This window comes from Falco biarmicus, chromosome 2 (assembly GCF_023638135.1).
Source record: "Falco biarmicus isolate bFalBia1 chromosome 2, bFalBia1.pri, whole genome shotgun sequence".
In the NCBI taxonomy this organism is placed as follows: Eukaryota; Metazoa; Chordata; class Aves; order Falconiformes; family Falconidae; genus Falco; species Falco biarmicus.
Window position 1 is genome coordinate 8,821,956 of NC_079289.1, and position 288,358 is coordinate 9,110,313.

Genomic DNA, 288,358 nt, shown 5'->3' on the forward strand with positions numbered 1-288,358 from the left:
GCAGGTTATTTTGGTTGGAGAGGTGGTGGTGGTGGGGTTTTTTTGTTATTTTCGGCAACTGCTTCAAGCAATGGAATTTGTAGCCTATACGAGCAGCTGCTTGGAGTATTTCAGCTTGATGGTGCTGTGCTAATATATATATATATATATAACAAATATTTTTATATATATATATAATATATCATATCACCCGGCTCCCCCACCTGAGCCGTGCGCCTGAGGTCAGCGTTTTCAGCAGGCCAGGCAAACGAAGGGGAAGCTGATAATGCTGCGGTCTCTGCTAAGGAAAGAAAACACCTTGTTTCACTGAGGATTTCACCAATTTATTTCACAAGTTCGATATGCAAATATGTGTTAACCAGAGATCTAATCCTGAAGACCTCGCAGCCTGTCCTGTCAGCTGTCTCATGGACTTCAGTGAGATTTTGCTCAAAAAAAATTCTAAAGCAAGTCTTCAGGAATAGACGCTGGGATGTGCTATGTAGACAGCGTGAACCTGAATGGTTTGGTTGCCCGCAGGCCTCACCTTTTTACTCCAAGTAGCTGTGAAGTGCCACAAATTGACCTGTCAGGTGGCTTTCATGACTTCGGTGCTCCGCTCCCTTGTAGATGGTTACCTGTGGTGCTCAGAAGCTGAGCATCATCGGCCTTCTTGGGTTAGATCTTGCCTCAAACCAGTGGGAGAAGCGGCTCTGTGGGTGTCATCAGAGCTGGGCAGCCCACCCCGGAGGCTGCCAGGTTGAAGGGCTCTTTGTGGGCTTGCAAAAAGTTGGAGGCAGGCTCCAGGAGTCAGCCTGACTGAGCAGCAGCTGCGGGTGTTGCTTCAACTTGGCCTTCTCTTCTGCAATGGTTCCCTAAAGCAGACATTTTCAGTTTACACTGAAAATAAAAATAATAATAACAAAAACCCCAATGTAGGACCAGCATACTTTGAAGCACCGCTGCATTTCTGCCCGAGTCTGCATTTGAGGAGTACTCAGTATGGGGAGTCTGCTAAGGCTGGAGAGGAGCTCACCACGGCTGGGTTGATCCCGGCTGCTTTCCCCACAGCGCTGGCAGGACACAGGGTTTCTGTGCAGTTCCTGAGGAGCGCTGGAGCTCACTGCCAGGCCAAGGGTTGCCGTCTGCTGGAGCTGCGGCTTTTCCCTTCGTTGGCTGTATGTGGGCATGTTTTGTTGTGGTTGTTTCCCCCACCTTGAATAGCGCAGGCACTGAAAATGTCACATGTAAGAGTCTCGCGCAGAAACACCCTTGGGAAATTGTTTTCTCCACTGGAGCACTGAAAAGCACCAACTTAAGCATCTGTAAGACTAAAACCTTGTGTGACAGAGCAAGATCATTCGGTTTATCTGGTGCACTTTTACAAGGGGTCTCTCCCCAAGAACTAAAGCCAATGCTTTTTAGCTTTTCTATCTTAAAAGAAGCACGTCTCTTTGAATGGAAGTGTGGTTGGACTGAGGTCAGACTATCAAACTATTTCGTTTTACAAACTTGCACTGAGTTCCTCAAATATAATAAATTCTGTTTTGTTGTTGGTGCATTTCACACACACCTGATTTTACTGGAGATTCTGGTGGAAAAGCATACACATCTTAATAATTTTTCATATGAAGTCAAAGATGATAAAGGGGAGTGACAAGAACCCTTCACTCTAATAGAGAGAATCCTATCTTTCCTTAATGGTGCTTTACTGATGAGTAACAAAGGGTTCACCAAGAAGTTATTACTGTGCCTCAATATGTTGTGATTTAAACAGTCTGGGTCTTTTCCAAAGGTCCTTCAAGAAAGCAGAAAGGTTCGTTCATTTTCTTGGATGGGCTTTTGAAACTATTTCATGACCCGAGTTTGGGATTGCTCTAATCCAGCCTGACCATCGACGATGAGTCATCTTCAGTGAGTTTACGTAGTTGTTCAAACAATGTTAGTAAAAGAGATACAGAAGTTTATTGTAGGCTGCTTTTGTTTTCTGACTTCTTGAATAAACTGCTTTTGGCAACAATGCAAAAACTGAAGGTCATTCTGCAGTTATTGGCAACAGGAGGAAAAAGGTGGTGGAGGAACTCTGTAGTCATGTGCAAGCAACTAAGATGGAAATGCGGGAGCTCAAGCCTACAAACCTGACTGTAGGAAATGAGAGTTGGGAATGCTTTTAGGATAGCTTTATGTCAACGGAAGAGACTGCAGCCTACCCTCTCTGCAATAAACTCATCTCTCATTTTTAAGATGGGTTAACACTCATTTAAAAATCCAATGGTTTTTGTAACACATCTACATAAAAGAATAAAAATAGAAGTGTATGATAGTAACCCCCCCTTTCCCAAAACCTGCATGTGTAAAGATTGGCCGAGGATTGCTGAAAGGTGGCGTTATGAAAGGTGTGGGAGAGAACTACTATTTTCTGTGTTTTATAGTATTTTTCAGTACCTCACTGTAACCTCGTTTATCCTTGGTGACTCCCCTCCCTCACTGGCAGAGAACAACTTCACTGGGCTGGAGGATTTTTAGCCCTTTATGCTTTTTGGACCCCCTCCCTATCAAATGTAAATGTACTGTCAAAGCCTTATTTTTCATAGTTATTTTGGTGGTAGTCCACAGACCCACGGTTGTCCGGAGATTACAGCCTCAACATCACTGCATTGCTGCCTGTGGAAAATATTTTTAATTGCTTGAATCGCCCAGGGTAAGGTTGGAGGAATAAACTGGATTTCTGAAATGATCCTTCATCTCTCCTTCTCTGAGACGGGGGATTCACATCTTATTTATGAAATCTCTGTGACCCTGCTGGAGGCAGCTATAGCTGCACACTTACCCCTGTGCTCCCTCCAGGTGTTCCTTGACAATGCTGGGCATGTAAGAAAATGTGGATTGGTCTGTAATAAGGGAGGGGGGACAGGATTCAAGCTTTGCAGTAACAGGTTCTGCTGTTCCTGTTAGTGTGTGTTTTGCATGCCAGGATATCTCCTGGTGGGCATTTTAGGCTGCCCCGGTCTTAGCAGCTCATTGGTGTTCAGTTTGCGGGCTCTGCTGAACAGGTTGTGGCAAAGCCAGCTGTGCCAGACGCAGAGGTGACTGTCCCCATTTGCTCCCCTGCCTCTTTGCCACAGGTGCCACCCCTTAGCTGCGTGTACTGAGTGGAGCTGTGCCCGTGCATCCCTTACTCCAGCCTGTGATCAGTGCCCAAGCCCAGCTTCAGGGATGGTTTGAAGTGAAGTGGGGGTCGTACCGATGAGCCCAGGAATGGCTGGAGTGCAGCTCAGCCGGTTCAGCCACAGCTCAGCTAAGCAAATCTGTTGGCAGGCTGGGAGCGAGTTAAACCTCAGGTACTGGGCGACAACGGTACTGCTTTCTAGTAGCTGTAGACAGTGAACAGAGACTGCTTTCTGTTTGAGCAGAAGGTGGGCATAATCGTTACTGATTTTTGGTTTTGTTCAGCTTTATAAAAGCTGTAGGTCCACTGCTTAAACCTCTGTGTGCCTCCACGGCAGTGAAAACTCAGTGAATGCTTCTAAGTTTGATGATGCCAAGACACTCTTTGAGACTGGCTGCTGGACCGGGGACGGTCGCACAGGAGAGGTTGTGGACCAGATTTCGTCTCTTCTCATTTTCTGAATTGCAGACTGTGATCCGGGCTCTTCTACGCTACAAGGTGAAGAACTAGTTTATAGGGACTGATCCCCATGACCCGTCTCAATGACACATAGCAGACGTGGCCCCTTCTGCAGGTGGCCATCCAAACCTCATGGGAAGGACTCGACCCTGTGCTGAGTGTACTCGGGTCTCTGCTGTGGGTTCCGGCTGAGGCAGCGCTCCAGGGTGGCCTTGAGAGCTATCCTGGACCTCCCATAAGTATGTCATACATAATACTTCCTCCTTCTCTCAAGTCTCTTTGATGTGTTCAGCTCCTAAGAGAGCTGGAGCGCTTCTCTGGGTTTTGAGGCTGAGCACCCTGAAAAGTGCTCTTTCCTTCCAGCAATTAAAAATGAGGTTCATGGTGAGTTTGTGAGAGCTTTAGAAATCTGAGTGAATTTTTTGAACCCATCTGCAGGAGTTACGGATTAAAATGCCATTTATTGTCCTGACTGCTGGACAGCCTGGGTGACTCCGAGTTGAGCTGGACCCTGGCAGAGCCCTTGGTTGAATAATACCAGCCAGCGTTACAATTCTGTGATCAAATGCCCTCCCAGTTCCAGCAGTGTCTCTCCTGTCAGAGGCTTGTCAGCTAGATTCATTAGGTCTGGAGTAAGGAGCCCTGTTGTTCTTGATATACAGAAAGCAGAGATCAGATCGGTAAAACTGGGTGTGAATTCTAAATAAAAGGGAAATTCCATCCTTCCGCCACCATTTCTTTTCAGTGGATAACTAATAAGGAATCATTTTTTGCATAGTAACGCTTGACGGTAGAGCTGGGCTTTAAAGAATAGCTATAATTGCTTCTGTGCACTCAAATAATTGAATATAAATCAATTACCACCATTTTAGGTATTTGAACAGCCAAGCTCGCTCCATGAAGAAAAACATTTCTTTCCTGTTTAATAGCCAGACCTTTAGCTTCTTTGTTTATCCACATATCTGGGACAAATGATTCAAACTCAGTCATTAATTAGTGATTTTATCAAGATTTTTCCTTTCAGGACTGAAAGGTCAGCACACCCTTGAAGCGCTAGCAAAACAAATGTCTCCGATTTGCACATGAAGTCAAGGCTTGCGAGGAAGAAGCCTCAGAAAATGGCTTAAAGGGCAGGGGTTTAATTCAGGGTGGCTGCCTGGTGTGCTAAGCACCGATGTGATGACCAGACAGCCTGTATTTGATCAAAAACTCTGTGGCTGATATTTTTTTATCAATTAGGTGACCCTTCAGGGGTAAAGCCGGGTGACAGAAACATCAGGCACAAGGGCTGAAGTAAATGTTGGGCCAGAGGAGCATGGCCCTGACTTCGATGTAACTTATTTTTATTGTACTGTTCAGGGACCCTCCGGCTGCCAGGGCCACACGCTGGTTCCTGGATGCCGGGGATGAGCCAGCACCGCAGCCTGCGGCACAGCGCTCCGAGCAGGATGGGCCCTGCCAGGGAAGGGAGAACACATTTTACTATGAGACAGACGCCACCTGACTAATCCAGACCAGCTGAGATTATAAATAAGATGCAATTTTGTTAACTAAAAGGAGAAAGGTGAGTGAGTAGGCAAAGAGGAGTGAAGGGGGTTTCCTGGCAGAGGCAACCCAGCCATCAGTCAATTGCTAGGCTTAGCATCATGTTAGGATGCCATGGCGATCCTTTCCTGGCTTGAAACAGGTATTAATATTGCCACATTATTACCTGTATTGATATCTTTTTCTTGTATTTATGCTGGTTTTATGACTGGTTTCAAATCACCTCCCTTTTCAAAGGAAGAGAAAAAGAACAACTTGGGTAATAGAGGACTTGTTCTGCTGCCGAGAGAAGAAGTGGGAGCAAACAGAGCAATCCAAAGGGATCTGTTATAAATAGCCTTGCTTTAAGTTAGAAAACAAAACCGAGACAGGCAGCAGCTAAAAATCCCACAACATTCAACTTGTGTTTTTCCTACACCGATTTAATCTCTTTTCCTAGTTACTGTGCCTTGTAAAGCAGCCACGCAGTGATTTTGGGGAGTCCTCCTACGGGAGATTTTTCTTCTACGAGGTTGGACAAGAGCAAAAATACTCATTGCCACTGCTTAAGTCCCTGGCAAAACGTGATGTATGATGTATGGCTGACAGGGCGTTCGCAGCAGCCAGGGACAGAAGTCCTCTGCAGCCCTCGGCTGGTTCGCTTTGCATCCTGCACGTTGGGAGCGCAACGGGCCAGCCTGGGCGGTGGGGAAGCTCCTGGGATGGGCATGGTCTTCCAGAAAAGGCTCCTAGCGAGCTTGCTGTGCTCTTGCAAGCCTTCCCCTTCCTTCCCAGCTCCAGCAGCCACGGGGAGGATGCGCTGCCTCCCAGCAGCTTCAGCACACCAGGCGGCATTTTCAGCTACGGGGCAAGCAAAAGCATGGAGTGAGTTATAGCCAGAGGTGCAAAGCCAGGGGCTGTGGCTCGACGGCACGGCAGGCCTGCTGGTGGGGCTTGCCTGAGCTCGGGGTAGTTTCCCCTGCAGCCTGCTTTCTCTAAGGAAGCCAGCGGGAAAGGCTACAGCGCTCAGCCTCTAAAGCCGAGGGGAAGAAAGCTTTCCCTGCAGTGGGCATGGGAGCGACCCTCGTCCTGAAGGGAGGAAAAGAGACGCAGAAAGTACCGGGCTTTCTCCTGGAGGAAAGCTAACAGGTGAAGCTCAGAGAGGGGACAAGCATCTGCAAAGGGCCTCCATGGGTGGAGAAAAGTCGGGTTTTGCAGCACTTTAAACCACTCGACATATGCAAGCCCTCTCCGCCTCACTCCTCTCCCTGCGAGCCTGGCACTTGCACTCCTCCTCCCTTCCTTTCCTTTCCCCTCAGGCAGCGATGCCTGCTGATTTCTTTCATCCCCGCATAGCCGGTAGCATGCCTCCTGCCGGGAGCTAAAGCAGGCAATGGTGAGAGAGATGCTGATGAAGGAAATGTCCAGAATAAGGACCCATCTAAGGAGGCAGGTGCGCCATCCTCAGTGGGCACCTGTCCTGCCCGCCGGTGACCCCCACGGGCTGGCGCTGAGCCTGGGACTGGGCTGCAGCAGGGCTGTGTGTCAACAGCCCCTTGGTGGTCCTGCAGCCAGGCGGGAACCCCAGCCCCACCCTGAGGTGGCCCCGACAGCCGTGCCGAGCACAGGGCTGTGCCCAGGACCTGTGGCTACACCAGTGGTGTCCCTCCATGAGGGAGTTGCTCTAGCCTGGCTTCAGGACATCCAGTGGGCTGGATGATGGGAGAGGTCTTTGCATCGCCACCTCTCATGGTGCTGCATGTTGGAGTGAGCTTGGGCTGGGCTCACATCTTCGTCTCATGGCAATATAGGTGCAGGTGATACCTGGAGGATGGTTGTCCATATGGGTGGTGAGCCTGGTGCTCAGGTAGTACCGGTGGAGTCGAAGCATCATCATCATCTTCTCATCCCTCACCCTCCTGGAGAAGACAGAGGCAGCCGCTCTGGACAGGTCAGTGACCAAGTAAGCATGTGCCAGCTCCCTCAAAGGCCTGTACGAGTGAAGTGGCAGCAGGCCATCTGAGGGGTCAAGCATGCAGGCTGCTGAACTGTTGGCTTTGGCTTTCCATCCCCTGGCTGCTTCTGGTAGTTCCCTTCTAAGTGGCAAGGAATAGATGCAACGATGCAATGATGCAATGATGCAATGATGGGGAAGAGACCCTGACTCCAGCTGTGCCCCAGCTGCCCAAAGCCCATGGGCTAAGCCTTCCCTGGAGCTGCTGGTCACAGGTACCCCGTGGAAGGGGCTGTGCAGGTTGGCAGCCCGAGTGGGAGGGAGCGCTGCCTGCTGCTGCAGCTGCCGTCCTGTGCAGTGATCCGGGGGAGCAGGCTGCTGGAGAAGAGGAAGGAAGCCCGGTAGGAAGACAGGTGCAAGAGCAGAGCTGTGGAAATCCTGAGGGAGACTGGAGAGGAGCTCCTGTTCTGGTAAGCCTCTCCTGCAATGGCCTTCTTCCCCGTGCCAATAGCCCCTTGGGCAGCCAGTGCTCTGGGCTCTCACCGGACGAGGGGCAGCTGCAGGCTTTGGAGACTGTGACCCTCAACCAGCCATCTCTCCTGCTCCGGAGCAGTAGGTGGGTGCTCCAGGCGAGAGCGCCGGCTGGCACTCAGCACCCATGGGTGGCTCCACACTTAGGGATTCTCAAGGGGGATCAGGCGCTGGGCTCCGGGTCCCCAAATCACGCAGCCCCTGCTCCCTCCCAGCACCTGCAGCTAGAGGGGCTTGCCCTGCGCCTCTGCACCTGCTCAGCCAAAGGTCTGTGCCCTGGCCTCGCGTGGTGCCTCAGCCTGGCTCTGCTGTGGGTTCCCTGCCACCGCCTGGGACACGAGGGGCCTCCACCGGAGCCCCCGGGATCATGGGGACACCCACAGGCCAGGCACATGCCTGGGAGTGTCGGGGCTGAAGGGGACAGGCAGTGTTTTTCAGCCTCCCTTGCTGGACCTGAATCTTGAACCTTTTATTTCTCACTCCTTAGCACTGCTGAGAAAATCCACTGGTAGGCCCAGCCCGAAGGGTGCCAGTGCTCCATGTCCTGCAGCTGGCAGGAGAAGCTGGGGACGCGGTGCTGCCCTCTCGCAGCTGCGGAGCTGTGAGCAGAGCAGGGAAGAGCATTTTCCAGGGTGAAATCCCACTGCTTAGTGAGCAGTGAAGAGAGTTGCTTCCAGCTGCAGGGTTTTGCAATTTATTTATTTGCAGGAGCTGGGGAAGGAGGATGGGTTAACAGCCCCCCACACCATCCCGCAGGTTGCTGTGTAGAGTGAAGCCAACGTGTGCAGTATCACACATGAATAGCTGCCCGAACGGCTTCTCCTTTTTGCAAGGAAGCCCAGGTGGTCCCTTCATCCTGCCCCAAGCAGCCCTTTGTCTAGACTCACCAGGCTCTCTTCGTCCTAAGCTGCTCACTGACCTGCCCCTGTAGCCTGGCATTGCTCTGTGTTTCGCTGGGCCAAGGCCAGGGAGGTCTTAGGGCTTCAGGGAAAGGGAAGGCTCGTTTTGTCCTGAAGAAAAGCCATTTTTGTGGCAGGCACAAGAGAAGCACCAATGGTAGGACCACTTCCCATGCCAGACTGCTTTCACTCTTGCCCTCTCTCCCAACAAGAATCCCCCTCGGGTTCCTACCCCAGCATTTTGGACCACCCAGCACTGTCTCATGGAAGTGGCAGGAGAGGAGGGATGGCCACCCTGGGCGCCTGCTCTGTGAACTGTCAGTATTGGCCTCTCTGTCCCCAGGGGAACCCATCTGAGCACCCCAGGTGGGAGCCCACAGCCGGGCAGCGCAGCGTGGGGCTACTGCTCTGTGTCACACACCGTCCTCCAGCAGCTGTGCCTTCTGCTGCACACCTGGGCAACCTTGTGGCGAGCACAAGCTGAGGAGATGCCTCCAGTTGTGTGCCTGCAGACTGCTGCTTGCACGCCAGAAGAAAGGTGGCAAGAGCCAGAGCCTGGATGGAGACATGTTTGTATTGGACATAAGGGAGCTGGAAAGGCACCTTCTATGTGTCTGTGCCATTATTCATACTTTGTGCTGCTAAGGAGCAGAAGCAGAGAGCAGAAAAATGTCTCGGGGAGAAATGTGTCCAATTTGCAGGCTCACAGGGGACAGTTTTAGAGGGAGAGGGCACTTTCAGACCTCCCCCAAAACAGCTGTTGCCTCTGCCACAGGCAGCTCAGGACTTGGTAACCCTGGACACCTGCGTTCGTTGGGACACGTGCAGCGCTGCGTGCTCCCGTGTTCCTCAGAACACCGTACCGCACTGGGCTCGAGACCCCGCCGCTTCTGTCTTACACCCTGGCAAAAAAGCAGGCTTTGAATTCATCTGTAAGGACATTGTCCACTTGTTCCTCTACGGAATTAAAAGTTCAGGTGTGTTTTACCGCAGGATTTCTTTGCACCCTGCCTGGATTTGATGGCCACCTGCTGAAATCTCTCCTCAGTGCGAGTGTCTCACTCTGCCAGCACTGCCACTAGTTCTGGGGACATGCCCTGAAAGGCCACCGGCAGCGACTTCTTGCTGCAGCAAAACCTCCTTGCGGGTTTCACTCATCCCCTGCTTGAGACGGCTGCGCCTTGCCCTGCACGAAGCCGGGCAGTGCTATTACAGCAGCTCGCTGTGCGCCTCCTGCTTCTGATAGAGGGGCCAGCGTGGAGGACAGGGAGCTCTGCCAGAGCACAGCTTTCTGCCTTAGCAGCCCAAAGGCTCATTGCCTTGGCAATGCGATCCTTCCCTGGGAACGGTCTCACCCAGGGCCATCTCTCCTGCAGAGGCCAGGGACGAAGGGTTTGGCCATTTCAGGCAGAAAAAAAGCCCTTTCCCAGGTGGCTCCTGGTGATGTCGCCGTGTTTCCCAAGTGGGTACGTTTGCTGCTGCAGCCCTTGGTTCTCTTGCATCAGCCAGTTGTGCTAGGGCTTGCCCACTGGTTGGGAAGGAGCTGGAGGGAGGCTTTCTCCAAGGGCTAGATCCTGTTGTCTTCTTGAGGATTGGGCTCTATGTAGCAGCTGGAGGCAGATGCCCCCGGGGGCAGATGGAAGAAAAGGGAGAAGCAAGGATGGAGGAAAAGCCTAACAGAACAAGTAATGCGGGAGGTGGCTCCAGGGAGTAACTGTGTGTGCAGGTTTTGCTTTACGCTTTAATCTGTCTTTTATCTCAGCCCAGAGGTATTCTTACTGTTACCCTTCTGATTCTCTTTCCCGTGCCACAGTCCGGGAGTGAGCGAGCCCTTTTTATGGTACTTAGGTGCCTACAATCGTTAACCAAGAACAGACTGTAACGGTGACCGGGGTTCATGGTATGGGGAGAGGGCCACATGCTCTAGGGATCACTCCTTGTGTGCCTGAGCTTCTTCAACACACCGGGCTGTTCCTGAACTCCCATGAGAAATGGCTCGGACACTTAGAGGGAGAAGGGTCTGGGTATGGAAGGCACTTTCAGGCTTCCTCTGAAACAGCTACTGACTGTTCCAGGGGAGGTGAAGGTGGAAGGTACCCAGGTTCCAGGAGTGTTGTTGCCTCCAAAGAGCCAGGCAGGGGCTGTTGCCTCTCGCTGGCCTCATCTCTAGAAGGCATGCCGTGCATCAGACAAATCCAGAGGATAAAAAGAGGTCCCTGCTGTGGCAAGGGCACAGCTCGATCCTCCCTCTCTTGCGCCTGCTATTTGCCTGGCCAAGATGACCTGGATCAGAGCCAATATTCTGAAGAATAAACCATGATTCTGGAAGTCTCATTTCTAGAATAGCGAAGAATTAAGACTTCTAAGCCACCTGTCAAAAAGCATCTTGACTTTGGCTTCACTGGTGGAGGGGGAAGCCTTTCCTGCTGGCAGTGTTTGAAGAGAGACTGTCCGGTGATCATCATGAGACCGGCTGAGCACTCCCTGATGCTTCCAGGCTGTTCAGGAAAATTTCCTCTCTTTGTGCCTCCACCTATAAGGCATTTTCTCTCTCTTCACTTTCCTTTTTTTCGTTCTTGCCTAATATCTGAGAAGTTAGGCCCAGAAGCTGCACACACAGAAAGGCTGAGCCTTTAACTGAGCAGTGAGGAGGTGCACAGGAAGGAAAAGAAGAAACCAAGAGAAGCTCTGTAGGGACCTTCTGATGCAAAAGAAGTAATTGCCACCCTGCTGCCTCTTTTCTCAAAAGCAGAGTTTTTTCCAGAAGCCATGGAAAAAGAAAGGAAACCTCAGTTTCCAGGTCTCTTGCTCAGGAAATGCGAGTGTTTCTCAGTGTCTCTCCCTGAACCTGAAACTCAACAGCTTTCTCTTTCCAGAAGACCTGCCTATGTGAGGAGCGTGAAAACTGCTGGCATCACAAGCACACAGACATTGGAGAGGCCAGGGCTCCTCGGCAAAATGATGAGGTTCATTTCCTGGTGCTAAATGCCACTTACAGATACTAAATAAAGACTGGTAACCAGCCTTGGTCTTGCTGTGTGTCTTAGCGGTGAGAACTGGGAAGGGAAGAGCTGCCAGCAAGTCCCTCTGTTCTTTCCCAGTTATGCTCAGGAACACTGTTATCCCACTGGGACAGTATTTGGCAGGGCGTGACAATTTTGCAGGGTTAGGGGAGGACTCCCTGGGACTCTGTGAGATGGAAAAAACCCCAGGAGGGCCTTTGGCTGATGGCAGTGCTCGGTAGCAGATGCAGTGATGCAGTGGGGTGCCTGTGTGTGGGTGTGTAGCAGGGGTGGTGCCCTGGTCTCCAGCATCTTCTCCCTCCCTGCATCCCTTGGCTCCTATTCCCTCTAGAGAGCAGCCTGGACTGCAAAGGGGAGGGAGCCTGTTGTCCCCATGAGGCTGAGGGAGGTTTTGGGGTTTGTTTCCAAGGGGAGGTGGGAGCACAGGACAGTGCCAGGCTGCACAGCCCATACACCAGCTTGGGTTGGATGAGACTCCTCGAACACTTGGGGACATTCAAAGGAGGAAAGGGTAGCGCCGCCCAAATGTACAGCTCTCCCAGGGCAACGCACGCACTTCCCACCACACCCGGAGAGCCACAGGCAAAGTATGGCCATCGTGTGTGAGGGATGATCACGCATACAACTGTCACCATGAGAGTGTGGCTCCGAGCTTCCCGAGGGCACTCCCACTAGGAACGGAACTGTTTTGCTTCTGAGGTGGCCCAGGTAGCTTCTGAGGCAGCTGGGCTGAGAGCTGAGCAGCATGTGAAGCAAACAGCAACACACAGCGCTGACGGACTGGGACAGGCTGTGGCCACAGCCTGTCTCTCTCCTTGGAGTACTGACTGCCCAGCTTGGGCTCCGTTTTATTCCCTAATGATATGCTCCCAGAGAGAAAAACCAGCAGCAAGTAAAAAACTACTTGGATTAATTTACTTTTATCATTCTGCAAGCCTGGAGGTGCGTTTGATATCAGCAATGATATGAACCATGGCAACTCGTGGTAAAAATGAGAAAATAGTTCTCACAAAAACTTAGACATCTTGTGTTTGCATGGCTGCGGGGGGCCACCTGTAATCATCAATAACAAACGAATCATAATCAGGGCTGTAAACGAGCCGTTTCACAAAGGCTTCCTTGTCTGCTGGCTCGGGGTACCAAGAAGCAAGACCATGCTTGTAGGCCCAGTCAACAATCTGCAAAAAGATAGCAAAATGAGCCGATGAAACAACGTCAGCAAGTTGAAACCAGCTGCAGTTTGGCCCTGCTATATCTTCCCGATTTCCTCCCCTCAAAATTGTGTCCATTTTTGCTTTTTTTCTCTTTGTGCAATTCCTTGAGTCACCCGCACCTCATCCCTGGGGTGAGGGAATGCAAGCTGCCCGCAATTCCTGGATGCTTAGAAATGCACACCCCTGCCCTGGCAAAACGGCTGGAGTGTGCAATTAAAGGAGAGCAGCCCTTTAACCACCTCTGCTCACACTCTTAAGCTCCTCAGCTACACTGTGCATCCATCAGTTACTCCTAGCAGGCCAATGTGATTCTCCGTGGGTGTCCCCTGAACAGGAATTACAGATTTGATGTATACAGGCTACCAATCCCACAGTTAGATAACAAGCCCAGATCTGGAATAGTATTTAGTACTTAGACCCTTATCAAATAACAGGAGAGGTTCCAAAATAGCAATTTGGAACCTAAAATCTTTTGGCAACTTGTATCATGTTTGAATTTGGCTCTAAACCTGATTTTTTGAAGTGCTGAGCACCCACAACTCCAAGTAATAAAGCAGAGCTTTGTGAGCTGTGAGGCACCCAAAATCAGAAGGTGTTTTTCACATTTGGGCTTTAATGATGGGAGAAAACAAAGCAGCAGTTCTGGCTGGAAAGATTCCTGAGAATCACTGCTTTAGGCTGTAGAATAAGTTGAATTAAAACAGCACAAAGCAAAAATGATGCCAGGGCAATTCCTGCCCTCCCTACCATGGGAAGTGGAAATAAATGTGGAAATACTCACTTTCACAGCAATTTTGAGAGACACCTCTCTGATGCTGTTCAAGGGAGGATAGAGTCTTCCTTCTGCGAGATTCTGCTCTGTCACCTGGGCAGCAATAGACTAGAAAGAAGAGAAAGGTAGTTTATGGAGATGGTCTCAAACTCTCATGGTATGTGGTTGAAACCTCAGCAGTGGCAGAGCTGGGACTTTCTCAATGGGAACTGCTGAACTATTCAAAATACATGTGTGCATAATACATTCCATTACAGACTTAAAACTGGAGCCAAAATAGTGGAAGTGCTGTGCCAGAGCAGCAGTTGTGAAGAAGGAGGAGAACCTTGCCATGGCTCCTGCACCTGTGTAGGTGCAATAGAAGTGTGAGCTTTCCCTGAGTCTGGGAAAAGCTGTAGCTTTTTGCTGAGGCTGTGCCATTTCCACTCAATGCATTGCCCCAGGCAGGTTCTTGAAAACACCCAAAGCAGGTGCATGTGTCTGTTACCATCTTTTAAAAAACATTAGTGAAATGCCAGTTGGAAACCTCTGCTGTGACGAGGAAGATATCATCAGATATGTGCCGGACTCCACAGGCAATGACTCCCAGTGCCACTCCTGGGAAGACGTAGGCGTTGTTTCCTTGGCCTGGGAAGAAGGTCTGTCCATTGGGCAGAGTTACCTTTGAGAATGGACTCCCACTTGCAAATATTCCCCGGCCCTGATCAAAGAGAGAGAAAGAGGCATCCAAATTCAGAAGAGAAGTCTTATATTCCTGCTGCACACCATGATTTGTGCTCAGGGGACTCTGGTGACCAAGTAGAGAAACCTCCAGCCAGTCAGTGAGAGCCATCTCCACTTGACATCTCTGGAGGGCCTGGTCCCCAGAGGCACAGCCAAGGCCATGGACAGGGCCACTGCGTGGGCGTTTGCACTGCCCAGCTGCAAGTGCTATGAGCTGGCTGAGGAGTCTCTCTCCCTTCTCTATCAGCCATCTATGGAGTGTGAAGAGAGACTCATGTGGGATAAAGGTCTGGGGGCTGTGTGATTGCTCTAGCCAGCAGCAGTTGGTGGGGAGGGCAAAGTGGATAGTGAGACAAGGCCTCCTCTCTCACACCAAGTCAATGCACATGACAATAATTCTTCAGTGACATTGTGTCCAAGTTGGGTGATGAAACTGTTACATAAGCAACTCGGACGGCAAAACACAGGGGACAGTCAACCTGGGAGGATGCGACATCTCAGACAGCCACGGATGAAGGAGGCAAGCACTTTCTTTACAGGATCACAAAGTAGTTTGGGTGGCAGAGACCCAAACTCCTGCTCACAGCAAGGTCAGCTATGAAATCAGAATAAGTTGCTTGGGGTTTTATCCAGCCTGGTCTTGAAAACTTGCAAGGACAGAGACTGCACGAGCAATCTGGGCTCCTGTACCACCTCCTGGCCCTCCTCACAGTGTGAACATTTATCTTTACGACCAGCTTGAACTTCTCTTATTTCAACTTATACCCACTGTCATTTTTCTGCCCACCATGCACCACTGTGGTTTCCTTGGTACAGTCATCCACGGCGCACCCAGAGCACCCAGTTTCCCTATGCTGAGCACCAGTACCTCGGTGAGGCGGTAGCACTGCTCCGCTGTGCACTCTGCTTTACTTGTGGGGTTGCTCAGGGCAAACACAATGGGCCTTTCATTGAAGGCTGCCATGTCCTTCAAAATCTTCTCAGTGAAAGCTCCTGCAACGGCTGCAACACCTAAAACAACAACAGCAGAGTGAGATGGTGCTTTCTGACTGTCTGGCTTCAGTGCACTGGGCTGATCCCTCTGGAATGCCTCTGTTGGTAAATGAACTGCGGGAGGGAGCGGGCTCCATCTCTGGAGATGCAGGTGGTGATGCTTCTGTCTCATATTACGGTGAGATTAAGAGCCTGTCTCAAAATAAAGCCCTCTGCTCCTTTGGGCGCAGTGGGCATCAGTGTTTAGACCAACCTGGCTGCGGCAATGTGCCTCCCAAAGGCTCAGCACTTTGCTTTCAAAAGACTTACCTGAGCTGCCTGTTGCCGTCGTCATCCTGCCCACCCTGCCAGGGCCATGTTTGCTGCCGAGAGCCCCAGATCCTGCCTGCCCCAGCACCTCCCTCTACAGCCCTGTCCGGGAGGGCTCCTACAGCTCCAAAAGAGAGGAAGCCTGTGCCCCACAGCCAAAGGGGAAAGGATGTGGAGAACTCAACCGACAAAATGGGGGTAAAAAAAAAGCTCATTTCATCTTGACTCGGAGAACAAAAGGAGGCCCTGGAAGAGAGACAGAGACTCCCCTAAGAACTGAATTGATGTGAAAAGGTCATGCCAAGGGAACTCCACCTATAATTGCTGTAGGCTTCACTTTCTGCACAACCTCTTCCAGCGTGTTCACACTGGGGTGGTCCTGGGCAAACATTTCTTTCTCATGGTTCAGGTGGCTCCTGCCCTGTGAGGAAAAAGGAGTCAGACTTGGGTCTGTTGGCAAAAGGTGGAGACATAATGTAGTAACTCATCAGTTCATTTCACCTCTTGGCCCAAACCCTTCATCTCTACCTAAAACAGATTCCACAGAGCAGGAATTCAGCGTCAGCCAGTCAGGCACTGCGGTGTTGGTGTAATCATAGAATCACAGAATGGTCGGAAGGACCCTTAAAGACCACCCAGTCCCACCCCCCTGCCATGGGCAGGGACCTTCCACCAGCCCAGGCTGCTCCCAGCCCCGTCCAGCCTGGCCTTGAGCCCTGCCAGGGATGGGGCACCCACAGCTGCTCTGGGCAGCCTGGGCCAGTGTCTTGTCACACTCACAGGGAAGAATTTCTTCCTAATAGCTAATCTAAATCTAGATAAACTAGTTCCCCTCCCCCCGCTTTCTTATAAGCCCCCTTTAAGTATTGAAAGGATGGTAATGTCACGTGGGGCTAATGTCTGCTCCTCTCACCCTCCAAAATGCAGACCGTGTGGAAGAAGGATCTGGCTGCCAGGGCAGAGAAGCTGTACATACAGCACAAGTCTCCTCTGGCCTGAGGAGGGACAAGGGCAGAGGCTCTGAGGACCCAGGGAGTGCAGAGTAGAGCTGGACCAGGCTGGATCACCAAGCAGGGCACAATGTTGCTGTTGTAATGCCCCATATGACATGCAAGAATTGCAGCACTGCTGGACCACGGCCAGCAGCATATCCTACCACTTTAAAGGTCCAGCCCAAAGCATTGCCTTTAGGGCAGCCAGTGCTGCTAGTTCACTGTTGTAACCATAAAACCTAGTCCCCTGAAAGCAGGAACAGCTCTGCTGACACCCATAAAACTGCAGCCCTTACTCCAGGGCTGAGCAGGGGTCCAAGGTATCAGCCTGCTCTGGCCTCTCTCTAGCTTGCAGGAGGTGGCCGGGGACTGGAGCTTAGCTCTAGAGACAAATTTACCTTCACAATCAGTCCCTTGGAGTCCACCATCCAGATTTTTTTTATGGCATCCTCTCGTGAAATTCCTTCCTTTTCCATGGCCATGAGAATGAGATGAGCTATGCCCATTGCAGCCTGGAACACAGTATATAAACACTTCATTGGGGTATCATCATCTTTTGGGTGGGAGGGAAAGATTTTTAATGAGAGATGTGTTGGGTCATCCCTCAGTGCTGCACAAAGCAGGGAGGCTTTCTGCTCCATGGTTGTACAGTGCCATGGCACGGGGCAGGTCTTAGCATTGTAGGTGCTGCTATAAATAAAAAACCCCAACAAAACAATTGTCCAACAGAACAGGCTGCCTGTAAGGCTGGAGCAGCGGAGGTGGTACCTTGACAGGCAGAGGCTGTCTCTGTCATTTAAATCAGCTGCTGCAGGGGAGGAAAAGGGGCAGACACTGAAGAAATGTTGGTGACGATGCCAGCGAGGAACTCAAAGCAAAGTGGAACTGCTGCATCTGAAGTACTGCCAAGAGGCAGGTCCTTTTCTCCCATTCCTGCCTGAGGAAGCAGCCCTGGACAAGCTGTGTGTCTCAGTGGTCCTACAGCTGTGCTTGGCCCTCCTGCCCAGATGGGGACTAACAAGGCAGGAGGGTCTCTGTGCCACAGAGAGAGTGACCAGCACAAACATGTCTGCCAGGAGGGGTGGAGAAAGGGAACTATCAATCTTTGTTTCACAGAGGGATAGACAGCTGTCACAGGTGGCTGACAGCTGAGCCAGGACCTGGACCAATGCCTTTAGTCCGCAGTCCAGGCTTCAGAGACTTGCTCTTCTCCCCGCCTCTCTGAGCAAGGTGCCATACAGACTACTCGACTTCTGCCATGGGGGCAACGTGACTGATGCCCAAATTGAGGTTACGCTCTTACGGTTCTTTGAGACTGAATCCTTTTTGACTCTATTGCTAAAGAGGCTGTGGTTTACCTACGATACCACCCCTGAGGACTCAAGCCAGCCTCCTTAATCTTCCTGCAGCACCCCGCCTCATCAGGGGCTTCCCTCATGGTACTTAAAGCCCCATTGACACAGGGGCAGCCTCGTAACACCCAGGAAGTCTGCCCACGACTCAGGGGCCAAGAGGCCACTGAAAGATTGTTGGTAACTTCTACGCAGCGGCAAGATCCACTTGTGGGGCCCACTCTTGCCCAGTGGCAAGGAACCTGCCTCTGTGCTTTGTTTTCACGAAAGCCAAGCCTTGCAGGAAGTGTCATGGTTGACTTTTCTCTCTAAATTTGAATTTAGATCGTATTTAGGAACAAACTCAAGAGCATTCTTACCTCTCCCGCTCCCTGGAAAACAAACTTATGGTCAGAGAGCTTGTTCTTTGTGATCCTTAAGGCTGCAAAGATGCCAGCGACTGCAACAGACGCGGTGCCTGAAAAGAGAGAAACACCATGAATATGGTAAATGGATTGTCTACCCCACTAACATGCTGTTAGAAACCTTGCGGAAGGAACCATTCCCCTAGATTGTGTCACTAAAGGATCAGAGTGCCTTCCCTACTCTGAAACCTTAATCCTCAGAAGACCCCTGCAAGGCAGGAGAACACCAATGTCCCTCTACATAGAGTCAAAAGGACACCAAATCCTAGAACGCCTGAAGTTAATACCAAACTCCCAAGGGTTTAAGGTTCATGTGACTTGTCTAAGGTCACCTAAGGCATCTGTAGCAGAGCGGTGGTCTGAAATTGGGCACCCTTGTCACAAAATCCTCTGTGATCATGGAATTACCATCCTCTTCTCCTCATTTACCTTCACAGCCCAGCACCACCTTCTCTTTTTTTACTTCCCTAATACTCTGACACGCTGACTCAGAGCCATCATCCCTCGCTGCCAAGCATTACAGAGTCATTGAGAACATGAGCTGGTCCCAGATTAGTGAGAAAGTATCCAGTGTATGGAGAGCAGAGTCCTGCTGTTACAGCCACTGTGATATGTACAACTTTGCATCCATCGAGAGAGGCAGATGTCTAGACTGAACCAACCTGCCCTCACCCCACATCAATCACACATAGTATTCATCTAATGTCCTATTCCAGGTGAAGGAACACGGTGGGAAGAAATCAAGTGAGGCACAGAGGAATGAGCATTCAGGCACTGGTGGTATCTCAGGTCACCTGGGCAAGCTGCATACAAGCGTTAAAGGTGAGCTAGGAATGAAGGAGACAGTTTTATCACAGAATACCTCGAGTTGGAAGGGACCTATAAATATCATCAAATCCCTTAGTTTTACTCCTCAGCATTTTAAAAGATACCAGTTTGGATGCACCCCAGCTCTGATGCTGTCCCCAGCTCTAACGCTGGTCTCTCCATTCTCATCTTCAGAAGATTTGTGAGAAATCAGGGAGTCAACAAGTAAAAAGCCTTGTGTGGGAGGTCACAGGTGGGGCGGACAATGAACCCTTTTAGGTTAATAAAACCCGATTTCAGCAAATTTCCAGCATTTCCTCTTTTCCTGCCCATTTACCCAGCCAGTGCATCAGTGTTCCAGTCAGCCAGTCCTTCAGGGAGACCCCCTGCCTGCAGGGTCCTTGGGGGCTGGGGTGCTGCCAGGCATCAGTGCACAGCCCGGCTGGGAACAGAGCAGCTCAGGAGCCAAGCACGACCACGAGCAGTGAAACCGGCAGATGGTGCTGCCTCATCTGTCAAGGACCCAGAAAGTACATTCAGCTTTACCTGCTGCGGCTCTTGAGTGCAAAAGTCACGGATGAATTAGAAATCTACTGGTATATCACGTCGCCGGGGAATTATTCTCTCTTTCATTATTTCCCTGCAAGCAGGACACCTAGTGGGAGCACAGGTACTGTGGCAGAGAAGTAACTTTTATTGACATGGCTTATTTTGCTTAAGGAACCTATATAAGCTCCTCTGACAAAGAAAATCTTTATTGGCCAGACCAGAAGCATTTATCGGTACCATTAGCTCACCAACATTTTGTGTTTATAACTTGGATGAGTTTAGTTCTCCCAAATTTAATCATTAGTGTCACCTAAGAGTGATTCTGGTTTAGCAGAGGTGGTAGCGGCCGCACTCCTGCAGCAAATGTTAGTGCTGTGGTGTCCGTGCACTGGGATGCTGATACAGAATAGCAACGGCAGCATTTCTTACTCACGAGGGCATCGCAAGCGTCTGTGTCTTAAACGCAACATGGACTAGACTAATGGCTGGTGGCTTCGTGAGCTTCTTTCTTGCAATGAATCACTTGAGACACTCGCTTCGGCACCAAGGATAAATTCCCTTCATTAGCTCAGAAAACAGTTTGTATCATTTCCAGACCAAGACCATCTGAGTTCAGTCAGTTTAAAAGTGAGTTGATAGAGACGGAACCGGCCCCTGAGTGCTCTGCTGCTTCAGTGTTAACGAGTCAACTCAGACAACTGAAGGATGTATAGGAAGGATTTCCCCTTGCTTCTGCACCAATTCTCTGCCTTTTTAAGCTGTATTTGTATTGAATAATGTATTTGCCTGGTGAAATGCCACGCTATCGGACTAGAAAAATTACAGAGGAAGATAATGAACATCCAAGATATCTAAAGGAGCACCAGATAATTGCCTAGTTTTAAGACTTTGCTTTTTATGGGTGTCACATAGCTGGCCCATGCTCATTCTGTGTATTTTGGGAAGTATCTTGGCTTGCTGCCATGCCAGATGCTGAGGACAGGACTCCTCTAAAGAAACATGTATGATCCTGCTCATGCTGAAGCAGATACCTGAACTGGGTCAAATGAAATGCACCGTGAAAGCGTCATACCACCACAGATTTTTAAGAGAGACAACATAACAAGAATACATGTAAACATCTCTGTTGCAGACATCTAAACGGTGAAGGAAGGGATCCCACCCTGGCACTGAACTGCAAAGAAGTGAGGTCCCACAGCGGTCAGCGATGCCAAGCTTGTGACGTGTAGCAGAATATGAACCTTTACATATATGCTCACACGTGCTCACATGTTATCTCCCAGGCTTACTTTGCACAGAAATCCCTGAATCCTCATGTGGGTGGGCGTGGGGAACTGATCAGAGGAAAAAAGCCAAAATGGAACAATTACAGTGTGACAGTGTACGTATCAGGTTACAGCATTAGCAGCAATAGATGCCTGGAAAGTATTTAAAAGAAAGACATGTAACTGGAGAAATATCTTGTTTCTCTTGGTCGAGACCCAGGCAAAATGGCTTTATACCCTATGATTGTCAAGAAGTCTGGCAGGACATCTGCAAACCCATTTAAATGGAAAATGCTCACAGGACATTCAGCAGAGGGACTCGAGGTCTTTTAAAGACGTTAATAGCAAGAATTTGAGAACTGAGGTGGCGGAAAGAAAGGGTGCACAGCCGCAGTCTGCAGAGCAGCGTGCACTCTGCAGAGAGGAGAGCTGTGGGACTGGGTGTGCCATTACTCATCCCCCTGCACTTGTACTGCAGCTGACTAACAGCAGGACTCTGTTCAGCTCTGCCATGCCTAATCATCTTCCTCTCTCACCAATGTGTTTCTAATCCCTCCACGTCTCCCAGACTGCATCTCACCCCCATTATTCAAGTAACGAAATTACTGTACCTTGGCCTTAGCTCAATATTTTTCTTCGATAATTACAATTTCTGAGCATGGAACAACAGAGCATCTCTACAGAGGGGAGTTAACAGCTGGTTCATGTAAGGAATTGGCTAATCATTGTGCTTCAGGTCTGAAAAGGCCACAAAATGAGACTGGGTGGGGGAAGGCCAGGACCCCTCACCATGAGTTCTGGCAAGAAAAAAAACACCACGCTTCAACATGTTGGTCTATCTATTCTCCTAAGAGACTGAATGCTGCTATTGTCGATAACTACTTCCCTAAGTAATTAGCGAGAGCCAGCTTGGCTGGTCCGTATCTGAGGTGAGATATGGAGGGACACAGAGAGATGAAAGGAAAATCCTTGTAAATCATCTTGTCTGTCCAAGGCTCAAAGCGAACACTCACCATATCACAAAAAAGCAAGCAGACCTCAGGAGCCTCTCTGGGGAGTCCAGAGCAACAGGACCAGTAAGGAAAAGAGGCATTGCAGACTGAAGTACACTCAGGAAAATGGCCATCCCCACAGGAATTAATCTCTGATGCTCAAGCACATTCAGAACATTGTCAAATGTTAAGAAAATCCCCTCCGAGGTTAATTCCACTTGCACTAGTGTAAGTAAGAACAAACCCCAGTAGATGTCAGTGGAAGTACACTGGAGCAAAAGCCGGGGGAAAGGGTCTGCTCCACCGCTTCAGGAGACTGCAGGGATGGAAAAGGCTGCAGCCCAGAGGCACCCATGCCCATGGACCTCACCCTTCCTTCAGAGTGGGGAGCGCAGACACATGGAATTTTGGGCAGCGCTGGCATGAGCGAAACAGGGGACGTGCTGCCCAGCGCCCATGTCAAGGCTGTATTGCGTGTGACAGCACCCAGTGCCTAAGCAGGGGACATGGGGAGAAGCAGGGACCCTGTGGATGCTTGGGGGCAGGAGTCCCCCCATGCTGAGGACTGGCACTGCCCTGTCACCTGGTCTAGGTGCTGGCTGAGGGGCAGAGCATCACCACCCTGCCGAATCCTTCTGATAGCAGCAGCGATGGGAGCACGCAGCGGCACAACTGCCCGTTTCTTCATACAACACCCGCGTGGGTGATTCCCCCTGGTCCACAGCACACTCGTGGAAGAGATAGCCAAAATCTGCCTGATCTGTTATTTTTTACCCTTGCCTTGCCTGCTTACACTTTGCTGCATCAAAACCATGCCAAGATGAGGACCCAGGGAACTGCAAACACCAGTTTAACAGCTACAGCCACGGGCAGCCAAGAAAATATATCTAAAGTTATGGATGCAGAGAAAGCATAGGGCTTTTCCAAAGCCTGGTTCACATTAATTCCCTGCAGCAGTTCCGCCTGTTACTGGAAAGCAGAGTGGAGCGCATCCAGATCCACTCCAAATAGACAATCAAAAGTCAAACACAGCAAAACTGAAGCAAAAAGCTGCTGAAGCATTTGCAGCTCAAGGTCTTCGCCTCCATGGCTGTGGGCTAGTGTTACCTTTCCCCCAAAGGGCCTCTGTAAAACATTAAGAAAATAAACCTCAGAATGGTGTGGAGCGCGTCAGTAAGAACAGCAGTAAAACACAAAGCATCGACGCTCAGGGAAGGAACTCGCTTTTTCCACTAACAGATTTAGGGCGACCTAACCCAGAAGAGGTGGTGGTACGGTGAAGAGCTGTCTGACAGTGAAGATGCAGAGCTCATCTTAAAGTAGATGCCTAATGCAGGTCATCTTCAGGTGCCTGTTTTTAATCCTTCCACTGTAAAGTGCTTGGACTATACAGTGCAGTGCCTTAAACCCACGCTGCAGCGCTGGCCTGCAGCACTGCCCTCACTCCTGCCTGCACGAGTGCCGGCCAGCACGCAGGCTGTGCCATTGGGCACACTGAACCCCCTCGTCCACTAAGGCAAAGGCTACCAGGCAGCTGCCAGCACTTTGCAAGAAAGCTTCCCCATCCCCATCAGCAGTGGAGGCCCTGTGGATGCTGTTTTATACCAACAACCTAAACCAGGTCAGAGCACAGCCTTGTTGTTCTATCCATTTTGCCTCCTTAGCCTGTACTTAAAAGATCACAGAGAGCTTAACACAGAGGAGATGCGTGCTGTTCTTTACTGCAAAGGAGAAGCTTGCCGTGGCATCCAGTGAATAAGAAAAACAGCAAATAAGAGAAGTAGGAGAGGAAAGGGAAACCCGTTTTACAATCCCCATTTACAAATGGGATGGATCTTTAGAGCTCTGCACCACTAAGCCCAAGAAACTAAGGCCCATCTACACCCAGGAGTCCACACTGTTCTGACCGGGCTTGTTTAGCGGTCAATGTGTGATTAAGAGACAAGCCTAGGATAAAAAAAAAAACAAATAAAAAACCCAGAAAACCTGGCCCTTAAATAGTTAACATAGTAGCATCAAGGGAAAATGCAGAAGCCTCCTCTGCTGCAGGGCACAGCAGGTCCCAGAGCCTTGTAATGGTGAACCTGTACCGGACTGAGAACATCTCCACATCCATCTTCAGGCTGGGTAAATCCCCACCGGGAAAGCGTGCTGCTCAGGAGCTGCCTGGCAGGACATAGCCTGCTTTGTTCTGCGGCACCGTATCAACCAGCGCTCCCTTCCCATTGTGCTTCCCCCCTCTTTAGTTTCCTGTGATGATTACCGATGCGTTTTCCACGCCAGCTGAAACAACAAAGTAAGATACTGTACCATTTTAATCTGCTGAAATGAGTTAACACCGAGCCAAAAACTAGCGTCGCCTGCTTCTCACAGCACATGGAAACATGCCTGCAAAATAGGCCACGTTTGCACAAGATTGCTTTCTAACTTGCGCAAATGTTTGAAGCCGCTCAGATTTGCGGCGCTGGAGTTGGCGTGTTCCCAACCACAGCTGAGGTCTGGGAGCGGTGTTCCTCCAGGCTGAGACACCGCTTCCCGAAGTGTCCTGGAAAGGTTACAGAAAGGTTATCTACTAGGATAATAGGAAAAGGCGCTGGTGGGTCAAGAGATATTTTGAGGCTCATCAGCAGTCACATACCTGTCAACAAAGGGGACCCATTGCTCTAATGCTGGAAAAAGACTCAGAGAGGTTTTGCGAAAGCGATGACCCCGGGCATTGCCTGTAGACTACTTTAGTTGTGGAGGGACTGTGGAAATACAAAAGTTTTTTTATGTGCCTTTGTTGATTTGGTGTTTCCCATCTTGAAGTGCCTTGAAGAAATCTCATTTGCGTGTTGTAGGTATTCAGGATTTTAGAAATCCTGTCTGTTTACAGTGTCTCAAACTGGATATGGATATATCTGAACACTCAGACTGGTGGTTTGAGAAGCTATCAATGTCATACTTTATATCAGGTCTAGTTTTAAAAGACTGTTAAAAATGCCCAGAGCCAGGAGATAGTAAGCTTTATGCTTCTGTGTGCTATTCTCTCTGCCCTGCCCATATGTGTGAAAGGCTTTTGAATGACATGATTAGATACAACTAATGAAATAACATGTTAGAGCTTTCTTCATTTTTCTGCAACTCTAACTGAACAACTTCTTTTGCAGAACAACTTCTGCTGATCAGTACCGAGTAAGCAATCTACACCTGAAGAATTCATTTGATATGTGAATATGTGGGGGTTGGGGGGCGGGTAACACACTGATCAACCAGGAGAACAAACTTTCCATAGTAAAAATAAGCTTGGAAGAGATGCCTGGAGGTCATCTAGTCTGATATCTGCTTAAAGTGGGGCTAGCTTCAAAATTAGAGTAGAGTGCTTAGGGCCTTCTTGAAGGATAAAAGTCCCAAAGCTTTCTGCACAACTTGTCCCAGTGTTTGACCACTCTCATAGTGAATAATGTTTCCGTTCTGTCTGATCAGATAACTGAACCATGACACCGAAGCATCTCTGTTGCAGCATAAAGATTTCAGCTCAGCAAGCCGAGCCAACCAATTCCAATCACAGGTTGATGCATCTGATCCCACTTTTGCTTAGCCCAGGCATAAACCCCTGCTGATTCTTTGGTTACTCAGCGCACATCTTTGAAGACTGTGCTGGAATTAGACCGGCTTTTTTGCCACAAAGACGGGGAGGCACATGCACACAGAGCCCTAGTCCCATGCTGAGAACCTTAGGTATGCAAATTTACTGGGTTTCTGTGGACTCCTGCCTATTTAGCAGGGATTATTCAACACATCCATGAGACCTGATGAGATTCATCTAAAGATGCTGAGGTATGTGCCCAAAGGCATTGTGAAGTCATTCTTTGAAAGGTTGTGGTAACTGGAGAGATTCCTGACTCCCCAAAAAGACAAATGTTACACCCATCTTCAAGGAGGGCCAGAAGGATCCAGGGATTTTTAGCTCAGTAAACCTAACCTCAGTATATGGGGATTACAAAGCAAGTCTTCTGGAAGATGTTTCTAGGAACGTGAAGGTGACTGAGAACAGTATGGATCTCCCAAAGCAAAAGAGGCCTGACCAACTCAGCTGCCTTCTACAATGAGAAAACTGGCTATGTGGACAAGGGCAGGGCAGCGGATGTTGCTTTCCTTGACCTGCATGAGGCCTTTGAAATAATCTCCCACAGCATCCCTGTAGTCAAACTGGAGAGACGCAGACTGAACAAGAGGACTACCAAGTGGGTGAAAAAGTGGCTCAGCTGCTAGGCTCAAAGGTTTGTGGTCCGTGGTACAAAGAGGACAATGCTATTTAAGTTCTATCAACAACCTGGATGGTATGACAGAATGCACCCCCAGGAAGTTCAGGGATGATTACAAGTTGGGGATAGTGACTGATACTCTGGTGGGTATGACTGTAATTCACAGGGAACTCAGCAGGCTGGAGGAATGGGTTCAGGGAAACCTCATGAAGGTCAGCAAAGGCAAATGCAAAGTCCTGCAGCTTTGCAGAAGAAGACTTGGGGGTAATGGTGGACAACAAGTTGAAGATGAGCCGGCAATAATCCCTTGTGGCATAGAAGGCCAACAGCCTGCTAGACCGCATCAACGGAAGTCTAGGCAGCAGGTCAAGGAAAGTGATCGTTTCTTTGTATCACAGAACTTTTGAGGTCATTTCTAGACTAGCATCTCCAGTTTGGGGCTCTCAGCACCAGGAATATATTGACAAACTGGAGCAAGTCCAGAGGAAGACTGTAAATGTCACGAGGGTGTACAGAGGACTGTGGGATCTGGGTTTGGTTAGGCTGGAGAAGACCAAGAGGGTAACGAATTTCTGTCGACAACTACTTAACTGTTTGTAAAGAAGCCTGATTCTTCTCAGAGGTACACAGCAAAAGGATGAGGGGCAATGAACACAAGTTGCATCTAGGGAAATTCCAATTGGATATTAGGGGGGAAGATGGACAAGCAAGATGAGAAAACTTTGGAACAGATAGTACAAAAAGATTGTGAATATCCGTCCTTGCAGATATTGAAAATTATTTGGCTGGACAAGGCTCTGAGGAAACCTGATCTAATGTCAAAGCTGGATCTAAGTTTGAAATCACCTTTTATTTGAGTGAGGGCTGGGTGACACCCAGAGGTCCTTTCCAAACTAACCTCTTCAATGATTTTATATATTTTCTTGTATGAAGCAGGAAGCCAGAGATGCCTGTCCCAGGGATTCACAACACTTGACACCTTTGTAATACAGACTTTTCAGTCATCTACTTTCTTTTTACCACTGTGCACAATTAAGTGGAACAAAGTTATAGTAGGAAGAGAAAGAGCAGAATCTAAAGCATTCTCACGTCCCTCCAATTTCATATGTGTTTCACTGCCTGCCCTGGCGCTTTACTGGAAAAAAAAGAAGTGACAATCAATTTTCTCCTGTAGAGCTGCAACTGAAGCTGTTGCCCCTTGCATGAACCCAGGCAGAGCTGGGAAAGGACTGATGTCATCACCCCCATAGAGGAAGGCGAAGCATTCCCTTCATGGGGAGCTCCCACACGCGGGCACAGCGAGCCCGCTCCCGCCAGCTCCCAGGCTAGCTAATGGCTTTCAGAATAAGAGCAATCACCTCGTCCGGGATTGTGGTACCTGGCAGGAGTCCCACTCAGCATCAGCAGGCTGGCTCAGACTGGAAGGGGTCTGAGTCACTTTCAGTTCTGTGGGGTTAGGGCAGATTTGGCAATACAGTAATTTCTGTCACACAAAAAAAGTAGGTGTTAACAATTTAAACTGCTTTCTGTTCGTGTGGGCACTGGGGCAGCACCAGGGATGCCTAAGGGAAATCAAGCGGAACGAGTTATATGCTCATCCCACATCTCACCTCTGTGTGTGTGTGTAGGCACATCGCACTCAGAGTCCCACTAACCAGTGGGCAATGAGTTTAAATTAGTATAGCTCAGGCCTGATCTAACGTACACTGTGCCTAAGATGTGCTTTTAAATCAATATACTTAAAGCAATGCCACATCATTCAGGCTTCAGGAGGTCTGTTCCTGCTCGACTTGAGGAAATGTAATCAGGCCTGCTTCAACAAGGCTTTATATAATTCTCACTAATAATTTAAAACACAATTTGCATTGAACTCTCCCACTTTTTTAAGTAGGGGAGTCATGAAACACTGGAGTGTTAGAAAAGAGAGAGCCTGAGGCAAAACCAAAGAACAGGAGGGTGTAAGTGAGAAAATGGCAGTTCCTACCTTTCTCATATCGTCTGGGGATACAGAGGGGTATATCAGGGCGGGTAAATCAGACTACTCATCCCAGCTTCAACTCCATTAATCTCTGACATGACTCCAAGACCAGAGTTAACTGTGCAGATCCAAGTTACTTCAGCTTCCCGTAAGTCCTCAAAACTCATTCCTGACTACAACTCCAGCTTGGAGTTCCCCATTCTTTCTGACTGCTACATAAAAAAGCCTGAAACAGTGCCTTCCTTCCCTTGATTCATCACTTGTCTGTCCAAAAGATCCAAAAGATCTGTCTTCCCTTACCTACAACTGTGAAACCAGTGCCAGCTAGATGCTTCATTTGAGAATATAAGGGAGTTTTACTAGTAAGAGGTAAAATCCTACTGTTTTAACAGGTGGGACTCCAGAGAATTTTCAGGGGACTTGACATCTCCCATGCACCGTGACACGCATCTAACCGGGGGGAAGAAGACAAGGTCCATTTTATGGCAATGCTGCTTTACAGCATCATCCTGGATGTGGTTTGCCTCTCTGGGGGGGTCATTTCCAGAAACCATCTCAGGCATTCAGCTATGACCTATGGCCAAAAAGCAACTATAAAAAAGATACAGTCTCCTGCTTCCCACTCATAATCTTCAGCTTTGCTTTAGTATCGTCTTTTTCTTCTGTCAGTTGAAGAAACCATTCCAATTCACCAAGAAACCCTTCCAATTCATGCAGGTTCCCCCAAGAAAACCTACATCGAGGGCCATATATCTGCCACATCACCTGACCTCTTTTCCTTCTGACTGCTGAGTCCCCTTCCACTAGCAGAGAGAGCAACTAATCCAAAATAAACCTTTACATCATGGGCTTCTCATTATGGGCTTCATCTGTCCATCTCCTGAAAACTTTGAGTTCTTGGTTCCTCCATTCAAGACTACAATTAAAAATGTGTCTTCTGTGTTCTCTTTTTCTGTGCTTCTCTCTCCACTGAAAGTTTTTCTGGGTGGCAAGAACACCTAATGCATCTTCTTGTACAGGCGTTTCTATCTCACCTTTTCTGAAATGCCTTAAGCTCCTCTGCTTCTAAACCCTCTTCATGAAAGTGCCTTTGAGCAGGACCATGCATCTCATTATACCAACCATATTTCCATCAGCCAGGGTCTTACTCCTTCCTGTGTCATGACAGATATTAACAAGCTGTTACACACACTGAAAATATTGCTAGATGGGTAGCAGATGCAGAAATAGCGCTGTGTGAAACATGACACTGACATTTCTGCCAGTCTCTTTCAAGTACAAGTGAGGATAAGTCCAACCGAGTGCAAATAATTAAATCAACAAACCTTGGAAATTTCTGCATGTTGCAAGCAGGACTAGAATAAATAAGAAAAGATGAAGGGACTCACAGAGGAAAACTGGTTATTTGTAATCACTCGGGAAGATGCTGTCCCTGTTGGATAGGCAAACAGCCCTTCCAATGGTTTAAAGCGAAGCCAGTACCAGACCAGGATGCCACCAATATGCAGCTTGCATCCCTCTGTGAACCTGAGCAACTCTGTTGACTGCTGAGCCTCACAGCAGTCTGGGAGGCATGCTGGTTATAACTCCAGGTTTGCTGCTGACATTTCTCTTTGGTGCTGGAAGAGTTACGTTAACCGCTCTAGGGGAGAACATACCTGTTCTCAGATTACGATGGAGTTAGCATCCACGGAGAGGAAAGAAGCTGGTTTACCTTTTAGTTTGTGCATGTAATAATGAGGATAACAATAGAAGGACAATACCAGGATCAGCTGCTGACCACCTGGCTCATGGAAACTGAAAGCCTTGCATAACTGTTAAATTGTCACCATCGTTTTAGCTAAATTATAGAAAATGAATGGAACTCTCTAAATTACCTTAATCTAAAGCACATGATCCATTTCCTCCCTTGAACAACATTTCTGCAGTGAACAGCTAAATTCCTAAAATCAATGGAGACTCACTTGTCAACTTAAGACTGCTGTGCTCGTTCTTATTTTCAAATGCTTATGTGTAAACTCTAAACTTTATTACACATCTGAGTATTGTATAATAAACAGTCTTCTGATCTTAATCACCTTTCCTCATGACAAGCTGAAGGTTAAACTTGCATTTTCCTAACAGTACTTACCCTGAATATCATCATTGAAAGTACAGTATCTGTTGCGGTATTTATTGAGGAGACGAAAAGCGTTAGCATTAGCAAAGTCTTCAAACTGGATCAGACAATTCATGCCGTACCTGCAAGTTAAAAGGTAATTAAAAATGGATAAAAACATTCTCACAGTGTAGGATGATAGATACATCTTTCACTGGGACAACAGAGCTAGAGACTCTAATGTAGAGATAAAAGTATCGCAAGAGAAATGCATCACAGTAACAGCAAACAGGATCACACCCTTCCCAAGGTCCATACACTCAGAAATGTGGAGTCACCAAGAATAAATTGTATTCATAAATCAAGGGGGGGCTTCCTAATATGTATTCTATACCTATATCTCTATCTATCTATCTATCTATCTATCTATCTATCTATCTATCTATCTATCTATCTATCTATCTATCTATCTATCTATCTATCTGTCTATCTATCTATCTATCTATCTACCTGTGCATCTTTGGACTATCAGTACGATGAATTTTCAGTGATGTCTTTACCAAGGAGCTTCTCAAAGAGAAGGAGATGCTCTTTTGCAATGGACATTGCAGCTGCCACGTTACAATACGTCAAATCTGTCTGCAAAGGGAACATCAGTTAAAGGGACACAACCAAGCGCCCACTTCAACTGTAAGTGACCGAGAGATGAGAAAAAACCTGCTTGTAGGATTCCATGGACCGAGGGCTTCATGGTGTGATTTCATAGCCGCATTTTTGTGCTTTGGAAATGTTTCTCTCCACTGAGTTGCTTAGCAGGAAACCAGCACACAATGACAGCTAGTGACCCGTAGAGCGAAAAGGCGGGAAATAATTGCAGACTTTCCATAATTGTCCAGTAATATCAGGGCAAGTGTGCAGTTTCTAAAAATTGGGTTATATTCAGACTACTCCATATCTATACACTTTCAGCACTTGGTATGTCTCTAGGCTGCATTAAAGCTTTGTGAATAAAGTCTGAAAGAGCCATAAGTACTCTTCTATCTTGCATAAATGTTACAGGGCAGTGGGAGAAGCTCAGGGAATGAGTACTGAAACTATTAGCAACCTCTGGGTTGCAGGTGAAAGGGCTCTGAATAGCTGCAATTTTAGAGACCTGAGCCTCTCTGGGACTGTGAGCAGTGCAGGGGCAGCATCACCTTACATACCTCCCATTCAGACTTTCCTCCTTTGCCACTGAAACCTCAGGTAGGGGACACCTCTGCTTTAGACTAGAAACTGATACTGGATAAAACATGCTCCATTTGAGAACCGTGGCTCCTGTCATGAAAAGTTCTTTTCACAGCACTCGCAGTGCAGAGTGCCAAGCTCTCCTGAAAGAGCCTTGAATTTTTTATTATTATTTTCTATTTCAGGTATGTCTGTCAGCAAGGAGACAATGATAAGCACATACATTGTGCTCCTTTATTTGTTCCTCATGAGAAACTCTTGCTTCGTAAACCCTCTGGTCTCAAAAAGGGAAAAGGGTTGGCTCTTACACTTGCTTCACATTCTCTGTGCTTGCTTTTAGAAAAGGACCACAATGAGGACAGACCTCTCAGCAGGGCCCGCAGCTGTAGGACAAAGGGGAATGGTTTTAAACTAAAAGAGGGTAGATTCAGACAAGATAAAAGGAAGAAATTTTTTACATTGAGAGTGGTGAAACACTGGCACAGGTTGCCCAGAGGTGGCAGATGCCCCATCCCTGGGAACATCCAAGGTCAGGCTGGACGGGGCTCTGAGCAGCCTCATCTAGTTGAAGATGTCCCTGCTCATGGCAGGGGGGTTGGACCAGATGACCTCTAAAGGTCCCTTCCAACCCAAACTGTTCTATAATTCTATGAATGATTTTAGAGCTGTGTATGACTCTCTTAGATACAAAAATTTCAGATTCAACTCAACTCCAGTTGTCTCCCAATATCCTACTAAGCTTAGTATTTGCAAAATAATAGTAATATTTGCAAAATTTTCAATGAAAAATTAGGTGCTTGGAGTCTTTGTTGAATCAGGGTCACAGAAGCTGTGGAAATTTTTCTATGGGGTCTGCAATGCAGTGTCATCCCCAGAGGGCAATGTCCACTGCTGCTGTCACCAAAGAGCAGCAGAATGGGGCATGTCCACCTTAGAGAGCCATGTAGGCAGCAATCACTGACTGCACACAGCACAGCTCCGTGCCAGAACATGGTGCTGCTTCCTTTCTGCTGGGCACCTTCTGGCTCTCTTCAGCTTCTCCTTTGCTGATGCTGGGAATGGATGTGGCACACCTGCAAGGGAGGACATGCCATGGCAGGTGGCTTTCTTCCCAGCTAATGTGGAATCCAATGACTGAGGGCATCTTCAATTTATCTCATATGCAATCCGGGTACCTTTCTACTATCTGGGCACCATCAGAGATGGACTGCCATGCCCAGTCCCCACTGTATGTGCACCCCCTCGCCTCTCCTGAAAGAGAACACAGTGCAGAGGGGTTAAAAACTGCTTTCAACATTAGCCTGTATTTATTGTGTGCATTTGATAGCTCCTACTTTATGAGGTATACTTACTCCCCACCCTGCAATGTCACAGTCCACTAAGCCTTCTCTAGGTAGACAGAGGCAAGCATGACTGGTCATACTGGCCAGAAAGGCAGCAACTTCTTGCCTTGTTTACTATGCTCAAAGGAGCAACAAAAGAGCCCTGTGCAACATCCCTGTTGTAATTGCACCACAACTCTCACCCTGAGTAGGGAGGTTTAGGCATGGATTTTCCAGGGGACCAACAGGCCTTGAAATTCAGCAGAATCTAGATGCTTAGGTGGGGCAATTCCAGCTTGCCATAATTCAAGGGGGAAAAAAGCCCTAAAAGAGGGACTGAACAACCGTCCCCCTTGGTTTTGTGACTTTGAACAGGACAGATCCTTTCCTTCACCCTATATGACAGGCCATGTTACGTGGCTCAACAGCAAACTGGCGTCTATTAAAATCTTGTGTTTCTTTTTATAAGATGCTCTTAATTTGTCCCCAGTGTGCTGCTAACTGCAGGTTACACTGAGTATTTGAGGGACAGACTACTTATGTACTTTAAGCCTCCCCACTGCAGATTCTGGCAGCTATGAAGCAGAGATCCAGTATCAAAATTTCTAAAAAGTTGAGCAACACTTTGAAAAGCAACAGATTAAGAGTCCCAAGTCACTTTTTCTCTGTAGTCTTGGGAGTCAAAACGAACACTGTGGATATCCAAGGAATCTGTGCAAATAAACTACAAAAAGTGCCTGCAAAAATCAGTTTTCTAATGGACAATCCTGTTATCCATCATTTGAATGTGTGAGGAAAACATGGCTAAGAAGGAGAAGACACACCATCCAGATCATCTGCTAACATCTCACAGCAAAGAATTACTAAATCTTTAAGCAACTTCAGTTGCTATAGAAACTATTTTTCTAACACCAATCTTATTATTTATTTGTATCACCGAGGAAGTAACATTACTGACCTGCTTAATGAAATCAGTGATCTCAGTCAGCATTGATGTATGTGTGACCAACTCTCTGAAGAGCATAAGGGTAGGTGGGTGGGTTTCCCTGGCTACAGACTCAAATTTGCAAGAGTATTAACCTGAACATTTTTTCCCCCTCTCTTTTGAGCACAGAATTCTTTCTTCACTTCACATTCATGGTCTGCAGCATGAGAGTGCACAGTCCCTTCTGTTTTTGCTTTTGATCATTTTTTATGAAGCAGAGCCCAAGGAAAGTATGACGCCCTATAAAGACCTCATTTCTCTTCCTGTCCCTCAGTATGACAGGAGAATGCTGGAATGCAAACTCTTTTTTCACTGACCTATTTTATTGAAGATTGTTTTCTTCTTCTCTGCAATATGTCCACTGAGCTTTTAAAAGTATAAACCACATTTCTGAGCTTATGTGTGCCTTTGCATAATATGAGAATCAAAGTCTTCAATGATAAAGGTCACAAATTGGTCACGGCAGGACCCTAAGACCAGATGCTTTAAATGAAAGAACCGAATATTTCAGATTCACAATTAAAGAGGGAAATGTCAGGATGATGAACCTAGTCCTCAACGGCTACCCACCATATTGGGGTTTTGAGAGGACTATAAAGCACTTGTGCTGCTCAAAGTCACTGAAATTAAACACAAATTGGGCAGCCTACTTACTGAGCCATCTTAGAAATCCACGGGTTAATGCTTACTGCTCTTTCCTAATGGTACTTTGGTGGCTGTGTGTAATGCTCCTTCTTATGATGACCTGAGCAGTCTAAGGGTAAACTTAGCAAGGACTATGAACAAAACGGCTGCTGGGGCCATCTGCAGTAACATCTTTGTGAGTATCAACATGATGAGTCAGTTCTACTGTCCTTCCTCCACAGCACAGTAACTCACAGGTTGAGTAACCTGCTTCATCCCAAGGGAATTCAGAGCACTTTATAAAGAGCATTTGGGTGGCATCCAAAAGTAAAATGTAGCCAACTTGGGACTGGAGCACAGAAGTGGTTTAATATGCAACAATGCTAAAAAAAAAAAATAAAATATCCAGCTCATGTGAGAAGGTGGAGAATACTTGTTACTGCAAAGGGAAAGGGCGGCCAGAGAGCTGCTACTTGTACTGGAATTCAGCCAGCAAAATGCAGTGCAAAATGGGATTTCTTCCACTACCTTTACGTATCTAAAAGCTGGCTGTGTAATGCCCAGCTATACAACTCTGACTGCCTTCTCTGACGATGGAGAGAAAGGGGCACGTCCAACAGCAACTTCTCTGAGCCAGTCTAAGTGGAAAATGGAAGCAGATAACATCTCTGGAGATGCCTCTTTCTCCACAGTTTCTGCGAAGACATACTAAGGTGACCAACTTGAATTTAGATGTCTAATTTTAGACACCTAAATTAGGAGAGATAATCTAATGTTATCTAATTATCACAGCTGGTTAGGAAGATCTTAAATACATGTCATGCACCCTAGGTCACTGCCCTATCACCCTTTCAACTGCAATGCTTTGCTGTCCTTCAAAGCCTGTAATTTCTTTGTTGATCTTCTGTACAGAAATTGCCCTGCTCCGTCCCTTCTGTACGGTATCCAAGTGATCCCTTATCAGCATACATGGAAATACTTGAGGATAGAATTAATTATATTGGCCAGTCTCCCCCCATTGTAAGGTTTTTAAAATGAAAACGGGATTTTGACAAAACCGCTTCATTGGAAACATTGTGGTTCCCATTAAGAAACCAAAATTAATGATTTCTTTTTGGAGGAATAATTTTTAGTGAGGTATGCTTTTGTCTAACCAGCTAAGAAATTTTGCTTAGTTTAACTTGTGACATCTGATATGAATGCAGTCCCACTTGGTACACCCACACTTGCCGTCTATAGGTGCAGGACGCCTTTTAATAGAGAAAGCAATTTTAAAGAGTATTTGAACACAGATTTCTGAAGATCCCCTCCAAGAAATTTAAAAATCCTTAAATTTGTAGCTAGAATTGAGGGTGGCCCTGCAAAGAGATCTTGAAAACTGCTGTGGTAGGAAGAGATTCCTGAGGTCAGTCTGCTTGGCTTGTTGCCAGTTCTCATAGATTCCTCCATGCTTCAACTGATCCCTGTGACTCATCTCCTAACTTTCAGCTTGGAGCCCAAAGGAGAGTTTGAAGCCAAAAACAGCAGGTCACATCAGGACTGAATAGTTTCCAATCCAGGAAAGGCAGAGCCAGCTAAGGGTCACTCCCTCCAGTAATCTCATGCTGACCGTCAATGACTCATGTCTCTAAGGCATTCATTCTACCATAGAACCACAGAATCATAGACTGGTTTGGGTTGGAAGGGACCTTAAAGACCATCCAGTCCCAACCCCCTGCCATGGGCAGGGACCTTCCACCAGCCCAGGCTGCTCCCAGCCCTGTCCAGCCTGGCCTTGAGCCCTGCCAGGGATGGGGCACCCACAGCTGCTCTGGGCAGCCTGGGCCAGTGTCTCACCACCCGCACAGTGAAGAATTTCTTCCTAATATCTAACCTAAATCTCCCCTCTTTCAGTCTAAAGCCATTCCCCCTTGTCCTGTCACTGCCTGCCCTTGTAGAAAGCCCCTCTCCAGCGTCCTTGTCGGCCCCTTTAGGCACTGGCAGCTGCTCTAAGGTCTCCCCGGAGCCTTCTCTGCTCCAGGCTGAACAACCCCAACTCTCCCAGCCCGTCTCCACAGCAGAGGGGCTCCAGCCTCTCAGCATCTTCACAGCCTCCTCTGGACTTGCTCAAACAGGTCCATGTCCTTCTCCTGTTGGGGGCCGCAGAGCTGGACGCAGCACATCTTCTTGCCATCTGGGGCCTTAGTAAACACCCAGGATCTAATTGCCTTTATCTAAAAGGAAAGCTCAAATGTATCAGGGTTTCAGACTGATGAAGTACATTGAAATACAGCAAGTGCCAATCTCCAGTTTGGTTCCTTCCATTCCCAAGATCTTTCTTCCCTGGTCAAAAAAGGAAGGTTTTGTTTTTTGACCTTCTGATTTTGGATTCAAAGTTGTTCCCATTCCTCTTGGGCACACCGAACTGTGCACATCTCTGCAGTCCTGTATCTCCTTGTGGGATTGGAGCTTTCCCCTTAGCATGAGTTAGACATTTTCAGTCTGTGGAAAAGCACGCTCAGACAGCGCATTTCTGTGCCTGTCTTACAGAGGTGCTGTATGCGGTCCCCGTGCCCGGGCGCTGGCGGGGGCCGGGTGCCGGTGCCGCGGGCAGCTCCCCCCGGCCGGCAGAGCCGCTGCCCCCCGGCTCCAGGCCGGGCCCGCCGCTGGCCGAGGCCGAGCCCCGCAGCCGCGGGGGCAGCGCCGCGGGGAGAAGGGGCTGAGAAGGGGAAAAACCCCCGCGGGGGGGAACAGCGGCGGCAGCGAGGGGGGCCGGGAGGGGCGAGCAGCAGCCCCGCAGCCCCCCGGGACAGGGCAGGGCCGGGCCGGGCCGGGCCGGAGGAGGCCGGGGGGGCTCCGGGCGCCGCAGCAGAGGCTCCCCGGCAGCCCGCGGGGAAGGGCCGGGCAGGGCAGGGCAGCCCCCGGCGGGGCAGGCTGTGCCCCTCAGCCCACGGAGCCCGCGGGGGAGCAGCTCCCCCCCGCAGCCCGGGGCAGGGGGTGCCCGCGGGGGGCTGTGACCCGCGGGGGCCGCGCTGGAGCCGGCTCCGGGCAGGGCCCGTGGCCCCGCGGGGAGGAGCCCGGGCCGGGGCCGGGCTGCGGGCAGGGCCGGTGCCCCCGGCGGGGCTGGAGCCGGCTGGGCCTGAGGGGCTGCGCCCCGCGGGGGGGACCCTGTTCTCCACCATCTCTGGAATTACTTAAGCCATTTTATAGTATTGGAAACAAAAAGATGTACCTTCTCAGTTCCTCCTCCTCAAAAAAAATCACTACTCTTTCACGGTAAAGATTAATATAATCTTTTTTATTGCTATAATTGCTGTCTCATTCCTTTGCATATGTTGTGGGTTTGTGCCATAAATAATTATAACCCAAATTCTGTCTTTCCCATATCTTGCAAAAACCTTCCTGTAAAAACAGCCTCACTGGGAGATGCTTCATACAATGATCCCACACACTCAATTTAGTCCAGTCTCCAGATCTCACCTAGCAAATTTTGCACAAACAGTCTTTTTAGTGAAATAATATACTATTGATCAAACTAATAGCATAAGACTGTCACCCTGAGGAAGGATGACTCTAGGAGCTAAACACATAGAACATTAAAAGTGTGTTGTAAAAGTTACCACCCAAAATCTTTATTAAGAAATTATTCAATTTCCTGGAAAACAAACAAGCATAGGATTCAAGCTTTGTTTATCACGGTACTGCTGTTCCAGTACTGTTACTGTCAGCCGAGAGCTACACGGGATCTCGGGGCTGTGCTGACAGGAAAGGTGCTGTTTAGTAAAGTCTGTATCCCCTGCAGAGGATGATACACATCTCTCTTGGAGGAGCTCGAAGTGTGGAATAAAAGAGTGTGAACCCCAGAAGAGGGAGGCAGATGTTTTCCTGATGACAATGCTATCAGCTTCTTTATTCAAGAGACTTCTCAATTGCCTGAACAATTCCATTATGCAGCTTTTGGTCTTTCATCCTTATTTGTATGTACCTCTTTGAGTTCATCCAGCCTCGTTATAAGCCATGAGGTCAGAGAGGAAAATATTCACGAGGCAGCAGCAGTCACCATTTGAGAAGCATCTGGCCAAAACTGCACAAGTCAGAACTTCAAGGGTGGCCTGGGCACCTGCACAGTGTCTTCGCCGACCAGTATCAAAAGGGCATTTTTTTTTACCATGAACAGAGAGTATTAAACATTCCTATATGCATGAAAAAGTATTTGCAAGAAGGTCCCGTTCCTTTATGGAAATAATCACAAGAAGGAAGTTCCAATCCTTGTCTGAATTTAGCATTTTATAGCACTGCTTTCAGTCATTCATGATTGAAGAGATCTGCTTTGATGCGCTGCGACTCCTACTCATAGTCTTAGATAAAACCAGGCAGAGAACAACCAAATTGTCCTTGCCCTTGTCCTCGAGATCTTCTTGCTGCTGCTTGGTACACCAGAAAACAAAGTTCTGATTTCCAAGAAAAATGAAATTTTCTGTAAAGGAGACTGCCATCATAAAAAAATCATGCTTGGCAAGTGATGAGCATTTAGGATTGGAAAACCAAAGTCCACTCTAGCAAGTTAAACACCACCAGCACCTGAGTCTGGCCAGTGCCCCAAGGCTATTCTTACTGTAAAATTGTTAGCATGATCCTTCTTCTTCTGATCAGCCCAGCAGTACTCTGCTGTATGACACCTGGCCACATTTAGGGGTCAGTTTGGTCAGGCATGTCCCCAAAAGGGCAGCTGAGGGCAGCTCTGTGGAGAAGGATTTGGGGGTATCGGTGGATGAAAAGCTGAACATGACCCGGCAATACGGGCTCACGGCCCAGAAAGCCAACTGTATCCTATGCGTCAAAAGCAGCGTGGCCGGCAGGTCAAGGGAGGGGATTCTGCCCCCCTAATGCACTGTGGTGAGACCCCACCTGCAGTGCCGTGTCCAGCTCTGGGGCCCCCAACAGGAGAAGGACATGGACCTGTTGGAGCGAGTCCAGAGGAGGGGCGTGAAGATGCTGAGAGGCTGGAGCCCCTCTGCTGTGGAGACGGGCTGGGAGAGTTGGGGTTGTTCAGCCTGGAGCAGAGAAGGCTCCGGGGAGACCTTAGAGCAGCTGCCAGTGCCTAAAGGGGCCGACAAGGACGCTGGAGAGGGGCTTTCTACAAGGGCAGGCAGTGACAGGACAAGGGGGAATGGCTTTAGACTGAAAGAGGGGAGATTTAGATTAGCTATTAGGAAGAAATTCTTTACTGTGAGGGCGGCGAGGCGCTGGCCCAGGCTGCCCAGAGCAGCTGTGGGTGCCCCATCCCTGGCAGGGCTCAAGGCCAGGCTGGACGGGGCTGGGAGCAGCCTGGGCTGGTGGTAGTAGATTACTTTTAAGGTCTGTTCCAACCCAAACCATTCTATGATTCCATGATTCAGAGAGAGAAAAGGCAAGCAGTTCCCATAAGGTCTTTGCAAACTGAGTTTTTACAAACAAGAGTAGAAGAAAATTAGACTTGTCTCATCTGAATCCAAGGCACAGAACAAGATATACTTTCATCCATGTTAGAAATAGAGACAGAACCAGCAATCCTAAACAAGGAAACACTGCTGCCAAGCTAAGAAGAGGCTTAGAGGGAAAAAATTACCTTTGTTAATCCTACAGAAAAAGGGTGCAAGGCCCAGACTCATTCTTGCTATCAGAGATCCAGTTCTTTCCCCCCTCTAAGTGTGCTGATAGCCCAAGTGGCAGCTCTGGTATGGTTGTTGGGCTCTTTGCAAAAGAAGTTACACAAAAGCATAAGAATGTCCCAGAAGGCTAAAGCTTTTCTAATGTCATTCATGTCTCAGAAATCTCATGTCAAGATTGCAGTGTTTGCATATTTGTATGTGTTTCTGGCCAAGAAGAGGAAACCCAGATGGCAAAGAGAAAATAGGAAGACAAGTTTACTACTTGGAGGCATGGGCCCAGGCAAGTGCACTACTGTTTACAGGGGGAGCTTACAAAATTTGTATGCTTACAGGCTGCAAACAGATGTTATACTTAACATCAGAAAAAGCCTTTCATTTTTAAGACTTCCACACAGCTAAGAAAGCAAGTTTTCCCTTAAAAAAATGAAATGTCAGTGAAAACTAAAATTTTGGTAAATTAGAAGTTGACCTGGTTCTGAATCCACTGAAAAAACCCTTCAAATCCTCACCCGGTACCATGATGTGATTTACTAGTACTATTTATATCACTCATGAAATAGTTCTAATAGTGTTAGTGTTAAAAGGAGAGATGAAAAGGTAAGTTAGAAAACATGATCATATCTTAACTTTCTTTTGAAATGGAAATGTAGTGAGTAAGGTTCATTGATTGCCGGTGCGTTTAAAGTCAAACCCAAGGATCCACATTAGAGGTCATGACTGTTAACAGCAGATGTAGCAGTTATGAAGGCCATCATGACTGAGATAAAAACGCAATTCCTTTTATGCTAGAATGTGTGTTTTGAGCCAAAAGATGGGAGCTTTGCAAAAACTTGTAGCCTTTTGAATTGTAGCCAATACAAAATTTGGAACTCTGGGTCTTGGGTTTAGAAAACCCATGCCAGGGGGCTGCATCGTGAACCCAACAGGACCTGCTGCCTGCCTCACCATCTGTCTTAGGCTGCAGACGATTTTGGGTTGGAGTCTCACTAGGTTTCTGCCAACATAAACACAGCCACCACACCACACTCTGAGGCACAGAGCCTGCTGTGGATTCAGTGAGTGCTAAGGCAATGAAAGTGACCCCTGAAGCACAAAGATAGCAGGAAATCCTTGAATCTTGCACTACTGGAAGCTGGGGGGGCATGCCAAGGATTGCATGCTTGCTGTTCACAGTCATATGCCAGGGCATCTGCTATGAGCTACTGTTAGAGACAGGATATGAGGCAAGATCAGGCCAAGATCAATTACAAAGTTCTTTGGGGAAAAAAAAATCTTGAAAAATCATAGTCAACCTTCCTCATAGTGATTACAGCAGAAAAACCTGCAACAACTCTTTTGCCCAGCATATCTCATGACTTCCAAGACCAGCACTAATGGCTGCTAAGGCCATTCTTGGTTTTTTATACAAAATGATGTCAACCTGGCAGTGGGTCTGAGGAAAGACTGCAGCTGGAAGTACAAGGTTTATTAGGAGCCAGGCATAAGCAAGAGATGCAACCGTATTAGTGCTGACCCTCAGATGTAGGCTTGAGCTACCCTCTGACACACAACAAGGAATGGAGCTCACCGCCTGCCTTCCAAGCAGAACTCCTCCAGCTACGTCTGAACCAGCTGTGGTAAATCCGGCTTAGGTGGAAAAACACAGACAGAAAGCCTAGAGCAGAGGGCTTTTTGACATCTGTAGCTGGATTATCCCAGAGGATTTGAAGGCAAGGTAATAAAAGTCCATTACCACTGAGATCCTGTAGCAGCACCTCGGGAGCTCAATCATTCCTCAGTAGCAGAAAACCAAGCTAATAAAGCCTAAATATTATCCTTTGACTTTAAATATCATCCAGTGGTCAAAAGTAGTGAGCTCATCCCACAGCAAGCTAGGATAAAGGACAGCAGGGGTGGGTCTTCCCATTACCGTCACTTCTTCCTTCTGGATGGTGTCAGAGTCCAGAGCTCTGACCATGGTCACTGGGGAAGATGGGCAAGAAGAATATCCACCTTGGATTCCCGTGATGGCTGGAGTCGGTCTATACCATCAGCCCTGCCCGGGCACTGGTGATGGTGTGCGGGTCTCCTAACCGACACAGAGATGCTGAGGGGGGACTTTAGGTGCCAGCAGTATTATGTGAGGGCTTTGTGGAGGCCAGCAGTGCCTAGGGACTAAGTCTTTCAAGATCAATTAGCCAAGTTAACTAGAGCAGCTGAAGAAATAACACGGGGGCACCTGTACTGGTGGTTTTGTTTCTGAAAGGTGCTGGTGAATTTGTGATCCACAGCCCTGGAGAACTGCTGGAAGAGAGGCAGCTTGTTTTTGAGCAGGCTCTGCTTGTTGGAGAGCACATGGGACCTGACTTGGTATGTTTGTGGGTGAAAGTACTGGGAAGGTATTAGGAAAAGAGAAATCAGGTATAAAACAAGCTCAAGGAAAACCAAACTAAGCAGAGCTACTTTCCTTCTTCTCCCATTTTGAGAAACGGAGTGCTTGATCTCCTGAGGTCTTCTGTGCTCTGCCACATGGCACAGGCTGATTGACAGAAAGCTTCTGCTTCCCTGGTCACCCTGGTAATAAACGCTGATGGGAAAGGAAAGGGGAGTGAAGTTATGACAGCTTAATGAAGCTTCTGCAACATGGTTTGCTTGTGTAGGGAACTGCACCTCACAGAATCTCAGGCTCCGTGCTCAGCATCTGCTGGCAAGTGACTGAGGCCAGCATTCAAAACAGAGGCTGAAGCTTGGGGACAGCTCATCTGTCAATACCTCTGGCCACTTGGAGCCACCAAGCTGCCCTGTTACCGTATGATGAAACTGCAGAAGGAGTGAAAGGAATAGGACAGATAAGGAACTGGTCTCCAGTTTCTATACCAGTTTAGGAGAAAAGAGAAGGAGGAAAAAAAAATCCAGTGGTAGCTTGCTTTGGACGAGAGTCCAAGGATTAATGCATGTTGTTAGTGTAGATGCTGGGCTGAAGCCCTTCAGAGCCCAGAGAACACGCGCCAGCGCAGCTCCCATGGCATTTTGACTTCAACCTTAATTTGCTCATATAGGCAAACCCCAGAAATTCTGTGGGTTACTCAGATTACAATCCTTGGACACTTCAGGTGAAAATCTATTCCAGCCTACAAAAATGTACCAGTTCAAGAATAAAACTGATTTGCCCTTTGCCATGGTAACTGAGGAGAGGGAAAACTGTAGCAGTGCATTTTCCCATACAAAGCAGATTACTCATTGTAAGAAAACAGCAATTTGTCAGGCTGCTTCATTCGGTCATAGGCTAGGCTCAACGGGCCAAATTTTGCATATAGTTGCCTCCCAAGAGGAGCAAAATGCATAGCTTGGAACTCCTGTTAAAGAGCTCAGTCATTTCATGTCTTTTAGGTGAAAGAGTAATGAATGGAGGTTTAGGCAGCAGGAAAATGCAGAAATGCATCCAGCTGTTTCCGAAAGGGCTTTTCTTTCTAAAATTGCCCAGAAGTTGCACTTTATTTCAAGGTACTGTAAGTGCTAACTCTGAAGCCTCTGACACTCTCCTCGTTTCATTACTAGGTGGCTATTACAAGACCAGGAGCCCTTTCTGCTGACTGTAGGGGTCTCCAGCTATAGAAATTTGACATCTGTTTGATATTATTATTCCATTAGAAGAGTAAATCTTCGCTTCCCTGGCTTTCTTGTGGGCTCTGGCACATTCCACTTTGGTGACAAATGTCCCTTGAGCCAGCAGTGATTTGACAGGGTGGGAAGTACTCCTGCAGAGGAACTGACAAATGGTTTCCATGAGAAGCTGAAGTACCCTCAGGAAGTAGACAGAATTTCTGCACAAATATCAAGCTGAAAAGGAAATGCCCAAATTGCAAGAGATTTGTGGCAACCCAAAAGATTTCTCCCCAGATAACTGAATTTGCATGTGACATTATAGACTTGCAGAAGAAATCACAGCAGACCGAAGATCACAGCAGTTCATACTCACAGGTTTCCTCATATGTGGAAGCAGACTACAATAAAGCAGCATGTTCTTGACCTTCTGAACAATTTCTGCTTCCTTTCGTAACAGATGCAAGAGCTCCTACTGGGTTGCATCCAGTCATTGCACTGGCACTGGAAATTTGAGACCAAATGAATCCGTTTCATGTAAGTTTGCCAGACCCAGGCTGATAGCAGGATTATTCACCACCCCAGAGGTCACAGAGGATCACACTCCAGCCACGCTTTAAAGTATGCTGGTGGTCAGGATGGTAACATAGGGTAATGGCAACTTTCACTCAAGGATCTCCAAATACTTCACAGATGGGAACCGAAAAGTGCAAAGTGGAATATCTCAGCCCCACTTTGTAGATAACTTTTTGGGGGCTTACTGTGTTCAAGCAATTCATCCTGGCTAAGAGAAATAGAAAAGCTGGGACACGGGCCCCAGGAACTTGATTCCCAGTACCTGGATGAAAGCATTAGACATGACATCACCTCCTCACAAGATAAGATTTCATTGTTTCATAGCCAAGTGACTTCTCCCTTCAACATGGAGATTAGCTCATATAAACTAACCAGAGGAAAACAACAGCCAATCCTTCTCCTCCAGCAGCAAGCACAAAAGAGGCGAATTGTCTTTCTGGCCCTGTCACTGACATCGAAGGAGTAGTGGGTGCAATAAGCTTTACATTTAACACAACGAGCATAAATCTATGATGGCTGAGCCCATCATCTGAGCTGTCAATTCTATTGTCCCCATTCTACCACCGACACCAACACTGCAATACCCCTGTGGTGTCCTGGCCAGAAGGAAGTGGGATAGTTTCCTTGAAGGATTAATTAGTGACTACAACCAAAATGAACAAAACCCCCATAAATCAACCCTGACAACTCTTAAATCTTGTCTACTTGTAGAGACTCTTGTGATTTCCTAGTTGTGTTTGACCACTTTTCTAACCTCCATGAATTGCTTTCCCCTAGGTAACCCACAAGTGTCTAACATAATACCACGCTCTAGCCAACTGATATTTCAGTCAAGCTTTCTTACCAAATAGAAAGAAGGACAAACCAGAGCACAAACACAAAAGTCTCTTCTCTGCAGTCACTCTTAGGTATTTTTAATCCAACCGGCAAGGCAGCACTACTGTGTTCATATTTGCAGATATAGGGGCTATAGCACTGGCTGACAGCAAGTATCTCTGCACAGTAAGTGGGCAATTGCAGCTGGGTGGGTTGATGTACTGGCTGGCTGTCACATGGGACATGTCTACACCATGCTGCTAAACAGCAAAGGCAAGACTCCTGTCCTGACAGCAGCGTTACACATGCCGCACAGAACCACCACATCAACAGATGCTGAAATGCTCCCTGACGCACTCGTCCCTCTCAAAACTTGGTTCATCAGCTGTGACTGAATGGTCCTCAGCATTTCAGCCCCTGTTTCCTACATCCCTCCACCCACAGCCAGCTGGGCGGTCAGACATGGAGAAGATACGCTTCCCAATGGACGGGTAGGTGTTGTCATTAGACACTGGGCATGATGCCTCCTACCTCAAGGATGAACTGTGAGCTGATGACACACGTACCACCCCCTCCCTTCCATATATGCAGGAACACACACATGCTCATAAAGCCGGCTGGACACGCAGAAAGAGGGAAGATCAAACATACCCCCTTCAGCTGTGAAGAAAAGATCCTACAACACACAGACAGGCAGCAGCCTATTAATCAGGCACAGGCTGCAGCTCCCTGCCAGTCCTTATCAGTATCACCTGCTGCTTTGGGAAAGGCAGAAAAAGCTGCTTAGGAGCTTGGGCTTTCCAAAGACTATTATTTTTTTCCTTAACAGTTGTTCTCAATTTCCTTCATATGGTAACTTCTGATAGTCATGGAGATTCTAACATACTTCTTTTTTTCCAGAAAGGAACTCAATGCAGTGCAAGAGGTGCCCATACAGCACTGAGGTTGTGGTTCTGCTCTTCCCAAACTCCCTGGTACCTCAGAGACCCTCTAGCCCAGCTAGTAAGTAAGAATGGAAATGCAAACTTGCTCTGTGCCACCATTAAAAAGACAATGCTTATACACGTATATGCCTGGCCATCTCACTTCACAGACTTAAAATGCCAGCAGGGAAGCTCCTATTTTTAACAAAGCGATAGACAGGCAGTCTGGGGACTCAGACATCACCGTGTGGAGTAACATGCCATTTCCATTGAGATGATTTCCTTCACAATGGTGAAATCTAAAAACTTCCTTTACGAAATGTAAACAAACCGAAGTTTAGATTCTGCCTGTGCTGAACGAGGCTCATAAATGCATGATGGAGGCCAGATACAGCCCACAGGGCATATGTTTGACACCTCTGGCCTATATGGACAGGAAATGGTTATAAATAGTCTCATTTCAGTTCTCTGAAGACAAATATTTTTGACACAGAGCGCTCAAGCACAAAGAGCCATTTGTAGACCACCCAGGAGACTTGCATTTAAATGACCTTTCTTTGCTTGGGCGATCAATTATACTAATGTTTATTTCACGAGTTGCAACATTTGCTCTTAAATGGAAGCAGCCCAGAGGAGCCATGTATATAATCCCACTTACTTGTTGGTAACTGCCTGCATAAACTCATCAATCAGTTCGTCGTACTGTTTCCCACGAACCCTCTTGTGTTTCAGTCCAATATAGAGTGGATCACTCAGGAGAGCCTAGGACACAAAGCAATTCTGTTGACATCTTCTCTTCCATGGATGGACAGAGATTTATGTCCCAGCCTACCCAAAAAGTTTGTCTGTTGTGGTCATGCTATTTTTACTTACTATGCAGTGACGGCTGGGTCACACAGCGCTTCCTGAGCAGCAAGTGTTTGCGTAAGAAGTTACGGGCTATCTTTTTGTGTAAATAAAGTCAGAGGGATGTAATGCTTCTTGACTGCCGTAGGAAATAGAGCTCTGTGTCTAGAACAGCTCTACCAAAGGCTCTCTGCCAAGGTGCCTCGCTGCTAGTGCATAAGACTGACCCTGTGTGGCGAGTCTTTACTGTTCATTCAGTTCTTAATTTTCCACTGACATTACCAGGAAGCCTGTTGACTGTAGACAGTGCTTTGAGCAATGAAGATCGCCTGAAGCAACTTGAAATGACATGTGTCATTTAGGTCTTTATGCGACATCCCAGCGTTGACCAGAACCAGTGATCAGATGCCAAAATGTTCCCAAGACCTGCACCTATTTAGCACTCACCTTGGTTATCTGCAGGTGTCAAGGCAAGGTATTTTCACACGACAGGTTAGTTTATTTTTTGGCTCCCACTACGAATATATAAACAGGCTGTTCCTCCAACCCGTCCAGCAGTTGTTAAGTCAGGACCCCTAAGCCACCTAAAAAGGACTGGTTCAGCATGGAAACAGCACATATTTTGAGGAAAATTTCAGGACAAACTGTGGCAGGAGACAGGTGACACCTCTGTGAGTCACTGCAAAACAACAATACTTCCCGTCCGATTTCAGGAACTGAATCATCCATGTGAGAAGGGGATGAGCCATCTCAAACCTATTGTCCTGCAGCCATATGGGCCCTATGTATTGGCAGGTATGCTAAAATCAGATTTGTTTTTACAGCCACAGCTGTTTTCTCTTAGAATTAAAGATGAAAGAGGTTTTCCTCCGAGTATGATACATTAACTCTTCAGGGCCATGAAACAGAAAGCAGACTCATTTGCATTACTTCACTGATTGCTCCTCTAGCACGGTGTGCTCCGGGGCTGGTTCACAGAGTATAAAATTCTTCTGCAGGCAAGTTGAGAAATGCCAAGCTCTGAAAAAACATCAATTTGCTGAAAGAGTATACAAAGTATTATGGACTGTTAAAAGACAAGGTGGGAACTGATGCTAAAACTATGGTATGACTGCTGTATTTACTCCATTCTACCTGAGGTTCCTGTGTTAACACCACAGTTACCCTAGGCTCACCACATACTAACAGGCAGAGACAAACAGGATGAATGCCTGGAAGAGGTGTCTTATTTCTGCACTGATAAACACGTTTATTCATGGGGCGGGATGCTTGATAAATGGGTTTACTTGTGGGGCAGGGTGCTCCTGTGATGTGCTTAGGGTTCAGTTAGGCTGGGTTTATGCACATGAGAAACCCATTAAATAAATAAACACATTCTTTATATTGTGAGGAAATATATTGTTCATATTGCTGGAAAACAGCAACTTCTGTATCTTAATCCCAGATGTGGAAATTGCCTCCACAAAGAAGTTCCTGGACACATAAGTTACATTTGATCCTGCGCAGTATCAAAGCGCCCAAGACTGACTCTGGGAGTCCCTTTTCTTGACACAATTTAACCCTTGGAGATACCTAAAAATCATTGGGGCCACTCTGGATTTTAGTGTCCCCTGGATGCTGAGATAGAAACAGATAGTCATGCATGGTCAGAAGCTTCCCATGGGAAGGGAAGCACTTTCACCCAGGTCCCTCTGGAGGGAAACTCCAGCTGGGGGGCTCAGAACATGCTCTGGGGGGCTCCTCCAGCATGCAGGAGAAGGAGGAGATGCAGGAGCCAAAGTCAAGTGCAACGCTGTATTGACTGGAAACTAGAAGCGAGAGACAGAGACTTAATTCCAGCTTTAGCCTCAGAGGGTCCAAACTCAGAGTTCCCACTTTTCAGGAAAGACCATGGATCAGGCTGAGATGAGCACACCCTGTCTTCCACAAGTCCATGACAGGCCACTGTGCTAAAGGGATAAAGTAATCCTGGGACCAAAGACCAAAGAAGTAATGGAGAATCTTATCCCAGATGTCATCTAGGGCCACAGATTTTGCTTTCTTTCATTCCTTTCAAGTGTCTAGTGTGACACACTTGGGACTGGAGTGAAAGAGGTGCAGAAAATCTAGCTTTCCAGTGAGCATTGGCATGTCTCAAAATGTTGGCACTCATTTATCTTCATAGACAAACTCAAAGCTCTTATACCCCAGATTTGTTGTTTCTCTCAAAAAACCATGTGTTTGGTTTACTTGGGGTCAAGTGAGGCTCAAGTACATTTCACAAAAATGGACAAACCCAGGCGATCACAAATAACTATAGGATATTCGTTTAAAAATGACATCCTCGCAGATGTCTGTTCTGGCATTGCTAAAATGTTGCACTTCGGCCTTTCTGAGCCAGAGTCATAAGGCAAAAATCTACAAACAGATGGAGTCTTCTTGTCTGGTTATCATGTGCAGTGAAGTGTGCAATCTGACAAAACACTGAAATTAATCATTCCCAAACCACCCACCAGGGATTCTCAATTTTCTGGAATATAGTCACCTCTACGCAGACACGAGTATCTGCCAGTTTTCTCACAACTACCAGAGGAAGAATAAATCCGGGACTTCCTGTACAAAACCTTTCAGCTCACCTTGCCGTGCTGAAAGGTGGTGCTGACCCTTCAGCTCCAACTGGCACCGCTCTGAGTCTTCTCACCAGGGGACCACGAGGCTATTTAGTGTTTATTTCAGTTCCCCATAAAAGCAAGAGTTTCTTGAGCATCAAAGAGGAATGAAACCTCCCCACTTCCCTGCAGTGCTGGTCTAGCCATCATCTTATCTTGGATGGCTCTGACTTTGTCTCCACGTTTAGGGAACTGGCCTCACTTAAGCATTGATCTCAATTCTTTTTCTCCCCCCCCCCCCCCCCCGTTAGATTTATGAAAAACTGTCTTACCTCATTGTCTGTGCCAACGTCCAGCAGGACAGGGAGACACTGTTGTGGGTGAACTCCACCACAAGCTGTGTACAAAGCAAGCTTCCCGACTGGGATACCCATGCCGTAACTTCCTAGATCTCCTAAGCCGAGAATCCTCTCTCCATCTGTCACCACGATAGCCTAGGAGGATCAAATGAGACTGTTCTATGGTGTGGCCAAGGCTTTAGAAGCAAAACTAGCTCCACTCTCTTCACGCCGATGCCATTTTGCAGTTGCATCGTGCAACGGATATTTGCTCCTTCTACATGACATGACGTTAATTGGCCGTTCATTTTTGGGGGCAGAGATAATGTGTTTGATGGGTAGCTGCTCGCAGTGTGGGAGAGCAGCAGCTCTGTTTGCCAACACTTCACTTGTAGCGGAGCCCAACCAGCATGGCTTTTTGTGCATCTTGAGTTGTATAACAAGCATCACAAAAGGGATCTGGCTTTGATTTTTCCTCTCTTTTTCTGGAAAAAGAGCGCTGTACAAAAGTGTTTGTGCTTATGAACTGCATCTGTGGAATTAACAAGCTCATGTCTTCATACTGTTGTAGAGTAGCTTGTGGAGTAGCCAACACTGGATAATCAAACCAAAACTCATTATCACTGGGTCCCTTTGCCTCTGGTTCCCCTGACTGCAAGGCGGGCAGGCAGAAGCCAGCAGCATGGACTGTGGCGGGGCTCCCATGCCAGGTATTAAATATTTGACCTTTTTTCCCACCCAGTTGGGAGTTAAACAATTGCCATTTAACTTGTGCAACTGGCCTTTGGCATTTCGGCAATACTGTGATGTGCTACCTCACCAAAATCTCCGATCCATAATTTTAGGGTTTTCTTGTTATTGTATCATTTCTTTGTGACAAGAAGGGAAATAAAAGCCTGCTTAATGTTGTCCAAATTAGAAGCCTAAAGTTGAGCTGTTCGGCCCTCACTGTACATCACTGATCCCTTAGGAGGCAAATGACCGAGCAGATCTGACTAAACTTCCCAATTTTTAGGTTAACTACTCTGTTCGTTTTGTCCCCAGGGTCAGGCACTCTTTCGGGCAGTCCTGAAATCCAGTAAGAACAGGAATATACTGGAATCCAGTCCCACTGCGGGAGAAAAGCTGTAAATACAATAATAAACTTCAACTTTCAGCGCTGTCCCAGCACTTCAGAGAACAAAGCGCTCACATCAAATGGTTTATCAGACTGCGGGGGACTCAAGTTTAGCTTGGATTTCAAAGGAGAACACTGCAAAAAAGTCCTTTATTTTCTGATCTGCAAAGTTAAGGCTAAACTTAGGACATACACATGCATGTGCTTTAGTGAGAAAATAAGAGAATGGGAGATTAGAAGCTATCTCAACAGATATACTTCCTTGGGGAGGGGCTAGATAATAAAGATGCATTCATTTATTGCTGTGATGGAGAAGCATTTAATTGTTTAGGAACGGAATAAACCTCTTGCTGTACTTTTCTATTTCAGGAAGAACTGTACTCATTTGGTGCAGTGTCCTTTCTTACTCAACATAAACTATATACACATCCCAAGCCTATTTTCTCCCTCAACCTAAACCACTGTTTCAGGAATAAGCCTGAGGAGAAACTACAGAAACAGAAGACACATGCACCTATTCCACCTTTTACATCTGCTTTGCCCTCCTGCAAAAAATCCCGAAACCTCTGGCAGTCTGAGGCACGATACGTTCCAGGGTTGTATTGCACATAATAATAGTGACAACTAATATGTAATAGGGAATATTTTGAAATGGTCCTCCTATATGTAGAATATGTGTTGTTGTGCTGTTGCCACTTTCTTGTCACTAGGAGACAAGAATTCCTAAAAGTGATCCTTCAATGAAAAATCTATTACAAATAAAAGGACTATACACCTATCCTTAGGCTAGAGGCTGGATGATCCCTGACACGGGAAATTCAGTCATGGCAGTGATACACTTACCCATCTCCATTCTTTAACATTTTCCTATTTGCTTTTCCTTCTGAGTCAATGTGAAATGTTAGCAATGGGAAAGTCTCTTTTTGTGTGGGCTCCATCTGTTTCTGGGTGTGAGCTCACTTCTTTACTACACCCAGAGGATGCAGTTGGAACTGGAAGGCAGTAATGGGAACAGGGAAAGCAGCAAGCACATGCACTGCTACAGGTTTATCCTTAAATGGATGCAAATTACATGAAAAGGAGTTAAAATCCTAACTATGTGAAGAATATTAAAAAAAAAATCTCTAATGAATCAAAAATATTTCTCTGGAGCACAGATCCGCTTTCATCTAAACAAATAAATGTTCTCGGGCAAGATCTCAATAGCACTCAGATATCCATCAGAGACAGAAAATTTCTTCAGCCTTAGATGTGCTGCATCCTGTAGGTACCAGAGCTCCTCAAGGCAACAAAGAAAAATCAGAAGAACAGAAAATACAGCACAGGAGACATTCATTGCTGTCTGTATCAGTGATGGGAAACTGGATTCACATTTGTTTGTGGCTCTTTGGATTTGAAAAACACCAGAAAAAAAAAGTGCACAGTTCCAGTGGGTACCTGATATACAAGCACATTAAAGGAATGTTTTCAATCGCTCATATTCATGTGATCAGAACTCAACAAATAGGACATTAATCTCTGGCTGAGCAGGACAGAGCCTTCTAACTGAACCACTGGTTTAACAATTAGGAACCTATTTTCTACTTCCAGCTGTGCAACAAATTTTCTGGATGACTCTAGTCGAGTCTTTGGCTAAAGGTTAGGTGTGCAGTTTAAGCCAATCATCTAACCAGCTTCTAAACTTCTTTGATAGCTGATGGGGAGAGACAGAAACCTCCAGAGTGTACCTCCTCCCTCCGGCAGCTGTTTTGGGAAGGGATGAAAGGGGTATTTCTCTTTGAAGATGCTCATCTCCCTCTTTATTGATCACTGCAGAGGTACTCACAAGCTGAGGTTAGGCACCGAGTCTTCTTCAGGCAGCTGACGTTAACTGAGATGACTCTGGACCATAGGCTGTATCCAGTTAGCCAATGTAGGTAGCTAGCCCAGTTTTGCAATGGGTCCAGCTGTGATCCAGAGCCGATCTCCAAGCTGCCGAGACAATGCAGAGAGGCAAGTGCCACTGTTGGCATTCCCAGTTCTCTGCATCGGCTGCTGAGGTCAGCTTTTACAGGATGAACTGATACTCTGCCTTGAATGCACCAACAGAAAACGCTACGTGGAAGGATGAGTTTGAACAGTCCTGTGTGGCAGTAACCCTGATGGGGATTCAAGATGCTGAGTGCACTTCTATGGTAAGCATCCTATGGAAGGAGGGAGGGAGGGAGTAGCAGCAGCAAGCATGGCAGCACACTTGTCTTGGAATAGAAAATACAGTTTCTGGATTATCCTCACTTTGAGATGGTCTGAACTCACAGCTGCCAGGATGAAACCCTACCACAATGCTATCCTGTATGATTCTCTGCATCCCTCTTGCTTTAGCTCAGCCATTGTGCAGAAAAGAATACAAGACTGAGCAACCAAAGAGAAAATTAGCAAGGGGAGGTATTGATGAGGGCTATCACCATTTTATCCAATGGTTCTTCATGGCAGGATTCATTAGTCACCCTGGAAGGGACACAAAACCCTCACACTCCCACATGAGTATGTTCAGAAATGGCTTCTTCTTGCTTGTTCTGCTTCTGGCACTATGATTCTTTTAGAGCAGCCCAGCTTCAACAAGAGGGGTGGAGGTGGGGCACACTGAGCTTGGCTGAGGCTTTGCAAAGCTAAGCAGAGCACTCTTCCAGCCCCTCCTGGCAGAGATCCAGGTCTATGTATGACCCAGATTTCCCATTTCTATAGTAAATGCTGTTGCCACGAAGCTTTAACAAGCCACAAAGCAAAATATGGACAGCATCTCCAGGTATTTCTTCACTGTCTTTAACAGGACTCACTCGTGTTGGCATTCAGCCTTTTCAAAAAAACAGTGGGTCCCTCCAGGGACTTAGGTGCAGCCCAGGTGCCTCCCTACTTATCTCAAAATCTCAAGTGTTCCAGTGCCTACCAGTTCAGGCACGGAGAAGTCTGTGTACAAAGACACAGGGAACCCTGCAGTCCAAAATAGTGATACTGATGAAATCAGCTGCTTTTGTAGTCTGGCAAAACTGGAAAGCAGATAATCTGAATTTCTTCCATGGACCACTGCCCTTCCTATGGTCTGTTTTGGGTGCCAGAGGGGGCTGTTTCAACAACAGTCTCTAATTTTTCTGTGCCAGTTTCCCCATCTGCACAAACGTATCTATTAGCCATAATGAGTTCTGCTCACAGTCTTGAGTCAGAAACAAATGGAAATATTGAGATCTTTGGACAGAGCAAGGACTAAGTATCTGGTTTGCATCTGTTCTCCATGGCTCCAAAGACAAGGTTATAGAAATATGATTACTTTTTCTGGAATCATGTTAAATTCCTTCCCCCGCCCCCTTAGAAATAGAGAATGCTTGTGAGGTTTTCTCAGTCGCCAAACCTTTGTTCCTGGAAGAAACAGCTGACCGATAGGGGACCAAAGCTCTGTCAATAGCCAGGGAAATTCCTAGGCACATATACTTTCAGACTGATGGAAGGAGGTGACTGGCAAGACCTGTCTTCAGTGTTGACTTTATTTCATGCCAGGGACTTGCCCAGCCCTGAGCTCTAGCAAAAAACACTTCACAAGATCACTTTTTGGGTGGGGCATCAGTAATATTTTCAGCTGCTGGATATCAAACATTATTTGCAGAGTTGCCAGTGTTCTGGATGTTGCATGACTCATTGCATTTGGGAAGACTCCTTCCCACAAGCAAGTTGGTTACAGAGCTATCTTAAACAGCTTTTTACATCTAACAAGTTACAAGTTAGCCACACACTTCTTCAACACGTCTTCCTTCTTCACTAGCATCTTTATTTTGTACATATTTATTATCACACATGCTCTTTTTTATTGACCAAGGTCCTGCTACCTTTGAAAAAGTTGTTCTTGACCACACAGAACATGATAGAGTCTCTGAAGTCCAACCTGGACTGGAAACTGAAGCTGAACTGAAGTCCAGGCTGGTAACTCCCTGAGGAAGGGAATAATTCCTTGCTTGTCCTTTAAAATATGCAATTCTATAAATAATGCAAAGCAGCTCCATTCAATGTCCCATCTTGCACCCAGCTCCCTGTAATTTCCCGGTCCACAGAAGACATGCCACAAACCTTAATATTTTCTTCAGGCCAGGAGTTTAGCATCGTTGCGATATGGCCTTTGTCATGGATGGTGATAAACAACCCCCTACAAAAGGAAAAAAAAAGAAGAAAAATAAGCCTTGTAATAAAACTAATAACTCCAAGATAAAATAAAACAGGTACAACTTGAAAACGCAGGGAAATGAGCTGCTAACCACAAACCCAGGTGATTCACTGACATGGAAATGAGACCTTAAGGGACTGCTAATAAGTTAAATTTGCATTTCAAAAGCCCAAGGCTCAAGATCATTAATGGCAACTTCACTCCACAGCCACTGGCGTTGCACATTTCACCCTTGCGAAACACCTTTGCTTTGGGCTGCAGAAGAGCTTTCTAGTTAAAATAATTTTGACACAGGCAGGGGAGGTGTTTCTTTCCCAGGGAGCCTGTTGTTGCCAGCTGTTGGAACAGTGAAAGCACGATACTTCTCACCCAGCTACCAGTGTCAATGACGTGGATGGCTACTGCAGGGCTAGATATTTTGGGTCCCCTCTCTAGCCAACAGGGCTCCAACGGGATCTGACTGGATCAGTATTTGCCATGGCATTTGCTTTGACCAAGCCAAACCTGCCCTCGCAACACCATTTCCCCCCCAAATATCTGACACTTACATTCACCAAATGAAACCCACCAAAAATTATGAGAAGTGAAACAGAAAATTAACTGTTTGGGTGAAACCTCAATATGAAGTATTTACTCTGACAAGAGTATACCTGATTGCATGAAGGTTCATCACTTCTTAATACAAATGTCTTCAAGGTTTAAACAAAAATGCCTTCTCTTTAATAAAATTAGGAACTGGAAGACAGCATTCTTGAAACGTGTTTTAGATTTGTGGTTTGTTTCTCCTTTTTGCTGTTAATACCAAAAATAGTATCCTTAGTAGGGATTCTTCCAATACCCAAAGTAGTAGCATTCACATTGACTGATCACGGCTCAGATATTATGGGTTGATTTTTTTTATATTTTAGCTCCTTTTAGGCAGCACTAACCCCGAAGAAGCAACCTCCTCCATTATCTGTCTCCGGGGAAACTGCTTACAGTGCTCACAGTGCTCTCTAATCAGCACAAATCAGGGGCTCTAACTTGAGGACTCCTCTTGGCAGGAGGTGGCACACATTCTCCTTGCCTTGTTATCTGCTCACAAAAGCTGGAGTTGTGCCGGTGATTAGTATCAGCTGGAACAATGGAGAAATGCATTTTTGCTGCTTACTATTGCTCAGCCCCAGTAAGTTCAGATCTGGTCACGGTTTGGGGTGAAATATTAGGTAGAAAAAGCTTGAAAACAACCTCCATTGTAAGTCCATATGAGTGATGAATAATCAGAGATAATTGGGCTACTCTCTCTGGCAAGGACTTCTCTCACACGACTCTTCTAGGGGGCAGATATCTTCCCACAGTCAGCTGTGGGATTCCTAATGAAAAAGCCCTTTACTTTGAAAAGAAGAAAAACAAAAGTGCTGACTTCAACACTGATCAAGTCACAATCACACAGGAAGATCAGAAACGCATAAAAAGGAAAGTAAAGGTTCATTTATCCAGCATAACTCTTGAAAACTGTGCCCAGTGTCCAACAAACTAATCACACACACATGGCCTGTCTCAAAGGCAGTATTCACAGATGTCAATCTTCATAAAAAAGGGGGACTGTGCTGCTGCTATCTAGGTTTAGGAAGCAGTTATTAACTGTGAGTTAAAAGCACAAATTAGTAAATCATTTACTTCAAGTTACAATATGCATTTAGAAAGAATGCTACTGTTTTAATGTAACATTTTCCATAAAAAATTCCTGTTACTTAAGTGTCTAGCTGTGCCTCATCTCATCAGTGCTGAAGGGAGTCCACCAGCTATTTCACCTATGAAAGACACCCAGTGCTCACAGCAGAAGCTGAAGCCCAGCTGTCTACCCACCACCACCAGTCCTGGGGCTTGATGAATTGCAAACTGTTTCACACAAAACGGAGAGGGCAGATACCCACTGCCTCTGAGGAGCTCCTGACTCTGACTGTTGTCTCCGGAGGGCAGTGGGCTGGTTTCCAATCCCTGCTCCAGATCTTGCAGTAGAGAGAGTTCATCCTGGGTCTTCCAAAATCTGATGACTGCTCTCACTATGCTCCTTGGGAGAAGGGCTCTCACAGCTGTCATCACGGTATGTTTTGCCTGAGGAAGGACTGGCTTGGCTTAGATAGCCGGATTGGTGACTGAGAACCAAGCATGGAGAGGCACCCTGCTCAGAATTTTTGTTCCCTTCCTTAATATTATGTTTATTTGATGTTAATCAGGCCTTCCCATTGAGTACGCTGGCTTCTCTGGATCCTTCTCTGAAAACAAAATGGCCACGACACGCATTCGCTCCCTTCAGGCTACACCACTGACCACATCCCTAGTCCTAGCCGCTTACCTCCGCTGTCAGCTGCGCGTGCATGGAGCTATTCAGGTGAACAATTTCTCCTTACCTTACTCCAGGCAAAATCAGATTGCTTGATTTAGACTCACAGTTAACACACTAATGGCACTACCTGCTTTGGAAGGGAAACCAAACCTGGGGAAAGGGACCTCTCTTACTGACACAACCCCACTGGGGAGCGGGCACATACCTAAGCAAGCCTCATATTTCCTAACGCTGAATCCAAGAGCCAAGGGGCCAGTTTCAATAAAACATAAAGGTTTCCAATGCCATTAAGGCACCCAGCAGGGGCCCATTCCTGCACCTGGTCGAGGCCCTGTGGGCTCCGTTAGGTGTCCAAGCATTCAGAAGGGGATCCTGGCAGCGGTGAGCTGCAAGTCCCTTCGCAGACCGAGCATGCAACAACCACCTCTGACAGGCACTTCAGCAAATTCACTGTTTTTAACAGGATGCAAAGGGAAAGAGACACACATCAGGCTTCAGAGTCAGGGGTCACAGGTAAGTTCTCATTTTTAATGATCCCTCCCTCCTGCTGACAACAGTCACCCACAGAGATGAGGTGGCCAACTTGTTGAAACGAGATGCCCAAAACTGGCAGAGGGTTATTAGTCTCTCCTAAAATCCCTTCTGCAAGGAAGGCAGAAGGAACAGACAAGCTCCACAAACTGAACTCAGCAAAAGGTTTGCTGATGACTGAATGGGGAAGAGCAGCAGCCAGGTTTCTCTCAGGGGCACACAGATTATAGGAGAGGTAACGGGAGCAAAAGCTTATTTATGCCTTTGAGAACCCAAGGTAGAGCTCTGAATACTGCCAGGGACAGGCTGGTCTACGTGGACGAGTACTAAATAAGAAACATGCAAGTGGCAATAAAATGAATTAACTCGATTTTTCTGAGGAAAAGATGCAGCCTAAGCATTCTGAAGAAGGAATGCAACCTAAGTAACAGATTCTGCCTCTGTCATCATACCTGCTTCATCTCTCTTGGGATTACAGGTGATAAATTGCTTCAGAGAAACAAAAACCCAATGAGGCAATTTCCCTTTAATCTCCTTGGGACTCAATAAAAATGATTCGATTAAAATAAAACGCTAAAAAGACAAGTCATTTTGATCAAGTCACGTAACATGGGCACTTTTGGGGGCAAACACACAGCCTGGTTTTCCAGACCAGAAAACTCACCTGTGCCCAGGAATCTGCCATTCTACATGGGTTTAATCATTGTATATCCCCCCCTGCTCCCCGAGAAGCAGCTACGCACACAATGAGCTGGAAGCCAAGCACAAAGCGTAGGGGCAAAACCACAAGAAGTACAGTTTAGTAAAAATTAACTGCCCCAGCAATTTAAAGCCATAACGTACACAGTGTACCACTATTTCTGGCCAAATGGTAACCTTCAGAGAGCTGTTACCTTTGTGGGGGTTATTCAGAGTGGGGAGTGTTCAGCCACACCATCCCAGACCTTTCCTCATCCCCAAGCCAGGGACAGTATCTATTCCGTTCTGGTTTTGTCCTGGCCGAGTTCACGGAAGCACTCCCGGAATTATAAAGCTACACAGCGTACCGTGTGAGCCACGGGAAGATTCCTGCTGTGATGCTCAGTTCTGGTTAGGTCTTGGCCATCCTGATGGCATTTTGACCCACAAAGAAGACAATCCCAGAACTGCAAGGCTCGTTTTAGAATTCAGGGTCAAGGGAGACAGGACATATTTTTGATGGCCAGAGGAAGCAGTGCCACATACTGGTGGTGCGTTTGAGAGTAACATTCATTTCTTTTAGACATTTGGGAAGGAGTAAGTTTTAACATGTCTCAGGTATGAGGAAACAAAAATATTCTTTAATGTTTTTATTCCAATATGCAGCTACTTCTTCAAAAAGGCAAAGTAGTAGTCCCCTTTCTGATCTTCCTGGTCAGCGGTGCTGCCTTCTGAGCTATTTCCCATTAGAAGAAACAGTGTATGGTGGAGCCAGCAGTGCTATCTCTAAAGCACTATTATTTATTTACAGAGAATGTGCAAAGCTTTATTTCCCCAAAACACAGAGGGGAGTGAAAAGATTACGCAACTTCTTTCCTCACAGCTCCAAATCTCTCCTCACTTCCCTTCTACCCCAGAGTCTCCCTCCCTCTCCCTAATAGCTTTTCATTGGCAATTACCAGCGCTTCTGTGGCTGTTTTGTTGTTGTCTTGCCCCACTTTTCTAGCCTACTGCTGCCTCTGACACGCAATCAAACGGAAATCCAATGCAATCTAATGCAATCAATGCCTTTGCTTTATCAAGCTCCATGTAAAAACCTCTTTGGCCAGTGACGTGCTCCTCTTACAGTCTTGTCCTGTGCTGTGGTTTCGGGTAGCGCTCCTACGACTTCAGTTACTTGTTTACATCTATACAATTACTGGCTTCTACACTTACCATATATGAATAACAGTCAGCAATTATATCCACAAGCTTCACCACACTGAGCAAAAGCCACAGAAGAGCAGAACAGGGGATGCTGCTGGATCACTGATACGTATACTAGCATGGAGCAAAAGGACACCACTTTGCTTCATGTGAATTTCCCTTACTAGCTAAGATAGGACCGTATTTGTATATTTATGTTTCTGTGGAGGAAAAAGGACACCACTAGAAGGATCTCAAAAGCTCCTAAGTTGACAGGAGTTGAAAAACACAAAACCAGCCACTCAACTATTGCAGCTTCATCCTTCTTTTCCTCCCTCACTCCTCCAAAATGACTACTCTAAAGAAAAAGATACTTGTTCAGTAAGGGTGGAATGTGGTTGCACTGCACTATCCAATACTTACAGATACTGCAGTGGTCAGGTTCCTCAGGGTTTGGTATATAGCATGAAGAACACAAAAACCCTCAGCTGCAAGTTCTACATTCTTCCCGCACAGCAATCAGTCCATCAGTCTTGTTTATTTGATCTCAGAAAAGAAACATCAGAAGTGTCTTCTTTAATGGGCTACCAGTCTTTGCCTTACATCATTACTTGTTCCTGACTGATGAAGGGAAGCAGATTAAAATAGTAGCTAAGTCCCTGATTCTCTAGATACTCAAACCCTGCTTGTCAGCCAACACGAGAAAGGGTGCTGGCAAGGAGTCTGGTTCCTTCTCTGTGTGCTGCCGTACCAGTGTGCAATGATTTGCAAGACTAAACCTGAATATGGCAACAAAACTCAGGCTTTTGTTTCATTTTCTAGTTTGTGTGCTAGGAGGGGAACTTGCCCTGCAAGCGAGGACAGGATAAAGACTATGAGGTGAGATAGCATCAAGAAAATGAGCATACTCATATATGTGTATCAGACAGGCAGGTATCGTGATTCAGTGTCTTCATCCAGATAGGAAAGGCTCATTCTCAGAACAAAAAGTTCAGGATAAAGGTTAAGCATCTCCACTCACAACCTGAAGGTGACGAAATCCTGCCCACGTAAAAGTCCTTGAGTATTTTGACTTAGTAGGGCCTGGACTTCCTTCAGAAGGGGTAGGAAGTCCATGGGAAGCCATTGCTTAGAAAAGCAACAAACAAAAGAGGTGAGTCAGATCTTTGCTAACATCCAAGCCTGCACCAGGCTGTGGTTGACCAACCGTGAAAAAGTTGTGAGACGGTGGTCAGAAACCTACACTGAGATCCGAGGCTGCGCAGGAACAGGCTCTGACAGGCACAGCACAAGCTGACCTTCCGCAGCGAGCACAGCCATCGCCTTACATAAAGGCATGATGCTCTTGGAAAGCTTTGAGCAAGACCCTCTCAGAGTAACACTGAAGTTCACCTGGCAAAATTATCGTTACACTCAAGAAAGTAAAGGACAGGTTGGTTTGTCACTGTGGAAGGATGCTGACCACTGCTGCATGCTGCTCTGTGCTCTTCGGAGTTTGGCTGAATTATGCTCCAAGCCCAGATGACTGGGAGGTATTTTGGCTGTCCAAGGCTGCAAAGGGGACACACGCGAGGGAGGGATCAGCTGATGGCCTTGGCTTTTGTTGCATGCTAACCACAGAAAACTGTCACAGCTGTGCCAGAAGAGCAGATTGGAGGACACGTTCTAGATTAAAGGCCAGTCTGTGCTAGAGATGCAGTAAATGTGGTTACAGTAAAGCCCTACATTTGGTTTCATTTATTTACACTTTCAAGACTCTTACACAAAATTGACAGGTTGAGCAATAGGAGCCCCTAGAGACGTTTCCACCAGCTGCACCCCTATTGTTGATTTCCTTGGTTCAGGTCTCTGCCAGAACAGGACAAGAGGCTTCAGAACAAAAAAATAAACTTTGAAATTGCTTAGGTTTTTTTTTTTTGTTTTGGTTTTTTTTGTTTGTTTGTTTTTTTTTTTTAGAAAGCTTGAGATTATAAATGCCTGTGGGCTACAGGCTAGCATGCACTGATTTGTCTACAGTACAATTAATCATCAAATTGGACAAAATCTCTGTAGTGATTCATCAGCTTTTTTTGCAGATTTTTTAACAATAAAAGCCATGAACTTTTTGTTGTCTTAGATAATTTTCTTTGTAAATTGTAGGATGCTGAACAGTACCCTGAGGACACTGATGAAAAAATAACAGAAACCAAGCACAATCAACTATTAATGAACTGATATATTGTACAGAGATTTATAAGGCAATATCCTATAATTTAAGTATGCTAAGAGATTTAATTTCAAGTAATCTTCAAGGTGAATGATTGCATTAATATTATAAATGACCTTAAAGTTGTCGTCATTTATTTTAGGCAGGAGAACCAAAAGTCAGTGTGGGAGCCAGAAGATGCAGGCTCCAAGGTACAATAATGAAAGATTCACTATCCACACCAACCCCCCAAACCCACGCAGGGAAATCTCCATGATCCTAAGGGACAGCAAGCAGCTAAGCTGTAGGAAACTGCCAAAGATCAGGAACAGAGAGATTTGAACGAGGACATATGAGTGATTTCTCCGAAAGGCAGAGCAGTGCACGCAGTCTTCAGTGCAAGCTGCAGCCCCCCCAGTTCTCTGGCACAGTTCAACCCCTGCCGCAGCAGGAGGGTCCAGCTCAGAGCCTAAAGCAAAGATTTTGGATCCATCTCCTAGTCTGCCACGTTATTAACACCCAGCACTATTTTTAGCACGTTGTTTCCACCCACCCCCCCCCCCCCCCAAAAAAGGAGCTTATACAATCACTCTGTGTCCTCTCTTACCTGCTAGCTCATTTCAAGCAAATTTATCAGAGAGGCAAAGGTCTCAAAGATGTTTGCTCCTACATGCTTTTATGGAAATCAGTGTTGAGATAAAGGGAAAAGATAATGGGGTTCATGTCCCCACCACTCTGGGGAAAGGAACGCAGATCTTCCTCTTACAGTTATTCTGACAGTTGGCCAAAAAGGCAGTTTGCAGCTAGACACAATATGTGCTGACTCACAGCCAGCTCCACTAGCCCAGCCCCAGCAAAACCTTAGAGCCTTCCTGGGCTGCAGGACTAAGCAAAAGGCAGAGAAAAGGAGGAAAAATCTGACTGTAGAGGAAACCAAATGAAAAAAGGGAATGGTTATGGGGCAGGATCAAAACTGCACAGATAGGAAACTAGAGGGGACAGCACACAGAGCTTTCAAAGCTGTGCCCGCTGCTCCCTGAAGAAAAGGCGAGGGAAGGGGAGAAGCACAAGCTGGTGTGGGTGGCTATGATATAGCACAGGTGGATATGGAGAAGGCACGAAAGGGATGCAGAAGGGAACAGAAGGTATCAGAAATGTGAAGCGGTAGGGAATAGTGGACAGAAACCAAGAGGAATCCTGAATTCATTGGTTCTGCTAGTCAGGAAACACCCTAAAGAATAAACAAAAAAATAAAAACAAAAGAATAAAAAACCCACCACCTTTCTTTCTCTGCAGAGGCGAGTCGATGGAGAAAGAGCAGCTCAGTAACTACTGGTATTGGTCATTATGCAGCAATGTGAAAATGCAGAGAGTTGACATCAGGTCCACAATGAATCTCTGCTATCCACAGTCTAGGATTAAGGGAGGAGGTAAACAGACCCACGTTGCTCTTGGCTTGTCATGAGCCGCTTGTCCCTACTGGATTCTCAGGACTGGATCCTCCGGTTTAACTGCAGAACTGTCACGTCATAGTATACTTCAGTGCTTAAATCTTGCTTGTCCTTGAAAGCTTTGGAAACCAATTTTTTGCAGTGTCCTTTTCAAGCAGTGGTGTTTCAATAGTGGTGTTTAAGAGGACATCTGGGAAGGTGTATGTAAGGATGGAAGCCCTGGAGCCAAGGGCTTGTTGAGAGTCAGGCAGGTCTGCAGCACGGGGTCTGACTTGCTTACCCTCAGCACCCACAGCTCCCCTCCTGCTGGCGTGCAGGAGGCAGAGGGAGAAACCAGCTCATAACTACTCTGCCACCCACGTGTAAATTTACAGATGCGCAAGGGTAAAGATCAGGCTTTGAGGTGAGACATAAGATCCCACCACCCAGGGCTTCCACCAGCCAGCACGTGTGGGCATTTCCCAAATTCAGTATCCTTTGCTGCATTTAAGCTCATCACACTCAACCTCTGTTCAAAAACAATTTTAAATGTAGGAAAATCTGACTCAACCCTGACTTTTCTCTGCCTTTTTAGAGGCTCAGTCCTACACCTGCCTGTGTGTTGGATCCTGGCAGTGTCTCAGTAATTGGAAGATTACAGCATTGCAAAGAGAAACACGCAGAGATGGGCAATCAGTGCTGCTGCTCAGTGGTGTTGACCAAGGAGCCCTTATCTGTTTTCACTGCTAAGCAAATTATGTATTCTGTTTTACTTGTTAGTACAGAGATTAAAGTGGGATCAAAAATCCCTGGGAAGTTAAATTAAGTCCTACCCTGATTATATTTCCTTCCTGCACTGTGCAAATTCTTCCAAGACCCATACCTTCACTTTTAAATTGCACTGCAGGGAGCCCCAAGAATAAGCACAGAATTAGGATGAAGTTTGACAATGAAAAGAAACAGAATATTAACCATACCAGAGCAATCAGCTTTCAGAGAAATTAAATCTAACCTGGCATACTTTGTCTTAGTGAATTTACCTAATAAAAAATTTTAACTTTTTGCCATAAATTGCAGCATATGCAGAAAATATCAGCAGCTTTTGCAGCAGATCTTCCATAAGCATGTATTGAAGATATTGAGCTTGCCTTGTCAAAATGTTTGAATGGTGTATCTGCACACAGAGTTCTCCAGAAACAAAACCCAAGGAAAGTAAGAATTATGGTACCAAAGCACAGAAGCCCTCACTTTATGCAGACCTGTTGGGGAAGTCTTTGGCAAATGCAGAACAGCTCTTTATGCTGCCTGTTGATTCCTCTCCTCTTTCAGAAATGGATACCCTGTTATTAGAGGATAAAAGTGCCACCTTGCTAGCTCTGACACAGCTGTAACACAGCAACATGAGACTGTAACTCTCACAGTTATCTTGCAGTGGCATATAGAAGTCAATATAAATTATATAATAACACCATATCGTTTATTAATATAAATAGCCCATAAAATAAAGTTAAAAAGAGGATTGCTCCTTATAAAAAATGTCCTGAGGTCACAATGTGTAGTCCATGGGAGGCTGTCCCATAGCCCAATGGACATTGCTGTCCAAGGTTTTCATGACAGCCAGCGTTATTCCCCCTCCAGTTTGCATCCTGGTATTCATTATTCCAAATAATTCTCTTCCCTCCTCCCTGTCTCTGGCATTTTTTGTTTAAGGTGGGGTTGTTCCTTGTGGTAGCAGCATAGATTTACAGCAGATTAAAGGCAAACACTTCCTCTTGAATTTCCTTCACCAGGTCAACCTCTTTCTTTTGGCCAACCCCACCTCTTCCTTTGAGCTTTTCCTGGTAAATCAGGGAATTTCAACAGGCTTAAATCTAAATCATCTCTGACAGCAGGGGAAAGCTTGGCCTTCACAAATACGAGACCTTGCTGTTAACTTCAGTGGGCATGAGATTCTACCTCGTGCCCATGGAAGTTTCTCTTGGTTGTCAGAACCACTGCACATACATTTTGCTCAGGAAAAGTAAGGGGAGACAGAGAGAAGACTGGAGAAATGGAAAGAGGTGCACTTCTTGTCTTTCTAATGAAAAAATGGGTCTAAGACCTTTTTAACTCCCACTGCGGTATAACAACTGTGGTACAGCCTTCCAGCACCGACCATGTCCATCCTATTCTCCAAGCCTCCATGGTACCTCAGATCACAGCTGATACACAGCTCTTCTCTCTGTACGGCCAGAAGCCACTCTGTGCTCCTCTCCCCATCTTGAAAGCCACTTAACTGAAGGGGGAACAGAGCAGGGAGAAGGATGGGGGTACAGCATGCTGAAAAGATTGACCTGGAAAAAGCGGGGTCAGCACAGAGGGAGCAGTGGGAACCCTTGAAGTACTCTGGCACCTCTCCGCAGAGGTTTCCAGACAGGCTGAGCTGTTCTCATCAGCCCTGGGCTCCCTCTGCACTAACTGCTTCCTCTTCATCTACTCCAACCATGGTCTTCTCCTCATTCCATAACCTTGTCCCATCCAAAGGACTGCCTCCCACTTATACCTCTTGCCAACCTCTTCAGGGCTTCCTGACGACAAGTCTCCATGGTCCTTTCCACAGATCCCCCGCTCAGTCTGTTACAAGACCAGTCTGCTTGTGGTGATGTTACCCAAACACACGTCAATAAACACATCCATTATCCCGTACACTGACTTCAGCTCCTTCTGGAAGAAGGCTGAACCAGGCTGGTGGCAACAAGAGAAGTTATGACAACCAGTGTTTTTACAAGAAGTAGATTGCCTAAAGGGGTTTCAAAGTACCATTTTCAGGACAATAATCCAAAACCTAGTCTTCCCACTCACTTTTGTTCTCCACTGTTTTATAGAAGAGGGAGTGCAAATAATTCTGTAGTTGGGGACAAATCTATGGGATTTGCACCTTTGTTCTAATTTCCATTTGGTTTGGGTTTACAGGTAACTTTCTCTCCTGCTGCTCAGACTGTGCAACACCATTAAAAAAACAGTGCCTCAGTAGAGCCAGATCTGTTGACAAGACAATTCTGTAGACTGACTGATGGTTCATTTGCTCATTTTTTGTCAGACGCACAGATCATTATTCTGTCAGACTTAATTTTCGCACCATCTGCATCCTGTTAGCTTTCATTCTGCAGGTTCAGCTTCAACCCAATATGTTTTGCATTGTTCTACAATCAGTCCTTAAGGATATTTATGCCTCTAGAAAAGAAAAGTAAATTTAGCATGTTTTTTTCTGTCCCCATAGCTTTCCTCCAATGGTGACGCACCAACCTGTTCAAGTCCAGCTCTCAGGGGATGCCAAAAGCTTTCAAATACCAGTACGCTTATGAATTACCCAGTGTCTTGAAAGACTGTGGTCTTATGGCACTGTAAAAAACTAACACTCACTGTCACAGAAGAAATAAACCCCTGATTCCATGACCAGAGATAAGTTCCCTCTCTGCTTTCTCTTTGTGAAAAAAATGTAAAGTCTCTTTCCAAGGATAGTGTCACAATTAAAAGAGATCCTCCAGCTTAAAAAATACATTTTAAATAGCACATTTAAATATGCACATTTCTTCATAGAGGACTTTTTATCTTCACTCTAAAGCAAAAAGGACTCTCAACCACAGTCTGAAAGTTTTTAGGGCTGGTAGCAGCATTGCCTAAGGTAACAGTGACTCTTTCTGTTAATGGAATCAAAGAACAAAGAATCCTCCTTCCTTCCCTCTTTTAGCACCTCAAAAAGTTGTAAGCTCTGCTCTTGCATTTAATTCCTTCCTCCTACCAAATTTCTGATGAGGATAAAGGGTCTCTGGGCTTTGAAAAGCAAACAATTCCAAGGCCCCTGTTCCTTAGTACCTAGGCTAACCTGTCCTTTGCTTGAAGCTACAATTATTTTATCACTGCTGCTGAACACAAGCAAACCTGCTTGCCCCATGCCTTGAGCAGCTTGTTCCTGCTTCTGCACATCCCTTTCATCACATCAGCACAACTCCTGTTGCAGCTGGCAGTGAACTGGCTCTCATCTGGACTACCACTAGTCTGGCCCAGAAAAGACTTGGATCTACCTAGATTTATTCCTGACGCAGATCATTGCACAGCTGCGTGGACATCTGTGGAGGTGCAGGGGTGGCGGAAGGGAGAAGTGAATAACCAGGGATGGATTGCAGGAGACAAACTGCAATGCTGGCATGTGCAGCCATAGGATCTGAAACTGTAAAACTCTGCAAGAAATCTCCCTTAAGTCTGGCTCGCCCTTGACCATCTGAAATTACACCTAGAAGCGAAACAAGTCTTATCACCTTAGGACACTATTTCCAGCCATTTCCCTTGGCCTTGACCGTGTACCTACATCTGGGTCCCCTCCCAAGTAGGAGAACTTGTGAAGCCAAACACAGCAGCAGATTTTTGTAACAAAACTACCACCACAAGACCCTGAGATAGAAAATGAGGAGGAACATAACCTGAGAAGCCCCCAGAAAGTAAGCATGTTTGTCTACCCTAGTCTCATACTCCTCCTGTTACTGGCCACTGCTGCAGACAGGATCCATGGCTAGGAAGACTTCTCTTTGGACATGGTTGCTCTTCTCTTGTGCTTAATTAACCTGGTCTGATCACAGAGAAGACATTTTGACAGGGTCCTTAATCATAATTGTGACAGAGGTGCTATTGCATGGGACTTCAACCTGTACTTACAAATTATACAATAATTCATATTTTTATGTTAAAAATTCAAAATATAAAATTATATATATAAATTAAAAAAAATATATAAATAAATAAAAATTATAAATATATATATAAATATAATCTTCAGGCTAGTACTTCGGCCTGAAGATTTTAATGCTTATTGCATGACTTTGAATAAATAAATATTAGTAAATCAGCAGGGAGCTGCTTGGAAAACAAGATAGGAAAAATGTGATTCAGCATAGACACCTTCCAGCAAAAACTTCACAGCTCTTAGGTGACAGTGCCAGAATGTCATTTATAATAATTTGATGGTTTCACCTCTCATCCAGTCATTCTAAAACCCTGAGTCTTCATCACACAGGGAAAATCTGAGGCCACAGAAAAAAGAAAAAAAAAAAAGCCTGCTTGAACAATATAAAGTGATTCTGCAGAAGTCTGGGGAAGGCAGAGACAGGAACCTGCAGGGGCACCAGGAGCTCTGCCTGGCACGCCAGAAGAAGTGGGAAGATTATGGGTATCATAGATAAGTATGCCAAGAGTTGGATGCTTGCAAGTAGTTTTTTCCTAGTAGCATTTTTCTACTGGTAAACAGAGAAAGCCTGTGATTTTAGACTGCTGGCCAGGTAGCTTTTTGAAAGGAAAGAACATCAGGTGTCTGATCCCATTTGGAGCAGATACATCAGCTGACAGAGAGGATTCTGGAGCCCTAACCTGGAAGGAGAACTCCGGACATCAGCCCCGTAAAAGTGCAGATAAAAGGTCCACCCTTAAGAGTCTGTATAGAGAGATCAGGGAAGGTAAAAGAGGCATTGAGCCCTGCAATTATGACAGCAGTATCTGGCAAACAAAATCTGCAGCCATGCAAACACTGAGAAATGTATCCTGATGAGAGAAGCCCTGCTGGATCTCACAGGACTATTTTCAGATGCTCTTGTACAAGAGTTGCTTTGCAAGCAAGTTACTTGTGCTTTAAACTTTCTGGGCTCAACCTTCAAATATAAAGCCAGCACTAATGGGGCTGAAAGATCTCAACACAGCAAACAAGTCTACTGTGTCCAAAGGTCACTAATTGCTGCTGCTGTGGCCGCAGAAAAACTACAATATTCTGTAGACTTCCCTCATTACCATAAGCTGTGCTATATGTTCACGTCCATCCATGTTGGAGCACCATGTGGTGTTTTCAAACTGAGACATCTCATCTCTCCTACCTGATCGACGGCATTAAATGTGACAGTTTGGATGAAAAGGTAATTGCTACAGCAAACACTCAAACCAGCTCCCTGTCACCCAAAGTCAGGCTGAGAGGTGCAGCACTGCAGAGGACTGATTTAGAAAGACTTTGATTCACTGGAGAGATGAACCAAGACCAACAGGACCGAGTTCACAGCAGGACATGTAGTGTGGAGAAATGCTAAGCACAATTCTAGAGTGGCTCCTATTTGGTGGGGTAATTGTGTCAAAGAGAAGATTCATAGGGGAAAGGTGACAAAATGAGTTACAGTGACCAGACCACTCAGATAATGCCCGAAGAGGTGAGGGCACGCTGGGATGTGTTAGCAAAAGATAAAATTTAACTGCTCCAGTCTCCGCAACACCACCAGTCCTCCACGGCAAAGCGGTGCTCACTCTTCTGTGGGTGTCTTTCAGGAGAGATGTAGCCAAACAGGAGACACCAGAGTGGGACAACCTGGACAGAACAGCGTGAACTACTGGCAAGAAAACCACCAGGCTGAACATGATCCCAGTCTTCTACTGTGAAGAGGCCATTGTAGAGAGGATGACATTGGCAAAGAACATTTAGGTTATATACTAGGGGGAAAACACTTTCTACTTATTATGAGAGTTACGTACTGGAATGGGCTACGTAGGGCAGCTTTATTGCAGACTTAAAATAAGACAGAATCAGCTAATGAACAGGATTATATGATAAGGCTTCCTGTGACAGCTGAGCAAAACTGAGTGGCTTGGACAGCCTCTCCAGTTCTAGGTGCTATGTTCTCCCTAAAACCAGCGAAATACATTTACGTGGGTGTCATTTTGTTTAAAAAATCTTCGAATACAAATAAAATTAGGTTTTAAGAATCAGTTTTCCAGACTGCTAGCGCAGCTTAGGAAAACGAAAATGGGAAGAGCTAGAAATTCAGACTTAGATCTTAATTCCTGAGCTCCCCAAACCTGCAGATCTCAATGATTTTAGCAGAAAGTGTTGGCATCCTACCCTAAACTAAGTGTCTTGCAGGCCAGCTCCTGATGTACATAATATGTTCCAGGAGAGAAAATACATACTGCAAGACAATAAGAGTCAGACTGACAAAAAAAGCACACATGAATGCTTCTCATTTTAATCTCATCACTTTACATGATATAATAGCTCTTTTCTTCTTGCAAGAAAAACAATTCTGCTAGAACAACCTTGATTAAAACCAAATCTGAGGCTAGGCTGAGATTCACTCTACATCTTCAGGGAAACAAACTCCCTGCCATAGGAAATTCAGTGTACTAAGGGCATGATAGTTTGCCCTTCCCTGCGGAAGACATGGGCTAGAATCCAGAACAGCTTGAAGCCCCCGTTCAGCAGCAAAACTGTCAGACTACAAGAACAGATGTTCTTACCACATTGGTAAAATACTGTGGGTTTAAAACACGAGAAAGAAGGGAGTTACAGGAAGGGGAATTCTCCCACAGCAACAACTGCAGAAACAGTCCAGCATATGGAAAGATACCCCTGCTTTCCTGAGGATAACACGAGGGTAGGTAAATAAAAGAAGCAGAGCTCCCAGATATTGTTTTAACTTCTTGCAAGGTAAAGGCAGACTGAAGGCAAAGACACAGTGGCTGTAGAGCAGGAATTGCTGATGTGAATTTTGATTAGCTGAGAACCAGCAGCGTGCTCTTCCCTGCCCGACAGTGCTCACAGCTCCCTCAGGAGACAGAGTCTGGATTCTCTTCTGTCTGCTTTTACTCCTACCCAGAAGGAGTAAGTGTCCTTCCCCTGCACAAAGAACAATTCCTTCTCTGGTTTCCTCATATACACTGAGGAGGAGGAAGAGTGGGTATGACCAAGGCTTGACCAGATGAATGACACCACAGCCCAGCAGATCCAGAAGCTGGGTATCAGGGGGAACAGATCATAATTACCTGGGATAGACACAAGCCAAAAAGCAATCCCAAGGAGCAGCTCACATGAAGGAATACAGTGGCTTTACCAGAAATTTTGATGACAAGCAGGATGCAAGCTCGTCTGCCAAGATAACCTTATCCATAATATGTTATTCATTATCAGTGTACACGGCCCTTACATCTTCAAGGTCTGCCTCAGGGTCCCCTGCGACCTTCAGTTAGTTAGTAGAACTTGCCTCAGTTTCCCCACCTACCTCACTACTCTCAGCTGAAACTACAGCTAAACCTCATGCTCGTGAAATGCTTTTAAAATGGTATTATTCCATTCCTTTACTTTGCACATTTCTACAGCAAAATCAAAAATGTTTATCTGCTTACTGGCACATTGCAAAGAAAAAAAAAACCAAAAAAGCTTGCAAAGAAAACTGAACCTTACCAGTGAATTTTCAGGCTAGGACTAAAATGTATTTCAGAATGCTAATGAGTGCTTTATCTAAAAGTTAATCAGTAAAAAGAATTATGCAGAACAGGGCCTTCCAACATGGTACAGAGTGTTTAATGTTGCATGAATTTACACAGTAGCTGTTCTGAGCAGCAAGGCAGTCACTGAAGCAGAGCATCATCTCCTATGGAAATTATTCTTGTGGGGTGGTTTGTGGAAGTGCACACAAAAGTTCCAAATCAGCACAACGTGTTCAATCTCAGCACAAGGTATCCAAAATCCAACAATTACTCGAACGCCAGCACTGCAGAAGGCACTCAGTGCTCCTGAGACAGCAGATGGCGAGGGGTGCAGCCATAAGTTCAGAGTGCTGTTTGGAGCTAAGCTGCACAGACTGTACAGTACTGTTTGAGAACAAAACCATTCTGTTTGCTGTTCATAGGAAGAAGGAAGAGCTATTCTCGACTCCCCAGCTCATCATCAAATGTACACACACGAAGCTGCTTGCTAGTCCATCTTTTGATGAGAGATTGAGTATTAGATGTTTCGGGCCACCCACATGAAGAGGGACTGTCAATACAAAAGAAACGTTCACATGAAATTAAAAAAAAGGGGCAAGAACAGCCTCTTCACTCACCGTGGTCTCCTGAAAGCCAAACCATACTGCTGACAAGCCAGGCCAACTGTTGGGGTGTAAACGATGGGCATGAATCTCTCAATGTCAGAGGTCAGCACTCGGTAAAAAAGCTTCTCATTCCTGTCTTGTAATGTCATAAGGACAATATATCTTAAAAGTAAAATAAAATAGATACACATTAGTATTTATGGTTGTTGGCAGTTTCATAAAAAGCACTAGTGGGCTCACTCACTATGTACTCGGCTCTCCCAAGCCCTGACACTCCTCAGTGCTACATTATGAGCAGATACTTAGAGCAAAATTTCCCAGAGGACCTGGCCAGCTCCACCATCCTCACCAACAGCCCACAAAGACTCAGCAGGGTTGGAAGTCCAACCCATGCATAGCTGCAGAATTTTGGAATTTCATTGAAGACAAATGCATTGGAAAAGGTCAAAAGTAGATTTCAGGGCTACCTGGGACACAGTGGGATATAATCTTAATTATAACAAATTATCATGCAAATTGTCAGATGAAATATGCATATATGCAAATATAAATATGCACATTTCAAAGCACTGTTTGTCCTAAAGTAAAGTTTTTCCAAAAAACCTCTCCATTTTCAAATGTTCTCAATTACTTAATCACTAAAATGAGAAGGATGGCTACATTTCATTTTGGAAAAAAAAAGACAAAGCCATTAATTTAGAAAATGAAAATGTTAAATCAGCTTTGTATTATTAGTGTTGTTCAGGCTTGCATGTGCATCACTAGGTTTATGTGAGCGCTTAGTGACTTAGAATACATTACATCTCTCCAAAGATTTTTCTTTCTTGAAAACGCTTCATTGGCTAAGATTGAATTTGTCAAACTGAAGCCAGAAAAATGAGTATATCAGAAAAATAGAGATTGCAAATGATGTTCTGCCTGAGAAACTTGTGTGAACGTAATGACAAACTCCCTTTTGTGTTCAGCACCCAATTTTGCAGCATGGCTTCAGAAAAAGCATCACACATTGCCAACAATATATGATTTGCAAGATCAACACAGGCATTTATGACACAGAAAAACCAATGTAATTGCTCTACAGCAGAAGAGTCCTGCTGCCTCAGTCCCCAGATCAACGGCAACTGAGACAGATGGAGATGCAAACCTCACCATCCATCACAACAGCAGTCAAACACCTTCTTCCACTGATAACTCTGATGAACAATACTGGAAGCAATGGAAGCTCAGGAACAGAAACATTAGTCAATACACATCATTGCTTCTGCTTTTTATTTTTATCCTACCAGTTGGCAGGTTCTTTCTTACTGCTCTTCCATCCAGTATTTTAGTGAATGCGTTGATGAGCATTCGGATAGGTACATGCGGTACATGTGGTCATTCTACCTCCAGTGCCCTGAAGCATGGACTGACTGCCTTTTTGTTGTGCACTTGTACCTGAAGTACAGTGAATTGCTTGCCTAAGACCAGAGATCTCCAGCAGTGTGGTGGTTGAAAAAAGCAGTACCAGTGCTATTTTGGGACCGGGATGGCATGTAACTGAGGTGAAGGTGGACAGGCCAGAATAAAGACTGCCGGTGCTGGAGAGTATGGACAGCTGGAAAAAAGTGCCTCTTGGGGAAACCTGTAAGCTTTGAAGCAGGAACCTCAGGTCTTCCTGGGGACTTCAAGAAACTGAAAATTAAAGGGGAAGGGAGATGGAAATTTGATGTTTTTGACATACTTGTCTAGATCATTAGATTTGTTCTCGTAGTTTTTCATCACACGGAGCACTTGAACATCTTGGCTCAAGAAGCAAGGAGGAAGGAGGCCATGAATTCCCAGCTGCAGCCTCTCTTCAAGCGTAAAAGCCATTCCCTGGGAAGAAGAGAGGAAGGCATGTTCAAATGGCATGCTATGCACTACTAGAGTAAGCGACATCATGCAACTCCCGAGGGCCCCGAGGCAGTCCTCCCCTGCAGGGACCGTGGGGCTCGGACCACCCAGACCCTACAGCTTCTGGATTAGCAGTCTCAGCGCCAGCAGGGTTTTGATGATTCTCACTCTTTTGCTGTTTTAATTTGGTAGGTCTCTATAGTGCACATATCTTTAGAGTGTATATATCCTTAGGGTTTTTTTCACTTTATGCTCTTCTTAGATTACTTAATTAGCTTATGCTTACTAGGTTTAATGGCCTTCCTGAAAGCCCAGCTCTCGGTCTTTTACAAATCACATAACAGGTTTAGAATTATAGAATCATTTAGGTTGGAAAAGGCCTCTGAGATCATCAAGCCCAACCATTAACCTAACAATGCCAAGTTCACCACTAAACCATGTCCTTAAGCACCACATCTACACAGCTTTTAAATACCTCCAGGGATGGGGGCTCAACCGCTTCCCTGGGCAGCCTGTTCCAATACTTGACAACCCTTTCGGTGAAGAAAATTTTCCTAATATCCAATCTAAACCTCTCCTGTCACAACTTGAGGCTGTTTCCTCCTGTCCTATCGCTTGTCACTGGGAGAAGAGACAGACCCCCACCTGCCCACAGCCTCCTGTCAGGCAGTTGTAGAGAGCAGAAGGTCCCCCCTGAGCCTCCTTTTCTCTGGGTTAAACGCCCCCAGTTCCATCAGCTGCCCCCCCCGAGCGGTGCCGCAGCCCCTTCCCCAGCCCCTGCCCGGCTCTGGACACGCTCCAGCCCCTCCGGGTCTGTCTGGGGGTGAGGGGCCCAACGCTGAGCCCAGGGCTCGAGGGGCGGCCGCACCAGGGCCCGGCACAGGGGGACGGGCACTGCCTGGCCCTGCTGGCCACGCTGCTGCTGACACCGGCCAGGGCGCTGCTGGCCGCCGTGGCCACCTGGGCACACTGGGGGCTCATGCCCAGCCGGCTGCCGACCAGCCCCCCCAGGCCCTTCCCCGCCGGGCAGTTCCCAGCCCCCTGCCCCCAGCCCGCAGCGCTGTGGGGGGCTGGTGTGACCCACGGGCAGGGCCCGGCACTCAGCCCTGTTGGGCCTCATACAACTGGCCTCGGCCCCTCGGCCCGGCCTGCCCAGACCCCCTGCAGAGCCCCCTGCCCCCCAGCAGGTCACACTGCCCCCAGCTCGTGTCCTCTGCAAACCCACTGCGGGTGCGCTCCATGCCCCTCGTCCAGGTCATCGATGAAGATACTGAACAGAACTGGCCCCAGTACTGAGCCCTGGGGGACCCCACTGGCGACTGGCTGCAAACTGGATTTCTCTCCGTTCACCATCACTCTTTAGGCCCAGCCATCCAGCCAGTTTTCTACCCAGCCGACAGTACACCCACCCAGGCCATGAGCAGCCAGTTTCTCCAGGAGAATGTGGTGGGAAACAGTATCAAAGTTTTTACTGAAGTCTCTGTAGACAACGTGCACAGCCTTTTCCTCATCCACCAAGCGGGTCACCTTGCCATAGAAGGAGATCAGGTTCATCAGGCAGGACCTGCCTTTCATAAACCCACACTGGCTGGGCCCGATCCCCTGGCTGTCCTGTGCATGCCATGTGATGGCACTCAGGGTGATCTGCTCCACAACCTTCCCCAGCATCAAGGTCAGGCTGACAGGTCTGTAGTTCCCTGGATCCTCCTTCTGGCCCTTCTTCTAGACCGGCATCACACTGGCTAACCTCCAGTTAGGAAAGATTTAGATTTGGATACTGAATAGTATACCCAACTCATCAACTCATCATAGTATACCTAATTCATCAACTTCAGTTACCTTATGGTTTTCCACCACACACAATGTGTATTAACAGCACATTAGCAGCACAGAAGACAGACACGACAGGCAGGATGCTTTCTCAGTGCTTTTTTTTAATTCAAGGAGTATATACAGTGCCACAAGTCTTACAGACTGGCTGTCACTGGCCCACAGATGAAGCTTGAATGCTAGATTGAGTGGGATAACCCTGCTCTTATGGGACAATTTCATCCTTCCTAGGCAGAAGCCTGATCGTGTCCCACTCCCGTGCATGCAGGGGCTGATGCTCCAGACGACCAGCAGCGCCCTGTGCTAGACTCAGCCTGATGAATAGCAACGGTAAATGCATTCTGCAGGCTGTGAAGAAGATTAAAAAAGGTCTTAGTCCTTAATTAATGGGATTTCTGCTATGCTGATAGCAGATTAGACAGCAGGATAGAAGGAAACATTTTCAGAACCGTCTAAGGAGCTTAAATCCCAGCAAAAACTTCACCCATAACTAACCAACCGACTCATATCTTGATGAACAGCTGGCAGTAAAATATTCAAAATCAGTAATTTTTGGACTACATCTAGTCAAGCACACAGACAAATGCTTTAAAAAAATCTTAATGAGCAGCTTTATGACTACATAGCTGTTAAAATGTTATTTTCTTCCATGGATTTAGTGTTTCTCTCTGACAAATAACTGTTATTACCATTGCACAAGAAAATCTGAGGATGTATCTCGATGAACTTGGGTTTGGCAGCCTTCCCTCACCTCCTGTTGCTTGTTCCTGTCCCTGTGCCATCCCAATGGTTGTGCCAGCGCAAGCATGTGTGCAGTCACATGGTTAATCAGTGAAAGGAAGTACCTGGATTAAAAATAACCAGGTCATCTGAGCTCAGAGCAGCTCCCCTGGCTGACGATACACTGTAGATGGCTCTACAGACATCGGCACAGCCCCTGGGGACATACAGCCATGGGAATGGACTGCTGGAAGAGCCATTCACTTCTAAGTGGTGAATACACTTGTAAGCTGGTGAAAAAGTCTGTCAAACTATCAGTGATGCCAAGTAACCTGTGACAGGAAAGAGGAAAAGACTGAAACTGATTCTCCTGTTTGCCAGATCCATGCTTTGAGCATAGTATGACACTTCTTTTCCTAGTAAACTGTGTACTAGCAAAATTTTTTTTTTTTAAAAAAAGTTTTCATATGTTTCAGAAAAAATATTCAGCCTCTAGGACATCTGAGAAGAAAATCATCTTTATCCCAGAAGCATTTTCAAAGTTTTTTCTGCTGGGTATTAGGATAGAGCCAAATATTTTTGAAATCTTTGATGTAAGAACATGGCAGAGAGAAATCATTCCTCTCCCAGCCAGCAGACCAGGAGTCAGCAGTTGCCTAGGAGGTGGGAGGTCAAGATTTTGCTGTCAAACCCAGAAATGAGATCGAGGTCTCTGTGGTCATTGTTGAATGGAGTGCCCAGGACATGGCTGGTTCTGCTGAAGCGCCTGACATTTATGACTCAAATTTCCTTCCTGGACCTGAGAAGCCTTTCCCTAAATGAGTTTCATAGCAGAAATGCTAGGTTCCCACAAGATAAAGTTCGAGTTTTTCTGAGTCATCATTTCTGAATTTAAAAGCCCCAACATGTTCTCATCAGAAAAATAGTAACCATCCACATTCTCCACACTGGAGCCTTCTGAAATATTAGACTAAGATCAACATCAGTTCTCGGTCAGTATTTGGCTTTACACTGGCAATATTATATCACAGCAGAGAAAATACAGCTAACTGTGGAATGTCAAAGTTTATCTGCAATGAATGGGAAAAAATAAAAAGATACAATTTCAAACCATTTACTTCCTGCAGCCTTTGAACATGGAAGATAGATAATGGGAGACAGAAATATTTGGCAGTAAACACTCCACTTGCTCGTCTAGAGGGAGTCATATCACAGCTTGGCTGCTCAGGGTCTCAGACCTGATCTCAGACCAGCTTAGCAAAAAAAGTAAACCAGTGATGCTTACTCTCCCAAAAGAGGTAGAAAAGGCCGAAACACACTGTCCTAGGCATTATTGCCCCCAAGCACTAAAAATCTTCTTGCAGGATTTTTTTCAATAGGGAAAAAGGTCTTTCAGTTATTTGCCACGCACTAAAATAGTGAAAAGCTTCACCATTTCAACAAATGATCACACACCCAATACAAGAAAAAAACTTCTATATTTCAGCTCATTTCTGTTCAAGGTTATACCATGACACCCTACGACACCAGCAGTCTGCACGGCCACTGGTAGTCCCCCGTTTTGCTTCCAGTGGGTTGGACATCCCCAACGACCCAGCATGGGCAGGAGTTCCCTTTGCCCAGGGGTGCTGTGAGATCCGTGATGGAATTACAGCTGCCAGGAGGGTGAAGCACCTGTATTTGGGCACTTGCCCTTCAGTCCCACTGGGACTTTTTTCTCCTTTTAGGGGGAAATTGGCTGAAAAGTGTTCAGCAGTGTGCTGGGAAACCTCTTGAAGTGGTATTGGGAATTAATGTAATAATTAGTAAGACTGAATAAGGCCAAAAGGGACCGTGGGGTTGTACAGCAGTTTGTCTGTGTAACTAGGGCTGGGAGGGACATTTGTGCGTGCCTTGGGCACAATGCCGCTTGGTGCTTAATTTCTGGCTAGTTTTTAGGTCTGCACAGTGCCAGGAGTATCTCCGTGTCTCCAGTGCCAACTCACTATTTTAAGACACAGCACATACAAGACTCCGAACTTGAATCTTAAGCAATTTGGAGATCTATGCGCATGAATGCATGTTTCTGGACGGTGAGAGCAGATTGAACTGTTTAAACACCACAGTTGTGCTGTTAACAGTCCAAGGGTAAGCACGGTTGTACTAATATACAACATCTCTAGCTCACTGCACTTTTGCATTTATTTCATTTGAACGAGCTATACCAGTACAAGCATCTTCATACTGGAGCAACTGCAGCCATGTGAGATGAGGAAGTCGCTGCCTTCACAATCAAGTTAAATCTCCAAAACACTTTTAAGTGCAGAGCTGGTCCATCATACAGTGGCACTGTGGCAGGGTTGGGAGCAGAGCAGAAATTGCCTGCTCTAACTTTGAAGGCTGCTTTCTGAAGTTTCTCGGAAGGTCTAGGAGTAGGACCCCTGGGTGAAGTGGTTATATTCACTGAAACAGCACAGCGTGAAATGAATTTGGAAACACATTCTGCCCCAGATCAAAAGCTGGAATTCACTGAGGTATTGCTATGTTTAAGATTAAAGCTTTTAGGGTTGGATTTTTTTTTTAAGACTGCCTGAAAGCCATATTGTACCACTCTTTTTCTGGTCTTGAAAGGTCTAATGATTAGATGGTGAGCCACAGCCCTGCAGAGCTAAAGCCAGGTGCTCCAATTCATTTTTAAATGTGTGGGAAATGAGTTGGCATGGAGAGGGCAGATGCTATGTCACTACCCAAAAACAAAGGCAAAAATATCAGCTGCCCACAAGGCTTCACGCTATGTAGGGGCTAAGCCAGGGGTTTTGTTCTGAAAAGGGCTTGCTGCAAAGAACCTCAAATGCTTCTGTTCTCTTATCACTGACAACACCATGTCTGTTATGTGGCAGCTCCCTCTTTGCAGCTCAAGCCCATAAAAGCCACTTACTTCAGAAACGGAAGGGTGAAGCAAATTCACAGATAATGATGAGTTTTATCACTGCCTGTACTCTCTAGCAATCAGAAGGGAGCATTTCACTCAGGGATGAAAACAAGCAGGAGGGATGCTAGCATGGCTCAGCCTTGTAATTTACTCATTAGAGATCATACGTCCGTAAGTGGGAACAAAGACACAAAACAGTAGCTCCTAGCGTAGGAGAAAACTGTTGTTGAGGTAATGGGGGCTTAATCAAGGGCTGAATTAGGCCTTACCTAGCAAAGAACATGCAGAGTCCACTGTGGCTCAGGCCATCTCCAGCTGCTCAGCATCTGTTTGGAGCAAAGTCTTGGCTCGCTGTAACTTTCCATGTCCCTCTGCTCTAGAGTGCACGAGCAGCCACAGCACAGGGAGGGCTGTGGGGTGGCTTGGGTGGCCAGACCAAGGGGTTTATGCAGTTTGTACAGTCCCAGGCCACCGCCCTCTGAAGCTGCAGCTCTCAGGCAGCCTTTGGGACCACAGTACCTAATCCACACAACTGGAAACTGGCCTGGCAGTTTCTGAGCTGAGTACACAAGGATCAGTGAACATCTCCCAACCCTCTGGAAAACAGGCCCTGGAACAGGGAACTTCCTAGTTTGATAACAGCAGAGTGCTGGAAGGGGACGCCGGGGAAATACAGACACACAGGGATCACCACTGCAGGCTGCAAGAGCAGGCACAACTAATCCGCTTCTTCTTTATCATTAGTACGTTAACAGCCATGCTAGGGAAGTCCTAATAAGTCAGGGAACTTAAAGGCTTATTCTGTACATATTTTTCCTGTAATGTGTTTTCCATAGATATTTGCACCTGTCTAATTTTACAGCCGGGATGTACTTTGACTACTTGCAAGCAAAAGTTCCTCCTGTAAGGGGTCAGTGCCAGAAGCTAAACTAATCCCTACTGAGACTGTACACAGGGGCCGGGGAGCAGAGAGCAACAGCAGGGAACATTGATTTTCTACACTATGAAAGATTTTTCGGCAAAGGTCAGATCCTGCTGTGGCCTCCTTGGCTCCAGCTGACTTGATAACCCTCTTCACAATGCTCCTTCACAGCTGCTCAAGCTTCTCTTGCTGGCGTGGATGGACTGACACAGGCCTTGTCCTGCCCTGCATCCCACGCTGGAAAAGCTGTATGGAAAACATTACTTGCATAAAAAGCAGGAAGGAGAGGAGGAACATCAGAGAAGTAATCCTTCATTTTCACATTTTACATGTCTTGTAGCTTCTTATTAATTTGTATGTGTTTGTGCTCTTAGGCTTGGAAGAAACCCAAACCTGTGATGCTTTGGTGTATGGGGAAGACATCAGCATGTCTTCTCTGAAACCTGGAAAGAAGACTCCCCACTGTCCCTTCTCAGTAGTTATTGCTGGGCAAGCATTTTCTTGACTAATTTACAAACTCTTCTCACAGTGTGTGTCTCTTTCTGGGTTCAAAGTCACCAGCTGAAAAATCCCACACTTTTGCCCATCCCCTTTGTTACAAAGTGATATAATAGTGGATTTCTAATCTTTTCATACCACTGTTCCTTCCTCTCCCACAGAGCCTGGGAATGTTAAAAAACCCTCCAAGACCAAGATAATTAAGCAACTCAACTTCATGTTTGTTTCAGTTCCTGGGGAACCATCTTTAATGAGGTCCACTAACTCTATTACAATGTGAGTTGTCCATACTATTAATGAGGTTTTACCAGTAACTGTTTTCTTGTCTGCAGGTAACTTCCTTTCACTGGATTAGAACGACAAATTTCCATTATTCTTCTCATTTTTACCTTGTCCTACAACAGTGACTTTTGATTTACATCAACGTAAGAGTGAGCAGAACTGGAACATGACAAAGTCCCTGTGCCAGAATACTTACTGACCAAGCACCTGATCCTTCACAGTTTATCTCACAGAAGCAAATCCTTTCCTGAGGAGGACATCCCTGATGGGCATGTGACAGGCAAGATGTGACAGGGTCACAGGCAAGAAGAAGCAAAGCCATGCTGTTCCTGCATGTTCCCAGGTGTTGTCGAGGTTTACCTCAATAAATCTTGCAAGACAAATGTCTTCAGGATTTTGTTCATTTATTCATTAATCCACAGGAAGAACTTGAGCAGTAAACTCTTCAAGCCCTGCTCTGTGATTTCAGACTGCAGGGGTACAGCTCTATACCAAATCTGGCAAAGAATTCATTAATATTTCCCACAGTTTGCCAGCCTCCAGGGCTCCTTAGGAAAAAAAAATAAAAAAAATCCATATGCTAGAAATTGTATGTGTTTAGTCTGCAAACAAGAACCTGCTGCATTGAGAAAAAGAGATTTTTAAAGCTGAACTAGATAAACTTCCCCAAACAACATCTTGTTTGGCATATTGGTTTTGTGAAGGAACTATGAACTTCGCAGACGGGTAAAAATAGCATCATTGCTCTACTAATAGGAAAGGTGAAGACTGACAATTAATGCCACGTAAGAAGTGACAAGATACAGCTGGTTTTTTTTTAAGAAACTCACGTTTTTCGGTTCCTTGTTTCTTCTCACAAAAGCAGTTATTAAGATCCTCACAGAGTTCTACCCAAGGTAATGGGAATACTTCTTTGGTTTTAGTGAGAAATAGGTTAGGCTGGTATTTCTTTTGAGATTTTGACTAGATTCACAGATGCCTTTACATGCATGAAGTGTCTAAATACAAGCTTCAGTGTCTTCCAATAAAGGAGAAGAGTAAAATCACTGCATGGAGAATACAACTGCCATGCTACACAAAAACCTGGTGTCAGGGGCAAAAAAAGAGAGAAATGCTGAGAAATTATTAGGAGCAACAGAGCAGCACGGAATCCCAAATGGCATGGGACACATGGTGCATGAATACATGCAAACAACAGAGTAAAAGACTGTTCCTGCCCAGATGAGCCTAAAATGTAAAGTACTCACTGGTTTCTTTTTCACGTATAGCAAAATACTGGGTAGAGACGGGAGGTATGATGGCACAAGCAGTAATGAGAACGTCAGGTTCTAGGCTACAGCCAAGCGCATCGTCAGATTCCTGAGGCAAACAGCAAATTCTCAGGACCCTATCAAAAAATATCCCACGTGATCCTGGCACACAGATCCCAGTGGACTGGTCCTCCTGACTCCCAAGAAAATGAAGACACCCTGGTGTCTTTGTTCATCCTCTACATGATTCCCAGTCTCCTTGTATAATTCCACATCTGTTTTAGACCTACCATTGTCACACCTTTACATGCCAATTAGTCAGTGAAATGAGCTAGTCCACGACAGAAATTAAAAGCTCATAATCCACATGGCTATCCATCTCAGCTGTGGGGGATGCTATTCCTTCACCTCATGGGGTGAGGGAGCAGGGTAAAACCAGTTCGCTGCAGGAGATTTGCCCAGCACAAAACAGTATTTCTGTCAGAATATGGCAGTTTCTGTGATGCTGCAGACACACATTTCTCCCAATATGATGTCGCCTCTAGACAGGAAGAACACAGCATAAATTACAATGCTTGCATTCCTAAGTCTATGAAAACCAGCCCTCATCCTCAATTCGAACAAGCAAGTATGTTTGAGAAGAAAGATCAAGGCAATTTTAAGGTTTAAATGTGATCCAAAACATTAAGAGGATACAGTTTTAAAAGCCAGTTTTACAATGCCTGGAAACTTCTCCCACTGTACAGGCAGCTGGTCATGTGAATCCTGGTTGTATATAATTTGAGTTCGGTGGTACAGAGAGCACTAACTTCCTTTTGAGGTTCCAGCAAATTACATAAAATGAGGCTTGTGCGCTTACTGCTCGCACGCAAACTACATCATGCTGTGGGTTTGGAGGATGGGAGTCTCTCCACAAGTTGTATCTCATTTGCTGTTGCCGCTCCAGCAAGTGAGGTTGCTTCAAATGTAGGTTGGATCTGGATTACAGTTAATGGATGATTGCTGATGGCTGTATTTGGTTAAAGACCACTGAAATGCACTGCCTAAGCTGTAGAACTAGCTGTTTCACAACAAGATCGCTTGGGTGGAAGCTTAATCTGAATGAAACCAAGAGTAGTTTTGTTACAGACTTTACCAGAGATGACTTCTCCACTGTACCATTCGTATGTCCTTGTATGCTTCTTCTACCAAAGCTCTGTAGAAAGGAACCATCAGCAGCAGCTTCTTGAACAGTACCAGATGCTCTCTCATTCCCATCTAATCCAGGAAAAGCAGGCTTGGCTTCTGAACCACCATTCTGATAGCTGTTTAATGAGATGCCTGCTTCAGTGCACTACGGGGATTTGAGATGCTTACGAAACATTCAGATACCCCCTCAGATAAGATTCTGGAGAAAGGCAATGTCTTCCCTTAAAAATTAGGAATATGAGAAATAAAGAAGGCTCTAAATAAGGAATCTGTCATCTCAGTACAACAAATGCACTAGAAAAAACACCACTAAGCTCTCCTCCACTTACACAGCCACCACTTGAAGACAACTACACATGCAGGTAAACACAAAGCATCCTGCAGGAAATCTGCAAGCCTCCATTTCCCGTTTGAGTAATTTGCCCTGGTTTTGTTTTTCCCCTCACTGCTTCTGCAGTCCATCTGCACTGTGAAGTCGCTGATGGACTTCAATCCAGGCAGCTTATGCTGGGGCTCAACAGAGAAACTAGCTATCATGAAGTGCACAGGGCCAAGGTACACTCACCCACTGTGGTACCCAGCGGCATTGCAACACACCAGCTGAAGAGACCTACAGCACTCTCCGGAGTGTCCAGCTTCCCTTTGGAAAGTAAGAGGAGATCCTCGCGCTCTCCTCATTTGGCAGCTCACCTTAGAGTTTAGCTGTGCTTTGCACCATGATGATATTTTTCTTCCCATTTCTCAGCCTTCCACCGGCTCAGCTCTCTGATGGTCTTTTATTTCGTCTCTCAAGGCATTATGCACCTTGCTTTACTCTAGCATTTCTACAGCTGTATTTCACAAAACCAGTCTTTAACACTGACAGGTAGCTAAAGCTTTATGTATTGCACACACACATATATACATATATATCTGTAGCACAAACGTCCTTTTCCAGTCCAGCCTCCAGCCAGCCCTAAGATGATCTCCATGCTGACCTCAGGGGCTGTTGTTTTGCCAAGGACATGTTTTGCTTAAATGCTGAGATCAGTCATCCAACTGTCCAAACTACTTTTGGCATCACCAGGAGAGTAGCTAGCCCACCGTGACTACCCTCTGACCCAGTCCCTCGTCCTCCTCCTCGTCTGAGTATTTTACTTCAAACTTTTTCTTCCTTTTTCATGCAGAGGGGAAAAAGGAAGATGCATGAAGTGCTCACAAAAGTGCAATCTGACCTTTTGTGTCTACAGCTCTCATCACCTTTGCGTGCACTCTCCCAGCTATCCTGGTCTATTGTCAACTCGATTTGAGCTGTCTCTAAATTATACACAGTTGAATGCACAGCACTCGGCATGCTTGGCCCCGATACCGGAGCATCTGGACTGCAATTTGTACAATAACACAAATACAAAACGATACATCCTTTCTAACGTACTTCCCCCCCAGGACCTCTAAATATTCTTCCAATTATATAGTTCTTTTATTTTCCACTTTTTTTGCTCCTCAAAACTTCAGCTCTATTTTTCCCATATGGTGTGAGAAAAACTATGTCCAAATACTCCAGGTGATAAAATACCACTAATTTTATACAAGTGCTTCAATTTTTATCACTTGCTTGAGATCAAGCTTAACCACTTCCAGTCTCAAAAGCATCCACTGCACTACCAAGATATTTACACCAAACTATAAATCAAATAACTAATAAAGTTCCTGAGATTTTCCCAAAAAAGTTCAAAAAAAGAAAACTCCCATCCTCCTCTTCCAACTGTTTTTAATCAAGGGCAGTATGAAACAAGTTATCCAAGTCCAGGATGGGGGGGGGGGGGGGGGGAAAGTACAATTACTCTGAGATGAAATTTAAAGATTAAAACCCTTTTGATTCCCTGAGCTGTTTGACAAACATCTCTGTGGAACAGGAATTGCAGCAAGATGTTATAAACCATTTGTCAGTTTGCAACATGTGTGACCACATGTTGGTCAAGACAGCTGAACTGTTCATTATTACTAGGAAGCTGTAAATCGCCCTTTTGGCAAACCTTCAAATGAGTTTAGAAAAAAACCTGGTTCTGTTCTTGATTCCAATAGATGCTATAATTTAAAATGCAAATAATATTGTTCTTGGCATGGCTGCTGCCTGTCCACCTCAGCACAATTACTCCAGCCTCTCCTAGCTTGGACGAGTACTATCTGAGGCCAACGCAACAGCTTCCTTCCTCCAACAGAACATCTATTCTTCTGTAACCGAAACAATTTGGCTAAATGACACAAAGATGAAATGTGACTGCAGCAAGGGTAACAAACACAGCCCAGGCTCCTTGAATACACAAGTGTTATCTGAAAATAAATTGCTATATTAATGATCAGGAGAACGCAATGGCTAGAGCATTGATTTCCCTCATGCACGCCTGTTTTTTTTAGGAGGTATCAGCTGATGAATCAAACCTTTAAACCTGCCATTCAAAGTTGGGTTGCAGCTTAATAATACTTGCCTTGCTGAAAGAGCATGGTGCAGTGCCGGGAGCACTGGAGGCAGAACCAGCCAGCCAGAGTCCGCAAACACTGGAACGGTTTTCACTTATGACCTGCTGTGAAAGACCTGCATGAAGGACAACGGGATGGCCACTGATTTTGTTTCCTTCAAAACCAGCCAGTGACACTGGGCGCATCTTTGGGAAGAGACCTCTCAAACTCAGGTTTCAGTTCAGGGTTTTGATTCCCCTCTGCCTGGCACCACAGTCATGCAGCAACATCGGACTAAGGCAAATGTAAAATGACTTTGAACTTGCCTAGTGTTTGAAATAACCAAAGCCCTGGATATTCAGAGCTGACGAGCTAGAGGGAGACATTACTGTGATCTGTCAAAATATAAAAGGTGCTTATAGGAAAGATGGGGACAGACTTTTTAGTAGGGCCTGCTGTGACATGACAAGGGGTAACAGTTTTACATTGAAAGAGGGTAGGTTTAGACTGGACATAAGGATGACATTTTCCCAGATGAGAGTGGTGAGGCACTGGCCCAGGCTGCCCAGAGCAGCTGTGGGTGCCCCATCCCTGGCAGGGCTCAAGGCCAGGCTGGACGGGGCTGGGAGCAGCCTGGGCTGGTGGAAGGTCCCTGCCCATGGCAGGGGGTTGGGACTAGATGGTCTTTAAAAGTTTCTTCTGACCCAAACCACTCCACAAGTCTATATTCTGGGGAAAACAAGGCTATACTTTGGCATCAGTATGATTTTGTCAGTGCTCAATGATTATATGATGTTTTATCACACACCTTCCTCCTGGGGCTGAAACTCAGATATAAGCAGTTATCACAGTATCCATAAAGTCTGAGTGAGTGAGCACTCACTCTTGAAGTTGTTTGGTTACTATTATGTTTGGTATTGAACAAAACCTAAAAAGTCACACTCTGCTTTATTATCCTTTACAATAAAAGCATAGTTGTCAGAGTATGTGTCTGTATGGCATGTCCTTTGTGTGTTTAAAAAAGCTTTGTCTTCCGTTCCATCAGTACGCAGAAGTGCTGACTTTGCCAGGTCAGTAGTTAACATCATTTACTTTCTGGATGTGCCTCTGCCTTAGTGCCACACGACAGCATCCTTTCCCAACCCATGAGAAGAGGTCAGCAGTTTTGACTGACTGATCCATTATTGATGCTGATGAACTAAAGGATGCTCTCCAAGGGAAGGCGTGAAGCTGAACGGCACCCCGGGGAGTTATTTAACAGTTATTTAAGGATGCGCATACAATTGCATCAACAGCCTCTTCAATAAAAACCATGCTCTGGACAAAGGTCCAGCATCCCTAATGACAGGATCCCAGTCACGATACCTGTGTAAGCAAACTGACAGCTTTTTTTTGTTGGTTGAAAGATCCAAACAGCAATTTAAGAACAGCATAGTGTTTTGCTTTTGCCTTCATACCTCTGGAATTGTTTCAGTAGTATGTGCTTGATACTATAACCTTGTGTCTGTAAACTTGCTCAAGAGCAATAGAATAGCCCTGGTGATCTCCACCCGAGGAAGTGGCAATCTCTACAGGAGGGTGCTAGCCCAGTCCCTCTGGACCCAGAAGTCAGTACAAGACGTCAGTGAGAGGCAGTGGGCTTTTCCTTCACTGAGCTGCACAGATTGGTTTGCAAGCTCATGACATCGGGGTCTGTTTGAGGAAAATGTTTTCTTCTGGGAAGCCCTAATCAGGGCAGCAAGAGGAGTACCTGAGCGTAAGGTCTCTTGCAGTTGTTAATGCCATCGTGTCTTACACTCAGTAATTCAAGACGATCATACCCTGCAGCTCTGAAAGGCTGTCATGGCAACAGAATTATCAGACTGAGTGCCCAGTGAGTCCAGCCAGCTGGTTAAGAACTAGCTTGACACACTTCCTAGACCCTTCTGTCAAAAACAATGTGACCAAAAAAAAGTCGACTGGGATGGGCAAGGGGAAAATGAACAGTTAATGGGTTATGAACTGTGCAGCACTCTAATACTGTGCAAGGGTGAGAAGGAAGCCCACGGGATACTTCAGCCCCCACAGCAGCACCATGCACTGCCCCAGGGGCTGACTCCGTCCCTCCAGGGCCCAAGGGGGGCTTCCAGAGAAAGTCACTCAGGCACCAGCATTTCCAAGCTCAATTGCATTTCCATTCCTAAAACAGTTTCTACGGCTTTACTACATCGATGTAGCTTGCTTATTCAGACCCACCCCTCTCTCTCTTCACTTTCACAGAAAATGCAAAGAAGTGGCAGAGCCGATAATCAATGCCAAATTATCTTGTGGAAGATGCTATTTCTAGGATGTATTATTTGGAGCTTCCAAGTACGTCAGTGAACGTTGTTCAGTAGTCACACACTGTCATTGTGTTTCCTCTGATGACTTCCCGAAGTAAGGTTTTTGTTTTTTCTAGCTGGTAGTAGATGTGTGCATGTCAAACTACGGAAACAAACACTATTGGTGCCAAATCTGCAGGATGGACCTTACTGCTACTTCATTGTGCAATAAAGAAAACGTGCAAAGTAACTCAGGTTGCTTTCATGGAAATGTTCTGTGTATGAATAATGTCAGTGATAAATATAGAGGATCCTTCAGAAAGTTCCCACTCATTTGCTCTGGGCTGTGTTAGGCAACTCGGTGCACATTGATTTGAAGATTACGAAGTGACTCCAGATGGCACAGAGTGGCTATCTGTTCCCTTGGGGACAGCAGCTGCAGCGAGTCCCTCAGCCTTATGTTCAAGTGTGTACACTGGTTTCCAGACAGCAACATTAAACATTGGGTCTTGCTCTTTTGAAGAAATCAAGGGACAGAGCCCTTGGTTATGCAGGTTGAATTCTGATACAGAGCTTGATCTCTGAACCACGGCAGTGGCTGGTTTTCTGGGACAGGGCAGATACCACATCCCAGGGCAAGTTGTGTGCAAGCTGTGTACACGCTGACAAAGATATCAAGCTCAGGAAGAAGCTTTCAGTGAAAGTCAAGTAGATCCAGGATGTGACCTTCTGGAAACAACCAAAAGCCTTTCCCTTCAGCATGATACCCCTCACAACTCCAAACAACCTTTTATTCCTAAAGCCCTGTTAATTCAGCCCTTCAAAAACACAAAGCACAACGAAGGAGAGCCTAACCACAGAGTCCGGACTCCCTGAAGGAGTCCCTGAAGTCTAAGGATGATCAACTAGGAGGACCTAAAGGCAAAAACTGCTGAGTCAATCCTTCTGGTAGAATAAATTTCAAAAATGAAAACTTTAAAGCCGGTGTCAGAAGTCTGCCTGAAAGCCATCGCTTCTGCCCAAGGCTTGCAGTTTTGTTCTGAGCTTAACACAGGCCTTTGCTCAGCAGCAAGCTGGGGTAGAAATTATGAAGTTGGCATTTAGGCCATGCAAAATCATACCCTGTATGTACTGGAATGGAAAGCAAAGTGGACTAAACTTTCTTTGTTCCTTAGCTGGAGGGTTTGGCTTAGCACTCAGCCGAGCCCTTCTTTCCAGCTGAAGATAAATTAGATTCCAGCGATAAAACCCTGGCTCCAGCAAATTACACAGCAAAACTCATACTAAATCCAGAGCAGATCAGATATGATAAGTATCTGGCATTTGTCTGCTACACAAAAATATAAATGTAAATAATGACACGTATTCCATTACTATTCAAAAATAAAACCTCTAAGTGAAAGTTGAAGCAATGGCAAGGCATACTGCGAGGTCTTGAGAGGAGCAGGGACTTGGACTTGATGATCCTTATGGGTCCCTTCCAACTTGAGGTACCCTACGATGCTGTGATATTACAGACTTAAAGTTTTTAACATAAATAGAACTTCTAACAAAAGAAATGGTACATTATTAAGTTACTTTTAATGGAAGGAAAACTCATGTTTAATGTATATAGTCCAGTATCAGGTATGATATGCAACAAATGCCAATGAAGTACACGCTTCCAAACATAAATCCTTTCATTTCTGCTACCCTGAAATGTCTCATCTTAGTGTCCTTGGATTTGAGTTTAGCTAGCAGGTACAGTATTTTTTCTCCACTTGGGCTAGCCACAAAGTGGGAGAACCAACTCATATTTGAGAAAAGAGAACTTGTTTTCCTATGACATTCTTTTACCAAAACAGGAACAAGAATCAAATCTATTTAGTCAAAATGAAAATTAACTTTTCATTTACTTAATGAAAACAGAGCCATATTTTCCAGGGGTATTTAGGTACTTGTAAATGCAGAAAGATATCTACTGGGATTATCAAAGCTGTATTAATAGGACAGGTCTGTAATTTGCATTGTGTCCAGATTCCAGAGATTTAATACAGCACTGCCTAAACACCTCCACATTTCTGATTGGAAAGATAATAAGAAATTACAGATTCTCTAGTGGCTGTTAGTAATTTATTTATTTTATACATTTGCTTTTCTCAGTAAGATAAAATTATTCTGAGAGGGGCAAGCCTACACAAAAAAAAGCTGTTAAAAATTCCTTTCAAAGACAGCTCTAATTTCTAGCCAAACAGCCTTAATACAAAATCAGTAAAAGCATCTGGAAAAGGAAAAAAGAACAACACGTATGAATTGATCTAGACAAGCCACCTCACTGCTTAAGTAAAAACAAAGTTTTGGGGATGCTTTCTGATAACAAGAACTTGCTTAGAGACAAACGCATCCATAAGCATTGCCAGCCAAGGAGAAAGAACATTTAGGAAAACAAAGAAAAAATAAAAAACCAGGTTTCCTGCTTGTTACAGGTCAGCCCATCTCACCTCAGTGGCCAGCACTTCCCTCTAGATCATTTACTGTTTCTGCACCACAATGTTGTAACCGGTGACTTGCTTCCTCTACAGGGTTTCACTTCATTCAGAGGGCTACGTGAGTTTCCTAGACGTACAGTTTGCTGCACAACCAAATCCCTCACCTTCTAATTTTGAGACCTCCTCTGCAACTTCCAAGGCTCAAACTATCCCAGCATATTAAGAGGATGTACATGTGCTTGAGTATATTGTTTTATTAATGAGAGAGCCTAGAATCACTAATTAGGAGGTTAGTGTCCGTAGCAGAAGTGCTTAATATAAAATGGCATTTCAGGAAAGCCTCTACCAGTTGATTTCTTCTATTTAACCACGAAGCAAAAAAAAAAAAAAAAAGGCAAAAAATAAAATAAAAACAGTAAATACATACACATTTTTCCCACAGAGCCATGTAAATGTATTTCTTTTTGTTATTTTTTGTTGTTGTTGTTGGTTTAGAGGAAGAGGAAATAATGCTGTGCAGGTATTATTACACCGTACTGTGGAGACAGACACATTCTGTTAGCACAGTTTTGTCAGCAACCATCTGATTACTTGGAGCTTTCTTTAGAGCCTGGAGCAGAGCCAGGTGGTGCCTATTGATGGCACTGAAAGAAGAGAAACGCGGTGGAGGTCAGTCACCAAAAGAGACCTTTCTGCTTTGCCAAGTTGCTTGACGAGGTGGCTGATGGAAACAGCTTCCTTTCACTGGTTACAATGGGATTCTTTCAGGCTCTTTCTCATCTCAGCCTTATTGTCAGCACCGTACACAGGCCAGTGCCGAGTCCTGCAACGAAGTCACCATAGAAATGACATGGAGAGCATTTAGTGACCTCCCAACTGCGTTTCCTGGCCCTGAAATAAATTTGAGCTCAGTTATTACAGCGCCTCTGATTTAGTAATTGCCTTTTGGGAGACACTCAAATGCTTCAAATGGAATCTTTTCTTAGGGTCAAATCCTGTCCCTATTGTAGCCTACGGGAATTTTGCCATTGGACTTTAATGAGACAACAATTTGGCCATTAATCCGTGAAAATCTGCTACTGTAGTTCACACTGCACTCCCATTTAGGACCCTGTTGTTCAATTCACTCTGAACCAGCTTGTTTTCACTTCCAAGATAATTGCACAGACTAGGGAGTAATTCAAACAACAAATTCAGCAGTAGCAGGCATTAGCTGCATTAACTATATGACTGCTGGGTGGACACTGCCAAACCCTGCTGCAGAATCTTCCCAAACCTGCTGACAGTCACTAAGTCAATGAAAATACTGAAGAAGCATCTTCCTCCTCATTTCAACAAAAAGACAACAAAAGCCCCATAAACAAGGAGTTTCTACGGTGCGCAGCCTGGGACCATTAATACCTTTCACTTCCAAGAGCAGGAGCTGATTCTTTAGGTCAGAGAGCATCAAGGATCAAATTCTGCTCTAGATGTACCTTAGGGCAGGCATTCCAAATCGGCACTTGCACATCCTGGCTGATCTCAATAAGTTTCTATCATAACACACTGCATTTTTGTAGCCTTGTTTTGAGTTGTAGGTCACTGAAAATCTTCCGGCACAATGCAAGCGCTCTTTTAGAAACGTCCCTACGTGGTTTACGGTTTAGCAGATGCGTGCTTGTGTTCCTAACCACCCTTCACAGACATGCTTAGTCACAGATTCCTGAGGTTCTCAGGTTAAACACTAGTGGTATAGAAAATCGAACAGATTTTCAGAGTAACTCCCAGTGACTTTGTCTGTTAGCTGACTTTTCCTACCTCTCGCTCACAGCCGATTCTAAGCTATACTCCTGGACTTTATTCCTGCAACATTTTGCAGCACCTGGAGAAATACCTTTATACGTAAATGGCAGATTTCTCTGTGTGGAAGGGGGTTAAATAAGAGAATACCCAGGTTTCTGTGTCTCTGGTTAATAAAACACAAAATTTCTCTCCTGTTGCCTCTCATTGACCCTGTTTAAGTGATCTGGCACGCTCTGAAAATGCACAAGGGCTCTATTATGCACACGCACTAGGTACAGCAGCTTTCACTGGACTGTAACTGATTTGTTTCAGATGAAGGGATGCTGTTAACCACCACTGTGAATATAATTGCTTAGTTGATTTCCACATTCTTGTCATTGTTGGCCTGGCTACTGCAAGAACAAGCTGGTGAGGAATTCCCTAATGCTGGTTAAAAAAAGAAAGGGGGGGGGGGGGGGGGGAAAGGAAGTCTTCAGTTCAAACCAGGAGTTCATCCAGCCAGGCCCACACCAGAGGCAATACGAATAACCCCTTTCACCACTTCACTGCTTATCTTTTGCTCCTTCTTTAGACCACAACCAACTCCAGGAGGAGAAACCCTCTAGGTGAAGAAGGAAAGGGACCCTTGCAGATGGTCAAGATACTGAGGTGCCACCTTCGAGCGAGCTCTGGGATGCACACTATCCAATTCCTTTTGTCACACATGGCAGGGGGCTCAGGAGGCTTTAGCAGACTTTCACGACAGGCTGTTGCTCACAACTCGTCCTTGCCCAAAGCACAGCTCTGCTCCTGACACGTTGCCTCTCTAGCATGTCCTGGGCTATTAAGTTTGTGGGAAAGCCCCCAAATTCCAGCTGCGATCAGAGCTGGGCTCTCTCACCACAGCAGAAAGAAAAGCCACAGTTAATGCACCACACGTAGACTTGCCAGTTGCGGATCTGGTTCTCTTCCCTCTCACAGGCTCGGAGCAGTGTGTTCCCACTCTGGAGTCTGGTGGCACCTGCAGCCTCCAACAGACTAGTGCCCACCCGTGCCAGGCACTGGATATACACAGGGAACATATATTCTCGCTTAAAGCTTGTTGAACAGCGTGGCACCAAGAGTGGGAATGTTACGGGGAAGGTTTTTGCAAAGGCATAACTGCACAAGTCTGGCAGTCCATGGGGACTGGGCATCCTGGTGACCTTAAGGTCTCTCTCTACTGCCACTTCACACTACATTTCTAATCCAGATTCCTGAGTGAGGAGAAAGGGTTTTTTTCATTGTGTTCATCACTGCAGGTTTGAATCTTCTTCTCCTTATGGTCATTTTGTCTCAGTCATGGAAAACTCTCCTTGACGTCCTTCCTCCTCTGACTTAATTCTTTTCCAAACACCAAAAATGAAGGCCTCCTGATTTTACAAAGGCTTTTGAGTATGCTTTTGTTTCTTCATTTGACATGTAATGTTAAGCGTACACATAATCCTTTCAAGAATGGAAGTCCTAGGCTTTCTTTCTTACCTTTTAACTTATCTCCTTAGTCATTATTATCTAGATCTAGGGTGCACTATATTATTCATTTCACAGTAAAACTCCTTTGAAAATAAGGAGGAAACACTATCATTTATTGAACATTTTACTTGTTTTAAATAATTAATCAACATGAATTTGCCTTATGAAAAAAAACAGTGGTAAGACATAGGCCTTTACAGAAACGGCCTGGCAGCATTTAATATAGACACCTACACTTAAGAGCATTGCTTGACAGCAACACAGACAAATGAGGCCAATGTACTCCAGGTATTAGGAAGAGACTGTGAAGTGCAGACAAACTGGAAGAATGGGAGCACATTTCAATAAATGCTAAAGTTTTGTTTGGGACTATGAACAAACACTCAAAAGGTATTCGTATCAGAAAAGCTCTTGTTATGCAGCACAGCCTTAGGGTCCAAAGCACACGGTAAAAAACAGGAGATCAAAACAAAGCAATGAAAAAAAGATCGGCTTTTTTCCAAAGAGACAACAGGTAAAGAGAAGGAGGAGACAACAGCGGAGCAATACTGATTAGCACGACAAGCTTTGTCCTCGGCACAAGTCTCACAGTACTCTCAGCATGCCTGCAGCCAAGTCGGTAAGCCAGCTCAGAAATATTTGTTATGTTAAAGTAATCCTTCTGTGCTTTTGCTCTAGGATGACAGTCATCTCCAAAGTAAAACACAGAGGATCTTTGGCTGAATTCTTATTGTGAGTGACACGGAAAAAAACCCCTCGCCATAGGACACTGATTTATTGCCTATGGCTCCATTGAAATGGCTGCATAGAAAATCAGGCTGGTCCCAACGAGCTGTGTGACACCCAGCTGAGCACACCGTGCAAATTAGGAGCTCGCAGAGCTTTGGCAATAACTGGGCCTGCTGGGGAAAGACATGGCTACAGCACAACAGGCAGCCAAGGAATGCTTCCTCAGAGGCCCTATATATCCATTGAACAGGCACTATGGATCTATACAGTAGAACAGAAAAAACAGCATGTTGTTCTTTGTAAAAGCAAGGAGCACCGACCGAGCAAGAGACACTCCAAGTTTCTACCTTGCTTCACATAATTAAGATGCATTACCAGCTACAGGAGGTATGTAATCAGCATAAATTACTTGATCATTAGCTACCTAATATGCAACAGTTGCCCTCAGAATTAATCGGGTAAGCTAGGAAGGGCAGAATAAAAGTAGGCAATGACACTGTATGATGTTTTTCCTGCTAATGCCCCTCAGTAGCAAGCAGCAGCGGACCAGCCCTAAATGCTTCTCCCAGAATTTTAACCAAAATTTTCCCAGGAATATTCAAAAGGAAAAAGGCTAGGAAACCATAATGGTGTGATGCTAATGTTTCTCCATTCTAAGAGCTCTACAAGTAGAATTATGCAATTGGTGTAAACTGGGGAAGACCCTAAGGGGGAAGATGTAGGGGCTTGAAACCGCTTTTTTTTTTTTGGTGGAGATATGATCATGTGCCCAGAAAATAATCTTGATGGCATCTACCTGGAACAGGCATATTTCCACAGAACATCACTATATATGTCTTGCTGACCAGACATTGCTAGTTACAGCAGTACATACGTTATAGATCATCCCGCTATTTATACTAGTGAAAACCAAAGACAAATACTAAACAAAAACAATCTAAACAAATAGCTAAAAGATAGATAAAGTTAATAAAGTAGGGTAGATTGGAATGCACAGAAATCTGGTATTTAAGTTCCTAAATATATTATTTTTTATCACTCATTCATTTCTAAAGTTAAAAAATAAAATAGCAACAAGTGGATCGTTACGTGATGACTCTTCTTAGGAAATCTCAAAGAAACCTCAAATCCTCCTGTCTGGTATTATTTGTATGAAGTTTATATATATTTTTATATATATATATATATATACATACACACACATATATGTAAAAAGGCACACTCCATAAGAGGGAGTCCTTCCCCATGTTCTGGTGGCTCGGGCTCAGCCTGGATTAATGCCAGCCACCCCTCACACCAAGAATACTTCATCAGTGTTAATGCTGGTGGTCTCCTGTCTCACCAGAGAACTTCTAGCAGGGCACAGGTATCTAAGTAAAGCTAAGGTTCAGGTAAAGCAACAGCATTTCTCACAGCTGAAAAAAAAGCCCAACAAAGGTAATACTGCTGTATCTCAGCTGTAGGCAGATTTCTCAGCTCAGGTGATAATACCCTCTACGTGCTTATTTCTCCCCACTGGTTATATGGGAAGACCAAAGAATTGCCTCTGGTGGTAGACGTCTACCCCATGTCTGTGTCAAAAGCAGACCGAGAACGTAGGTCAGGAGGCTATAAGGAGCAGTTTTGGGATAGCACTACATCAAAGGGTATAGATGGCTTCTAGTAATATTCCATCACTAGGGGTGTCGTACTTCAGTCCTATTACATCCTTTCACAAACTCTGTGAATACATCATTGATCCTACGAATCTGACATACGGTAAATAATACGTTAAATACGACCTCAATTCCCCCAATAGCTCACATTCTGTACACATTTTACTGCGAACACAAGGACGCTTCTGCCTTCCAATTCTGCTGCCATGCAAAGTTCACAAGTCGAATTTCATAGTCTGCATCTGAAACGTGCAAAATGAGTTTTCAGTTTTACTGCGCCAAAGGGAAGTTTTTCCACGCTGCAGAGGAACTGCAGCCGAACATGAATGTTTAGTTTCAGCCTTGCAGGAAGGGCTGAGAAGCACACGCAAAGCACACTGCTGCCAGCACAGCCCTTCAGGGAGGTCACAGGCTAAAGGTTTACAGCACTTTCCCTAATATGAGAAAGGAATTAATCCATTGTTTCCATACTGGACAAAAGGTTAAAGCAAGACTCTCAAAGGCCAGGGCTCAGAGGTAAGCAGATGGAGCCTATCAAATATTCTGCAAACTTCCTTTTCTTCTTGAATTACCAGAGCATCTTACCAGGGTAAGAATTACCAGGGCTCTGTGTGTGTGTCAGCTCGTGAGACCCAGAGTGGCTGTCCTGGAGGTGGTACTAGCAGAGCAAAAACCTGCCCAAAAAGACCATAAAGCATGGGAAGGTCCAGCTGGTATAGGCACACAGCAGAGCACAAACATGTATCTGCAAGAGAAGCAATGACTTTGATATACCAGTGGCTTAACTTGGTAAGGTAGTTGGGTTTTGAAAAGTTGGTGAGCATAGCAGTTTTGGTGGTACTCAGAGGAACTTCTTCCTAATGTAGGGGAAAATGAGAGAAAGCAGAAAATATAACGAGGGAATGATGGAGGCTCATGTTGCAGGCTGCTTTCAATTGGGAGTCAATATCTTGACAATAAATAAAAACCCTATGCAATGAGAATCACCTGTGAACCACTCTCCTACCACAAAGACTGGTTTGTTTTACTGCAGAAAAGTGGAGAAAGAATAGCAGCACACAGTAAAGCTAGGAACAAAGCAAAAATGCTTCAGGTTAATTTAGGTACAGATTCTAAAAGCCTGGATGAAATTATAGCTGTATGACATTTTAGCATAAGAAAGACCATACATTAGAGATGTTATGCCCAAAGCAGTTGATAACATGCAGCCATACTGAGTACAACCTTCAGAGAGACACAGGGTACAGGTTAAGCATCAGGATGGAGGTTGCCACTGTTTACCTGAAAAGAACGCAGGGAATGAGATACCAAATTATCTGTTTGGTATGGTGAGCTAATAGCTAGATACCCCTTAAGAAAGGTCAAATATGACTGTATCTGAATTAGGCTAAAATTGTAGCTCAGAGAGAAAGGGCTGTAGTTTGGAAAGGATTTGCATGGGGAGAAATATAACCATAAGATATACAGGTAGTGATAGTAGTTGTATCTGTGGTTCTGGTGAAGGTCTCCCAAAGAACGAGGGAAGAGAAGAGGGACAAATGGCAGACGATCTTCCCCCAAGAAGTCCACCAGTGAAAAGAAAAGAAAAATGTGATGAGAGAAGTACAAGTAGAGGCAAATAGTCACAGATGGCAAAGGATGTCACGACTTATAGAAGAGAGATGTCATGGGCTTTGTTGAAGGTGGCAAACAGTGGCATAGAAGAAACTGTGTAAAATACTATCTTTGAGTTTTTCCTAAGATGAGGTCACTAGAAATGTTTCTCCCAGCAGGAACATGCAGTGTGTATCACACAGTTATTTAGAGCACAGAGAAATGCTGCATTTGAACTTCTATTAAAGAAGGAGAAACTCCCATACCACCAGGATCACTGACTTCCAATTCCTGGTGTCATAGCTGTTCCTGCTGAAAAAGAAAAATTGTGATGCAAAGGATTAATGACTCAAGGCACAGCTCAGCTGCAAATAGAAGAAAGGGAGAAACATGGATGAAAAACACAGCAAAACCTCAGAAAGGGTGAAGTACAGCCAATGGAATGACAATCATCTGGGGACACGCAATTCCTGTCCCATGGAAACAGGTTGTAACATTTTGATGTGAAAAGCTTGTATCAGCCTTAAAAACAGCCACAAGATATGAAATCTTGCAATCCTTAAAAATAAATTTTGAGCCTTCAAAAACCCTGCTGAGGAATCTGCCCTGTCCAAAAGCTTCAGGTCTCTGCATCAGTCTTTACATGGAGCCTACAAATGAGGCAACACCGCTACTAGGAGCAGTACTGGGCTATCCCAGTGGGATCTGGAGCAAGGTCTTAAGCTGAGCCGGTAACCTCCTGCAGCTAACGTCACAGCAGAAGGCAGCCCTCAGGAGAGGAGAGTCCCCACAGTTTGGGGTCCCTCTCTCTCTTTTTTTTCCTCTTTTGATTCCTTCTGAAGCCTGAGCAGCTCTTCAGTGCGGTTCTTAGATCCAGAGCCAAAACCATTTAAACACTCGTAACGTGCAAGTTATTGAACGCTTGCCCCAAGAGCATGCACCTTCGTTTATAGTCCCCTTGACTAACATAGGCCTTTCCCAATTCAGAACCTATAGGACTGCATATTTTAACAGGGTATTCACCCTGTATTAAAAAAGCATCCGTTAACTGTAGCCAGATGTCCACTGAACTCTGCAAACAGCTTTTTCTACCAATGCCACTTGGTTTACTCTTACATCTGTTGCGTAGCTCAGGAATCAGTAGAATGTAAAACATTTTATGAATTCCCTCTGCTCTCATTCAGCATTAATATATTCAACATGTTTTTCTAAAATCACATGCAGGCACACACATGCACGCTTTCCCCCATTTATTTTAATCTTTTTGCATAACTTAACTCCCGAAGCTAACCTGGAAAATTCACAGAAATGGGAAACAAACCCCATTCACCTCCAGAAAAGCTTATTTCTAGTTCTAGGGAGGATCATTTCCAAAGGGTGAAATCTGGCCTTCCTGAAGCTAGTGGCAAATCTCCGAGGGGCTTCATTAAAAGCAAGTTTGGTCCAAAACTACCTCCAGGACTCTTCCCTCACCCCTTTTATTTACAGTTAAGGCACACTATGCACTTTATACGAACTTGTTTGAACTAGTATTCAGGAGTTTAACACTGCTTGGACTGTGCTTAAGCCTATAGGCGCCATAACGGCATCACGTTGGGATTATTAGCATTGCCGTTGCTTTTTTTCTACACGTTTCTTTTTTCTCTGAGACTGAACTTTCTAACTTGCTTTCTCCCCTTCAATCCCAGGAAGCAAGCACAGGTGTCAAATCTGCCAAAATATTCCCAAATCATCTTCGTCTTTTGTTTTTTGGAAATGAGTGAGGGAAAAATGACAAACTGTAATTACCATCTTATTCCCTACTGTGCAAAGCCCAAATTGCTTCATATTCTCAATAAATAGTAAATCTGTTTGCTAAGTAAATTCTGACTTGATTCCAATTTTCTCCTTGTTCATAAAGGTCGTTGTTTGTTGCAGGAAAGGAGGGAGAAAGCAAGTGCTCAGTGCTGTTTACGCAGTATAGACTTAACAAGAAGGGTTATGAAAATCAATGAACAGGAATTTGCTGTTCAGGATGCTGCATTTCCATCATTCTGATCTCAGACTGTGCTCACAGTGCCAACATAAATCCACAGATAGCAGCAGCCTCTGCAAATCTTGTGCTTCCAGCTGAACTTGCTACTTTATTGAAAGTGAATTCCCTTTGCAAACTGTTACCCCAGCCAAACGCTTTAAGGGACAAATCCAGCTCCTTTCTCCTTGCCAGTGCCCTGCTACCATAGCCCACATAATGTCATTGCACGTAGGCACAGGGTAGGAAATACATCTGGAGGAAGATCTACGCACAATTTCGCAGTCATGAGCCAATGTTTTTTGCCTAATGCTGCTTGCCCTTGTTGGCTTTCCTGGGGTGGGGAGAGGGAAATGCATGATCATTGACCTACCTGAAGAAATTACATTCCCTATCAAGTGCCCCTGGGAGAGGATTAATTTCCTTCCTACTCAGTCAAGCCTCCATGGAAATATCCCACAGCCAAAATACCCTTTGGGTCTAAGGTCCACTCAGCAGCAGTTACTGTCCTTCCGCCCCAGAATCAGAGAAAAAAGGGGGTTGGAAGAGGCACGAAAGGATCATCTAGCTCAGTCCTCCACCAGAAGGTAAGATGTGCTACACATACGTCACTTGGGACAGACATTTTAGTCCTAACAATCTCCCCGTTACAAGTTCCACATGATCCATTCATTTCCCTCCAGAAAGACCTTCTTGTTGTTCAACCCTCACTGCAGTGAAGCTCACTACTTCCCATCACGTCTCCCACAGTTACAAAAGTCAATTTATCCCTCTGTGTTACTGCTCCACTTAGATATTTGAAGACCACTGCCATGTCACCTTCTCTCCTTTACCAAATGGCCACCTTCTTCTGGCCAAGTGGGCCACAGCTTTTTGGAAGCACCATGCCCCAGGTGGGGCACAGCACCCAGCTCAACTACACAGGCCAAAGAGAGGAGGTTTACTAAACACATCTTGCAAAGGACATTCCAGTCCTAGTATGTCCTAGTACGAAGACTGCTTTTTTTTTTCACAGCGGTACGACACTGTTGTCTAGCATTTGGTTTTTGATCCATCACAACTGCCCCGGATCCTTTCCTGCACAACGGCTCCCTGGCTGGGTTTCTCCCCTTATCTTGTGTTTGCACTGCTGATTAGTGCAAGTCAACCTCACATGTATGCTTTTCCCACATAATTTCTGTAGTTTGTGCAAATCATTTTGAATTCTAGTTCTGCCCTTGGATGGGCTCACAGGTCCTCCATAGCTTGTTGTCACCAGCAAATGTAAGGAGCAAATACAATAATTGCACCGTGTTGCTTAAATTGTCTTCAAAATTATTGCTAACTCAGTGCCTACAATATTCAGAAAGCAACAAAAAGCACAGGGGAAAAAAAAAATCACTGCTGGCATTTGAATTTCTAACAGCCAGTTTAGAGGAATGATTTCTCAGTTTCTGTCTTCTACCATGGCAAAGCGCATGGGAGCATGATGGGAGGTTCTTCTCATTTCGGTCAACTCAGGAAGGGGGAACCATTGCTCTCAATGCCAACAGCATTCACACTATCTCAAGCAGCAGCAACCATCAGCATTTGATAAACACAGATTGCTTAAACCTCCCCAGTCCAGGAGGACCTGGAGGGAAAAGTGAGTGAATGAGGAGGTAACATACCAATAGAGTAATTTTACTGTATTGTCTACGTATTGCATCCAAAACACGCAAAGCACAAGCTGTTCAAGTGAACAAAAAGTAAGTGCTGCAGCTGCCACTACCAGAAATGTTGGCTACACCTCACATTTCAGCAGAAAACATCCTAGACTGGATGTTTCAAAGAGCAGCAGGGTCCCATCAGAATGAGTTACTTAACGGCTGTTGCCAGAGCATCTCTGCACTGCACTTCTCAGGGGAACAATACAGGACTGGAAAAAGCAAAATGGAACAAATGTTTTCTTTAATTTATGGCCCACAGCTGTTATACAAGTATAAAAGTTAGGTGGAAAAATTTCTCTGAAAGCATGAAACAAAGCAAAAATGCATTAAGGAAACAGTCTATGTACCTCTTTTTCTGTCTTGTACATGTTCTCTGGCTTCTTGATGCTTCTTTTCTCCCTCCCATTCCTTGAAGCTTAGGCATAGAAGTTACCACATTGTAGCAATGAGCACTCTTGAACCCCCATTTCTTCACACTACCATGGCCTACAACACAGCCTCGTGTACAGCATCCAGCCAGAACACTGCTGCCAGGCCTTACCTTCCATCTCTCTCTATCCATACCTCTTGGCTGTGGCTGCAATCAGCCAGGACAGCTCAGGGCTGCAGGCAGAGGTGGCTACCAGCTCACATTTGGAGCCAGCTGATGGCTGCTTCAGTCAGCTAAAGGACTCCTTTCTCATTGCAAAAGCCACCCCTGCCTGGTCCATGACTTTTACAGCTCCCCTGCAAACTGCCTGTGCTGAAATAGGAAGGGAAAGAGATGCACAGGGATTGGGTACCAGCTCCTCTTCCCACTAAGAAAAACCTTTCATATCAGCTTTTACCTGCCTGGTTCACAGGCCTTTTATGACCCTGCATCAGCCCACCTACAAACCAAATGCTGAGCACAGTATCATTGAGTTTATGACTTGCACCAGGGGAGTGAAAGCAAAAATTTCCTTATTCCCTAACTTACAGCTAGGGAGGATAAACACCATAATTCATGCTTCAGAAGGTCTCCTCTTTCAGACTTGGACAATGACCTAGTGGTAGACAAGGAAAAATAGCAATAGCCAAGAAAGCATCTCCTGCCTCCCTATGAGACCTGAATAAGTAACAGTGTTAAGCGATGTTTTCCCATTTCCTCCAAAGGCCAAATTGTAAAGGGAATAAGAAGCAGACAACTTGAAGAAGTGATCCTGCTGCATTACATTGCTCCATGCCACAGGCTACTTTTTAAAAAGCTTCAGTCAGCAAGCCGTGGAAGCTGGAGCACACTGGCTTGAGAGGATTTGAGCCAGAGGGAAGGGTGCAGAAAAAGCAGTAGCAGCAGCGACCTGCAGCGAGCTCCCCTCCAACCCAGCACCTTCAAGGGCAGTGAGCATGTCGCAGCAGCAAAGCTGGGTGTCTGTGTTCCTGAAGAGCTGGGAATCACACGCAGTGCAGGAGCAGGCGGGATGTCTCCTACTAGAGCTGGAGAAAAGGCAGGAGGAGCAGGCAGGACGCAGAGCAGCTGGCAGCCAGGCAGGTGCAGCAGCCCAGCCAGAACAGCAGTGGTGTCAGCAACCTGCTTACCTCGCTCAGACAACGGCCAGCACTGGCGGTTTGAAAAAGCGGGAAACGACGTGCAAGGATAGCAAAAGGCATTTGCTTTGTATCCAGTGTGTTCCCTTTTGAAAGTCTGGAGTTTATGCCTGAACAGTCTATCTGCACCTACATATGTACCAGCTGAGGTGTTCATGTGCTCAGCTCAAAAGCCCTTGGAAGTAGAAAATAAAACCCTGCATTTTTATTGTGGTTCTGCAACGCTCCGAACCTTCAAGTTCATTCAGTAAATAACAGGAAAATCCAGGGAACTATGCCAGGTCTCTTTAAATCCCAACCTTTCTGTAACTGAATCTCACCTGCGAAAATGGGTGATGTTCCTCACTTCACTGCTTCTTTCCACCTCTCCCTCTAACTCAAGGCAGCTATGGATGCCTCTTCAGCACCTGTCTCCAGCACAGCACAGACCCCTCAGTGCTGGTCTTGCTGCCCCAGCTCATCCCTCCTATACAGGTGAGCAAAGCTCTGCACTAGGCTATGGCTCAGGCAGAGAGCATCGTACTTTTTCCTGGAGTCAAGGTTTGCAACCCAGTACCTTTACAATCTCATCTCAGGTAACTGTAAATACTGGTTTTAATCCTTGTATTAAATGTTAGCTTCAACAATGTCCAGAGTTTCATGGATTTTATACACAATTTTTTTTTTTGGTAGTTATCCTACGGAAACTGTGGGATGTTGGAAAAAAAAAAGGGAGGCAGCAACAAAAACGTTTAGAAATCTTGTATTATGATGAAGCACAAAATTATTTCTATTTCACCAAAGCAAGAGATATGGGCTAAAGCTTTTGAACACTTCAAATTTCTGTACATGGTAGAGTAGGAAAAAATTGGCAAACAACTCAGGTACCTTACTAAACAAAGGACAGAAACGGGTCAGGGCAGGTCAAATAGCTAAACCCATCTTTTCAGGCCAAACTGATCTGAATTCAAACCAATGATGTCCAATTCTGTAATTTACAGCTTAGTAGCATCTCCCTCTGGAATGTCAAAATAGCTTTCCATTTGTCCAGTGCTTTCACATTTCCCTAATGGAGCTATTCACATGCTAAACAAAGCCTGAAAAGAGCCAGGCTAGGGGGGAAAAAAGTATGAATCTCACTAAATATTCAGTATTTAAAATGCAGCTCAGAGAACACAATTGAGTTTAATTAGAAAACTAAAATGGGATCCTGCATGTTAATGCACTTGCTCACTGCTTGGGTTCATGTCAAAGTGTTCCCATTTGATTGTCCTTGGAGACATTTGTGTTCGTAACTAACAAAGGAGATAAAAAATGACAGGAAATGTTTGTTCTGGGTGTATCTGTGTAAATCTGCTTGCAGCAAAGATGTTATTGCAGCCCTCCACTGCACCACTAAGTTCATGAGACAGGAATGGTTGGACACAGCGCTGTGCAAACCCTCTCCCCTGGAAAAGCCCTTGCTAACCTGTATCCGTAGCAAAATGTAGTTTCCAGTGCACTGGCTTTTGACTTTTACAACTTTGGAAAACTGCGGCAAGAATTAGAGCAGGGACACACATCCGTGTCACAGCCTGCCTGTAAATGATTGGGTTTTCAGTGCCTGGTGGCCAGTTCCCAGCTGTAGTGCACAGGGATGCTGCTGCAATGCACAGATGTGATGATGGTGGATTTAAAAAGTAAAACTTTACATGCTTTTTTATGGTTATAAATAATATTGCTTCTTGAAATCACTCAGTGTAATACTGAAGGCAGAAAACAAGTGTGTGAAGCACAGTCCCCACTGAAGATCATCAGCTACTCCTGTTGATGCTACTTGAATATGATTATAGTGAAACAAGTTGGATAGTGTGCCTATAAATAATTTGTTCAAACTCTCTAGAACTCTTCACTATCTGCTTTTAAAAAGTTATCATATAACATAAACCAGCATTTTTTATAGCTAGGTTTAATAAATTTTATGTAACCAAAAGTAAGCATGTGTTGTGCTTAGTTTTCCTTCAGTTTATGGCTTTCATGGAAAAAAACACAGGGCACAAATCACAGCTGAATTAAACACTATGAAATGTATTCAAGAAACAGTATAGGCTACTTTAGACCAGGACTGACCTGAAGGGAATATACTAGGGGGTTATTCTCAGTATATATAAAGTACACATATGGGTACAAGGAAAAAGAATATGAAATACTGACTGGAGGCACACAATATCTGTCTGTGATTGCAATGGACCTGAAAAAATAGCCCAAAAGGAATAGTCAAAAAAAGTCTGAGTGTTTTCAGACTACTCCTGTTTTCCTGTTGTGTGTGCAGTTCAAAAGTTCCAACACTAAACCAAGGCCCTCGTTCTCAAATTTTCCATGCAGAGATCTTTCCTTCACAGAGACCTCTCCTGGCTAGAAGGTACCTCTTCTGTTTGTGCAGGGCAAGAAGGGATGGAGGGCTGGAATCCCAGTGCTGGGGCACGTAAGGAATTGAACTGGAATCAAAACAGATTATGAACAGAAGATTGACCTGTGAAGATGCGTGTTATTTTAGCTGAGTGAAATGTAACTATAGCAAGTGGCAGCAAACACACACACATGTAAACTAAGCTTGTTAGCACCAAACATAAGATGTAAACCATACTTGAAGAAACATTCAAACCCATTTTAAAGCATTATCCACAGATATAAACATAAAAAAACCCAACCAAAAACCACCCAAAGAAATCACAGTCACATAATGGGGTGAAGATGAGGAGGAACATCCTCTTCTGTTCTTCATGACTATCTCAGCTCCAAGAGCAAATGCAAGACTAGAACACAGACGTGGGGTTGTCCCATTTTCTGTAACAGCCACTTGTAAGATGGCCTGTGCATGGACCATGAAAAGTCTTACTTTGTGTTGCTTCAGCCTGGAAAATGCTAGATTTAAGTGGTTGCTTACTGAAATAACTGAATCTCTGGTTCAATGCACTTGGTCAGCAGTGGTGGGTGGCTCATTCCCCTCAGTGTGACCCAGATGCATGGGATAGTCTCAAGGAATCCATCCATGGTCCATTGCTCACCAGTTTCCTTCCCATGATCATGGTGGAACCAGCCCCAGACACCTTTCTGAGTTTTAATCTTAGAGGACAACTTGTCCTAGATAAGGTCTGCTGCAGCTAAAGGCTGTCCCATGAGGGGCATTCCCACCCCGCACAGACTGAGTGCACTCACGACCAGTCTCAATACAACACCCATGTCCAGCAGCTGGAGGTGGGACATGACAAAGGCACAACTCTCCATCTTCTTCCCATCATTCCCTCTTGTGGTCATCAACAAATTCCATGCCCATTTGAGGAGCCAGCTGGGACACCACAAGGAAAATCCCAAGAAGATTGGCCTAGCTTCTTCCTAGGAGGCACCAGCAGCGCTGGGGCATCTCTCCAGTCACCCTCACCTGAAGAGCACACATCAAGCAGACCAAATCCTGGGAGAAACGTTAACCGCCTCATTTGAGTAAAACCTTACCCAAAGGTACTGGCTGAAATAAAACCAGAATCTGCTCTTAAATTTCTCACCTCCTCATTCATGACTGAGGGTATTCTTTGGCAGATGCCTGTGTGCTTGTATTCTGTCTAGACGAGCGACACTTCCCTGCCTGCCCTTAGCAATATATTGTGGTAGTTCAGGCAAGATTTCACTCACCAGCAGCACAACAGGGATTGCATTTTTTTTTTCCCCAAAGGGGAGACAAAAGCTGCTAAGCATTTCTGCATTGAACCTTGCAGACAAACTGACGAAAAAAAAAGAAATCTCATTACTTGGGGCATATTTTACCTCCTGCAAAGGGTGAAACAGGCCAAGTGCAGAGATAGTTAAAAAACCCAAACCCATCCCTACAAACTCCCTCAAGCCTAAAGCATTACCAGAGATCTCCCACTGTGGGGAGCTACAGACCACAGTGCCCTTGACTTACCCAGAGAAAAATAAAATTAAGGGGCTTTAATACAGCAGGTAGGAGCTGGATGTCAGGCCTTCCTCCTGGAGATTGTACCAAATGCTGCAGTGAACGGAGAGTCAGAGATGGGTACCCGTATGCCAGAACCACGCTGGTCCCCTGAGCAAAGGGCTGGCAGGTCGCATGTTGCATGTCCCTCTCAAAGCTGCAGGTAGCTGATGCTCTGGAGGAATGTAAGCTTTTCCCTCCTTCAGAAATGCTCCTGGCTCTTTGTGTGCTGCTCCAGATAGAGGAATTCCCTTCCTGACCCCCAGCAGGAGATCGGTTTAGGCATGTGCACAGACAGACAGCCTGCTACGCCAGCCAAAACAGGCTTTCTGAAATCCTTCACGTTGACATCAGGTCGTGAGCTGATGTCTAAGAAAAAAAATCTTTGTTTTAAACTAGTGCCTTAGTGGAAAAGCTTGTAGCTGTAAACAGATGACCCTGTTTCACCTAGTAGCGAGCAATGGGAAAAGTTAAAGAACTGTTAGATGAGCACTTGAGTGAAGTGAGGCTAAGTAGCATAGGGATTTCACCACGAGCTGAACACAGAGCTGAGAGCTGAAATCAGATGCAAGCTTTTGTGTTTCAAAAAAAAAACCTTCACAGAACCGAGTGACAGTGCAACACAGAAAACCACGGAGGAGTGGCAACAAGTCAGCCATAAGGAGTCGAGATGCTGCTCCTCCAGATAGCTCCAGGGCTGACTTGTATGTGAAGACATGAGCTCGAATACCCACTCACCTACAAGACTCTAGGATGCACCAAGACACTGACCTTTCAAAAGGTCAAATTCTTAATAAGCAGCAGAGTGAATAAGGCACAAGAAACAGCCTGTTTCTCAAATTCCAGGCAGGACAAATCCACCCCATCAGCAGTGAAGCAGTGTCCGATTCGTGCCAAATTCAGCCCTGCTCAGGGTTGGACTTTGCTGCTGGGCTGAATCTGATTCAAGCAGTACAAAGATGGTTGTTTCAGTTCTTCACACACACCCCCCACCCCCAAACTGCTATTGTTTTTTCCACCTTTTAATCCATTTATAAAAAAATAAAAGACCTGGTACAAAGAACATAGGCCAGGCAAACGAAAGTTGCTCCATCTGAAACTGCTAAGGAGAAAGGCCTCCGTTTTTGGCAGGGAGGTTGAAGCAAGTTCACTCACAGGGTTGTTTAAGTTGGTTTGTTTAGATTCAAAGTAGAGGCCACGAAGTATACAAAAAGCATTCACAGATACAGCAGTGAAGGCATTATGATCCCCAGAGTTTGCCAGGCTGAATAAGAAAGTACTTTTCTGCCGCAGGTTCTACAAGTATAAAATCCTTCTTCCCTGTATTTTCACTGTATCTGCTGTTTTTCCACACACATAATCAGTGGGTAGTCTGTTAAAAATGCAAGACCTGATGATTCAGCAGAGGTGATACCCAACACGCATAAAACAAGGCTGAATTTATATCTGTTCCTCCCTTCCATCTGCCCTGTGGCCTCTTGTGTCTATCGCCTACTCCCTCTGCTTCAAACCCCCTCCTCTCCCTCTGCATCTGATTTTGGTAGATTATCTGCAAGTGTTAACTTTTTGTACTTTTAGGAGGTTCAGTTTATACAAGTGAGAAGAAAATGACCAAACAACAAAGCTACATTTAAATGTTTGCTCATTATTTCAGAGAGAGTGGGCCTTAGAGCAAAGGGGTTTATTTCAAATACCTGCAGAGTTTGACGGACCACAGCACTGCAGCATCACAACACCAGCTCAAAGCCTTTTTTACCCACTGTGGGAACAGCTTAGAGCTTTATTGAGTACATACAGCCTAAAACAGGATAACTGCATTCCTGGCAATAGCTGAGGAGCTCTTAAGTAAACAGTCCTAGGGAAAGTTGATGAAAGGAGACAACAAACACCCATTTTAAATCTCTGGGCTGTGCTGTCCGTGTTTATGACATGCTGCAGCAATCCCCCTTTTGCTCTCTCCCTATTACTTCTTCCACTGCTTTGTGTTGAGTTTCCCTGGCTATATTAGGGTCACAGAAGATGCAATGGGTATTTATCTGTAGGATAGCCCCCAAATCAGAAAATGCTTGCATAGAAGCACGGACTAACTTCCCATTAACTTCAGCAGAATGTTACGCTGACATGAGGTCACAGTTTACATCTCATTCTGGTTCTAACCAGTGCAAGTGGTTCTTCCATAATAGCACGCAGGTGGGTGTAGGTAGGAAATGCACCAGCTGTGAAACTCTTAAAGAGTTAAAAGTGGTTGGCTAATAGTAATTTTTCTCTCAATGGCAATAGACATTTTAGTAAGATACGTACCTATGCTTTAAATGAAAACTGGAATTAGAAGACATTCGAGATACACCATTTTCAGATATTTTGTTGTTAAAGCAGTTAAACTTTCTGTGTCCTGTACATTGGAAAACCCTGTATTTTCATATCAAATGTACATGGCCTGACTGGATGAAAAATAAAATGACCACAAATCACAGGCAAGATACAGTACAGGCAGTAGAGTGACACTGTGAATCTTTTAGATTTTAAGGTCCCTGCAGGAACTGCCTCTCTGGTGATTTTGAATGCAACTCTAATATAAACGTAACATTTGCAGCACAAGTTGAACATCTGTATTTTCACCTTCCAAAGGAAACAAACTGTGAAACTGACAGAACATAAATCTTATGCCTTACAGAGAGCACACTCAGATGCAACTAAGCAATCCATGGATGCTGTAAGAGCAAAATCCTCCAACTAACACAAAGCGAGGGTGGGCAGGTGGGCGGATTAATTTAGGACAGGGCTCAGTGCCAAATCTGGCATATACATTACCGCACTGTGTGTAAAGTATGAAACGCTTTCAGCAAGCTCCACATGGCAAATCCTGTAACATATGTCTACATTTAAACATCCTGGGTTTTCTGAAGGCTCCAAACAGGAGAAATCAGCTGAAAGCCAGAAAAGATGGGGACTGAAGAGCATAGGGTAGAGTAAGTTACACGAGGTCAGGAAAGCGGAGAGTTCAGTCTAAAAGCAGCACGGGGGATCAGTGTCCTCCCAGAACCCAGATGCAAAGAGCGGAAAAGATAGACATTATCCATATACATTTAATGCCAGTCCTAAAGCAGAATTCTTATTGAAAAGCCCCAAACAAGATGCCTAAAATGACGGAGAAAGGAGGAAACACGGTCCCATCTATAGAAGGTGAAGTCTCACCCCAGTGACCACCAGGTACCACAGAGAAGAGAGTCGGCTCTTTGGCAAACCAGCCAAGGGTGGCTGGAAGAGAAGTCAGCTGCAGTGAGCCAACCACTGCCACCGAAAAGGAAGGGTATTAGCTAAATGCACCCTAGAACTACATTTTCTTACGATTTTCTTTTGTTGATGTTCAAAGTAGTGCAATCATAACTTTTGACTATCTTTATTCTATGAAGATAATGGCCAAACCTAACTCTTACCTTTAAATTTTGTCTGGTAATAAAGCAATTTCCCAATGATCTGACACTTGTGGGGAACCTTTGGGATTAGTTCCCATTAAACACAGGGAAGTACCACATACTGTAAGATGTAAGCTAACTAGTTCTCTAAAGCCGAGAGATACTTTACGTCCTCCCGAAAGCAGCTGTTTCAGGGACTGGTGGGACAACAGACAAACTTCTGGTCCTTTTAGTGGGTAAGAAACCATTGCCTGAAGGCAAAGAACAGCAGTGTGAAATCAGCTGCTGACCCTGAAAACACTGTCTCATTCCATCATCCAGAAATTAATATGGTTAAACTAAATGTCCTGGGAAGAAATAGGTCATTTGAAGGACACAATACAAAAAAGATAGCTTGAGCATTCCGGACTTTGGGTGCATTTTTGAAATTATTTACTGGGCATCTTGCAAAAATATCCATTTCTGTGACTGCACAGGCAACAGAAGTAGTGCGTTATTGAGTCTGAAAGTTGGTATGTGCTCCAGAGACCCAAGCCTACTCAAGAGTCTTTACTTGCATCTTAATTATAAATGCATTGCCCTGGGACAAGACAAACATTTCTTTGCCAAACGTGACCAACCTTCACATTTTGATGATTGCCAATTTTCATTTTTAGCAATTTTCATGGTCTTCAAACACAAGCATTTGCAATTATTGCATTATCTAGATCAACACTTTAATACATAAATTAAAATTAATTAGTTAAGCTCAGGATCTTGCCTAGCAGCATTTCCTGTTCAGTGATTTGGATCAGCGTGGGCTGATCCTTATTGGAATGCCTGAAACCTTTAATTGTATTGCATGTAAACACAACAGGATTTTATGTTCATGGCAGTGATTTAATGTCCACTCCCCTTTAATGCAGTGAGTCTTTTAAGTGATCCACACAGAAAAAGTTAACAGTTTTAATACTTTGGCCCATGCGGTTTACAGGAGTCCCTTTATTGATCAGCATAAACCCTGATACTTCTGCAACAACTCTCATAGCAAATAATTGGGCGCTCAGCTCAAAAAACAACTCTCAGCAGCAATTGGCCTGGTTTGGGAATTAGTGCTGCTCTCCTGGCAACAGTTGAGGGAACTGTTTTGCCCAGTTCTTATTAAAAGTCTGATTTTGATATCGCTTATCAGCAATACCTGGAGCAACTCCACTGAGGTTAGTAACGTTACAACAGAGTAAAATCAGGCTAAGTGAAAATAAGGACTCAGGACCACAGGCAATAGAAGTTTTGTGTCTATATCAGATCCAGGCTTGGCCTGGCTGATCAAACTCATCTGTATTCATGAAAAACAAGGATGTGCAATGCAGGAGAGGTACCAAGTAAACTTGAAAGAGAACCCACTGAAATATTCTTGGCTGCTTCTAATCTTGTCATTCTTTATTTACCCAGTGAATGCAAATCACTTTAAATGTTATTTCCCCTCCGAAATTGAGATAATCTTGAAAACACCTTTCCTCTCTTCCCTCTATTCTGGCAGGCCTGTAACATCCTTCAGAAGACTATGAACAACCTGGGGGCAATACTGTACACCTGCACAAAAAAAGCACAAATTTATCGTCCTCACATTCCTATCTAAATAAGCCAAAGCTGCTCCACTCTGGAAACAATGCAGCAGGCCGCTTCATCAATGACTTATGTGGCTGCAGGCTTCTGAGGTGGAGCTCTGTTACTTCTGGCCAGTTTTCTAGCAGAAGCAACTAAGCTTAAGTCTCTCTAGACTCATTCACTTAGATACAATGTGTGTCTTACCAAAAAACCCAAGCAATACTCAGGAATTTGAAAATTGTCACTAATTTTGAGTTCTTGTGTTGAAGCACTTTGTGTCTGACTTCTAGATACCAGGGGAAGAAATGACTTCATTAAGCTCTGGAGATGGCCAGGACTTCAGAAACAAAATGAAAACAGAAAGACCAAAACCAAGCAAATTAAACTCACGACTCAATTTAGGGTCTGAAAAGTTAAGGAAAGTACTAAGAAAATCACAGGGAACTAGTGACATTTTCACCTCCCTGTTTTAATTCCTGGGAATTTTCTTCCAAGACATAACTCATGGAAATGGCATTCTACATTCATATATGCTGGAAAAACTGAAGTTTGTGCATCCTTTCCATGCCACTCACAATTTTTTAAACCAAACAGTCCTAATCTGGTTAACTGTTCCTTGTAGAAGCCCTTGTACATCTCTGATCCACTCTGCTGCTCTTCTGTGGGTCTTTGTCAGGACATCCCTTTTGGCAGGGCATTTATAAGCTGAGCAGGACAGATCTTAGCACAGATTCCTCTGGGACTTCACTGACAACCTCCCTCTACTCACCCCAAGCCTTTGTTTCTCATCTTTTGATTACTGGTACAACCATGCCAGGATCTTCCCTCCTCTATCACAATCGCTTTGTCTCCTAAAAAAGCCTTTGGCAAGGACTGCATCAAAACCATCAAAATCCATAGAGACAATATTAATCAAACCACATTAACTATGTATTTGTTGAACCCTTTGGAGATTTACAAACCAAGAGGTTTACAGAAGCCTTTAAAGAAGCTGTATGGATTCTTCCTCAGTAGATTTTATTTATCCAAGTATCTATTCATTCTATCCTGTATTAGAGAGTCTCTGCTAATTTGCTGATGTTGCAGGCCTGTAGCTCTCCACATTCCCTTAGAATCTTTTTAAGGTAAGACAACCATCATCCACCTTGTAATCTTCAGATGCTGAGTAAGTTTTAAGCGATGATACATTCTACTGCAACCAACACAGCTACCTTTAATGTTTAAATTCCTCTAGAGCTCCTAGGTGAACACCGTCACGCTTGTAGTATCTACAGTATCGTAACTTCTTCTACAGCCTCAGTATCGGACATATTCTCTCCTGACTTTACCCCAAAATGCTCTATGGCTGTCTCATAGCGAATAACAATGTAAATGATTAATCTGGCTTCTCTGCAATGGGGTGTCCATCATCTCCAGCTGCTCCTTTTTAAACTGTGATCATAAAGTGAACTCTCTGGAAAGCTTTTTGCTCTTGATGTGCTTGAAGAATTTAGTACTAGTTTTGAGTCCTTTAGCTAGTTACTCCTTTTTTTGGTTTTGCTTTGTATTTTCATATCACCTCTACCAGAGATTAGGATCCTTTCCATTTTCATTCTTTGGATATGCTTTTATCTTTTTGAGGACTGCCTTCCCATCTTTTCATAACCTAATTTACTTTGCTGTTTAGCCCATACCTGCTCCCTTTGACAATTTTCTAAGCGCTTATTAAAAGGTGATCCATACTAGTGATTCTGGTGTGGTATCGTTCAGCATCTCCACACCTCCTGTTAAGTGTTTATTTTTCTTAAAAGCCCTTTTAATCATCCTTTTATCAATCTTTCTCATACACACATATAATCTTATAGAAGATGAGCACAACTGTGGTGTATGTTTGACCTTTATCTCTGCAGGGACACCGAATCTAAAGTACCTTGTAGTCACTGATATGAGCAACACTTAGAACTGCAAAATTTGCAGTCAGATCTGGCACCTTAATACCAGATCAAGGGCTGTATTTTCTTTTGTGGCATACCTTGATCACCTGCTGCAGAAACAATTGCTGACAGTGTCGCCCCATTTCACCTCTGGGCAAATATTAGACAAGATGTGATGCAACAGATACGGTGGTAACTGGATTTTCCACATAGAAGAGTATTTTCTGCCCCTGCGATCTCCGTATATGCATGGTCCTGGTAGAAGAGCCAACAGTAAGGATCCAATGTTGTATTCCTATTTAGACATGAAATTTCAATTCAGGTTGCACAGAATCCCTGACAACTCCTGCTACCTAATCTGACCTTTAAACTATTTTTTTTTTTTTTGGAGGTGGTGGGATGTTGAGTGCGCTCAGACAATACAAATTCATGTCCAGATTTGCACCTTACTGTGAATTAAGCCCTTCCAGGTGGCAAGTGATATCTAAATGTTGAAAGTACAGTTGTGCTGCTCTCTCTTATGTCTAAAATAAGCCACTGACAGGTCTCCCTGATGTCCTTTAAAGAAACAAAGAAATCACCTATGTACAAAGATTAACTTTTTTTTTTTTTTAAAAAAAAAAAAGAGTCTGAAAAAAGTTGCAAAATATGGATTCATTTTTGTGTGGAACTGCTATTTGTAAGATTTTAACCCCTGAGAGATGAGATGGCAAGCTCTCTGTCTGCCTGGCTTTCACATAAACAAAGCACTGTCAGGAGATGCTGTTCTCAGAATTATTTTTTCACATCCCTATAGTGCTATACCAAGCACATGGATTCTCATCTTGAGCAATGACCCAAATATTTCTGGTGGAAAACAGGTCAAGCCCTGGCTTCAAGTTTTAAATGAACCAGAGACTTTTCTGCATGAAAACTAGTTGTCAAAGTACTTCTTGCTGTCGAAGAGCAGGTTTAAATTACCTGTGAAGACCTTGCTAGCAAGAGCAATGTCCTTGCTCCCTACTGCTTCAGAGATGCTGTATGGATATGCAGGTTTTTTAATTTTGAGAGCTCTGTGCTAAGGAATAGGTAAGGAGAAATGAAACAACAGTTCCCCTTGGCACAGATTAACAAAAACCAAACTGCCTTCTTCCAAAAGTTGTAGTTTAATTTTGGTCTCACTTTGAAAATAAACATTACAGAACATTAAAATCCTGTATTTTATATCCCTTAAGCAGCAACAAAGTATCAATTAATGTCAAGCTAAGTAAAAAGAAACAAACAAAAAAAATATTTTCTAACAGCTAGAAATGAGAGTCTTCAACCCCTTAAGCTCCTGGCTTTAACCACAAGGACAGGGCTGCTCTTCCAGCTGTCCAAGGCAGCAATGGAGGCAAACCCCTGAATACTGTCAGACAATACACTGAAGTAGAATCTCCCCCAGTTACATGAGCGTGTCACACAGTCACAGAGTAATTTAGGTAGAAAAGGACCTCCAGAGGTCACGTAGTCCTATCCTGCTCAGAGAAGGTCAGCTTGCTCAGGTTCTTCTTTGTAGTTTGCAAAACCCAGGTAAAGCAAAGAGAATAATGTGACTGGAGCACAACGCTGATCTCATTGTTTAGACTCACATTTCCAAATAAAAAGGATGAAAACCAGTAGAAAAATGAATGTGTTTTGGGATACCCATAGTAAACCAAGTTTTGTTGTGTTTTATCATAACAAAATGACCTTGAACTGAGACAAGCAAAATATTTATTGTTGCTGACAGCTGGCACACTGTGCAAGGTGACCTGAACCAGGCATGCCAGACTCCCTCATCCTGCTGAAGGTCTGCACTTACTGACTGAGGGTCTGCATCTGCGTTTGTCTGCCTGAAGGAACCAAAGCCAAGCGCCTTGTAATCTTTAATTGCTCCCTCTCCCATTCCTTGCTTGTCTCATGTGGTGGAGAACAGCAGAACAGTGTCTCTCACTATTTGAATTAACCATAATTAGCATAAAGAGACCCCAGGTCACATATACTGTATAGCTCTAGACAATATAATTACAGGAATACATTTATTTGAAGAACTTTGCCATTTGCATATTCCCCTTTTGTCTCATTTTTCCTCACACGGATTACAAAAATACTCAGCTGGTTGTGTTCAGTGAATTTATCTCTGCCTGCAAGACCCTTGGAGGAGGTTGGATTTTGCTATTTCAACCTTATTTCCTCCTCTTCTGTTCTGTCTAACAGAAGATATATATGTAACTTCCCCCTCCTCCTTTCACATTTTAAACTCCCTTTTCATTACTCTAGCTTCTTAAGTTTGAGCTGTTGAAAAAAATCGCCTGCAATGTGGTAATGGGGCGAACAGAAAACAGCAGGTAGCCTTTTACTGTACTCGGTAACAAAAAGTAAAACTTTCTTAAAAAGAGTAAAAGAAAAAAACCCCAGACTTTTAATATTTCATTTTAATCAAAAGCTGGAAAACTTCTAACAAAGGCTTTCCACTGAAAATTCTTGAAAGACACTTTTGTAAAGAAAAAAGTTTTAAATAGCAAATACATGAAATCCCAAAGTAATTCTCACCTTAGAACTGTGGGGACAGACACAACAGCAGGCCTGTTGCGGCAGGACAAGGGATAATGGTTTCAAACTAAAAGAGGGCAGGTTCAGCCTAGATAGAAGGAAGACTTTTTTTACCATGAGGGTGGTGAAACACTGGCACAGGTTGCCCAGAGGTGGTAGATGCCCCATCCCTGGGAACATTCAAGGTCAGGCTGGATGAGGCTCTGAGCAACCTGATCTAGTTGAAGATGCCCCTGATCATTGCAGGGGGGGTTGGACCAGATGACCTCTAAAGGTCCCTTCCAACCCACACTGTTCTAGGATTCTGTTTCTAGCTGTTCCTATTCACAAAGACCTTGGTTTGACCACTTCTCCAGCACTACCAGCTCTACTGGAAAAGTTGACTAACAGTTTTCAGCTGATTCCTCAATTCTAAGTAGGTTTTAGGACAAAACTTCCTTGTACTCTACCAGTACAGGTCTACAATCGACAGACACCTGCAAAAAAGAATTCCAGGTCAAATTCCCTGGATGCAAGTGAAGTGAATTATGGCAACACAGACCCCAATTACAGTCTGAAAGAAAAAAAACCCAAAACAACACCCAACAAACAAAACACTCAAACCAGAAAATCCAACCACAGTGATGAACAGATGAAACTGCACAGAACCACAGGGCTTCCTGCAGAAGAAGCTCGGAAGCACAGCCAGGAGAGCTGCCTAAGCAAAAGAGTGCCTGGGGTGCAAAAGTTGACAGGTTAAAGTTACAAATTTCTTTCCTGACTGTATCATTTATTTTACAGCCAAAGCTGAAGAACGCTTTACCAGAGCTGCACCTCTCCAGACAGCAGATGGGCACTACCAGTCACGCTGCTCCTCACAGGCATCTTTACGGGCACACTGTCATGCTGAGGACAATATTGAAGACTAAATCCACAGTTGCATTCCTGCCCTCAGGTCACACTCACGTGTCATCTCCAGCATTTAGTGGCAGAAACCTCCCCACGATTCTGAATGGACAGGACTCTCTGTCTCCATATCTCCCCAATCACCATTTTTTTTCCTTGGTTCTAGGTTTCAGCTTTATTTTCTTTCACATTCTCTGCAGAACTGAAGCCCAATGTGAGATACTCAGCCCAGCTCAGAGATACTCCTCAGTGAAGCAGATGATTCCCCAGTAAGATAAAGTAGATGGATTGGGAGCATTAACGAGCTTTAGGATCTGCTGCTGCAGCTCCACAGCATAGGGTATTTCTGCTGAGGCTGCGGGGATGAACCTGCTGGTTTTGCATTCATTCCCTTACCAGCTAATAACAAATCCTCAGAGCCTGCTGTGCAGTGAATCACTTCAAAATATGTAGAAACTTCAAGCCCAGCCTGGGCATCACAGCTATTTATTTATTTTAAATTAAAGCCAGGCTCAGAGTAGATTATTACATAAAATGGACAAGGACTGTCTCCTCCAGAAAAAAAATTATCTTACACAGTTTGTTGTTTTTTTTTTTTTTTAAATCCAACATATAAAAACTGCTACAAAGACCCTTAAGGCTTATCTCTACAGCTTTACCACCATGGTGGTGTTTACTTTTTCACAAAACTATTTGCACTGAAATTCTATCATACCAATTTATCAAATACGTTTTGAGTCTGTGGAATATGTGCTTTTGTGGTGGACCTGAAGTTACAGCTTCAGTTTATGGAAGTAATTTCCATTGCAGAGCTGTATTCTAGACATTGCTTTAGAATTCTTAGTTTGTTATGAACTAAGAAAACAGACTTCATATAACCGAACATTTCAAATGGAGCTCTACTCCATCACATTAGGGCTTTTCACTATCAAGTCTCCATTCTACTTTGAAATTCTACACTCATTTCCCATGAGAATTTAAGCAACTGGCTGAGAACCAATTACTTTAAAAATCTCATTGATTTTAGGTACGCTAATTTTTTGTGATCATCTTGTGTGAGGTTGGGGGGTGCTGTCTGTTGGTTTTTAACCTTGGTGTGACTCAAAACTAATCTGCTTCAAAGGTAACCCACATTTCATGACTCCTGATGTTACACCCCCACCCCCGAAAAAAAGGGTGTTAAGATTCAGGAGGTCACGAGCATTTGATGCATTACATAAAGCAGAAAACTTGATAATAAAGAAGAGATCTCCACCCTATCTAGTTACCCCTAGTAACTGGTCCCTAAATCTGAGAAATTGAATTAGGCTAGTACATCTCACGTGCTGAGATTCTCTAGAAGTCTCTCTTAAGAAGTTGCTGGAAATCAATTTTCTCCTGGAGGGACAGAGAAACCTCTGGTTATTCACACTCCCTTCTAACAGAAGAGCAAGAAGGCATCAAACACTACCACCAAACTGCAGGTTCAAAATAAAATATTTCTTTACACAACACCCAGTCATCTTCAAGAACTCCTTGCCTTGTATGTTACTTCTTTGAATATGGAGTTTAAAAGCATTTAACAAACTGTGTGTGTTATATTTTGAAGGCTAATAATGCAATGATTTAAGCTAGTAGCTCCCTGAGACAGAAACGGCTGGCAGCAGGAAGCACTGTTGCTGCTTGCTTGCCTATCCCCAATTTTCCCTGAGCATCTGCTGTTGGCTGCTGTGAGAACAGGGTACTAGAATAAATTAGTCTAATTAAAGCTATGTAGACATATTCAAGCAGTAAAATGATCAAGCTACCTGAGATAGAAGAGAAGGTAAGATACAAAAAGCCATTTGGTTGGCAGAATACGAAGAAACCCCAAATCAGTTCAAATTTCTCATGTTTTTTTCATCCTGTTTCTTGCTGCGTGCTCTCCACAGGCATCTTTAGCATCGATGCTGCAAGGCCAACTCATTTCGGAGCTGGGGCATGTGCCAGGGGACCTCACCACACAGTTTGTGCAGAAACCAAAACTCTGCAGCTACCAAGCAGTGGCTTGTAACAAGATCCCCTAAAAAGGCAAAAGTATGTTCTAATAGTTTATAAAGCCCTGAAACAGCATCAGCAACTCGAGTAGCTGTACATCGTGGAACCGATTCTTAACACCAACGAAAGATTGCACTTTCCCTACAGTAAGCTTTGTACTGAGGCTGTTATTATTCATGGGAAAACTGGGTTTCCTAATGGCACAGGACTGGGAATGAAGTAGTGCAATCCCTGAGATTTCTTCACTTCCAGATTTTTCCTTTCCAAACTGTGCAACAGGGGAAAACAAATCAGAGGGTGGGTGGAGGGAGGACAGAATAGAGTCAGCTTGACCAGCCAAACCCTGCTGACAAAGCCAAACAACATCATCTAGCATCGGTTATCGGCCAAGAAGCCCTACATCGAGTTGAGTGTGTTCTGTAATTGAGACATGCAGTTCCAGCCCAACAGATAGGCAAAAATGCTGAAATAAGCTCAAATATACTATAGGCATCGCTACGGAAACAGCACCCCCACACAATGAGACATTTAGATTAACAGACTGTAAGGCAATAGATGAAAAAGTGCTTTTGCAATTTGAAACTGTATCACAGTCACGAATGGTCAGGGCTGGAAGGGACGACTGGAGGTCACCTAGCCCCACCCCCTGCTCAAGCAGGTTCTCCTGGAGCAGGGTGCGCAGAGTCTCATCAGGTGGGTTCTGAATGTCTCCAGAGCAGGAGACTCCCCAGCCTCTCTGGGCAGCCTGTGCCAGGGCTCCGTCACCCTCACGGTAAAGAAGCTTTTCCTCATATTCAGATGGAACCTCCTGTATTGCAGTTTGTGCCCGTTGCCCCTTGTCCTGTCGCTGGGCACCACTGAAAAGAGCCTGGCCCCGTCCTCCTGACACTCACCTTTAAGATATTTGTAGGCATTGATGAGATCCCCCCTCAGCCATCTCTCCTCCAGGCTGAACAGCCCCAGCTCCCTCAGCCTTCCCTCATCAGGGAGATGCTCCAGTCCCCCCATCATCTCTGTAGCCTCCGCTGGCCCCTCCCCAGTAGCTCCCAGTCTCTGTGGAGCTGGGGAGCCCAGCACTGGACCCAGCACTCCAGGTGCGGCCCCACCAGGGCAGAGCAGAGGGGGAGGACCCCCTCCCTCGACCTGCTGGCCACCACGCTCCTCCTGGTGCCCCCCAGGGTCCCACTGGCCCCTTGGCCACAGGGCACACCGCTGGCCCACGGGCACCTTGCTGCCCACCAGCACTCCCGGGCCCTTCCCCGCAGAGCTGCCCCCCAGCAGGTCACCCCCAGCCCCTGCTGGTGACTGGGTTTATTCCTCCCTAGGTGTTACTATAACTTCAATCACTAAAGTATGATACATGAGGAAGTACTAAACCTGGTGACACAAACCTAAAGCCAGCTAAAGCACTTAAAGGATTTATGCACGTTTCACTCAGAAAAAGTCAAGACAGAACTGATGTCTTGCAAGTTTGTGAAGCCAGAAATTAAGATGCAGTGCTTCTCCGAAGATGCTTAATACATTTCAGAACAGAATGCCTTTCTGAAGTGCTGAAGTGTAGCACAGAAAAACCATGCGTCATTCAGTTAGATCCCCATCCCTACACCAGATCTGCCTGAAACCCCATGCTAACACCTGACAACATGTCTGAACTGAGTCCTGCTAAGCATAAAGGCAGCAGGCTTTTCTTGGTGTTTAATGAATGTGAGATCTGTTTGCAAAAAATACCTCAAAACATCATTTCCCTTTGTATACAGAAACACATCCTTTCTTTGTAGAAAAGAGACTTGACAACACTCTACAAATGAGCAGAGCACCTTCAGGGCTCACAGATGCAGCAAACTCTTTCAAAATCCAAACACCCACACAGAAGAGGTTGTACCACGCCACAGATGAGGGTCCTTTGAGGGTCTGTGAACTGCTGTGGTGGTAAAGCTTCATGTTCAAGCATGAACATTTATTTGCTTTAGGGTAGAATGTGTGTCACAAGGCCCTGAAGATAATTGCTGCTGCAGCAGTTTAAGATCTTAAGAGTCTCTGATTGTCCAAGCTGATTTTCTGGTCTTGAAGTTGACTGCCTCTGCAGTAAGGTGAGCAAGAGTCTACCGTGTCCAGAATAAAGCATGAAGCAACGAGCTTAAACCACTGATGAAGGGACAATTGTGAAGCAAGATAGAGTTAACCTTCCAAAAACCCTCTGAACTTGGCTTGTTAACTCCAGAACACCACCCAAGATACTTCCCTTGGCAAGCATCTTTTTTTGGAAGGGTGATGAACTACTTTTGAAACACAAGTCATCACTTACTCTGGTGTTGATGGAATTCTACTTTTTGGAGGTCCATCAGACTACTTGCCTCATATCTGGGACCTCTCCCACCCAGACATCTCTATGGAAACCTTTTGTATGTACCTCCCAATCACACAAACCTTATAGGTGTTGCCTTTCCATCAACTGGCTAAAGTACACCCAAGATACTGGTAGTCATTGGGAGCTGTGGAGTTCTAAGCAACCCTGTTCCAGAAAAGACCTCATAAATGGGCTCTAGTTCTTCATTCCTCTCTGAAAGAGCTGCCCACTTCAGATGAGAAGCATCAAGCAACATACCATAAACTATAACTAGTTAGTGCAAACCAAATAAGAACCCAAGATTTAAAAGACATTATATTACAGAATTAAATATTTCACATAATAAAGTTTGAAGCGTGAAAAGATCAATGTAATTGTCTAAAGTTATCTGCAATTACTTTCTTAGCTTTCATAGTAATAATCATTGGGGAAAACTAGTCCATGAGAAGAGTACTGTCCTGGGGAAATGAACAACATTCCACTTGGAAATGCTCAGCAAATGCATTAACCGTTTCTAAATTAACCATACGTGTGGCCATTCTCAGCTTCAGATTTATGAGCTCCTGGCATATGTCAATCATTCCTATTGAGCTTGGCTATGCCAATCAATATAGTCAGGGGGGAAACAAAATGATAAATGCACAAGCTTTCAGGGTCACAAATTCTTCTTCAAATACTGGAAATTTTTGTTTACTCTAGACTGTTTAACCAAGCTGTAATTTGTGGGTTTAGTGCCGCATGATTCACCAACGTTGAGGTAGCCCACAAGAAATAGAATTTTCAAATAATGCCTTGAAAATGTGTGTGGGAAAACCCTGTTTTGCACAAGAGGTCTTCAACCCTTTGACTCTGTTGTGGACTAGTGTAAAAATCAGCAAGCAGCTGTCATATAGACCACACTAGAATTACACTGAAAAGGCACAGGCACAGAAATCTGGGGAAAGCAGAGCTGGAACGATGCTCCAAGGGGTCAGTGTACTTTTCCATATTCTAATGTTTTAGCCATCACTTTGTAAGTAACTAAAGCAAGATGCTATCATGCAAAAAAAAAGAAAAAAAAAATAATTTTCATAAATTGTACATCCTATTCCAAAGCAACAGAAACAGACATAACAGTACAACTGAGGTACATCATCAAGAACAGTAAGGCAATATGAAGTGCATTTGAATATGTATTTTAGTAATAGAATTAGATATAGATTCTGCTCCAAAAAGAAAGTCTACTTTATCCAGAAGCGGTTCGTACAGGGATTCATATACCAGTCTCTAAATAGAACGCCTGTTACAGAAGAAATGAGAACCTGTGGTCATCACTGATGGAAAAACAAACTCCAAACAAAGCAAACAAACAAAACCAGAACACACACCCCAAAAACAAACCCAGTATGCATGAAAAGTCTCCCTAGCTGAAAAAAATCCAAATACTAAGGAGAAATGAAAGATTACAGGCAAGCTGTAAATCAGTTGCAGAACTAAAAACCTAGCCTGTATTTTGAGATTTAAAGAAAACTTTGCTCACAAAAACTAAATTGTACTTTTGTTAATATCAAGAGTAGAATTGCTGTTTCATAACAAATCACATTAAAAACAAGTGTAGGGGAATCATTAAATAAATACAAAACAGCTGCTAATTATCAAAAGCTTGTAATAACCAATACCGTATCTTAACTGAAAGCCCATGACGTCTCCCAATAACAGTTAGATTCAAACCTTCTGCAGCAGTCAGTCCTATTTATAGGCTTGCTGATTCCTGGTGTGGCCATTTGGGAGCTATGATGGGTCACAGACCATACCCAGAAGGGTAAGAGTTTAGTAGTGTGCATGCAGACCTTACAGATGGCCTCAGTGGCAAAGAATGGTCTAGGGTATGTTTAAGTTATTAGTACAGATACTGCCTACATCTAATGTATGTCTTTTTGGGTTTCTTGAGCTTCTACATCAGCAGGAATCCAGCACAACACAACATTTAAAGTAGCCCCATTCACAGAAAGTGTTGACTGAAGCGTTCCCATGAGACAGGAATGAACTCGAGCTAGAAAGCCTGTATTAAGAGACCGTAACCAGATTATGAATGCAAACATTTAATTATGTCATCGAGTCTAGCTCACATGGCAAAGCATCCCATCAACTGTGGTTTTAAATGAGCATCAGGATGTACTTGTCAATTAAGGGTCCAAGGAAGGCTGCTAGTCATCACAAAACAGTTGAGATCTGGCAGATTACCTGGGAGTTGAGATGGGTAGTACATCACATTTGATTTTGATTGTAGAGGTCAAGCTACAGCTTTCCTGGACATCACACACATAGAAAAATCCCTAAACACTTTCAAAAAGCTTACGCCACCCTTCCCCAAGAGCTTGTATGTTATGATACCTACCCTTTAAAATTGCTGAAGGGTTACAAACACCTCTTCTAGCGCCATCATACCACCAAACCCTGATGCCTGATGAAGATTTCTAATTGAAAAACCTTCAGTTCAAATCGGATGTTTTCCTAAAGTCTTTCTAGATGTATGAGAAAGCTCAGTAAACTGTGGGCAATTAAAAAGTAGTTATAGGTTCACATCCAATGAATTAACTTGTTTGTGGCAAAAAGCATCTGGATTTAAAACCTGTTTCTTTCTTCTTCTCTTGGTAGCTGAACAGGTTGCAAGATGAATAGAAAATCTCACAAATCTTGAACTTGACTGTAATTTCTCACCACTTTTCAAGTCCTCAGGGGGCAAGAAAGAGGCCTCTATTTTCATTCTACCTTTGCTTTCCTGAGATAGATCAGTAAAGTTTAAAAGAACGATCCTCTCCTTGACTTCAGGATGGCACAAGATACAGGTATCTGTACTGGAAACTCAAAGAGCTACTGACAGAGAATGGAGAGGCAAAGCACACTGTGCTGCAGCTGTAGGGTATTTTATACCTGTAAACTGCATTGTGCAGTTTTCACTCCCTTCCCCACTGTACAGGACCAGTTTTTCTTTTATTCATTTTGAGAGGTTTATTTTTGCTTAAAGATGTAGAAAAGTAAACCAACTGGAAACAAAAATATTTTATACAAGATTTCAGAAACTGAAATACCACCTACTTCTACAATATATCCTGAAAAGCCAGGCTCAAGGCTTGTTTCAGCACCTGCCCATCCTGCTCACCCTCAAAAGCCCTCTAGGGAGCATCACCAGGATGATCATCAGGCTGCTATCACTAAAGGAAAAGTCCAAAGTACAGCCTGTGCTTTACAGTACACTCAACACATGTTTGTGTGTACTCACGCTCAACTGCTGTGAGGTTCAGATGACTCTCTCCCCTCCTTTCTTCAGTGACCTGATGCCAACAGACAAGACCACAGATGTTTCTGAAAGTGTCTGCACAAGGGTCCTTCAGTTTCACAAACAAGCTGAAGTTGGGCTGCTAGGACAGACAGATAGAACCAGAAACTGGGTTCCTCCAAGCCAGCTCAAGTACAGTATAAATACAAGCAACACAACAGATTGCTTTTGCTATTACTTTTCATTTCATTGCAAGACAGAGATTTTCCTTATCTTGTACTCCTGATGGTAAAAAACCTCTCACCGTTATACTAAAATCCCTTTCTGACAGGTATGTCATAATCAAAGTAAGTTTATATCAATAGAATGCAATGTTTCACACTTTTCTCGAAAGGGTTACAGATTATCCACAGAAAGCAGCTTCAGGCTTGAAGCTACCAATCCATTTCCCAAACACCTCCATTCCTGATCTACATGCAATAAAAGGATGGCCTACATCCATAAAAAGAGAACTCTAAAAGAAGATGGTTTGTGCAAATACATCCAGAAAGTACTATTCAAAACTCAGCACCTGAAAGCTGTTTTTGCTTCACAGAAACGTTTTTGATTGCAAAAATACAGAAGCACACAAAATAACAGGTTAATACGAAGTAGATAAACGTGTCATTTGTCCACCACCAGAATACACGAACTGAAGTATGAATTAGTGACTGCTAAACAGCACCATAAATTAACTGATGCCCACCTAACAAATTGGTTACATGACAAGACATATTCAGTCTCTTAACACCAGCGTTTAACATAAGATAAGGATATGCCTTTGAACATTCTTTTAAAAGTCATCATATGCCGAGAGGTCAGAGTGATTTTAGCATGATGTAGAAGGTGCTGATGTTTTGCAGATGGCAGTAGCAATGTCTCTTTCTGCAGGAGAATCAGATTTTCATTTCAGAGAACAGTGGGGGTGAATTAGGACTCAGAATGAAGAGGCCAGATCCTGCCAAAAATCATGGTCTAGGCACATACATGTGCTTGCTTATGGGAGGAGGGGGGGAAGAGAAAAAGTCATTTCAGACAAATTTCACATAAAGTTCTACTTTGATGAGTATCCAAATTACTCTAGTTGCTCAAATCCTGTACTGTTGGGGATGTATATTTTGTACCTATGAAAATCTTACTTCAGACTAAAATGTGTTAGTGCAGAGGGGTGCCCCTCAGTTGCACATTTTACATTAGCTTCCTCTTAGATATAAGAGGTTTATAGAATCGGGTACCTCTCTATTCCATTATGTCGGTCTCAGTCAAATTTTCTGCGTAAAAGTTGCCCCGACACTTCTCCAAGCCACCTTCTCCTCAGAAAAAAAGAAAGCAGTTCTGCAAAGTTTGAGGTTACCTGAATAACTTAAAGACGTTAAAAAAAAGTTTTTTCCAAAAGCCAACAACTTCTAAACTATGTTTATGTTGGAACAGCATTGCTAAGACTCAGCATGAAGCAAACATTCCAGGTTTATTTTTGTCCTCACTGAAAATCCATGCCTTGGAGTATTTTTATTATTTTTTTTTTTTAAACACGTATCTGGTCGTCTGCATTCAAGTTATTCACAAATCTTTCTACCACTGAATTTCCCCACCAGATCACAGAATTTGTGCATAATCACAAACACGCTGTCAAGTATAAGTCTTTCTATATGGATAGGATTCCACTTCTTGACTGTAAGCATTGCATCTAAGGATCTCCAAGATCATAACACAAACATTTACAAAATGCTGCTGATCTCAGTTTTCTTTTCAAGAAATACAGACCTTTTACTTGCAAAGGTGCCTAGTATGTAGAAGAGAGACTGAGTTTGCCATGGCTGTAGGGTTTTAGTCCTTCTGTTATACCTCACAGGCAATCCTCACTATGCTTCTTACTACCGCTATACTTTGCTTGTTTTCCCTAACTTCCCAAACCTAGGAGTTGGGGACAGGCAATTGTGAACCTGAATAGCAAATGTGTCAGAATATGTAGTTTTGCACCAAGGCAGAGAGAGTGAACCAAAATTTAACATCTAACTATTTGGGGAGGAGAAAAAGTTTGCTCTCCGTGGCTTGGAGACAGACCCTGACTGCGAACGCTCTTAATGTGTGTCTTTAATCAATCATGCTTTAATTAAACTGCTCCGTTACTGCATAGTACATCGGAAGGACAGGTCAAACCCCTACGCTAGCGTTAAAGAATGTAGGATCTAAATCCACCACTAATAAAACGGACTGTCATACTGCTTCAGGACTTTCCTTTCATCAGTTACTGTTCTGCTGCTCTTTTTTTAAATTAAAGGAAGAAAGCAATTCAGTGAAAAATTTCCATATGGCCTCTGCAGTGCAAAGCTGAGAGCAAATCTATACATTCAAAATTTTTAATACCTGAAGTGACTGTGTTTTTCTTCTGGTTTATTAACTAAAGCAAATGCCTACTGGAGACATTATAAGCTGTCTGAACCTCATCTTGGAAGTTCATTTCATTTCTGCACTTAATTTTCTTCTGTCTGGTACTCAATAATACAGATACATTATTGTTGGGGTTTTATTTTTGCTTCTTCTCCCTCTGAATGCAGAGCAGAAGTGCATCACCACTTGTTTAAAACCCAGTTGTGCTCCCATAAAGCCACTCCTCAGATAGGCTTTAGCCAGAAGACACTCATAGTCTTAATAGCAGTGGGATACTAAATCAAAAACCTATGCCCTAGTTCAGCAAAGCACTTTCTTAAACAATATGAAGCCAATAAGGCTGTAACTCTGAATACTTTCCTGCAAAGGGCTGTAATTACTCATTTGTTTCCCATCACATTCAATCTGCTTTGGACCTAGTCCTACACATTTGCTGGAAGGTATCATTAAATAGGATGAGAGGAAAGTCAGGCCAACAGGCTCTCAATTTCTAAGAAATCGCCGGTTGTAGCATCTGCCTGTTCAGATGCTTAAGAAAGCAGCCACAGAGGGACCACACATCACACCGAGACCTCTGGCCCACTAGCTTTAAACATAAGTATTTGCCCTGTTTTGGTTCTCTCTTTGAATTACTACTTTAATAATGTAGAAAAGGTAATTACCTCAAGTTTACAGGTATTGGCATCTGTAGCGTACACAGTGTGACTGGAAGTTTTGAACTGTTACATAATAAACCCAGAAAATGTAAGTGATTCACAAAGTATATTAATGGGAAAAAAATGAAGTGAGCTCTAGCAAACAACTAGAACAGCTCCTTATTATCCTCACTTCCTTTGCCCACAACTTTTGGGAAACATTTCACAAAATGCTTTTTGTTTTATAAAACAATGTATATTTGATGGCATGTGATGCATGCAGTTGATGTATCACATATGTTTCTACCAGGCTGTGTGGTTGAGATCACTCTTGGTACAGACAAAAGATGCTATGATAAGACAACTGAGCAAACAGGCATGCTGGCTGAATGGTCAGGGAATTAATTTGGAGGTACTTACGTTCAGTTACTTGGTCTGCCATAAATGTCCCTTATTACATTGGGCAAGCTAAATTCAGTCGCTCACTGAAGTGAAAATAACTATTTCCCTGTCTCAGAAGAGTGCTCCAAACCTAAATGGGAAATACAATATGCCAACGTGATGCCTGTGAGTGCCTGATCCTTTCTCCAATGCATATTAGTGACTCAGAAACTACCCTCCATAACTATTTGATAAGGAACAACAGAGCTCAGAAGTGTTAAATGTAATGCAGCAAGCATGTTAGGACTCCAATAGCTTGAACTGCAATGCCTGAATGAATCTCATTAAAGAAAAGCAGAAGCTGAATGATACATGCCCTGGAAGTCATATTATGTGCTGAATGCCCCCAAGAATTAGGAGTAAGAAATAATAAACCAAAAAATGTGACTGGAAGAATTACTTTTTCTTTCCTTTTTTTTTTTTCCCCTCAAGATACGACATTCAAACTCAATAGTTCCTACATTTTGCCACAATCTGGCAACCACAGCCAGGGATGACATGTCTAACCACAATATCACTGGACTGAAAAAGTAATGTGTCTCCACTTCAGGCTCAAATTGGAGAAAATTCTAAACCTAAGTGGTACATTCTAGATAATGAAGATTTTTCTTAACTTCTAGAGTAATAAGTAAGTTCCTTTACAGCTTCTAGTGTCTTTTTTCTTCACCTCATATTTGTCAGGTGAATTACCAAACACGTATATAGATGTTCTTTCTACAGAATGAGCTTTGAGAGCTACTCTCTCACATACCAGTATCTCAAGGCATGCCCTCTATTTCCACCTAGATCATTTATTGGGGAAAAATGTAAGGACTTAGGTTATCGCCCCAGGATTTCTGAAAGTCCAGAAGCTGGCTCACAGCTAGTCTTACATGCAGAACAATTTGCAAGTGGACAACAACTTCAATGCATCCAAAAGATGATCAGACTCTGGATATGTACAGACTATATGCAAAGCAGTTGCTGGATGCCCAGAAGTCCCAGATATCTGGCCCATCTCATACAGAATGGAGATGAGGAATATCTGCGATATTTGAAGTAACATGCATCCAGATGGTCCCACCACCACGTGCACTGCAGATCGGGAAATTCGCACACTAAAGGCTCCTCAGCCCATGTGCCTCAGCTCTCCTAGCTGCATTCTTCTGCCAGGGTAGGACAAAGTACTGCTGTCACAAAGTTAAAGTTGAAGCCTCTTTTTAAGAGACATAAAACACTTCCCACAGTATGAAATTACTACAGACCCAAATGGGAAAAGGCACACAGGACTTCAAGCAGATTTGGTTTGGGTGTTTGGATCCCAAATCAAGGTTCATAGCAATCAGCTCAGAGTTGAAAAAAAACCAAACCTTTGCCACACTAGGAATGTCAAGAGCAGTAGTGAACTGACCAAGTGACTGTTTCATCAACAAAACTGAAGTTTATGCCTCCTGCAAGCACACTTGATACAGCACTACAGTTCAGAAATGATATTATGATGATGCCAAGCAGACATCAAGAAAGATTTGAGAATGGTTTCAGCTGTCCATTGCTTCCTAGTAGACCTGCTACCATGTTCACCACTCTTCTTCCCTATTCCAGCAATATGGAACATTCAAGCTCCTGTGAGTTGCTTTGTTTATTCTCTGACAAAAAAATAAAACGTTAAAAGCGTCCACTTTACTGAATTTGCTGTTCCTCAGGAAATACTAATTGAAAACTTCTTGCTCTGTGTTACAAGTTGCAGCGCAAATATTATGATACTTCAAGTCAAACAAGATTAATACCCTTCTTTCCCTGCAGGAAATCCTAAGAAGTCCTACAAGGGTTCCCAGCTTTGCAGGAAATGAAACTGCTGGATGCTCATACACTTCTACATTTGGCTTCAGTGAGAAATTTGTTTTGCAACTCCCCCAAATACCAGTTAGATTACCACAAGCCAAGCAGTCCAGTTGCCAGTCAATAGGACGTTTGACCTTGCAGAGAAACCTGAAAGGCACTTGTACAAACAACAATATCTGGTTACAGTTCCATTCTCACTGCCAAACCCATTAAAGCTTATCTTTAAAATACAATTACTTGTAAAAAATGGCCAACACCAAACCTGTTTTCCAGCAGCAGTCAGAGCCTTGCTGTTGCTTTCCAGCACCTTTGCATCATGTCTTTTCTATTTATATGAGAAATGACTTCATTACCTTATAACTTCAAATACAGTTAACATGTTAAATCCAAAACAATTACTTGCCTTCAGGGAGAGTAGCCCAGTTTCAGCATCAGTCATGCATTCATTCTGGTTTCATAATCCCAGTTACCCTTGACTAGTGGACATTTGGAAGGTCACAATTCAAAAGAACTTCTGTAAGTTGTACTAAGCTACAAGAACTCTCCAGGGCAGCTTCAAGCTTTCCAAGGTATCTTTGCTTAGTGCCCTTATTTTTCTTCCAGCAGGTCTCGTGAAGAAGTCCAGCTCTTCCTGCCTGCATGCCAGAGGACAGCTTTTGGCATTAGAACAGCATCACTGAGTTGGTTGCTCCAAAAGCTCATAAGGAAAATGAATAAGCTTGGACAAATAATGCTACAATAAAGAGTACTAAAAGGCACTTTTGACTTTTGGGACATAGAACTGTGGAAACAACTGGGGCCTTTACATGATTCTCTGTCAGTAGAGATTGATTATATTAGCAAATTCCATTTTTTCTTTGAGATTTTGGCTTAAACAATTAACACTTTTTCACATATGCTTCCATTTAAATTACTATCTACTAACAGAGCAAGACAGTGAAGTTTCACACTATACTGCCTTTAATCTTACCCTTTTGTGATCAAATGATCTTATGTCTTGAATGGTGCAGCTGCTTATTCCTAAATTCAAAAAAGGCTTGATGCAAAGTTGATTGAAATCAGCAGAAAGCCTCCCAATGGCTTAAGCCTATGCTGCCTCTTAAAAACCAAAGAGCAATGCTCAGGGAGACCCCTGTGCTGTTTCAAGCATATTTCCCCCCCCTCCTAGACTTATAAAAGCTGCTGGCATCAGCACATGGAGTGAAAGGCACGTCACACATGTCTCCTAATAAATACTGCTACACATCACAACCTGGGCAATTTACCAAGCCTAAGAGGAATCTGCTGCATGTGTGCAATGAGAAACAAGTCCCGGTGGTATGTGCACTGAAAAGCCTCCAAACTTGAGAGGGAAAAAAATGCTTTTATTACTTTTGAGCAACTAAGTTTGTGTTTGAATGTGATTTACTTGACAAAGCTTGTAAGACACCAATGTAAGCAAATTTACTAGTGAGTATGAAGTAGCAGACAACCCAGAACACAAGCCATTCCACATGGTGATCAGCATCGATTTAGGCTTGGAAAGTTTTCTGCAGACACACCTACGTGGAGCACACAGTCACATCTATCGCTGCCTTCCAACACGTTCATGCATCAAGCTATCTGCTAGGCACTGGGGGAAGAGAGAAGTTTTCAATTCTTCTTCCCAACATCCTCATCACTTCAAATACTCTGAGATCCTCTTGTGCAAACTGCATCTTTCACCCAGAAAGCACCCGAACTGCTAAACTATTCCAGTACAAGTGCCTTTCATGTCCGGCAACTGTTGCACACCTCTCTCCATCTTCCCTGCAAGAGTGTCTGCTGGAATTCAGACTTTGTGCACACGGCATTGGTGCAAATTGTTTGCACTCCCAGAAGTTTTTTGTTTTTAAAGAGAATCTGTTTAAAAAAAGAATCCAAATCAATGGGGGATTCAACACACTTTTAGATTATATTTAGTTTTTTCTACAGCATTCAGACATAGCACTTCAGCAAGTAATTTTTATTTGGCTCATTTTATGGCTAGATTCAGAAACCTTCATACAGTATTAGGGGAGAGTAGGGTCTTGTCCCTCCAGTAATTGTGATCAAGGGATCTGATCAACAGCACACACATTTTTTTTTTTTATTCCAGCAATGAGCTACAGACACAAATGGCAACATGAAGACATCCAGTTCCCTGTTAGGTAGGACATGGCTAACAGGCCGAGGTTTGGGGTGAGGGATTTTTGGCTGGCTTTTTGTTGTTGTTGTTTTGCATTTTTCTGGTGGTGTTTGGGTTTTTTATGGGGTTTTTTGGTTGTTGTTGGGTTTGGTTGTTTATTGGACCAACTGATCTAGTTGGGGATAAAAAAAATAAATTAAGTTTCTAGAAGAAGGGCTATGAACATGAAAACCCATGATTTTACTTCTTCCTTCCCCCCTGCCATCTAAATCAGTTGGCCTAATAACACACATCAGCTCTCCCTCCAACCCCTGCCCTGCTTGCATGCTCAGACTGTCCCGACAACAGAAATACTCAATAATCTGGACACTTCCAAGAGTGACAGGATTTGGCACATATAATCCATTTGCTCATTTGCAAATAATCACTGCTAAAATTACCTGCAGGCTTCACAATAAACCCTCCAAAATAGAGGTTCAACAGAGTTTAATAGTTTCTGTAGTTAACTTAACCACTAGGCCAAGTGACAAATCTATTAGCCCAGAATTAAAGTTCAAGATGTCTTGTTCAAGAGAATATAGCACTGCTGTATTTGAAATAACTAATTCCTTCTTATGTTGAGAAACAGAGTAAAGCCTTAACTACACATTTTATGAGATTGGACAGAGCTAATCCATATGGACATACTACAGACTAGACTTATCACTTTGTAAGCTAGACAACGAAAAAAAATTGCTCTGAGATGTGGAACTTAATCTTTTTTTATATATATACACACAACAGAGAAATTTACTGAAACTCTGTTTCAGTTCCATGGTTCCATGTGTTGGAAAAGGACGTGCAACAGAGAGCTGCAAAGTGAAACGAAGCAGAAAACGTTGATACGCAGAAAACTTTTGCGTTGGTGTTATTTTCTTTGGTAGACCCACAGTCTGCTCAGTGTATGTCTGAATTTTGTGTTTGGAAGCTGCAGAACTATAAAAAGCTTTGCCATTTAAAACATTTTAAAAAGAAAGATACTGTATTCAGCTGACATATGCAAGTCATTTATTAAAATGTCAGATTGTTTGGGGAGACAGATAGCAAGTGTCACCCCTGGGCCTCAAAGAGGAGGTTAAAAATTAAAAACATGCTCATCATCTCTACCAGAGCACATTATAAGCTGAAAGTAGTCAAGTTTGCTGTTGTGCTAAGCTTTCTATTGAAAGAGAGGGAATTACAGAACAGTGTTTACTCTCCCCCAAGCACCAAGGCCTGTCTGACCTGCTCACAACAGCTCTAAAGCTAAGTCTGTCCCAAAAGAATTTCTTTGGGTGAAAGCTGCAATAGGCTGTTCGAGGTTTGGTAGCAGGTCTGGTAAGTCAGGGGAAAAAAAAAGACAAAAAAAAATTAGTAACAGTCAGAGGAAAAGCAAGAGACAAAGTAAAAACTTTGTTTTTTCAGCCTGACTTGTCTCCTAGGTCTTGCCAGTGTAAGAATATTTTTTGATCCAGAACCCCAAGGGTAATTAAAATAACCATTTGCTTCTTAGCTCCCTGGGTTAAAAAATAAACACACACACACAAAACACCCACACCACACAAAACAACCCAAAATCCACAAACAATGAAGGACGAGAATCTATAGCCCTGCATGGCATTTAATTTGAGACAGGTACAGGCGAAGCTCCTGCCATGCAGGGCAGCATCCAGGTTTCAGCTGCAGCAGGCACGTGCGTTGGAAGCTCCAACATCAAACTCCAGGCCCTAATTCTGCAAGGGCCTCGGTGCTAGAAATACCTGGGTGCTGTCTGCAGGGGGGAACCTGCTGGCAGTGGTACTCCGTGAAGTGAAGAATGAGTAAAACACTGCAACCACTGGACAGCTGCCAAAAGCAGATGTTTGTACAGTACCTCCACATCAGCCAGGCAAGTTGAGGGGGCAGGAAGGGAAATCAGCATCACTTATAGCAAGTCAGAGAAGGAACACTATCCCATAGCCCTGAAGGAGCCTAAATATTATAAACGGTCATAAAACTTCTCCCTTCAGCAAGAGGTATCAATAGAGTGCAGTTATTTGTTAAAGACCCACCTTTTCTTTCTCAGCTCTGAATGAATGCCAGTAACAAGCAGCTGGAGTGTTCTTCTGGAGGTGGCTGCTATAGAATTTAGAGGGGAATTAAATTTACATTCTCTTTATCCAAAATCAAGTCCAATGAAATTTGCTCTAGGGTCCAGTTTTGTTCAGCCGGTGCCAGATCTGACACACGAAACTCAAAAACTCTGCCACACAGCACTACAAACACCACCAGACCCATCTCTAGTAGTTACCCTTACTGCATGTGAAATCCATCTGAAATCAAAACCAAGCCACTAACTATTGCTCTTCACTCCATCTTGTGAATTAGCACAGCCTTTCAGCAGCTTCCATTAAACCATCACTAATTCTGATGAGCACCAACAACTCATCTGAACATATAGCAGCACACAGTTCCTAATGTCAATGATATTATACGTCATGCTACTTACGGGGGGCAAGGCTTGAAGCCTGCTGAGGTCAGTGGAGTGAAGACTGTTTACAGGACTAACCCCAGATACAATATTCTCAGTCTTCCCATCAACATCTACAGTGCTTCCAGAATAATCAACTGGTGGTTTGCCACCTGTTTCACTAGATGCAGCAGACAGGAATGCTGTAAAAGATGTAACAGTCGGCCTTCTGTCCATTCTAACTGCAACAATATCCATTTTCATACTACTTAAACAGTTGTTACTGAAGTGCAATTCTTACTCAAGCACCACAAAATTTAATCCACGCTATGAAGCAAGAGCTACATTCGGTCTTTGCTCTGCCCTACCAAAACATGCCTGGTGTAAGGGTTAAGGCTTCTCTAAAAGAAAGGGCATGGTAAAAAGTGACGTTGGCAGCTTCCAAAATGATGAATTTCCACAACTTATAGGCAATTTTGAATGTATAAAAAACAACAAACTGCTCAGAAAACAGCAACAAGCATTTTGGTCCAAACGTAATTTATTTTTGTTAATAACTTAGAGTGACTGCAAGCAAACTCAGCACTTATAAAAAGTTGCCCAACCGCAAAATGAGGACCAACGTATTACAGGGTTAGTACAACACAGACTGAGGCAGGGTCTGCATCAGCACCCCTCTCACCTTGGCAGCCGCAGGCTTCCTCTGCGCTTCCAAGCTTTTCCACATGAGCTCTACTCCCAAAGCATTAGTGGTATCCCAAAGGGGAGAGTGACAGTGTTGGCAAGAGATTATGCAGACAGACAGGAAGGCAGATGGTCTACTGGTTTGGCTATGATAAAGGAGAGGAACTGGAATCCAAGCTGGGGAAGCAAAGGGACTTTTTCAGGCTAACACCCTGACAGATTTAGTTCAGGCTTAGTTTGCTGACCATGACATTAACAACAAGTTCCTAATGTTTTGGTACCAAAGAAATGCCACCACCAAAAGATACTCTGGACTCAAAAAGAGATATGCCTGACAAACACCAAACAAACAAAAATGGAACTTCATGCACCAGGATGAAAGCCAAAACAAATCTCACTGAGCAATCATATTTCCAGAACACCACGACATTTGCCAAAATACTGGGCCAAAGCTCATCTCCTCAGAGTTTGCTTCCACTGAAGTCAATGGCAATACACCTAGACTTGACTAATGAAATAAAGAACAAGTAAAATCAGGAAAACAGCCTCTCTGCTCCGTACACCATTGAAGGCTCATCATACTGCACTGCACTCCAGCTCACTCACATTTCAGCTCTAGAAGAGTTGGAGCATGACTGGATAAAAAGCACTCTCAGCTGCGGTTTGGCTTGGGTCTGAAGTGGCCCATGTACTGCAGGGTTTGCCCATGAAAGCTGCTTGTTTGATATCCCTAGAAACACAAGAATCCTGTAAGGTCAGTTCATCTACATAAGCATCTTGTCTTCAACAGCAGCCATAAACCTTAAGAAGGGTAAATAACACTGCACACTCCCATCCTTTCACCATTTTTGGTTTGGGGACTTTCTAAGCCAGGTGTGGTTTTAGGGTATTTTTTTTTTTAATGAACTTTGTCTAGTCTAAAACTTGTCCCCTCAAACTTACTCAACTAGCTACAGGCTCCTGAAAAATAAGAGAGGAATCTCCAAACTCCGCCCACCTCATACTCTATAACTTTGCAAAATGTGAACAGATGGGCAAGTTAACAAATGCTGGGAGTCACACAGCCACTTATAGCCCGGTGTGTACCTCAGCAGTTACACGCCTACCCAGACCTAAAGCTAGCCGACTGGAAACTCCAGCTGCAAGAACATAACCTTGTGGATTTAGAGAGATTTACTAATCTGAAAACAGAATCCTGCCTCAATTTGATCTTGCCAACTGCCATTTCAGACACACTGTTCTTGTGCTCATTACTAATTTTGTTTAAATGCAATCATATTACAAATCCAGCTCATTTCAGGCCTGTTTCACCACAGTTGCTGTGTACAGCTGTTTGCAAGATCCCATCATTTTTTTTTCTCAGCTGCAGTGGCAAATTACTGACATTACATTCAAAGAACCTTCAGTTAGCTCCATTCTAATCATCGCAAAGCTGAGGGACAAACAAGCCTTCCGCATTTTAATGTGTACAGCAGTACATTCCAGAAACAGTGCAGACACCTACAGCACTTCTTTAAAGTTTCATTCTTACAGATCCAGACTGGTAATTTTGGGGTTTTTTGAGTTTGTGTGTTTTTTTGTTTGGCTGTTTTTTCCCCCCAATTCATTATGCCACATTACATGAAAAGTAACAGAGAGCATGCATACACATCAAAAGGGTAGTATCCAGAAGTACACAGAAGACCCCAAATTCTGATCCATACACTGCACCTTGCAGAAAGGTTTAGTATGTTATTATCTCAACCCTTCAAATACAGCAATATCCTGCCACTCTGAAAACAAACTGTGACATCCAGTTCTGCATCTGTTTGTGATGGCAGATCTCCAGCGAGGCATGATTCATCTCAGAATTAGGACTTCCAGCAAAATGCATGAAATGCAGTCAACCTTCCAACTGAACACTGCAGTCAGATGTCATGAACAAAATTACAGTGGATTTTGGACAAGATTTTTGAATGCCTACAGGTGTGTGGCTAAACAGGGAATTGTCCAGCTCAGTCTGTTAGAACACAGAAAGGGCACATGAATTTGACAGAGTCCCTGGAAGAACAGGAGAATCACAAACATCACATCTGAGATGAGCAGAATTGCACAAATCTTGAGAATGGACAGCAGCGTCAGAGAGAAGGCAACACAGCCTCAACCACACCAAGCACAGGGTAACTTTGATAAATAAGGTTGTGGGTAAGAGATGCCCCATCTTTTCTCCCAGGGTCTGAGTACTGAATTAGCTTTTCACAAGGCTGAAGCCCCACAGACTTGTCTCTCAACAAGTCCAGCACTGCTGCTCCCCTGTCAGCAAGTCACTTACACATGGCCAAAGCTAACATATCCTCCTGGCACCCAGCTTGCAGCTGGATCACCACAGAACACTCTTACCAGTTCTCTGTAGTTACCTGACATTGTTAACACTATTAGGTTTTTCAATTCTGCAGCATTCAAAGGAAGAAAAAGAACGACTTCACGAGGTGCTTAATGAAAATATGTGACAAGCTCTCCTTCATCCTCTTGTTATTTCTGAGACTGTTCTGTCAACTGAGAACAGCTGCTATCATCTTTTAAGACTGCAAGAACCTCTCAGAAGACTGCTGACATTTTCCAAGTCCTGCACTTGGATCAGCCACGGGCTGTAATACTTCACAACAGAAGGAAGAACAGTATTTGAATAGTGCAGAAACGTGCAGTGCACTAGAAGTCTCATCAGCATAGATGAAGCATAACTGGTTCTGCCTTCAAAGTTCCTCCTACTGTCCAAGGATTCAAACTACTAACTTCCTCACATGTGACCTCCCCAATGTCACACAGAAAGTGTGAGACATAAACCCAATCTCAGAGATGAAACACAGCCTTGCCTTAACTGCAAGAAGCTTCCTCCTCTAATTTTTCCCCAGAACACCTACTCAAGCAAGCTCTTACATGCAATACATAGCTTGGCCAAATGATTTAAGGACTGGACAAACTCATTTACAATCCATGCTTAATACAGTGTTGGCACTCTTGATCAATATTTAGGAATTCAATTTCTTTACATCAGAAAAACCACGAACTTCACATAGTAAACAATGACCAAAGGAAAGAAATGACTGCAAATTTCTGACATCTATCACCAGTTCTTCCATTCATTTTTTTCTTCAGGCAGATTTGGAAAACAGAGGAGCTTCTCAAAGGACAGCCTGCTTTTCACAGAATCATAGGATCATTCAGCTTGGAAAAGACCCTTAAAATCATCAAGACCAACTGTGAACTCGGCACAGCCAAGCCCACCACTGAACCATGTCCCTAAGCACCACATCTACACAGCTTTTAAATACCTCCAGGGATGAGGGCTCAACCGCTTCCCTGGGCAGCCTGTTCCAATGCTTGACAACCCTTTTGGTGAAGAAATTCTTCCTAATCTCCAATCCAAACCTCCCCTGGTGAAACTTGAAGCTGTTTCCTCCTGTCCTGTCGCTTGTTATTGGGAGAAGAGACCGACCCCCACCTGCCCACAGCCCCTGTCAGGCAGTTGTAGAGAGCGATAAGCCCCCCCCCCCCCCCCCCCCCCCCCCCGAGTCTCCTCCTCTCCAGGCTAAACACCCCCAGTTCCCTCAGCTGTCCCCCATCAGAGCTGTGCTCCTTGTTGTACCCAGGGAACAACTGGTCTTACTATTAATGACTAAGGCAAAGGCGGCATTAAGTACCTCAGCCTGGTCCTCATCCTTCGTCACTACATTTCCCCTGGCATCCATTAAAGAAGTGAGACTCTTCTTAGCCCTCCTGTTGTTGCTAATGTATTTATAAAACCATTTTTAATTGTCTTTTATGGCAATAGATTAAGCTCTAGCTGGACTTTGGCTCTTCTAATTTACTCGTTGCATAACCTCACTGCATCCTTGTAGTCCTCCTGAGTAGCTTGCCCATTCTTCCAACGGCCATAAATTCTCCTGGTTTCCCACCCCACCGCCCCCCCCCCCCCCCCCGAGTTCCAGGCAAAGCTCTCTGTTCAGCCATGCCAGTCTTCTCCGTCCCCTGCCCGCCCCCCCCCCCCCCGGTCACCTTTCAGCACACAGGGACAGCCTGCTCCTGTGCATTTAGGATTTCCTTCTTGTAGGAAGTCCAGCCTTCCTGGGCTCCTTGGCCCTTCAGGGCTGCCTCCCAAGGGACTCTGTCAACCAGGCTCCTAAACAGGCCAAAGGCAGCCGTCCCAAAGTCCAAGGTGGCACTTCTGCTGACCCCTCTTCCTTACTTCTCTGAGAAACAAAAACTGCATCATTTTGCAATTGCTGTGCCCAAGGGGGCCTCCAGCCACCACATCCACCCACAAGTCCTTCTCTGTTCACAAAAACAGGTCCAGCGGGATGCCTTCCTTGGCTGGCTCCCACACCAGCTGTGTCAGGACATTCTCTTCCACACACCCCAGGAACCTCTAAGACCGTTTCCTCTCTGCTGTACTGTATTTCCAGCAGACATCTGGGCAGTTGAAGTCCCCCATGAGAACACGGGCTAGTGACGGTGAGATTTCTCCTAGCTGCTTATAGAATATTTCATCTGCCTCTTCATCCTGGGTGGGTGGTCTATAACAGACTCCCACCGTAACATCTCCCCTGTTGGCCTTCCCCCTGGTTCTTACCCACAAACACTCAAGTTTATCGCCACCATCATTTTAAGCTCTAGACAGCCCAAACCCTACCTAACACACAGGGCTACCCCACTGCCCTTCCTTCCTTGCCTACCCCTTCTGAAGAGTTTATAGCCATCTATTGCAGCACTCCAGTCACATGAGTCATGCCACCATGTTTCCGTGATGGCAGCTATGTCATAGCTTTCCTGCTGCACAAGGGCTTCCAGCTCTTCTTGTTTATTGCCCATGCTGCGTGCACCGATGTAGAAGCACTTCAGCTGGACTATCAATCCAACCACCTGTTTGAGGTGAGAAGGCCCAATTCTTATGTGACCATCCTCAGGCACTTCTGTGGTTTCTAACACATCAATAACCCTTGCGTCTTTGCTGCCAAATGGATCTCCGATCCCTACCTCCATGGAGATGGAAGACTGAAGGACTTTGCTAGCACACTGTCCCTTAAACACTGGCGTGCCACCCCCAGGCTTATCTCTGGTGAGCCTGGTTTTATTCCTTTCCCTGTTCAAATCTAGTTTAAAGTTTTTTCAACGAGCCCTGCTAACTCCTGTGCAAAGATTCTTTTCCTGCTCTGAGAAAGGTGTACTGTGTCTGTTGCCAGCAGGTCTGGTATCCTGTAAAATCACCCACAATCAAAGCACCCAGAATTCTGTCAGTGACACCAGGCATTGATCTGCTAGCTCTTCTTGTTTCTTCTCTTATCGTTCCCTGCAGCTGGAAGGATAGAGGATATTACTGATAGTTAAGGTATTATAGAGGACCCAGCAGCAGTGACTTCCGAGTCTGCTGCTGCTTCAAAGCACCTTGAACCTAGTAAGCAAGCAAAGGCTTGAATCAGTAACCTCAGACTGTAAATCTGTCTGTGATTTTGCCAGAGTGACAGTCTTCTTCGTTGAATAAATATCGCACACTTCATTGCTTTAGACTGACGCTTCAAACTTCACCCAAAAGCTATCAAACAGCCAGGGCGCTGAAGAAAGTAGCAGAACACTTTCTGCCCGTGGCCTCGCTCCTGTAGAACTTTTTCAGAGGTTCTTGGAAAGACGTAAGGACTATCCATCCCTGCAGAGCAGCCTTCAATCAGATGAAAAGCTTAGATTTAAATAAGATCCACTGCAGAAAAACAGCGATGACCCCATGCCCACATTCAGCTACCAAAGGGTTAAATAGTAATTGCTATGTGATGAGAGCACAACAGCTGAAAACCTACTGAGATCCCTAATTTTGACCTACACCACTGCAGCACAGCAGACCAAAGGGCCATCGATCATACATTAAACATACGAACTGTCTGAAATATCCCGTTTCAGGTGACCACAGTTAATTCCTCAGATACAAGAAACTGTTAAGAGCAACAGAAAAATAGAAGCCTCTTTAGAAAAGTTTGGAAATTTACTAATGACTAGTTATCTAGGTGCATAAACATCTTAGCTCTTACCACAGATGTCAGCCATTTCTGTCCTCCTTTGGGTGTTCTGTAGATGACTGCATCACTGATACTGACAGAGGAACATAATGACATAAACAGCAGACACCCAGGCTGGAGACCAGCTGGGAGATTTATCATGGCCAATTAAATAGGGGAGGAAACAATTAACAAAAGCCTCAGTTCTGAAAATTATCAAATGGAACACTCAGAATGTATTTCTGCAGTAGCCAGATCAATTTAAACTGTGACAGAGTCAACTGTTTGTGTGTTATTATTGCGTTACACTGAGCAAAGGTCAAAGCATTAATTTTTCAGTTCAACTCAATACATGCACAACTACTAGAAACATTAGCAATGTCACTCTCTGTAACTATCATCAAACACCCAAGGGAACAAACGAGATGATGAAGAAAAAACCATCAAAACCACTTAATGCTGACAAATTACTGTTACTTATGAGATAGTTGGCAATTCCTCTTCTTTTCAGTCTCACAGATATGCACTGAATAATGATTCAAACCAGACTGCCTACAAAGTTGTTGCATATTCAGTAACATCCTGCATCATCACATGACTTTCTTAAGGGGTTGACCTCTATGGATGCTGCAATGGTACCAGGAGATGCAGCCCAGCATACTACACAAAGTAAAAGTTGTCATCCAGGGAGTCCCCAGTCCAGAAGAAGACACAGGAGACTCGTATGTTGGATAACTACATACCAAGCAGATGATAAACAGCCATAGCCCCATCAATTATCAATACCATATATAATACCTGCTTATTTTTAAGGTAATTAATGTATTCATAGTTCTATTTCTAGCAATATTAATACAAGAAACTAGAACCCAACACTCTTGAATCTCACCTATCTGATCCCAAAATTTGCATCCAGACACACACTTCCCCTTCAAATTATGAAAAGGGATGGAAAAATAGTACGGGGTTATTTATCAAGCACATATATATTATACATGTTCCTTTTCCAAGTTAAGTAAAGGTGGCCCATCCACCTACATCAAAACAATTAGTGTTTTGGCAGGATAGGTGACGCATCACGATTCTGTGTCCCTACATACTACAGGCACTCTTTTTTTTTTTACCGCCCATCAGCTCTTCCTACCATTGTGAAATAGAATTCACTCCTATGTAGGCCACAGGTAACCCTGGATCCTGCCTAACAGATAGAAAGATAGGAAAAACCATTTTATTTGCAATTCATAAAAAGACCATTACAATTTGCAACATTTTACAACAGCGCGAGTGACTTACAAACATATGTACAACAATCACTGAAGAAAAGAGCTCTCTGTTAGATGAATGTTGAGTGACCTTCCCTTGTTGGGAACTAGAGAGTCAGAGTCCAGCTAATAAATCATAATTACCTTGATGCCATTTTCCCACCCAAAAGGAACCCTATAAATTTAACAACAGTAGCATTTGTCAATTACTGAACTTGATCTTTTAAATGCTGGCACTTCTTTACTTTTTCAGAAGCAGCAACAGTTAAAGATGTTGATCATGAACCGTGATGTCAACTACGAGGGCCTGACTTTCTTTTACAAATATTAAATCCAGTTTATACAACTCATTTTGCTTGTCTCTCAATAATGGTTCTTGAAAGACAACCCACTTTTTTTTCATTTGCAATATTACATATAATTGATTATGTCTCTTAATCCTTGCATCTTGTACTGCAGGGTAATATCCTGCTTGATATTATTATATGTGTGCAAGATTCATTTTCTGCCTGGCAGAGTCTACATAATTTAATGTAAGTCTCTTGTCTGCCCTTTGCCAAAAATTCTCTAGTTGGATACACGCTAGCTCTTAAATGCACTGCTGTTAACAGGTTTCCTCTGAGGAATGCCTCTATAATGCTCAATCCAATTATTACTTTATCTCTGTCAAAATTAGAAATACCATGGCCCTGAGATAACAATTTAGTCCAATTTATAAATTCTTGGGTTTGCCGGTTACAAGGCCTCAGAAAGACGGTATCTGGAACAGGTACTTCCCATTATGAGACTGGTTCCTCCCCCTTGGCAGGTACTATCGTTATCGCTTTTGGGTGCCAAATAGATGGTATTTTATCTTTATCCTTCTGCTACCCATAATCTTTCAAATTCTTCCTCAACACCCTCCTGTTGAACAACTTGTCTTACTGTTTTTTCCAAAGACTGTGCAATCCTGTGCAATCTTCAAGTCTGTACACTGGGAATTAGTCCCACAAGACCGGTAATATCCAAACCACCGTTCCCAGTGCTAGAATATAAAAAGGCATCACAGGTGCTCACTGGTAGATGTAACCGTTCTTTGACAGCTGCTCAAATGGCCAAGTCAAGGGTTTCTAAATTTGTATTTGCGTGCCGTAGATCTGCCAAGTAGACCAATCATGCTATAGTATACTCTTTTAAGATGTCAATTTTCTGAAATGGCTTCAAAAGGAGCCTTCTCAATTTGATGCAACCAATCATTAATTTTTATTAGGAGTTCTGGTTTTGACATTCCAATCCATGGATTAATAAATAAAGCCAAATATTTTTCAGAACTGCCAGGTTCAATCATATTCAAGGGAATGCCATTAACTGTCCACGGAGGACAGTCACTGATCACATATGTATGTTTAATGGGCTTGATATTAAAGCCATAGCAGTTTTCCCTTTCTATCTTGAGGCGAGTAAGTTCACAAAAGACCTCGAAAATTTCAATATTCTTTTGCGTTCCCTACAATGAGCCACTTCACAAGACTAAATAGCCTGCAAAAGCCATAGTTGTTATCTTTCTCATTATGGTGTTGAAACCCACTTCCCTCCATTTCCAATTTACACAGTAGAGGGTCTACAGACAAGTTAAATAAAATAGGAGATAGTGGGCCACCCTGTTTTACACTGATCTGGATCCTGACAGGATCTGACTGCTAATTCTTCAAGTCAATGTGAGTGTTGGTATTACAATATAAGTTCATAACCAGGGCTATAACGTGATTGTCCACACCCTTTTGTTTAAGGGCCATAATGATGTGTGAAAGGCTTTAGCTAGACCTACAAAATGCACTTCCAGGAGTCCATGTTCCTTCTTAGCATTCCTAGTTAAACGCTGTAATAGTTTTAAACTCTCTGCACATCCTGATGATCTTATAAACCCTCTTTGCTGCAGATGAATGGGACATGCCTTAGTCATACTCGCTGTTAAAACCCTTGAGAACAATTTTTAAACGATTGAACCAACAGTAACGGGTTGACAATTATTGATGCCATTCAATATATCCAGTAGAGCCAATTTAGATGTTAGCACAGCCTGACATTCTTTCACCATGTGCGGTATACTGCCAGTCACTAGCCATAGACTGAAAAGCTCCACCAGTTGGGTGCAAAGAGGATTTATCTTAACAAGATCTCTCAAACTAAGGCCATCTGGTCCTGGCACCGCATTTTGACTAATCTCTTCGACGTTTTTAGGGATTTCTTTTGCTGCGATCATGGCTTCAAATGCTGAGTTGTCAGCCTGACCCATGGTCCTGAAAGCACCTAGGCCCTTGAATGTTCCTGACAATTCCCATCTTGACTTGAATACTTTGTGCACCTCATCCAGTGGGATACTGCATTTTAGGGATTCTACGTCATCCAGGATAATACCAGCCAGTTTTCCTCTATCCAGGTAAAACAGCCAGAATCGGAGGAACTGGCCCCGTTTCTTAGCCCTCTTCTTCATCCACTGCTTTGGTAGGCTACTTGGTGCTTTCGACCCTGACTTGCTTTCAACTCAGAGGACTTCATAAACAGGCATGCATAGCAGTCTTCAACTGCCTTGTTAATCAGCGACAGGGACCCTTCCTTCCCTTCTATCACCTTTTCAGAAGCTCCCTGAAGGATGGGCAGCTTAGTAGACGTTAACCAGTCTGAAATTTTTCTACTATAATGGGACCTTAGTCCCCTTTCCTCACATGACCCAATGTCAGCAAGGTATTCCCCCTCTTTCCTTATATGCTCTCTCCACGCTTGATCTTTCTCCATCCTCTTTACAGGACTTTTATGCAGTCCTCTTATCACTTGCCTGCTTAGTTGTTTTTGACAGAATATGCTCCACAGTCAACTTATTTATGTTCTTACTTCCCTCGTACTGCTTATGCAGCTTTTTCAACAACTCCACCTCCTCATCAGTCCAGCACTGCCAGTGTAGTCCTCTCACAGTACCCTCTTTAGGGCAGGAAGAGAGAATTTGTAGAGGAAGGAAGGCAGTGGGCTGATTAGCATTGATAACATGCAGCTGTGGCCTTGCCTCGAAGGCAGTGGGTTAATTGATATGGATGATGTGCAGCTGCAGCTCGTTCTGCTAAGTAGGAGGAACAGTGTGGTCTGACCTCTGGAGGAAGGAGAAACAGCATGGACAGTAGAATCTGGCCGACGGTAAAAATCCTTATTGCAGCCCGATAGCTTGTTTGTGCTGCAACAATAATTCACTCCGTGTTTCCAGTAACTGGATGTGCCAGGTGTTTATGTCGCCCAAGTCTAATTTTTGTTTCAAGTACTCTCTTATATTCCTCACATATCCAGCCATTGACAGTTGCTGCTTCTACAACCCCTTTGCACTTCAGAAAGCGGCAGGCAACACTATGATGTTTTACATCTGTCCTGCCACAACAGGACCATGTAAACACGATCTTTTTCCTTCCATCGGGTCTCTTTAGATGGTCTACGAGTCCTGATATTTTTCCTATCTGGTTCCCACACCGTGGACAAGATGTATTATTTTCCAGGACCTTTACCGCCAGTGTTCCATGAGTTGATAGGCCCATACTGGTTCCCAGGATAGCAGTTGATGGCACTGGAGCAAACTGAACCACAGCTCCTGTGGGTGAAAGCTCCTCCTCACTCTTATTCTCTCTTTCCCGTGGGCTGACTGTAATGCCCTTATAACTCAGGGAAGCAGGTTCCTCATACACCTCTCAGAAGCTGGCCAAGCAGTCCTCTGAAGTGGAAGGATGACACCATTCCAAGCCATCAGCCTCTGAGTTTAACTCCAATCCAACCAGATTCAGTCTCTCTTCCACTGGTTTTTCAAGGTCAGAGATGGTTCTACTGACCGCAACATCTCTCAAGCCCTTAACGCTTGTTTGTGTGGTGACCGATACATGAAGTTAATTGCATCAGTCTACCCATTTTGGCAATTTAAATTTGAGGACAAGTATAAGCCAGACAGCACAGCCTTCTACAGCTGTCAGGCTGAGCCCAACAGTGCCTGTGGGCACAGGCTTTGGGCAATGAGTAATAATCAATGGCAGGAATTTATTTAACCTTATTTAAATACTATCAAGTCGTCAGTGGAGCCATTAGATGGGAAGTAACTCAGTAACTCAGATTGGGGCAGAGGGTCAGCTCAGTTCCCCTGAAGAGCATCCAGCAGGACCACAGGGAGGTGCGACCTCTGCAGCTAAGCCCAGTTAACAACTATGATACCGAGTTAAGAGAGTCTTAGGTACCCCTGAAAAATACAGCGGGGCTAAATTATGGGGTCTCATTTTACAAGCCTTGCAGACTTCATTGAGAACCTTTCTCGAAACGCTTTTTTTTTTTTTTTTTTTTTTGGGTAAATAACGTTGATGTTTCCTCAGCACTTTAGCCTGGTAAGACGCACTGCTTTGATAGCGGGACGCACATTGCTACACATATGCTACAAAAAGAAGATTTACAGCAATAACCACTGAACATGCTTGTTGTAACATGAAGGTGTCAACAATCCATTTCGCTGCCGCCAGCGTAACATCACGTACATCAAAACACCCCAAGTTTCGGTGTTGCATTTTTTTGGAGAAGCCACACTTCCCCCTTCCTAATTTTTCATCTTTTCAGGCAAATAAATGACCTCAGGTCCTAGCCAAGGGCACTGCTGCCCCACAGGCTCTTCCAGTGCCATCAGCGCCGCGGGCAGCCAGGCGGGGGCCCGAGGGGGCGGCCCAGGCGGTGGGTGGGCGCCGGTCACTCGCCCCCTGCTCCGGTGGGATCCGGTGGGATCCGGTGGGATCCGGGCCCCTCGCCCGCTGGGGACGGGCACGGGCACCGCTGCCAGGGCACCCACCGCCCGGGACACCCGCGGCCCAGGCCGGGCACCTGCCGCCGCCCAGCCCCCCTCCCCCCGGAGGACACCCCCGCCGGCACCCACCTTGTTGAGGTGGGGGTTCCGGGTGATGTCGTAGCCTCGCTTTTTGACGGCCAGGGCGCCGCCGCGGTGGGTCGCGCTGCCCCCGGCCTGGCAGCCGCGGCCCCGGCTGGCGCTGAGGAGCAGCGGCCTCCGGCCTGCCCCCACCAGCCGCAGCAGGCGGCCGCCCGCCCCGCCGCACACCGGCACCATGGCCCTGCCGCGTCTACCGGGACGGCGTGAGCGGGGACGGGCGCCCGGCGGGGCGGGGAGGGCGGGGCGGCCCGGCCCAGGTGTGCCGCGCCCGGCCCCTCACGGCGCGGCGGACCCCGGCGAAGCGAAGCGAAACCCAGGAAGCAGATCCCGGTCGCGCCTCCTCCGTTACCTGTTAAGGCGCAGCCGGCGGCGGAGGGGAGGGGGCTGCTCGCCGGGGCCCGCCCCCGCCGGGGACAGCGGGCCCGCCCCGCCCGGGGCCCAGCGGCGGCCGCGGCACGGCCGGCCTGAGGGGACGGGGTCAGCCCGGCTGGCGCTGCGCCCCCGCGGGGCTCGCCGGAGCCGCTCGCCGCGACCCCCCCTGCTCCGCTGGTGCCGGTGCTGTCCCCTGAGGCTTTAATGAAGGGCACGGTGAGGGGGGAGCCCGGGCCGGCGCTGCGGGGAGCGCGGCTGGTGCCGGGGGTCCGGGGCAGAGCCGGGGACCCCCGGCGGGACGCGGGGCGGGGGGCGGAGGGGGGCAGCTGTGGGTCCTTGGGAAGCTCTTGGGGAGGCCCTACCAGGCTGCCCCCTTCTGCAGTGTGAGCGGCCGTGGGTAGCTCAGCATTTCAGTCTACCTGTAATCTGTACGTCCCATGTATAAAATCTATATGTGCCGTATACTGCCTATACACAATGCATATACCATATGAGGGTCACACGTGTATTACATGTATTTCTTTTATATATCCAATTCACCGAAGAAGGCAGGGCCCTGCATCCGTTTCTCCGAAGAGATGAGCTCTTTTATCCTTTGAAATGCCGACATCACCATCGCTGCTATCACTTCTCGTATGAAAACCCACTGCCTGGCTGAGTCCCCAGCACAGGGGACGATTCGGGATCGGTTCCACTCTCAGATCAACACTGCTCCCATACGCGTGTCCCCATGGCGAAGCTCAGGTCTGCTCTGGGCGCTCTCCAGCTTCTTCCATTTGCGTTGCTGTCTGCAGATGTATTTTTTAATATGCTTTCATATTTTGGGGGACAAATGATACAGTCTGTGCAGAAAAGAACAGACTACAGAGTGAAAGGGGTTGATTATTTGGACATGCTTGTCCTTTCTTGCCTTGGCATTTTATAGGCACTCCATAAAATAAGCTATTTCAGCGTAATTCCACGACCTTATGATTTCTCCCTAAAGGGTATATGGTTCATGCGTTGCCCTCAGTGTGCCCAGGATATTTACGCCTCTGCTATAAAACAATGATTATATTCAAACCTCATATTTCCGGACTGTGGCCACTTAGTAACTACTAGGACCATGGGGGAAAATACTTCCCCACCCAGTCAGATATATTCTGAGAGTGAGGTGGTTGGTCAGGTCTTTGGTTTTTTTTTCCTTTTGCTTTAAAATACCACAAATTGGCCATATGTGGAGATGCACCACTCATGCAGTGGAGATAAGGAATACGTGCATCCCTGAGGCCAGGTTATAATGAGGGAGATTCTTAGTGCATGGAAGACACAAGAGGGAATTTTCCACTATTACTGCTTTTTTGCATAGCTATAAATTAGAAAAATTTGAGACTTTGATCTTGGGAAGATCAATCTGCATAAAAACTAAGTCAACATCTTGCCAGCTTCACAAAGTTTTCCTGCTCCCACCAGCCAGCACAACAGTGGTCTCACCCAGCCTGAATTTGAGTGAGCTGTTCTCCACACCATTACAGATCCACTGTAAATTCTGCAGTGTCTTTGTGGTGGCTGTGGCCATGTGCATAGCAAACAGGACATTTGACACTGCTGTTTGTAGGAGAGTCCATAATACTAAATCTCTGGATTCTTGAGCCACTCCTAGTGAGCAAAGATAAAAAAAGAGGAGAAACTTCCCTGACTGCTTTGCAGAAGTACACCATTAAGTTGTTTGAGGAGATTTATGTGACAGAGGAAGAAGTGCCAGGCTGAGAGCCTGCACAATACGGTTGCTTGACACAGCTGAGGAGCGTCTTGGGTGGTAGCATTAGCTGTCCTAGCAAGAGGTGTACATCCTTAGGCTCTGAGCAAATGCATTTACCTGGAGAATCTAGACAAGCTCTTCCTACCTGCAGGACCTAATTACACCATCTAGTGCTTTCTAGTGGACGCACCACTAACAAAACGCAATGAGTTCACTTTGCCTGTTTTGTAAAACACTGCGTGCCTCTTCTTGGAAAAAAACAGCCCACAGCTTCATGTTGAAAACGCTCTAAGAGAAGGTCAGAACTCAACGTCCGTATAATTTGACTGTGTATGTCTAACAGTTAACTTAAACTGGTTTAGACTACATGCAGATTTGGGGTTCATGTGCTTGTCATCTCTGCTATGAACCGCAGGAAGTGCCAGTTAGTTTTAACTGGTTCACTAAACAGTAGCTTTAGCGTCTTGAATTGTGAAGAGTCAAACCACCATGCATTATGGCGTTGCAAACCTACCTAGGGTGTGATGCGCATTCTGCATGATACAGAGGCAGTTACTAAAAAAAAACAAACAACCCTACACTACAACCTGAAATGTATTCAATGCAAAATTCCCATCAACTGTTTTGACATTTTTAACCCAATATTCTTCACTGTGGGGGTGGCGAGGCGCTGGCCCAGGCTGCCCAGAACAGCTGTGGGTGCCCCATCCCTGGCAGGGCTCAAGGCCAGGCTGGACGGGGCTGGGAGCAGCCTGGGCTGGTGGAAGGTCCCTGCCCATGGCAGGGGGGTGGGACTGGGTGGTCTTTAAGGGTCCTTCCAACCGAAACCAGTTTATGATTCTGTGATAATTCTATATCCGCAGACAGAAAAGGTTTCCTAGCACGCTGAATATTTTATCTTCTATGCCTAGTGACAGCTGCATACAAGCCCTACAAGTGAGGGAAAGAGAATTTCAGGGCTAGATTAAATCCCTCGTTGTATCACTCTAAGTAGGTGGAACAATTAACCTGAGAGGCTTTCAGACCTCCAATGGACTAAATTTCCAATGTTTTGGAAATACAGAAAGGCCTATTAAAGTGTAAAATAATAAGTATGAACATGATCTAGTGAAAACAACTTGTTTTTTACAGTAATGATGTTTTACTGATGAAAATGGGTATTATCACAAAGCATTTTCATATCTACAGAACTGTTCATTTTTCAGTGAAGCTGAAACCCTAACTAGTCTCAATTTTGAATTAAAAAATGAATTATAAGAAAATAATCTTCTGAGAACGGATTTTACAAGAATTTTTTACTGTGTGAATTTACTTTTGAGTTTAATTTATTTTATATAATCCATTTAACAACAGAAGTTCCAAAGTTCCATCTGAAATAGGTTTGATTCTTCAGATCAACACAAGCAAGAATAACTCTTATTGGGTCTTTTTCAGAACTGATCGCTTAAATTTACTCAGCTGTAGCAAATACTGAAGATACAATACTTCCTTGTCTGAGAGGGGGCAGGGTGTTGCTGGCTTCTGTATCTACAAACCATGTATCTCGCAGCCTCCTAATCCTCTGAACCTTCTGGTAGACCTTACTTAATTTTGCTTCAGAGGAGTAGACGACTAAGTACTATTAAAGGCAAGATGCGAAAGCACAGACATCAGCACGGTTACCGTGGAAGGCAGAGACCAATAATGAAAAGCAAATTTATGGTCCATGCCTGCTTGATAAAAGACAGGGAAGCTGTGGGAGGAGGAAATAAGGCATTAAAAGGCCTTTCCCATGCCATGGGACCACTGGCCCAGGCTGACAGCTTTGGTCTGTTCCTGATTGGTGCAGGGAATTGTTACTTCCTGACATTGGACCTGAGTGCGTGAAGGTAAATGTGACACCTCCTCGGGCTGGGCTCCAGTTTTCTAAACACTGGCAATTTTATTCTGCTTTGTAATGTTCTTCAAGGTGCCTTCTCAGAACTCGTGAATCACTGCCTGTTTTTGTGACATGGGTGGAACACACTTTTTAAGCTAAGAATGCCCATAAACTAGCACACAGTGAGCTAACATAATTAACATTACCATCACAAGGATTTCACACAGTTTTCTCAAGAGTAAATCAGCTTCTCCTGCCTAATACTATTCCAAAGCACAACAAAATAAAGGAGCTTCATCGCTTGCTTTGGGGCTTGTCAAACCACATTTCCCAAAGCAGCAATCTGAAACTGAGAGAGCTCCCCAAATAGTTGGTGCATTTTCTGGCTGGGGACACAATTTCCACTATACCCCTGGAAGAGAGTTGCCATATAAATCTTGACTTTGTACATCTGTCTTCTCCCCATCGGTGCTGGATTGAGGGTCATGACAAAACCATAAAGCAGCATGTGAACTGTCAGAAGAGAAGTCTCTTTTCTTTTCCTGGCCCTGAATTGATAGAATTATTATTTCGATTTCAGGAGTGCCTGGAAATGTGTCAGGGACCTTGCACAGTACCCCCTCAGAAGTTTATGGTCTCTATGTGCAAGAGGGACAAACGTTGGCAGGGATCAGGAGGCATCATTTGCCTGGGGCTACACAACAGGTCAAATGGCAAAGGTGGGAATTCCTGCACACGTCTGCTACAACAGACTGGCAAAAAGCGCAAGACAGGGAGTGAGGGAAGTGCTATATCCATAGTATCTAATTTCTAAATCGGCTGCAGAAATGGCTGCATATGAGATATCCCACTATTGACTGCTAAGGATCTAGGACAGCAATGTAAGAAGGGTTATTTTTAACAGGCTCACAGCATTTTGAGCATTTTTGGCTCATGTATACACTGCCAAAGGAAGATATCTATAGATAGATACATATACACACACATATAAACACTTTTGCCTTTATTGTTACTGTATGGACTCTTTCACATACTTTATTTCCTTCATTTTAAAATTCTGGCTTATATGCTTCTCAGAGCAGGATGTATTGTATATTTATAAAAGTAAAAATAAGATTTTCTCTGCAGCCATGAATTGTCTCCCTACTGTTGTGCAGACACTGAATAGTGCCTTGCTGGCGGCTTCTCATCTTGTACCCCCTATTGCCTGGCAATAGCCATCAAACTGATTTTTTGCAGCTCAGTGAAAAACAGATTACAGATGCTGGGTTTCTAAATTTTACCTGGCACTGCAAAATAAAGCGTGGATCTGATTTAGATTCTTTATCTCCGAGATGCAGAGTGCTTGCTGTCAGGTGCGCATGAATGCACTTTGTCTAATGCGCAAGCCTCTCTTGAATGCATATTTAATTGAAGCAACGGTTAAATTCTTGATTAAAAAACTAGAAAGAGTGCTACAAAAAAGCTACAAAAGCAGTGAAATGCACGCATATTACCATTGAGCTCTTAGGATTTTATTTTAGCTATTTTTCAGCAGCGAGAAGGAAACAATGGTTTGTAGAGTAAGATTCTATATACACTTGGGGATTTGTGGATTGCTGCAAAATGCAATTGAAGTTTCAGAGCATGTTATAAGAGCTAATTTATTCCTCTACTAGTTTAAAACGCCTCTTTGTGCTGTGGCCTTGCATTTAACAGTTCGTCATCTAAGAGAATGCCAATGAAATAGTCTTTAAACTTACCAGAGAATGAATCTCTGACATATAAATCAGGACCTTAGTGTCTATTCTACGGCATTATCTTTCCTCTCAGGAAATGAATGTAAGTTATAAACTTACATTGTGGTGGTTTTCAAACCACATACCTTGAGAATTCTTGGCATTGTGCAGCCATGTATCTCCTGGTTTATTAGATTTTGCAGAGACTATATACTATCCATTCATGCAGACTGTTTAAATTGATCATGACGCAAGAAGCTTAACACAACAGGGGCCCTGAGCTTTGGTCGGGACCCCTCTGTACAACAAACAGTGGCAAGAAAAACTATAAATGCTATAGGAGAGTCTGGAGACAGGTGGGTCACAGATAGCTTCCCACATAGAAGGCGACATAACATTTTCATCTGTTGTAGCATTTAGGCTGCTCTTCTGGGTCATAACTCTATATAGAATGTATATTTATGCATACATATATTGAGAGAGAATACCTGTGGAATAATGTATGTGTAGTAAATACATACATTATAGGTAACTGTATGCATTAGCTCAGTTAGAAGTTACGGGCTCAATTTATATGGCATATGCAGGGTATCAGACTGGGTCAGGCCACGAGATTTGAAGGCACCACAGGGATCATCATGCCAGCCTTTCCCAACTGCGAGCAATTATATACTCGATAATCCACAAGGATTTGTAAAAGTCATCTCCAGATGCAGCAGCCCCAGACCTCTAACAAATACAAGACCTAAGGTTACAGAAAAAATGCCACAGATGATCGCATGCCACTATAAAATAGCAGATTCCTGCAATGGGGTAACAATCCCCTCTGGTCTTAAAAATCTTTATTACTACAGCCTGTCCCATGCAGCAAAGTTCAAAGCCTTTTTTTTTTTTTTTTTTTTTTATAATATAAGCATGGTTAATGCCACTGTGCTAACTCCCTGTTTTCGCATACACATTAGAGATGGAGGAACATGCAGAGGGTTCTTGTTCACGGTCACATACTCAGACAGTGATGGAGCTGGGAACAGGATCCATACGTCCCATCTGTCAGTCCCTTGCTTACTTTGTCATCTATCACTAGGCTCCCTTTGTCACAGTTTGTTTCCTTGACATGTGCTCTCATGATGTTATTCTTCAGCAGTGAGAGACTTCACTGTCATCCAGACAAAAACCATCTGCAGTTGTGCAGTTAAGGCCTTAAGCAGACCTTTGGACCTCTTCCCTGGCTTTGGCTAGTTTTAAGTGATAATGATGTTGGTTTATACTTCTACCTCTTAAAATTAAAAATGAGCATGAAGATAAACACACTTTAGTCAATAAATTCTGCTGTCCTCTCTAATATAAATCTTGGCGCTTTTTTGGGGGTGTGGGTTTGGTTTTTTTTTTGGTTGGTTGGTTTTTTTTGTTTTCCTCCCATCTTACCACAGATGTCCTAATCAGTACATTAACCCTGTAGTGCACAGATATGATCCTCTGTCTGAATTCTTGAAGAGAAATGGGCAAAACAGCAAAGACAATACACTATTTAACATCTTAATTTTTACTAAACAGAATCAATTTATAGTGATAAACAAACATAAGATGTTAATTTATTTTAAAACCGATTTTATTCCATTGGCATAGGCTTTGAGCTTCCTCCCGTATAAGTTTTTGCTGTTGGCATAGGTTTTATAGTTGGTTTCAATAGGACTTGAACACTGCTGTAGTCCAGCTATAAATTTAAATCACATTTTAATTTCAGAAATAGTTCTCTATAAAGTGCAAAAGTACATTTTTACATCTAGCACGATGACACTGTTTTTGAGGAACATCATATGTGTCTAAACAGAAGGTTTTGAAGACCAAAAGGAGGTGGATAATCTTTCTCCTTAAAAGTCAGTTTGTTATTTGAAGGAGCACAAGAACCTTCCAACTAGTAATGTGCTACAAGTCTGACCTCCACCTTCAATTTTGCCAGAAAAGTTTGTGCAATTGAAAGATTGCGTTAATATTATGGATTCATTAAAATGATGCTGAGTGAGACTTTGCAGCTCACAAAAAAAGGTAAGATGTCCTGATAATGCCTTGTGATATAAAAGAAGTCAAGGAGGTGATCAAAGACTCAGACACATGAACAAGAGCTGTTATACAAGTCACCGAGGGGTAAAATTATGGTGTCAGCAGATCCACCCATGCGCATCCTCACTCACTGCTGCTGTGAAGGCAGTTTGAGGTAGGTTAATTACAAGTGAAAGTACACTGCAGTCATCTGTATTACCTTCAGCCTGCCTGGGGTAAGCATACCGATAGCTGGGTTAACCTCTTTCTGAATAGCTCACATTTGTCAGGACATGGGGACACGTACATATACAGCTGATATGCAGCAAGTTTGAGAATTTACAGTAACCAAAGTTTTAACCGTCCTCTCTGGCTTTAAAGCAATAAAATATTTATCATCATACCAGAGTTTGGTCAAAGGAGGTTTAAATGATGACTTGCTGCCATGAAAATAAGCGTAACATGTTTCTGAACAATCTTTTTCGGTTGTGCAAAATTGCAATTAGCACTTGACTTTATCAGTTCAATAGTTTCAGACTAGATATAAGGATGACATTTTTTACCATGAGGGTGGTGAAACACTGGCACAGGTTGCCCAGAGAGGTGGCAGATGCCCCATCCCTGGGAACATCCAAGGTCAGGCTGGACGGGGCTCTGAGCAGCCTCATCTAGTTGAAGGTGTCCCTGCTCATGGCAGGGGGGTTGGATCAGATGACCTCTAAAGGTCCCTTCCAACCCAAACTGTTCTATAATTCTATGTTTCTAATTATTTTAGGTCATTCCTAAGTCTTTATGACATTCCTAAGTCTTCTAGGGCAGTACAAGTTTATACAGTGAAAGGACAAATCTGTGAGAAGCTTTTAATGAGAAATGATAGTTTATACTTCATAAACATTGTATTCATTGACTTCTTTGCCGATGTGATTTTAAAACCTTTTACTTATATGTGTGAAAAGGTGAGGTTTAAAAATAGATATTTTTTAATATTGAAAAATGAGAAAATAATACCAGGTTGTACACAAATCAACATTATGAAAATGCCTGCAGATCCAAGTAAATCTGGATATCATAAAAGACAAAATATCATGAAGAAACCTGCATGCCTGCATGCAAAGTGTTTCTTCACCCTTTTCTCTACAACCAGGCAGTTGTCATTCCTTCATTTTTTGAATCTCATTCCTAGAAGACAAGCTTTTTTTTAATGTTAAACAGAGCATTTTCCAAGTGCTATATTTATCTATTACCCTTTATCCTCACCCCTATCCCAAAGGGTATCTTCCTCAGTGCGCAAGTCTCCAATATGAACCGTAGTAAGAGTAAGGACTGGAAGGATTCATCTGTTGGAGATTTCTCAGGCTCGTAGAGAAACTGGTGCCAGTATGGTCCAAACCCCTTTTAGAAATCCTCTTTATGTCAGCTGGCCTCTGTATAATTGTATTAGCTCTGCAATTAACAATCAGTAACTATCAAGTAAAATTGCAACGATGGCCTCTGAGTAAAATCACCTTGTTAGTGCTGTACCCGAAAGCACGCTTTTTTAAAACTCTGTGGCAAAGAGAAAACACGGGCACAAAGTTGTGAGTGATCACCAGTTTACAGAGGGCAGTAGACTGCTGCTGAACTTTGCCGTGCATCCAGTTAACACATGGCAGAGCTCTTCAGAGACATATTGATGAGACACAAGACCGATAAGGAAAGCAAACAGCCGAAAGTGAGAAGTAGTTGGAGAGGTCAGCTGTGCTGCTGAATAGGTACAGATGTACTCGGCTGCTGGCATGCGTCTCGTACCTGGCACGGAGCTCTCGCTCTCGCTGCCATTTAAAAATCCTGTGCGTAAAGCCAGCCTAAATGCTTTGCAGAGTCCTAAGAAATGACAAGAGAAAAAATAAAGTGACAGGCTTCGTAAATTGTGTGGCATAAAAGCATGCTGTTTACATAAGTAACACAGAAATGTTTGCTGGTTTTGTCATTAAGTGCTTTTTTTTTTTTTTTGTTGGCAATACAAAGGTTTGCAATAATTTTATCTGTTTGTCAAGTCTTCAGTCAGTTCTATAACCTCCAAGACAAACTTCCAAAATGCCTTTGGGTCTGATTTTGGGAGACTTTGCGTCTCTTATGCCTCTTAAAATAAATCAGGACAAACATTTTTTAAGTCAATGGGCCTATATTTTTGACTGATGTAAATCTTTTTTTTTTTTTGACATCAGTATTCCTCTTCTTCACACTAGCAGAAGTTTAGCAGGCTTGTATCGCTGACTTGATCACTTCATTCCGAACACAGCATTTTCCCTGAGTGCTTGTAGTTATAAAGACATATTTGTTACAGAGACAAGAAAACCAGAAAATAGGAAATTAATGCTTTAAAAGGCCATTTAATAGAAGTACGGGAAAGCTTGCACTGCTAAAAGTCGATTCATCTAGAGAGTTTACTGAGAAATCTCTCTGATACTCTTATGTCATGGAGCCTGCCTGCATGAGTCAACCATAGAAAGGAATTTTAATCAATATGTTCATTTTCTAATCAGAGCTGCTACCCATCATTAAGAAGTGTGGCCTGCCAAGCTCCAGCTGAAGCTATCGACTTTGCAGTGGAGCTGCTGGGGACTGGGTGGATCTTTGCTTCTGCTGACCCTGCTCTGAGAAATTAACTTGTGCCAAAGGGGGCAGACAGCTGGCTCTGCCGATGTAAACTTCTGCAGCACCGATGTGTCAGAGAGAGATTCTTTTAAAGGAAAGAGAGAAAACAGCAATCGTAACACTGAACCAGGCAAAAATGAGTTTGGGTTGGCATTTTTTTGCAAATAGACATTCTTTAGGTCACAGTGGGGAATTTTGACATTGCAAAAGGGATGAATGAATTAGCAGGCAAAAATAAGAACAGTCTCTACTTGTAGCTGGAATGTGCAAACGCTGCTAGCGCATCCTTACAGCTCTTGGATCCACGCAGAAGTCAAAGAGGCTTCCAAAAGCCTTTTTAACCCATGGAAAATGCCGCATGTGAAAATTAATGCTTTGTGAATTGCCATCTACTACGTTAGGAAAGCATAGATCATTGTCATGGGGAACTGTGCAAAATGGCTGATTTCTGCCATAATGAATCTTAAACAATGAACTAATTTGTGTCACTTCTAGAACTGGAGGGAAGGATACAGCAAGCCAAGGGTCCACCCCTAGGGAGCTCAGACTAACTCCACTGACACCTATCGGCATGTACAATGCTGATGAATAAGCTCATTCTCCAGGGATGAGCGGAGGCAATTCATCACCGATACAGAGAAATCTGCAAGCAGCAAAGATTGCTGTGAGCCATTCTTAAATGAGGACACACTCCCTTAGAATCATAAAAAGCAACTTGACATCAAAAGAACTTCATGTCCGAAACTCATATCAAAATCAATGTAAAACTATTTGTCTGCACCCCAACATCACTACGGCCAGCAATAGGAGGAATCGGGGGAGAGAAAGGTAGAGACATGCCACGTTCAAAGTGCATGCACAAATTGTAGATCATCTCTAAAATCTGAAGACCTGCTAAGATCAAAACATTTTCACAGGATAAATCATGCATCTAGCAGTAGTATGTGGGTGGAGAATTTGCTCATATTATGTGGCAGTGGTGTGCTGGGTTTGGCTGGGTTTTTTCTTCACGGTAGCTGCTATGGGACCATGTTTTGGATTTGTGCTGGGAAGTGTTGCTGATAACGCAGGGCTGTTGTAGCCGTGGCCGAGCAGCGCTGACACCGAGCCAAGGGCTTTGCTGCCCCTCACCCCACCCCACCAGCGAGGGGGCTGGGGGGGCACAAGGAGCGGGGAGGGGACACGGCCGGCACAGCTGACCCCCCTGACCCAAGGGATGTTCCATACCATATGGCATCATGCTCAGCGTATAGAGCTGGGGGAAGAAGGAGGAAGGGGGGAACGCGGGGAGTGACGGCGTTTGTCTTCCCAAGTCCCCGTTGCGCGTGACGGAGCCCGGCTGCCCTGGGGATGGCTGAGCCCCTGCCTGCCCGTGGGAAGCGCTGGGTGAATCCCTTGGGTTGCTTTGCTTGTGTGCGCGGCTTTTGCTTCACCCATTAAACTGTCTTTATCTCAGCCCATGAGTTTTCTCACTGTCACCCTTCTGATTCTCTCCTCCATTCCACCTGTGGGAGTGGGAGTGAGAGGCTGTGTGGGCTTAGTTGCTGGCTGGGGATAATCCAAGACAAATGGATATTCCACTGAAACGGAGCTGTGAATGCCAACGTGGCTATGAAGAACTCTTCGGTACCCTCCTCTCTGATACTTGATTAGCAGAATACAGAAGGGTTCAGCACAGTGAGCAAGTGTTAGTGGAACTAATTCTCCGAACCGAACCACCAGACCAAAAAAGAGGAAAGTGATAACATCTCTTTATCACAAGATAAACCATCAGTTGCTCAAGTGTCAAATTGTCAATGTGGTGCAATAAAACATCATGTAACAGAAGAAAATGAGGGAAGGACCTTTTGAAGCCCAAACCCATATGACATGCTCCTCAGACATTAGATGTTTCTAAACCACAGAGAACAGGATGGCTAGTCTAAGAGAGGTGAACAGTCTAATCGTGAGTCTGATCTTGAGCAAAGAGGGAAAGATGTCTCCAGAGGGCACTTTCTGCCATCCTAAGCTAAGAGTTTAAGGGGCCGTGAATCACTGGTGAGTGCCTGCCTCCTTTCATCTGAAAGCGTGGAGGCGTATCTTCAAGCCGCTGTCTGATATTTAAATAGACAAAACTGATTAGGATTAATCCTTCGAGATCACTTGTGACAAGCCTGGTTTGCGTGCCTGGTTCACTATGGTTTAGCAACTGAGCTAGAGCAAAGATCCTTTGCCTCTCACTGAAGCTGGCTACCTCCTCCGCTGCGTGTTCACGTCGGTGTTCACTGCGGAGAGCTAAGGAGTTCTAAGAAGCTCCTGCGGCTAGAGAAGGGTTTCGGCTGACTCCTGGTTAGATGTTGTATCTCTAGCAGCAAAGTCTTGGTAAGTGAAGGATAAAATCTGAAAAAGAGGGAGGTCTATGTCTCTGCTGGAAGAAGGGTGGCAGAGCTGACAGAATACAGAAGCAAAATTCCTTTGGAGGACTGAAGGTGCTGGGAACCTCTGGAACCAATACAGGCAGACACAAGACATCCTCCCCTTCCCACTCACATTTTCGAAAACCTGGATGCTTATTGACACACGCTCGGCTGCGTTTTGGAGCCCGTGTGAGTCACTGAGCTAGGGTTTGTTACTCACCGCTGAGCAATAGCTAAGGAATTGGGAGCTCCGGGGCTCCTGCGTTGGTGGTCACTATATACATGATGTTAAATATGGCAGGTTTGCCTGGGAACCCTCCGAGTCATCCCTCTTTTCCTTTTATTTATTTATTTAGTTGTCAACAGGGTTCAGGGACAGGGTGTTCCTGCTTTCTGGGTTATTTTGTTACCCTTGAGCGAACAAGCAGACAATCTGTGCAAGAAAATGGATTTTATTCATTGTGGGAAAGTGAGTGGATACGGGGCAGGGGGGTGGGGGGAGAAATGTGTTCCACATTCTCTCCACATGATGAATTTAAGATTCATGTGGAGATAAACCAAAAATACCCATGAAAGGGCTTTGGTTTTTACATTTCATTTCCACAGGAGATTCCCAGAGTTGTTTGTTTGAAATAAACAACATAAAAGGAGACCCTCAGCCCACTCTCTGATGTGAAGTAATTAATGGCTGAATCAGCATTTCCACCCTTAATTCTGCTTTTCATATGGTTTGTTTTAAAAATTTGCTCCAGACATGAACTTTACATGTGATAATACTTCGCATTTACAAAAGTCTTTCATCTGAGCAGCACAAAGTGCTTTGAAAATATTAGTCAATTAAGATTCACAACATCACGAGAGATACAGGCTCTTTTTTAAAGAGAAACTGAGGCATTTGGGGTCAAACACACTGGTGACATTTTGCTTAGTGATACAACAGAACATCAGAAACCCAGATTTCTGTTCCTTAATTTGGATAATCATTTGGACCCATCACTATTTCCATGTCTTACATAAAGATGGCTTGTTTAATTTTTCATACCATGAAGAAGTTTGAAACAATTATTGCACTAAAATTTTTCTGTGTGGCTAGATTCTGCTTTATGATATGAGATATTAATAAAGAATTGATAATAATAAAGATCTTCTGGTGTGTAGAACCATCCTGAATTATTACAACAGACCTCATTAATGAAATGGTGGGAGTCACCCTCTGCTGATCTGCACCCATCTTATGGGTGTTGAGCATCTAATATTAACAGCATGCCACATCTGCACTGCAGCAGAGTTTAAAACAGATAACGCAGACGGGAGAAGGAACTGTAAATTATACTTACCTGGGGCAGAATTGGCCCTCGGTTTTATGATTACTGAGAATCTGGATGGAGATTAGCCCGGGTAATTTAGGCAGCTATCTTACATCCTAAATTCCCCAAACCTACTCTAGCCAACTAGGTGCTTCCATTAGACAGATTGGATGTGTGCCTCCTTCTGATGTTCTGCAAAAATTGCGGTGTCCAAGCATCCCTCCCCCTCCCCAGCATCATTTCAGCACTTGGTGCAGCATTTAGGGCTTGCTCAGGGATCTCTCTGCGCAGTATTCAGAGCTGGCCTTCTCCATGAGAACGTGTAAGTTCACAACACAATACAGCCAGGTGAAAATCTTATTTTTAGGGCACAAAGAAGTAAGTGTAAAAGTCTCAATATTTTTTGTTCTTACCTACTTTGCTCAGGTAGGACAGCTGCTAGGATGTTTTGCACCGTGGTAGGGAAGGTTACCCAACCCTACTCTGCGTGGTGGGACATCCAGCCTAAGCCTGTGGGTACTCTGTGTATTGTGGGGATGACGTATAAAGAACCAAGTCAGAAAATCCTTGTCCCTTTCCAACCTCACTACCTGATTTATGGAAGATTGCAGAAGGTGGTTGTAATAAACAATCAGAAGGAAGTGAAGAAAGAAAAGAGGTTTTATAGGAAACCACAGGACTACACAGCTCTAAAGAATGCACAATCAAATCATTTCAAGAAATTACGAAAGAGTCAATTATATGAAGTAAGCATAAAATCAATGGGAAAGAAATGAGATGCCTCTCCTGACCATCTGCCCAGCTGCAAGCAATTGGCATTTCCCTGCAAGCATCGTGGAACAGCATGGCACAAAAATCAGTGGCAGGTGTGGGAAAAGCTAACAGACACAGCGAAGAAACTGAAGCTGGGCTGTTAAGGTCCTAAACATTTCCTGATTCCCAGAATTTAGAAAATTAAGCCAATGTGAACAGCAGTCTTCTGTTATCCTACTTGGTTTGTGACGTTCAGTTTGCCACCAATATCCCGTTTTGGAACAAGACAATCCAATATCTTAGCTGAGAAACAAAAGCCCTGGAGTGAAGACCATGGTAGGCTGTTTGTGGTACTGTGGAGAGGAGCACGGAGGGAGGTGGTGAGTCCGAGTTAGTCCTGTTCATCTCTGTTTCTCTTTCTGAACATGTTTTTTTTCCCAGCAATTACAAAAACTGATCAAATTTCAGTAACCAAGGACCAGCATATCTGCTCCTTTCATGGTCTGATCTCCAATGCAGAGATTAATTACCAGTGCTCTCCACTTAATGACATAACTAAGACAAAAAAAGTATTAGTATTTCAGTAAGATTTCCTCCAAGGAAATAAATTTGAACTTCGTATTACATGCTGTTCAAATCCCCCAAAGACCACGATGTCAAAGCTTGCATATAAACTGGTTCCCTGACCTTTATCAGGAGAAAATGTATTTCAGCTTTTACTCTGGAGAGGCAAGAGTAAGGAATATATGTGGTTGCTAATAAGCTGTGCAGCACACAACGTGCTGGAAAGATTGCAGAGTTGTGCATTACTGTAATGACTTTCAGAGGGAACGACAGTCCTGCTCTACAGTATATTGATCACCAAAGTGGCTGCCAAAAAAGTAGAGCAGTGAAATATTGAATATATATTGAACTTGGCCCTTTTCCACACTGTCTCTTTCCAGGATTTCGAACTGAACAACCTGAGGCATGAAATGGTCCTGTTTCCATCAGCTATGTATTCCTCCTGAGGAGCCCTCTCTAACCGTTGTGGCAAAACACTTCCCGTCATCTACCTGGTAATTCCTGCTCCAGCCTCTCATGTTCCCTGTTTTTCGGTAGGGGACCTGCACCATAACTAAAGAGTGACTTTTTAAGGATCACTTGGGAAGTCTGTGTCAAAACAGAGGAGTTTCATCTGTCCAGCTTAGTGCACTAAAGCCAAGGCCATCTTTCCCATTTGGATTTTCAATAGGTTCTTGGGTGTAATCATCTTTTCTGTCAAACTGTTCCAGTGCCATAGGTCTTCTGATTGTAAGTGCAGTAGATATGAATAGAAACAATCCTGGTGGCACTGGACAAGAAGTTGGGAAGCTGCACACAGTAACAGGAGGTGGCTCTCAACTGATGTACGTAGCACTCTGCTGCGTACAGGGTTTAGACTTCGGTTTGTGTGGAAGCCTGTGATGTTTCATTGTCTTTTTTTTTTGTTGTTGTTGTTTGGGTTAATCTAGGGCCATTGTTGCTGGTATAAAATCCTTTTAACAGATGGCTTGGGGCATGGCCCACCGTGATCAAGGGCAGCACATTCGGTCCCTGTCATTAAATAGTGCTGCCTCTAATCCCCAGAGGTGAATGACGTTCTGTATTTTACAATGTGGCAAAGGCATCTGGCAATGTTCAGATACAGGTTATGAGAAGGCGTTTTTCACAGGCATGCATGCAAATACATAAAGTTGTTCTGGGCAAGGTCAGAATAATTCACAATACATATTTTGGCTCAGCTTGAATATCATCTGCAAAACCTACATAGAGAAAATTGCAGGCAAGACTAATGAAAAACTTAATGAGCCTTGACCAGCAGGAATAGTTTATTATGAATTGGTTTAATAGTCCTTTCAGCTACTCTTTCCTCATGCCAATAAATATCAGCCATTACCTGCCCATGAACTTTTGTTTAGCTTGCCATGGATCACACCTCAGAAAAGACCCTATATGGGAAGTGTGTTTGTGTGGACACTCCAAGAGCTGGAAGGACCAAAGCTGGATCTGATATTTTTTGTCCACACCCAGAACAATGACACTGGAGTCACTTATCAGAGTCAAAAGTTAAGTTTCAAAATACAGTCTTGTTTATGATGAACTATTCCTTTTTAAGGCTAATACCAGAACATTAAATGCCTTTGGATTGTTTTATCTATTATTCGGGGCCTTTGGATTGTTTTATCTATTGTTCGAGGCAATTTTGTTTGATAAAGTCCTACTTGAATATCTGAGATTTGCGCTGGGGAGCACAATAACAGGATATGGTCACATCAACAACTGACTGGGAGGTTCACCAGCGCCTAACTTGCAACACTTCAGCTATTTCGTGGTAACAACCCTTTACATGCTTCGCCCCGCGTCAGTCACCGGGGAACAAGCTCCCTGCGGTTTCACATGGAGAATGCTCCAGCGCTTACCTGGATGTGAGGGATGCTCTGTGAACCCAAATCCCAACTAACCCCTCAACAACATGCTCATGGGCCTAAGCCCAAGGCGTTTACAGCTGCAAGACACCACAACAGGGACTCTTTAGTGTCAGATAGGGAACGCTTTTGTCATGCAAAAGATTTTGGATGTTAACAGAGGGTGGGAGCAACAGCTTTGCCAGTGGATTTGGAGACAAGCTTTGAAGGAAGAGAAGGGAGGATTCTTGGAGTACAGAAAGCCTGAACTGCTAGATCTTTTTTTCCCCCCTCTAAACAACAAACAAAGCTGTGACCACAGGGTCTGCCCATCCTGAGTCCCTGGGATACTGGAGGGAGACGAGTGATTAGAAACAGCTGAAATACTGCTTTAAGTCTCCATTATTAATCCTGCAGCAATTCCACTGTCTTCATAACTTCCTTTAATAGGAAATTTTCCTTCCACTGTCTGAACGCTGAAGACAATTTATTTCTTATGATTATATGCCATAAACTTGTTTTGAAATGAGTTTGTCAGATTGCCCTGAGTGATGCTGCACCTACCAAATGAACCTGTGAATGTGAAGAGCTACCACAAAGCATTAAACGAATTCCTCCACCTATAGGAAACCGCTTGTAGTGCATAAGCATCGCCCTGGGCACGATCACGGCAGCATTCCCAGTGCCAGGTACCCAACGTGGCAGGACACTAACGGTCAGCTTCAGAGACCACACCTGTGACTGCAGCAGGAGGGTGCCATGGGCTCTCTCCCACGACCAGTTTTAGCAGTCTTCCAAAGCTGGAGCTGGGAAGCCGCCTTTGAAGAGGTGCCAACAAAGAAGAATTGTCCTGACTAGACTAAAGGGCAAGTCCGCACCTCTGAATGTATATGTATGGATCCTATCAGTAATAATGCAGAGGTAAGACAGAGTATAGGACACCTAGGAACCTGCGTGCTGAAAGCCCCAACAATTCAAGCCCCTCATCTGCGAGATGAGGAGACAGGAACACACATGAAATAGGTGTTAATCGTGGTGTTCTTGCTCTGCACAACACTGACTCATTCTTTCCATTTTGGCAGGCTATATCCAGAAAAACAACGCTGGATGGTGGCTGTGTGTTGCCTACAAGCCTGGCAAAGGTACAGCAGTAGAGATCACACCTCTTTTTATAGATGTGAAAAAGCCAATGGTGAGAAACAACCAAGATGGAAGAAGGCATTTTTGTTTGCAGCTGTTTGAGAAGTAGGTATGCACCGTCTTGTCCTCTCCACCCTTTTTTCTGGGTTACTTCATCACTGGGACAGGTCCTCATCTCCCCTACCTGGAGATAAAAACACGGGGTTGATATAGGTAACCTGGCCTTGCATCTGTGAGCTCAGCTTGCACCGAACTTGCTTTGCTCCTGAGTATGTTAGATGAGTGTGTGTCATCTGGGAGAGCCAGAGGATTTCTTTGAGACTCTGACAAAAAATTCTCATGGGAATAATGCCTTAAAGCAGGACCACATCCTCTTAATGGAGCTTTACACAGAGCGGGGAGGAGAGCTGGGAAGGTTTGCAAGTGCTGTGGATCAGGAGCAGTAACTGAAGGATGTGGCTGCTGACAGGAGAAGGGAGGAGGACCCCAAGTCACTTGAAAAAGTGGGCCTCGGCTACCAAAAGGTCTTGCTGCTGTCCTGTTTTGACGATAACCTAGCTCAAACACCTGAGATAAGACTGGCATTTAAGCCTGGGGCTGTACAAATATGCTGCGAGGACCTCTGAAAACTTATGGGGTATAAAGCGAGACAGGGAGTGTGTGGGAGAAGGATGCTGCTCCTTCCCGTTACACAGGGATTCACCCCGACCGTGTAAGAAGCTGTGGCAGAGCTGGGCTTTGCACATGGGTCTTTGGAGCCGCGACACCTCCGTAACCCCCAGCCAGCCGTCTGTGCTGGTGGCAGGGGACATGCTTTTCTCGTGAACTGGAGAAAGCCTGAATGCCACAGATGTCTGAAAGGCAGGAACACTCAACCGATACTGTCTCACATAATGAAACAAAAAGAAGCAGAAACATCTCTCATACAAATCCACAGCATTATGAACGTTCATAAGAAAATAAAACTAACCCCAAAACCTGAACACACTTTGTCCCAGCTCCCTCTGGAGTGTGCTGCAGTGTGTTCGCCTTTACCCGCAGGGAAGGGATGGGAGAACAAATACCAAATCCCAGATGTTGTAAACATTGCATAATGAATTACTGGAAAATAGTATAGGGATGGATGAATAGATTAATGGTGAATAATACAAAATAAATAATAATAAACCACACAACTACAAAACAGAACAAACAGCTCTCATGCAAGAAGCACTACTAGGCTGAGAAAGTGTTACCTAGAGGAACCAGAGGAAACTCCAGCCCTTTTCAGAGTTTCAGCTAGAGTGGACAAAGCACTGATGTACAGCCGTCAGGAACACGCTTAGAAGATTGATAAATCGTATTATCTGGATCACTTTCCTGTCTCTAGATAAATGTCATACTATAGAAATTGCTGGTTTAGTAACATTCAATTCACATACAAATGGGCTGGGTTTTGACTTGGTAAGATAACTTGTCAGAAGCAGACTTCCTTATTTATTCCCTTAAAGATTTTCCTAGTGTTACATAAGAATTAAGATCTTTTTTATCTCACGGAAGAAAAAAACCCTTTAATAGTGACTGCTCCACTCTTTCCAAACACTGAAACTCACTGTAAAACAGTCCTACAAGTAGTCTCTTGGTGTATAACTACTACCCACATTTGCCCGGGCCACCAACTCCTGCCAGGGGGAACCTAAACTCCAAATTAACAGTCCCGTGACACCAACAGCTACCAGCAACTCTCCTTTAGTTCAGTGTCTGCTTTCTCTGGGGTAGAGCTCTGTTCATGTGGTGAAATTTCAAGTAACTATAGCTTGAAGGCAACATCTGTTCCAAGAGGTGAACTTTAAGAGACTTCAGGATAACGGAACCAGCAGGTACTGAGATGGCATTTTTACAGATGGTTTCCTGGGTGAGTATGGCGCTTACTCATATGAAGCAAAGTCCATTGCGTGCTTTAAACTCTAAGATGTGAGTTACACAGAGGCAAGCAGCTTGATGCAGCACAGACTATTGTTTTCCTCACCTCCACTTTTCTCCATGCCTTGCTCCTTCCTACTGTTTCCTGGCTCTAACCTCTGAATACATCAAGAAACAAAAAGCACACCGAGTCTGAGCCTATTTCTGAGAGAAATGCTTCTGATATCTATTGAGAAAGGGTACAGAACAAGAGGATGGTGACAGATGGCAGGATAAATGCGTGGAGAGAAAGGTAAGGATACAGAGAAAGGTAAGGATACAGAGAGTAAGTTTCTATACATTGCCCTGAAGAATTCAATTGAACACTTAAAGGAGAATTAGGGCATGGAAAGTGCTGATACAGAGAGCCAATGTGAGTGAGTGCACAAAGACCAGCAACTGAGATATATCAAGTAGCTTCGCCCTAATGCTAGGGAAAGAGCAGGGAAAGGGAAGGAGAGATGAAGATTGTAGTATTACTCAGGGCTCTGTCATACGGGCATCCTTGCCCAGAGGCCAAAGTATGTGGTTTCATGTTATAGAACAGAACTGAAGCTTTGAGGTTTGGGGTTCGGGAGGGGGGGGGAACACAGGAGCTGCCATTTCAGGCATCTGACTGAGAGTGCAGGAATGCAACAAATGGGCGGTGTTACTGCAGCTTAATGAATCAGCTGAGCTGCTGTGCACACCGATGTAAAGCGGCTTCACCTGTCATATCTGCAAGACAAAATGTGTTAACTGACCCTAACATGAAAGTGGATTCTTTCCAAGGCCCTGTGAGAGGAGGTTCAGCAAATGTGTTGATTAGCTCTTCAGAGAGGCTTAAAATAAAGCTGAGGTGCATCTTAGGGGACAGGTGACAAAATCACAGTAACCATGTTGCTTTTATTCAGAAGGTCATATAAATCACCACTGTTTTGGTTTTGGCACTGATAGTCTACAGTCAGTTATTTCCTTGTATGTTCCACGGGCTTTCCTTATAACACATACTGAGCAACTTCCCAAAGCCATTTTTCTTTCCTTCTTTAGACCCTGTATTAATAAGGAATATGAATATTAGAAAACTGCCGTGGGAGCAAGAGAGAGGACTGAGTTTCATACCAATAGCTATACTCCTTTTGTTTAACTCAAGCACAGATCACAAAGTATCCCTCATGTATTACAAAACATGCCATGTAAATAAATCATAATCCCCTTAAGTGGAGGAAGAGTTAGGGATTATTAACCTTTCCCTTTACGGTCTCTGCTCTGAGTAGTGTAGAAACCTCCCCTTTTTTGTGCTCCAGGCAGGTATTTGAGTTCAGCTAAGCCATTCCAGCAGAAATTTTCTAGCATTCATGTACCCCGCACGACACCTTCCATCCCAGTGTGTCCAAGCAAGCAGTCATCAGTATTGCTGGTGTACGGCGAGATCACTCACTTGCTCTGTTAGTAAGGGACTAGTAAAAGTGTGTGGGACCCTACTGAGCCAGGAAAGCAGCTAAGTGCCACTAGGCCTTTTTTTAACATATTAATTCAGTTATGATGCAGAGGTAATTTTAAAAATAATTACTGCATTGTCCCTGAATTTAGGGAAGCACCAAAGCTGCAGGATACTCAGTTGCCCAGTACTAATCCTTCTCATGGCTGAATTGAGCCTTGTGTTTACACAGCATCATCTGGTGTGAAAAAGACTGTCATTCTGTATTCTGCTTTTAAGAAGTTTGATCTTTACCTATTCAAAAGCCAGCGGGTCCCAGTTCAAACTGGGCTGTTGGATACAAAAGTAAATGCAGCCAAATGCAATAGAAGACACGTAAACATTACACACACAAATATGTGCACAGATGTGTGGCAAATATATGTGTAAATAGTGCTTCTGAGGCATATATATGTTTAAAGAGTGGTTTTGCATGCCCTGAATACTGTACACTTGAATGAACTTTCCCTCAGAGCAGAAGCGTAGAGGGGTTTTTTTGTACTCATAATTTTTTTCCCATAAAAATAGTTTAATGATTTAACTCCCATAAGCCCAAGAGCTCCAGATGCATATTTTAGTTGTTTGTCATAAAGAACTATCAAAAAAAAAAAAAAAAAAAAGACCAGTCTTTTCAGCCAGAATGAGTTTGCACAATGCTTAATGTTAAAGTCAAGGAGAAGAGTTTTTCATTATAGTGAAATAAGTCCTTGTAAAAGTGTCATTTGTGAAGCTTTAAAACCAGCAGTAGTAAATTAAGAATTTTTTTTTGCCATCTGAAATGCTTTAAAAGGAACTAGGTCTCTAGAAGGTGAACTCCAGTTCCTATCAAAGGCAGCAATAACCTTCCAATTGATTTCAGTGGTGGCAAAACATGGACCTACCTGTCTGGCTTTGTATTTCTTCTCCTGGGGGCATCCAGATACTTTGTCAGATACTTTGGATGCGGATATAACAGAGGAACCCCACAGAATTGCACATGTGGGTGGATATAGATTCATGTGCTTCAGAAAAAACTGGAATTGCACTAACTTCAGGAAGCAAAGTTCACTGTCATCTCCCTAAGGGATAGGATTCAGATGCACCTCTTAGGACCCTTTCTTCCAAACACACCTATCTCTGCTTCTTTGTGGAAAGTGCTTCCAGAGGCATCTGTCAGAGGGAGCAGGCTCTTTTAAGTCAGATGTGGTTAACAGAACACTCGCTTCTCATCTCTATATAAGACAGTGTCATCAGTCACCCAATTCTTTTTCAAACTGCTTATCTTTCACTCCTTGTTAATGATTTTCCCACAAGCAACACTGTTTGCTTCTGGAATTACTTGGGTGATGCCCACTTAATTGCCTTTTGTCCTTTTCACCTTGGGATGAACTCATATATGAAGAGGGATTTACCTAAAAGGGAAAGTTCTTGCAGTCTTCGGTTAAGTATTTACTTATGCCTTTTTTGGTTTGCCTTCTCCTTGGTATTCCCAAGTCCTTTGAGACATCGATATCAATTCCCACTGACTCTATAGACGCTCCTCCTCTCCAGCAGGGTTACTCAATACTGTTTTGGAGGCATTTTCTACTACTTAACTTGACTGCAAATATTTTTGTATTTGTGTTACAAAGGCCAACAGGGACCTTGTAGATCATTTCCTCCTGTTCTTAGAAAAGTACGTGCAAGAGTGGTTAGGATACAGACATTTCAGACTGGATTCAGACTGGACTGCAGGACCAGGCTGGAATATTAATTTATATAACTCAGAGTGATCAAGAAATTACTGAATGAAGGGCCTAGGTCACCCTTCGCTTATCAAAGCACATTTTAAAAGTAAATTACAAATACAAATTTACAAAAATTTGTGTATTACAAAATACACAAAGACTATCAGTAAAATGCACACCAATGCTGCAGTACCTTGAAACCCCTTGGCTTTTCGTAAAAGGAAGCAACAGAGAAGGAAGGGAAACTAGGGGAACACCACGGGCCCGAAATAGGAGAAAAGTGAAGTTAGATTCAAGGTAATGTATAGATGTGGCTCAGCACTGAAGGAGCTACCCTTCATACTCCTAGCAGCACTTACTTACCTAGACTGCCTGTTTTCTGAACAGGGGGCATTTTGAGGCTGTGAAAAGGAAGAAGGTGGTATGCTGAATGGGGAACGTCCACAGCCAAGTGCTTCGGGGACTCCCTTGACACCACAATGTCTCTACTCAAAAGCCTTCTCACAGCAGCGACCTGCTCTCCAGCTGCTGTTACCTGTGGTGACTGCTTCAAGTATCACCTTCTTTGCTATCATGAAACTGGTCTTCATGTCTCTTACTTCCCACATTATATTAAATAAAGAAATATTTTTAAGGACAGGCAGAATTGTTTGAGCCAGCTCTGAGTATAACAGGCTGTACAAAGTGGGAGTAGTTACAGAAGGCTGGAGTGGCTAAGGCAGTCCCCGGTGAGGACACCACTCACCTGGAACTGGGATGAGTTCAGACAGAGAAAGAGTTTACACGGGAGCCTCCCTCCTGCCCCAGCTGAGTGATGCTAAGATGCTACATGTAAGGGGCAGCACGTATGAAATGGAGGCACTTCCCAGATGTCCTGTCCTGGCTGGTTTTTGTACCAGACCAAGCAAGTAGATGCTCTCTGAGCTCTAGGAAGAAGAGAGAAATGTCCATTCTGAGGGTCCCACCAGAACTTCATCTTTAATAAAGACCCCTAGCGATGAGGTGGGGGCAGGCTTTAGGAGGCTTTATTCATACACCAAAATATTTCTTCTTAAACATTAATGAGGACTTTTTGTGTAGTGTTATGCAGCAGCTGACACGGATCCAAGGCTGCCTGTGGAATTCCGGTATTGGACTTCTGTACCTAAATAATTATTTTGGTGGTTGAAATCCATTATGAACCTAAACTTTAATGTCTGCACTCCAGAAAACCATCTTTTGTATATTCCTAACCTGTACCTGTAGCTGAACAGAGAAGTTTTCTGTTTTCCAATCTGTCCCCACAAGGATCCCTTCCTCTCCATCCAGTTGTAGCTAGACACCCAGGACCTCCGCATGGGCTGGAGCTCAGTGGGAGCTGAGGGCTCACTCAGCTTTCTGCCAGTCTTCACCTCCCCAGATGGTTTAGCATTACCAGAATTGCTCGTTGCAGGAGGTAATAGCCATCCTTTCTGAAATGCAATGTGCATCATTTCTGCTTGTCCCTTGTCTAGAACTGACGTTTATATGGCAAACGTACAGTGCTGAAACAAAACAGAAATGTTTCAGAATTTTCTCTAAGACATTTGTGAACTTTTTCCTGTGTATAAAGTACAACATTTCTACCAAACTCAGCCATGCATATGTTCTTATCTGAATATTTGATTTACAAACCATAGTGATGCTAGTTCGCCTTTTTACCTTTTACTGACTGACCAATCAATCCACTGACCCTTAGGTATCCTTCTGTCTAGTCTGTACCCACAGATTTCCAGGTTCAGTGGCCTTCAACTGAACATCTATGGGCAGGAGGGAACATCTATGGACAGGTAGGAGCAGCCTCATGTTCACAAATGCTGGTCCTCATGGGGGACTTCAGCCACACTGGTATCTGTTGGAGGGACAACAAGCAGAGCTTAAGTAATTCCAGTTCCTGGAATGTGCTGATGATACCTTCCTTTTCCAAATGACAGAGGAGCCAATGAGGAGAGGTGCCATGCTGGATCTTGTTCTCACCAATAAGGAGGGGCTGGTGGGGAATGTGAAGCTCAAGGGCAGCCTTGGCTGCAGTGACCATGAAATGCTGGAGTTCAAGATCCTTAGGGCAGCAAGGAGGGCGCACAGCAAGCTCACTGCCCTGGACTTCAGGAGAGCAGACTTTGGTCTCTTCAGGGATCTGCTTGGTAGAGGACCATGGGATAAAGCCCTGGAGGGACAAGGGGCCCAAACAAGCTGGTTAATGTTCAAGGATCACCTCCTCCAAGCTCAGGAGAGATGTGTCCCAACAAAGAGGAGGTCAGGCAAAAAGGCCAGGAGGCTGCATGGATGAACAAGGAGCTCCTGGGCAAGCTCAGACACAAAAAGGAAGCCTGCAGAGGGTGCAGGCAAGGAGAGGTAGCCTGGGAGGGATACAGAGATGTTGTCCAAGCAGCCAGGGATCAGGTTAGGAAAGCTAAAGGCCTGATAAAATTAAATCTGGCCAGGGACATTGAGGGCACCAAGAAAAGCTTCCATAAGTTCATCATTGATAAAAGGAAGACTAGGGAAAACGTGCCTTCTCCAGAAGGAAAGAGGAGATACTTAGTCACCTGGGGTACGGAGAAAGCTTAGGTACTGGACAACATTTTTGCCTCAGTCTTCACTTGCAAGTGCTCCAGACACGTTGCTCAAGTTGTAGAAGGCAAAGACAGGGGCTGGGAGGATGAAGAAACAGCTGCTGTAGAAGATCAAGTTCAAGACCATCTAAGGAACCTGAAGGTGCACAGGTCCATGGGCACTAATGAGGTGGACCTGTGGATCCTGAGGGAACTGGCGGACAAAGTGGCTAAGCCACTATCCATCATATCTGGGAAGCCGTGGCAGTCTGGGGAAGTTCCCACTGACTGGAAAAGGGGAAACATAACCCCCATTTTTAAAAAAAGGGAAATGAGGAAGACCCGGTGAACTACAGGCTCGTCAGTCTCACCTCTGTGCCTGGCAAGATCATGGAGCAGATCCTCCTGGAAACTTTGCCAAGGCACATGGAAAATAAGGAGGTGATTGGTGGCAACCAGCATGGCTTCACTAAGGGCAAATCATGCCTGACAAATCTGGTGGCCTTCTACGATGGGGTTACAGCGTTGGTAGATGAGGGAAGAGCAAGTGGTATTATCTACCTGGACTTGTGCAAAGCATCTGACACTGTCTCGTAGGACATTCTTGTCCCTAAAGTGGAGAGACATGGGTTTGACAGATGGACTGCTCGATGGATAAGGAATTGGATGGATGGTCACACTCAAAGAGTTACAGTCAATGGCTCGATGTTCAAGTGGAGACCAGTAATGAATGGAATTCCTCAGGAGTTGGTATTGGGACTGGCCCTGTTTAACATCTTTGTTGGTGACATGGACAGTGGCATTGAGTGCACCCTCAGCAAGTTTGCTGACAACACCAAGCTGTGTGATGCGGTCAATATGCTGGAGGGAAGGGATGCCATCCAGAGGGACCTTGACAGGCTTGAGAGGTGGGCCTGAGTGAGCCTCATGGAGTTCAACAAGGCCAAGCGCAAGGTCCTGCATGTGGGTCAGGGCAATCCCAAGCACAGACACAGGCTGGGCAGGGAATGGATTGAGAGCAGCCCTGAGGAGAAGGACTTGGTGGCATTGGTTGACGAGAAGCACAACATGGCCCGGCAATGTGTGTTTGCAGCCCAGAAAGCCAACTGTATCCTGGGCTGCATCACCAGCAGCGTGGCCGGCAGGTCGAGGGAGGGGATTCTGCCCCTCTGCTCTGCTCTGGTGAGACCCCACCTGCAGTGCTGCATCCAGCTCTGGGGTCCCCAACATGAGAAGGACATGGGCCTGTTGGAGTGAGTCCAGAGGAGGCCACAAAGATGATCAGAGGGCTGGAGCACCTTTCCTATGAGGACAGGCTGGGAGAGTTGGGGTTGTTCAGCCTGGAGCAGAGAAGGCTCCGGGGAGACCTTAGAGCAGCTGCCAGTGCCTAAAGGGGCTGACAAGGACGCTGGAGAGGGGCTTTCTACAAGGGCAGGCAGTGACAGGACAAGGGGAATGGCTTTAGACTGAAAGAGGGGAGATTTAGGTCAGATATAAGGAAGCAATTCTTTATTATGAGAGTGGTGAGACACTGTCCCAGGCTGCCCAGAGCAGCTGTGGGTGCCCCATCCCTGGCAGGGCTCAAGGCCAGGCTGGACGGGGCTGGGAGCAGCCTGGGCTGGTGGAAGGTCCCTGCCCATGGCAGGGGGGTGGGACTGGGTGGTCTTTAAGGTCCCTTCCAACCCAAACCATTCAATGGTCCTATGACTCTATGAATAAAAGGTGCTGGCAAGAACCAGCATCCAAATTCTCTACACAAATTGCACACAAGAGCAAAGACGCATTCTTTGCCTCTGAAAACACCTGTGTGTGTCGGTCCGAAGACCTGTTAGGGTGGTGGCTGGCCCAGGCAGTGCAAACCCTCCTGTCTGGTTACTCATGTAAAAGAACCTCTGGTTAGAAGGTATTTGTGTTTACCTTGAAGATAACTGATCAGATTCCAGCCAAAATGTCTTGAACAAGCCTTGAACATGCCCACAAGCACAGAAAGGTATTTGGGAGGGACAGTGCTAAGTCTTCTTTGTGCATGTTTAATCTTAGGTTGCTGATAAAGTTTGGGAAGTGTGAGGAAAACCTCACGACACAGCCTGTACTTCAACACAGCACCAAGCCCTTTGTGGAAATGTCGTTTTCTTCCCCTAAAGGGTATCAGGCCACTATCTACATATTATGGACTTCCATGAAAAGGTACCCAGTGATGCTTTTCACGGTTTGCTGAACTGGTCCATGGAGCTTCGTTATTAAAAAGTCCCACTGGTTACAGCTGTACTCCTGACTGCAACAGACCAGTGACTGTAGCCTGGCACGAAGCCAAAGGGCATGTTATGATTCATATCCACATGACTAAACACTTCTCCCCCTAAAAACAGGGTGGCCACACCCAGCCTGCCTGTTGGGAATGGTCCCAAGAATGTGCTGTTCTCCACACTGTGCTCAGGTTTTGTCTGTTAGCTGATGCTAATCCGCATCAAGGGACCATGAAACAATACAGACAAGCATGCACTGGTGCTAGAGCTAGTGTCATGGCCCGGTTTAATTTACTGGTCTAGACACAGCCATTATTACAAAGAATTTAGGAGGATTCTTGAAAGGGCCAGTACATTTATACAGCTAAAGAGACTATCCAGAGGAACAGGAAAAATATTTCAAAAATAAACCCCCAAACCAGATCAGGTGTTTTGGAAGTGATAAAGCATTAAGCTCCTCTGGGAACAGATTACCCAGAAATGCTTCTCAGAAGGTTTCTGGTATCCTCCCCAGCAACATCTGGTGCTGCAGGTTTTTGGGAAGAGGATGCTGGAGACGATGGCCCCTCTGCCCACTCTGCTATGGCAGTCCTGGTGCTAACCGCCATCCCATGGTACATTTCCAGTAAAAGGTACAGAAAAATTGTGAAAATTCCTCAGGACCTCTGATTTCCTTGACTTTCTCCCTGACCTGAACAGGGCAATGTTTGGAGTTGGAAGCCGGCTTTCGCCCAGTGCTGCATCCAGATGAGCAGGCCTGGGCGCACTGGACACAGGGCTGCTGAAGGAAGCTGTACTGCTCCACACCTGGGCTGGTACATTGACACGAAGGTGGATATGGTTTGCAAGGCAGTTTTACTGCCTGGTAGCTATACACTCGTGGGAAGTGTACCGCTAAGTTGTATCTGTCATTATTTTTGAACTGTATTCTTCAACTCAAAAGCTTACGCTTCTTCTAATGTTTTCTTATTTAGATCTAAATAAAGACATGGAGTCTTTCGCATGCATACATAGCATAGCTTGCCTCTTGCATCCCTTCTCTTACCTCCAGGATGAACTCAGGTTCTTGTTCCAAACATGACTGTGGTGTGATGAGTTGGAGAGTTTTAACAACTTCTACTTGAGCTTCCTTTTGTGAAAGTCCATGAGAAGCAGCAGCTGAAGAAGAAAGGTTGAAGCAGAAATGTGTAGAAATGGCACCATGGGCAGACCCTGCCAGCAGAGACACTGATTCTGATAGCAGCCAACACACGTTTGCCTTGGCTGGAAATATCAACAGATTATGGGAAGTTCAGAATAGCCATGAACGACATCAGCAGCCTCCTTCCTGAGGCCAGAATCTGGGACACAAATGTAGCCATTATATGGAAAAATACAGTGATGCCTAAGTGAAGAACCAGTTTTAGCAACCCACCTGGAGGCCCCCAGCATGCGCCAATGCCTTCTACTGTGGGAATGAAGACATGGATTGCATAATCCTTACGGGAGACCCTGAGCCAAAATGGCTCATGTCATGCTGTTTCCTTCAGATGAGTGGCACTACCTTTGATCAGTGGTAATCGGTCTGCAGATATTTTATGTGCAGTGTCTATTTACATCGAAGAAATATTATCATGGATAATAAATCTGTATGCCCCTTTCATTACAAAGGCGGGCTTCAGGTCTGAAGCGAAATGTGAAGGCATATCCTGTATCTCATGCCAACCCCAAATTCCCACCAAAAAAGGGCTGTGGAAATACAGAATCGGACCCAGGCAAAATCTAAATGCAGTTTGTCCCTGTTCTTTCTTGTGGGTGATACTCAATTCATTACGGAGGCTTAGCACAAAGCCTAGCCCACACTTAAGCCCCTCAGCAGGATGTTCAAGTGGTGTCTAGGCTTTGTGCTGGGTCTCTGCACTGGCGTGAATTTTTACCAGTGGGGAGAAGAGTTGCTTTGTCCATGTTGAAAAGTACACAGTCAGCCTTCCCTGTAGTAGGTCTCTTAATTTAGTTTTGATTTAATCCTTTGCATTGAGGGGTGCTGGTTTCTCTAAAGAAATAAAAGCTGCCACTCTGAGGCATGTGGATTTTACTATCCACGCGATCCAAATAGTTACATTCAAATGAAATTGAAGCACTTCAAGAGCCAAATCTAGAACAGTTTTTCTTAATTGGCATATAAAGTTTTAGTTCCTTTCGTTAACATTTTAAGGCAAGTTAAAAGCATTATTTTAAATGCTGAGGATTAAGCACAGTAGCCTCAGATGTACGAGTGCTCCCATACTCTTACTTCATATGATCTATCTGAGCTCTGACTAATTGTAACCACAAGCCCTTGAAGACAGCACATAACCCCTAGAAGCTGCAATAACTGTATTAGGTATGGTTCATCATAGATATTTTCATATATGTAAATAAAAGTCCACTTACAATGCTAAATATACCTTCACTTTGGACTGTATACACAGGTTTCCCTTTGTTTCTATTCTGTTGCCACTAGCAGCTGCTTTTTGGATGCTAGGGCCATGTCGCCTTTGCATAGTGGGTTTCCAGCGAAAGACTCAAGGATTTGGGTGGTAAAATAGCTATCGAGTAAAAAAAGGAGCTGAAAAACTTTAAAAACTGTCGGCTAGAATACAAAACCAAAGTTTTGGTTCAGTGGCTTGGTAAATATTCCAGGAACTGCTCTTCTCTCTGTGGCATTAGGGGTGCAATCCTCCCTCATTTCCCTGTCTCCTTGTAGAGGTGAATGTCTCTGACACTCCTTAGGGGGTGGTTATAGCAGTGGGATCAAAAAAGCTCAGATTATAGTGGTGAGGCACGGTGGTCTCCTGGTTCAGGCTGCAACCTGGACATCCCAATGTGCATTCCTGGGTTTATCACACTGACTCACGGTCAGAATAAGGACAAGTCCGAGGTACCCAGATTCGTTTTACCTTTGGTATACACAGCGCTCTCCAGCTGTGTGCGGAAGAGGCTGGGAGATGCTTCGGTGAGAAGCACTATAAATGCAAAGATGTTGGCATGTGGGTGATGAGGGAGAAGTATTTTACTGAGCAGACCTACAGGTATCATGATTGGGAAGAGGAGGGTGGAAACGACAGTCAGTAACTAGGCAAGAGGCAACACTTGTCAGAAGGTCATGATGAGGAACCCCAACCCAGGAGACTGGTAACAGCTGAGAATATGAAGAAGCCAGCCTTGCTTGGCTCTGGAAGGTCCCAAGTACAGGACTGTGAGCACAGCATGGGCTTAATCACTGAGCTTAAATCCATAAATAAACAGCTGCTTTCCAAGAGCACTGAGCACCAAAATGAAGTTCTCTTGAGTTCCTCTGAGGTATGTAGCTTATATAGACTTGCCTTACCAACTGAAATGTTGGGCTGTCCCTCCTTTCTGATGACTAGGATCATCACATGGCTACAGGATGAAAAGAGTTAACCCTGCCTTTTACACAGTCGTGTTGTCCTAGTACACCTCAGCTAGCTTCACACACTTATACATCTAAGGCTATGCCTCCACTAATAAATTAAACAAGGCAAGGAACGTTACAGGGCACAGGACTGCTGCTATACTATCAGAAAGGCCCCTGACATCGGTGTAGTGGAGAGTACTAGCCCTGTTCCAACAGTCCCTGGCCGTGACCTGGGAGCCCACCAGGCTGGTGGTCCCTACAGAGACACTTTGATCAGCAAAACATGAAAATTTACTCGCCCGGATGGTGGCTGCATGGTGCCATCTGGCCTCAGGACTAGAGCTTGGACACATTTAACTTACTAATACAGACCATGTCTAAGATCTGGAAAGGTAAAGACGCTTCCAGAGTCTGAGTCAGCCCATCCAGGATCTGAATCAGTCCTAAAGCTGTCTGTCTGTCTGTGTACTGGGAGGCTTAGGTGTTACCTTCCTAGGCAGCTGCCTCAGCTGCAGGTATACAGTCAGGGCAGAGGAATCTGAGCAAGAAAAGGTAGCCAAGGTATATGGGATTAGACCGGAGGAAGGTATTTTCTCTTGTACTCTGCTGAATGATAAAATAATTAAATGGTTGACATTGTTTTTAATAATCCTATCCTGATTCTCCAGTCACTGTAATAATAATATTTAGTGCTTTGAAAGCGAATCTGGATGTTTTTGTAATAAGAATCTAGTAATTTGCATCCACCCAGGGTCACAGAATGCTTTATAAATTCTCTTCCATAATGTTATCAAGAGGACTCTGAATAATAGTGTCCCTGCTTGATGAATGTGTAAACTGAGGTACAGAGAGCTGAAAGGACTTTTTTTGCCCTTTTTTCCCCCATATAGCTAGTCAGAGATGAAGCTGGAAGTGCAGCCCCTGGGGCTCAGGTCGTACTCTCCCAAACCTGCCAGCTGAGAAAGTGTCTCACTTTGTTTTAATGAAATTCTGTTTGCCATTTCATTTTGCAGACTGTTAGCCCAGAATAATGGGAAGTGGGTACCCTGATGGATAACAGAAAGCCTTTCTGATTTGTCAAAGTACAATTAATAGCTGGCAAGCTCAAGACCAGCTCTCTGTCAGTAAATACCGTTTGGGCCAGAGTCACTTAAAGGTTTCTGTCCTTGTGCCTCTAGTTGGCAGGGTCAGCTGCAGCTCAGTCTGGAATTTGAATCCCCAAGCGCAGAAGCAATCTTTATCCTGCAGAGCCTTCTCAGAAAAGATATCCCAGGCCCCCAAGACCATGAGTCTTTTGCATCTGGTCAGAATAAAGGCAGAGAGACAGTCAGCAAAGGGTGAGGTCTGATTTGTGTTTTTTAACAGAGTTTTGTTGTCCTCAAGCTCTTCTCCGAGGTGAATTTTCTTGCCAGACATTATCAGCTTCAGTGGTTTGGCTCAGATTTTTGCTCCAGATTCCTTTGTCCTGTTGACTTTTGGATCAACTCTGCACTGGCTCTGTTTTGAAAGTTGCTTTACTCATATTAATGTTTAACTTAAACAAGTATTAAATCATGAGTGTAACATGGAAACGTTTAAGTCTCTGGACAGTTCCTTTCCTTGCTGCTTTCAACTTGTACATGAGTATAGCTTCACTTGGCAGGATTTCTTCTGTTTGGTGCTGGTCTCAAGACACTCCATTATTACTTCTGTTTTAATGCAGTGGAAAATAAGAACCACTCCCCCCACCCCCACCCCCACTGTGGCATTGTAGGCAATACTGTGGGCTCCTGTGAGTCAGAGTGGACCAAGGTGGGGGGACAGAAGCCTGAAACTTATTTATTTCCCATTATATCCATGAGTATCCACAGTGTTTTGGGGCTGGGAACTTGGTGGTGGATCTAGAGGCTCCATGAGGAAGGAAAAAGTCTCTTACTGTTGTCATATACCTCTTTACAACTCGTCAGTTATGCTCTGGGCATTAGATGCCAGTACCAATAGAAATGGAAGAGAAAACCAGATATTAGGTGTATCAGGACAGTTATCCCCATGAAAAGTAACAACTTTCCATGCTGGTACTGCTTTGTGCACATTTTCCAGGGAACAGCTGATGGAGTTACTGCTATTCCCACTGCCCTGAGTTGCCTTCAGGATCTCAAAGTGGGGCTTCTGAAGGCTTAGTACCCCAAACAGCATGGACCTACCACCACTTTCCTTTTCTAATGCTGCTTTGTCCCATATCCTCCCTTAGCATGTACCACCCTCTACAGAAGATTAATATATAGTAGAGTTAAAAGCCATCTTGTCAAGGTCCTGGGTGTCTGTCCAGAATCAAAGAATAGCTCAAGTTGGAAGGGACCCGTAATCAGTGAGAATAGAAACAGTCACAGTTACTGGAAAACAGCCACTGATTAAAAACGTGGCCAGCCTCAACAGCAGCAGAGCTTGGACCCTCACAGAGTTGTGACCACCCCCTCCATACCTTTGAAAGATCCAGACTGCTGGTTTTCCATGTGGTACAACCTCTGCACGGTCCCTCCGGTCCGTTTGTAGAGGCTGTCTGCGAGCACCTTACAGACCATGCTTGCTGTACATGAACTCACACTCTCCAGCATGCACATTTAGTCACCCAGCTGCATGAGCTTTGGCCTTCTCCTGATCTTCTGCTCCTGAGGCAGTTCTACAGCCATGACAGGACAGTGGAAAGAGGAGCTAAGGCATCTCCACATGGCTGCAGTACTCATTCCATCCGTATTTCTTTGTGGAAAAGGCTTTCAGAGAAAGAATTCATTAATCTTTATTTCCAGGACACCCATCAACAAACAGCCCTTCATTTGGGGCAAATGACAACTGATGATGATGGCTGTCTTCTGCCTGGTAGTTTTAGGTTCCCGGCCTTTGTCCCTGCAGATGGGTGTGCCATCATCTTGCATTGCTTCAATTCACTCCCCTGCTGTGTGTCTACTGGGACACATTTTGAAGGAAATGCTGTTGTTGTGCTCAGTGAGGGAAAGGCAAAGCAGCCTGGGAGTGAGGAGAGGAGCTCCATACATTACTCTCATGGTATCTTTCTTTTCTGTCTCCCTCTACAGCCCCAGCAGAAAGCTCTGCCTTTGTAGAAAGCCATCCTTCCTAGCATCTGACTGAGCTCTCAAGCCCTTTCTACTTGGCTCTGTACAATATGCCCTACCTGCCCATTCACATCCACGGCAGACTCTCGGATACTGCACGTAAAGCACATCAAGCCCTCTAAGCTGTAGGTAACTGAAGCTGCCGATCACCTTCTGGGACAGGAATGCAGTGCAGGAGCCTAATGTCTACCTTGTTGAGATTAACTGGGGTACAATCAAAGGGCCCAGAGCTGTGCTTCCCCTCTTAGCACTTTCCAGAGCAGGGAGCATGCTGCTCGTGGCCTGATGATGCTGGGGCTATCAGGGCTCACCAAGCCCACTTCCTCATCCTTCGGGTTCTGGGTTGATATGCTCATGGTTTTCAATGAACTTGCAATCTATAGTGTGACATTCTCAAGGCATTTTATAAATGTAATACTAAGTATTAGTATGAGATTAGCATTAGCTAATTAGATAAAGTATTAGATTAGCACACTCAGTACAGAAATACTCTCATCTAGGTTGGTGCTCAGCAGAGCAGCTACTGAAAAGCACTGGTAGGGCTGTTAAGGTCAGGGAGGGATGGGTACGTATCCAACTGCTGCTGTCAAAGCGGTGCAGAGAAGTACATTGTACTTAGATTGGGATTTGTCTAGGACTCAGAACTGAACAGCTTTGTCTTTCAAAAAGATTTCAGTGTCTTTAGGGAGCATGGGTGGTTTGGTCTTCAGAATTATATCCCCTGCTCTTCTTGTAGTACATGTGCCATAACATGCAATGGGGTGTTTGCCTGCTCTTTAGTCAAATAAGTCACTTTCTGCGATGACTGGGAAGGTCATTTGGAGCCTGCCTGCTCCCTCCAGACTGCTGTTGCTGCTCCTTACAGGAGAGATCCCGGCCTGAGGGCAACTCTGGCATCTCTGCCCAGTTTCATGAAACAGAGCCAGAAGCCAGCAGTATGAGTAAGGCAGGATCCCATGTGACTGCGTAACCACTGCTTTCCATGGGAAGATATTTCTCACATTAGAAAGTCCAGTGAGTGGGAGGGGGGGAAATCTATAGCAGTGGTTTGGCTTGAGATTGTGGAAAAGATATGTGATGCAAGCTAAGCTACTGGCCTCTATCACCTTCACTTGGCATGGGAAAACTGTCTCTTCTTTCCAGCTCACAACTGGCAAAGACTGTGCAAATGGTTGCTGAAAGGTGCTGTAGTTCTGGGTTCCTCATTATGATTCGTATTTTATTAGATGCAAAAACTCAAAACCTTTGGCTTTGTCATGGCTATAAATAAAAAGCCTGGGCAGAATAATTCCTCCAACACAGTTCCCCAGAAAATGAGCAGGAAGTTCACTCAGTGAAGCAAAGAGGTGGTAAGTGGAGCTGTGCACATTGTTCCTGGCTTTATCCAGCTGAGATAGGTTGCCAGCCTCACTTGTCAATGAAAATGTATTCTATTTTCCTCCCTGTGACATGCAAAGTTTAAATTAATCGGAGCAGCAGAGACAAAATCTCTATTGACTGATTTTGGCTGGAAGTACTTTTTCTGATTTCCAGCCAAATTTTTCCTGGAGGTTAAGGTCGTTTTATGACACAACCATGTCTCCCTGTGTTTATGAGAATACAGCTGGATTCTACAAAACAGGTGTGAGTCCCTGCTCTTAAAGTTGTAGTCTATATTAAAATAATAAAAGGAATAGATATAAGGGAGACTTTTCTCCCTTTCTGTGAAACAGATGCTGTTATATCTAGCTGAAACCTCAAGTTTCCATTCCACAAGAAATGCCCACATTTTGATGCCAGTTCCATTATGGTAAAACAAAGAGTGCTATTCTGACTTCAGCTTTTTGGAGTATTAATATAATATAATCTAGAACAAAACATGTTTGGAGACAACAAGTTGTTGGGAAATGAAAAATTAGTCGATGGAGTCAACCCAAAATATCATCAAAGTCAGCACTGTTGTAGAGGAAGGTTTCAAAGTAGACAAAACAGGAAAAATATGCTGTCTGAATTATTTTCAGGCAGTCATAGACGCTTTAATTATAGTTGCATTATCATATAGGTAGACAAAGATAAAAAAAATATATATGGCTCTTTTTCTGGCGAAAACCAGATACTAAGTCAAAATGTTCTTTGATTGCCTCACACACAGCGTCAACACAATCTAGTGAGAGATGCAACTAACCTGTACATATGTTTATACACATGTGCTTGGTACAATCCAGCAAATAGGTGGATAAAAACTTTCTATATGATAAATCTCCAGGAACAGTGCAAGAAGACTTCCAGTGAGAAAGTCTCCAGCTTTGAGGAGAAGATACCAGCATTAATAAGCCGTCTTTTGGCAGGATTTACCTGGGGAGGACTGTATAGGCACCTGCTCTCCTCATTAGCACTGCCCACAGTTTGTCCTCATCTCTGGATAAGACGAGCTGTGTATCTGTTTCCCCGCTTGCTATCAGCCCCACAGACGCCTCTGCCCTTGCCGTTGTGTTTAGCAGGCTCGCAGGGGTACGTACACAGGGCACAGAACCAGCTGAGCTGCCAGGGTTTGAATCACCTGTTTTCACCAGAGGGATATTTTCAGGCTGGCTGACCCGGAAAAGATAATGTATCCCAGAGCCATGGAGCAAGAGAAATGCTGACATTTAGAACAGTTGGCATGATCCCCTGCCTGGCCACTAGCTCCTTGTCCTTGACACGTTCAAGTTCACCTGTGATTTTGATTTGATTGCTGTATCTCAGCAACTCCTTTTTGCCTTCCAGGGTGCCGGCTGCTCCCTGCACTGCACTGCACCCCTATGGTGTCTGTCAAATTGCATCTCTCAGCTGCTGGTAACTTGGTCCTAATTCCCTTATGGCAGCATTGTACATCCTTCCTAGTTTGTGTGGCCTCTTTTCTCCATAGAAGATCTGGATCCTACAGTGGAAAGGCCAGAAATGGCAGAAATAAAGGATCAGCGCAGTTACCCATACATCTCGTTCAATCATTTACTTATTGCCATTCCCTTTCTTCTGCTGGCAGACAGGAGCAGTGCCTGATTCTGTAACTCCATAGAGCATTTGAAGTTGACTGAATTCAGCTTCTTGAAAAAAGCTTTTCTGGAAAAATTCTTTTCTGGCTACAGAGGGACCTCTAAGTGAAAAAGACTTTGCCAATCTGCAGTCCTTCCCAGTTAAGTACCAAAGGATCTCTTTCTTGGAAATCACTGGAAAACATGACTGCAGAATTCAGGTGGCAACTACCTCCCGCCCCAGTCTTTTGCTTCAACTTTCAGAAGGTTCTTTCTGACAGGGTCTAGCAGGACTGGCATCCAGATAATGAGGAGGCTGTAGGAACTACCCAAAGCAGTTAAACATGGAGCTATGTACTTCCTATCCACTGCATTTAAACCACACACTGATAAAACAATTAGCTGCCTCTAATACTGCACATTAGTTTTCAACTGCTGTAAATAGATACAGTTGAATAGGCAAAGTGATTGTTCAAACTAATTTCTGACAGATTTTAAGAAAAAGCTTAAATATAAGCTTTCAAAATTTCACTTGGTATTTCTTTTCATTATGGCTCTTATAATAGTATCCCTTCAAATAACGGTTTGCCAAGCAGCTTTCAAAATAATTTTTTTTTTCCAGGTTACTACTGCTGTAACAATGGAGAATGATACTGCCTGCAGCTGGACGTGGGAATGATTAAGGGCTTCTGGGCAGCCCAGGCAAAAGCTCCCTCATCTGATGGCTCTGTGGCCGAGGAAGGCCAGAGGTAGATGTGGAAAACTGGGGAAGACAAAATGTCATCAGGCATTTCAAGAAAAGTCCAGTTAAGGGTAAAGCAGTTAACCTGTAGATGTCAGTGAAGGTGTAAGTCCCTGTGTTTATGCCACCCTTCTGTCTCAGGACCTTCTATCCTAGCCCATCCCGTCATGAGACCCACAGCTTTAAATTTTTGCTGTGACTGCACCTTGACAGGCTTTTGGGCTTATAATACCTCACAGCAGTAAAATGCTTATTTCTAGTGCAGAAAATCTGTCCTGCTTCTACTCTTATCGTTTAACCAGCTGCAGTTTCTTAGGTTGTCTTGTTTTCTTCTGTGAACGTAATGCTTGCAAGAAGCAACTGAATGTGAGTCTACCAAAATGAGAACTAAATACTGACTGATATTCCCAGGCACAAGTGATTTTTCAGCAGAGGATGTCAGGAACTTGTCTTTTTGGCAGAGTCTTTGTAATTCCAGTTTTATCATTACTTTCAGGAAGTGACCAGGAGGGAAAGAAGTTTTCTAGCAGAATGCAAGGGGAATAAACTGTGACAAGGGAAAACGGAGAATGTAGGCTGGCCTCTGATGAGAGATCTGTGAGGCTGAAGAATAATCCTCCAAGGAAAATGCATCATGCAGAATTGTAGAGAAATTTACTTTGTAAAGGACCTCTGGAGATATCTAGATGTCCTGCACATTGGAGCTCTCCTCAGCACAGCACAGCCTTCTTCTCGTCTTCTCTGTACTTCCTAAAGAGTGCATATGCCTGCGTTACAGATCCATCTGTAATGTTTACAACCCATAAACATCCCACCGCAGATCTGTAATTGCAGCGATGGCACAGCTCTGCAGCTGCACAGACCTCCAGTTCCTCCTGTTTGTTTCCCAACCAGTGTGTTGGTGTGCAGGAGCTCCCCAGGACATCCTCTGCCTCCAGAGAGCATAAAGGCCTCCCCCAGCGTCCTGTCTCCTCTGTCATTTCATCTCCATCCACAGATGAACCTACTTCAAAATCTTCCTCAGTGGGTTAAAAAAGACAGGCAGAGGAGCATTTTGAGAGGGTCAGACAATGACACACAGAGCTTTCCCCTTTGCCAGGCGTTCAAATGAGGTCCAAGGCAGCAGTAACCAGAGTTACTGTCAGCTGTCAGTTTGGAGACATGGGCTTGTAATCTAAATTCGGCCTCCCAGCAGCACCACTTTCTGACATATTTATCAGTTGCCAGAGCAGAAAGGTCAGAGACTGCATGAATTGAGGAAGACCAGAGGGTCTCTGCCCCAGCATGAAGACTGTCGCACGCTAAAGGAGCAGGTTGCTGGTGCACAAGAGGTCCGTCTGATGCTACAGCACACCGCTGATCCCAGAGGGAAATCTCAGAGGTTGTTACCTAACCTGACAGACTTTTTTAATTCCCACGCTGGAGAGTCTCTGTCAAACTATGAAATTAATTAACCAGCATGAGGAAACAAACAGCTCCTCAGATAACTTTCTAAAAGAGAATCAGTTTAACCTCAAAAGCCGCTGTTTTCCAGCTTCACATTTCTTTTGCTTTCTGTCCCTCAAACATTTCCCAGAAGGAAGAAAATCGGCTCCACACATTTATTTTTATCTCCACAAGCACATTAGAGACAGATTAAAAGTTTTGTCCTTTACCAAATGTCATGTGGGGTTGCATTATGGGATCTTGATCAGTTTCCTGAAACTACTATTAGGAATAAAGAATGTGAAAAAATATGATATTCAAAGGTGAGTTAAGTACTAAGGTTAGGGATGTAGCTGAGAAACCTAATTAAATTAGAGTAATAGTGCCTACTGGACAAACCTAATTAAATTACAGCAATATTGCCTACTGGACTGGGGTTCAGGGGGTGTTGGCTTTATTCCAGATTGTGCCAGTAACACGGTGTGCAAACATAGGCAGATGGACTGTTTTTTTCTATCTTGACTGCAAAATAGGGCAAGAAATTGGACTTTTATTTTTCTTTTTTTATAATGTATAGCACAGTGCCGTTCCAAACTGAGTTAGGACTTGTGGATCCTGGAGAAATACAAATAATATATGTAACAATATAATACAATACTGTTCTTAATCAGACAGAGCTCCCATTTATTTCAGTGAGAATATTGCCTGCAGGATCAGGTTGTCAGGTCCTAATTAGGGCTCAGTCAGCTGTCGGCTTTCCCTGCCGAGCTCAGTACAGGGGACTCAACTTCATCTCACCCTCCTTCTCCTCGCCTACCCTCACAACAGAAACTCCATATTCACATTCAGAACAAGAGCATTCAAGACACACTGATTTAATTCTGACCAGGCCTGGCATTCCCCTGGCTTTGTTAACGTCTGTGCTTGTTTCGGTGCCGTCCTTTATTGTAAGCCTAATAAGTACATAAAGGCTGAGGAATGGGGATCCCGGCAGACTCGCAGCAACGAGCTTCGAGGAGCTTGTTTGCCTGGGCAGACAGACTGGGTAAACAATTAGCTTCAGCTCAGACCTTCAGGTCCTGTAGAAGAATTGGATGCTTGGCACTGGCCACTCTCCATGACATTCAAAATTTGGCTTTTCTCCAATCAAATATTTAAACATTTGTGATCGTTTGTCCAGCCCCACAGGCTCAGTTAGGAATTTCTGCTCCAATCTATTTTTGTAAATGGAGATAGGGCAATTATTTACTAAGAACTTTGAAAAAATGTGCTTAGCTTTACAGCAGGGGTAAAAGAGAGTGTTTGAAAGTCATATAATAGAACAGATCAGCAGCTACCAGCATAATACTATAAGCAACGTACGCTTAGACAAAGTATAGCTTGGAGCATTGCTGTCACAGGCCCTTCTGTGTTCATTGCTTGTAGCAAACAGCTGGCTTTTAATGAAGCATAATAGAAAATTTGTGATTTTAAAACTGCCTTTCCATTTATAATCACGCCTGCTGCAGGACAATGGAGAATTGTAGCCTTATTCCTTCATGCTGGCAATGTAGGAAATGTTTAACTAGTGCTTGGTAAGTATTTATTTTAAAATACATTAATGGTGTGTCTCCAAATCAGCAAAGTTAGTATACTTTGAGTCATGCATACATGTCGTACCTTTTGTATCAGGACATCATATTTATTATAATACATGCCTGTCATAGTTTAAGATTGATACAGTAAAAGATGCACAGCATCACCTAAGTCAATCTCCTGTATATTGCAAACTTTTGTGTTTCACCCCATTTCACTTTATCCAACCCGTTTCTTCAGTTAGAGTAAGGAACTTGAGTAAGTTCTTAGGAAATTAAGCCAATGTATGCCACAGGTCTGCCAACCCAGCTTCATCATAGTAAATGAATAAATAAAATCTGGTAAACAACATGAAAAATTGAAGGAAAATATTTTTTTGTAAGACTTTTGAAGAAAATTAGAAAAAAAGGTTGTTTGTTTTCATTGGTTTTCACTTGTCTTTGAAAACAGAATCAAGCCAGTCCAGCACATAACCACTAAACTTGCTGTTAGTTGTTTTCTTCAGCCATATTTGCACAAGACATTTAGAAAAGAACAGAGGGTATGGGGTAGATCACTGTGGAAGTCTCAACCTGTCAGGCTCCACACGTTTCCATCAAAAATTTGTAACCTGTTCAAATGCAGAAGATGATCCTTGATGGATATTCTGCAAAAGAGGGGCTCTGTTGGACTTAAGAGCTGAATCTAAGGCTCAGCTTTGGACTTCGTCCTGCTTTGAGCAGGAGGTTGAAGACCACCAGAGGAAACCTAAATTATTCTATGGTTCTCTAAATAGATTTAATGATTACTGATGGTCTAAATGAATACTAATGACAGGTCATCCCATTTACTACTGATAGCAGAGATCTCAGCAGGGAGCTACTAAAAAGAATGTTCAGGTGATCTGGAAGAACTGGTAAATGTGTGGCAGAAGCTAGGTAAAAGCAAGGTAAATAGTTGAAGTTAAAGCTTTGAAATTTTTTTACCTACTTTTCCTAGGGAAACAGGACAATCCAGATGGCCTCCAAATCTAGAAAAAGGTATATAGACTTCCAGAATCATAGAATCATTGAATCACAGAATGGTTTGGCTTAGAAGGGACCTTAAAAGGTCATCTCATTCCACGCCCCCTGCCATGGGCAGGGTCACCTTCCACTAGACCAGGTTGCCCAAAGCCCCATCCAGCCTGGCATTGAACACTTCCAGGGATAGGGCATCTTTGGGATCAGGCTGGGGCATTAAGCTGGTAGAAAAAAGAGCAGAATTAAAAGGTAGAACAAAAGCACACTCTTTAGCACACATTTAAAACATCATGAAAGAAATCAGCAAAGCAACCAAGAGACTTGCAAAGAAGGACATATCTAATTTTCCTTAAGCTATTACTCAGACTGGAAAATAAGCAAGAGGGATTTGCCTGCTCATTAATAAACATCAATTTGACCTAACTGATATTACTGAATTTCATGGCAGCATTTTGAGATCAGACAGCTTAAACCACTTGTTATAACTAAGCCAGCAAGTGATCTCAAAATAGCAGAAATCGTATGTCAAAAATGGCATCGCCTCTTTCTGTCACTGATAAGTGAAGCCATTGATCTCAAACATTTTTGAACCACAGGATAAATACTTACTTAAAACACTTCTTTGCAATGTATAGAGAAAGTGACCTAGTCTGAATGATGTATTCTGGATTTCCCACAGTGACAGTGGGACTTTGTAAAAATTACATACAACACTTTCCTAGACTGAAAATCAACATGGAAAACACATATTAGCCTTGCCAGTTAACAGAGTTATCGTTCCAAGAGTTAAATATTATTGCTTACAGCTGTTATTAAAATTAGACATTTTAAAATCAAGAGTTTTCAAAAACTTGTCAAGAAGTTCTCTTGACCATTACTGTCAATTTTCAGTTAGTCCTAAAGCAGAAGGAAAACTTGTAAAAATCTGGAAGAAAGTGAAGGTGATATGAATATTTGAATAGGCTATAGGGAATTACTCCGATAACTGTGGGCATTTCTACTTGATTCCAGTCAAGTAGATCAAGATGACATAATCAGATTGCTGATATATTTCACAAAAGATTAAAGTAATATAGTTAAGATTTATGAAAACAGATTTGGTTGAAGAACAATACTGCTTTTAATGAAATTGCAAGTTTCAGAATAACAGTAATTGTACTCATACAGTATACTTAGACTTTTAAGGCCTTTGACCGTAACATGTCTTAATAAACAGCTGAAGTATAAATAGAAATAACTATACAATGATGAACCAAAGGCTGCAATGCATACCTACACTGTAATAATTTTTAGCTCAAGACTGACTGTTCTTTAAAGTATTTTTCTAGCTCAGAAGAGTGACCAGGGGCAGAGAAGTCCAACAGGTAGTGCAGGATGTCAGACTACATCAGGGTGCTTCCTTCCAGCTATAAAGCCCTGTGGGTAACTTGACTATCATGTCAAGACAGGCCAAAGTGTTTGGCAGCATCCAAGGTACAGAACAAGCTGGTACTTCTGTCTGGGGTCTTTTCTCATGGCCCAGGTCCATTACTGCAATCAGTAGTTACGTGGGATCCTCCTACCAATACACTAGAATGAGGGCAGTGTCAGGACCTTTACTTTTCCTAAGTGCGGCATCCAGGGAGTATGTGTGTGGATGTCTGGATCGGATGCACTGCTCACTCCTTTCCTGTATGAGGAAGTCTTCTGCCAAAGTGGCCATGGAATAATGCCATGGAGTTATAGGGGATGCCCCTTAGAATTACTGTCTTAGGCTGTTGCTAAATGTAGGCAGATACCTATACCCTGCTTGTCTTAATTCCTATTTTCAAGAAGGATGAGAAAGCTAAATTCTAAATCATATTTGCAGGATTGATGCATGTCTCAGCATCTCGTGCGGACATGATCCTAGGCTCAGCTCTGTAGTATCTATATCTTTATCGGATTTGGCTTGTATAAGGCTGTATGCCTGTCATTAAAAATTACATTTTTCTACTTAAATCTCTCTCCTTGGTACAGAAGGGAACCCAGCTTAACTGAAAGAGTGTAGAATGAACGCATAGATTTGACATTTCAGAAATAGGCTTTTTCACTGAGTACATTTGAGGGAGGAAGTATTTTCAGGACATTAGTCAGTACCCAATACATCGTATGGAGCAGCACAAGGCTATTTTAAGACATTCATCTTTGAGTTTTGAAAGGCACACTGTGTCAGAAATAAGTTATAAGAAATCCAGACTTGCTATAAATATTCCTTACAAGATATGTCTTTGCAAGACATATCATCAAATGGTTTTTTTTTTATCTTCTAGGCTTTGAACTGTAGACTGCAGTAATTAGTGCTGGGAAAGACCTATTGGATTACCTAAACTGCTACATGATATCCAGCATTGTTCTTTCCTAATGTTTTGCCTCACACAGTTTATATATCTCCGGGGGTGGTGGTGGGGGGGTGGTGGGGGGTGGGCTGGAAATCCCCTGGGATACTATTTCACAACCAGTTCACACAGTCACAATTTTTTCTGGTGACATTCAGCCTAAATATGTCTTTTCTTATTTCACTGCATTATACTCTTGTCATTATACTCCTTAGTGCCATGTGAAATAATTCCTCCTTAGGGTCCTATGTAGTCTACACTGCCAGTGTAGACTGTTAGATTCATTCCTATGATAAACTATAGAAGTTTTCTTTATTTACCTTTTATCATTTTTGTTGATTTTTTTGCTTAATCACCTCCAATTTTTCTGTCTCACGTAGAACTAGTAGGCAGAACTAAATACAGTACTGCAGCTGCAGTCACAGCTGCGAGGCATAAAATCACCACTACGGCCTTGCAAATGAAAGATGTCATCTGCTACCAGGGGAGAAAAAGGATCATAGGTTAGTGAAACAGGTAACCTATTTGGGAGAAAAATCATCACTCTTTTCATAGCTGGACACACTAGATTTGGAAAACAAGCCAAGCTCATCTTGACAAGATGTGAACAAGAGCTGCCCAAGAGCAATTCTCCGATGAGGAGCACTTAACTCTGAATGCTGTATTGCCACCTTAACTTTAAAAGCCGAATACCATCTCCACATGAGCCGTCTAGGCTGCTGCTATTGATACCCAAGAGAAAATAATTCCAGACTGCAGTTCATTCCATAATAACTGCAGCATCTAACATGGGTGGGATGGATTGCCCTCTGGAGATGCCTCCTCTACTCTGACTTAAAGATGGCCTCCCTTAGGCTACTTGTATAATTTTTAGGTGGCTAAAATTAGCTGAGGTTAATCTTGTTTACTTCTTCCCAAGCTAATGATAACTGACCTCTCCTGGTTATGCTATAACTCCTCTTCACATTTCACACCAGAGGCCCCTATCAGACAGTCCCACGTGCTGTTTGCAACAGCCCTCCTGTCTGCACTGGACCCCTGCGTTCATTCCCCATAGGAGCACTGGTCCACACGTGTTACACGGACTCACAGAAATTCTACCAGCAAAGGCTTATTTGAGAAACTAAGGCAGAAGTGCTCATTAAAATAGTCCCAGTCCCTGCCGGGTTTTCCTTTTTCTTTGTCTCCCTAAGCTGGGGAGCTACACCTGCCTTAGGTGTCCCCACAGTGCCTACACCCGTTGCAGGATGATCTTGTCAAGAAGACCACCTTCAACCCTCCCTCTCCCTGAGGGAAGCCTTAACTGCATAGGCTCTGTGCTGCCAGATGGACCATAGCTATAATGTAGTCTGAAATACGATGTGGTCCCTCACTTACAGGTCACACTGCTAATGTCAGGGTGCCTTCATGCTGGGTGCAACACGACAAAGCATCAAACTAAGTCTGAGCCCAAGCATCTTATTAGAAATCCTACCAAATCTTGCTGTACAACAGGACTAGGAAAGGCCTTTCCCAGCATTAGCCAAGCAACACCGTTGCAAAGGCTGACAGACAGATGGCGAAGGGTTTGACCAGACACTCTGCCCAACTCATTTCCTCCACAGACGTGGGCTCTCACTGTGGGGAGAACCTTCTCTTTTGCTGTGTGCATTGAACACAGACTTCTCTTTAAACAAGCTGAGTGTGAGGTGATCTCCAACAGGAGCTGAAAAACAGTTTATTAATACCCTCGATGACCTTCTAACTATACAGTAACTTCATGGTCACAAACATCACTTATAAAATGTTATAGTTCACTCTTCCTATATGAGTACACAGTGGATTCAAAACCACTAGACGGAGCAGTGAAACCTACAGCAGAACCTAAGCCCAGCAGATAGGCACAGGCTAGCATGAAAACAAAAACAGTAGTGATGAATGTGATCCACTTTTGCGTAACACTGATGATTCCCTTTTTCAGGAAATTCCTGAACTTCTCAGGGAGTGCAGTTGCAGTGGATGTTTTATTTTTAAGGTGTTATTTTGGGATTACTTCACTGTATTGATATGCTGTTTATCCAAATGGTGAAGATACAGCATCTCACAAGAATCTCAGTCTTGCTGGAGCAAATCCAGATGCCTGTTTTATTTCAACAAGTTTTCACTACCACGAAATTAAAGGGGCACTGTTAGTTTAAATATCACTTGACAGAAATGTTTTCAGCAGTAATTCCCAAGATCTGTATAGTTAAGCGCATATATAATATACATATAGCTGTGAATTTTGAATCAAGTCGAATTCAAAATATTCTTCCTCATTTTCTTCTTTCTATGCATCTCATAGTTTGATCAAAACTTTCTGCATCATATACTCTATTTCAATCAGATATTTAGAGAATCCCATACCATGTCTGACAGATACAGATAATCCCAATAAGCCTTTCAACTGAGAATTCTGTGGGGAGAAAAGAAACCTTACGAAATATTCCTAAACATACTATATTTTCAGTCCAATGTTACCCCTTGTGTTTCCTATATAGTAGTTGATTACTTTTCCAGTAATTTCAGAAAGTTTCTGTAAAGCTTGAGTTGTCTCAGGCAAAGCTCTTTGTTTGCACAGTTATGTCTGCAGGTAGAACTATGCAGTAGGAACCTTCCTCTGTTAGGATGAATTGCAACTAGATGCTCAAATACCCCTGATCACCCAGGAGGAATACGGACACACCAAGTGGGATTCACTTCATGGAACTGTAGGCATCAAAAAGTTAGATTTAACCTTTCCTGACTGACAATGGAAGGAAATGAGTGCTTTTAAGGAGTGATTGTCTGGCCTATCTTACATCCTATTTTAGGATGTAGTAAATCGCCCTCTGATGTAGCCCCTAAAGGCCTGCAAAAGGAACTTGAAGAGGTTGTTTTTATTTGGGCAGAGGAATCCTCTCCAAGGCTAGAGTCCTCCACACCACTCCCCTTGTGTCACACTCGCTGATGACAACACAGGAAGGACATTGTATACATTCAGCTGTCAGTTTTCCCACTTGGCAATCTTTTCTGTAAACCAAACAGCTCACATTCTTAGTCTTCACACGCTTCCTTCAAGAGACGACAGTAAAAGCATCTTGCTTCTGGGAACTAGGAATAAGTGCCTCCCCCACCACCTGTTTTCCATCCACAGTCTTGGAAAACCCAAGAAAAAAGAGTTTATTCTCTCTGGGTGGTATCATCCTATGCTGCAACATCTCTGAGGCAAATGTCTGGCCTTCCCCTTCCCATCACCACAGCACCCACAGTCGTGGGACAGTCACCACTGTATTTATCATCATACCACTGCACTGAGACAGAACGTGCTCTCACAGCCATTGAACAGGTTGGGAACCAAGGCAGCAGAGCCTTCCTGAAGTCCTGCAATGATGCAGGGGCAGAGATAAGGATAGGACTTGCTTCTCCAAAGTCCCAGTCAGCACCGTCCTTGCCTTCAAAATAGACTGTTTCCAAAGGGATAGAGAGTGTCTTCACCTTTAACTCCTTCCTCCTGCAGTTAGAAATGGCATTTGTGACGCAGAGGTCTCTGTTCCAGGGAAGGCAGAGGGAGTGTGCTGGTTAGCTGCCACTGCAGTGGGGAACTCCAAGGCCTTTTCTGCTGCATTAAATCAGCAGTGAGCAATAGGAGGACTCATTTCAGCCAACTGTAGGTTGTCATTCTTCCTTCCAGACTCAGTGGCCTCTGAAATCACTCCATTGTCTGCAGCAGAATCTGGCACAGGCCCATAATGTCAGGTTACTTCACTTCCCTGCAGAATAAAAGATTTCTTCAACCATGAGAAATTATCTCCTGACAGTGCCATTCATTAGGTCTCCCACCTGTAGACCGTTTCATTTTCAGCTTACTCACAAGGTGCTGAAAAGTCAGCATGTGTGTTATCACTTGACAATATAGTACAGCTAATACCTCTTCACCCTTACTTACATTGTCACTTACTGCTCCTTGCCTCAACAATGGCTCACAGTAACACTCCGATCTTGGACTTCACTCTTTTTTTAAAAAAGCTTGTGCAGCCCAATTTCACCAGAGCTCTTGTTTCTTAAGAATTATGCATATGGTGGGAGGTGGGGTGGGTGGGGGGAATATAATCTTTAATTGGTACTTTTTTCCTCTTTTGAATTAGAAAGTAATTAGAAAGTTAAAGCATTAGATTTTGTCTATAGCTGCTGGAAAGAACTGGACAGTAGTTCATTTTTTAAGACAGGCGTTCAGATAGGCTGGGTGAACTACCTTTTCTGAGTTTATGGTTCAATGTATGCCATAAAAATTATAAAACTGTAGAAGTTTTTATGGCAACCAAATGTCTTGTAACTAAAGTTCAAACTAAACATTCTTCTCCACTCCTATTGACATGAAGGAAGTTTTGCCTAACACTTTGCTGCAAGGTTTCATTCTCAAGAGGAGTCCTGTAGACACCAAGCCCTGTGGCTCTTGTTCATCTGTCTGTTGCACGTAGAGGCACATGATGTCTTATAATCTGCATAACTAAAATACCGCAAACTGGTAGCTATGGACCAGCTCCCCATGGTGGCAGGTGCTGTGCAAACGTAACACACAAAAAAAGATTTTCCTTTCCTCTAATCAGAAGTAGAGAGACAGCAGTCAGTCACAGGAAGACAGAGATACACCAGGAAGCCATGAGAAGTGTGGTGGGATATCTCTAACTATGGATTTTGACATAGGCATTTTTTGGGTGGGGTGCCTTCATCTTTCCCAGCACTGACTTTCAGCTGCTGCTCCAGGCAGGGAAGGTCTGTGGTCTGTATTGTATCATGGATAGCCCAGGGCATCCCAAAGCCCGACAGCTAGGTGAGGTGAATCCCAGCATATGTAACTTAGCAGTCATGCACCTCTGCCCCTCATCTGCTGGAAACGTTTCTATCAGTGTCACATCTTTTAGGATTGTATCTATTTGAATTTGTGCCAGTCAGAATTTATTCACAGTCATTGTAAATAAAAGATCGGGGAACACATACAAAGAAGGAAAAAATTGTGCTGATATTTATTCCTTCTTCCCACTGAGACTCTTGAAAACAGAAGTGTGATACGGGAAGGCGGATATGTTTGAGATAAAGCAGGGAAGGGACATATAGAGAATTGTTCAGTGGAGGGTTTGCAGTCACGTAGAAGTGACCGCTGAGCAATTTGTACTTTGTCAGAAGAGTAAAAATGATCAAGAGGCCTTGTTTGGTGCGGTGATCTACCACACCTAGGAAGACCTGTGAGAGGAAAGCTGGGAAGGCCCTGAAGCACACATGGCAGTTGTGAAAGAAGAGGCTCTATGCCCATGGAAAGCAAGAGCCCACCTGGACCGCTGCTGCAGCCCTGACTCCCATTACATAACCAAACCCCACAACACTTCCACCCTCTACGAGACATGGACCAGCTCCTCCATCCACGCAAAACAGCAGAGAGAGGTGTGCAGGGCAGAGCTTCCTGAGCGGTGGGACTGCGTATTTAATCAGGAGGTGAGCAGACGCAGAGTCCAGATAAGGAAGGCATCTGTGATTTGTATGGCATTGCTGATGGAGTCTTACTTGTTAGCTGCCTACTGATACTCGAGGTGTCTTCCTTGCTGTTGCATGACCATTCCCTGGTGGCCCAAGAGCAGCTGAACTGGTGTCACCAGCCCTAGCTTCCCCCAGACACCGGTTGTGTTCTCTAGCAGTGTTTCTGCTGAAGACGTTTGCCCTTTACCCCCGGGGACCTCTCCCTCACATCGTAATTCTCCTCTGATCATTCGTAGTTGTGAAAGACTTGTCCAGGTTGTTACGATTTTTCCAACCATTTGTTAAACCTTTCCGCAGGCCCAAATGGGGTTGGTGCTAGGGCCAAGTAAATGAAAATTAGAAAAATAACATCTAAGAACGCAAGATCCTGTTAACATCTCAGCTCCTCATGTAGGGTCCATGTGTGAGGCAGAGTTTTTGCCATGCTGCAAGGTCTCCTGGTCCCCTGGAAGGGTAGCAGTGGGGTGAAGAGGTCAGTAGAAGGCAGCAAATAAATTGATTCCCGTGAAATTTATATTTCCTTTCTGGGGTAATGGTGATCAGCTGGGAATTTTGGCAAAACCTTCTGTGGATTTTTCTCGCAGACTTAAAACACATTGCAGGAATTTTGCCTTCTTGGCCCCCATTTCCTCTTTTCTTGCCAGGTGTCATTATAAGGATTCAAAAAGGATGAGTAATTAAAACCCATGCAAAGAATGTGCCTGACAAATTCAGATATCTGCCTGATGAGGGAACATAGGCGACAGGCCACAGAGCTCCTGGAGCTTGTGCCCTGCCGTGGCAGAAGGGACCCCAGGGGTTCACCCCACACCGGGGGACCCTCTGAGAAGGGACCCAGGTGATGGGGACCCAGGTGTTGGGGACAAAGAGCCTGGTGCCCTGGGGGCTGCGAAGGTGCCACCACTGCTCCCTGAAACCTGCCACCCCAGCCGTGGCGGCCTGGCCACCCCTGAGGTGAGGGGCCGGCGACCCCCTGAGCTGCCTGCAGTGGTGGGACACCGCGCGTGAAGGCAAGGACGCGGAATAAGCTATAGTTTTCGTCAGCAGATAAACGGCAATGGCAGTAAACGAGGAAAGAAGCGGGGGTGCTGTGCCACAGGCTGCGCTGCGGGGCGAGGCCTGCGCGGAGGGACGCCCCGCGGCCGCGGGCGGGCGGTGGGGCAGAGGGCGCCGCCGGGAGCGCTGCGGAGCGGCGCGGGGCCGGGCTCGGCTCGGCGGCGGCGGCGGGAGCCACCTGCGGGAGGCGCCGCTCCGCCCCGCGCCGCTCCGCCCCGCTCGGAGCGCGCCTCTGGGGGCCGGCGGCCGGCGGGAGGGAGGGGGGAGGCGCCCCCGAGCCCCGCGGAGGCGGCGGGAGGGATGGGACCGGCTCCGCCACCTGCCTGAGCGGCTCCCGGAGACGCCGCCGCCGCCGCCGCGGGGAGCTGGTAGGTAGCGGGTCCCGCCGGCCGCGGGGGGTGCCGCGGGGTGCGGGTCGCCCCGCGGGACAAAGAGGCGGCGGGGAGGATGGCGAGGGCCGTCCTCGCCCCTCGGTGCCCCGGGGCCAGCGCCTCACCTGCCGGCGGGCGCAGAGCCGAGGGGAGCCCGGCGCTGCGGGGCACCGGGCGCTGCCGCCGGGCGGCCTGCGGGAGCCGCTGTCCCGGTCCGGGGCGAGCCCTCCGGCGCCCAGAGGCTTAATTTTTAACGCCGCTCGCATCAACGGGAGCGCAGCCGGCACCGCCTCTCCGCCGGCGGGCAGACAAAAAGGGGTAACGCGGCTTCTCCCCGCCGGTCCCCGCTCCGGGTCCCCGCCGCTGGGGCGGCAAGCACCGCCGCTCGCCTCTCCCGGTGATAACTTTAACGGGGGATACAAAGATTCGCCTTCGCTGCGTTTCGCGCTTGGGAAGCGTCAGAAGTAGCTCCGCGGCTGAGCCGCTGCGGTCCTGTGCTTCACCCCCCTGAGGCAGAGCATCAGTCAGTGTGCTGGCTTTGGGGAACGAGTGACACCGTCTCCTCAGCGGGGCGGCTGGGGGCCCGCTGCCCCGGCGGGGGGGTCCCGCTGCCGGCCGCTCAGGTGGCGGCACAGCCCGGGGCCGCCTCCCTGAGGAGACCCGCCGGGGCTGGGCTGAACACGCCGCACGGTCCCTCTCCTCCGCCCGGGCGTGTGGCGCTGACACGCGTGTCAAAATCCCCGTTGGGCCGTGTTAGCGGCCGCCCGGGGGCTGCCGGTGTCAGAGCTGGTTTGGGGCTCCCCGAGGCACCGCGCCCCGCGGCCCCCAGCCCGGCAGGGAAGGCAGCGCCGCCGCACCCCGCTCCCGGCAGCGGTGTTAGGGTGCTGGTGGCAGCCAGACCTCGGCAGCTCTCAAAGCGCGACTCAATTATGTTTGCTATGTTTTAACAAGTTCTGTGACTAAGAAAAGCAGCAGAGGTATTTTGGCACGCCAGTGACAGTAATTTAGCTCACCTTTATGATTTGCTTTGAGGCAGGTTTTTCTCTCTTACTCTCTTGGCTTCCTTCTTCTTTTTTTTTATTTTTATTTTTTATTTTTAACCGTGTTAATCATTCTGACTTCCAGCACTGTGGAAAAACTTTCTTCATTTCAGAATGTAATGGAGACTGTTCACTTCACGGGCTTTCACACTGCATGTTCCCAGATCTGTTGTTATTTAACCATCTCTTACAAGAACCACCCCTGAAGTAGTGAACTCTTCCAGAAAAATTACTTGCTTACTAGAAAATGATTCATGCCAGTCCTGAACAAGGCAGTTTTCTTTCACTAACATCTATCTCCAGGCGTGAATGCCCGTAGCAGGCAGGAAAATGTGTCTGCAGAGTGTTTTAGCAGCGTGGGGAGCCCCAGGGTAGCTGTCACTGTTCCCTTTCTCTAAACAATTTTAATGCCATTAGCAAGTGTGATTATGTACAAACCGCTTTCTAGGGGGTTTCTAGGCTGGATATCGGAGCAGGGCTTTGTACCGAGTCAAAGGGTGGATTGAGTTTATGACACAGTTTAAATAGAAACAGAAGAGCAGTACTACAGTAGGGCAGCATGTCGTAATTCATTGAGTATCATTTTGTGATAGCCGTTCCGGGAAGTACTCGCTTCTAACCAGTTTGTTCGATTAGAGAATATCTTTCCGGGGTAACCCATGAGTAAATAGCTGAACACAGAGAGTGTTAACCCTGTTTCTTGCAGCATTTTGGTTTTGTTTTAAAGAAAAAGCAAAAGAGAAAGGAAAAGGAAAGAAGAGTCTTAACTGGTAGGTCTCTCTTTAAATTCAGACTGCTTTTACAATTCCTTTATTTTTCTGCTTAACTATATTTTTTAAAGAGTAACAATCTACACAGAAAGAGGTACTATGCACTAATTTGCTATGTTGTTATAATTGAGGCTTATTTATTCTATTTATTGCAGCCCAGAGCTGATTTAGTACCAGTTATGCCTCCAGATAAGATGTAACTACAAAGTCTTCAGTAAATGCCTTGGTTTGTGAGCACTGTTTAGCTTATATGGTCAGGTATAAACTCAAACCTGTTAGGTTTTAATAACATTTTAAACAACAGAAATGTTCTGTAACGGATGAAAAGGCTTTTTTATCCCATACATCTGCAATGCAATCATACCACAGAAGCCACAGGGGCGTGTGTGGGAAGGCTTACTCAGAGACATGGAGTAAGTACCACTTACAGAGCCCAGCACAGACAGATACCGTCTTCTGAAGCTTTTTTTTTGGGACCAGCTTGAGTCCCCATCCCTGTCTTCTTCTCTTCACAGGGCGGCCGCCCTCTGCTGTCTAAAACTGCCTTTCCAGCGCTGGCGTTGCTCCAGTGGGGATGGTAGGGAGATAACGGCAGGGCAGGTTGCAGGGAGAGGTAATTTCTCTTCTCAGCCCGGCTGATGCTCTCCGAGAAAGGAGAGAAGTTGTTGGGCATGCAAGCCCCTTCATCAGGTCGCTGTGCTGACAGGCATGAGGGAATCTTCCTGCTTGTGCAAATAACAACTGACAAGACACTTCTAATTTTCCCCTGCCAGCTAAACAAACCAGCCAAGGGCCAGCATTGGCTCAGTTAGCATGAATGATTTTTAGATCCAAGTGGCATGAGTGGTGCAGTTTAGAGATTCCATCTATCAGGAAAGCTTCAAATGTAATTTGTGGGAGTAACTGGTGTGAAGCAGATGAGAGCAGACTGGTTATAAATACACGCTCTTAGTGATGGGATCTGCTACCTGACGCACAGCATAACTGTGTTTTAGTCTGTTCTCAGCTTCTAACTGGGAAACCAGTAAACATTTCTGTGTACAGCCCTCACTGTTGCAAGCAGGATGGCTAACTTATGCTATTGTGTATTGTCTTTGTGGGGACGGAGTGGTATCATTTGCCCCTGTTACCTTCTTTTTCTATGTTTTCCTAATCAGTGTTATACAACAAGTCTATTTGATAATACAGCAAGTGTTCCCTGGGCCATCCTCTTACCATCATGAAACTACCTCATTTCATAGCTTGCAAAACCCAGCCACATCCAATATTAATCTCTGCCGTGGAAGGAGCCAGAGGAGCTGATGGTTTTCCTTGAATAGCTGGGACACCCAAAATGATGCAATTCTGATTCATGTTTAAAGTGGCCTGTATTTTCCAGCATGACTTGCCCGTTAGGGATAAAGCAATGCATTCTGTAGAGCTTAACCCTTCTAGAAAAGGGGTATGTCCCTTTAAAGATGTCCTGTTTGTTAATGAAAAAATTAACCAACAGAATGCCTGGTCACTTCTGGAAGAGTCAGTACCTGCCTCTGTGGGCATCAGTAACGTCAGCTCTGTTCATCTATGTCTGTCTTTTGGAATGGAAATGTTTTGATATCCTGCACGGGTCAATTAATATTTTGAACATTGTGTGCTTTAATTATAGCCTTCATTCCCAAAGAGGATGCTACCAACAATGGAAGAATCCAAGGCCAATGTTTGAGTTGGACACCTCTGGACTTTAGCAGTCTGTAGCTTCCAAAGTCTTTTTCAGTGCAGCTTGCTGATGGAGTATTCCTACAAAAAGCATTGGAGAGAAGGCTTTTTCTTTTTTTTTTTCTTGGACAGCTGTGGTCATCTCCTGCATGATTTGCTTTGGTTTACTCATTTGAGGTATTTCAGGAATGATCCTGCAGTTGTGATCAGTGTAACCTCAGCAGGGTTTTAAATATGTGTAAGCTCAACATAATTGTGAAGTTTTGTTTGAATAATCTTTGTCTGAGGGAGATCCTGCCTGCCTTCTTGCCCAGGGTGCAATACCTCCTGCAGTGATTCAGCTGTATGGCTAATTTTCAAATAAACTAAAGTTACACATTTTCTTGACACAGTACTAGTGCACGCTGTTCTCTGCAGTCCGAGGCACTCTGCCTGTGGTTCATAAACACATTTACAGTCCCATTTGCCTCCTTGTGCTCAGAGGGAGTCGGTTTGCATTTCTAATTAATTGAGTTTGTAAAGGAATAAGCCAGTATGTTAACTGAAAATTCCCTCAGGAGTTGTAAACTTAGTTCATTAGCTGCCCTCATGTAATCTTATCATTCTTTCTCATGTACGCCTAGGGGAGAGTGAATGCTAGGTGGAGCAGAAACCTTCCTTGGGTATGAGTTGCAAGGGGAAGCGAGTCTCCTGTGTGGTCATGTTCTGCAACCCAGCTTCTGTGCAGGTTACCTTCTTTGTCTACCCACTTGTTCCTACCATCAGCTTGATGTCTTTGGCTAAGACAGCAAACAGTGTGAGGTGATTTAAGGACCTCTGTCAGCAGAGTCAGGGAGTAGGTGGGAGTTTTCAGAGACCGCTGTAATCTAGCTGAAGACAGACACATTTGCTCTTTGCAGGAGCTATGGTTTCTGAATGCAGGAATTTACAGGGTCTGACTTTTCTTTACACTTTGTGAAGACAAATACCATAACTTCCCACTGATGTCAGCTGGGGGTTGGTGGCTCAGCACAACCTAAGGGTTAAACGCCCTGTGTTTCAGTGTTAAACTGGGACGCTTGTTTGAAGATACAGGTTAAGGCGCCAGTTTAACACTGAGAAATCTGCAGTACATAGTGATAGTTGGCTCCATTCAAATTGCTTGACCCTTATTATATGATACTTGGTCAGCATGCCGTTACTTAGCAAGGTAGATTAATCCTGCAACATATCTGGGTGAATAACCGGACTTCCTTTTGTCTTCCACAGACCGGCATTCAGAATGGCAGGCTTGTCCACTTTAATCCTCCTTTTGTGTGCTTCTAAAGATGTGATGCCCTCCAGTTCTCACTGGAAGCCAACTTGGCCGTCTTACAGAGTTCCAGTTATCCTGCCACAGTCTACTCTTAACTTGGACAAACCACAGTTTGATGCTGAAGCCAGACTGGAAGTGGTATCGCCCTGTGGCCCAGCATGCCACAAAAGTTCTCCGCTGCCAACTTACGAAGAAGTGAAGAACTACCTGTCCTATGAAACCTTGTACGCTAATGGTAGCCTCACTGAAACTGAGGTGGGCATATATATTCTGAGCAACAGCGGCGATGGGTCTCAAGGCAGATCTCGAACTAAGAGGCAGATCTATGGCTATGACAGCAGGTTTAGCATTTTTGGGAAAGACTTCTTGTTGAATTACCCATTCTCCACATCGGTGAAGCTGTCTACAGGTTGCACGGGGACGCTGGTGGCTGAAAAGCACGTTCTTACTGCCGCTCATTGTATCCATGATGGCAAGAGTTATGTCAAAGGAGCTCAGAAACTGCGGGTGGGGTTCCTAAAGCCCAAACTGAAAGATGGCAGCAAAGGGGCCAATATCACCAACTCGGCAATGCCTGAGAAAATGAAATTCCAGTGGATCCGAGTGAAACGGACACATGTCCCCAAAGGATGGATCAAAGGCAATGCCAATGACATTGGCATGGATTATGACTATGCCCTGCTGGAGCTGAAGAAGCCTCATAAAAGAAAGTTTATGAAAATAGGTGTGAGCCCACCAGCAAGAAACTTGCCTGGAGGGAGGATTCACTTCTCTGGCTATGACAATGATCGTCCGGGAAACCTGGTTTACCGTTTCTGTGATGTCAAAGATGAAACATATGACCTATTGTACCAGCAGTGTGATGCCCAGCCAGGTGCAAGTGGATCTGGGGTGTACGTGAGGATGTGGAAGAGGCAGAATCACAAATGGGAGCGTAAAATTATTGGAATATTTTCGGGCCATCAGTGGGTGGACATGAATGGCACCCCACAGGATTTCAATGTAGCTGTTCGCATCACACCACTCAAATACGCACAGATCTGTTACTGGATCAAAGGCAACTACCTTGACTGCAGGGAAGGATAAAGACAATGAAACTCCTTGAAAGCACTTAATAACTGGTTTTAATTACTCATCTGAGGAAAGGCTAGACTTCTGCTGCAAATGTGTGTGATACGATCTTGTAACATTGCGATGTGATACAAAGCTTTTCAAGCAATCCACCTCGTTCTTGGGACAGGGGCTGTGTGGTGCTGTCGTTGCAGCTCGAAACTGGGGAGAAAGGAACATCAGCTGGGTGGGGAAGGAGCAGGTGGACTTGCTGAATTTGCAGCTGAGCAACTGAAGATTAATTAGGGGCGGATCAGTAAACAGTATGAAATCAGAACCGTCTCCAAAGAATCTTATAAAAGGGACGCTGTTGACTATCTCATGCCTACAATGTTTGTTTTAATAAATCCTAGGATTAGTAGAAATGCTTTGATCTGAACTTTTAAAAGAAAATATTTCTATGCTGTTGGGGGCTGAAGAGGGTCATTTAATGGTGTTTGCAACCCAAACATTACAGCTTTGTGTTCCTGCATGAGAACGGGAGTGTGAAAAGGGCAAGGCATGTGCTGTGGGAGATGAATGCCACACAAATAGCGTGAGGGGTAAATAAGTGCATAACACTTCTTTCGGCCTGAGTGATTTGAGACTTTATTAGTAACATAGTTAAGAAAAATGCTTTTTGAGCAAACAGACCTTGACCATGCAGTTGCAAGGACTTGACCATGAAGATGATGTTGGTCGTATGAGCAGTGCCATTGCACCCTGCTTTGGGAAACAAATCATACATGGGATTAAATCTTTATAGCAGCTGGGGTATAGCCTTACACCTAGCAGGACACCTATGAGTATACTGTTACAGAAAGCGTATGGGGACAGAGGCTTGTTTCCCGTTATGAGCTACTTAGATCTTTATAAGGAAAATCTTGTGTCAGCAACTCACATTTTCGGAGGGGAAGCCTGTCTTTGGTCTTGCTGGCCATCTGAATTGCTGCCTGCAAAGCAGGTAGAGGGGAGAGCAGGACAAGGGTTCTACTGACTTTTTCCCCTTTCTGTTGAAGATCCATGCTGTTCTACCTAAAAATACACCAGGCAGAGGGACCCTAGTTTATAAGTGTCTCTCTATTGTACCCCTGTGACAGCGTAATTTGTACGGCATCTTGACTTATGTTTCTTGTGATGTTTGGAGTAGGAATCCTCCTCCCCATCAAACTGTTGAGTTACAAATAATTCTTGGCAAATGCACAGTTAGTAATTCTACAGCTGAAATAGAGCCACATTGTAGGGTGCAATCTGAGTTTGCTATGGAGTGATGTTCTGTTGTCTCTTATAGATAAGTGACTTATATTTTTCCTATAGCAGAATTGGAGTTTAAACCAAGAACTGTCTTTTGTAGGTAAATTCAGTCCAGCCAAATACTTGTAGCTCAGCAGATGGCATTGGGAAGTCAATCTGTACAGTGTTTCTCAGATGGGTTGTGCCACTGTATTGAAGTAACATGGTTAAGTACATGCTGCCATGCCAATATTATTTTTTTAAATAGGAGGATAGACACTGGCTCCAGTTCCGGTTTCTCTTCCATCCATCTGTCACTGTCCCCTGAAGCTTATGAAGTTGCCCATGGCCCTTGGTGTTGTGGGGCAAATGCACGTCCCTGGTGTGAAATGGCAGAGCTGGGAAGGAATGAATTTAAACAGAGCTTCCCTGTGCTATACAAATACAAGGAAAATGTTAATTCAGATAAGCCTTTCTTACAGCCTACTAATTACTGTGGCATTTGTAAACATATGCCTGATGGTGCTTTATCTTTGTGATGGATTTGGCTCTAGTTCTGAAAAACATTTTTTGCTAGAGCTGCCTGTGATTATTATTTTTATAGGTGCAGCATACTAAAACAGGGACCCTCATGGGCTTTTGGTGCACTCAGATACAAGCAGTTACTAATGCTTTGAAATATGAATAATCACCATATGTATCTGATGGTCTTTTTCTGCCTTCTTATTTTAATTTCCTTTACTCTATGGCTGTTATCTGGAGCACTTTTGTTTGAATGTATCACAGTGAATAAAGAAAAGTTATGGAATTACAGTGCAGACATTCTTGTATTTGTGCTATACTTGGGTTGCACTTCCAGTCTCATTTCACTTACTTGTTTGTAAAGACATTCAGATACAATTAATTACACATACAGATTAATTAATGTCCACAATGCTGTTTATTTTCCTTCAGTTTTCTTTTGTCCGCACCTCTTAAAAGTCTTTGTTTTGTTTTGTTTGTTTGTTTTTGTTTTTGGTTTGGTTTGGTTTTTTGTTTTGTTTTTTTTTTTAGTAGGCTTAATTACACTGTGTCTTTGGATGGTAGTAATCGATCTTAGCTTTTGTATGATTGTTGCAGTTCCCAAGCCAATCACGAGCTTGGATTAGTTAGAGCTGAAAATAACCTATTAGACTAAAAAGTCACATTCTTTTTATTAACTTTAGGGTTGATAAACTATGGAGAAATTTGAACCAGTCAGTATAAGGTCATAAATCAGGTCACTCTTCTTTTTCTTTTAGTTGATACACTAAGAAAGTTCCTCTGAGGCCAACAGTGAGACCCACGGTTTTTGGAGGAACACTGGAGTGCAGAAATGTTCTACTTTTTGATTTGGGAATTGCTACCCATACAACTTTCCTGATCTCTGAATGTGCACATTACATCATGCAGGCTTGAGAACATCAGTCCTGGTTTATTAGACATACTTCCTATCCATGGTCCTATATTCTCAGCTGGCTTGTCAGACTGTAGACGAAGGTCTTTTCATAGAATGATAGAATGATTTGGGTTGGAAAAGACCTGTGAGATCATCAGATCCAACCATTAACCTAACACTGCCAAGCCCACCACTGAACCATGTCCCTAAGCACCACATCTACACAGCTTTTAAATACCTCCAGGGATGAGGGCTCAACCGCTTCCCTGGGCAGCCTGTTCCAATGCTTGACAACCCTTTTGGTGAAGAAATTCTTCCTAATCTCCAATCCAAACCTCCCCTCGTGAAACTTGAAGCTGTTTCCTCCTGTCCTGTCGCTTGTTATTGGGAGAAGAGACCGACCCCCACCTGCCCACAGCCCCTGTCAGGCAGCTGTAGAGAGTGATAAGGTCCCCCCTGAGCCTCCTCCTCTCCAGGCTGAACACCCCCAATTCCCTCAGCTGCCCCCCATCAGAGCTGTGCTCCAGACCCTTCCCCAGCTCCGTTGCCCTCCTCTGGACACGCTCCAGCACCTCAGTGTCTTTCTTGGTGAGGGTCCCAAAACTGAACCCAGGATTCGAGGTGCGGCCTCACCGGTGCTGAGTACGGGGGGCAAAGTACATCTCTTGATGACTGGCAGAGTAGAGTTGTGCAGAAGGCAAATGAGCTAGAATAATGTGAGCAAGTTTTTGTGTGTGTGTGTGGTGGTGTTTTTGTTTTTTTGTTTGTTTGGGTTTTTTTAATGTATACTGCAAGTTTAGTGTAATCAGGGGTGGGAGAGTCTCTTTCTACTGTGTACCCTATGCAAACATTCCAGGTTGGTTTTGGGAAGAAAATGAAATCTCATACAATGTAGACAGAATTGTTGTGCTCAAGCTCAACACTGTTTCACCTGTGCTCACCTGAGTTGGTGGTAATTTTGGCAGTGTATTCATTCAGAGTGGGGCTGGGCCACTGCTAGGTGGGTTTGGAAATAGCATTCTGAGTCTATTTGTTTTGATGCTGTAAAGAGGGCTCTTTTAAAACCAGAACTTTAAACTCTTAGAGAGATAGCCAGGCAGCCAAAATAGCTCATCAAGGAAGCACAAGGAGCTAAACTATATACAGGCATGACACTAGAAATGTCGTTGTCCTGCTGCTGATGACTGCCAATGATCTGAAGAACTGAATCAAGTGCCTCATTCTTCTTGAACCTTAAGGCAGGACCGCAGATGGGTATGGAGGGGCTGTTTCAGTTGCAGATGGAAAGGGTTAGAATCTGCTCCTGCGTCTTGAAGAGGCTGACATATGAAAAATTCTAGTTAATGTGATATAACTCCCTCTGAGAACAGTGCTGGAGGTGGAAATTGAAGTCTTGAGAAAGCACAGTCCATGCCGAGCTGTTCCAGAGCACACAGTGAACTCAGCCTACTGAAGACTGCAGAATATCATCAAGTTTCCTTCTCAGAGGAAAGGTATTTTCCTTACATCTGTAATTGTTTTGCAACTAAATTCCCAGGCCTGCCTGTTTAGAGGGCAGCCCTCGTCTTAAAGTTGCACGCTGAACTCCAAGCAAGCATAATACATGCTTGAAATTCTTTTCTGGGTTTCCACTTAATCTGCCATTTGTTAGCAGGTTTTGGTAGCGTGCCAATGCAATATGCGCAGGCCTTGAGAAGAGAAGCTTTCAAAGAGTGGATAAAGTGTGATGGGTGGGTAAAAAACTTCTTTGCTTTCCTGGAGTAAAAAGGAAGCGTGGACAGAGAAGAGCAGCGAAGAATTCAAGGGCAATGTGATTTGTATTACAGGAGCAGAATTCCTAGTGAATTGGTTGCTGTGTATAAATGCACATGTATGGATGTGCATGTGTATGGGGGTTTTATGAACAAAACTGTTCATTTCCATTCCCTGTTCTACTACGTATAGAAGAAAAACTTATTAGCTGAAGCAAATTAAGCCTCTTAAGAGGAGTGCATAAATACCAAATCTGAAGCCAGTGTGCAGCACATATGAGAAGTTTAGGCTGTGATTTGTCTATAGGGACACAAGAAAAGCGTGTCAGTGATCTTAGAATTAGGAACGTGATCTTTTCCACCCAGAAGATGTTTTTTCCTCTCTTACACGGAGACTATTAGGTTGCATGAGCTTTGTGCCTGCTGTAAAATATAGCATGGGCTTTTATAGGTAAGTGATTAAAAAAGAGAAGAGAAAAATCCTAGCGTGCCTCCAACACTATTATCAACACTGATTATTCCCATGATAAAATTATCAGAGATGCTTTGGGTGTGGATTGATTTTGAACTGAATGGGAATAAGTTGAGTCATAAAGCAGGTTCATACCTTTTTTAATCTAAAGATCTCCAGCAGTAATTAAACGATTGTAGCTCGAAGGGATACAATGAATGTTCATCTGCAAGCCTTTTATGGACAATGTGGGGGTTTTAACCGTTTTAAATAAAACCACTTTAATTCTGTTTAAAAGATAATTATGCATCAGGGGAGATCTACAAGAAGTTAAATACTTCTTTTACTTCACCAAGCAAATGATCATGATGTAAAATACTCCATTTAGATAGCAAATTTAATCAAAATATCTGATACTTGTTAACTGACGTTTGCTCATTTGCTCTCATTTCAGTTTTGGAAATCACTGTTCATGCAGACTTGGTGAGAAGGGTGTATTTTTCTGGAAATCCTGGCCAACTCCAATACAAAGAGCGTGTTCATGAAATACTGACTTATGATGGGAGTATGAAGGTTGTTAGCTCTTATTGGAGTGACAACAGTAATAAGGTGTAACATTTTTTTCCATCTTACCCTAAACAATTTCCTATTTTATGCCACATTATCATAGATTTAGTGTTTTTCCACAGGTTACATACATGAAGGTGTTAATTTGATGATGATATAGATGAGGTTTTTTGCATCCCCTTACCTGTGAAGTATTTACTCCTATGGGTAGGTCAGAAGGGGACAAAAATGTTCACGTTTGCAAAAGTTTATGAAAGGCTTGTCTAACATAAAGTCCCACTTCCAAGCTGAAGTTGAAATATATTTGCCATCATACAGAAAGGGGTAGGTTTAAATGGAGTGGTTTAGATGAATTTAAACCTGAGCTAGCCAGAAAATCCTTTTTAGTATTTTCCCACTGTCTCCAACCTTCTTTTTCTATTCCTGCCCATCCTTGGAACAGAAAACTTCCTGTGGTGAAAAAGAATGGAGATCCTTAAAAATGAGGCAATAAAACGCACTTCAGAAAACCTATTCACCTGGTTTGTTTGTGCTTTCTTGCTCCAAAGAGGGAAAACAATAATGCAACCAACAAATGGCTTGGCTGTTCTGATCATTCTGGGACAGGCTGGTGGCACTTGTTTTGGTTTTGCCCAAAAATTTCCACCTGGGACAAAGAAACCTTTCTGATAAAAACTTGTTTGAAATCAGGATGTTTCAACAAAGCTTCAGTTTCTGTGAATCACTATAAAAGGTAATTTTTCTAATGAATTTTCAGTCAGGCCCTGCTTCAAGTAACTTTTCCTGTGGTGGTGTTCTGGTCCCTGTGGGAAAGAGGATGGCATCACTGCTTGGAAGATGATACTATGGCTTATCAACAGCACTCAACAAAATTCTCTTGTCCCAAAGTCATGTTTTATCTGAATTTGTTGCAGTTTTGTCCATTCCAAATGGAGAACAGAGAAGCTTGTTTCTTTGTTGGTAGGGGAAGGAGCATGTGGGGAGCTACGCACCACTGCAGCGCTGGGTCACCCAACCGTGGGACCATAGGCTACAGAAACAGGTGGAACAACAGGGGTTTTCTGGCCTCCACTGTCTCACAAAAGCTTCACTCAGCAAAGAAGCGTGGGGTGGAAGAAAATGTCACACTGGGCTTCATCCCGCACCCACCAAAGTCTGCTATTGTGTTGGGTGGGAGCAGGATCTGTGCACCAAGGGATCCGCCACAGGGCTTAAATGTCACCAGTCGTGTGGGAGCACTTCTCTCCAGCCAGCCCTTCTAAGGGATCATTGTGGGCAATGAAAGCACAGGAAAGGCTTTTCCAGAGCGTGTGGGTGGGGGGAAAGCAACCCTTCATGCTGGGAACACATTGGCTGTGCAGATAGCTCTGAAACATCTTTTCCCTGAAGTAAAGGGTTACAGACCGGGTGAGCTCTGCAGGTGGAAGGAGAGCAGCTTTGCTTCAGCAGGATTCCTCCCCGTGCCCAGAGATGTCTCTGGCTGCAGCTGAGCAGGAGGGGGATTGCCACGCTCCCACCTTTATGGATGAGCCACTCAATACCTTCCACCTGCCTTCTGTGGGCAGTAACTATTTAACAGGAAAAATGATAAAATATGAGAGAATAACCTGAAAGAAGCTGTGGAATGTGTTCAGTTTACAGTACCGATGAAATAACTGTTTACAAACAGGTACCCAGAAATACCTGTATTTTTTCTAAGTACCTGCGGCCAGTGCTGTTGTTGCCAGTGCTACGAACCATGCTTGGGCTGGACTCAACCTGGTAGGTACTGTGGAGGCATCCGGATTAGGAATTCACATTTCCCAGGCTTCACCATAAAAACAGACTTTCTGTCTCTTGTTTCCACCAGAGCTCATTCAGGAAACACAATCCCCTTTTAAGTACATGATCTTAAGCTTTGTATAATGAAATATCTTTAGGGTATTTCTCAGTAATCGGCTCCCTGAGTTCTTCCTGTGAGACATTCTGCTGCTCTTCCCAGCTTTGTGTCATCAGTAAATTTCATTAATGTGCTCCTTCTTCTTGTGCAAATGTTGCTGGTGAATGTATTTAGTTAAGACTGGCTAAGAGTGATGGTTGAGAAACTGTGCTTGTAACCTCCCTCTACCCTGACTGTTCCCCTTTCAGCACCTTTTATCTCTGCTTCAGCCAGACCCTTTTGCTAATAATTCTCTATATGGCACTGTTTCAATTGCTTTGCTGAAATCCAGTTAGATGGGGTCTGCCAAAGCCAATTATTATAAATTAAACTGTTGCTTGAGCAATGCTAAGAATTTGCAATAAATGATGTGCAAAATAGATGGCCTATTTCATCATGATCACTTTAATCTCTATTTCAATGTTCACCAGAAAAAATCAGTTAAGATTACAGTTTTGGGTCATAGCTTTGAGTGTAATAATATCAAGATAACTGGGGTTTTATGGGACAAAATCTCAAAAGTATCTAGGTTTCAAGTTTAGGAAAAAGTTGTATGCATTCATTTTTATTAAGCTCTAATCTGGAACATAAACACTCTGTTGGTTCTCTTCCTTCATACAGCTGACTGTTTAGAAAGCTGATAAACCACAGATAAAGCCTAAGGACACAACGTGACTTTAATTGTCTATAGCTGCCTTATTTGCATTGTTACTAATCTGAGCAGACGCATGATCTTTAGCATCATCATGATGATAAAACAGCTCATTCTTTTGATGTCAGATAAAGCACAATTTTGATGTGATTCTGAAGCCAAGAATCATAAAATCTGCTATCATAATATCTTCCTCTACACTTGAAAGGGCTGTGAGACATCTGGAAATAGAAGAATATTTTCTTTTGCCTCATAAAAAATAGTGTTGCCCTCTTTTTCCTCCCAGTTTTGACTTTTGCAATCTGGCAAGATTACCAAAACAGTCTGTGAAGTCAGTTTATGGAAAGCATTAGTAGAAATCCTCTGTTTGGGCTATGAGGTATTTTGCATATTTGAATGGAAGAGTTAAAGCAGGAATCAAAGTTAAGAATATCATCAGCACCAGGTCACAGAGTCCCTCACTATTTTGGAGTTGCCAATGATGAGAGGGACATGGTTCCCTGCATCACTGCCTCGCCTTTTCCACAGCCTCAGAGGGAACTCCAGCACGCAGGGGTGACCTGGCATGAGCTGGGGGGTGCCAGGACCCCTGTTTCCCCCACTGCAGGGTAGTGGCAGCAGCCTGGGCAGTCCTGGCTGCTTGGCACCCAGCTGGGATTTCTGGTTTCCAGCACCATCATGATGCAACAGCCACAGCCATGTACCCATGTGACCTGAGAAAATCCTGTTTGATCGCTCTAAGGTTTGGCTAAGGTACCTCTGTAGCTCTTTTTTGGGTTATTTGGGTTTAGGTTTGGGGTTTGTTTTTGTTTTACTCATCTTTGTTGTTAGCTGCTCCCAGATTTCCATAACAATGACTTCCCTTGTGATACAGGCAGAATAGCAGCCTCTGGACTGATGTGCAGGGAGACTTTTTGTTATGTTTGTACCAAACACTGGCACCTTTGCTGTAGTCCCTGGCTTTCAAGTGCGTTATTTTTCCAGAAACACTGTTACTGAAGGGACAAGCCACAGGACACCATAAGCCCAGCAATGCACACTTGCTTTTGTGAAAGATCTGTAGGCTGAAGGCGAAATGGGAACAGGCTGCAGGATTTAGTGACCTATTTCACATGATCCTTCTGAATTTAATGCATATGGTGGCTTTAGGTCTTACAACACTTCACAGGACACCAAATACCATTGCTACTATATTCTTTAATCAACACGGAAATCAAAGTCTGCAGCTTCTGAGTTCCGCACATATTGTTGCTGCTTAGTGCATGATACGTGCCTGCTCAATGTTCTTACCAAAGGCAGAACATGGTATATTAAAAGGCACGTAAAAGAGAAAGCATGGCTTGCTTTGATCTTGGGAATTCTTGCGCTACTTGCCACTGAAGTTTTACATTTGCTCTTCACACACTATATGCAATTTGTTTGGCTTTCAATAAAAATGACAGACAGAATTAATAACAGCCCTGATATGGCATCAGAAGATGCATTCCAAAAATATCTATCTATCTACACAGTGAGTGTATGAAAGCCTATATGGGATCCTTGTCAATACAATTCCTCTGCTTCACTCCAAGAGAGACTTTTCATTAGTTTGAGAAAATGCTTTCCTCATTACGGTGCCTTACTTTCATGCGTACAGAAAGATATTGAAGGTAATTGATTATTTCTAAAGAATAAACTTTTCATACTACTATGGCCTAAGTATTTGATTATTAAAAAAAATATTAAAAAGAATGTTCTTTGTGGCAAAGGATGAGGCTATGTTGTAATGCTCTGGGACACACTGGAGAAAGATAGTAGTGTTTAATTAAGAATTTTTATCTATGTACATCAACCTTGAATTAAAGCTGCGTGGGCCATTTATAAACTTTGGAACAGTTTGGAGATTGCAAACCTAAACTATTCTACGGGGATCCATCTGGTACCCACATTGGTCAGCAGCACACCTGGAGCATGGGTTTACACCACAGATACTGCATCGCTTCAGCTAAATCAGAAACTGCATCACTAGGTATTTGGGGGTTTTGAGGGTGGGCCATCTATGTAGCCAGGGATGGGAGTTATCTTTGTCCTTATACTTCTCAGACACTTCCTGACAACAAAGGAATTGTTAAACTTAGGGCTCTCAGATTCCAATCTCTGCCCTAATGAACAGAAATTCCTCTGTATATTTTCCTGCCAAGTTTTATCTTGTCTGCTGCACTCCTCTTTCTTCCTCATCACTACCATCTGGTGCTGGAGACATTCCACTTTGTGTTGTCTCAACTGGTTATCAGAGAGTTAATGAGTACCTGGATAATACACGATGGAGACATGCTCCATCCTTCCCGCACGTCCTGTTTAGTCAGTGGGATTTCCCCCTCTCCTCAGCTTTATTTGTGGTGCTGTAAAAATAGATCAGCAGAGTTCCGTCCAGTACTGTGAGCAGAGTTTACTTTTAATCGAACTATGTGGTCTTTTTTATAAAATCTGTGACAAAGCTACTATTAAATACCTTTGAAGTTTTTCATAGCCTCCAACCTCAAATGCTGCAGCAAAACAGTTCCATTAAAGCTTTTAGCTAAGAGATAAAGAAGGTGAGTAATAGCAGCTTGGAAACAAAGCTGGCTCCGTTTCCTTTAGCGTGTGGAACAACTCTTCAAATACCAATGGGCATGAGCAAGCCCAGCCTAGGAAAGGAAGGAAGATAAGATGTTTGGATGCAGTCCAAATTATCACAAAGGCGCAAATGATGAGGAAGCAACCTTACAGAATCATAGAATCACTTAGGTTGGAAAAGACCTTTAAGATCACCGAGTCCAACAGTTAACCCAGGGCTGCCAAGCCCACCACTAAACCATGTCCCTAAGCACCACACCTATACATTTTTAAAACACTTTCAGGGATGGTGATTCCACCTCCCTGGGCAGCCTGTTCCAATGCTTCACCACCCTTTCAGTGAAGAAATTTTTTCGCAATATCCAACCTAAACCTCCCCTGGTGCAACTTGAGGCCGTTTCCTCTTGTCCTGTTGCTTGTTATCTGGGAGAAGAGACCGACCTCCACCTGCCCACAGCCTCCTGTCAGGCAGTTGTCTCACAAACAAAATCATTGTTTTGTGTCAAACACAGTGTCAAGCCCAAGGACTGTCTTTACATCAAAAATGGAAATACCCACCAGCTGCTGTGTGGTCTGGGTACCAAGTCAAAACAATACCGTGATCTCTTAAACTGCTTGGGATTTGTGTCTTGTGGGATCCAGCTGCTAGACCATGTCTATCCACCAGGTGGTAGGTGACGTTCAGCTCTTTCTTTTGACTGATGACTGTCCAAACACGAAGAGCTTTTTCTAGTAAGGTCAAAGTCAAGAAGTGTCTATAAAAGTGCTAGACCAGGAGGCTGGTAAGAGTGGACCTCTGCCTGGAGACAGCCTGTCTACCATAGGGAGGAGCTGATCGATAGATCAGTAAAAAGCCCATCCAGCTGGAAAAAAGAAAGCGTTAGAGACTAAAGTCATGAGGTCACGGTACACAGGTGTGCTGTGAATGTGCCACACTGGCACCCTTCTCCACCCCTGCACTATTTCAATGGGAAATACACCTCCCCTGCCTATGGGAAACATTAACTGAAGCTGCAAGTTCCTTGGAGAAGACAGTGAATGCACAACCTTCTTTTTCCCAGTCTCACTCACCAGGCTTTTCAGTCCAGTCTCCATCTCCTTCCACCGCCAGTTGCCTCTTTTCTGGCTTTTATTCCTCTTTTTAAGCGTACCCCTTCACCTGGGCTGGTTCCTATCACCAGCGATCTGAGCTGGCTCCTCATCTCCCTGTAGAGACAGGAGAGAAAGATATCCTGACAGTAGCTATTTGCACAGAAGAAGTTTCTGTAGAGCAAATATAGGTGGGTGTTTGGTTGTTTTTCTTTTTTTTTTTTCCCGAGAGCTTAAGAGATTGGTCTGATTTGGGCAGACTTAGAAAACAACAAGAAAAACACAGCTGCTGCAAACACCTGGTCTGCTAAAATATAAGCTGCTTTTCCAAATCCAGCAGCACTAGAACATCTTTTTTTACCCAAAATGTGTGTTTGTGTGGGAGTGTGTTTGTTTTGGGGGTTTTGGTTTTTAACCTATGCAACAATCTCTTTCATACCCTTGTTTCAACCCAGGAGTGAGTGGAGTTTCCAAGAATACGTCAGCAGAATGCTGAACATCAGGAACATCACTACCTTACACCTGGAGTTTGCCAAGATCTTAGGACTTTAACCAGGATCTTATAAAGGAAAATAGCAGGAAACTTCAATAACAGGCAGAGTCAGTGAGCTCTGATTTGTAGTTTAGGGCTGACGGGAGGTAGGGAGCAGAGGACCTGAGACAGGAGAGGTCGAGAGCTCTAGAGCTGCTCAAAGTGTTTTGAAGGCAATGACAGGAAGAGCTGCACAGGTAGTTGAATGACTGGAGTAGAAGGAGTTTTAAGCAAAAAGAAAGTGAAAGATGGACGGGACATCTGTTTCCTCATTATGGGAATTGTGGTTTGGTTACAGGTCAAAGTGGGTGGAAACTCCCTTTCTATCCCCAGTGAAGGAGAAAAGTTGCTCAACTAGGAGAGGGGAGAAAACTTGCATGGAGGAAAAGAGGCATGCAGGAAGGAAAGTGAAAGGCAAGATGATTTTTTTTTTCCCCCCTGGGAAGTATGATCTTTTAGTTGAGTTAGAAGATAAATTTACTGCAAAATTTAGTAACTGTATATGACTACAGAGAAATCCTATAAACCATTTTCACCTTATTGTACTACTTCATTTAATCTATGGTGGAGGATGGCAACTCAAACAGAAGGAGAGCTTTCTGACAAGATTAAAATGTAAATATCTGAAGAAAAATAATCAGATAGTTATGATTTTAGATAGATTTGGTGTGGTGCAAATTTGAGACAAATTAGAGTTAAGATTAAGTTTTGAATGATCAGACAATGTAATTCTAGGCAAGATTTCTAAGACAGAGGAAACACTGAGATTTGATCTTCTGGGGATATTTATGCTCTGTTGAATGGAAAAACTCAAACCATATTGGCCTGAGAATTTAGCTGTAACTGATAGAGAAGCTAAAACCAAACTATTTCTCATTTTACACCAGACCCAGAAGGAAGATAATGCCTGGAATTCAGACCTGGATTTACTTTCCCTGTCTGTGTAACCACACACAGATTTGGAAGACATTTAAATGTCAAACTCCAACGAAAGAAAGAGAATTAGTCTGGGCTTTAGTTTCTCTGGATGCAATTTGGGCTGACTAAATGCAGATGTCTATGATGTGATAAACACTTCGCAGTCAATGGAGAGGAGAAACCATTTTGTAGGTCACGATTCAAGTTTCCCTAAAGTTGATGTTTAAAATAGGTCAGGTGAATCATTCAATAATACTGTTTCTCTCTATTGTCTCTAAAAGGAGCTGAGGGCTCTTAGCTCAGTTACAGGATTGCAGAACTTTCCTGTTTTGGAAATGTAGCCCACAGCTAAAACTGTTAAATTTGGAAGGTGCTCAGATGATGGTCTAGCAACATCAAAGTGCTATAGATAGATTTAAAAGGTCAGACTGGAACACACTTGGTTTCCTCTTAAAATTCAAAGTGATTTGAGTCAGATGTGAGCTCCACAGCAAATCTTTAGGGCTTCTGCCCATCTCTGAGAATTGCTCTGATTTTCTGGGATCCAGTGAAAGTCATTGATGTGAGTGTTGGAGGATTGGGAAGTCCTCAAATGAAAATGCAAGCCCTAACCACCAGGCAGACCTGGGATGGGCCCCAGCATGATCACTCCTTTCCTTTAGCCACTTGCCTTACTGTGCCAAGGGCCAAATAAATTAAGGAAACTATAACTAAATGCAGCACTGAAAAAAAAAACCCAATTAAAATTGCCCCCGATCGGCCATGCCTAGCTCTACTCATTTACAGGGCCTTGCATCTTTTCATTGTATTTTATCAGTTTACTTTTCATTCCTACTTTCCATACCTTTCCCCTTTCCTCTCTTTGCAAGGAGGGTTTGTTTTATGCTAGCTGCACCACTCTGGACACATGGCCCGATTTCACACCACCTGCTCTGGAAACCACCTTGGAGTCAGGAAACTTGTGCTTCATATCTCCTTCCACCTTTGGTGTTGTTCTGATCCTCTGGCCACATCAAAGGCAAGCAGAAACCACCACATGCACCCAAAGGCATACCTACTTCAACCACATCCCTTCTGTATTGCTTTGGGAACAGGAAAATTGCTTCCACCTTCAAAGAGGTTTTCCTGGTTTTGTGGTGCCATTTGTAGGTGCCCGCCTCTGTCTCAGATCCTCGGGACCTTCACAAAAAAGACATCCTTTCCTTCCTGTGGTTCCTCTGAGATGCTTTCTGAAGCATTTAGCTGCTAGCCATTTTCTCCCTTTATGTGTGACCTTTCCAAAGCTAGGCAAGATATAGCACAAACCCCAAAGCATGGTGTCTTCTGCTTTGGCTGGGCAGCTCACAGCCCTAACTTTTCCCTCTGTTGCTTCTCACCTTCTCCTTCACCTTGCAAAGATCATGTGCATGTTGTCACACAGGCTCCTCCAGAGCTGATGCTGTGTCCTGTTTTAATACGCTGTGAAGCCCCCACTTTAAAGACCTATTTCAGGATAGTGCTGTAGCACTGAGCAAGATGCTGTGCTTGTAGGTAGAGAAATTTCACCACCACCACCTTCAAAAAATGCAGATCACGTGAAAGGTTGTTCATGGTTGTTCTCCACAGCATTGCAAGACTTTCAGCATGCTTGAGGATTCTTATGTGCAGAAATCCTATGATATGCGGGTGAAATGTATTCCAGGAATTTGGGCAATAGGATCCTGTTCACTTCCACAGACACCACCTTCCCATCCAAGACCCTCAGAAGTCCTTTATCTGTTTTTCACTTCTTCCTGCGGGTTTGCACCTTTTGAGCTCTGAGCCCAGCTCCACTCCCTCTCCTCTGCTGCTTTCTCCAAATGCTTCCACACTTCCCCTTTGCCATAACTTTCTTCCCTGAGAATTTCCTTCTCACTCATTGTACATCATTGCCTGTAATTCACCTCTTCTTACCTGTGCAAAACCGGGACTTATCCCTTCTTTTCAATTACATCACCTGCCGTAAAGAAGGATGATGACACCAAGATGCTCTGGTACATGCTGAGTGGGGATCTTAAAGGAGCCAGATAGAGTGCATAGGGCTTCAGAGCAGTCCCAAATGGTTTTCCTGTAATCAGCTCACCAAAATGGCCTGAAAGGTCTTTTGAATGCAAGTTTCATTACAGCGCAAACACCAGACAATGAACAAAGGCTCCTACGTGTCTGCTGGTCCTTGTGGCATGTTTGGAAGCAAGGTGTCAGTAACTTCTAGGCTGCAGCAAACTACACCGAGTCCTTGTTCATGCTTTCCTTTTCCTTCCTGCTCCTGCCCCTCTCACCTCCCTCCCCATTTCTCTGCAGAGCTGTCCTTGCCCTCTGTCTCTTCCCCTTGTCATCTGGAGACACTCGGTTGCCTCCAGGCAATGGATAACTTCCCAGCCCCCTGCTCTGGTCACTGAAAATATGACATGAACTGCAGCAAGCAGACTAGAGGTGTCCTGCCCTTCACGAGCACATTGGGTGAGTTTGTGCTCCGAGCAGATTTGTTTTCCACTGCCTCAGTTGCCTCTGGTTCCTACCCCGACGTGCACTCCGATGGCAGCTCCCAAGCCTTTTCCTTCTTCGCAGACTGTCACTTGGTTGTTCTGTCCATTTCGCAGTGGCGTTGGGGAATTCTAAAAATCCACAGAACTCCTGCATCGCCTGAACTGCACAGTGTGCCAGCACGCCTGGCAGTGTCTTTGGCTTTCACAGCTGCTGGGATTTTTTGGTGTTTTTTCTCACAAGCCTTACAAGAGTCTTAAGTCTTTCCTTCTATCCTGTCCTTAGCAGCACTCCAATAACTTTAGAAGCAGACACAGTAATGGCAAAAAAAGATTTATTTCATCATCTAGTTCATCCCTTTGCTGTTGCACAATTATTCCCCAGGGAACACTTCAGGCTCCTGTCCAAGAAGTTTTTATGTTTAGCTTCAATCTCAAAAGCAGCTCTGCAAGCATGATGGTACAAGGCTCTTTGCCTTTCAGCCATTTCAAAAATTAATTTGCCCAAAGTACAAATAAAAGGTTATTTCCCGCCCCCCCCCCCCCCCCCCCCCCCCCATTCCAACAATCAGGCCTGTAAACTGTTTAAAACATCAAAGCCAAACTGCGTTTCTTCTGTATCTAACTTCATTAGCCAGAAAGCATCTGCAACTGGAAATGAATCTGCAGCTGTGTTGATGGTTTGCAATCCAGAGTCCCACAGCACTTCACTGTCTCATAGCTCTGTTAGCATTTTATAGCAAGCAGGAGGAGGGGAAGAGAAAGAAATCGTATTGTAATTAATAGGGGTAATAATTTTAGAAGAGTGATCTTTATTGAGTAACATTTGTATGTATCAGTATTTCAAGGAAATCCATTTTTAAAAGGCTGCTTAAACTCTGACAGTCACTGTAGGTAAGATATGAATCATAATTCACTCAGATCGCTGACTTCATTAGTGGTAAGAGGGAGCGGGGACAAGTGATACACATGGCTCTGTAAGGCAGGAGACAGGTTTCTTCTCTTGAGCTTCTCTTGAGACACTGCTTTTTCTTGTCCGTGCCTCTGTGACCCTTCTCTGGGGCAACACCGTGTACTGATTTATGTCTTTTGCCTTATAAATGGCCCAGGTGATATGAGGCAGCCACAGAGTGTAGGTAGCCCCCAAATCCTCATTTTGTTGAATATGCGGAGAATGCAAAGTACAGTCACCCACCCTGTCCTTGAGCCATTTTGTGGGATGTTCCCCCATGCTCACTCACTGGGCTGGTGCGAGGATTAGTTCATGCTTATTGAATGTATTTTCAAGAGCTCCAGACATGTGTAGTGACAAAACTCACATGGCCAGAAACAGTAAAAATTACTGCAGGTGCAATGTGTTTTTCAGACCCTTAAGACAGATTAACCTAGAGATACATAAATGCCATGCGGAGGCTTTTCTATTGCTTTGATCAAAGAACAGGGGTTTTCATTGCTTAATTAAAACCCACAGGTCTGTTATTCCCCTCATCCACCCATCATCACACACAGTTCAGCCAAAAAGGTGCTGAGCCTGGAACGTCACCAGATTTCCCACTTTCCCTCTTTCCATCACTTGCACCCAGAGCTTGTTGCTATGAGGTTAGCTTTGCTCAGAGGGTTTTGAGCCGGGAAAGTCCCTTGTTAAGGCTCAGCTTTTGGAGCATGGTTGGCATGATGAAGAATGGCAGGGCTGGGCATTTGCACCAAGGCTGAAAGCATTAGCTTGGTCACAGCCCCGTGGTGCGACTGCACAGGGACGGTCACAATCCCATGGTCCTTTTGCCATTAGAGGCATGATGTGGCCAGTTTGGGAGGCCTGTCTGCATCCTTGGGACACCTATGCTGGATTTGCTCGTGAAGGCTCAGGTTTTGCAGGGTGGCGGAGGGAGAAGAAGATTCAGATGGGGTCTGGGACTGCTCCATCAAGGGTGATGCTTGAGCTGTTGGCTGCAAGCAGCTCTCAGTGCTTCTCAGGTCCTAATGATGCAGAATATGGGAACCTGAGGCTTAGAAAACAGTTTTGTTTTAAAACAGTTTATGCCACTTGGAATGTACTCTCTTCTTCTGGGCTGAGCATTTGCAAAATGTTATTTAATAGAGACATAATGTAAAATCCCAGATCCAGACACAATCAGCTCTTGGTCCAAAAATAATCAAAATCTGAGCTGGAACCACATGCCAGTTTTGCAACTGGCTCCGTGACAGCAGTTGAACTATAACCACAGAGTCAATCAGCCTAGCTCTTTGGGAGGTTGAAATTCAGGCCAGATTTTGAAATCTGGGACCTCTCTTTAGTAATTTACAGCATACAAAAAGAAATTCAATAATAAGCCTGGTTTAGCTTCCCTAAAACCTTTGGGTCCACAAAGAAGCACTTGCACATGTTCAGATCTATGGAGTCCCTCTGCTTTCCTTCCAGTGAAATCCTTGCACAGCATGAAGTGAGACAAGTTAGTATTTTCCAATTTTTTTGCATGGATTTTTAGGTAATTCCCCTTCTTCTCTCTGAGGAGGGGTGGTTCCAAAAGGAGGGTGTTTTGATGAGCAAGGAGGCAGCTCTAAGCATGCACTGCATTGGACACAGTGGAGTAAATGACATTTCTTTGCTGATCTCATCAATGAGCTGGTTGGTTCTGGGTTTGTTTTTACAGCGGTGGATCTCTTCCCTTGCCTGGGACTTCCAGGACCTTTGTCCTGCAAATATTTCAGAACCATAAAAAGCCTGAAAAACAAGAGTGACTACAGGATATTAAACACTTGCTGCTTTTAAATGAGCAGATGGTACTTCTACCAAATAATATTATTTTGACCATATTTTTCTTGTGTTTTCGTTTTTTGATAGCTTATTTTTCCTGTAGAAAAGGTCTGTGAAGCAGCTGCCAGCAAAGTGATGGCAACTGGACAGCATCTGTACATTTGAAAATCTTGTTAGATGTTATGCAAGGGAAGTCTATTAAAACACGTTTTTCTGGAGTTCAGAAGGTATTTCATGCAGGGAATTGTTCCGCTGTAGCCTAGGTCTGCCTTTTTTATTAAAACACGAAATTAAGATATTGTTAAAAAGAGTGCTTTAAATGTTATTGGAACAAATTACCCCTAGGTATCCTGAGTGATGTGGTAGGTTGTGTGGTAAGGCACAGACCTGCCTGGGCTGCACATCTCAGCTTGTAAAGAATGAGTTGTTTTGAAGGTGCATCTCGGTGTATACACCAACGACACGAAGTAGCAACAAATGTTTATATCTGCATGGGATGGAAGTGATGAGACGGACTGGCTTTTCGAGGTCAAAGAGGCTCCATGTGGAGACACAAAGGAAGCTATGTGGAATATTTCCTTTCAGATATTCTTAGCTACCACCACTTTTCAGTGGAATGTGTTTCATTTTCTGGAGGTAAGAGCTAGGAAGTCCCTCTGCAGCTCCTGCGAGAGATCGTAAATCTTCCTGTGAGAAAAAACAGCTACTAAGAGTTTCCCATCCATCTTTTCATCGCCCCTAGCCCTTTCTCAAATTTTGTCAGCCTTATCAAAATACAAGTTATCATTAATAATGCTTTGCTACTCAGATATGCTTTTCAGGTGATGATCTACCTGCATGTTATACCAAGCCAATATCAATCTGTGTTGCACACGTATTTTGTAAACAGTAATGTGCTAAGGCTGAGAGCAGTCCTGAGAAATGGGCCATTGCAACCTTACCTTATTGCTGGATAAATTAGGTTATAAATGGCATATCAAAGCTCCCAAATCTGAATTTGAGACTGAATGATAAGAATATCCAGGTCCTGTTGGCTGAGATGAGCTAGAAGAAACCACAAAAATGTATGGATGTGTGTATATTAAGCTGGGTTTTGGATATTTTATTTTTTTTTAGTTTACACACAACATACAACTCACCATGATGTAACACTCGGTTTTTAACCTCATTATATCTATATGTAAACCCAGGTTTTCACTTAACCCCTTTCTTCAGAACTTGAAATTGGCTGGAGTATTGCATGGCCTGGCCTGGAAACTGCATCCCTTTTCCTTTGGAGAACATTGATACGTCTTCAAGGTGCTCTTGAAGGTCAGCTGTCTTGATTTGACTTGCAGTGAAGCAACCTATGCCCAGCTGCCTTGCTCGTAGGAAAGTTACACGCCTGCCAAAGCCAGGAAGGCTGGTGAAGCTGAGTACGGAAAACACTTTGGGATGCCTGCAAGACCTGTCATCAGCTGCTCATGGGATCCTCATGTGTGGGCTAGGTATAGGATATTTAAGTGCCTGCTTGGGAGCAGTCAGAGTGAAGCTGCTCCACGAGGGAGGACGAGCTGGAAGCTGAGGGGGCTCCCAACACAGACAGTGCCATCCCTGACAGGGTGCTTTTCCAGGTGGGCCACCAGCAGTGACCAGCTCTGTTCAGTGGCCACCAGACAAGGCAAGGTCCGGGGTCCATCTGGGCAGCCTGCTCAGGAGCAGGTGGAGATGGAGCCCGAGGCGGGGTTGGAGACAAGGCTACTTACAGCGTGGGTGCAGGGGGTCAGATTAATTAATTAAAGCCTGTGTTTGGTCCCAGGGTCCTGACACTGTTCAGCGAAAGCTCACTCGTTAGCAAGCTAGCGTGGCGGCAGGCAGAGCCTGCTCTGCGGGGCAACTGTGCAGGCTGGGCAGTGGGTGCTGCTCTATAAATCTCTTCCTGACCTTCACACCTGCTCTGCTTCTATGACTTCTAGCACTGTCATCTTGGCCCGAAATCTCAAAAGCCCTGAGCCAGCGTCCTCGAAAGTAATTTGGATTCTTTCCACTGGCTTTAGTTTTGTTCGAGCCAGCCAGTTACTGGGATGGGCTCTTCCTGGTCTCCCAGCACTGCTGCTGAGCCTGCTGCATTTTCCATCCACTAGAAAGGGAGTCATCCATGGAGAGGTTCAGGTCATCTGACAAGCAGGGAAATTTGCTTGCAAATGGCTGTAGGGAGCTGTTATTAGAAATTAAAACCACACCACGGAGAGATGAAAACAATTCTTGCTGTAGGTGCAATAGGGTGTGTTAGCCGGGAGGTACTGCTCTGCTTTTGGTTGATTCCTGCTCTTTAATTAATCAATTCACTTCATTATTCTTTTTGGAACTTTTCTGGAACAACAAAATGAGAAATCTATTCAATCAACTGTTTTTGCAGGGCTTGACCTGCTTGTGGCTGGCTTTCCCGGGCTTCGGGGAGGGCAGTAGCAGCCGTGCCCCTGCCTGTGTGCCCGGACTGCCCGGGGCTGCCTGTGCCCAGAGAGGCTGTGCCCCATGGGAACAATCCAGTTATCCCCAAGGGGAGCAGGATGACCTGTGGCTGGACTGGGGCTTCACCCCGTGTTGGTAAGGGCGAGGGTTTGGGTTTCAGCGGCACCAGTTCCCTTTTGCTGCTGGGGCTCGCTTTGTGCAGCTCCTTGGCGGAGGAAAGTCCCCTCTCCCTCCTTGAGCTCGTAAGTGGAAGGGACAAATTTTTATTTTTTTTTTTTTTAACCAGGAAAAAGCCACTTGGCTCTATTTGTCATTCTTCATTAACCTTATCTCAGTCCCTCTTTATCCTCCTTTCTCCCGTGTTGCCTGGTCACTGTAGCTCTTAATACTTCCTCTCCTGATAAAGACGTCTTGTTCAAAGTGTATTTATATCATTAGTTTCAACTGCCTTACTTGGCAACGCCACCCTTTGTGACCGGCTTGGTTGTTGTTTTCTCAGTCCCAGTCCAAGGGGCAGGGTTATAAAAATGTCCCGTACAAGTGGTGAGGCCCACCCCTCCCCAGGAACCATTTCCAGGCTTTACGCCGTGCCTTCGCAGATCAGCCCCGCGGGATCACACGAGGTCGGTGCGGCACGTATCGCTTAGTGCTCAGCTCTTCAGCCCTGGCTCCCAAGGAAGCTGGACCCCAGGAAAGGCAGAGCAAAACGCAGAGCCGAGGAGCCCTGACTGTCATTTGTCATCCCCCATCCCCCCACCCCCCTTCATTTTCTTTCATTTTCCAACACATTACCTTGTGTATGCTCTGTGGAACACATTCATCATTTTACATATTTGTTGATGTCCTTTGCAGCAAACGTGATGCTGAGTCCTCTGGATGTTTCTGGTTATCAGGGCAGCCTTGCTTCAGTGCAGTTGCAGCATCGCTGCAATCTCTCCCTGGGCTGCAGGCACACGCCTCCCCCTCTGTCAGCATTCCTCACCCGTTCAGACATTTAGCCATGAGGAATTTGGGGTTGATTTTCCCTCTCTTCCTGTCCTTTGTTACATAGATTAGATATAAATATGTATATGTACACACGCATATTAGATATTGCAGGGAGCTTAATGAACGTAAGAAACCCTTGATTTCCAGTGTCACCCTGCAGAGATTTAAAGGTCCATGTAACGAGAGTCAGTGATCAGACTTCTGTTGCGATTTCCTATGGAAAAAAGTTTGTGAAAGTGGATAAATGGAGAAAAAAAAAAGGAGAAAAAAAAAGGAAAAAGAAACAAAACTTGAGTTCTTAAAAATATTTGGAAGCTCAGGCCAGTTCTAAGATGTGCCAGGGGAGGCTCCAAAGACTGGTGGGACAGTGTTTGTGTATGTTTGGTTTCCAAGACTGTCTTTCACGGAAACAGCATGATTGAAAATGGTTTTGGTCAGGAATCTCAATACCTTTGAGGCCAGCACAGTGCCAAGGAGATAGCCCAGGCTGTCAGGGTTGGTGCTGACTCCATTTTCCTGTGGTTGGAACTCAAACTTCAACCTCGGGTTTCAAGCCTGTGACCTGTAGGCATAAGGCATGGTCAGGTAGTTCTTGCAGCTTGAGAGCGGGTCGTGTCGTCCATGTGGGCAGAGCTAGAAGGTCTTCTGGCATTTTGCTTTGAGTGAGGGTGTTCACCTCTGAGGTTTGGTTGAGGGGGACTTGGAGAACCTCTGTTTCCTTGCTGTGAAGGAACAGATGTGCAAGGAGAAGAATGTGTGCACAGAGGAGTAACCTCTGTGTGGAGTGGGTGTCCCTGAGACACAACTGGTTTAGTCGTAGTTTGAGACAGCTTGGCTACAGTTACACGGATGGTCTGTATTGAAACATCTGCTGTGGGATTCAGTTACACACTAAAACACGTAAGTGCCAGTATGTACGTAAAGTTTAAGTGTCTATGCTTCCTTTATACTCAGCGGAGATTGAGCTAATACAGACCGTGGAGCCTTCAGCATAATTTGGTGTACGCTGCAGGAGTCACCTCCTCGTTAGTCAACTGAGTCACTTCCAGACTCCGCTGACTGTAACTTTATTGTAGGCACCATCCATATTTGCCATGACGAGAGCATAGTCCCTAGTTCACATGCAGCCACCTACAAGCGGGTACTTGAATCCCACCCCAGTTGCCTTTGCAGTGCACACCTCTGGTGCCCGTTAAGCTTTTGGAAAATTTACAGGAGTCAAATTTTCAAGCAATGACATTATCTTTTATCAAAGTCCCCTGGAATGGAACTATCTCTTAGGCACCTGAATTTGAAAATCTTGACCACTGTTGTTATTCTCGAATTTCGCCCTCCAGACACTTTGGTTTGTCTGGTTCTGGATATGGAACAGAAACCTAACACCAAAATATTTCTCCAAGCTTTGCTGGCTTCTCCATGAATACCATCATGTGTGACTCATGCTTTTTGGCATGAATAAGTAGCTCGATTTAAAATATGGTTTTGTACTTCTTTTGAATGCCAAATAAAGCCTAATGGAAAAATATTATTTATCCCCCCACTTTATGCATTAAACAATACACTGGCTTGGTTGCAATAAAAAAACCACTTCATTCCCTATATTAAAAAAAAAAAAAAAAAAAGTGGAATGTTTTTACCAAGCATTTTAAGTCTGAAAAATCTGAGTAAGTTTCTCATTAGTGCAATCTTTTCTGATTAGCCCTGGCAGGGGAATACTTCTCTGCTGCCCCAGTGTTCTAAAGCTAGGCTTGTGCTGCCTGAGAGGGCGTTTGGGATGCATCTCGGTGGAGATTAGCAGGAGCTGTAAAGCTTCTGACCTTTTAAACACTAAAGCAAAATCTGCAATCTCCGCTAGTAAGTATTCACAACTTTAAATCTCAGGCTGTGTTTTTAACCTTGTCTTTAATTAGACACCCGGGTAATAGCACAGCAGAAATAACCCCGTGTGTCAGCACCAACACAGCCTTCAGCAGTAGACGCAGATGCTGTTTGGCAGCCCGGCTTCCTCCAACACTTGCATTCCTTCTGTGTGCCCTCATCTTCCTCACTGGTATCTAACACTTCACCCTGGGCTCTGGTGGCGGAATAGGGAAAATCACAAAGAAATTTGAGAAGAAAAATACAAATTTGGCCACGTCGCAGCCAGCACAGCCCGAAGAAAGAGGAGGTGAATGCTTTGTCCGTACAACATGTTTTCCAAGCCCAGGTCAGACAAAGTTGGGTTGCTCGCCCTCCAGAAAAGGAGATTTGTCTTGTTGCTCTTCACTACTGTGCCCTGTTGTCACCCCAGCCAGTGCCTCCGCGTGACCTTAGGGAAGTCACTGGAATGCTCTCTCTTTCAGTTCTTTTTATCTACAGGATTATCCTTCCCCCCCGCTCTCTGCTCGCTCCCCTCGGTCCCAGCAGCCAGGCAGAGGAACGGAACCGCGGCACCGTGCCAACGTGGCCGCGCAGCCTTTGGCTCGGAGCTGGCTTACATCCCACCTGCCCTCCGCCCTGGCAAGGCAGGTCACCTCTGCCCGCGGTCTCCCCGGCAGATGGATTCAAAGTGACCTAGTCCGAATGCTGGAAGTCATTAGTGTGGCACGCCATGCCGGTTAATTTGTCCTCCTTCACTGAAGGTGAACGGAGTGTGAAAGGAAGGTTTGTTATCCAGCTTTACTGACGGGACATTCAGCTATAAGATCCTTCAATTTCTTCAACATCAACCTCCTTGCTGTTATGGGGATTGCCTCTCGCGGTAAGGACTTTTCACAATGCCTGTCTCAGGGGGATTCTTATCTCAATTGCTTTATATAGGTGCTATTGTAAAAGTGGCAATTATAATACAAGATCTGGAAAGAATAATAACTTAAATGCCCTTCTTTTACTTGTTTAATGGCATTTCCCTCATTTCCGAGTGTTTCGGGAAATTCAAGTTTTTTCCCTAGTAGCTGGTTTTAGCTTTATTTAGGAAGTTCATCTTTATGTAAGTGACGTTGTCCCAGAGGAAGGACTAGCTGGATCTGCGTAAGCTATGAGTGTTTTGAAGGAAAATGAAGTGTCTTCCTCATTTGCCTTCAGACAGCGAATATTCATCAGAAGTAAGCTGCAAATATTTTAATCCCGAGATGACCTTGCAGCTGAGACAGGAACAATTGCTTTTGCAGTAATGAAGACTGAGTCACATTTTGACAGAGCTCATCTGGGCAGGAAGGGTTTACCTAATTTCCTGAAGGTGCTCAGGGACTGAATTTGTCTGATCTCTTCTAACAGCCAGGCTCCAGGGAGGAGAAAAAAAAAAACCCACACTTGTTTTGTCTTCAGCTTAATCTTAGCTTTCTGTTATTCCTGAGATAGCATCACAACCTCAGGAAACCGAAATGGGCTAGATGACTGGCACCAGAAGCTGCCTGGGAGCCAGTGGAGTCATCTACATCCATGGAAGCCTGAAGCACGGAGGAGGCAAGCTGAGCTGGCCTTGTCCTCATATCCAGATTCAAATAGGGAATCACAGCGAGTCAAATGGGAGGTCAGGAAGGCATGGGTCACTGAGGCCTCATCCAGAAGGAAATAAGGGAATTTCTTAGCTTGCCAGAGATGAAATAAGGTGCTTTTAGAGAGTGCTGTCCTGCGAGTTCTGAAAAGGACTCATGTTTCTTCAGCATGGGGACAGCAAGGAGACATCTGCTATAGAGTGATGTGAGGTCAATGTCAAAGTGAGCTCTTTAAAGCATCCCACCTTTTTAATCAGCATCCCTTTAGTCTTGCTTGGGTTCATCTGAGCCATTGCTGTCCACAATGTGATTTGCACTGATGCTGAGAGGTGCACAGCTGAGTTATCGCTTGTTGGCTAAGGCTCTGTCCTTAACCATCTTGGACACCAGTGACACACCACTATGAAGCAGGGGTACAACCAGTGTAAATGTTCTCCTGAGACCCTCCAGGCAGAAGCCATGGTTTCAGCTGTCACCTCACTGCCAGAGAAAAATGGTTGGACCACTGCAGTGCTGAGGCACCCCAGATGGACAGAGGAAGCCCCTCAGAAAGGGTATGCAAGTCTTAGAAGAGACCACAGCCATAAAAAAAAAAAATAAAAAATTAACCCACTAGAGCAGCCCCTGTGCTCCTGATGAAGCATTACACGTTTTCAGTTAGTTTTGCTACTCTCATCTCTGAGAATTCAACAACCTCTGCCCACAGCAAAAGAATTAATAAAACTAAAAACCGTAACCTGCACAGTTTCTGAAGATGTTTGAGCAGGTTTTTTGCGGGTCCTGGAAGAGACATCACAGTCCCAACTGTGGAAATAAAAGAAGCATCAGAAAAAATCCACATGGCAGCTCATAAACAGGCATTTGTCACACACAGACCAAGGCAAGGCAAAGAAGAACCCACCACTTTAGAAATGTGAATGGACTACCTTACAATGTTCATGAGAATTAAAGGTACAGATAGAAACTGAACCAGCCAAACAAACAGCGGAAACTGAGCAAAAATGTAATACTGAGTGTCTGAGCAAATGACGTGTAGCTACTTTTCTGGTGAACCCAAGACATCAGCTACAGCTAACAGTCTTAATGGGAGCAAAATGAAGGCTAGCATCCAGGTGGAATTCTGCTCACCTGAAAGCATGCGAAACTTGGAGATTTTGTATGTGGCGGCTGTTAAGTGACTATGGAAACATGTAAACATGTCTGGCCCTTGCTTATGCAGCAGAGTGAACTCCTGCCTATATACAGGACTTTACCAACCGACTTGATTAACTAAAATGAACTTGCAGTGCTTCTTCTTCTTGTGAGCTCTGCAGGGACAACTTCAGTGTCAGAGTGGGTTTCTGGTTTATGAGTTGTAAACACAATTGCCTATGAAAGTCCAAACACAGATTATTGGTGATGGAAAAGTGAAAGACAAACACCTGACTTTCAGGTTCAGTTTGTAGACTGCAGGAGGAATGGTTGGGGTGAAATCTTGAATCCACTAAGTCATGCTACTGGGTTCAGTGAAGCCACCCTTGATTTTCTCATAAAATTGGCTCTCTTGCTTCAACATTAATCAAGGCATAGATAGCCCCAGCTTCTATTCCTGCTAGTAGCCATGCACAGTACAACTGACTTTTCAGATGGAAATTTGTGACTTTTGCAGGTTTGAAACAAGCAAAATTCATCAGGCAAAAAAAAAAAAAAAGGTTCCCATGGCCTCACCTGGTAAAACGTATAGAGACCAGACTATAACAGAAATGTGGAGAAGGTAGGCAGAAAGCCCCTTTTCTTGGGTTTGGGGTTGTTTTTTCCTGATTTTGTAAGGAGCATGTATGTGAAAAACCATCTCCATATCCAGAGGGGCTGTCTGATGCCAATACCTCATTCTGTAAGATGGGCCAAAAGGGGTGGTTATTTTCTTCAACACGTTGGCTTTGATTTCTTCTGAAACTTAGTGTTATGATGCCATCTGAAACTAATAATATTTCCTTTTATTTACAGCAATCTCATCTTGGACTGTATTTTGATTTTGATTATATGAGAGATGACTCTTTGCAAGGACTCATCTCCATGTGACTCCTGGCCCTGCTTCCATCGCAGACTTCAGCAATGGCACGGCTGTCCTGGGATGCTTCTGCACAAACTGTTTGATTGATCCCCAGTTTGTATGGCTTTAATTCAGCCCAGTGCTGTTTCACACTGGTTTCACTGCAAAAATTAAATTTGCCTTCTGTCATTTGTGGCTTTATCAGGATTTTTATTTTTTTTTACCCTGTGCCAGTAAAAAAAGGAGCAAGGGAGCAGTAGCGGCTAAAGAAAAGGGAGTGTTTACTGACATCTGAGTGCGTTCCTGCCTTCGTCTTGGCTTTGCCTCACACGCACTTCAATTTTGTTAATATTGTCCTTCCAGAAACATGTGGCTTTTTGGAAGCTGATTTGCCTGTATAGAGCAAAACAGACCTCTGTCAAATGACCGTGAAGCTGGAAGATATTTACTTTTGGGGATGACTGTTTCACACTCCTGTACCATATGAAATTTACTGAATGATAGTCGGGGTATGTAGAGTAGAAGGAATACAAATATTTATTGTCAGGCTCTCACAGAATTAAATGAAAAATGCTCTAGACTGAGTTTAATGGCATTTTCCCCAAGTTCTGTTAATACTGACGCTGGCCTGATCTTGATATTTCACTTTGTGCTTTTCCACGGTTGCAGAAGGGATGAGGACTTGCCCTAAGGGCGAGTGCATGGGAAGGGCTGCATCACTGCAAGGCATTACAGTCCTACCATAACCACCACGACTTGAGCACCCATTTAACTGCAACACTTTATGCAAAGGGGCAGGAAAGTAGAGGTGACTTAGATCCATATTGTCTCCCCATCTCTTTGCATCCCAGCCTGCTGGTAAGCACAGCATGGATCAAGGACTTCAGCCTTCAGGACTGCTAACAGAAAAGCTGGTGTCTTGTGTGAAACTGATGGAGACAAGGAGAGGCAGTGCAAATATTTAGGTTTCTAATAATATCAGTAATGCTTCAAAAGACTCGCCTTTGCTCTAGACTACAAGTGACAGCAGACTAAAGGTGACTGGCAAACAGCATTGAGAACCCACTTGGCATTTTCTTCTTCATTCTTAATGTTTGCCTTTCTATCAAGAAAATATTTTAAAAATAAATAGATTAGATATGCAAAGGACATTCTTGATGTGATCAAAACAAGCGTCATAGATCTGACCTGCTTGTCTCCTGTTACAGGAACGAGGTTACCTGTTGTCATCCCAGATGTTTTCTCTAACCCAGCAGTGAAGGATGAACTCGCCAGCTGCCACCCATGGCCTGGAGCAGTGGAGCATGGTGTCTGGCAGCTGGGGCCGACTTGCCTGCTCCAAAACTGGGGGCACATTGGGCAGAGGACGTTGCATACAAGCTCATTAGTCTTGCTTGTCGTAGGGGTTGTCCATTAAAAATTTACACTGATGTGGATGCCCCGCTTTGCTGAGGTAGTATTCAGTGCTGCTTGGCACCCCATGGATGTGCAGGCTTGGCAGGGGTTAAATCACGGTCTTTCTGCAGGAATTCACTGTACAAAACCCCGCACCCTTGCACAGGTCTAACAAGACCTCCACAGGGAAGGAACCACCATTGAAAGTGGCCTGTCAGTGAACACCCCTCGGACATGATTGAAAGAAAAGGAAAAAGGAAAGAGATAAAAGAACCGTAGCTTAAATATGAACAGATTTGTAGCACCCCATTAAAAAGGCTGGGGGTATTTACAATCAAATCATATAGGCTTAAACCAACACCAACAGCCTGGAAAATCCAGACTGGCAAAGCAAATGTTTGTTGAAAGTAACCGTCCTGCTCTCAACCCTGCTAATGCAATGAACAGCCGCCTCCTGCAGTAGCTGAAGTGATTTTCAAGGATAACCTAGGCAGGGCATTTCACGCTAATCTAATCTGCGAGCCAGGGCTATCAGACACTGACATCCCCGTTTGCCAAATTCAGACTGACTAATGCTTCCCTGACCTTGGCTCCTGTTACCATATGAATCTGCACAGAGCAGGAGAATTGGCAGCGTGACAGCAACGCAGGCACTTCATCTTCAAGGCATTTTATTTAGCATTCCTGTGAAAAGTGGGGGTATTAAGATGCCTGGTTTACAGAGGGAGGAGAGGTGACAAAGGGCTGTGCCCTGGGCTGGGGGCCGGCTGCTGGAATTCAGGCTCAGGAATGTCCTAAAGCGAAACCCTCTCTGCATCTCCTTCTGTTCCCCTGACAGTTCTTGCGGCCACGGAAACAACAGCCTAGTCCTTTTGTAATATTGCGATGCCTTTTATTATTTTTTTTCCCTTATTAAAAAATAATCTCATCAAGACAGGAATCACCTCCATCTAACATCTTCTCACAGCCTCTGCTAGCCTGGAGCCAGGAGTTGTGTCAAAGCACATAGCTGGGATCAACTCTTTGTATTCCTTTATTCTAATATAAAACAGAATTTGGATCGAGATTTCCGGCAGCGTGGAGTGCTTTTCTTTTAAAATGTCTTCTAGGAACTGTTCAAAACTAGAATACACAGGAGATGCATTAGAAAAATAATTTTAAAAGCTCTAAAATGGTATTTTTAATCTGGGGTATTTCCACAGCAGCTTTCTAGCACTGTGATCCTTTGCCTGCTTTCTGGGGCAGAGGGAGGCAGGATTTTGACTATTTTTTTGGTAAAGGGATAGTACACACTGTTCCCCTCTACTGAAAACAGCATTAACATGAATTGGACAAAACAACCTCAGAGGGAGACCTCACGTTGAACCAAAGACTGATCCTCTGCTTTGGACGGCAAGGTGCCATCCTTGCCTTGTTTTTTGCTTTGGGAGAGGGACGCGGGATCCAGGGAGAGCAGCAGCTTCCGCAGCCGCCGTCGCTGCGTGTCGGAGCAGCCTCATCAAAAACTCTTCCTGAGTGGAAGCAGTTGGGTTTGCTTCCAAGGCTTCCTCCCTGGGCCTCCCAGAAACTGGCCCTGGCTTAGCTTTCCTCCTAACAAGCGAACCAGTGAGGGAAAAACAAAAGCCGAGGTGTAAACAGAGTCTTTTCTTCTCCTCATATGATCCTGCAAAGCGCTGAGTATTTTGACCCTGCTCTAATAAAACGCTCGCTTAATGCAACGCGCAGCGCAATTCTTTAGAGTTCACTGAGTATTCACTTAACATTATGCAGATTTGGGTCAGTATTTTGCTGAATTCAGCCCAGGCTCCTCAGCAGCAGCTGCGGGGAGCAGCCTGCCTGCCCCGGGGAGCGCACGGGCAGCTCGCCCCAGCCTCTGTAACCATCTATCGCTCAGCCTGGCTTTGTTGCATTCATTGAACTCCCTCTGGTGGATACCTTCACAGGATTGTTTTGTTGACATAACCCCTTCACTTGGGGCCTGTTTTCCTCAGGACTGAGGGTGAGTGTAGGAGGAAGAGTCACATTTTGTGAAATGGGCTCTTTAGAGAATGAGGATTACGGGGTTGGATGTCCCCGCAAGCCACTGGTACCAAGGCTTTGCAGCTCTGACCCCCAAGCCTCTGTTGCCAACTTCCTCCAGTCTTCTTCTGACCTTTGTGATGTTCAGCCCTTCTGCCACATGCTGTGTAGAAGTATTACATATTTTTCTGGCCGAGTGGGCAGCTGACCTGGGAGAACAGCGGTTCCTGGTCTGCTCCCGGCTATGGCTTCTTCTCAGAAGGTTAATGGCTCTACAGAAGCAAATCCCAAGGAAACGGAGCAGTGCCCATGCCTCCTGGTGCCCAGGGCACTACCTTAACTACTAAACGTTTGTGTTTCTTTTTTGGTTAACTCCTACCACCTTACTTGCCCAGCAGAGGAGGTGCCAGTGGAAGGAAGGACGGGAACTGCAGCCAGAGCCATAGCCTGGTGCTTGTGGGTTCGGTGGGAACTGCTGGTGTGCCTTCCCCCAAGCTGCACTGATCCTGTGCAGATACGCAGAGGTTCTTGGAAGTGTTGGACCTGCTCTGGGGTATTCATATGGAAGATCTTTGGAAGAGAAAGGGATCCAGGTCTCTCAAGTCCAGCCTGAGCAGAGGGACAGCCTTGTTCTTGGCCTGAAGAGCCCTGGCAGCAAGCTGCTTGCATGTCAAAACAAACCTGAGCAAAGCAATTCTTTTTTTGTAAAACCAGGATACCACAGGTACCTGGAAGGGAAGTAACCAACCCAAACACATCAACAGTCAAGAAGAATCAGTCATGCATTTGATGTCTTTACTTAGGGCTATCAGTGAGAAACGGTTAAGATGGGAGGAAAGGTTTTGATGAAAACGAAATACCAAATAGAAAATACAAAATACTGTGTTGTCAAAACAGCTGTCAAAATATCAACAGCTACCAGCATATACTGATAGCTACCAGCAGTGCTTGGGGCATTTCTCTGGACTGCTGAGACTTGCTAGATGGTTTTCCCAAGCAGCTTGCTGGTATGAAATGAAAGTCGTGGAAACTTTCACAGATAAAAACATAACGCCTGCTTTATACAAAGAGAGATGGAGATTTATTTATTTTGTTTTCTTCACCCATATGCACAGCTATTAAGTAGATTTGTCAAGGTCAGTCTTTTATCTGATGGAAATCAGCTCTTCAGTTAACTTGCTAGTGACACAGATATACAAAGGTACTGAAATTCACGGAGTTTTAAGAGGCAAAATAAAATATACAGCTTTGGCTTGGCAAGATAAACATATCAGTTTTAAGCATAAATACTGCTGAACAATTGCAGGTGAAATCTGAATAAGAATAATGGGTTTTATTGGCACAGTGATATTCAGGTCTGATGCAGAGCTGCACTTCTTTTTGTTGGCCTCTCCCAGAATAACAGCAGTCCTGGCTCTTGTATTTCATCTTCATTTCAGTGGGTTCAGAGCACTGGGTGCCCAAGGGATGCAGAGCAAATCCAAAACCTGCCTGGCATACAGTGCTGGCAGCCCAGCTCTTCAAAAAAATGTGAATTGGCTTATCACACAGAGGCGGATTTGTAAAAATAAGAGTTTCTCTCTCAGATTTTCCTCACAGACATTTCAAATATCCCATTTTCAAGCTTTTTACTGTAAAAACAAAGACCAGAACTGTCTAGGTTTGGTTTTAAAGGAGGAGAGGCTGACATAAAAGCAGTATTACCTGGAGGGGTACATTTTTTAAGAGGGCAAATGTGGCTGTAGTTTGCCTCAGTGAATCTGTTAGCTATACATTACCTTTATATAGTGATATATATTATATATTGTGATTATATATAAATATATATTATATATAATATATAAAAATATATAGTGATATATATGTATAGTGATTTATATGTATAGTGATACACAGTAATTTCAAAGACTTGCTGCGGGTAGGTCTCAAACAGGCTATCTCTGGATGTTTCCCTTTATTTAGCTGTACCTCTTTTGCTTTGGGATCTGCACAGCAAACCCCACAATCAAATCTTTCAAAAGCTTTTCAGCTCTTCCCCGTCCAGCTTAAGCCGAAATGACCCAAGAAGAGCTATTCCACCAGTATTTTCTTCTGTGCTTCATCTCAGCTGATCCCCAGAAAGAGTAAAAATATTGCTGTTGGAAAGCTTCAGATTCATTTTTTGTTTCACCCAGGTGTGGTTTTTTCCCCACAGCTACCATGGTTCAAACACATTTAATTCACTAGATAAGACGCGTAACTGGAAAAATAGCACTTGCCAAAGCTACGTCAGCTGAGCATTTCATTAAACAGTCAGCATAGTTGCGGTTCTGATCGATGCCCAACAGCAGCTTGGTTACGTGGCAAAAATGAAAAGTTTCAACAGCAAAGAAAAAGCAACACATGGACCTGAAAGATCTGTTAGTAACAGAAATGTTAATACTTGTTGGCATAGGGTTTAAGATCACAAGATCAGTTTAAGATCAGAAGGTCAGAAGATCACTAGGTCACCACCTATTTTGATCTCTGATATAATGCAAGCTGGAGTGTATCAGTCAGCTTTCTATATATGGAGAGCAAAGGCTTGTCTTTGGAGCTCCAAAAGTGTGTCCAGTTTGTATTTACAATTGCAAAAGATGACAAAGTCAGACAGTGCCCAAGGTATCCAGTCCTGGGCTCTTTCTTTCCAAGTGAGAACACTTGGTAGCAATGGTAGAAGTCTGGAACCCCAAAGCCAATATCGAATGTAAAAGCAGAGAAGTGTCAAGAGAACACGGTAAACCAGATGTTATCAGAGAGGTTGAAAGATACGGTCAAGGAGAGCCAAATAGTACTGGAAAGTGTGATGTGCAGTACCATTGCATCAGCAAACTTCACAAGATTCACTATACCTAGGAAGAATCAATTAAAGGTACAAATAGTACAGTACAGTAAACCCTTGGTATTAAGTAAGGGTCTGTTAGTTGTTACTCACTGAATAGCATGCCTCCTCAACTTCCTGATATTTCTACTTAGTTACAGGTGTTTCTTACCACAGCTCAGTAAATCACCTGATGAGGTGAGCTGACACTTGTTCTTCAGACCTGCCAGGATCAAGTCTTCTGGCTGGTACTACTTGGGTAGCTTTGCAGCATCCAAAGCAGATGTATTTCAGGAACCACAAGTTAGCACTCCCTGCTATGATAATAGTGACAATGACTGTAGCACTGCGAGCTGGTGACACCGTATCCTCCAGAATGGAGTGGTGTCCTCCTGCTGTGGAGAAGGGACGCAATGCTCTGTTCTCACTTGGTAATGACAAGTTGAGAGTAGTTGCAAATCAGAAATTGCATATAGGAATTGAGCAAAAAAATGCAACATTGGTGCCACTTAAACAGAAAATTTAGGAAAGCACAAAACAGGACACACTGGCATTTATCTCAGTTAAGTTTAGACATTTTTGGTGTACATGGGAATATCTGAGCTAGTGTGTCTCAGCTTGCTTGCAAGGAAAAGCAGGAAATAAGGTCTTTTAGGGCACAATTAATTTGCCTAATTTTACCTGCCTTTAACATGAGACAAGTCTCTCCCTCAAAGTGCTTTTTCTTTGCAGAGATTCTAAAGGAAGTTGGAGAGTGACTAGCTTGGAAACTGATGGCTGTATTTGGTCAGATGAATCCCACATATGATGTTTTTCATTCTTGGAAAAAGAAAACACAAAACAGCTGTTAAACCCGGTTCTGTGGAAATATCCTTTTGGGTGGCACAGGAAGAAAAAAAAAAAAAAACAACCCAACAAAAAGCCCCACAATGCAGTGAATACAAGGATAGACTGCTATAATACCTGAGCCACAAAGCCCTAAAAATGGCTTTGGAGTAATCCTGTTCCTGAGAAGTAAGAGGTTGTTTGACGCTTTTTGACCTTGGTTTAGCTTAATCAATTCATTTGGACTATCCTTGGCACTGACCCTTACCCTGGGGTTTGATACTTGCTACATGCAAGCAAAAACCTCTATGCAAGCAAAAACTATGGACATCCAAGATCTGTCACTTGGCAAATCCACTGCTGACAAGTGTTGTTATTTAGCTGGGGGTTTTTTGTTGATGTTCAATATACATGTTTTCCCCCAAAATGCTGCTCAAAAGCAATGCCCATGTCCAGCAGTACAGACTGTGTCACTCTGGCCCACTGAGATGCTATTCAATATCCAAACCAATGCCGGGTACCCCCTGCTTCAGAGCTCTACAGTACTATCCCCCATTACGGTCCTCAGTCAGGAGCGTGATGAGCACGTGGAGCACATGTGTGCTTACCATAAAATTCTGTGCTTGGGTTAAGAACATGACCAGATTAATTTAAAATCTATGTCTGAACCTACTTTCTGTTTACCTTCCCAGTTCCTGGCCTATCAACATTCTTGTGTAATTCACCCCTACTTTATAGACAAATCTCATATTGGCATAATTTTTTAAAATTATTTGATGACCACCTTAAAGAGACCTCATGCTTGATGCAGCATGTTTACCCCTCCAAATAAGCCGCGATACATCTGACTTTTGCACAGAGACATATTCTTTCAGCAGAGGTAGGATGACTTTGAAGGACCTGACAGTGCAGAATCCTGCTCTCAAAGTAAGAGCAGAAACAAGACACACACTCCACTTTTCCTGGTCATTTTTAACCCTGAGCATGTTTCCTTTCGTTTGGCACAAATAATTTGTTATACGTACATATAATACATACATACATAGATACATATATATATAGCGCATATATATATATATGCATATCGCATTCTGCATTCCTATATGTCTCTGCTGACTCTGTTAGCAAAAAGAATACCAAACTGTTATATTTTCCATGTGGAATTTCATCTAAGTTCAAAGGGCAGCACACTGTGTTTTCTAAAGGACTTATCCCTACGTACATTTCCCAGGGGAATCTATCAAAATGAGGAAACAGGAGCTTTAAATAGGATTTTCCTTTGAAAGCAGCACTAAAATCACCATTTTAATCAAGACCTTTTCTTTAATAGGGGCCAGATTTTTCCATTCTTCATCTTGTGAGTAGAACAGTGATTCTGATAAAAGTTTTTGGAAGTCTGAAATATGCTGTGGCTTTTCTTGGTGTTTCTCATCTAAGACTTCTTTCTCCAGCGCTCAGGCTACTTTAAACGGGAGGCCTTGAAGTTCAGCCACTGCTCCTACTGTGCCGATATCCCACTGATTTCAAGATCACACTAATTAAAGGCTCACCTCTGTTATGATGCCAGACAAAACACTCCCTAGCAGACTTAGACTGTGAGAATGCCAACCTTGATTCTTGCTCAATTTAATATGGTTGTAACTAGCTAAATTTATGACAATTTCACTGTTACTTTGTCCTTTTCACTTATTATGTTTTTCCTTGCCCTTTTTCCTTGCCTTGTATATAGACTGTAAGCTCTGCCGTACAAGAACTTATTAAATGGGTGCCCTGTGCCTCAGAAATGAGTGCCCAGTGCCTGAGAAAGAGGAAGGTGGGTCTGTGGATGGGGCTGCTTCTTGCTCCTGCAATGCAAACAGGCGGTAGCATGAACACTGAGACCAGCCCTTGCATCCAGTTAACTGAGAAAGCAAAGTTGGTGTAAAGTATGAAGCACTACCAAAGAATTCAGATGGTAACACAAGGCTGAGCGGTATCTGTGAAGGCAAAGGATCTTCATTTCCCTTTGTACCATCTTCAGCTACTCCAAGTGCAAGTTCATTTTTCACCTGACCCATCTGTTTGCTTCTGCATCTCAGCAACTGTAGAAAGGTATGCATGGCAATGCCTCTGAAAGAGGGAATGCAACTGCCCTGGGATCATGTCCATCTGAGCTGCTGCTGGCATACAAGTCCTCTCTTTCAGTGAATAAATAATATCATGCTAACCTCCCCTGCACAGATGCAAGCAGCGGCCGGGGCCAGTCCCTCTGCAAAGGGAGAACACAGAGGGCTGTTCAGGCTTGTTCCTTCTCCACGGTATTGACTTTTCCTATCAAGTTACGCTGCCTCCAGTTTTAGTGGCAGAGAGATTGCCAGCTCAGATACCCACAGTGCTGGCCCTGTCCTTTGTCAGCAAACTGACCCGCCAAGGAAGGGGAAAGGGCAAGTGGCACAGTCAGGGATGGGGAGCAAGGCAGTGAAGGAGAGGGAAAGAGGATGACACCTCTACACCTCAGGCTTTGCTTCACGTCAAACTCCAGCTGTGTGTCCCCACGTCCAAAGACCCTTATAACTCTTCTCAGTCTAGCCAGCTTTTGTTCCTCATCAAGCTGCTTCTGATAAAGTCAGCTTCATCCTGTATTTATTTACGTTTCCAATGATCCTATTTACACTTTACATCTCACTCAGCCTTAAACCTTTACAGTCTCTCTCTCTCTTTAAAAATTCCTCTTGACCTAATTCTCTCCACTTTTGTAGCAAACCAGCCAGCACATCTTGGGTGGAGTGGAGCACAGCTCTGCTTTGTTTACAGCATTTAAAATAGTAGATTTCACAAATATCCTGATTTACCCATCTTTTCCTATAGCTGAACAAAACCAAGCACCTCTCACACCTTTGAAAAAAACAGGCTGTTCGCATGTGTTGAATTGTATGTGCTTTGACCGTCTCCCTTTCACCTCCTCAAATTATGCCTTTTGCCTTCTCATGCTGTAAAAAAAATTCAGGATGAAACTGCCTTCATGTATTTGATGCATTACCAAAGTATAGATAAAACCTTTGGTCATGCAAGGGCACGTGCATGCAGAATTATTTATAGGATTTTTGCGATTTTCTTTTATACAAACAAATGCACTAATTCTGCTCTTCCCCATGAGTATGTGGAATGGTTGGGAAAGAAGCTGAGATCAGTATTTGGGGCATTTTTGTAACAAGTCGGTGTCAGTACTGTCTGCAATGAGTGGGATCAAAATGTCATTTCCATGTCTGAGTGCAGTGGAGTCTAGCTCAAATTAAGGCTGAGTACTTGTCCTCTTAAAAGATGTTTCTTCTGTCAGGACAAATTTTCTTGAATAACTTGAGTCCAGAACTGGCTCTTTGCAAAGCAGAGGAGACTGTCATCAACCCACACAGGCATGCTGGTGGAGCACAGCTGTAAAGTATGCAAACAATCTGGGCACCTAAGGAATTTACTACCTTCTCTAGTAGCTTAAAATACCAGTCGGACCTGATATTGGGATCTTCCTGACTAGAAACCTGCCGTGAAGTGAACGTCTGCACGTTGGCTTTGTGAGAACTGGTGCTGGATCTCAGTGTTGGGACTTTGCTGAAATAGCCGTGTGGTAACAAACACAAAATTCATACCCCAGCACTAGGGAAAAGTTTCTGGGATGTTGTTTTGAAAAGAAACTAGTGGTGAATAACTGCTTAAATTCTGTGTCACTGACTCCAGAAACATGTGCTTTCTCTGGGACATAGAAAATACTGGTGTTCCCCATTAAGTGACAATCAGTAACCACGAGGAGCAGAGTGCACAGTCCAAAGCTCATCAGCCCAGCTACTTTCAGTCCCTGTAGTGAAAGTGGGAAGGCAGGCAGTGGGAAGAGAAGGATTCCAGGAAAAGATCGTGCAAATTCGTCCTACAGCATAAAATATGGTATCTTACCCACACCATAGAAATGTCAGCTGCTCCTTGTTTATTAGATAAAATGAGATGTAGACCCTAACTTTGCAATTTTCAACAACAGTTTTTCAGATAATTCAGTCAGTTTTATCAGTTCAGAATTCGTTTCTTCCACAGTTTCGATAGTTCTAATTAGTAAGATGGGAAGGGGTAAGACACAGAGAGGTGGGGCTAGAGACTAAGAAAGCACGGACGTGGGAAACCCACCAGACTCATTTTGGAGGTGTATGTCTGTCTTTCAGATGGGAATCATTTCACAGGCTGAGGCAACTCAGGCATAATGGTAATTCACATATAACAGATTGGCCGAGTATACATACAAAGATATGGCTATATTTGTTTACATTTTTGATCTACCTGTTTAGCCCAGGACTATAGATTTTCTAGCTTTGTTTGTTTGTTTAGGACAAATGTACCATACAAGTTGAACATTTTTGACTGGAAACCTTTTCGTGCACAAAAGCTATAGAAAAAGTCCTACTTCACTGTAGAAACAGAAACAAAGACAATCTATAGAATATTATTCTAATTAAAGATGATTAAATGCTTTTTTTATTATTACTATTTTCAAAAAATGAAGTACTCAGCCCACGAGAAGTCTGACTTTCAGCTGCATGCTAAGGTCAGGGTCATTGCTGCTCCCCTCCCTTTCTGGTTTCTTTTCCCTTTGGGCCTGCAGCTTTACAAAGCAGACTCAAAACACAAGTTGGGTTCATGCCAACCCTTTTGTTGTGCTGATACCAGTATGGTGCTGGCACAGACGGGAGCTCTGGACTGGGATGAGTACCAGGTAACATACCTTAGCCAGCTGCATACTGTGCTAGACTCAGGATCATTCTTTGAGGACAGGCAAATGGCTTTAGACCTGGACACCACCTTCTTGGGTCTTACCATAAACAACGGTCCAGCTTATTCTCCTAAGAAAAGAGGTGGGGTTTGCAGCTCTCTGTTCTTCCTGAGACTGGGAGAGAGAGAAGAAAGCAAGCCCTGGGAATTGGTAAATGTCTACAAGGTCTTGCTATAGTGCAGGACCAAACTAACAGATTTGCAAGCCCAAAGGAATGGGATGTATGTCAAGTGAAGTCTGACAACCACATTTTACTACAAATCATGTTATTTTCCATTACTAGGATATGAACTTCAGGAGATTTTTTTAAGGATACACAAAATCCTTTCAAAATTTCTCTGGTGCTAAGCGGAAACACACAGGCTACAGGATGTTCTTTACTCAGATGTGACGATGTGAAGACCAGGAATTATCTCCCCCATGAATACACCAAAGGTATATGTCCCTGGAGGGTACATACTGAGGTCACGTGGCTCCTTGCAAACAATTCCCTGTGCGTCCTAGCCCTCTTCCCACACAAGAGGTCTACAATTCTCCCATCCCCTTGCACAAGATGCATTTGATGCTTTGGTATTTCTGGCCAGTCATCAGACACTGTAAGCCCCTCTGTCACAAAGCTCATGCCAAGAACATCTCACCGGATCAGACAATTAGCAGTTAAGTCTCCAGCTGTTCTCACAGGTCTATGCAACTTTCTCTGTCCAGCCCTGCAACTCACCCTGCAGCTTGCCAAACCAAACACAGCCACCTGATCAGCACATCCACCCAGCAGCATGAAACCGCTTCTTGCCCTGTGGCCCTGACTGTCCTCAGTTATCAATGATTTCACAACGCCTGTGATCTGTAAGAATGTACTAGAGGAGCAAAATGAAATTACTTCAGGTAGTAGATTGCCAAGAACTTCTTCATCCCACCTGGCTAGCAGAAGAAGGCTCATTATGTATCTCCATTGGGTATGAGGTCTTCTGCAAATGTAAAGACAGAAAAATAAAGGTTTCTGTCCCAGATGTGAATCCGCTGGATCTGGGAGAGTGGACACAGTGGGCTGTAAAGCAGGAGATACAATCAAGTGAGAGGGGACACAAAGAAGGAGAAAAGTCTGGAGATACTTGAGAAGTACCAAGAACTGTTTGTGGGACAGAGATGTAAGCTCAGGCCAGTGGTGCTAAAACTAAGGAAATACAAAGGGAGTTAGCTGCACTATGTTGCAATTAGTGATTTGTATCCAAGCAACATTACTGCGGAAGTAGGACACAGGTTCATCATTTCAATTAGCACTGAAATTCAAATGCAGATCCCTTACCCTGACCTGTCAACAAATCTTTTGCCTTTTACTTGAGAGTACAATCTAAAATTTTCATGAAAAACATTAAACATCTTATCAAAACTGCTTGTTTCTCTTAGTGCTTGTATTGTGCTAGAAGATCTATGAAGCATTTTTATGTTGGCTCCTGATACCATGTTGGTTTGCAGATGATTTGTATAAGACTGAGGCTCCACAGCTGTTAAGGAAGTAACAGGAAAAATAGAGGCCCCTCCATGTATTTAGCCAAACTGGAATTATCACTCCCAATAATTTGCCACAGCTTTATACTCATGAAAAGCATTATTGCATTTTAATGGGTGGTAGGCAAACAGCAAAGATGCCAGGACAAATACTGGATAGCAACAGCAATTTTCCTGCCCTTTCTCTGCGGCCATCTATGACACAAGAGCTCTCATTCTTGTGGAGCCTGACCAGGATATTCAGAAACCCAGAAATACAGCTTAATACTTTATTTTTCAAATCTGAACCAAGGAGAATTTGAAAATCCCAGGAAATGGCAGTGCTTTTGAATAGATCTGTATAGATTTCCTGTCACGAGTGATGACCTTCGGCAACTGAATAATGACAAATCTTCAAGGCAACACTGACTTCCATAAAATACCTCTTTAAACTCCTTATTACTAACTGGAGGAATGAATCTGCCTCCTTTGAAGCCAAGAAAATCTCTTTCCAAAGGAAAACTGGATGCAAAAGAAATGGCCTGTCCAAATGTATCTTATTTACCTAAGATAGTCTAAGAATTCAAAAAAAGCACGTTGTTTCTGTAGATTAAATGAGAATTTGATGTAATGAGGTTGTTGGAGACGAGCAGTTGTCTTTGAAGAGTGTGATTTGACTGCCTTCTGCCCTCATCTTCAGGTTTAAAGCCAAATTTTGTTTGTAATAGGATTACTTAAGCTCAGTCAGGCTGCAACTATAGGCAATCATTTAGAAACTTAAGTACCAGGTAGTTTTGCCAGCTTCAGAAGACCAAGGAGCACCAGAAAAGCCTAAGCTCTACAGGGTCATTTGTGACCTGTGGATGAGCAGAAACCTGTGGATGTAGAAAGGCAGGACCAGTTTTCCAGCCAGCATGACCCCACTCTCCAACTAACAGTACTAAAGAGAACTAGAGGAATTCTCATCAGATTCTCCAGCAGTAGCTTTCTTCTTCCTGAAGTAAGAGAGCAAAAGATATGGCTACATAGGTGAGAAGCAACAGTCAATCATTAGATCATTTTTCTTAGTCTTCTGGTGCAGTTGCAACAGTAAATGTTATTCATCAGCGAGTAGTGCAGCCAACGGGATCCAAGCTTTATTAAAACACAGCTAATTGCAAATTTTCAAAATCCATGACAACAGCCCAAAATTTACTGGTGTTTTAAAGTAAAAAATACATTTCAATGTTGGGTTTTTTTGCTTTGTTTGTTTTTGTTTGGTGGTTTGTTGTTTGGTTTGGGGTTTTCTTTTGCTTGAATGGTTATTTTTACTTGTCCATAAAACTGAAGATTCAGGTTTTTCAGGCTTTTCTTTTCAAACCCAAGGACTGAGATATGAAACAGGAAAACTCAGATTGTTATGTAGTATTGGCACTCCAGCACCTGGGTCTTCCAAAAGGCATCGTATTCCACAAGGCGCTTGGGGCAATCTGACTGCCATCCTTCCCTGACTCTTGCCTTACATTTTTGTTTTTCCACCAAAGCAAACACAAGATGCCTGGAGAATCTTGTTTCTTAGTAACTGCCATCTGAGCAGAAAATATTGATATTTTTACATTTTATAAAGTAAGGTTACTTAAACAGCTTAAATCTTGAAGTTAAAATTGCTCAGTTATCTGGTGATGTTTTTGTTTACTTGGTCCTTCCTCAGTGCTTATTTGAAACTCTATAATTGAGCATCTTAATATCAATGCTAATTAATCAAACACGTGCATTTTTCCAGAAGCAGTGTAATGAAGTGGTTTCGGTGTTTTATCCATGGGGCATTTTTCAGGGGAGCTGGCCACTCTTAGAGCAAAAAAGCAACTGTGTTCTCCTCCGGGCTACCTATTATGTGCCCATCCGGCTCAGATGCTACAGTCTATAGTAGATGTCCAGATGTACAAGGCTGATGTCTTGCACTGTGTTGTAGGGCTCACCAAGTGCAGATGACAACCAGAAGGCACACTATAGCTACTACATTTGACATTATTTTCCTTCCAACACAAAGATGTCCATCTTTGACCCACACCTTCGGGAATGAAGAATTGCCTCAAGAAGAGCTTTTGCAGCACATAAGCCTCCCATAGGTGTTTTACAAGCCTTCGCTTTCTTTTCAACATGTTTTTTTTTTTCCTGGTGCTATAGACAAATCAGTATTATTTTTGCAAAACCACACACCATACATTGAAAAATGAGCAGATATGTGGAAATTAATGTTTTGGTATCCAAGTAATCAAACTGAGCACCGGGGACAGAGCTGGGTTCACACTGAAGTCTAAAATCCCAGAACTGGCATGAACAACAGCATTTTTCATCCTGTTCTTGAAACAAATTATTTCCTCAGTCCTACCCTTTTCATCCCCTAAGAAAATAAATAAATATATATATATAAATGGACTCTGTCAGTTGCTGTTATATTAGTTTTCTGTTAAAAGATGTGGAGTCACCCCTTTTATTAGGACTCAAAGCAAAAAGAACGTGAGAAAAGTAAATGCTGGCAGCATGCCTTCCTACACCACCTTTAAAAATTGCTAGGAAATAAAAACGAACAAAGCACAGGAGCACACTTCTGTCCTTAAAGCTTCATCACTACCACAGAAATAAAAAGTTTTAATCTCAGAAAATCCTGTGTTAAATGTTCCAGTATATATGTAACAGAGGCATCATGTCTACCTAGTCCCCGACTGTACAGTACACGGCCACGACGTCTTGCACCCAGGGCTGCGTTCAGCTCTTCAGTCTAGTTTCAAATTGCCAAACCTTCCCAATTAACCACTCCATACAATTATCATTCTGCTTCGCCTAGCATGCAAAGTGGCTCTCTAATAAAGTTCCTTTTACTTTTTCTACCATTCCAAGCTTCTAAACGTATGTCCCAAAGCATCAAATACCAGCAAGGAAGAAGTTATCCTTGTGTTGCCTTTTTGTGGGGGCCACTTGTGCTCCCCTATACACGACGCCCTGTTCGCACACTGCCTCTGCTCCAGAGCCTCTGGAAATGGGTCCTCCAGCACCGGGGTGGGGGTGGTGGTGGAACTGGCTGATCTCCCTCATTTTAGCAACCAAAAAGTCTTACTCAGCTGCTGAGCAGCCCAGACTAGCACACAATTTTTTAGATGACTAAGTTCAGGTGAGACAGATACCAGCTTTAGGACCGTTTTTTAAAAGGTAAACCAAAGGGTTACCTAGGAATGGCACTAAAAGTGCAGAGGCTATCAGGAAATTTAAGCTCCCCAAGTGAATTACTCCCTCCACATTTGTATGCAAGTCATGTTTTTGGCTCTGCCAGCTCCATCTGCCCTACACCTCAGGTTCAGGGCCTCAGAGCTCACCAAGTTGTATTTCTCATACCAGGAAGGCAGGACCACCATTGCTCATCTCCATGAGGACCCATGCACCCTGTGGCTTTACCAAAACCATCTAGCTCTTTCAACAATGTAAAAGGGAAACACAGTTTCTCCTTGCATCCTTATCTATCACACATGTTCAAGATAAAGAAAGCTTTAAGATAAAATCAGATCATAAATATCGTATTGAGAATAACACAAGGTACAAGCAGTGGAAAGTCAGGGCCAGCATTTTCACAGGTTCTTACGGCATATGAATATATTTCAATACCAAAAAATGTTGTTGAACTCCAGTAGAAGTATTCATCAGGGAAATGAGAGTTGCTTCTCTTCGTCTTGTTTTTTTTTGGATGCAATTACAATGAAAAAAGCAGAGAGGGTGCACTGTCACAGTCTCCACCGTTGCTTGATATCAAAACAGAATGGCCACAACGGTGTCCAAGAATAAACACAGCAATGAGCTCCTGTCACAACACTCTCCAAACTATCAAGCTGCAACAAGATCTTTCACCATCTCATACCAGCATACTCTTCATGCCAGTCCCTCTGCTGCCTTCTCCTGGTCTCACCTTATCCAGGGCATGTGTTCTCTCTCCTCTTGCTTCTTCCTCTCTCTCCTCCTTGGCTCTCAACCACTTAACTTAACCAGCCACAGCTGCACCTTATCTACATCAGCCAGCCCACCACCCCTGAAGCCAGCCCACAGCTGTATGTTATCAATGCTAATTAACCCAGCTTCGTTCTTCTACAAGTTCCTGTAGAGCTCAGCCTTTCCAAGAGCTGAGGCAGGTGTCCTCTACCTCCAGTAGTGCACAAAATCCATTGAGCTTGACAAAATCAGTGACTTTGGGCATCAGTTCTATTAAAGCAGCAACAGCGAGCAAAAAAGTGAGCAGACATCTTTATCTGTCCCCCTTTAGACTTCTGCAGTGTAAGATACAGATCTGAATGAGTCAGTGGGGTTATCCTGGTGGCAAGCAGAGAGAAATACGTACTTTGTAGGGTGGGAGTCACTTTATCTTATGTTGGGTGTTTATAACAGAACAAACAGGTGAGGTGAGTCTAGATGACTGGTGCAGAAGTGAACACTGAGAGTCAGATGACTTCCATCCTTATTAATACAGAGATACAACAGTTAAAATGTGATTTTGCAACAGTAGCAAAAAGACAAATTGCAATCTGGTAAATGCCTGAGACTTACAGAAGCAAGACATGCTCTTTATTCAGAGTTACAGCATATTTTCAAAGATGTGATGAAAGAGTGGATGAAGACATACTTTATTCAGGGCTGTTCATGAATGGAACAAAAAGGAAGGATGCCCGGGCATGCTGTGACTGACAGCACTGGATCAATCGCATTTACCTCTTCTGTCCAGTATGTGCCCATATGAGTCGCAGATTGAGCTGTGAATCTAAAAATAATTCACTCAACCATCTTTGCAGTAAATATATTTCAAAATCCTGTTTTATTAATTATTTATACACACCAAAACAGATATTTTTTGTACCATTGAGTAGACCCAGCCACTAATTATCCACTAAGTGTCTCTGGATTATAAGCAACCTTTGCATAAGATTCTTCTGTTCACTGCCTTATTACAAGGACAAAAAAGCTCTTTTAGTCCCCCTTTTTGGGCCACAAAGGTTTCATTTTTGTTCTGCTTGCAATAATTAATGTGCCCTGCACGAAGCCAAAAGAGAAAAAACTCAGATGTGTTTCTTGGTCACTGTAGCAGTTTGTCCGTATTTCACTGAGTCCTGCATCCTTTTCCAGACTCCCTGGGAGCCTACCCTAAAGAGTTTGGGAAATTCTTTAACACTGAGATGTGTTTCCTAATCTGGGACTATAATCTTCTTAGAAACCACATTCGGTGACCCTGTCCTAGTGCAGACTTCATATCTGCAGTATCCTTCAGCCTGGATCAAGGTGGATATCTTGCAGCTTTTTGCATAGTTTCCCCGTATTTCACATATGAGTTGAAATTCTGCTGAAGTGGCTGCCCAAGCAGTTTAGTGGGCCATGAAATTAGCTTCCATTTTTAAAAACTCTGTCTTATTTCAGATATTCTTGACTTAAATTGTAGTGCACTGGAGTGTGAATTCAATACCTTCCCATACTCCATAAAGACTTGCTTCTGTCTTCCTTTTGCCTATATGTTTTAAGTTTGGATCCAAAGTGAAATCTTGTTTTAGGTCAGGTTTTGAACCTCCCCTAGAGCTTTGGATTTGGGTCAGATTCAAGATGATCAGCAGATTGTGCTTTGAATCTCATTTATTTTTCCCACAAAACTGTAGAAAGTACAATGTATCATCTCATGCTGCCAGATGAGTGCCACTGAAAATGACTGACTTCCCTCATAAAACCTATTTTATGAGATCTCCACCATGTGGATGGAATTTATTGGCTGGACTATGAATTTCCAAAAGGAGTTTGGCTCTTTACATCTCCTCGGGTTTTAGTCATCCAAGTTATTAAAGAACACAAATAAGAAAATGTATTTTTAAATGATAGCTTTTATCTTGGGGACGTCCCTTGTGATTACAGTTTTTTGGAAGTTTACTGTGCTTATTTTTGCTGATTAAGAAGCTTTGAATGGAAAGGATTTGATAAAAAAAATGAATGTAACGGAACTTCTATTGGTCCAAATAGATAAAATAATTTCCCTTGATTTATCATCTCCATTAGTATCCCTCGTTATAAAGCAAGTCGCAGTTCTCTTTCCCCAAGTCACTGGCAAAGAATTCATCCTGGCTCGTGAGGTAACGCAATAGCTGGAGGGTTTAGAGTGCTCAGAACACTTACCAGCGGTCACAATGCCAAGAGCATCCTTGGTGCCAAGTGCAGCAAGACACAGCTCTGCTCGTACTTTCTTGGACAGCTATTGCAAAAGTCCCAGGAGCTAACAGCTAACAGTCCTCCCAAGGCCAGGAAAGAGGCTCTTGTTCCATTTAATGCATAGTTAACAAAATAACTGGTTTAGTTGGTAAACATGGTCTCTGGGTCTTAACACAGGTTATAGTCCTGAGGTTTATACTACCAAAACCTGCAGGTCACACGCCCTGGCTGCTTTGTTGAGTGGGGCTGTAGGGCTGTTCCTCTGCATGCTTCTGTTGGCCATTCTCAAACCTCAGGGTCATTTAATTGTAATTGGTGCTTTAATTGTAAGTTGGTGCTCACCCTGCCTCTGAAAAAGGGCTTGGAAATGCAAAGTGAGAGGAGAAAAAGGTGCAGAACCCAGGAGGCAAGTAGAAGAATGTAGCAATTTACCTTTAAAAAAAGTTGTCATGATTCTTCTAAGCATTTGCTTTAACACTGCAAGCATGAGGCAGGTGAAGGGGCAGCCTTGCCCAGCAATGTCAGCGCAGACCTTGGTACCAGCTCCTCCTCTAGCACATGCACTAGTACCGCACTGCGGTCCCCACCGAGTGAGTGGCACAACTTTTCTCACGGTGACTGCGATCCTTGCAAAAGTCTCGGAACCAACTGAAGGAAAAACTGCTGCAGGGGCTTCCAGCTCCTGCCGTTACGGAGATGTCACCTGCTGGGCAAGATACTTGGAGCTGAGAAGGTGAGGGAGGAGAAAATGCTGTGCTCTAGCTGTGGGAGTTTCACAGCTTTGGAAGAGGTTCAGAGGGATGTGAATTAGCCCTGCTACAGGGTACCAAGAGTGCCAGCCACATGCAAAATAAACTTGAAAAATTCTCCACAAGTCAAATGTAACTCTCCTGCTTTTCCACCAGTCCCATCCGCAGAATGACTCAGGGTACTTTTTTCCTGCATATGATCTCCTCTGCCCTCTTAACTGAGAAGGATGCTCTGTGTGTCCCTCCATATCAAAATAGAGGGTTTTAAGCACTGATAGATGTTTTCTGTTATTTTTTTCCATTTTCTTTCTGTAGAGGAATTATAGAGGACTGTATGAAAAGTTTATTTGTAAAAGGTTTGTGATGATTGTTGAAAACATAAGGTATGCAATATTAAAAAGGAAAAGAAAAAAGAAAAGAAAAGGAAAAAGGGGGAATTTGTAGAGGAGTTATAGAGGACTGTATGTAAAATTTATTTGTAAAAAGGCTGTGATGATTCTTAAAAACATAAGGTATGAAAATGTTAAGAAATAAAAAGGGGGAAGTGTAGAAGAACGAAGCTGGGTTAATTAGCATTGATAACATACAGCTGTGGGCTGGCTTCAGGGCGGTGGGCTGGCCGATGTAGATAAGGTGCAGCTGTGGCTGGTTAAGTGAAGAGGTTGGGCAGCCAAGGAAGAGAGGGAGCAAGAAGCAGAGAGAGCAAGAGTGCCTAGGATCAGGAGAGACCAGGAGAAGGCAGCAGAGGGACTGGCATGAAGAGTATGCTGGTATGAGATGGTTTTGACCTTGTTTGTTGCAGCTTGATAGTCTGGAGAGTGCTGTGACACTTTCAAATGTAAAATTCCACAGAGCCTATTCACCCCATTTCAATGAAGGCTCTGCTTCTATTTCACATTTGATACAGTTGTGAAGGAAAGAAATGCCAAGCAAAAGGAAAGATAATGACCTCATGCTAGAAGACTCAGACAGGTGGAGTCTAGGAAGGGCTATAGGTTGATCTGTCCCTATGTAGACCATTTATATATTTGTTTAGAATTATAGGGCTTTATGTTGCAGCTTTGTTGCGGCACTGACTTGGTGAGCAGTCCAGGTTAACACGCTGTTCAGGCAGCTGGCAATTGAACAACACAAAGACATTAATGAACTGGCAGAAATCTAGAGTAAAGCAGCAATTAATTAAACATTAATGACCCAATAAGGAATATGTTTTAAAAATATTTTCCAAATCTAGCCAAGTATAACATAATCTAATGACAGTGCTAGGGGACATAGAGAGTAGCTATGTATGTATTACATACAGAACATATATAATTCTAAATTTCAGAGGGGCCATGGGCCATGAGGTAAGGCTATGAGTAATAGGATGAAGTTATGCAAAGGAAACTTTAGGATGAATTACAGGAAAAAATAATTAAGTCCAGTGAGGTAGTTTAGACTCATAGGTTCCCAAAGGAAGAAGGAAAATCCCAATACGTTTGTTACCTAAACCAAATGTATTATATGTTCTAGCCAGTAGATGCTTGAGACCAGTGCCTTACTGGCCTCTGTGGATTACAGTAGATTTCTAATAGCACTTTATAATCAACTTGGCTTTCCATGAGCCTGGTTGTATAAAGGCTCAGGCAAGAATTTCTAACATATCAGCATTCCTAAAGAAACACAGAGCTGCCTAGTGTGATTTTTAAAAGCACCTTAGAAGAAAGATTGTATGTCCTACCTGCCTTTTTAACCTCCTAAATATCTTTGGAGGGTAATCTCTAGCGCAAAGGTGAAGAATGTATGTAGTATCATTAAATGAAACTTCCAGTGAATAAAATTATCTTGGGGCAAACAAATCATTAGGGAAATGATGAACAAGATACTGCACTTCAAATAAAACTTTGGAATTTCTGGTAATGTCTGGAGTGATAGACCATTGCTATCTTATACAATAGTTTCATTTCAAATTGAAAAGACTGTTTTCCAGTTTTGCATCTCAGGTATGTAAGATTAAGTGGCCAATTATTTGCTTGGGAGGTATTTCTGGGGGTGATCTTCTTGGTGGTCTGTAAATGATGGAACAGACAACATTTTCCACGAAATAGAATGAGAAAAACTGCTCTGTGTCAAAAATCAGAAAGCTATTTTTGTAGATCAATAGAAAAATTCAGTTGAGTCTAAAATGATCGGCAAAAAACCACCTCCAGCAACTGCCAGCAGATTAGAGAGGGCCTTCCTTTCCTCCCTAGGCTGTCCATAGAAATTACCTCTAAATTACAGCATTACTATGGCAGCACTGAGGGAGATGAAGTAACTATTGAGACAGCCCTTCCTTTCCCACTCCAGTATCAGGAGAAGTTGCAGGAGCAGCTCACAGTCCCTTCAGCCCTGGCAGCGATTCCCCATCTCGATGTCATCCTTTCTTCTTCCTATAGCAACTCATTTCTGCCTCCTGCTTTCTCAGCAGCTGAATTCCAACACCAGGGGGATAGAAACAATTTTTTCTTTATTCCCATTTGCAGTAACATCTAATTCTGCTGCTGTCCCATCACCTTTGGCATGGCTTAGAGAGATTTTTCTGCCAGGAGCTCAGCTTGCAGAGCACACCTGCAACGGGCTTTGTAAATTCTGATGGCATATGCCCAACAGACTTCAAAATCACAGCCTTGAAAGCATGTCCGTGGAAGTCAATGGATGGTCACACAGTCGTAACTTACCAAATTATCTGCTTTTTGGTGGTTTAAGTCACTGTGCTCAAGGGACTGGTGAAATGCATGGGCGCTTTCTGGGCTCAGCTCAAATGTGGTAAATCACGAAGCAACAGAAGCTTTACTAGTTTCTACCGATTTTAGGTTCCTAGGTACTCAACCACTTCTGAGAATATAATTTGGAAGATGAAATCACTCAAAGGCTTTGAAAAATTTTCTTTGTCTCTACATATTTCATGGACAGCTTTGACAGTCTCAAGCACTTCTAAAACTACTCTTAAAATTCTTCGCAAGTCACATGAATTTACAAGATCACTAAGGTGTGTTAGTAAATTTCAAAGGGTTTGGATTTGCTTTAGATACTTACAATTATTTGTAAGTTATTTCTAACTAATACTTTTTTCTAAGATTGGAGAAGGTTATTGACATGCTGGTGCTATCAGACCTACTCCAAGTTGAATCTTGGCTTTTTTTGATTGGGAGCCATTTAGGCTGTTAATAATTTCTTTTAATTACCAAATGACTGAAAATAAAGAATATAAACCAAGACTTTCAAGAATAAGTCCTCCTCCTGTCAGATTTTGTGTAGAGTTACATACTAGATTTCAGTTTAGGGTATGAGGGTTATCGTATTTCATTTTACTAACAATTAAAATAATTGAGCAACTCCTGAAGAAGTGTTGAACACTGCTTATATTCTGATCCCAATTCTGATTAAGAAAACGAATTAAGTATAGGGGTAGGTAGGATATTCTTAGCTTATAAATCAACATAATCGTACTGAGTCCAGTGGAATTGCATCATTTTATGTCAGCTGAGGATCTGACCCAAGCTCACAGGATGATTAATCTTCCTCACATACTCCAGAGTTTATACAAATTACATTTTTATGTATAAGTCCTCCCTTCAGCGCCTACCAGAAAGGTTAGCAAATAGATTTGCTGTGCTATAACCCTACAGCTTCCTTTTCCTAACATATGTAAAACATCCGGTGCAGTATGTCATTCTTAGCATGTCACCCATATTTACTAAATGCTAAACAAAGATACACTTCTTCCATAATCTCTTTTTCTAACTATTTTCTTTCGCATGCTTCTTGTAAACTATTCTTTCCAGGTCCAGTTCCAGATAGAAAAGTAAAATTGGCCAAAAAAGATTAAAACTGTGGCATGTCTAGGATAACCCCAAAACCATCCATGTCGATTAGAGATGAAGAAAAGAAGCAAAGGGTCCCTTTGCTCCTACAGGGAATCAGTGGAGGCGAAACATTTGAACCGCATTATTATCACAGCATGCACTTCTAGAAATATCTACTGCTTTGCTGTTCATGTTATGCTTGTTTTGTATATTCTAATTCTTTTATCATTATTATTATTTTCCTTTCCTTTTCTGTCCTATTAAACTGCCTTTATCTCAACCCATGAAATTTACTTTTTTTTTCTGATTCTCTCCCCCATCCCACTGGAGGGGGAGCAGTGAGCGAGTGGCAGTGTGGTGTTTAGCTGCCTGTCAGGTTAAACCACGAAACTCACCTCTTTACATATGGGTGAAAGGCCTCATGGAAGGGTTTCGACGGCAGGAGAAGCAGTGTAGAATCCACACCACAGGAAATGCTTGGAACAAAGCTCACATTCATGGATGCAGGATAATCCAAACAGGAGATAAAAAAGGTCATGGGAAAACAGGCGCCATCGCTTCTGCTGCTTGTGGAACTACTTGTTTGTATCTAGTTTCCGGATGAGGCAGGAAATACTGAAATATCTCAAAAATGGCTCTTCCTTTGGCATTTTAAAGTAGAAGCAGGAAAAGAAGCAGCTGGAATCCTCCATCCCGATTTCACAGATGCCACAGGGGTGTATCCAGCCTTAGCCAAACTGGGGAATGAAACAGGGAGACGCAGGACCACCATGGAGCACAGCGCAGAGGTTCTGTGGTGACTCCCTTAACCTTGCTCATGTAACCTGGGACCTGGTTACGTTACCGTGCCTTCAGTTTAAGATCTAGATTTCAGTCTGCTCCAGTGCGGGGAAGTCGCCTCCTTTGTTCAGGCTGAGTGCAGCTAGATTCCTTCCCGTGCGTGTTCTTGTGTGTCTTGCATGCAGCTCAACACAGGGCATCGAAGTCCTGCACTTGGAGAGGAACAACCCCAGACACTGGTACATGCTGGGGACTGACCCACTGGAAAGCAGCTTGGCAGAAAAGGACCAGGGGGTCCTGGTGGACACCAAGTAGAACATGAGCCAGCAATTGGTCCTTGCCACAAAGAAGGCTAACAGTACCCTGGGTTGCACTAGGAAAAATGTTGCCAGCAGATGGAGGGAGATGAGCCTTCTGTAGTCAGCCCTGGTGAGGCCACACCTGGAGTACTGGATGCAGTTATGGGCTCTGCAGTACAAGAGACACGTGGACATACTGGTAAAAGCCCAGCCAAGGGCCGTGAAGATGATGAAGGCACTGAAGCATCTCTCCTACAGAGAAAGGGTAAGTGAGCTGGGACCTTTCAGCCTGCAGAAGAACAGGCTCATGGGGGATCTCATCAATATGGGGGATCTCTTCCTGAAATCCGTGCAGGCTTTTGCTGCTTGCTCCCGAGCCCTGGATGTGGGGATAAAGAAAAGGCTTTGTTCGCTGCCTGGGTGCCAGGCTGCAGTGATTATGCCTTAAAATGTAGTGAGGAAGCAACTGGCACTGAATCTGGCTCTGGGAGCTCACCTGCAAATCAGTTCTGTGCACACCTGCCTGCAGTGAGGGGCTGCCCAAAGCCTCCCACAGCTTAAATCCTGGTCTGGGGAGAAGAGACCTCCTCAGGTGAGCATGGAGGGAGCAAACAGCTCAGAGGAGCATGAACTGGCTGCAAAGGTGCTTTGCTGCACATAGGCACATTCCAGGGCAGCACTTGGGTGGGTAAGTGATTGTATACAAACGGTGCTTATGTACGCAATGAAGGATCTCACCTGGGGTCTGTGCCTTCATATGCCACATCTATAAATACCTGAAGGGAGACTGCGGAGAAGATGGAGCCAGGCTCTTTCCAGTGGCGCCCAGGGCCAGGACCAGAGGCCATGGGCACAAGCTGAAACACGGGAGGTGCTGCCTGAACATCAGGAAACGCTTGTTTTTCCTGTGAGGGCGAGCAAGCACTGGCACAGCTTGCCTGCAGGTGCTTGCACTCCTTATCCTTGGAGATATTCAAAACCCAGCTGGACATGGTCCTGGGCAGTCTTGAGCAGGGAGGCTGGATGAGATGACCTCCAGAGGTCCCTTCCAACCTCAACAATTCTGTAATTCTGTGTCCCTGAGCTGTTTTTTACAGGAGGATGGCAGGTCACTGGGCCTCAGAGCCTGGAAAACATTTATAAAAGACCAGTGCATATGTGCAAGATTCTCATATGCAGAGATATGGGTCATCTGATGATTCTGATGGACTAGAGATTCCCAGTTATTACTTCTGGAGGTTAGAAATTATGAATAAACAGTAAAGCGCGCTGAGGATGATCAGAGGCTTTGCAGTTATTTCAAGTTAATCTCCATAAAGTCAATGGCTGTAAATTTGCTTGTTCAGCTCAAGTCTTTCATGTTGCCTCATATCTGTCTAGTTTGGTTTCTTCCTAGCGAAGTCAGTCATCTGCTAGTACTTGCATTGTTTTATTTACTCAGACTTTTGTTTTGGCCTAGCCCAGTATTTAGTTTATTTGACAGTTTCTTTATCCAAAACCAGATTTTTCCTACCTCCCCTGCAAACAGACTGAAGAAGATCATACGCCTATGGCTGAGTATGAATGATTTTTTTTTCTTAAAAGACATAAAGAACCTAACAGATAACTATACCTAATTAACCTTCATTATTTTATGAAACTTTTAGCTATGTTTTCATAGTTTTTATAAACACTGAATTTTCTTCTGAATTTACAGTGGCCATCAAAATAAACATCAAAAGTCTCTCTGTGATGAAAACAAGATATCCTGCTGCAATTCTTTCTCATAGTAAGTGGCATCTTAGAAGACATCCTTGAAAAACAAAGACTAGCCAGGGATGGAGCTACCAGCTAAACCGTGTGGCTGACCAACTGTCCAGTGCTTGAGCCTGGATCCTGGTCCTCTTTTGTCTGGGAGTGTTGGTGTACCCTAATACTCTAATATGACCTTGGATGTATCACTGAGGAAGCTGAGGTACCAAGACTCTCACATGACAGCCCTCTGTTTGTTGCAAGGAGTGTTGTGGGCTACAAACTAGGCATAAAAAGTCGTTACAGCTGAGATAAGCTATACATAGGAACAAAAGATGGCTACAGTCTTAGCCTGCACATCTAAGAGAGAGCTTAGCTTATCACCACTGATTTGTGTGAGTCAGACCAACTCAGGATGGACTCAAGGTACTGTACAAAATTCCTTGGAAACGTCAAAATATGGTTATAATATGGTTGAAAAGCAATGGGGTGTTCTTTTCTTTGAGATGCATTTGGGCAGATGACTATTGGATGTCAGAAACTCTGTCATTTTTTAAGGTGTCAGCACACAGCCATGACTTGTAAGAAAATAGCATCCTGGCTTGTATCCGAAACAGCGTGGCCAGCAGAACCAGGGCAGTGATCGTCCCCCTGTGCTGGGCACTGGTGAGGCTGTGCCTCCAATACTGGGTTCAGTTTTGGGCCCTTCACTCCAAGACAGACACTGAGGTGCTGGAGCGTGTCCAGAGGAGGGCAACGGAGCTGGGGAAGGGTCTGGAGCACAGCTCTGATGGGGGGCAGCTGAGGGAATTGGGGGTGTTCAGCCTGGAGAGGAGGAGGCTCAGGGGGGACCTTATCGCTCTCTACAGCTGCCTGACAGGGGCTGTGGGCAGGTGGGGGTCGGTCTCTTCTCCCAATAACAAGCGACAGGACAAGAGGAAACAGCTTCAAGTTTCACGAGGGGAGGTTTGGATTGGAGATTAGGAAGAATTTCTTCACCAAAAGGGTTGTCAAGCATTGGAACAGGCTGCCCAGGGAAGCGGTTGAGTCCCCATCCCTGGAGGTATTTAAAAGCTGTGCAGATGTGGTGCTTAGGGACATGGTTCAGTGGTGGGCTTGGCAGTGTTAGGCTAATGGTTGGTCTTGATGATCTTAAAGGTCTTTTCCAACCTAAATCATTCTATGATGCTACAACTCATTGTTTTTATGGCTCGCAGAGCACTATCTTCTTCCAGAATAAACTGGTTCATTATATATGTATTACATAATACATAAACATATAAAGCTATTTCTATGAGTCAGTGGTGTAAATAGGTGAGTAAAAAGTTTTACACATTAAAAAAAAAAAAAAGCGCTCTGATTATGAATCTGAGCACACCAAACCTCTGTGTGTTGTGGAGGGCAGTACAGACAAGCTGACCCTGGTATCAGGATCAGCACAACTCTGTCACTCTGATGCTGTAACTGAGCTAAAAATCCTTGCCCCAGGCAGCTAAACTCTTTCTGTGAATGGACCAGTACCATTTCTGCCCAGTACTTCCCTGGGTGGTGTAGAAATACCATTGAATTATGCTCTGTTTTTCCAGCTGTACCCATATGCCTGGAAAGAGTCATCCAGTTAATATAGTAGGGTGAAATCCTGCCCCAGTGAAAACACTGAACGTGTCACCACGGATTTAAAAGAGTACAAGAACTTGGTGTACTCCTCTCTGCTCATATCTGCTGTGTTAGAATGAATAGCAGCATCCTGAATTCTCTGACTCTTTGGCAAAGAAAGAGGACTATGACAGAGTAGTTTATAATAAGGTATTTACTGGGATTTTTTTTCTTCAGTAGTAAGAGCCTTTAACCTGCTGCCAAACCAGCACGTAATAACTAGGACCCCAGTTCCCTGCACGAGTGGGGTCTGGACCACCTCCAGCACAAATTAGTTCAAAAAAAAGATTTGTTTTATGTTGCAGGTTGCTTCTGTGAGTAGCACCGAACAGTGGTGCTTTCGCCAATAGATGCTCTAAAGTTCAGCTCGCTAGTGATACGGTACCGAGAGCACCTCAGCCCTAGGCGCGGATCCCTGCGGCAGGGCTCACAGTGGACCAACAACTCTTCTATATGTTTCCCTCAGCCAGTTTAATAATCCAAGCAGTGCATACAGCATCAAGAAAAGATGGGTCTCTGACTGCCACAGGATCCAAAGGATTTTTCTCCATTAACCACTCTCCCAAAGCACTTTCCAAAGCCTCTTAGATGTCAGTAATTCTTTTCCTGCTCATCCCACAATGCTTTGACTGGCCTGTGGGTATAAAAACCACAAAGCACTTAAAACAGGCAGTAGAGAGAATGGTAAATGGCTAAACTGATCTTCTCTTAAACTAGGTTTATTAGGTGAATTGCACAGAGCTGTTACAGTGTCCAGTGGAATTATGATAGGTTATAATATATCGTAACAGGCTGATAACTGCATATAACATAATATTTATGTCTCTACTTTGCTTACAACATCTGTTATTGGTACATTTATCTCTTCTAAGCTCTCAGTAGAGGAACGTTAATTTAGAATATGAACATCTGAGAAAATAAGCCCACAAGCATACACAAGACTGAATTGTTACTTTAAAGAGTAGGAAATCTCCATGAAAACATGTTTCATGGGAATGTATTTCTTCTTTTCACTGTTTTTTTTTCCTACTGTGTTTCTGCTCCATTCTAGCATGTCACTGATGGTGGTCTTGTTCTGGTTTCTCATGGTGCCACCCAAGCTACTTCATTCAGCAGAAGCACTTCTGATGTGCAACCATGGCTTAACAGGTAGCAGAAGGGACCAAGCATGTTGTTTTATTTTCTTTTAATTCTCTGCTTTCCATCAGCATTAACCCTTTTACTAGGTCACAGAGCATTTCTTGTAGCAGGTGTACTGTATATGTTTTTATGTTCTTTTCCAGCTGTAATGGTAGCTGTAATGACATACATTGAGAGTCCACAATTCAATGTGCTAGGCAAAATTAAACTGGAATCTTAGCCCTGGAAAAATTTATACGGCTGTTATCTTTCTAGATGCTTCCTGAAATAAAAGTAAGAAGGTCTCCAACCCCCACAGCTATATTTTACAATAATCATGCTAATTTTTTTTTCTGCCTCTTTCTAGGCAATATATATAAAGAACATAAAGACATCTCAGCTGTGCTCTCCTCACCAAAGATCATACCACATTTCCTGCAGATGAAGAAACCCAAACTGGTAGGAGAGATATATTTCTAGACTAACACAGAAACCTGTTTGGGAGATCTTGACAGTTTGAGGTATGTGCTTGCATCATCCTTCTGTGGACATCTATGACATTGTTCCCTGCCCTCATAGCAGAACATACAGGGTAGGGGAGAAATGCATGGTTATAGCAATGCTCCTGTATCTTGCAAGTGACTTACAGGGACAGAAGTGGGCATGATAACGGAGAATTTTGTGCTGAACCTGTTTGCATCCCTTTATCTGTATTTTCTTGCCCTACTTAGAATTTCCTTCCCCATCTAAAAAGCTACAATAGAAGACAGACAAGGAACACTTACCAACACCTAGGGCTTCCCCAGAGGTGTCCTGCAGATCCATGGCGGTCTCTCAGCTTGCTGACCCCTTTGCCAAGGCGGGATGTGTGGAGAACTCCACCATAAGAGGCCTGTCCTCCAGGCAAGGCAGCCTCCATGTGTCCGAGGTACCTGGGAGTGAGGATGGGGGGGGATGCAGCAGCCACAGAGCTGCCCCTGTGTTGTGGGGGCACAGCTAGAGGTGTGCCCTGGGGGTGCTGGGGAGGGAGAGGCACCAGTGCTCCCAGCCTTCCTACTGAGTCCATACCTTTAGATAAAGCTAAAACTACAGCACTGTAATTAAACATAAAATTAAAATTAAATTTTATAATTTATAAAATAAAAATAAAATTTAAAAATGTGGTTGGCAATGGCCATCTGAGAGTCCCAAGGCCTCACACCCGTGGTGGCACAGCCCAGGTGCTGCGTTCAGCCCAGGACATCCTTGGCTGTTTCCTTAGTAGGTTGGGGCAGGTCTGGGAACCAGATTCACCCTGTGTTGCTTATTTCCTCATCAGCTTTCCCCCCCGCAGCTGCCCGTACTCACCGCGGGGAATGCACGGGCAGCGAGGGCTCCTGGCAGCACCTGCCCTTACACTCCTGCATTAATGCAGCATTTAAGTGCCCAGTTTAATTATGTCAGGGCCTATGAGTAAAAAGGGAAAATAAGTGCGTGGCATGAAGTCCTTGCCAAAGGAGACATGACAATGCCTGGCAGAAATCAGTGGGGAGCGGGGCTGGGGGTGGGAGCTGCAGGGAGCACAGCTGGGAGCAGCAGCTGGGTGGGGAGTGTGCCCCCCCCCCACGTCCTCATATACACCCCACAGATGCTGCCATGGGGGCTGTCACCCCACAGGTGTGGGGTGTTGTCACCACTGCTGTCACAGAGTGGGTGTGCAGAGGGGCCCCATCCCTGCCCTCCAGGTAGGGGGTGACAGGCATGTTGTGATCTTCAGCCCCTGGTGAGGGTGGCAGGTCCTCACCACCCCCTGCCTCCAGGGAGGGGTGAGGGGTGTTTTCCTCACCTGTTCCTCACAGTCCCTGATGGGGGGGGGGGGGGGGGTGTGGGTGTGGTGGTGTAAGGACTATCACATCCCTCTCCTCCTACTCCAGGCTCCTTGGTGCTGTGAGGTCCCCCAGAGCTCTAGAGCTGGAGAGCATCTATGCTGATGGAGGGAGGCGAGGGCTCTTTGCAAGGACATGGTGTACAGGAAAAGTGGGACAGGCTGTAACAACACAGGAAGGTCCAGAGTGCGCTGAGGTCCTGGGGGACCCCAGAAGCTGGTGGATGGGTAAGTCTTTACGGGAGAGAGGCATGTCTCCACAAGGAGGTCTGTGAAGGGGATGGAGAATGAAGATCCTGTGTCAGCCCATGGCACCAGTGCTGTTGGTCTTCAGAGAGTATCAGGAAGACAGCAGGACAACCACGCTCTGGGGGCAGGTAGCAGGGGCAGGATTTACCTGTTCTCAGTGGCCATGTAAAGACAAGAATCTTAACTCCTTGGGACATTAAATAAAAGAAAGCATCTCTTATAAGGATGGAAGGAGCCAGTGGGCAACCGAGTCTGAGACCTTATGGCCACCACCAAGTTAAAAACAACCAGAAAGGACTGTACACATGTGAGTTTAACAAAGTAAACCTTCAGGGATCTTAATGTCTCCCGTGCTGCAGGTGTTTCTTTTCCCCTTTCATCCTCACCCATTTAATAGTGTGTAATACACTGGGATGTCATGAATTCCTAAAATCTGTTTATGATCCCACCCTAAGAAGTTCACCACTGTTTTGCACATGGATATGTTTCTGTTTTGATAAAGCGCTGCAAGCAGTAACAAGCCACTGTCAGACAAAGTGAAGAAAAAGAAGTCTGAAATGTCATAGCAGAGTACCCTGACGTTTCTTAAGAATTTTGCAGGTACTTTCAATATGAGCCAAGAAGTTGCTGAGGCTGGAGAGTCAGAAACAGCTCTTCACAACAGGTTCAAGTATTAATGCTTAAAGCTGACTAACACTTCCACCCCAGAACAAGAAGTGTAGCCCAGGCCCACAAATAGGCACCTTCAAATCCCTTCCACCCTTGACTTAAAGGCCAGGGCTGTGTGGATATTGTGGAAGAAACTGCAGAAGCATTTGCCTCATGTCAAGGGGTGCTTCCTTCCGAGACCCTGCAGTGCAGCCATGTCTCCAGACCCACGGCAGCACCCTGCCCGGCAGCATCCCCATGGCAGCATCCCAGCCAGCCACATCCCCATGGTAGCATCCCCACAGCAGCATCCCACCCAGCCACATCCCCACAGCAGCATCCCACCCAGCCACATCCCCACAGCAGCATCCCACCCAGCCACATCCCCATGGCAGCATCCCATCTGGCAGCAGCCCCAGAGCAGCATCCCACCCAGCAGCAGCCTCAGGACAGCATACCACCCAGCAGCAGCCCCACAGCAGCATCCTACCCGGCAGCAGCCCTATGGCAGCATCCCACCCAGCAGCAACCCCATGGCAGCATCCTCACAGCAGCATCCCACCCAGCCACATCCCCATGGCAGCATCCGCACGGCAGCATCCCACCCAGCAGTAGCCCCATGGCAGCATCGCCACAGCAGCATCCCACCCAGCCACATCCCCATGGCAGCATCCCACCTGGCAGCAGCCCCAGAGCAGCATCCCACCCAGCCACATCCCCATGGCAGCATCCCACCTGGCAGCAGCCCCAGAGCAGCATCCCACCCAGCAGCAGCCTCAGGACAGCATCCCACCCAGCAGTAGCCCCACAGCAGCATCCCACCCAGCCACATCCCCATGGCAGCATCCTACCCGACAGCAGCCCCATGGCAGCATCCCCACGGCAGCATCCCACCCAGCCACATCCTCACGGCAGCATCCCACCCAGCAGCAGCCCCACGGCAACAGCCCCCCGGCAGCAGGTCCATGGCAGCATGCCACCCAGCAGCGGCCCCCAGGCAGCATCCCACCCGCCAGCATCCCCACGGCAGCGGCCCCACGGCGCCGGGTGCCCGGGACGCCCCACGCGGGACGCCGCGGTGCTGTCCAGGGTGCTGAACTGCCGCTCCGCTGGGCCGGGCTGCGAGGCCCGATGGATGCTCCTGCCCTGCCCCCAAGTTACTGGCTATTCACAAACAAGAACGAATTCATCTTCCCTCGCATCTTCCAGACTTGTTTCTCCCCTCTCTGTTCCTATGCTTTCTCTTGTGAAATGTTCTGCCAACCCAGAGCTTGTCCAGTTCATTCAGCCCTCCACTCTGTTAACGAGGGCATAGTTCCCATGGGGAGGTCCAGAAAAGAATAGTGGGATGTCATGGTTTAACCCCAGCTGGCAATCATGTGCCACTCAGCCGTTCGCTCACTTGGCCCTAACCCAAGGGGTGGGGAGGAGAATCGGAACGAAATGTAAAATGCAAGGGTTGAGGTAAGAACAGTTTAATACTTGAGATAAAATAAAAACAAAAGAACAATAATAATAATAATAGCAGTAACAGCTTTAATGAAAAAGAGGGAGAAGGGGAGAGGAATGAAATCCAGAGGGAAGAGAGAAAAGAAAACTAGTAACACACACTACAACTTCTCACCACCCACTGACCGATGCCCAGCCAGTCCCCAAGCAATGATTGACTGCCCCCACCACCACCACCCGGCCCCAGTTTATATACCAAGCATGACATCCCGTGGTATGGAATACTTCTTTGGCTGGTTCAGGTCAGCTGTCCCGGCTGTGCCCCCTCCCAGTTTCCTGTGTCCCTCCAGCCCTCCCACCAGCAAGGCCTGAGAAACCACAAAGTCCCCAACCTATAAACACTAACCAGCAACAATCAAAAACATCAGCACATTATCAACACTGTTCCCACACCAAATCCAAAACACAGCACTGCGCTAGCCACCAAGAAGAAAATTACCTCAGGTGAAACCAGGACATGGGGTGAAGGAAAATCTGAGTGTAGCTCAATGTCTTGAGGAAACAACAACTTTTCTAGTCAGCACAGTATTCACATTAAAAGAGACCTGTTCCAGTCCCCTGTTGTTCATTCCTGGACAATGAGCAGAAGTTTCAACCCATTTCTAGCAAATTCATAGCTGTGCTACAACTGAAGCAGCAAAAACTTCCTGTGATGTAAAGGACAGGAAGACAGGAAGGGTAAAGGTTTCATGTATAGGACAGAAAGGCAGAAATGGTAATAGAGTTCTAAGGTATTTTCTCAGGTTGGGCACTGGTGCTTGTGAAGGTCAAATTAACTACACTTGTTTGTATCATGGTGGGTTCTTCTCATGAGATAGTGTATACTGAGTGGCAGGAAGATACTTCAGAAAACAGCAGGTTTCGTAATGGTTACATTCAATCTTACTATGCAGAAGTTATGTTAGAAAACAAACAAAAAGTTGTACTTCCTTTATCCCAAGAAATGTAAAGGAATGATCATGGCTTTGTCTCATCTTTTCATCTTTCTGTTTTTCTCTTCTCCTCCCCGCACCCCACACCCCCACCCCGAGCTAAAAAGGAAAGGAAATTATGGATTAATATTTCAAATCACACAATATCAAGTCAATTAAAAAGCAGCACTGATGAAATCCAAAGATAAAAAATGTTCAGCTGAAGAGACTGCAGCCATGCTTCAGAGTCCCTAGAGTGGTCTTCTAAGTGAAATAAATTGCCTCACTCCCACTGAAGTCTGACATTGTGTCAGTTCTTCCCTTGTGTACCAAGTCCCCACCAAGAAAAATAGCTCAGCATGTGTTCATCTAGGTGACTCAGTGTTTACTTGGAGTAAGATAGTAGAGAAAAGTCTTATATATTTTATAGCCTACATGGATTTACCTGATGTAAACCATTTTTAACTTCTAAGATGATGCACCTAGGTATGAGGATGAAGGAATGATGGCTGTTGTCTACATTGAATTTAGCAAGACTTATGACACAGTCAGACACAGCATCCTTCTTTTCAAGTTGGGTTATTAAGGTCTAAGTAATGGACTGTATGTGAGGCTGAAAAACTAGCCGGTCTGTCAGGTTCAAAGAGTTTTGGTTCAGAATTTGTACTCTCCCTGGAAGCTGGCCACAAGTGGAGTTAGACAGATGTTTATCCTGGGATGTATCTTTTTTAATATCTCTATCGACCACCTGGAGGAGAAGACCGAATGCACCTCATCAACCCTGCCGGTTACACTAAACTATAGGAGGATCAGGAGGAGGGCAGTTGGTACAATTGAGGGCAAGGCTGTCATTCAAAAAGACCTGGACAAGCTGGAGGAATTGGTCACCAAGAACCATGTGAAACTGAATAAAAATAGCTGCAAAGTCCTGCCCCTGGGAAGGAAGAGCTCATTGCAGTGGTGCAGGCTGGACACTGACTGACTGGGAGACAGCGCTGCTGGAAAAGTCCTTGTAGACAAAAATCCAAACGTGAGCCAGCAGTGTGCCCTGGCAGCAATGAAAACTAGGAAGATACTGTGCTGTGCCAACAGGAGTGTAGCTAGATATTGAGGGAAGTGCTTATTATTCCCTTCTACCCAGCTCTTGTTAGGTCATACATGGAATATTGTGATGTGATCAGGTTTTGGGCCCCTGGTAAAAGAAAAATATTGATAAACTTGAGCAAGTCTAGTGGAGGGCCACCAAAATTGCCAGCGGCACAGAGCACATGCCCTGTGAGGGGAGTCAGAGGGAAACAGGCTTGATCAGCTTGGAGAAGACAAGATCTAGGAGTACCTAATAGCAGCCATGCCATATCTGTGAGGAGGTCATCAGGAAATCAGAGCCAGGTTCTTCACAATGATTCATGGTGGGAAGGTAAGAGACAGTGGACTTCAGATGAAACAAGAGAGAGATGGTCTTGAAACAGTGATCTGGTAGGACATTATTCCTGTAACATAATTTTTCAGGTTAGGGTATCCTGATGTTTGGCACTTCCTTTTATTTGACAGGAGATTCTCTTAGTATTGTAAGTTGATATTTCAGCCCCAATGAAGTATCACTCATAGCATTCAAGAGGTAGCACTGGAACATGCAGCTTGGATTGGATGCTTTTTTTCCTTTTTTTTTTCTTTTTTAAAAAGTAATTAAAGAAAAATTGTTGGCTCCAAGGAAAGTGTTTTCATGAGTTATTACAATTTGGGGAATCACATAAGTGTCAAATTGCCTTTGTCTTCTGGAACAGGATAATTTAAAAAGTTCTAGTTTACCAAGTTGGATATTCTGTGCAAAACTACAGGCACGCTCACAATATTAACTTCACTAAACAAGTCTGCCACATGCATTGTATTTCAGCCTCTTGATTGGTTTCTGCTCAGTGCTCAAGTTAGTTCTCCAGAAGTAGAGAAGCCAGTTCTTAGAACACAGTTGGAACTTCTGATGACCTTTTGGTGTTATTTTTGCTTATTGTGCAAATACACTGGAGATTTGACTGTGCAAAGTACTCAGCATTCTGGCCCTAGTTCAGCAAAACATGTAAGTACGTGTTCAACTTCAGCCTTAGGCTTCAGTGCTTTGCTAGGTCAGGGTCAGAGAGGGTACTGCACTGGAAATCCATCCCAAAGGTATGCCTGCCGTGTAGTTAAACAAAAAACCAGCCTTTTCAGTGGCTCTCCTCGCTTCCCTTTTCAACTGCACTTTTTAAAAAAGCAAGTAAATTGATAAAACTAGCCATCCTTCTCCAGCTATATGGCAAAGGCATTATGAGAAGCTGTCTCTATGTACACTTAGAGTAAGCACACAATATCACATGGAGTAGTTAATAAAAGGGTACACAGGCATGTGATAGTGATGTTACTGGAAATGTGACTATTTATTGGATTTTCGCAACAGTGTCTCATCCCAAGGGGTAACATCATTTTATGTGATGTTAGCAGCTATTTACTTTTAGTTCAGGTTTTTCTGGTACACCCCAGCATTATATTTTTGTAAGCAAAAACTGTAAATGATCTTTTTGACACACCTGAGTAAGCTCAGTTCATAGCATCATTAAAAGGCAAGCTTGTAGTAGATTTCCACCTCCATATGTATATATATATATATATGTGTATATAAATTATAACTGTGCTTCTAGCCTGTGTACATTAATACCTCATTTTTGAGCAATGCAGATATATATTGTTGAGTTGCTTCCTGAAGGCACACAGCTGAACCTGCAGCACTTAAACTTGGCAACTTTACCCTGGCAGGCAACATTGCCAGCGGAATAATACATAAAGACTCCTGTTTATTTTTATAATTTACAGCTAAACACCACTAGATGTCCTCTGCTGCCAGCCCTGCTCTTACATGCGCAGCTAAAGTGTTGTTACCATGCCCTCTCTGTACAGTTATACCCCTTGCATTGAAAAGCACATTATTACTGCCAAATTATTACTGCCTGGAGAAGTGAAGGCTCTGGGGACACCTTACTGTGGCCTTTCACTACTTTAAGGGGGCTTATAAGAAAGATGGGGACAGACTTTTTAGTAGGGCCTGTAGTGATAGGACAAGGGATAATGGTTTTAAATGGAGAAAGGGTAGGTTCAGACTAGATATAAGGAAGAAATTTTTTACCATGAGGGTGGTGAAACACTGGCACAGGTTTCCCAGAGGTGGTAGGTGCCTTATCCCTGGGAACATTCAAGGTCAGGCTGGACGGGGCTCTGAGCAACCTGGTCTGGTTGAAGATGTCCCTGCTCATGGCAGGGGCGCTGGACTAGATGACCTTTAAAGGTCCCTTCCAACCCAAACCATTCCATGATTCTATGATTATTTTTGTTTTATTGACAAATGCTATATTACAAGTGTTTGAAAAAATATCATTGCACTACGGCCTGAACAACTGCGTGAAAGAATTGGAGTTTTCAACTTTGCTTCCATTCTTCTGCTTCACATTCCTACTCACTTTGCCACCATTCCCTTTTTGAGGACATGAGAAAGTGGTAGATGAAAGGTCTGAATTTTGGCTCTACATCAGCAAAGGATTGGCCAAGCTCCAGTCACTGGAGAGCTCCTTCTCCTGAACATGATCTTTCCACACTGATTGTCATGTCTTGTCTTTATACCTGCAAAATTGTTTGGTCTTTTTTGCAAGCTGGAACTTGGATCAGTGCTGAGCCAAGCCTGCTGATGGAATTAAAATGGGTTTGTTGTTACATGAGCTCCCAGTCTGTACGATAATGAAATTCATAGATGAGAATCTATAAAAACAACATGCTATATATGGATGGGGAAAGATAGACACATAGTGTGAAAAGGTTCTAAGTACATCTTGACAGAGAGGACAAGAAAGTTGTATGTGCACAGTCAGAGTGTTTGCATTTATACAGAATAATGTATCACAAATAGAAGTAATTTTTTTTTCTCAAGTGACAAGCAGGATTATTATCTAGAAAATTGTTTTCCTTTTTCTAGGAATTTACATTGTGAGTGTCAGTTTGGGGACAGCTTGTGTCTTATACCATTTGCTGGGGGCATTGATCGAGGCTTTTACCAAAGAACAGAGTTTCCATTTCATGACTGTTTTAATTGCTGGTAGTCTGGGCTCAGAGCACCATTAAAGAGTTTTGCTGTATTATCACTTGTAAACACATTGATGTTTCACATGGGAGAAGGGAAAAGCTTTTCACAAATGGGAACATCTCTTGCTAGATCATTCAGGCATTGAATTATTTTTACATGAACTGGTAAAAGAAATTTCATTTATTTAAGGGAAAGGTCTGTAATATAGAACTAATTATGAGTCACTTGTGCTTTCAGTTTGGCGAGAATAGCCTAATTTTGTTTGATGAAGCAAATTATGTCTTACTATAAAAAATATTTTTCCTGCCTGTCCCATCCTGCTCAGCAGGTGTAGGAGGGTGTGATTTTTCACAATACTCTCCATGTTCATGGGAGAAACCACAGACTCTTCAGAAGTTGAAACAACAGTTAGTTTTGTTGTAAACTTCCCTAATCTTTGTCAGGAGGAACAAAAGTCTTGGCAAGTTCTTACTCTAGTGAAAGGTTTGAGTAGAGAGGGAGGAAGGAAAGGAAGAAGGAGAGAAAACAGAAACCTATGATCACCACCCTTAGATCCAGCAATATCTTCTTGGTCAGCAAGTCGAAGTCCTCTTGGTCAGCAAGCCTGGAGCACACCAGGTGTCTGAAGAGCGGTCACTTTTTACAGGGTTGGATTCTCTTGGGATCCTCCCACAGGTGGAGACTCATTTGCATGCTTGCACATGTTTTGTAGCAGTTCTGGAATGTTCCAGATGGTGATGGTGGTCGTGTCTGGTCCTTGAAGGGCACATGTGCAGTGTTATGTCTCTAGGTGGTTTTGCCCAGGGAGTTTTTTCAAGGTAGCCAGTACAGGAAACCATACCCCACCTTTGGTGGAGCATGAATTTCTGTCCTGTCTCCCCAACGTTTGCCCAAGTGAAGATGCCACAAACAGCTCACCACAAACAGCTGTCTAAAAATCACAGTCTATCAAATAAGTCTTTTTCAGTTCCTTTCATCTTTCTGTTGTTTTGAAGAAAAAAAAAAAAAAGCCTGTTGACCATCACACTGCCCACATATTTTTGTTATCTTAGTGAAAGAATTTGAAAATGGTAGGTCTTATTTTATACAGCTTTATGTCTTCAATGTTTATTTATTCTTTACATCATACTCATTATTTGTACTGTGGCCAAATTATCTTAATCTATTGTGTTAGACACTGCAAAATACCTGGTTAAAATGTACTGTTTCTGGCCTGAATAAATTGGCTCCTCATCATGAATTCAGAAGCAGATAGGGGGTGACAATTGACTTGTCCCAGTTCAAGACCCCTTAAAATGTCTTCTACAAGCCAAAAGAAAAGCAGCTTTGCCCCAACATGGGAAATTTCCTACTTGACAGTTGAAGGTCCATTTTGTCATGCTTTGTCATAACTCTTTAAGGGCCTCCTTAGCTACCACTGCATGATACACACTAGGTTTATGCCTTAAGCTTCCATGCTGCATGTGCATATCCATGGATGAAAGACAGCAGGTAATTAATACCGGTAATTAAAACAGACTGGGAAGTTTGAGTTATCCAAGCAGGAGTTATGGGCTCAGACATCAATATGAATTAACACAATGGCATTTTCTTGTCATTTGCCTTTGCAGAAGGTGTAAATGAGCTGTGCTGATGCACACAGCTGTGGAATAAAGGCTTAAATTTCTTGTCCACTTAATACCTAGTGCTGGTAGATTCTCACGATATTGTGCTGTTTTTCCTCTTATTCCAACACTGAACTTATAGGTCTGATATTGGCAATGACTTCTCCATTTTTGCTGATGTCTATTTAATTGTGGAGTCTCACTGTACATCTAACTTTTTCAAGTCAGCTTTTTCATCTTCTTTTTCAGTGATTCACAGAATCTCACTAACATCAGCGATGTTGCATTCCCTTTTATTTGTACAACTAGAATCTTTGTCTCCTCCAGTTAAAGGAGTAGAAGAGTCTGGCTCTTGATATGCATGTTCCTCCAGACACAGAATGGATGTACAAACAAACTGCAGTGGCTAGTTACACATTTGAGCTTGGGGCCTGGTCTCGGGCATCTCACATTTAGTACTTTCCTCCATGAAGTGGCTTAATCTTTCAGGCACAATCCAGTTTGGAAGCTTGCATGTTCATCAGCAACAAATAAAATCAGCAGTACCAGCTGACTGATTTTCTATAGCTCAAAGAGAGATAGAAAAAAAAGAGGTGTCTGCAGCAACGTTGAGACTAGATACACAAAGGTCTCCTGGAACAGTGGTCTCTGGTTTGACTTCTTGGACAGCTCTGAATGAAAAAGTTTGCCATGATACTATGAGCCCCTTGAGAAGTGTATGCTCTGAGCGGCTGCCATATGGAGACCAGGGTTGAGGGTTTCTTTCTTGCTGTTCCTCATCGTATAGGCTAGGTCTTGTTCTGTAAATATCTGACTTAAGAAATATCAATCTAATGCTAAGAAATCACAAAGGCAATTTCTTGTTGATTTTGGCTAAATGTTTTAAGAGGAAAGGGAGCACTGAGGGGTCCTTCAGGGAGCTGTGTAGATTTGCAATCAGCTACATCACCATTATAATGTCTATTATGTTTATTATATTATTATATATAGACATTATAACGTCTATTATATATATATAACTTTGATTAAATGCCTCATAAGAAAGTAAAATGTGTCCTGGCAGCACCTCTCATTTCAGGGGTTTCTTTTCAAGGCTCCTAAGAGACCAACTCAAATCATGACCGTTGCACATTAGTGTCATAGAGCCTGATCTAGTGTGCCTTATGCAGGAAGCTAAATGCCAGATTGTCCCGAGAAAAAACCCCCTGCAAAATCCAGTGATCCAAATTCTTGCCATAAGAGTCATCAGTGAGCAGCCCGCGCAGCCTTCACTTGTCATTAAATAAATGGAATAGGTTCACACAGCTTTCTGTGCAAACACACTGCACAGAACTGCAGACCTGGTATGGATTTTTTTAACTCCATCTCTCCCTTCTCAAAAACTCAGCCATAAAAGAGTGTAAGCAACTTGCAACTTGACCTCTGACTTAGTTGCTTCTTGGTTATCCATCTAAAGAAGGCTACCTCCTCAGTCTAGATCTTTTCTCAGAGTTCAACACCTTCAGGTGAGTTAAGAGGCAACCCATCTCAGCAAGTTACATTAGCACGTTTATCTCTTTACCCAGCCTAGTCAACAAATGCTGATGGGGCAGAAGATTTCAGGCAAACACTGCCAGTCTGGCACAACTGTTGGCTTCAAAATTTCTCTCGCTGTCTTTTATTGCCTTGTAATTAAAACCACAGTGGTGCAGGAAGCACTTGTAGACCTGGTCAATCTCCCATTGAATTCAGTTTTATTCTTTCCATAGATTTTAATGAAGGTCATATCAGGTCCTGACAAAATAAATAATCAGCCTTCCAGGACATTTCAAACTCTCGTGATGTTGGTTTTTTTCCCCTTGTTTACCACTATAAAACTTAATCTGCTCAAATACATCTGAAATGTGAATGTTGCCAAGTACAAGTGGAATCACGAATGTTAGCCAGTAACTGCTCTGAGAGCACTAGTTTGGATGACACACAAATTGCAATTATTATATCCTTTTGCCATATGCCTTCTTGCCTTAAAACAACTGAGTTAGGAAAAGAGTTTTCTTACAGTTTGTCTAAGCTGCCACTTACATTCCCTTTTTCTCTAATCAGCACTTGCACATTAGATAAAGCTTGTCAGCATGCCAACCCACTCGGAAATGTCTTGGGCAGGAAATACAGCCAGTGAGGGACAAAGTTCATGAGAAAGAGTTTCCAACATTTTTCCAGCTGACAGGAAACTACAGTTACTGCAAAGGATTTCTTGATGTTTTCAGTCCAAAACATGGGTCAATAGTCAGACATTCAGCTCATGACTCAGGCATGAGAAATGTAAAACATCTGGCTCAAATCTATGCTAGGAACATGCTACAGAGAGATTCATGACCTTAACCTAAAGACTCATGGCAATCACTTGTAAGGATGAGTTTTATCTGAAGAACAACCATGTAAGGAACATTCTACAGTATTCTGCTTGTTAGGACTGAAGCAGTGAAATGCCTTCCTTTGATCAACAGCAAAGGGGGGGATAATAGGACATAGCACTATTCTGCATTATTAAAAACTAGAAAAATAGTCTTTATTTTTCCATTCCATTGCATTAGGGCTCATTTTCTTCTTGTTCTTGAAGTTTTGAATAAGTAATGACAATGTAATAGTAACAACAACAACAATTGTATAGAAGCTGAAGCCAGCAGGGGGTCTTACCACTTGCATGGTATGTGTTTACTGCACTCAAAATCACTGTAGTAACAACCTAGTTCACAAACACATTTCATGTGACAGATGTTTTTTATAAATCCTACTTCAGGTGATGAAATATTTATTCTTGTTTTGCAGATAGAAGAATAAATGGCATGCCTGAAAACAGAAGCAATATTAGGTGTGCTAGGGAATAGACCCAATTCTCTTCAGAGCCAGTTCAGTGTCTGAACAAAATCACAGACTGAGGATGGATCCCTCAATACACTGCCACTCTTGAAAAATACTTTAAGTAGAAGATAGTCTGAAATGCAAAAATGATCATGCAGTCTCAGACAAATTAGTGGCAACATCAATCAGAACTAGACCTCAGAAAACAATCACAGATGGATACAGATCTTGCACAGTGAAACCACATCCATCTTCTTGATATTTGGCTAGCTAAGAACCTAGCAAGCCAAGCTCACATTTGCCTGTATGTGTCTGCGTAAACATCTCCATAAATCCCAGCCTTGTGCCTAATTCTCTCACTCACATCGCTTCAAGGGTGGTGTAGAAGCAAGCTACTGTGATTGTTCCTCACCATCACTCAGACACCAAGCAAAGGAATGCAATGGAGCAATTTTGGTTTGCTCCCTATGTTCAAGGCTGGTTTGCATCTACAAAATTGTGATTGTGAGGCACCTGGAGGAACAGCTTGAAAAGCTGCCTGCAAAATCTGCCTGTTTATGGTCAGTCCCTATCTCTACTTCTTTTTGTGGCCATGCAGCATAGGAAGAGACAGCTGTGGTGGCACCAGGATCCAGTGGCTGTGTGATTTTTAACTATTGATGTATTCTCTTAGGCATAATTGACTAGCTTTTTAATAATGTATTCTCAATTACTGGAAGAAATACTTTTGAAATATCTTTAGGAAGTGCATTTTAGGCCATCACCATAGCCATCTTGTGAGCCTTTCTTCATGTGGCATGGCCTTCTTTTGAATTTCATGGTCTTTAACATATTTCTTCAAGCAAATTAATTTCTTTCCCCTTGTTCCTGCTTCCCACCCTTCACACAGTGGGGCTTTTCAACAGCTTTCCCAGTACTGGTGATAGTAATGTCTTTCTTACATTAGTTACCTTTAATTTCCTTGGAAAATCAGAACAGAGCTGAAGCTGGGCAGGGAGGGAAGAAGTGCTTGCTCAGCACCAGGCTCTGCACTGGTTAAAGGACAGCATTTAATGCAAACACATGCGTAAACAGGACAAAATCAGGAAGTGGTTTTAAATATGTATATTGTTCAATATTAAAATATTCTCATGGGAACCAGTGCATCAGCTGCTTCCAGCCTGAGGGAGAAACAAAAATTGGATTGGAACAGGTGGAATTCTTCCCAGTGTGTGAGTCATTTTTTCTCTGGCTCCCCTTACAGCCTTTGGTACAGATCCTAACGCAACACGCATTATTCTTTTTAGTTCTTTGTTTTGCTCTAAACCCAATCAAATGGGCAACGTGCAGGATGACTAAACTGGTGGGCAGGACTGTATTTTTCAAGCTTGTTGATTTTGGCTGAAAATGGATTCTCTTGGTTTTGTCTTTTTGCTCAAATAAAATACAGATGCATAACTTGGGATGCAGATAACCTTTTTTTCCTCCAGAAAAATAAAGGATTCCTTCATACCTCTATCCATCATGACTGCTGTTCCTACAGACTGGGAGAAGGACCAAGGAAAGATAAAGTAGAAACAATATTATTCAATCTTTCCTGAGTCAAAATTTGATAAAAACTTGAAAATCAGATCAGGGTCCAAGTTCACTAAACATCAGGAATGTCTGCACATGATTTTTCGTTTCAGGTGAATGATAGGTCCTGGTGAGGCCAACAAATCCTGCATGGAGAATGTATTAAAAAAAGTTAAGTGTATCACACCCCTTTGTTGTCTCTGTCACTATTCCCCTAATACTGTTTCTGCCAAGGCCCCATCGTTGCTACACTGAAGCTGGGAATAGTATAGATGCTGTAGCACAGTACAGATGAGATTTAATGAGAAATATCCAACAGACCAAGACAGCCTGCCCACTAGAGCCAGTAGTTTCTCTTCTGTTGACTAGCTTGAGTGTAGCCCTGTAAGAAAAAAGCTGTTTCTTTATTAATTTTTCATATATGGATTCTTCCCCAGGCAAGAGAAGCAAGGAACATCATATACTCAAGTGCTTCTGAGATAAACAGAAGGGGGAGAGCTGCACCATGAAGCTCCTCATGTTTGTGGCTTCTGCATCTTAGTCCTGCTGGCTCCCTCCCTCCCTCAAGGTACCTGAAACATGACAGAGTAAAAGCCCCGAGTATTCCCATGACATGAATTTTCTCTGAGGTTTGAAGGGAAGCGGCATATGAATGGCGAAAGCTCGCAGTGCTTATAATGTGACATTCTTTCATCCTTTTCTGGTGCAGAGGAGGAGGAAGCATTGGTAACTAGCACACTTCTTAATGAATTCTCCAAGAGCTGAGCCGGTGCTTTTAAGGAGTCTCCCTTAACTGATGTTTTCCACAGAAATGATCTACCCATCAGGAAGAAGTTCTCATCTGTGTTTTGTGTCATCTGCAGCCCAGCATCCTGAGGCTGTTTCAGTCAAGCTTCCCCTTTGCTTCCAAAGGTGTCTGTTTTGCCTGAATGAGAGATTGGAAACATTTGTGAACCATGAGAATTTCATACAAGGCAGGAAAAAAATTTCCTGAAGAGCCTTAAGTATACCCCACGGTTAGAGGTGAACTCTGGCTCAAAAAATCCTCTAATCTGCAAGCATCAAAAATGGAGAAAGCAAGATCTTTTGTCCCAGTTATACAGGTGACAAATAGGTGCAGAATTTGAAAAACTGACCTGAGATGATGCACCTACGCAGCATTTCGTAGGCTGCCATGGACTTTCGAAGGCTGCTCCCCATTCCCAGATAGAACAGCTAGGAGATGCTCCAGCCTATCTGACAGGTTATGGATCAGTAGATACGTGTCATCCCATATGGGCAGCAGATGGCTACATTGCTGGGTGTGTTGTGCTTACAGCTGGCCTCATACGTGTCCACGAGCCGTAGTATGGATGCTGCTGTGACAGAATTTGAACCTAAATCTCACTCCCATGTATTCCCATACCAACACCCTTCATGTTGCTATGGATAGCCTGACTAGGTGTATGGATCATGAGCTATATTTAAAGTTGAGTGGAAAAGAGTTTTCTACAACTTGCAAAAAAGTTCACAGTTTCACCAATTCTTAGAATGAAACCAACAGCATCAAAGGTATAATAGAGATAAATAAAAGCAGCTGCCATGGAAAGCCTTGAACTCCCTGAGTCTTTCACTGCATATGTGGGAAATCTATCTTCTTTATTTCAAAAATACATGGGCAAGATATGTATTTATGTGTATACATTTGTGTATATAAATGTAAATCTTCTTCTGAACATAGTTTGAGTTACTATTGCAGGGATGCTGATATCTAAATCTAGGGCTGTTTTGGCAGCGAATGTCATCTCTGGATACCAATGTTCTCCCTGAACTTTTTTTCCAGAATAAGTGTATGGACAGATAAATCTCTGATGAAATTCCCCTGAAATTATGAAAGATTAAATTTTTTCCCATGCTTTTCTATGTTAACAGCTTTCTTCCAACAGTGTTGGCTTCTTCTAAAGGCTGAAAGACAGAAAAGCCTGCTATACTGAGCACTGCAAATGCTTCTATACCACAATGAAATCATTATAAAGGCTGGTGTTAGAGGGGTTTGCTCTGAGGACAACACATCTTGACCTGGTTTTGATGGTCCTTGTATCTACTCTGTGACCTTCTCAGGAGCATTATGGAAAATCCCACAGATAAGCTGGTAATACAACTAAATTAATAAAAACATAGTTATCATGGAAGGAAGGTACAAACCCTATCAAAAGCTCCGATTTTACATTTCCACTACGGGCAGTTGTCTAGCATCACTGCCTGAACTGCCTGGAAATGAGGTTTCTGTCCAGCCTCCTCTATGTTCATGGTTGCCACGGAGCAACTGAGACCTTTGGGTAATGAGTACATTACCCATAAGTGTTGGGGTGTGGTGTAAAATCTCTGTAAAATGTTGCCTGCCTCCTTTCTCACCCTGCTCTGTCCTTCGGTTCTGACCTCAGTTATCTCTTTATATAGGTCTTTTCTCTTGAGAAGCTCCCAAGAAGTGCCTCCATCTAAAGTCCTGAGATCTCATTCCCTTGGCCAGGCTTGCCCCATCCCAGCAGTCCTACCAAAGCATCTTGAGCATGATCTGCCAGGTTTCTTTTCTCTCACAGGCAGTAGATATTCAAATATTAATTCTAACTCTCGTGCTTACAGGGGGTGAGGTCAATCCGTTTCACATTATGCAGTGAGGCACTGTCCAGATTTTTGCACCTTTGTTTCAAGAGGTCCTAGTCAAATGTTACAGGGTTTCAGCTTTGAAAAATGCTCTTACACCTCGTTTTATAGGCAATTTTGTTCTTCATACATGCTGGGCATGATTTATTTGGGCTGCATTTTTATGTTTCTGCTTTTAAGATTGTGGGTGGATGTCAGCTATGACAATTTCTGTCTGGTATTTTAGTATTCTGGTATGTTTGCTTTTACGGTATGTGGATGGGAACTAGTTGCATTTTACAGAGCTATTTGTTGTAAAATTGTGGGGTGTAAATAGGATTGAGGGAAATGGTATACCAGCCTCCTGTGCTTAAACCACTGCATTGTACAGCAGTGCCATGGGCTGGAAATGTATGCTTCAGGATCCCTACCGGACTGTGGTCTTTACAATCATAATTAATATCTATCCGTGATGGATTGAGTTGGTCCTTCAGAGCTATCTTTGAAACTTTTCTTCTCAGAAGCAACTTCAGTGTTACTTGTCTAATTCCAATGGTATGGTCTTTCCATCTGCAGGGGATGAATTCTCTTAGTCAATGAAACACTGACAAGGATTGGCAGATATCTGCTATGGGCGTGAAAGAGTATTCTGGTTGGCTTGTAGTGTGAGTGGGAGCTATGGAAGCTTGTATTTTGCAGGCTATGTTTCCAGCAAATATATTTTGTAGCAAATATTTCAACATTTGAGCTCAGTAGTAGAATATTCAGTCAGCACAGCATCTCAACTATGTTCCCATCCCATGAATTCTGATGAACTAAAATGTTTTGTGTTTTTCATCAGGGATAAAATGAACACCTTCTGGAGTTTGTAATGAAAAATGTCAGACAGATCATCAGAATAATCAACAACGTTGGGACAGGGGCACTTCCCTCAGAGCAGGAGTGACATAAATTCAAGTTCTTGGACTTTTGGCAGAGTTGGGATTTTTAAGATACTGTTCATGCCCCAGATCAATGGTATGATCAATCTGTTGTTCTGGGCCAAAAGTCAATCAGTTTTGACCAGAAACCCCATGCTGAAGTTGAAAAAAAAGTTTACCAAAAATTCTGGATTTGATCTCAGACATGCAAAAAAAGTTCATACAAGCAGTTTTTTCCAGTCCTCAGATCAAAAGCCACTGGTTATTGTAGAGTTGTTTGTGTCCTGTCCCTGGGTGCAGCCTAAAAAAAAATCTTTGTGTTGTTCACTTCATGTCCTCAGCTTGGAAAAATGGAATTGACTACTCTAAACCATCTGTTAAAGCAGCTAAATGTTAGCAACAGAAACACAGAGCTGATTTCCAGAAAGAGCACAGGCTATTATCTAACTGTATTCTCTGAGCTTAATCGGAGGGTTCCTCAGCCTTTAAACAAGTGGTTTTGCTTGTTCTTAGTGATATTTGGCACTAAGTCTGACAGAAAGGTTTTTGCAGGCTGTAAATAGCACAGGGACTTGAGACTGGTAATGATAAAAATTCATGAGAGGACTGGCTGCTCATACAGGAGTACAACGCCCTGCAGAGAGCTAGAGCGTTATTTGTATGTTGTGTTTTCCATTGTGTTTGCATAGTGTTAGGACCAGCTGCCATCTAAATTTCATAATTAATTTCTGAAGACATAAGACTATGCTGTTTAAGTTAGATTGTCGTAAAATGAATGAACACGCTCAACATGCAAAAATCTTTCCTTCCAAAACAGCTTAGTGAATTTTCTTGCAGACAGATATGTTTAGCATCATCAGTGGCCACACTTCTGCTTTTTAAATCTTTTCTTAAAGCTTCATCTCACAAAAATAAGTAAAATGGCCTACTATGACTCATAAATGGAAAGAAACACCAGTATATTTATGTAACAAAGTTCAACAGGCTTCAAATTTAACTGTCAAGCACTCCTCCATATAGAAAGTAACCCTGTTCCAGAAGGCTTCCTGTCTGCAAGATTTAATTGCAGGCTTCTGGCAATTTATTCCCTAAGTGGAGTACAGCAAGTTCTGTTCATTTCTCATATCCCTTTAATGCTGACTTCTGTGCATTTCCCATGTGAAGTCATCCAGATAGATTTGCAAACTCTCTTGATTTCACACAAAGATACTGCCCTGAGATCCTGGCACCTACATGAGACAAACATCCACCAGTGCTTCTGAATCAGAGGAGCTTGCTATACTCTCCATCAGATAGCTGAGTCACTTGGTGGCCTGAGCTGAGACTGTCCTACCGTACCAGGTGCCGTACAAGCAGAAAGGAAAAGACAGACTGTCAGATAAAAACGTGGTGGAAAGGAGGAGTGATGCTCAGAGGTGCAGAGAGACTAAATGACTGGCTGATGGTCACCCTTAACAGGAGCACGGATTGCACCCAAACCTCTGTTAAGTTCTGTGGCAAAGGCACCAGACCTTCTCTCACTGTCCACCAAAACTCTTGCAAAAATGCCACCTCTGAAAGCACAGATTATTGAAGCTAAAGGTAGTCTGTGCTTGCATGATGAAACGACAGCTTCCTCTCTTGTTTTGTTCCATGGTTCCTGTTTTAGTATGCCAAATCATGGTGAACCATAGCAGCGAGTCCATTTAGTGACTCATGGAGTGAAAATAAAAATTATGTTTCATTTCATGATGTTGTCACCAGAAATGATGTATGTAATTAGAAGAGAGAAAAGCTATTAGGATGCCAGAAAGCTTCTGCTGGGAGGCACCCCACTGTGTGCTCCCTGTGCTGACTTCAACTTTCTGAACACGCGTGTGATAACCGAATGGGCTGAGGAGCTCCGTCTGAAGCGATGGGAGGATGGGGACAGGCGATACTCAGGCATGTCAGGCTCTGCCTATACAATGCTCATCTGCTGTTGCCATCATTATTCCTCTGGTGCCAAGCCTGTCTGATGTTAGACAATGGAGGCTAAATTCACCCATGACGTAACTCTGTCAAAGGCCAACAGAGCTCTGCCACCGGAGGGATTAGTCCCTCCTAAATCTTTTTCAGAGTGTTGGGTGTGCTGCAGCTGATGTGTTAACCACTCCTGACAAGTGCTGCAGGACTGCCTTTGCAAAGCAGCTCACAGGGAATCTTTCATATAGCTCAATTAATATTAATTTACCTTACCGAGAGGCGGTGTGCATTTCCCACATGCCAGCTTGAAAACAGACCCGAAAAAGCTTTAATAATGAAGCAAGTCACAATGGGAAGCACTGATCCACACAGCCTCCCTGTGAGGGTAATCCCAGCTCCGGCAGTGCAAAAGTAAACAGAGGGGTGGCAGGAGGCAGGCATGTGGATGGTGCTAAAAAAGACCAGGAGATCTGCACAGTGCTTGGTAGCGAGGAAGGGGATACTTCAGGGACAAAGCAAACATTTGAGCTGCCTCCTTTCCCACAGACACAGCTGTATGAAATCTCCGGCATAAACCCAGCCGAACACTTGGTGCACAGTAGAAAAAAGGTTTAGATAAACCTCATATAGTAATGCTTTTAAGGACCATTTCTCTGAGATACCGCATTTATGATCTGGGTGGAAATTACTGTCTATAATGCACTTGCCACTGTTCCATTGGTGGAGAAGGAGAGTGTCGTGGTTTAACCTTGGCTGGCGGCTCAGCCCCACGCAGCCGCTCGCTCACCTCACCCAGTGGGTTGGGGAGGGAAGCAGAGGGGTAACGGTCCAAAAAGAACTGATGGGCTGAGACAAAGACAGTTTAATGGGTAAAGCAAAAGCCGCGCAAGCAGCAAGACAAACGCCGTCACTCCCCGCGTCCCCCCCTTCCTCCTTCTTCCCCCAGCTCTATACGCTGAGCATGACGCCATATGGTATGGAACATCCCTTGGGTCAGGGGGGTCAGCTGTGCCGGCCGTGTCCCCTCCCCGCTCCTTGTGCCCCCCCAGCCCCCTCGCTGCTGGGGTGGGGTGAGGGGCAGCAAAGCCCTCAGCTCTGCCTACCAACAAATCCAAACCAGAGCCCCACAGCAGGTACTGTGAAGAAAATTAACTGTATCCCAGCCAAAACCAGCACACAAAGCTTGAACTGAACCAGTGAAACCCATTCCGGGACCATACACCACAGAAAGGGGAAGGGTTTGAGACTCTTGGTAACACTGTTGTAGGAGACGGGTGACACACCACCTGAAGCACTGGGTCCAGCGCCCATGAGCCACCTTAAAGAAATATTAAATTTCCCCAGAGCGCACGCACAGCCTGTGAACCCAGACCCAGGGGAACGCAGGCCCTGGTTTCACCAGAATTTTTTGTCTCACGAACGCATTGTCGCAAGCCAAGCTGCAAAAACTTTTACTATTTTTTTTTTTAACAGCAAAACAAAAGCTGGGGACACAGTGCCTCTGCCGCCAGCCTGGGGAGCCCCCTCCCGCCCGGGGCAGGCCCAGGCCCAGGCCCCGGCCCTGCCTCCTCAGCGGCCCCGGCCGGCGGCTTGCGCGGGGCGGCCATGACACCTAGCGGCCGCGGGGGCCCGGGCAGCCGCCGCCTGCGCCCACCGCCCCTGGACACCGGCCCCCGTGCCCCGCTCCTCCTCCTCAGGGCGGGAGAAGGGCCCTACATTTTCTGTAGGAGCGCGGGTGGGAGCATCAGAATACGTTGTCAAGGGATCTGCACGTATTTAAGGCAGACTTTGCTCCGCTCAGCCCAGCTGGCCTTTTGAGGGGTCCCAGTGCCACGCTCCTGAGCCCACACCGGTGGGGTTTGCTCCTCGCCGGTGGGGTTTGCTCCTCGCCGGTGGCCACGGGCCGACCCCGCTGTGTGGGGCAACCACGCAGGAGCTCATCTGCCCACCCTGAAACCAGCTGAGGTGGCGGTGATAGTCGCCGGGTTTGGTTCTATGCTTCATGCTTGCCTCTGGGCCTTCAGCTTACTTAGGAGGGGGTCAAAAAAATTGTGCTCAAGCCTGGGCTAAGCAAGTTTAGGAAGTTCTGCCTGGTTCCTGGCTCCTGTGTCCCTGTGCCCTAGAGTTTCTGCAGTCCATCGGCGGCTTTGTTGGGCAACATTCACTCTGATAGTACTTCTGACCTGTCACTTAATCCAAGATGTGGCCAATAAATGCATTGACTTCTACTGGTAGTTTGCTTCTTTGACCAGGCCAACTGTTTATCACAGCGGATGGTTTACGTTAGGCTTATCCCTAATATTATACTAATTTTTCCGGCGATGAGATGAGCTGCCAGTCTCGATTAGCCTCCTAAAATATAAATTTTAATTTACCACACTCCACTAGAGAGTGCAGTAGTAGGCTTTCCTGTTGACAATCTTGTCCAAGTGTTCAAAAACAAGGAAAAAAACCACCCTAAGGGGTTTAGATGCAGCAGTGCTGGAAAGCAAACCGTTAAACTTCAAGTTCACATGCCTCCAGACTGGGGTGTGAACCACTGCTTGAGGTGCAGATGCTGTGGGGATCCTGCCCATGCGGATCCTGCCCATGCCCGGTGGTGTCATCTGGATGAACAGCTGCGTGTGAGCCATGGACAGAGACAGGACCTTGTCTCCAGGGCTAGCTGTGTTGCTCACCATAGGTCTAGTTCAAGCATCTTTTAATTTAAATTCACTTCACTGAAATACATTTAAGATTTAGATTTTAAATTTAACATTTAATTTTGAATGTAATTTGGTATTGATTAAATTCACTTTCAAAATTGTTTGGACACTTAAAGAATGTTCTGATAAACTCACACGGAGGATGGGAGATGGAGCTGAGTGTCCCCAAATTACTGACACTGAACTTCATACGCAAAATACACCCATGTACTAACAATGCATGAAAACATCGTGACCACACACACATATATAAACATATATATGTGTGAGTGTGTGTTGAAATAGGGCACACTCCCAGAACTCCATGCCAGTGATCTACACTCCTCCATCCACATGAGCCACTGCCCTCTTTGCACTTGTACATACCACAGTTCATGCCCAAAGCCTTTCTAACACAGCTAATTACCTGCTGTACTGAATATGATGAGCAAGTGCTGATGTACCAGAGGGCAAGGAGATCTGAATGAAGCACCAGAAGATCTGGGAAGTCTAAAGCCAAGCAGGACTGTGGGTGAGCTGTGTGTGCCCCAAGGGATACAGTCGGTAAATCATTTACAGGCAGTGGTGGTGTGATGGAGGTGCTGCGGGGGTAAGAGACAAATTACACCATGGGGTATGATTGACTGTAGTTAAAGGTCACAAACCTTTGTAAATATACGGTAGAAACTGAGTTAATGTGGTGAATGATTTGCAAGGCCTGAGTAGGCATAAGAAGAGGGCTGGGGGTGGCAAGTTTTGGACCAGTATAAAAGTTGATAGTCATGTGTTGGCAGGAGATGAGCAAGCCTGGCAGACCCTCAGTAGCAAAGAGCAAGATGTAAGCCTCCAGTTTCAGAAGGGACTGATACCTATGGAGACCCCAGCTGGGAAGGACTACGGAAGTCTTTATGTCCCAGATTGCCCTGAATAAAATTAAATCATCTCCTTATGGCTCTCTGTGTAGGATGGCCCTGCTAAGGAGGTACATCAGAACCTTCTCCTGAAAGAACCAGAAACTGTGTGAAGTAACACAGCTGAAAAGCGTGAGGGCAATAGAAAAAAAGAACAGCTTGCTTGGGTACAAACTTTCATAGGAGCATTGTGAAAATGCCAGCAAATGAAAGAACTGGCTGAGGCATAATTCACACCGCTGAGAGCAAAATGCAAATAAAATGAGTCAGTTGTGAACATGGCAGTTTGCCAAAGTATGCCACGTGCAGTTTACATGACAGACCCCTTATCAAAGCTGTTTCTGCCCAGAGCCAAGCAGTGGGTGCATTTGTGCTGCTGGAACAGAACAAGTAGACAAATACATGTCAGCTCGCCGATCAGCTGGTCCCAGTTAAGTCAGTGAAGTGGATGCGGGTTTTAGAGTTGAGCACACTTTTGCCTTTGACTGACCAGTAACCAAGTGAGCTTCTGTGGGCGTTGAGCAGTATATTAGCAACACAAATCTGCAATGTGCTGAGCCCTTAGACATAAACCAGGAGAAAATAGTTCCAAATCTACTCTGAAGCAAGACATGCCAGAGGTCTTTATTCTACAAATACCTTTACAAATATTCTTTTAGTTGTCAGAAGGAATAGAAGTGTCTCTTACAAGCTTTGTGATCATTTTAAAGACTTAAAAGTGCTCTTTCCATGCCAGAACTTACATCCAAATATTTTCCATTCTAAAGCAGTGTAAATCGCCTTTCTCATTTCAAAAGTGCCAAGAGAACCAGGACCCAAAGGGTGGCTGGAGCTGAATGCCATCAAGCTGGGAATACAGAAGGAAGAGGCAGACAGGGTGGCAGCTCTGTGCAGCCCCTCTCTGCTTGCAGAGTCCACTTGCATACCCTGAAACCAGGTGAAATTCCAGTCATTCTTGCTTTATTTTGACAAATTCTTTCCTCCTTCCAAGCGGTCAAGCCTGTGCCTGTGTGTGACAAGA

The 288,358-nt window shown here is 44.3% G+C and overlaps 2 protein-coding genes and 1 long non-coding RNA gene across 6 annotated transcripts; 2 read left to right on the top strand and 1 right to left on the bottom strand.

Moving 5' to 3' along the window:
* Nucleotides 1–12,431: 12,431 nt before the first annotated feature.
* On the bottom strand, nt 12,432–148,564 carry ME3 (malic enzyme 3). The gene is made up of 14 exons (XM_056329516.1): nt 148,161–148,564; nt 73,931–74,064; nt 72,223–72,372; nt 54,903–54,978; nt 49,685–49,846; nt 46,577–46,680; nt 30,267–30,376; nt 18,253–18,350; nt 16,940–17,053; nt 15,865–15,970; nt 15,116–15,258; nt 14,051–14,224; nt 13,534–13,632; nt 12,432–12,716 (listed from the first exon to the last, which is right to left on the bottom strand). Exons 1-14 carry the CDS (start codon nt 148,347–148,349, stop codon nt 12,555–12,557), a joined length of 1,821 nt encoding a protein of 606 aa, XP_056185491.1. The 5' UTR covers nt 148,350–148,564; the 3' UTR covers nt 12,432–12,554.
* Nucleotides 148,565–199,884: 51,320 nt separating this feature from the next.
* Nucleotides 199,885–207,978, top strand: PRSS23 (serine protease 23). Of its 3 annotated transcripts, XM_056329289.1 has the most exons (3): nt 201,922–202,267; nt 202,335–202,339; nt 204,798–207,978. In XM_056329289.1, exons 1-3 carry the CDS (start codon nt 202,175–202,177, stop codon nt 205,927–205,929), a joined length of 1,230 nt encoding a protein of 409 aa, XP_056185264.1. In that variant the 5' UTR covers nt 201,922–202,174; the 3' UTR covers nt 205,930–207,978. The 3 variants fall into 3 exon arrangements, with proteins under 3 accessions (XP_056185261.1, XP_056185262.1, XP_056185264.1); XM_056329286.1 differs by lacking the exons at nt 201,922–202,267; nt 202,335–202,339 and adding an exon at nt 199,885–200,041; XM_056329287.1 differs by lacking the exons at nt 201,922–202,267; nt 202,335–202,339 and adding an exon at nt 200,987–201,854.
* Nucleotides 207,979–223,849: 15,871 nt separating this feature from the next.
* LOC130144944 (uncharacterized) lies at nt 223,850–233,446 on the top strand. Of its 2 annotated transcripts, none has more exons than XR_008820317.1 (2): nt 223,850–224,006; nt 233,212–233,446. It is a non-coding gene; the product is annotated as an uncharacterized LOC130144944 (long non-coding RNA). The 2 variants fall into 2 exon arrangements; XR_008820318.1 differs by lacking the exon at nt 223,850–224,006 and adding an exon at nt 230,268–230,489.
* Nucleotides 233,447–288,358: the final 54,912 nt, after the last annotated feature.

Coding starts and splice junctions, on each gene's coding strand:
- ME3 (XM_056329516.1), bottom strand. CDS start 148,349: ATGGTGCCGGTGTGCGGCGGGGCGGGCGGCCGCCTGCTGCGGCTGGTG. Junction 15,259..15,864: donor GAAGCCTACAGCAATTATAG/GTGGAGTTCCCT, acceptor TTGTTGTTTTAG/GTGTTGCAGCCGTTGCAGGA. Junction 12,717..13,533: donor CTCTCAAAATTGCTGTGAAA/GTGAGTATTTCC, acceptor ATCTTTTTGCAG/ATTGTTGACTGGGCCTACAA.
- PRSS23 (XM_056329289.1), top strand. CDS start 202,175: ATGAAAAGGCTTTTTTATCCCATACATCTGCAATGCAATCATACCACA.